We start from the raw sequence: 288,358 nt of genomic DNA on the forward strand, positions 1-288,358 counted from the left end.
GTGTCAGTGTTTCCCAACCCACTCAGGCCAGCTCTTTGGGACGGCCTTGTAGGATTCTCTGCATTCCTGATCCTGGGGCACTAGGACCCCGCACCTTCACGAAATGTGGGGGTGGAGGGGCTGGGTTGCAACTGCCCAGGTTGAGGATTAGAACTTGGGGATAACTGCAGGGCAGCTATCCCCATGGTAACACCATCTGCTGCCTGCAGAAATGGTGTTTCCTTTGCTCCATCACAGCTACTGGTAAACCACTTTGAAAACGACCTTTCTATTCTCACTGGGGTTGAAAGGTTGCACTTAAAAAAGTTATACAAAGTATATAATGTATGTATAAGTAAAACGCACACACTCCTTCACCTCTCTACACACACACACACACACACACACACCACTCTACTAGGTATGTATCATACACATAATCGGTATATTGTACTTATAATTTCACGGGGGTAGAAAACACACGTTTGGGTATATAGGCAAGTAGATAACCTATGTGTATCATACATATAATCACTACCTATGTCCCTTTACATTTAGCATTTTGCCCTGTCAACTCTGCACTATTTTAAAGATGGTTTAATATCGTAAAGTGTCTGTTGATGATACACTGAAAGTAAGTCTTCATTAAGGAATTCAATAGACTTAATTATATTCTCAAAGGATCTGCTTTGGTCAACACAGATTCATTTTTCCTGGCCTTTGGGAAGATGAAATGTGTTTTTAAATATTCAGCATTTTGTGATACATTCGTTGCTTTTTATTAGAGATTGTCCCTTGGTATAATTGCTGTAGCTAAACTCGGCCACTTAGCCCCAAGAAACTCGTTACTCTATTTACTGTAGGATTGTTGTTGAGGATATGGTTCATTAGATCACACTATCCTCCTCTTTATGAGGACCCATAGGAGAAATTTCTCCTGGGTCTCCTTGTCCAGAATAGCTGTGATTCTCCAAAGCAACTCATTTTTTATCTCAGAAAACTGAATCTTTTAACCACTGTTATCTATTTTGTGATGGTTGCTTGGTAGCTCAGGAGCTGATTTGATACCTCATTTCTATCAAAGTGAAGAACCTGTGGCTTGTATTGAAATATTAACCTTAATTGCAGCTTCACCATGTTTTTCCTCCCATCCTTTCCCCTTGCCACTGATTTCCTTAAATATTTAATTTTGTTCTTTGTAGATATTTGTAAGCCCTCTCAAATCTTTCTACACACACACACATACACACCCTCTCTCTCCATTCACACACACCCACCTCTTTCTTCACACACACCACCCCCTCACTTCTCTCCATAAACAAACCAAAGAAACAATTTCAGATGGCAATCTCTGTAGCCCTGAGAATCACAGGCTATAATACCATCCTCTTGGTAACACTTAAAATCAGGAAAGTCAAGAGAATCCGGGGAGAGGGAAAAATTAGGGCAGCGGTTAGGGGAGGGTAAGTGGAAAGAAGTGCATACAGTGGTGTGTGTCATAATACAACAAATAACACCTACTTTAATGTTAACAGCAAATTTAAACTAAAAAAATGTATAAAGATGGTCAAATGATGATATATTTAGAAATATTAGAGAAAAGATTCCTGTAGAAACACTGCTTAATAACTTTTGATGAATGTGCAGAAAGCCACGTAGTTTGAAAGGATGCTGTTTGAAAATAGAGAAATATCACTGCATATAATATTGACTGAATTTTACAGAAATAAATGGGTTTTTTGGTTGGCTTTTCATTTTTTTTATAGTTGCTATTATCTCAGATTCCTTGTAGGGCTCTTCCCATCTACTTCTTTAATAGGGTACTTATTCGTTCTTCCATTTAATCTAGTCTGCTTTCATTGCTTTTCCCAGAGTTCTTTAGTTCCTCCATTAATTCTTTGATCTCCTGCATTTCTTTTACTTCCCTCTTTAGGGACTCAATTTCCTTCTTCTGATCTATCACTTTTTTAATCATGGCAATTTTAAATTCTCTTTCTGGAAGGCTCAGAAGTTCTTCCAAGTTGCTGTCGTTGCAATCTGGGGAGTGGTTTTCTTTTTGTGGTGTGCTTTTTTCCTGAGGAGTTGTTAGGTTGCGTGTGGTTCTTCTACTCCCTACTGTCTGTTTTCTAATTTGTGGTATGCATTGGGACGCTGTGTTGCTGGGACTGGCCGGCATCTTGGGTGAGCTTCTCCGCTCCCCTTTAGCTCCTCCAGGGGCCATCTGTCTGTTTCAAGCAGTCTTTACTGAAGAAAGGTCCCTGTTCTAAAATGCCGATGTGGGGACACACTCCCCTGTGCGCTTGGTCTGCCCTGGCGGTGGGTTCCCGCTCCCCCTCTGGGTTTGGACTGCAGGCCAGAAGGGGCCTGGCATGGGATAACTTCCCAGCTGGCCACTGGGTCCTTCAGGAGCCTTCTTCCGGTTTCAAGTCGCTAGGTGGCGCCAGAGATCTCTCCTAGAGCCCTTGGGGAGCTGATTTTTCCACCCCTTGGGACAGGGAACAGAGTGGGAATGGTAGGGTAAACCTCAACGGCTTTGGGGTGCTGTGAATGCCTTGTGCCCCACCGTCGTGGAGAACCCACGCCCCGAATTTCGTGCCCCGTGTCTCAGTTCCAAAGCCCTCAGGTCCAGGACTCGGGCTGTAGCCCAGTTCAGTGTCTGCAAAAATGGAGTCTTTTGCACCCAGCTCCCGTGCCTGGGTGCCTGGTTCCTGATTACTCTGTGAGGGGCTTTCACCTCAGTGAGGGTCCCCACGCGTCTCCCCGCAAGCCTAGGTCACAGGTGCGGGGACCTGGGCAGCCGCGATCCGCGTTTACTTTTCAAGCGCTCCGCTTTTCCGCGCCAGCTTACCGGCAGCCTGGGCTGTGTGCGCATCTCCAGAGTCTCTTTGTTCTTCTCCAATGGTGCCGGGAGCCGTTCGCTCACCGCTGCGGTGAATCCTGCAGGGTTCTCCACAGCTCCCGTTCATGGGGTGTGGTGGCTGCAATAGTTCCTTTCCACTCCCAGTCCCGCTTGCTGCGTAGTTTGTTCTTGTTGGCCGTTTTGGTTTGTTGTTTTCCTCCTCTCTGCCGGTCGGAGAGTGCCGCCTCTGTGGGCGGGGGAGGGGAGCAGGGTTCTGCGCTTCCCTCCCTTCTAGTCCTCTTTTATGGCCACTTTCTTCTTCGGGTAGTTTGCTGGAGTCACCCGTTTATCTTCCGTGTCCCAGTTCTCACTGGGACCTGCCGCTTTTCCTCCCTATTAACTTTTTTTTAATGGGAGATCTTACTCGCAGCGTCTCCTCGCAGCCATGTTGCTCCGCCTCCTCTTCACGTTTTCTTGAATAGATCTACTTCTTTAATATTGTAACAGGGTGGTCCCCAGGAAAGGGGGAGGTTCCCTGCCCCACCCAAGGGAGGGTGGAGCTGAGCAGGAAGAAGAGAAGCTGCAGAAGAAACTGTCCTATAACAATAGGACTAGCTTGCTCATCTTTTTAAACTATCATAAAGATTTATCCCATTTTACTAGAGTAAATGCCTAGAGATTTGAATCAAAACTAAAAATTCTAGTAGATTTGTCCCAAGAAACTGTAGTTAACACATAATAAATGATAACATAATATTTATTTATAAGACTGTTTTTTTCCTCATTATAGTTGAGATTAGACATCCTGCAAAAATGATTTCTTCAAAGCCCAGACTTGTCGTACCTTATGGCCTCAAGACTCTGCTGGAGGGAGTTAGCAGAGCTGTTCTCAAAACCAATCCACCAAACATCACCCAGTTTGCAGCAGTTTATTTTAAAGAACTTATTGTGTTTAGAGAAGGTTTGTTATCCCTTTAGATTATTTATTTGTTGTTTTAAAAAGAATTTTAATTGGGAATTTTATGTATCTGATTTCCTGTATTTACTTCTTCAGGGAATAATACTCTGGACATAAAAGATCTGGTTAAACAATTTCATCAGATTAAAAGTAAGTACTCTAAGTGGTATTAGATTTTTAGGAATGCTAATTATAAATTATATCATTACTAATACATTCAAACATAAAAATGATGCCTACAAATATTTTTTTAAAAAATCACATTGATGTTTAAATCACATTTATGCTTTACTCATTATTAATCAGTTTTTAAAAATCTAGAGACTGATATTTTGAGGAATTCCAAGTCTTAAAAAAGGAGAAAAAAAAAAGGACATTCATGTTTTGCAAACCATTTGGTAGAACTGTGTGCGCAAACTGGTGCAAACCTTTCCAATATGCTCTGTCTTTAGAGAACTACAGTGAACCTTAAGAGAATTGAATTTCATAGAAATAAAGAATCAAGCTATACTGAGATACATTACTTACAAGAATTATATAAGCAGTGTTCTTGGAAGAGTTTTTATGAAGAAAAGTTTAAGCATCTTCCTCTCCCCATCCCCAACGATTGTTTAGCTGCTGTCCAGGTCTTAGGGCAGGGAATTAATTAGGTGTCACCATCTATTTTGTTCCGGAGACTTTGTCTATTATGGAGAATTTCTTTCATGGCCTATCTCTATGACACAAGGCTGTCATTTATGTAAAAGTTACCTTTCACACATAAATGCCTGCATTATGTGAAACTGAGTTGATAGAGAAGCAATGAAAAAGGTTAGAGGGGAGAAATGAGAAAAGGAAAATTTGCATGATGAAAAGTTGGAAGGATCACTGTTAAGTAAAAGAAGATACAATGGTCAGATCCCAAGCACAGTTACATGTCTAAAAATGGTAAGAATAAGCTTTTGACAGAATTTTGAGGAGAAAATAGAGACTCGTGGCCAATGTGCAAAAGAAATATTTCTTGTTGCATTCACCAATGTTTTGGAATGATCACAGAGAAAGAAAAGGAAAGATCAGTGAGCTTTCATACTGTCTCTCTGGCAATGTTAATAAATAACATAGCCCAGATAGGAAGACATCAGGAGTAGGACCTAGGAAAATGTAAAAATCTTGAGGGTTGGATCTGCAGTGAAAAAGCCACCCCAAACAGAAAGCCACATTAGGACTAGCAAGAGCCAGCATTTGCAGGGGCAGGAGTGTGAGCAGCCCTGGCTCAGGCATATTTTATTATGTAGTCTGGCTGCTTTCCTGCAGGGCCTTGATGGCATTCTCAGCTCATCGTGGGAAACAAGTCTGGGATTTGCTTTCTACCAGGAGAATATATAGTCAAGGGCAGGAACTTTGCCCTCCTGTGAGCCTGGTTTCCCAGCAGTTGGAGTTGTTAGGGCCTTTGTATGTACTTGCATCACTCTTCTGGGGGCTCGGTTTGAGAGGGCTGGGAGTGTGTGTGCAGGCTTTCTATGTTTGAGAATGGTGATAAAGGCAGTGAATCTTTATGATAGAAGATAACTAGCTGGTAGCTTTTGAGATTGTTTACTGGAGAATTTAGACAGCACTCAATTTAGCAAGTGACTAAACTAATGTCAATTTGGAACTAGCTAGGTTAATGTCTTTCAATCTCAGGGTTCAAAATTCACATAGCGAACTAATGAGGCAGTCTGAAGGGGAGTTTTGAAGGAGAGGAAGTACTGCTGCTGTTTTTCGCTAGTAACTATAGGCATCAAGAAAATGGGCAAAGGGCCTTCCTGTTGGTGCAAAGGGTTAAGCACCGCACTATGAAGCAATCCACAGCCTCTGAAGCACAAGTTCCATCCCCGACTGGCCGGGGAGAAACCCACATGGTGCAGCAGACCTCTCCTGTCTCGCCTGCTGCTCCCCTCAGCAGTGTATTTCAGTCAGTCTGCCTGTTCCCCACTCTGCCTCTGGTGAGTCCTGTCACCCTCTGCATTGCTGGCCCCAGCTCTTGCATGAGTAAATAAATAAATCTTTAATAAAAAAAAAAGAAAGAAAATGTACATAGCATGGAGATAATCCTAAAAGTAAACTCACAGTTTGACTGTAGAAATATATTGCTATTTAGGAATGGAATAGAAAGGAACATTACTTGTTCTAGTTTACCAGGGTGATGGGAACATAGCATGAAGGTGTGTCTAGACATAGAGTTTAGTGTCACTAATATCAACTTGATTCATTTGTCTTTCTGTCTTTTGTTATCATAAATGCCTAAATGTTTTTTTTTTAATTAAAGATTTATTTATTTATTTATTTATTTATTTATTTATACAAGCACTGGATACAGTCAGAAGCGCGGGAGGGTGAGAGAATTCACCAGAGCCAGAGCAGGGAACAGAACTGGCAGACTGACAAAATACACTGCTGAGGGGAACAGCGGGCACAGCAGAAGAGGTCTGCACACCATGTGGAACCTTCACTGGTGGCCGGGGATGGAACCGACGCTGCAGAAGCTGTGGGCAGCTTTGCAGCCAGGGGAGGCGCCATTTCTTAATGGACAAACAGTATCCATTAACTTAGGTCCTATCACAAAGTCTGCATGAGTCTACCTATATCCAGAAAAGCATCACCCTGGGCTAAAGAGGGACTATCTGGGGATATACACACACTATAAGGCTCCCACTTGGTAGGGCATTTCCTCTCCCAAGTGACATCCTCCTGCCTTCTGAATACTTTAATTCCCCAGCTGCTGTTCCTGTGGGAGCGCTGGGTAAATTTGGCTGCAAGATAGTTCAGCTCTCTACAATAAAAGTATAGGTATAACAGGTGGTATCTTCTCTTTCCTCTAAGTAGAACTTCCCTTACATAGATCCCAGTTTTAAATACAGATGGTAGCATCTACAATAACCTACATATTCTGTCTGTTGGACCCAAGGACTGAGGCTCACTCAGGCTTTCAATAATTTAAATATGGGGAAATGAACCATTCTTAGGGACTAAGTCAGTTGTTCCTTATTCTAGTAAGGCTAGATTCAGTCTAAAGATAGCACCAGTTATTAGAACTTGGTGATGTGGGCAAGAGCTAGCTGCCATTGGTAGTACTCATCTCCTGGACATCAAGAGAAAGATGTGTTTCATAAAAATGCTCACAAGAATGCTGTAACTCTAAAGTTATTTCCCAAATGGCTAGTTTGCTGCCTAGTGGCATTACTACTGAGCTGCCCACATGCATGGAAAGCAAGGGGATAAGTATATCCTTGTACATATCATTTGTTTTGAACACTCTGGGATTTTTTTTTTCTAAAACAAGTCCTGTTTTTGTAGGTCTCACCATAGTGTCAGTAGTGTTTATCAATATCCCCAGTACCTTTAAAATCTCATGCAGTCAGGTAGTGAGGAGGGAAGAAGAAGAAAAATTTAACTTTTCTCACTTCTCTGTTATCTCTCATCATTTCTCCAACTTTCTAGATCCTAGGATCTAGATTTCCCTGGTGCTATGGAGGCCTTTCACCCACATGTGCTATGGAAGCATTTCACCCACATGTACCTATTTCCAAAGCAGATCATGCTATGGAAACTCTTTCTTGAATCCTTTCTTTTCCTAAAATTTTATTAATCAGATCTCACTATCACATGAATCAGTGAAAGTTGCCATACTTCTCAATCTTCTCATAAGAATTCATTAATCCAAATGAATCATTAATTCAGGGGATAGTATGAATTCAGATGATATTTTCAGGCCAAAGAGTTAGGATACATCTTAATTTCTACCTTTTAGTATATGCTAGAAAAAGGAGGGAATGGACTTTATGGAGTAATATGTTGTCCTAGGCACTCAAAATATATTTTGTCAGTTATGACAACTTTATAATTTTATCATAGGTGATGTTACTGCAATTTTACTCGAACAATATGCTTAGGAGTGATTAAAAACTCCAAGGCTTCCAAATTTTAATTGATAGGGCTAGGATCTATACCTAGCTCCTCTGAGTAGCAGGATTCATGCTCTTTCCATGCTAAAGTCACATTCTATAGGATCTTTCTGGAGAAACCTTAAATTCTTGAATTCAGAGTTAAAGAGGAATTACAACTGTCTTTCCCATAATATCCCATTATTTTACTTCTCCCTGCTGTCACCTTCTCGTGTGGAACCTGAAGCCCAGATTGTGCTAATTCTCATCTCTTCACTGCTCAGTGAAGAGAGCAGTGCTTTCTCCTGCGGAGTGGCAAATGGGATCTCAACACCACTGTCACTTTTCATCTTCCTAAGCCTAATTGAGTCCAGTTCCCAGTATCAGCCCTATCTTGGCTTTCATCAGTGGCAAGAACCAGCCACCTCTTTTGAAGAGTCAAGAAGGCCTACCCCATCTGGATTCCCAAGTGAATGACTGCAAATCTTTTTAACTAACCCTGGACATCATTAGCTGGGCCACCTAAAAGTAATTACTGTCAGGAACTCCTGCTAACCTGGAGTCGAGCTTCATTTCCTATTACATGTATCTTTAAATCTCATCTTGAATTATTTACTCATATACTCTTAATAAATGTTGCCTTTATTTCTCACACCAAATTCTATTTTTATGTCTTTTATTGTTGGTTAAACATACTTGTGGCTATCCACTCTTATTAAACATACAGGGCATATAGCTACTTCAGGCTTATGCATACTAAATTTCATGAGGGACTAGTGCTATTATTCTCTACTTTCCTGAGGTTTTTTTTTAAGCAAGCCATACTGATTCCCTAAACAGAGATGGGTATTATGCATTTATCTAGGCAGGGTGGGGATTAATTTGTACCAAAGTGAGCATTTCATTAAGTTTTAAAAAGGTTTATAAGAAAGCTGCCAAAATCCTGTCATGTAAGCAATGAATCAGATAGGTCCCAGGATTGCAATAATCCCTTGACACCTCTCATGGTAAATAAATCATTGGTTGGGGGATTTCATATCATCTGGGGGAAATAGTTAGAGAGGCCTTGAACTGGGGGGGGGTGTGGGGTAGGTTTATCTAGTCAGGGGTTGGGTTTGGCTTTTGTTAAGCCTAATTTTACCTTCACTGCTCTATAGGCCTCAAATTTTTCTAGCAGTGGGCTGCTAAGGTGGGTCTAGGATGCCAAGGGTGTTTCCCTCTAGTTTTGAACCTTCCCCACCAGCCTGGCCTCAAAGGACATTTCTCTCTACACTTTTGCCCCCTCACCTAAAGGCTACTTAGTGTTAGGCTGGTGTTTGGGTCAGGGCTGTCTCTGCCCTTCTAGACCTGCCTCTGGACTAGGTTGGCCCTGTGCATCTGGGTCTTGGGGTGGAGCTATCCTACTTTTCCTGCTGGTCAGCCACTCTGCCTTGTGTCTGGTCAGTCCTGAGCCAGTGGTTCCTGCTTCATCCCCAGTGGTCGGAGACCTCTGACTGGTGTTGCTATGTGATGTCTCACTCTGAGTTTCTACCCCGCTTCCATCTTTCATGTGAGGCCCGCAGAAAAATGCTTGTGAGGGAGCAACATTCCTGTGTGTTTGGACTCACAGTCTAGGTCGGATGGACATCCTAGCCCCATTTGGCCTTTACCAGAATGTTTAGATTTTAACTGATGTCTTTCCAGCAAGGATGGCAGAGGCCTCCCCTTACCGAGCTGCTACAGAGAATTCTTGTGACTCTTCTCTCCATGAGGGGCTAGTTCCTCTTTGAAAATCAGGTTACTTGATTACCTTGTGACCTCAGCTCTCTGATGATGCAAGAAAATGATGATTTTGTGGATTATCTTCATTTGTTATGTGATTCCTCCCCCCACCTCCCGCCCAGCTTTCTCTACCCTAAGTATAAAGCCAGGCTTTTCTAAATAAACCTTTCTTTATTCCTTACAGATAGAGTATTTTCCTCCTGAACTTCTATAGCTCTTTTTTAGGACCACTATTAGGTACTTTTTTTACCTATAACATATATATCTAGTTCACCCCCACTATCGAACATAAACTTTATGAGGTCCTAATAATCTTTATGTCCTCAACAGTGACTGCCCAGGACAGTGTCTCAAACACAGCACAAGAACTCCAGTGTATTGGCATCTTACTTGAATTTACAAGAAATCAGCCATTGCACAGAGAGATACCATAGAGAAATATTCTTTGATAAACAACTGAGCCTGTGAACACGTCTCCAAAATTTTGACTTGAACCAAACACATTCTTGCAAAGCAATTTCTACTTTTCCTGCAGATTTCATTATATTAGGGAAATGTTTTCCTGAGAGAAAATCCTCAGTAAACGGATGTGAAAACTTGTGATGGGTAACGACTAAGGCGATTAGACAGGTGTGAGGGTGACAAGCAGAATGCAGAGTCCAGTACATGACTCTACAGTAATTTCCCAGCACTAAGAGTTTCTGTGCGTCATTAGCTGTCTTGACTTTCCAAACCAGGAGTCACTGATTTCACACTGCGGTTCCAGAGATCTCTTTCTGCTTTCACTGCATTATCATACCTCTCTCGGCGGGTGCTACCACTGTTAGGTTATCTGGCATTTCCTAATGTAAAAATATCCTGTAGTCCCCTAGTTTTCCAATTCATTAAATTAAACTTTGTATACCAATTTTCTTAAATTGAGCAATCCCTTCATTAATATAACAGGATTTGTTTCACTACTAAGTTGTTCTAACACTAGTTGGATTGGATAATCTATTGCACAGATTGAAATCTTCCCCTACCTGCTCCCTTAGTTTTGTGTGTTTGGATTAGGAGTTTTCTCTATGGAGGTTTTCAGCTTCCTTGTTTCTAGACCGAGTTATGATCTGTGCTGATCAGCTGAAGATGGTATCTGATTGTCAGATGTCACTACTTAGAGTTACTAAGGAAATGAGCTGAGTCTTGAATAAACCTAAGGACAGGAAAGTTTTATTACCCACACTAAATCAAAGGTGCTAGAAAATAAAGCAGAACAGGCAGTCCGTGACTTACAATGGCTTGACTTAAAATTTTTTGGCTTTTAAGATGGTGTGAAAGCAATCCATTCAGTACAACCTGTAATATAGTATTGTCTAGTTACATTGGGTGGTAGCAGCGAGCTGCAGCTCCCAGTCTGTTTTTTTGACTCTCGATATATTTAACTTATGATGAGTTTTTCGAGATGTGTATTCAACCTATTACTGCTTTTTTAAAAAATTCTTTTTTGGAGGAATATATGCTTATTAACCCATCTGGCTCTTTTAGTAGAGAGGTGGGCAGAAGGAACGACACAAGAGAAGAAATCAGAATATGTGAAAGAATCAGAAGGAACGTCTACAGTTTCCCAAGAACCTACACGAATGGAAAAATCCACATACACAGAGGAGGACAATATAACTGGACCAATATTGAGCAACAAAACCACTCAGTTCCCATCAGTTCATTCTGAGTTCTCAGCATCTGAGGAGACAATTGAAGCAGTTCGTGGTCCTTCAAAATCTTCCACCCCTAAGGAGTCCACCCCACCCTCATCACCACCTCCAGCAGCTGTTTCACCAGAGTTTGCCTATGTCCCAGCTGACCCAGCTCAGTTTGCTGCTCAGATGTTAGGTAACGTTTCATCTATTCATTCTAATCAGTCTGAAATTTTAATGGTGGATGTGGCAACAAGTATGCCTACTGTTTCGGAGGAGGTGCTGAGCCAAGCATCTGTTTATGTAGATGTGGGTTCTAAACCTAAAGACAGTGAACTATCAACGGCTTTCTCGTCCCCCTTGCAGGATGAACAAGAACCTCCTGCTTATGATCACGCTCCTAAGGTCTCTTTGCAGGCTGATGTTGAGGTTACATCAACTGTTCATATATCATCTATCTATAAAGATGAGCCTGTGACTGAAGGAGTTGTTTATGTCCAGCAGATACCAGGACAAATAGATAGCCCTTCTGCTGCTGTTTCGGGTCCTAACGAAAATGGGCAATCACCAATTAGCTCCAAACCTGTATCAGGCAAAAAAGCCTCAGTCATATCTGAAAAATCTGTAGGTTCTACAATAATTTCACAGGAGAGTGTGCAGGAGGAGGAAATAGCAAGAGTTATGCTCACTGACATCTCTCAAGGTCAGCCTGCACAACTCCTGGATGCAGGAGGCTCTGAGAAATCTGTGCAACTTGAAATGGATATGGCCATAGGCCCTGACTATACTGGGCAGGAGGAGTCATGGCAATTCTCTGCACCCCAGGAGATGGAGGCCAGTCCTGTGCTCTCTGAGGAGGCTGCAGAAGCAGCATACTCAGGTGCATCTATAAGATCATCTAGTGGCCCCACCCCTCCTGTTCCAGAAGGTCTTTCTGATCCAGAATTCGAACCAGATGAGGAAGAAGCACCTGAACAAGGTTTGATGGAGCCAGGTAAGAAAATTAAATGCTTACAAAAATTAAAAATTACATTTCAGTTGACATCTGTGTTTCGGGTAACCATCTAGGTAGGCTCCCTGCATGTAGGTTGGTCAAGTCTTTAAGTTTCGAAAATGCCAAACCTATTTAAAGGTGTTGTTGTATTTAAGATTTTACTCTTATGAGATGAGTGATTTTAAAGTGACATCACCCAAACTTGACCTGTTTGGTCACTGAGCAATCTTGTTATTGTTAGACATACTGTACAGTGAAACATTAAAGCCTATTGTCAGCTATAAAATATATGTATGTGATCTGAATATTCCAGTTGGAAGGGTGTTGGTTTGAAATTTCTCACTTGTGATTGTAAAATCAAACTACAGCAACACATTTACATAGGCTGTGGCATTACAAAAATGAAAGAAATGGTGGTGTGTTTGACTCTGCTTTCGCACTGAGTCAGGAGAGCTCTGTAACTAGGTCTGGGGAGCTGGATCAAGCACTAATTTCTTGCTAGGGCGCTTCCTGCAGCTGAGGGAGCAGCTTCATAGCTGGATGGAGAGGGCAGGGCAGGTTGAAGTTCTGTCACACAGGGCAGCAGGTCGGTAGCAGCAGCAGAAAGGACAGGCAGGCACTTGAAGAATGATGGACACAGCTCTGATGACTGGCTTCTCTCCACCAGGTGCCCTGCCCAGTGCCCAAATCAAGTTGCCTTCTCGGCTGCTGAGTATTGTCAGTGCTTTCCTGTGATGCAGACAGATCTGACCTCCCTCTCAATCTAATTATGGCATTTGGTCTGCTCCTCTCCTGCCCTAGTCTGGTCAAGCACAGGGGTCCGTCTCTTTTTAGAGATGGATGGGACATGCATGAGCCAACCTCCCTCATTCCTTTTACAGGAACTCTCTCCGCTTTGACTCTTACCAGAGCCAAAATGGTAAAGAGTCACCAAAGCAGGTGTTTAGAGATGAAATTCTGTCTGGCAGTGTGATGGGGATTCTGCACAGCTGAAAGGCCTCGAGGGCAGTGCTGAAGTACAGCCTGTGGGACTGGCATTATGTTTGTGGCTGAAGCAGCACTTCTACACTAAGTCACTCTTCTCAAGTACTCAAATAGCCTTTTAGTGCTTCAGAAAGTTAAAACAAAAACTGAGACTGTTATCAAACTCTCTCTACAAAACCAAAGACCTGGCTTAGGCTGATTTTATAATGAGCTTTTAAAGAAAAATAATTGAAAGTTATCTGAAGCTACTGAAAACACAGCATTTTAATCATGTGCATAGTGTTATTTTCTGAGGGAGAAAGTCTGTAGATGGCCCAAGATGTGCAGCCCCTCCATCAGGAACCTTTTCTGTACCATCCCATCTTCCAGGACTCAGTTCTACGGGAGAGTACTGTCTTCATTAGGCAAATCAAACTCGACATTATAGGTTTCTTGGTGTGGGTAGATGGATGGCACCCCTAGACCTTCTTTTTTCCTTAAAGGAATCCTGTGAGACCAACTAGACTTTTACTGCTGCTTAGGACCGATCATTTTAAGCCCTGCCTAAAAGGATTGCTTTCTGGGGATCTCAAATTATGTAATGTTTTGCATGTGGTGCAAGTAATAGGGAGATAATGGTGCTTATGAATGGCCACTTGGCTTATAAATAGCTATTTTTGATTATGTGATCAAAAGATGACACCCAGTGCAGACTTCTCTAATAAAGAAAATCACTATGCAGATGCATTAAAGCTTTTTCAGTGGCTGGCACACACTTCAACTGATTGTTGGGAGGGTAAAGCCGGAAGTGTTGATTGTCCATTCTCTCTCTGAGGACCCGATAGAAGCCATGTCTGAAGCCTGAGTACCTAGAAACAGCTACTTAGAATGAGAATGCTGCTTCTGCCACAACTTGAGTGTCCCCGCCGCTTGCTGTCACAACAGTGTCCTCACCCTCCCACTGTAGAGAATCTTTCACATTACCAAACACAATTTACGTAGCCCTCTCTATAGCATGCTTTATCGCACATATTACTACAGCTGTTTGTTTATATGTAAAAGATGTTTACAAAGACATTTCTGTGCATAGCGCCTGATACAGAGACCAAACCTTTAATGCCTGCAAACTTTTTTTTTTTTTTTTTTTTTTTAGCAATAGCAGCAAGCGAAGCAGGACAACCACCACCATATTCTAACATGTGGACCCTTTATTGTCTAACTGATATGAATCAACAAAGTCGCCCATCACCGCCACCTGCACCTGGGCCTTTTCCCCAGGCAACCCTCTATTTATCTAATCCTAAGGATCCACAGTTTCTGCAGCCTCCACCGAAAGTTACTTCTCCAACTTATGTGATGATGGATGACAGCAAGAAGACCAGTGCCCCACCTTTTATTTTAGTAGGCTCAAATGTTCAGGAAGCACATGATTGGAAACCTCTTCCTGGACATGCTGTTGTTTCCCAAGCAGATGCCTTGAAGAGATATGCTGCAGTACAAGTACCCATTGCTGTTCCTGCAGATCAGAAATTCCAGAAACAGACCCCAAATCCCCAGAATGCTAGTCCTCCAAGTGGACAAGATGTCCCCAGACCACAAAGTCCAGTTTTTCTTTCTGTTGCTTTCCCAGTAGAAGATGTAGCCAAAAAAGGTTCAGGATCTGGTGACAAACGTACTCCCTTTGGAAGTTACGGTATTGCTGGAGAAATTACCGTAACTAGTGCCCATGTTCGCAGAGCAGAAAGTTAAAAAGGGTAGGTAAATTTTCCTACCATATATGTGGGACTAACAGACCTGAGTTTTCAGGATTTTGATGTTGACCTGGAGATTGGATATGTTTAAAAACTGTAAGATCCGCAGTAAGTTGGGGGGATACTCAATCTGATGTGGCTATTGTCTCCCACTTCCTTACCACCAATTATTAAATGCACATGCCGTGCACTGTACCATAAGTCACACCAAGGACACGGTGTCTAGAACACGAGCCAACCAGTCCATGAACTCAAGCACTTTTGCATACTTGGTTCTGTGTCTGGTCCTATGAAAAAATGGTAAAAGGGGATTTTTTTTTTTAATTTCATATGGGGAACGTAATCTTTATAAGGCAGGGGCACAGACAAATATGAGATCTGGGAAGAAATGGTGAACAAGGTAATAAGAGATTATACATGAAGTACCCAACCGATGGTAATAAGTTTGATCCCTCCTAAGAGTGAATATTTACAGAAGAATGAACCGATTAAAAACACATTAACAGATATCAGGCAGTTTCACTCCATTTAAAAATATTCCATTCAGCCAGTACTTAATGCCATGTCCTGTGCTAGTCTTTCTCCCACGAGTGTATAGCAGTGTGCAAAACAAAACCCCACACCTTAGTGTGGATGAGGGGGAAAGACGGACCAGAAAGTAGGTTACAATAAGAAAAGCATGAAGGAAAAAAGGTACTGATGCAGACCCTCCTTTACGAGAAAAGGGTATTCGGGCTCAGATATAAAGTGATACCAGAGTATAAGACAGACTCATCCTCAAAAAGAGTCCTCAGCACCCCAGGCAGGAAAAAGCACAGGGGGTGATGTGGGACATGCAAGTAAGCCAGACAGGCCGGCCAGGAGAGAAGGAACACAGATGGCGGAAAGGGGACTTAACTACATGGATTCAGAGTCCCGGCATACTAAAAATAGCTGAACTTAAAGTTCAATAGGAAGTCAGAAGAATAACATCCCAGTGCTTGCCATACAGAAAAGGATTAGAAGTCAGCAGGAGGTCAACAGAGGAGGCAGGGAAGATAAAATTAACAATGCCAGTGTTACACCAACAGATTCAGTTAAAACTTTTGTGATTATTTCAATCTGAACTGATGGATTAAAGCTACATTTCATTCAAAGAAAGTTAACTACTACAGTTACTATATTTAAGGGAAGCAATTCAGTTCTCAAACTCTCTTCGGGCTATGTACAGTTCACCCCCTTTGTAGACTTTTAGTAGCACTGTCAAAATGGCTATTTCCGCATGAAATATTTTAGTGCAAATGCACAGGTAACTGATGAGAACAGAAAAAGAGGCTAGACCTTGTTTCTGATCTATTCTTCTCACCTGTTGATTTCATGATTTTATTTAAACAATTCACTGTTTGTATTATTCCGACAGATGCCCCAGATGACTCTGTTTGAGAAGACGTTCAAGGTGGAGTTGGCCACCAGGCGTAAAGTATCAATAAACTTCATGCAAGCATAAAACCCTGTATTTTTACTTATTTTGTAATTGAGGAGGTATACAAACAATTAAACACAAAAGGCCTTAAGTTTTTTCAGACTTGTCATGCAATAGCATTTTCCAACTCTCTATACATAGTAAAACTAAAAAATTAACTGTTCCCATGCCAGTCTTCAAATCACAAGTTTTCGAGGCAGATGTTCCCACTTGATTATTTGGCATTCACACTAAACAGAGTAGCACCTCACTACAATAATAAGCACCTTACTAAGTGCTAACTGCCTACTTAACACAGGTTAAGTAGCTGGTTAGCTCTTTGGCCCTAGAGACAGTGGCACCCCACAAATTTCTTTGTAAGGACACTTGGTAATTTAGGGTAGTATCAAGTGGCAACATTAGTCTGTTTGAAAGTTTAAAAGAAACCACACTTTCTGGGAATATTCTAAAGCCTTTATTTAGCATTGGATTACTTAATTACAACACTTCTTAACTTTAAGACAGCAATTAAAATAATTTACTGGCAGCTACTTAAGGACCCTCGGGGCACTATATCTCAGTCTGTGGTTGGGTGGATAAATATAAGATTAATATACCCCGATTAAAGGGGCAATGCTAGTACTGTACAGTAGGTCTCCATACATATTTTAAGTACAAGGAGCCTTGCTAACTTGAAATGCACAAGACTTCCTTTGATATAGTTTGATACTTATAATACATATATGAGTGCAACTTAATTTCTCTGGTGGTATTTGCTGTTGAAAGTTGAAGCATTTAAAAGGGTATTTCATTATGTAACAATGGCGATTAAAATCTATTTCTAGGGCATTTTTGTAAATCACTAGATTTCATACATATTTTCAATTCAAATGTACAATTTACCTTTTAGTTCTAATGACACTGATTATACAAAATTGTAAACTCAGAGCGGTAAATAAGCAAATAAAATACCTTTTCCAGTTTAATTCTTCAGAGTTTTCAAATCAGGAATACTTATTCTGAATAGTGACACAATTTTTCCTTTTTGGAGGTGGGAAGTGGTAAAGTTGAGAGGATTAGTATAAACAGAAGCTGTCTTATCATTGTAGCCTTCTCTACATTTTAGCACATAAAACACTATATAGAATTCTAAACATTTCAAAGTTACATCTAAAACATTCAAGCATTACAGCATAAAAATATTTAAAATAACTTGATTCGGAATCACTAATTTCATAAAGCTAATGTTACATTTAGGTATAAACCTTCAGTAAATATGGCAATAGCAACCATAAAAAGCATATTCATCGGCAGTTTCTCTTACTACTATATAAAATAGTATTCCCAAGTATATTTGGATAGTAAAATTATCCACTTTTCCCTAAGACTTTCATCACCAAATTCACCTTTTGTCCTACTTTTGTTGGTTGAAATGCAAGTTATTCATGAGTGATTTTTCATTTTTGAAAAGATGAATAGAAACCAAGGAGAAAAAATTTAAAACATAGTTTAAGACTTATTTATAGATTAAAGCCCTGACTAGTCTGTATTTTAGTAAATGTCAGGCAAATTGAAGTAGTTTCTGTCCCAATAGTTGCCAGAGTAAAGCCAGTCCTGGGCTCCACTGTAGGGATTAGGACCTTGATGGAACCACCTGTTGAAAGAGAAATGACAAGATTAATGGGGACAATCTGAAATCACAACTTTTTACTGCTTTACTAGCTCACAGCATTTCCCTACTGCAGCAATTCACTTCATTTTCTGAGTATGGGGTTTTCAAAGAGACTTGGGAGAAGTGATACTGATTTTAGGAGTTTGATGTAACCTTCCAAAAGGTATAATGATACCGCACAAAAAAAATATGGATTTCCACAATACTTAGCAATAGCACTTTCACAGAAGATCTTTTGTCTAGTAGGCTTAGAAAATATATTTCTCCATTTTATTCTCTAGTCCCATTCTTTAACTTCCGTTAAAAGGCATTCTTTAACACAGTTAGGAATTAGGACAAGAGAGTTAACTTTTTACAACGTACCTACAGTAATGTGGAAAAAACTTGGCTCAGAGTAAATAAATGTCCCTTCCCCAAACTCTTAAAACTCCAGAGAAGGTGAATAGCTTGTCCAAGCAAGTAATATCAAATTAAAACTTTATTTAATAGTTTGATTTTAAAGACTATCCCTGTTCAAATATACTACACTAGAAGATAAATATAGCATGATCCATAATCTACTAAAATTATTCCAAATCTTCTTGGATCTCATTTTTTCCCCATGCTAATATGGATTTTTTTAAATTACATCTAGTTTTTAACATCTTAATCCATCTAATTCTGGAAAATGCTGCCCTAATCATCATCTTGCCCTTTAAAAAACATGCCACCCATTTCCAATAGCCATAGCTTGCTTTAGGATAATTAAAATATTGCTTAAAAGGTTCATCCATTTGTGTGACATTTTCTAAATATGATTTCATTTTCAGATTAACATTTATGGAAAAAGTTTTCAATGCCTGTCATTCTTTCCAGAGTAAATTGCTTCTAAAAATATTTAAACAAACCTAACCTTACTTGTTAAATCCCAATGTTCTTATTATCACTAGAGTAGCACTAAAAACTGTAAGAGAGAAAATATACTTTCAGATTGGACAATTCCTTAAAAGTATTATAAATGTGCACTACTCCAAATTTTCTAGAATATTATATAATTTCTTAATTTGGCTTTTAGGGCTTTTCCCTAATTAGAAAATTTAAGTCTACTTGAAATGATTAAGAGGTAGTATTCAGAGTTAGAAAACCAAACAAGAAATAAATTAAGGAACTAAATATTTGGTCAAGGTCACAAAATTTTTGTCTAATACGAAGTATGTAGTTATACTCCTTTGGGTCTCAAAAGTCCAAGCAGTAAAATCACCTCTGTAGTCAGGCTTAGCAAAGTCAACCACATCAGAAAAACAGGCAAATCAAAACCAAGGTCATCAAAAGTTATATTAAATATTAACCAAGCCTCAGGCCCTGTGGCATAGGATTTCTTCCATATAAAATGGAGAGCAGGGAAAAGCCAAAGTTGCCAGGAGACATTTCACAGAAAGGTAAATTTAATAGCAAAGAATGTTTTCTCGTTCATATATAAGCAAAGGTCTCTAAAGACCAGGTCTGCAGGCCTCCCTTGGATGAGCCCTTGTTCCTGAGGAGATTGCAAACAATGCGCAAAAGTTGAGCGTGTCAGAGATGATGGTGTGAAGCAAAGGATTAGGGTTTCTTTAACTTCTAGTTCTAATTTTGAGCACTCATGTCTGGTAATATACACCCCCCAACCCCATTCAAAAAAGTTTAACTTCTAAAGTCTTTAATTTTTAAGACCTTTTTTAAAAATTCATGGGCAATAGGAAATAAGAGGTTGGGATATCTTTGCTACATCTTTCCAATGTCTTTGAGTCTACAGAGTCCATGGGTCTATATCAATACCATATTCTATAAAATATTCTGCAGAATGCTCATACTGTAGGGGGAGGCAATGTGATCAATTATTTTGCCTCAGCACCTACCTTCTTCTTTAAGACCTGTCTCTCAATACTCCTCCACTTCCTCCACATATCCCACTTTAAAGTCTGCATACTCCTCTAGGAAAACAGGTCAGGATCAAAAGTAGCCATTTTCTACTCATCATAACTTATCCGGGAAGTGCAAATCAAAACCACAATGGTATACCACCGCGCACCTATGAGAATGGCCCATATCAAAAAGACTAGAAACAAATGTTGACAAGGGTATGGAGAAAAAGAAAACCTTCTTACACCATTAGGAAGAATTTAAAATACTGAAGCTCCTATGAAAAACAATTTTGGAGGATTCCCAAAATATTAAAAACAGATTGTCCATAGGATCTAGCAATTCCACTCCTAGGTACCTACTAGAAGAATGCAAATAACTCGTTCAAAGGGATAGATGCACTCCTATGTTCACTACAGCATCATTTACAGTATTCAAGTTATGGGAACAACTTAAGTTGCCAACAACAGAAGAGTAGATAGGTATATATACACAACAGAATGCCACTCAGATATACAAAAAGATGAAATCTTGCCATTTGCAACAGTATAGATGAGCTGCAGGGAATTGTGCTAAGTGAAGTTAAAAGAAAAAGACAGATGTTGGATGATTTCACTCATGTGGAATATGAAGTAACAGACAAATGAAAACAAGCCCTAGAAATAGGACTGCAGAACTGAGGCTCCCAGAAGGGTAGGTGAGGAGTGGGAAGTCTAGGGGATAGGGTGGAGGATTATGGGTAATTTGGTGTTGGGTGTGGTGGGGCAACATACATCTGAAGAGGTGTGAACCCAGTCCCCTAAGTCACATAAAGTGTTGTAAACCCAAGTTACCTCAATACAAAATAATAGCCATTTTCATTAGCAGGGACCACAGTTTAGAGCCTGAAAAATCCTGAAATCTGATCTTCAAGTGAGTAAGGCAAATACTATTAGAAATGCCAGTACTTTAGGCCAAAGAACTTACGTCAGATGATAAATTTCTGGGTTTGACTTTTATGAGGGTTCATGAGTGCTACCTAGCAGAAAATGTCCCTTCACGAAAGTGCCTCCGTCCCTGTCTCTTCTCAAACTGAACCAAGCTATTCAAAAAGACCACGAGGCAAAAGAACCAAGTCAGTGAACTTGCAATCTTATTACCACCACTAGGAAAGTGCTCAAAGCACATAGTCTTTTGACAAAGGGATGGCAGGATCATCGGAAAGATCAGCATAATCACATAAGAACTACTGATGCTAAGTGAAGACAGCTATGGAAGAAAGCATACGTAAGGCTCCAAATTATGCATCACAAATCTGGTCTCTACTTGTTATTTTAAAATAGTTTTTAAGAGCTGTTGGATGCTCTGTGCTTTCTGGGTACAAAAATCATCTGCACTCAGAGGCCTGACAGCAAATTTCTTAGTGAATATTTTGCTTTCATTATGTACCTGAAAATATGACCAGAAAATTAAGTTACAAATCAAAAATATAGTACAAAAATGGGATTTCTGTGAAAGAGACTAGAACAGTGATAAAAATGGATCAAATCTTTTCAAAAGTGATCACAGTACAGCAATGTGGCCTCACCTGAAGGACTGGTGTTAGGGGGCTGGGAGACCTTAGTCATATGTCTGCCCCTTCCTAGCTGCATGCTCTTGAATAAGTCCTCAAAATGAAATCCATCACCATTTGATTTCCTCCAGTACAAGGAGGTATCTAGCCTGGATGGTTTCAAACTGTATTCCACAGAGTTCGAGGGTGCAGGAGTAAGGGTGGGAGAAGCAGGGGAGTGGTTGAAGCCCTGCCCTTGGCAACCATGGCAGCTTTGATCCATGTGTTCTAGACTTCCATATTCTTTGTGTGTTCATTGGCAAAACGGATGTTGAGGATGACAAAACAGTGAAAAGCCAATAGACTAGATAACCTCTAATGTCACTTCTAGTTATAAAAATTACTTTTCTGAGAGGAAAAAGAACTACTAAATACCTACCAAAATGCTTTTCAATAACTCTGAACTATGAGACAATGGTTTCTGTTTTGGTATACAAATATAGACAATGTTTTTATTCTATTCCTACTTATAAAAGATACTATTACTCAATATAAGTGACTACTAAGTACTTTCTGATTCTTTAAAATTTTTTTTTAAAACTTAGAAATTTTATCTCATATTTTTTATTGCGGAATGGAATTCAAGATACTACTTTATATAAAATGTATTTCCATTACATGTCAAAACCTTTGTGTTTGTAAAAGTAGCAGCACTGTCTAAATACACTTGATACAGGATGTATGTATAAACAAAACAGCCCTGTGGTTTTCTCAACTAATGAGTGGCTCTATTTCCATGCTAACTCTAATTTGGGATTTTGATTTTGCTAAACAAGGAAGAAAGATAGTTTGCTTAACTGACATTGACTTGAGAAGATTGTATGGGAGTATTTTAACCCTAATTTCCAAATACTTTTCTTTCTGTCACATGTAACTCTTTCAGCCTGAATATTTAGTCACTAGAAGTAACTCTCGGCCTGGGAACAACCTGGCAGGGCGTATGTCCGACCTTCCTTGGCAGTTCACCATGTCTGACAACCCCGTCTCCCCCCACAGCAGCCCGTCTTAGGGCTCAGCCCTGAAAGTGCCACACACCTTGTCTTCCAGTCCTCTTCTGACTTTGACCTGTTTTTGCGAGCTGTTCTTTGTTTTTCCTCAAGCCGTTTTTTTTCCTCACTAGCTTGATCTAAAATAAGAACATCAATGAAAAATAGTTATTCTATAATAGAGACCATCAGGTATAGTGCTAAGCACTAGAAGTTTATGGAGAAGCACCACCCGAAAGTATGGCATGATTTGCATCTTAATAGAACACAAACACCACAGCAGAACATCAAGTTAAACTATTAACACCTAAGTAAGTAATAGGAAAAGCTTGCAGTCAAGATCTAGTCACTGTCTTCCTACAGCCTATATCCTTAAGAACCATTTACCAAAATGGGTCTGCTTATTCTTCTGATGGTCAAAAAATTTATGTTAAAATGCTTCAATGAAGGGCCTCCCCTGGTGGCGCAGGCAGTTCAGCACCGCACTGTGGAGATGTCTGCAGCCTCTGCAGCACCAGTTCGATCCCGGCCGGCCGGCGAGGGTCCCACATGGTGCAGCAGACCTCTCCTGTAGCGCCCGCTGCTCCCCTCAGCAGTGTATTTCGTCTGTCTGCCTGTTCTGTTCCCTGCTCTGTCTCTGGTGAATCCTCTCACCCTCCAGCGTATCTGGCCTGTACCCTGGTTCTTGTATAAATAAATCTTTAAAAAAAATGCTTCAATGAAAAATTAAGTGGAAAAAAACAGAATAATTTTCATTTTTTTTTTCTTCTAAATTCTTAGTGAGACCTCACAGGGCTCCTTAAAATTACATTCATAAGAAATTAAAAAAAAAATTCCAAAACCCTTATGCACTGTCTGATCATCCAAAGACAGTATCAGAGAAGGTAGAGTAGTAAGATTTCCCAGTTGTGGCACCACTGACAGTGGCCTGGATGATTTTTTGTGGGTGGGCATTCTGTGTGCAGTTAGCAGCTTCCCAGGAGTGACAACCAAAGTCTCCAGACATTACTACATGTCTCCTGAGGAAAAACTGCCTCCCCCGCTTTGAGAACCAGTGAATTAGAAGAAATTTAACACCACAAGATAAAAATGCTATAATTAGTCAAGGAGAGGACAAGCTCTTCTTCATGGCTCACAAATAGACATTTAAATTCTGAAATCTATAATGAAATAATCAATGAGAATACAGTTTAAAACTGACGCAGATGCTGATATTTTCTCCTACCTCCTTCTGACATATAAAATCAGCCTCTGGCCATATGTAATACATTATCAGGGAATATCAATAAAATATAAGCATCAGCTAATAAAGTCTATCTCATAGTTCCAAATTGAAAACAAGTTACTGAATTAAAATTAATTCTAACTCAAAAATCTCTATGAAAGACTTGGTGAACAATCACTAGGAATAAAACAAACCATCATTCTCAAAGACATTAATTTTCAGTGGAAGTACCATCAACTACTAGTTACCTATTTCTCCATTTTCCATGGCTCTGATATCAGGCCGCAACCTGCAGTCTGTCTTAGGAATAACACTCTCCATTTCCTTGTCTACTTCATTCAAGACCATTGCAAAGCTAGTAAAATTATACATCTGGAAAAAAACCACACACACAAAATGTTAAAATTAACATGTTCAAATTAACAGTAGGACTGATATGACCTGACCGCCCCCTTCTTTTGGTGACAATTATGGCTGGCCTTTCTCAGGGCACGTATCTAAATGTTTTCTCTGAAGTCTGTGCCACCCACAGGTATTTGTTTCAAAGAAATCTTGAAGAAGACCTTGCAGGATACATATCCCCTATCGCTGCTAACTTTCAGTAGACATAAGCAAAAGCCAACATTCTATTCTTGGAAAAAAAAAAAATATTAGTAGTTGGATCTGGGAGGCCTATACCATATAGGTTATATCACTTTTTATTTAGCAAGAGTCAGCCTAATAATTACCACTAAATAATTATTAAAGAAGCCACCAAAAGTCCCACCCTAAACATCATCCCCAGCCAGATGACAGCAGAGGGACAGGCAAGCAGCATTTTTGTGACGACCTGCCCACTTGTCCTGTACGTGCTGGGGGCTTAGCCCTATTGAACAGAAACAGTGAGGCCACATTCAGTAGGCCCAGGCTCACCTGGGCAGAATTGGGAGGCCGTGGGGCTATTCGCCACAGGAGAACACTTCCAGGGATAACAAATACACTTTCAGAGTCTGGCATTGGCATTTCATCTGACTCTTCAGAGGAGCTCACCTATATGAGCCAACAGATGAACAAAATTAACATGTTTTAAAAGGAGTATACTTCCAATTTGTAAAATAACAACCATTAATCACACACCTCTAGAATGTATACCACCCGAGGGCTGGGCACCGTGCTTTTCTCATTCTTAGATCCTTACCTTTCATCACAGGATAGGGAGTCAATAAAAACCTGTGGAATGACCATGTGCTACGAGTCTCGTGAGCTTTATGTGTGTGACACTTTGTATTACCAGTATTCAAGGCATCAGCATCCTCGCTCTTTAGTGTTTTGATCTTTTAAAAAATCCTATTTTTAAGACAAAGTAACTCATTTGACTATTTACTAGATTATGAGAACAAGAAAGGATTAAATTGTTAAGGACATTAAATTTATCAACAATACAAAACCAAAAGGGAGCCAGCAAGCATTTGATAAAAAGACAATTTAAGAAGACATTTGGCTAAAAAAAGGAAAGTAACAATTCCTTTAGCTACCCCTTGCCCCCAATAGGCCAGAGTTATCCTAGGAGCTCTCTCAATGGGTAATCCTTACACAATGAATTTCTGTGCACGTATCACCAGCTTCACATATAAAGTACTGAAGCCTTTTGGAGCGTAATACTCCCAATATCACACAATTATCAAACCCAGGACTACTAAGGAAAATACTCTCAGGAACATACAGTATAAACAGCAGGAGCAAAGGGATGACAACATAGATGACGACAGACTTTTCATAGCATCTGAATATGTTCAGAAACATCACCCCTCTGTGGAAGTCAGATGCCCCGGAAGGAGAGACACTCGGCAAGCAATGAAGGTGTGAGGACAAACGCTAAGTGGTATGTGTGAGGCCACTTCTCTGCACATATGGAACTGGGATTAATGGGACATGGAGGCTGTATTATGGAATTCTACCTAAGTCCCTTGTTGCCATCACTCCCCTGCGAAAAGCACATATGTTGCTGAGATTGTCTTTGCTTATCTGCCTCCTACTGGCCAGAGCTGCTCCTGAGGAGACCATGTCAGGGCTCTAGGACCTGGAACACTTCCTTCCCAGCCCCATTAGTGTCATAACTGCTGTGGAAAAGTGTGAGTCTCCTCAAATAAGCAGGCAGGCAACATGGGCTGTGAGGAGGAGGGCAGAATTTTGCACACAGAGATGAAGGGAAACAAAAAAGGAAAAAAAATCCAAAGCCACAGGAAAGCGGTACATTCTCATCATTTAATAGAACACTTTTCATCTCAGAACTCTTAGCACCATGGCATGGTTAACGTGATTTACAAAGAAAGTCACTAATAATCACACCTTCTGTTTTTGAGGAAGATTAGGGCTTCATAAACTTTCATATGTGCTAGAATCACCCTAAAAGCACCAAATTCAGGAGGTCTGAGCTGGGCCTGCGGCTGCAAGCTCTCAGGTGATGAGCAGTCCACCCATGTGCATTGAGCAAAAAGGACTTTATGAGTCTGTACTATGAACTGATACTATTCTGAGCTTTTTACGTTTGTCAACTCAATTGAGAGGTAGGTGTTATTCTTCTCCCCACCTTAGAGGTGAAAGCACTAAGGCAGAGAGAAGGTGAGAAATCTAAGACTATTCCACTCACCAGTGTTGGAGATATGATTCTAGTCCAGAGTTTGTGCTCTTAACCATGACACTAATTATTGGAAAGTAATCAGTTCTCAATTATTTCCTGTCCAAACAGGCACAGTATTTCTTTAGCTCTCAGCTCTTTTGCTGGAAAAAAGAAGTGAGTCTGGCGAATGTTAGTGCCTTCTTGGGGCCCTGCAACAAGAAACTATGTGCATCTTGTGTGGAAAATTCTATCATGCCATTAACTGCCCCACAGGAAAGAAAGTTCAGTAAGAGAGGACAGCAGTCCAGTAATGACTCCCTAACTACAATGGTCTAAACTTCAGTGATTTAGTGCTTGCCAAGAGGCCAAGAAAAATACTAATATGGAAGAGATAAATTTGGAGGTATTTTTAAATATTATGATCGCAACTTCTAATACACATAAACAGAAAGGAGGAAAAATTTGTCTAAGATGAACTCCAGCTTTCCAAAACTATGAATTCTGTCAAGCCCCAATTATGCATGCAGCTACAAAAGTGGCATACATCCAGATTCTAGCTAAGATTGTGTTGAACATTCACTAGTAAGACAGATTATCTTTTCACTAACTTCGAGAAAAAAATACATGCATTAGCAACAAGAAAAGAAAGAGCCAACTGTAACCCAACAGCAGGCCACCTCCTGGAGAATCAGCACAAATTGAAGGCTCTATGATTCCTCCCATACCCCTTTACAGGATGGTCACCTGTTTGCTGTTCTTTTTCTCTTCAGTATTTTTCTTGTCATTTTTTTTGTAAGCCTCAAAAGTGGCAGGGTCAACACTGTATAAACACTCAGTCCACTTCCCATAGAGGGCACAGAGCTTCTTTTTGCTGTCAAGAGAAATTGCTATTTAGTCAACAATTAAACCAGCGTTTTGTTGTAACCTAACCAAATTCTTTACAGGAAAAGATATTGGTCTCACTCATAGCAGGAATCTAGAAAACTTAAATAAGGGACCAGGAAAAAGAATAACTATAAGAAAGAAAATATCAAAATCAACAGACAACTATGAACCAGAGATACTCTATGGGGGGTAGGGGGCAGGGAGGGGAGGGATTGGGGTCAAAATAAGGGGGTTGCAATTGTATAGGGAATATAAAAATAAAATTTATTAAAAAAAAAAAAAAGATCTTGTATATAGACCAAAGATTTTCCCCCTCATCTTTCCTAAGTTATGGAAAACTTTACTATTGATATTTTACCCAGTGAATGACATCTATACCATTCAATATTTAAAAATGGAAACTTTACCTTTTATCTTGAATGTAGCCTTCAACTTTGTGTAATTCCTTACCAAAAAGGCCACATGGCTTAAAATTCAGCACACATTTGTCCCCAGTCCTATGAAAGAGGTATTAAGCTCAGATTACTATTCAACAGGTAAGAGGCAGTAGAGAATAATGACGATGATCACCTTTCTAGCAGCTGCTGTTTAACACTTTTCTAATACATGCCAACCTCCAGAAATTACCGTAATTCCTTCTTAATTAGTAGTGGGCTCACCATGAAGAAAAGGAAGGCAAGGTGCATGAAGAGTAAGTGACTTGCTCCATAGAATGAATGTCTGTGTCCTCCCCCTTCCCCCAGTCACATCCTGAAGCCCTGATCCCCAGATGATTGTTGTTGGCCATTATGTCATGTGGGCAGATGAACGGAATTAGTGGCCTTATAAGCAGAGACAAGTGAGATGCTCTCTCTCTGCCAGGAGAGGATACAATGAGAAAGTGCCCATGAGCAAACCAGGAAGGGACCCTGACCAGACATATATCTGACAACACCCTCATCTTAGATTTCTCAGCCTCCAGAATGGTGAGAAGTAAATTTCCATTGTAAAGCCACCCTGTCCATACTGATGAGAGCCTGAGTTGACGAAGACACCTGTCTAAGGCCAAGTAGGATTTAAGCTTAACTCTTAACTTTTATGCTCCTCCCACTTAACTCCCCTGTGTGAATACTGCAAACTAAATAATATGAGCAACACAGAGGTTGAGGAAAATTTAAGAGTTCACACAGTCTTCTCTGATAAATTCTGTTCAGTAAATGGATGGGTTTCTATTTACTCAAGTGTTATTGGCTTAGTTCTTAAATTATCATCAGACCATTCACACTTAAAAAAAATGGAGTGCCCTGGAACAGTATGACAACCAAAAAGAGAGATAAGTATTTGAAGGTGTCTTACTTGTGGTTTGTGATTTCCACATTGCCGTACTGCTCAATCCAGAGTTTACCGACAATGATATTATGCACACAGCAGGTAGGATTTGTCCAGGTGTATGCTTCATTGTGCCTAGAAAGCAACAACCAGGAAAATAACTGAGAAATTCTTTTGTTTAAAAAGTGCATTTGTCTCAAACGCCATTACTCATAATAAGTCAGACTGCTGGTGATAACTAAGCTCCAAGATTTTAAATACTCTACTGGTGTGCAACAGGTGTCAGCTGACTACTCTGTTTCTTAAAAGGAGGCAAAAGTTAAGGAAAAGTGACACTCCCACCAAATCCTGCATAAACTACATGCAGTCATTTTAAACATTCGAAAGTTAGGTGAAAACAAAGAATTAAGAGGGAGAAAATAAAAACGAAGATCCATTTAATACTTCCCAAAGTGCTCTATAGATCACTAAAAGGTAAAACTCTTTTACAGGTCTCCCCACTATCTGTAAGTGGTATGTTCCTATCTAACAGGTTACTTTTCCGGGTATGCAAATGATACCACCAATGATTTATATAGGAAAATTCTAAAGTCATCGAGACTCCAAAAATAACCTACTAAATCACACCAAATAGGAAAGTTCTACTTTCAGATAGTATGTAAAACCTATTTGTGAAACATCCAATTTTACATACCCTTTGTTTTTGAAAGTATCTGTTTTATATTCTTCACACTTGTATCATTTGGACCCTTATTTTTATTTTTATTTATTTATTTATTTTTAAAGATTTATTTTTATTTATTTATTTATACAAGCACTGGGTACAGTCAGAAGTGCGGGAGGGTGAGAGAATTCACCAGAGCCAGAGCAGGGAGCAGAGCAGGCAGAAGGACCGAAGTACACTGCTGAGGGGAGCAGCGGGCGCAGGAGAGGTCTGTGCGCCATGTGGGACCCTCCTCTGGTGGCCGGGAAGCAGCCGGGGATCGAACTGGCACTGCAGAGGCTGCGGGCAGCTTCGCAACCCAGCGCTCAACCGCTGCGCCACCGGGGAGGCCCAGGACCCTTTACAAAGTTTACATATACAGTTCTACGTGTTTTAATGCAGTTATAGATCTGGTACCACCACAATCAGCATACAGAAAAATTTCACCACCATTCAAAAGATTCACACTTGCTGCTACTGTATAGTCAAACCCTTCCTCATCCATAATCTCAGAATTTCTGACTCAACCCTACTCCCTAAACAAGCAATTTGTTACCCATTCCAATCCCTTTGCCTTTCAAAGACATCAGATAAATGGGATGATATAAGATGGCAGCTTTTGAATTGGGCTTCTTCAATGCGTATAATGCATTTTAAATTCTGCATCAATACTTTATTCTTATTGCTGAGTAGTAGCCTACTACACAGATATGTCATCATTTAATTATTCAGGTAAGGAAGGATATTTGGGTTGCTTACAGTTTGGGGTGATCATGATGACTAACTGCTGTAAGTACACGTGTACAGGTTTTTGTGAGAATGTAAGTTTTCACTCAATCTCTAAATACCTAGGAATGGAACTGCTGAGTCATAAAATAAACACATGGACAACTTTATAAGAAATTTCCAAACAATTATCCAAAGTGGCTCAACCATCCGGACCCCCACCAATAATGACATCTCTAGTGCCTCTGCATACACACCGGCACTTTGGGATTGTCCGTTTTTAAATGTTTTGATTTTAGCCATTCTAATAGGTGTGCAATATTTCCTTGCTGTGATTTTAGTTTTGTATTTCTTAAATGACTAATGCTGTTGAACACTTTTTCATGTGCTTGTCATCCATCTATCTCTTTTGATGAAATACCTGCCCACACTTTTTGCTCAATTTCTTATTGCATTGTTTTCTTATTTTTGAATTTTGAGTTTTATATTTCCTAAGACCACATATGATTTGCAAATGATTTTTACCTATCTACAGCTTGTCTCATTCTCTGAGCATTGTTTTTCATGGAGCAAATGTTTTATTTTGATAAAAACTAATTTATCAATTTTTTTTTTTTTTGAATTGTGCTTTGCGATTGTATCTATAAGACATCTTTGCCTAAGCCAAGGTCATACATTTGTTTCCATATTTTCTTCCAAAAGCTTTAGAGTTACATATTTTAGTATAGTAGCTATGAGTTGTTTTTATATAAGATATGAGGTATAAGTTGAGGTACATTTTTTAACAAAGATGTCCAATTGTTCCCATACCATTTGTGGTAAGGATTTTCCCATTTCACTGAATTGCTTGTGTGTCTTTGTAAAAAATCAATTGGCTGTATCTCTGTGGATAAATTTCTGGACTCTCTCCTATCATCCACTGATGTGTCCATCCTTTGGCTAATACTGCACTTTCTTGATTACAATACTCTTAGTATTAAAGTAATGTGAGTCAGTCAATTCCATTCTTTTCAAAATTGTGTCGGCTGTTAATGTGGCCTTATAAATTTTAGGGTCAACTTCTCTATCTATTATAAATCATCTTGGGACTTTTAGTTGGACTGTGTTAATGTAGACTGCTTGTAGCTCAATTAGAGGAGAACTGATGCCTAAATAGATGAAGGTTTCCAACACAGGATATCTCTCCAATACCCAGATATTCTTTGATTACTTTCAACATACTTTGTAGTTTTTAGCATACAGACTCTGTACCTATTTTATCATCTTCATTCTACTATTAAGTTTTTCCTAATAATTCTCTTTTTATTTTTATTATATGGATATATTATTTATTATATTTTTCAGTACTAAGATTTCCAAAAATACTTCCATTTCTTTGCTAAAGTGTCTTTCTATTCCTTTTGAATGTCTATCTTTACCCCAAGGAACATAGTTATAATAGCTGATTTAAAGTCTCTGATTTAAATTTCAATATCTGAGTCATCTTGGGGTTAGGGTATACTATTTTCTCCATTGTGAGTTGTTGAGATTTTCCTATTTCACTGTATGTCAAATAATTTTGAATCATATTTCAGACATTTGAATAGTATGAGACTCTAGGTGCTTTTTAATCTTCTGGAGAATATTGACTTTTATTTTCTTTTAGTAGGTAATTAACATAATTTCAGTCAACAAGTCCTGACCCATGTTCTCTAGCCTTTGTTTTCATTGCCAGTTTAATTTTCAAAGCTTTTGTAAGTAATATTTAGATGTACCCCTCTGTAGTCAGCTGAGGTACTGGGCTCTGGTCTACACAGCATTTCAGATCTCAAGGTCTTCAGTGTGCTATTTCAGGTCATTTCACTGCATGACCCTCAGAGTGAGATTAGGAAATCACACATAGCTTAGCAGGATCGTGTTCTCTAGTTACCGCCTCTGTGGTTTTCACTTCACTCTTGGGTCCCAGAGGATCTTTCCTCGGGGGCATTAGCCAGGAAGCCGGGGTTTTTAGCCTCTCTCCTCTGGCTTGTAATTCTCACAACTGGGTCTGTCTGGGGCAAAGATGTGAGAAAAAAGTAACAGGAATACTTCCCCCCACTCTCTGGACAACAGGAGACCCTTTATTCAGCTCCTCTGGCCAACAGGAAGAATTTTTTCTGAGTTCTGGGTACTTCTATGCCCCAACTGCTGCCACCAGCACTACAGCAATGTAACTGTGGATCCTGGAGCTCGCTTTGCAAGACAGGAAGAGAAACAAAGGACTGACTCTGTTCTCTACAGCCTGCAAGAGTTTCCTTTTAGGTGCCATAACTATAAAGAGAAAGCTTCTCAGAATTTTTTGTCTCTACTGTTTAGTTCGAGGATTTGGGCTGCTCTAAGTCAGGAGATATTATAGGGTAGGAAGAAGAAAACTAGGAAACTCATTGCCATATGGGTCTTCAGGTTTATTTCTCTCTCATATGGCCCTGCTGCTATTTAATTTTTAGAACCTCAGATAGTTGCTTTATGTCTTCTTTCCATGTTTTCAGTTATATCAGCAGAAAAGACAGGCTACAGTGTGCTTACTCTATCTTAACTAGAACTGGAATTATCTTTGAATTTTTTTTTCTACTGCAAAAGAAGGTAGGTTCTATTATACCTAATGTCTAAAATGTGCCATATAATTATTTCAATATTCTCAAAGTGAATTCATTTTGGAAGATGGCTAAACAAAACATTATCACCATCATCTATAGAAAATTTGTTTCATAAGTACTGTCAGAGTGACCAACTCCATTCTATTTTAAAGTAAAACCCAAAACAATAGTCAACAACCAGGTTAAGACTCTTTAGACACACCCAGATTGATTGACAATGGCTTTTGCCATGTTTCTCACACCTTATAAAAGCTGTTTATCTCCCACTTTTGAATAACAAGGTCTAGAAGAGTATAATGGACTGATAGCAACTTACTCAAGAAGCTCCAAGGTGATGGTTCCTTTGGGTTCTGCTTCTACGCTCTTACCCCAGAATTTCAGTTTGGGATAAATTGAGCCATGAAAGATGAAGTCATTGTTTAATCCTTCAGCATGAAATGCGCTGATAGGTGGGTGATGACTGACCTGCTCGGAGATGAGTCTGAAACCAAGGTCATCTCTTAAGATAAAAAAAGATATAATTAATTCTAATTATGGAATGTGTACATGGTCATTCGAGTTAAAAAATAAATGTAAGAAGTATTAAAGAAAGTGGTTTGACAAGTCAACAATTCTTTGTTATCCCGATACAAGAACAACTTTGCATATGAGGAATTGTACAGATGTAACCCAAACTACTAGAGCCAATGCTGTTATAATTCCAGCTACTTGGACATAGTACAATAAAGAACACCCACATCAATTTCGGTGATTTGCACAAAATACTATACACGTGAATTTAAAACTTAATATTCCATTCATATTAAGATTAAGATAATGGATACATGTGTCATTAGGGGACAGATGAAGTCAAAACCTGTGCAGAGAAGAGGAAGATTCAGAAAAACTAAAGCCAAATGAATTCCCTGATTATGTGTATATATATATATATATATATATATATATATATATATACACACACACACACACACACACACACACACACACTGGAATACTATTCAGCAAAAGAGAGAGAGAGAAAGAGAGAGAATGCCATTCAGCAACATGGATGGAGCTAGAAGGGATTATGCTAAGTGAAATAAGTCAGAAAGATAAAAGAAAAATATCAGATGGTTTCACTTATAGGAGGAGTACAGGGGAACCAAATAAGGGATCAGGAAAAAAATAATAATAATAAAAAGCACAACAAAACAAAACTAATTAGACAACTATAAATCAGAGACATTCTGCAGGAGAGGGGGAGGGAGAGGGATCAAAATGAGGGTGGGAAGACCACAAGGGACTAAGGTGATGGTGTACGAATTGGTGGTGGAAATTCTATGGGGACTACACCTAATGTAAAATATATACAAACAAAGAAATTAATTTAAAAAAAAAAAAGAAGCAGGCTACAGCAGGCAACAGAACTGTATTTGAAGATGCAGTCATTGTCTCCATGCCAGAAGTACAAATTTATGCTAATATATCTTACATGGCTATAAAAAACTGATGTCTTAAGATGTGATGATAGTAATTAATCACACATGATCAGGGATACTGAAATCCTCATAATTACTTCACTTTATGTGTGTTGCAGTATTTTTTGACAGACTGTAAAATAATAAATAACAGGTGTGGAGTGGGAGGAAAGGGTAGCAGGGGTCCTGTGGACTGTTGGGGAGGGTAAGTTGGTACTTTGTGCTGGGCATGGTATGGTAACATATATCTGAAGAGGTCTGAAGCTGGAATCCTAAAACATACACAATGCAGCAAATTGTTATCTCAACAAAAACAACTGAAATTAAAAAAAATATTGTCAATAGTTAAAATTTTTATCTATTGGTATATCATTAAATTTGTAAATGAATTTGAATATTATAACAAGTATGATAGACATCAAAATTGTTAATTTGCTCCAATCATACAAAATTGCTGGTGATATTCAAAAATATTTTTCCTTTTTCACCTGAAAAGCTATATATTATGCAAATTCAACAACCCATCTGGAATAGAGTGAAAGTTCTTACCGAACTAACTCGTAAGTCTCCCCCAGAAGTGGATTGAAAGGTTTTCCAGTGCGTTCCCACTGGGAAGCAACAGCAGACACAGCGAATGCAGCTACACACTGTGGGTCAGACCATTAGCAGAAGTTAAAAATAGCCTCACTTGCTCCTCATTCTTTCAGGAACTGAAATTTTGCAAAAGGCAGTAATTTACCAGATTATTTTGAGGCGTTTAACTGCTTTGGATTTTTAATATGGTCTAGCAGCTTCATACAGAAACTGGATGTTCAGAATGAAAATAATTCTGAGTCTTTTCCAATAGTGTCAGTCCCAAATGTGGTTTTTATAATACTCAGAGTGCTACAAATTCTCTCAAGAACTTTAAAAAACCCTCAAACCCAAAATTACTTTTGATTCCTTTAAAATTTCTAATATGTACGACAAGCACCTTTGGGATAGGGGAGAAGAGATAAAATTCAATAAATTCACATTAGGCCAAACAAGGCAGAACAGAAAGTTTCCACTTAGAATGCCTGCAGTTGTTTGAGGCAGAACAATGTATCTACTATGCCCTACTTGTATCTAGCCCATCCTCAGAAAGCACAATTCCTTGTAGTCTTTTGTTTTAAGTTATAGTAGAGTATATATATATATATATACATTTACATACACATGTAAGCATCAAACATACTGATTTGTGTGTGTGTGTTCATTCCTTTTTAGAAGCACCCTTCTGAGAGTTAAAGGAGAATCGTTGAAACCCTCTACCCCAGCACATGCTCCTTTCTAAAATGTAGGCTCAGACAGAAACAGCTCAATAACATCCAGATTTGGTAATGGACCCAATCTCTTGAAATTCTCATTAGTCTTTCCACTATGGCAACACTCTGTCTAAAGGACAGGCAGGGGAAGGAACACAGAATACTCCCAACATGCTGACTGAGTTTTAGTAAATTTCCCCAAACTCCTAATTACCTTAACTCTAATTATATAAGGGGAGGGGCAGAGAAGGGGAGGAGGCAAAAAAAGTCCCAAATATTTAAGCCCTTTCCAGTGCTTGCTTGGCACATACCTGCATCCTTTCCACAGGATCAGAAAACGAGCTGGCCTTGTGGATGAGGTATGTATGCTCCATATATTCAGTGAGTCGCTGGAGGAAGCTCAAAGGCTCATTAAATATAACTGGCATTGTGATCTTGGATAGTTCCTATTTTTAAAAAGAAAATAGAAACTCTTATGTCAAATATAAATTTTATATATATATATATATATATATATATATATATATATATATAGTAAACTTATATGCAGCTATCTTTATATGCCATGTTCCTGGAAAGGAAGTAACAGAAAGTAGCAACCCATGATATTTAATATTAATTCAATTTCATAAGTGTTCCCATAGCACCAAATAATATGGTATATGTTGTTCAAGGCCTTGAAGGAAACACAGAGGGTACCCAAACATTTTCCTTGACTTCAAGGAGCTCAAGGTGAGCATGGGATAATGACTATTAATAAGACTGACTTGGATCAGAATTAGGATATAGAATATAAGGTTAAAGGGAATATAAAAAAAAATCTTCATAGCATGTTAAGAATATATCATTTTTGTGGGTAATTTTCCAGAAGAGGTTTCTGACTACTTTCAGCTGACAATATTGACATTTCTAAATTTAAATTCTATCTGCCAAAATGACACAATCACAACGGGCTTTCAAAATCATGTTAATGATAATGAGTTGAACTGCAACCTTTCAACTTTGTTTACTAAATCCCACCAGCAACTGTCACGAAAACCTTTAAAAACTCACTATGAAAAACACTTATCTTAGTAGTCTAAGGAATATCCTGATGATCTTCCCAACTTTCTAACTACCATTATTTACCGATCCTGTGATAATCGGGCCTAAAGTCTCAGGGTCAGATGAATATTCCCAGAATGCCATCCAGGTTAAATGTCATATGTCTTAGCTCTTTTTCCACTTAAACATGTACATTCTCATTTATTGACACAATTTGAAAAAATGTAATGTTCACTACAACAAAGGAACATTAAAAAAAATAAGTTCATACAAAACCATAAAATGCTGTGGAACATTGAGAGAGATTTGCAACGGCTCAAGCTAATTAAAAGAACTGCAGTTTTATTGCTGCCTCCATGGGAAGACAAGGGAGAACCGGAAATTTATCTACAGAGAAGGTTCTATAACATATACCCTGAGATCTCATCCAATGCAGAAGTTCACTATTGGGGCCAAGTCAAGAAAACTGTAACTACTAAGATTTGTCTAATTGAGATTTCCCAAACCCTATTTTACTTAAAAATATTTCCTTTTCTTTTCTACAAAAATTAATAGGGGAATATATAACTCTCAGTATAAAATTTTACAGAGCAATAAAATCATGAAAATGCTGCTCTCCCCAGAAGCAAAGCACTATCAACAGTTTGGGATACACACTGTATCTATACACACATACACATGTGTATAGTCACAGATACCTTATTTTTATTACATGAAATGATTCACTTTATGTACAGACCCATGACTTGTTTTTATTTTTTTCACTTTTACTGTGTTGAATGCCATGTCAAATGGAGGTCTTACATGCAAGTCAGGACTATGACCAGGAAAATCTTTGCTGGTTTCCTCATTAATAACATGGCACTAATCTAACAGTATCAACCACAAAGCACTGTCAGAAGTCTAAATTTGAAAAACACTTAGATCAGTACTGGGCACTTAGTCAATGTTATATGCATTTATTAAATACAACAAAAATCTCTATGTATATACACCAATCTTCTTATAGAACAAGGGAATATACAGCTTTAAAGTCCATTTCTCTATGTAGATTCACGGCTCAAAGTATACTCATTTAAAATCCTTACAGCTACTGCCAAATTAAATGTCTCCCCAAAAGGATTTACCAATTTATGATCCCATGGTGCTGCCTGAGCATCAGTTCTTTTAATGTGAAAGGGAGGAGTAAAAAGGCACACCTTAGAGATACTTCAGATTTGGTTCCAAACCACAGCAATAAAATGAATATCGTAATAAGAAAATCATATGAATTTTTTTTTTAAGATTTATTTATTTATTTATACAAGCACTGGGTATAGTCAGAAGTGTGGGAGGGTGAGAGAATTTACCAGAGCCAGAGCAGGGAACAGAACAGGCAGACTGACTGACGAAATACACTGCTGAGGGAAGCAGTGGGCGGGGCAGGGGAGGTCTGTCACTCCATGTGGGACCCTTGCGGCGTTGGCTGGGGATCGAACCTGTGCTGCAGAGGCTGTGGGCAACTTCGCAGCCCAGTGCTCAACCGCTGCGCCACCAGGGGAGGCCCTCATATGAATTTTGAAAAATTTCTCAGTGAATATGAGAGTTACGTTTATTCTATACTGTAATCTGTTAAGTGCTTGTAGCATTATGTCTAAAAAAGCCAATGTATACAACTTAGTACTAAAACTAATAAAAAATACTTTATGGCTAAAAAATGCCAACCATCATTTGAGCCTTCAGGGCGTCCTAATCTTCTTGCTGGTGGAGAGAGTCTTGTAAAAACACATTATCTTGAGGTTCAATAAAACCAAATATAATAAAATGAGGTATGCATTTACTGCCAATCTGTTTAGTTAGGTTCAATCTTTACTCATATGTATTTAATTGAAGAACACTCTAAGTCATGCATCTTCATACCTCTAGTATGAAGATGAAAAAAGTAAAATAACTATTGTTATTTTGATTGTTAATGAATATACAATGTAAAATATGTAAATTGTGACATCAACAACAAAATGAGGGAAGAGGATAAAAATAGAGCTATCATATTAAAATATAAGATGTTATGTTTTGTGTCTGCTCAAAAAGCACAAAGCAAAACCTGTAGTAGATATGCAAAAGATAAAGAGAAAGGAATCAAAGCTTATCACTAAAGAATATCATCAAATCACAATAGAAAAAAACAAAAAATAAAACAATTACAAAACCAGAAACAATTTTTAAAATGGTAAAAGTTCATGTTTATCAGTAACTACGTTAAATGCAAATGAACTAAATTCTCCAATCAAAAGACACAGAGTGACTGAATGAATTAAATAATATGCCCCAGCTATAGGCTGTCTACAAGGGACTCACCTCGCATGTAAGGACACACATAGACCTAAAGTGAAGGAATGGAGAAAAGGAAACCAAATGAAATCAAGAATAGTTGTATTACATGATATGTACATCAAAGACATCTTTACAGACACATCACCCAAAGCAGTGATAGTGAAGGCAAAGATAAACAGCTGGGACTACATCAAATTAAAGAGCTTCTGTACAGCAAAAGAGACAATAACCAAAACAAAGAGAAACCCCACCAACTGGGAGAACATTTTTGCACCCAACACTAATGATAAAGGACTGATCACAAAAATCTACAAAGAGCTGATCAGACTCAACAAAAACAAAGAAAATAATCCAATCAAAAAATGGGCAGAAGAGCTAAAAAGAAACTTCTCTGAAGAGGAAATACAGGCATATGAAAAAATGTTCAACATCACTTGTAATCAGGGAAATGCAAATTAAAACTACAATGAGATACCATCTTACACCAGTGAGAATGGCACATATTAAAAAAAATAGCAACAACAAATGTTGGCGAGGTTGTGGAGAAAAAGGAACTCTCCTGCACTGTTGGTGGGAGTGCAAACTGGTCCAACCACTATGGAGAGCTGTGTGGAGATTTCTTGACCTACTAAACATAGAGCTTCCATATGATCCAGCAATTCCACTCCTAGGTATTTACCCAAAGGACACAGAAACATCAATTCCAAAGAGTACCTGCACCCCTATGTTTACAGCAGCACTATTTACAATAGCTAAGCTTTGGAAACAACCCAAATGCCCAAAAATAGATGACTGGATCAAGAAGATGTGGTACATTTACACCATGGAATATTACTCAGCATTCAAAAAAGATAAACACATGCAATTTGCAGCAACATGGATGGCGCTGGAAGGGATCATGCTCAGCAAAATAAGCCATTAAGAAAAAGAAAAATACCGGATAGTCTCACTCATAGCAGGAATCCAGAAAACTTAAATAAGGGACCAGGAAAAAGAATAACTATAAGAAAGAAAATATCAAAATCAACAAACAACTATGAACCAGGGACACTCTATGGGGGGGTTGGGAGGCAAGGAGGGATTGGGGTCAAAATAAGGGGGTTGCAATTGTATGGGGAATATAAAAATAAAATTTAAATTAAAAAAAGAATAGTTGTATTAGACAAAACAGACTAAGTCAAAAATTAACAAGAGACAAAGTCACTATATAATGAAAAAGGGGTCAATTCATTACAAAGTTGTAACGGTTGTGTTTAGGCTCTCAACACAGGAATTCCTGAATATATACAGACACTAACGGACCTGAAGGGACAGACAGGCAGCAAAACAGTAACAGAAGCCTGTTTTCAACACTGTATAGATCATCCAGACGGACTACAGATACATGCAGGGTACTCCATCTAACAGCAGCAGAACACAAACTTTCCCGAAGTACTCATGAACATTCTCCAGGATAGATCACATGTCAGGTCACAGAACAAGTCTTACTAAATTTAAGAAGACTGAAATCATATCAAGCATATATTCTAGGTATGAAACTAGAAATAAATTATAAGAAAACTGGGAAATTCAGAAATATGTGGCAACTATCATGCTCCTAAACAACCAATGGGTAAAGAAGAAAATTAAAAAAATTAGTAAATATCTTGAGATTAAAAAAAAAAGTGGAAATACAACACAACTCATAGGTTGCAGTAAAAGAAGTTCTAAGGGAGATTTACATTTCCTACATTAAAAAAAAAAAAGAAATATCTCAAATAAACTTTACACCTCAAAGAACTAGAAAAAGAACAAGCTAAGCCCAAAATTAGAAGAAAATAATAAAAATTTGAGTAGAAATAGAGACATAAGACAAGAGAAAAGATCAATACAATTAAGAACAGAGCTTTGTAAAAATAATAAAATATAGACTTTACCCTCACCAAGAGAAAAAAAGAAGGGATTCACATAAAATTGGAGGGGTCTCCCTGGTGGCGCAAGGGGTTAAGATGCAGCACTATGGAGCAATCTGCAGCCACTGCAGCATGACTTTGGCTCCCCCAAGCCAGGGAGGTGACCCACATGGCACAGCAGACCTCTCCTGTCTTACCCACTGCTCCCCTCAGCAATATATTTCAGTACATCTGCCTGTTCTGCTCCCCACTCTGTCTCTGGTTAATCCTCTCACCCCCGACATCTCTGGCCTGTACCCCAGTTCTTGCATGCATAAATAAATATTTATAATAAAAATAAAATTTATTATTTAATTAAAAAAAATAAAAAAAATAAAAAACAAATAAAATTGGAACTGAAAGAGGAGACAACACAACCGATCCCACACAAACACAAAGAATCATAATAGTGTAAGTATATGCTAATATATTAGACAATTTAATAGAAATGGGCAAAAGCATAGAAACATACCAGATAGCAAGACTGAATTAAGAAGAAACAGAAAATTTGAACAAACCAATTATTAGTATGGAAATTGAATCAAAAACCTCTCATGATTGCAAAGCGATCTGCATTCACATGTTCATGGCACATTATTAATAATAGCCAAGTGATGGAAACAACCTAAGTATTCATCAACAGATGACTTTATATATATATATATATATATATATATTTATATCATAGACTCTATATCCACCACATTTTTTGGATACATATATGCATATGGAATATAACTTAGCCTTAAAAACAGAACAACAACAACAGAAAAAACGGAAAAGGAAAGTCGGCCAACATGGATGACCTTGGTAGGCATTATATGAAGTTAAATAAGTCAAGTATCACCTATACGTGGAATCTTTTAAAAAAAAAAAATAGAACTCATAGAAACAGAGCAGAGACGTGGCTGTCAGGGACTGGGAGTGGGGGGAAATAGAGGGTGTTAAAGGGGTACAAACTTCCTATTTCAGGATCTAATGCATAAAGTGGTGACTATAGCTGATCATGGTACTACCGAACTACTGAAATTTGCCAAGTGTAGAACTTCAGTCATACACAAAAATAGGTAAATATGTGATGTGATGGATGTGTTACTTAACTTGATATATACATATATAATGTATTGTACTTTACAATGTACATATATACCCAACCACCTCCATGTGCATCTTATGTATCTTACAATTTTTCAATTATACCATAAACTTCAAGATTACTCTTCTAAAGCAATCTTGCAGTGTGGAATCTGAACATAGAAATAAAATTGTTTCAAAATATCTTCAAAAAAAATTTAACTGAGCACCTATGTGATAGGCACTAGATTTAAAAGAGGCTTTTTAACCAATCTTGACTCAGAATGCCCTGTTTCCCTCTCTTAACTTTTGTATTCCGATCCATATTCAAAGCTCAGTTCAAATCTCCCAACTATTTTAGCACTCATTGATTCTGCACTTCTTCCAACTCTTGAAATACCAGAATGTATTGTTCCCAATTTTAATTTGATCACATATTAGGCTATATTACTGGCTTTTATTCATGGGTATTTACCAGCTGATCTTGATAACTATCCAGTAACACAGCTGCTACAGGCAGGCAAGGTATCTTACATGCTGCTTGAGCCCTCATCCCCTCAGGGAGAGAGGAGCACACTGCAGGCGCCCCAGTCTCATGTGCTCCCATGCATTCCCACTGTACTGGGGGGATTATTCCATTTGGGCATTTATTCCTGTCTCCTTCACTACAAGCTCCTAGAAGTCAAAACACCGCTTCACAGTACACAGTAGTTCTACTGGCAAAATGTTGAATAAAAAGCAGGATATAAAGCAACATGTTCAGAAGTATTCTAATTTTGTAAAATAAGTGTTTTATAGCTATAGAAGCAAATATTAGCTTCTGCAGCAGCAAAAATGAACAGCTGTTGTCTCTAGGAGTTAGTTGCATAAGTATCTTAAATTATCTTCATGTTTTTCTGTATTTTCTAAACTTCTTAAAACAAACATGTATTGTTCTTTCAATCAAGAACCACAGACATTATTTTATTATTTTTTTTAAGATTTTATACATGCATACAAGAACCAGGGTACAGGCCAGATGTGAGGGAGGGTGAGAGGATTCACCAGAGACAGAGTGGGGAGCAGAACAGGCAGACTGACTGAAATACACTGCTGAGGGGAGCAGCAGGCGAGACAGGAGAGGTCTACTGCACCATATGGGGATCTTGCCAGATGGCCGGGATTGAACCCGCACTGCAGAGGCTGCGGACAGTTTCACAGAACTGCGCTCAACTGCCTGCGCCACCAGGGGAGGCTCCAGACATTATTTTAAAACCTAATACCTTCAGCCTGACAAAAGAAAAGGATAGGGAAGCTAACAATTTGCACCATGGAAACTGGACCACCTTACAACTTACACAGTACATTATGCTAGTCACAAAAAGTACAAAAGTAAAGCAAAAGTGTAAGTGGCTTGATGGAAAAAAGGAGCAACAAAATACACAGGCTCTTCCAGTCCTCAATTCCAGGGAAAATAAAGCACTGTGGTTAAAAGAGTGAGTCCTGGACAGAAGGCAGAATGGTGGTTGCCAAGGGCTAAGGAGAGAGAGGCAAGAGGAATTATTGTTTAAGGGCTACAGTGTCAGTTGTGTCAGATGACAAGCTCTGTGGGTGGATGGTGGTGATGGCAGCACAGCAATGTGAGTATCCTAAGGCCATTAAATACATACTCCAAGAGGATTAAGATGGCCAATTTTATGTCATATGTCTTTCGCAAAATATTTTAAAAAATGGGCTGAGATCAAACACCCCTCACTACCTCATACATGAGTAAGCCCCTCACCTCTCCCCAAAGTGGGGACTTCATTGTGTACCTTATAGGTCTTGTGCAGATTATATTAATTGAATTCATATCAAACTCTTAGAATAGTGCCAGAGAGCAGCATGGCTCGGGAGTTCTGAATTTAAAAGGCAAGGGAGTGAGGGAAAGGACGTCTGCTCTTCCTGGAGCCCCATACAGGATGGTAGCTATAATCCTCACTGGAGGGGTCTCCATGTTGGCTGGTGGATGTCCTGTCCAGTCGTCAAGGGGCAGGGTTCTCTGCAGGGCTCTATCCCTTGGCTTGGATATGACATAAATTACACTATTTCTGGCTCAACTCTTTTCCTGTTTTGTATAGTTCAGTTTGTGAGTTATGAAAGGATGAAATTTATTTTAAAGGAATGTAAAGATCTGTTCATTAAAGGAGTGAAGCACTTTCACTGTATGTTTAATTCTGACCTCCCCCCTCTCACTCCACCACCCAAAGAAAAAAGCAACAACTACTCTCTGAACTATAAAATGCTCACTAAAGAAATAAGAGATGTGCTAGGGATGGCACAGCATCTTGGCCCTTAAAAAGGTGGATCGGATAGGAATCACAGTCTAAAGACTTAATCTTTCAACTCTAAAGCAACACTGTATATGTTATCATTTCCTCACATATATCTGACAAAATACACAACTTAAGCAGAAGGCTGCTGCTACACTTTACATATGTTAAGTCAATGAAAGAGTATGGTATAAATTCTGGAGACTAAGACACATAGGATAGGATACAGTTTTGCCATCGACTAGATTATTTTGCAATCACTTGAAAAGTTCCCAAATAAAAAGGCTTTAAATATAATTTTGCATTCTGAAATAAATTAAGCAACTTCTTACCTCTTTTGTCACTCATAATGTAAGCATTCAAGGAAATGAAAAAGCACACATCTGGACCAAATAACAGAGGCACTAAAAAGAGAGGCCTAACATAGGCATGTAACCCAGAACTGCTGTAAATAACACACCTTTGACCTCAAAGAGTAAAATGTGCTACTTTAAAATATAGCAAAATACTTGAAATTTTATTGCTTCTATTCATCTATATTTTAAAATAATCTTACAAATATTTTAATTTTTAAAATCTGCAATTCCCTAGATATGTAATGAAAAATTCAGTGAACACAAATTATATTTCATTCCCTCCTGGAAATTCACAAATTCCATTTTCATTTCTAATACAATGAGTTTGATGCTTCAGTCTCTAGATACTGTATACAACTAATTAGTTTTATGTATATTCCAATAATAGAAAAAAGCAACAATGCACATTATGAAGGTAAAGTATCAGCAAGAAACATTAGCTACAATACTTTTACCACTGAGACTTCAGTCAGCTGGAAAAATTAAATATTTATACCAGGCAACTCTACCTTGTGACCTAGCTAAAAGCAAAGTTTAAATTTATCCATGCAAATTAGCAGCAACCAATGATGAAACTGAAGAAAGTCTTAATTGCAACTGCTCATCAGCTGACAAACTGAGAAGGGAAAAAAAAGGACTTTTTCATCACTTAAACACTGTATAAAAAGCTGAAGGCAAGGCCAAGTTCTACAGAAATGGAAAATATTTTATACATGTAAAGTCTAGAATCTTATGCCATTATGTACAAATATTTAAGACCTGGGTTAGAGAGAGAAACTCAACTTAAGTCTTAGTCCAAGTCTGTCTGCTCATTTGCAGTCAGCGGGTTTCTAAGCTGTCCATTGATGAATACGGATGTAAAAATCCTCAACAAAATCTTATCAAACCAAATTCAAGAATGCACTAAAAGTATCATATACCATGACCAAGTGGTGTTTATTCCAGGGTCATGAGGATGGTTCAATATCCAAAAACAGATCAATGTAACTAACCACATCAATGAAGGATAAAAATCACATGGTCATAGCAACAGATGCAGACAAAGTATTTGATAATATTCACCATCCATTTATGATAAAAACCCTCAAAAAATGGGATAAATGGACCATTCTGCAACATAATAAAGGCCATACATGACATGTCCTACTCAAAGGTGAAAAGCTGAAAGCTTTCTCTCTAAGATCTGGCACAAGACAAGGATGTCCACATTACCTCTACTATTTAATGTAGCACTGAAAATCCCTGTTGGAACAATTAGACAAAAGAAAAATATAAAAAAAATGCAAATTATGAAAGAAGTAAAACTCTCACTACTTGCAGATGACAATATACATTGAAAATCTTAAAGACTCCACTCAAAAACAATTAGAGAAAATAAGCTAGTTTAGTGAAGTGGTAGGTTATGAAATCAATTTGCTAAAACTTGTGTTATGCAAACAAGCTAGAAGAGAAAGAAATCAAGAAAACAATTCTATTTACAACCACATCAAAAAGAATTAAGTACCTGGGGGGTAAACTTAAGCTGAATGTCTTGTGCAATGAAAAGTCTAAGACATTGTTAAAAGAAACAGAAGAAGACACAAAGAAATGGGAGAATATTCCTACTTCCAGGACTGAGAGAATTAACATTGCTAAAATGGACATCTTGCCAAAGAAATATACATAGTGCAATCCCTACCGAAGTTTCAATAGCATTCTTTTTTTTTTTTTTATAGAGGCATGTTTTATTTATTTATTTGTTTGTTTATACATGCACTGGGTACAGTCAGAAGCGCGGGAGGGTGAGAAAATTCACCAGAGCCAGAGCAGGCAGAAGGACCGAAGCACACTGCTGAGGGGAGCAGCGGGCGGCAGGAGAGGTCTGCGTGCCATGTGGGACCCTCCTCCGGTGGCCAGGGAGCATCCGGGGGTCGAACTGGCGCCACAGAGGCCGTGGGCAGCCTCGCAACCCAGCACTCAACCGCTGCGCCACCTGGGAGGCCCTCAATAGCATTCTTAAAAAAAAAAAAAAAAATGAAACAAACACTATGGCAGTACCAAACACCCAGAGTTCAAACTACACTACAAACTATGGTAATCAAAACAGTATGATAGTGAAATAAAACTAGTCACATAGGTCAATGCACTAGAATTGAGAGCCCAGAAATAAATCCACACTTCTATGGATAGTTAATTTATGACAAAGTAGCCAATTGTATATACTGGCGAAAGGAAAGCCTTTTCAACAAATGGTGTTGGGAAAACAGGACAGCCATATATAAAAGAATGAAATTAGATCACTATCTCAAAGTATCCATAAAAATACTTTGAGCTAAAGATTTGGATATAAGACCTGCAACTATAAAATACATAAAAGAAAACATTGGCAAAACACTCCACAGCTTCAGTAATGTCTTTGTGGATGCATCTCCAACAGTAACAGAAACAAAGGAGAATATAAACAAATGGGACTATACCAAACTGAAAAGATTCCACACAGCAAATGTCTAAAAATAATGCTAAAACAAAGACACCCTAATAAGTGGGGTAAAATATTTGTACATCATACACTGACAAGGGGCTGATATGCAAGATCAACAAGCAACCCGTACAACTTAACAAAAAGAAAGCAAACAATCCAATCAAAAAATAGGCAAAGACCTAAATAGACACTTTTCTACTTTTTTCATTTTTAAATTATTTTTTATATCATTGTTCATTTTTTTTTAAGATTTTATTTATTTATTTATACAAGAACCGGGGTATACTCAGAAGCGCAGGAGGGTGAGAGGATTCACCAGAGCCAGGGCGGGGAACAGAACAGGCAGATCGACGAAATACACTGCTAAGGGGAGCAGCGGGCATGGCAGGAGAGGTCTGCCACGCCATGTGGGACCCTTGCTGGCGGCCAGGGATCGAACTGGCGCTGCAGAGGCTGCAGGCAGCTTTGCAGGCCAGTGCTCAACCGCTGCACTGCCAGGGGAGGCCCTATCATTGTTCATTTTTAAACAATATTTGCTTCCCCCCCAGGTGTAGTCCCCATAGTTTCCTTCACCAATGCATCCCTGCACCATCACCACAGTCCCCTGTGCTCCTCCCTCCCTCCCTCTGATCCTTCTCCCTCCTCCTCCCCTGTAGACTGTCTCTGATTTAAAATTGTCTGTTTTTCTTTTGTTGTGCTTTGTATAGTTATTTTTTTTTTACACTGATGTCTTATTTGGTTCCCCTATATTCCTGCTATAAGTGTAACCATCTGATATTTTTCTTTTTCCTCTGACTTATTTCACTAAGCATAATTCCTTCTAGCTTCATCCATGTTGCTGCAAATGGCATGAGTTTAACTTTTTTGATTGCTAAAAATGGAGCTACCATATAACCCAGCAATTTTACTCTTATGGATCTACCCAAGGGACACAAAAACATTGATTCAAAAGAACACTTGTACCTCTATGTTTATTGCAACACTATTTATAATAGGTAAAACCTGGAAACAACCCAAATGTCCAAAAATAGATGACAGAATTAAGAAGATGTGGTATATATACACAATAGACACTTTTCTAAAGAAGACATACAGATCTCCAACAGCCACATGAAAAATGCTCATCATCACTTATCAAGTAAATGAAAAATCAAAACCACAATTAGATACCACCAGATACCACCTCATATCTGTGAAGATGGCCCATATCAAAAAGACCAGAAACAAGTATAGGCAAGGATGCAGAGAAAAAGGAATCCCAGACCTGATTCGGCCCCTATGGAAAACAGTATGGAGGCTTCTCATAATATTAAAACTAAATCTACCACACATTCGAGAAATTCCATTCCTGGGTGTCTACCTGAAGAATGCAAAAACATCAATTTGAAGTGATGTATGTACTACTATGTTCACTGCAGCCTAATTCACAACAGCCAAGTTATGGAAACAACCTAAGAGCCCAACAGATGAGCAGATTAGGAAGTACATTTATACTGTAATACTCAGCTATAGAAGATCAACTTTTCCCATTTGCAATAACATTGATGGAACTGGAGGAAATGATGCTAAGCAAAATAAGTCAGAAGGAGAAAGACAAATACTTTGCAGTTTCACTTTTATTTGGAATATAGAGAAACAAAACAAAGGGTCACAAAACCAAACTCAATAACAAACTCTAGAAATCTAACTATTGAATTGAGACTACTGGGAGGGAGGCGAGCAGGGCACGGAGGTGCCTTAGTGGACTATGGTAGCAGTCTACGGGTACCCTGGTGTGGTTCCAGTGTAGGAACATACACCTGAAGAGGTGTAATTGTATACCACTGCATCACACACAGTGTTGTAAACCAATGTCACTGCAATTGAAATAAAAGCGAAACAGGTCTTCCAGTTATTTCTCCCCATGTTGGGATATTCTAACCTCAGCTCATTGTACAGTGTGGTGGTAGAGATGCTAAATTTACTTTACTTTGCTACTTATGTCCTCAATCTCTCAAGTCAGTATTTATAATGTACCAGATTTGGCAAAATTCCAAGTCTTATCTAGATTTTTATTTTAGATTTAGGATTTAGGAGGATAGTTGTCACAGTGGCATATGCTAATGTGCTTCTGAGACCAGAAATATCATCTCACTCTTGGGAGTGCTCAGGATGTGTCTGCCCACTGCTATGTGGCAGGCATTCCACAGCAAGTGAATGAGCTAATTCTGAAAATTTGAAGGAAAATTTTTAATGTTCATGGTAAGATAAAAGAATTTCATCCAAAAAAAATCTACAAACATGGGTTTCAAAAAAGTTATTTCAGTTTTTTCCACCCTTTGTCAATACTGAAATGTGTATATGAGTGAGAGGAAAACAGTGACATGAACTGAGAGTTCAGAGTCCTGATACAGTTCTTCTGGTACATTCCCAGTGATTGGAACACCTGTGGTACAAGTGAGGGCTTCCAAATTTTTGTTTTCAATAACACTGAAAGAAGTCCTAATTGAGTAGTCATGCTATGGATCATGCAAAATTATTTTTGATATTGTTATGTGATTTTTGGCATGTAGTTGGGAAGGGGTCAAAGAACTGAATGATATTGTTAGATATTTAAAAACCCCCACAAAACTCCTACTCCCATCTGCCTATTAATATGAGCAAGGTTTCTTAATCCTTGAATCTATTAAGAAATAAAACCCTGTCTTATTCTAGTAATAGGTGAAATTAATTCTCAGGTGTCTATGTCAACTGAAAAAAATCTATTTTACGAATAAACATTTTACCTTTTATATTATTTTGTGTTTTAAAATGAGTTTATTGAAGAATGTTCAGACAATAATGTGTGATCTGTCACTAAAACAAAGTTCCATTTCTTCATGAAATCAACATTATGTAAGAGGTTACAGAGTTATAAGCTTCTTTCTATACTGGCATTCTGGTAGCATAGCACAGTGAAATCATTTTTGCAAAAAAAGCGTTTTCTATGCTTCTCCTGAATAAGTGAGGAATAACAGAAGTTGGCATAAAAAAGTCAATTTTTTCTATTCATTTTATGGTGCTGGAGCCAGTATTTTTACCTTCACAGGCTACACTTTTCATTTTATCCACTTTAATAAATTCTTTGAATTCAACATCATTTGATACAAAAGTCCACACATTATCTCGAAATCTCTATGTATTTAGAGAGCCCCTGAAGATGACTCTGCTCCTTAGTCTCTGAGCCAGTGCTGACCTTATAGCAGTATCACACTGAAGTAGAACTTGAGAGATAAGCAGGGGTGATCTGTTGAGACTGTATGAGCTCATCGAAGCTCTCTTGGAGACTGTTTCTCAAAGTGGTATTTCAGTGTAACTGAAAAGAACTTGGTGTAGGAGGAAGAAATTGTTTTTCTGATTCAGGCTGGCACTGATATACAGTGGGGAAGGCACTTCCCACCATGGAACAGACAGAAGTATTCAGAAGCCCAGTAGGAGAAGCCTAATTCCTATACCACCTCTTCAGCCACTGCTTTTATGTTAACTTTTTCATAAATTTTGTAATGCTTAGTTTGATCACATACACTAATATCTTAAGAATAAACTGATGCAAAGAAACCTTTACCACTAAAATCCTATGATTAAAGGGTATAATTATTTTATGTGTCATTTTGTGATAGCACAGTATAAGGTAATAAGCAGAAGACTTTCAAAGATAAAAAAATTAAGTTAGGATAATATTCTAGAGCAAATATGGAAGAGAAATAGGAGTTAAAGGAGAAACTAGAACTATAAGTGTCTCAGATCATAAGTAACATCTTGCTCTTGTTTTTTTTTTTTTTTTTTAATGGAACGATGGTATTCAAGTCACTATGGTATTTGGTTCCACTGGATACCTTTAAGAGAGTGACATAACACCCCCACTTTTTTTTAAAAAAAAAGATTAGTATGTGTAATGTTTCCAACCTTTTTCATCTGCTATAATAATCAAACATTAAGGGCCGGCCCCCCTGGTGGCGCAAGGGGTTAAGACGAAACCTATGAAACTGTCCACAGCCACTTCAGCATGAGTTCAATCCCTGCCCAGGGAGCCACCCACATGGAGCGGCAGACCTCTCCTGACTTGCCTGCTGCTCCCCTCAGCAGTGTATTTCAATCTGCCTGTTCTGTTCCCCACTCTGTATCTGGTAAATCTTCTCACCCCCTGCACTTCTGGCCTGTACCCTAATTCTGTATGCATAAATAGATACATCTTTTTTTAAAAAGTAAACATTAATATTCTTTGAAACCCAAGATACATAGCAAACAGAGGTTCAGTATTTATTGGCCCTGGACAGAGAATTTACTCAAACTTTGTGCCTGGGCCCTAGCCTGCCTCAATCTGGCTTCCTGAATCACTAAATACGATCATCCCCGACCTAATTTCCAGGTGAGTCCTGCTGAAAAGTCCAAAGGGGTTGGAGTAAAGAGAAAGAAGAAAACAGGGAAAACAAGACAATGGGATTATGGGATTAGATTCCTTCAACAAAAGGGCAAAGGTTAAGGAAACAAGGAACAAAGGTTTCAAACTATTAACCAATATCAGTGTTAAATTCTGAGCTGGGAATTTGTCTGGTAAACATTTCAGTCACAAAGAGATTTAGGATTGAATTCCAGTTATGTAAAGTATTCATTTCAAGTGGTATAAACCAAGATTTTGGTTAATATAATCCCATGCAAAACAGATTGGGAGGAAAAAGGAAAGGTGCCATTAGTTTTAGAAATCTAAGTCTTTATACTCTTTTTAGAGAAAAGCAAAGAAAAACGTGTATGTTTGTGGAAGTGGAGGATGGGGCAGAGAGAGCCTCGCTGGAGCAGGTGCTGCAGGGCACCTGAGTCCAGCATGAGAAAGGGAGAAGATACTCTGGTTTTCCTTAATAAAAACAAGTGTACTCAGGCCACACAAGGCAGATAAGCATCTATCACGAGTTCCTAAATGCTATGTATTTTGTACAATGGCACTTCACTGTAAAACTAGATCATCATATAATAAATAAGGGGCACTAATTTTAGAAAAAGTATGGATGAAACCCCAGTTCCATACAGAATTGTGAGGCTGTCACCTGCAGGAAGTTCACACTCTTCATGCTGATCTGGCACGCTCCTCAAGTCAACAGAGACATAGTGAAAAGCTACTGTTAAGTATCAAATTCCCTCCACTACTTTCAAGATTTACTACTATGAAATTATTAAGAAACTGGGAATGTGAAGCAAAAGGAAGAGTAGCTGAAGGACACAATCATTGCTTTTAGGCTTTTGTAACTAAGATCTGCCTACACAATACAGACCTGAGATGAAGTGTCTGGATTGTTCATTGTAACAGAACCATGAAAATACTAGGATTAGGGCCTCCATGGTGGCGCAAGGGGCTAAGCACTGCACTGTGAAGCTATCCACAGCCTCTACAGCATGAGTTCGATCCCCGGCCAGCCAGGGAGCTACCCACATGGCACAGCAGACCTCTCCTGTCTTGTTCGCTGTTCCCCTCAGCAGTGTATTACAATTAGTCTGCCTGTTCTGTTCCCTACTTTGTTTCTGGTGAATCTTCTCACCCCCTGCACCTCTGGCTTGTATCCCAGTTCTTGTATGCATAAATAAATAAATCTATATAAAAAAGAAAATATTAGGGATTTGAAAAATGCCTTCACTTCTAAGTGAAGTGTAATAAAAAGTGTGGTCACTAAAATTTTCTAAGTTTTGACCTATTTTTTCTTTGGAAGTTAGAATAAGGCAAATACTGGAGGAGTCAACACCAAAAATTTATTCTAGTGATATTTTATTTCTCATTCAAGATACACCCCACTTTTAATCTCTCTGCTTACACTTTTTGAATGAATGCCTGTGGGATCCTATGAGAGTACCTAAAGAACATTACATTAATGCACATTGATAAATATCTTCTAGAATATCAGTCTCTTATAAAACCTCAGCAGGACACTTTCCAAAAACATTATTTCCCCTGCAGCATTTCTCTGTGATTTTATTCATAAGTGAGTTCTATAGATAGAAGTTCCAAAACATTCCCTGATACCTTTTCAATCCAGTTCTGCTTTTATTTATGATTCGACTTATGTGTTTATTTGTGTAAATAAACACATGAGCACCTAAGAATAAAAGTAAGACCAGTCTTCTAGAGAGACAGAGTATCTTTCAAAGTATGACAGGTATGACCTAACATACCACTATTTTCCATCTCTTAAAAAAATGTTTTTCTCCCTTTACACAGAATGCTTGCTTTAGCTATAAACAGGACAGATTGTTGATCTATGCCTGAATAAACTTATGTCACCTCCACTAAGTCTGACACCCAGTGAGACAGGAGATGGTAGGGGACAAACTCAAGCAAGAGCAACATTGTGTTTTCCAGGGTGGCCAAAAGGACTAAACCGCATCTGAGATTTTCATACAAACAATTTGACCAAATTGTTTTCATACAAACAATTTGACCAAATTGTTTCAGACAGATGTGGTAACTATTACGTAGAAACTCTTTCTGCAGAATAGAAACCCACTTAGAATCAGCATTAATATAATGGAAAATATCATTTGCTATAATGGTGAGTATTTCTCTGTGAAACTGGTTTTAATTTTAAACACACACATATGTATTTGCATACTGGATCATAATGTTTTCTAAGGGCTGAAGATAGACTGACTCTGTAGACTATACATAGATATTATAATTTTTATGCTGAAAAATCCCAATTCTACAGAGATTAAAATGTATAATTAAGATCTTATATAAGAATATATACATTTGTCTATATACATTTGGTTTGTAATGATGAACTTTAATAGAATTGAAACAGGATTAACTGCGGATGATAGTATTAAACATTATGTTAAACCAGGGACTATCCTAGGCATTTTACATAAATTATTTTATTGTTCAATACACCTCTACGATACAAATTATTCTCCTAATTATACACAAGAAGAAACACTACTCAGGAAGGTAGGACAACTTACTTGCCTGGGGTCTCAAAGATCAGAAGCAGAACTGGAATTAATCCCACATTATTCAGCTACAGTGTTTAACTGAGTTACTGTGCATGAAGTAGAATTAGAAATACTTGTTTAACATTAATGTTTCTGTGATTAGCTCCTTGACATTACATTTAGGAAGTCTCAGAGGACAGGGATGTAGAAACATGCCAGAGTGGGCACATCACTGGTGGAAAGGAATTCCGGCATCAGAATAAAAATCTTTACAAAGTGATTATACTTCTCAGTGTATGCAAAATTCCCAGCATATTCCCAGCTTGCACACTAAATTGCAAAACTTTTTAAAAAGGTAATGTTCGGGCAGATTTGTAAGCAGCTTAGGATTGCTTAAGAATGCTAAGTTTTAACATTTTCATCATTCCTGTTGGTCAAAGGTCACACTAGAAGAATTACAAGAACTCTACTCAAAACTTTAACCGCTATCACAGGGTGGTTATGTGGACTGCTATTTTAAAGGGAATCCAAGAATTGACACAATAGTAAAATTTGCCATTCACCATTTTACCCTCCAAAATCAGATTTGCCTGCACAGGTAACTAAACAGAGACACATTTCAAATGTCCAATATGCCACATTTTCAAATACAAAACACAAAACTTGCTCTGTGCAAAGAAGTATAAGTGAAATTATATTCTACACAATGGGAGTCTGTTTTTTGACAGAATTTTTTGGTAATTCTATGAGGAAATACAAATGTGCTCTAACAACTAGAAAAGGGCATTTTTTCTTCCTATTTCCCGACAATGAAAAGAAACATTAAAGCCGTATTGTATTAAGTGGCAAAAAGAGTGATTCAAATTCTGTCAGGAAAACCTAATACTGGACGTTTCCTGTTTTCTGATTCTCAAAATTTCAATAAACAGTTATTCATCATTTTTATACAAATACTAAGGGTCCCTCTAAAAGATATACAATGAACCACAAATCTGCTTAATATTATACTGTAAAACTGATAGTTAATTTACCATTCCAATGCATTTTCTGAGGATGCTCCAGATACTGAAGTCATTTCTGGAAAACATTGGGGAGGGCAAACTTGTTCTGAAAAAGGAAAAGAAAAATATTTCATTTTAATACCACTGACATTTAGAAGGAAAAACCATGATTAATGTGAGAGCTACAGGCATACAAGAATAAACACACCTTTAAAATGTCCATCATCTTAGAGGAAAACAATGTCAACCTGAGGTTGTACCTCTGTTCACAGCAATCCTGGGCCCCTGGAAAATTTCATAGCAGATTGACTGGTCCTAAGTCTTTGGTTTTGTTTGGATTTGAATTCTTCAAGTTCAACTTTGTTGATGCCCAATTGTTTGGACCACCTCGGAGGGACCCTGTTACTTAGTATAAGACACACCTTCCGTATGCTGATACTTAACAAGTTATTTTACTCTAGGGCTAAATAATGCGACTGAAATGCCACTGACAGAACCTAAAGATTTTTTTTTTAAGATTTATTTTTGCATATAAGAACTGGGGTATAGGCCAGAGGTGTGGGGGGTGAGAGGATTCAACAGGGACAAAGCAGGGAACAGAACAGGCAGATTGACTGAAATACACTGCTGAGGGGAGCAGGGGCAAGTCAGGAGAGGTCTGCTGTGCCATGTGGGTAGCTCATGGCTGTAGTGGCTGCAGATAGCTTCACAGACTGCATCTTAACCCCATGCGCCACCAGGGAGGCCCAGAACCTAAAGATTTGTAAGAAATTAAAAGGGAAAATGCAAACTAACTATAAGAGCCAAAGTAAAACTTAGGCCCTGCATCATATATCAGTACTTTTCTAAGGACTGACATGAACATATTTGGTAACTGGATATATTGGAAAATCCCTTACAGATTAATCTCTACAAGAGGAGCATTATCAAAGCCTCTGCAGAGAGTTAGAAACAGCAAGAAGGATAGTGGCTGTCAGTGGCAAGAGGGTCAAGAAGTTAGACAAGCAGCATTTCAGGTCTCAAGCATCCTGAGACCACACTCCTGGTTGGTAGGAGCCAAGTCCACTTCCAGAGACCACAAGAGAACATCAGGAGGAGGGGTAAGAATTGCCCAGAACAACTTTCTAAAACACAATTGCAATAATGCATTATTTTGTTATCTCAGGCTGTGTCAAAGAATGGTGTTTCCCAAAATATACCCATGTCACTAAAATTTTAAAGAAAATATTAAGCAAAAAATTATCTTCTAAAGAATCTATTCTATAAACCTCTTTGAATTAGAGACATTTACACAAGTTTCAGTTTTTAAGTAATTTTAAAATCCTCCATGATAAAATTCATATTTCTTTCCCTTTCAGGAACACACACTGCTCATTTGGCAGATTTGTCATGGAACCAATCTGCTGGATAAGTGGCCACAGATGGTATTTAAATCACATTCTCCACAACCCAAGATCATCAATTTCTGTGACATGCACAATGGATTCCAGGGACATAATCCCTGCCATTATCTACCATTGTACATCTAATACAGCTTTAGAGAAGTATATTAAATTTTCTCTTTTCTATGAAAAAAATCAGTCAGAAATACCTAGGAAGTTATAAATTCAAAATGAACTCTGTAAAGACTAAGAGAGGATCAGGATCCATCTCTCTACCCCACAACAAATTCTTACATTAAATGTAAAGGCAAGAATAGCAGAAAGGCAAGAAAAGCAAGAAATATGTTGGAAACAAGACAGGAAAGCAAGGGACACCCAAACTTTTTTATAACTCTCAGTTTAGAAACCATCATAGGACTGCCAGTCAATTCCTCCCAGAAATATTCTATACTTATTTTGATGCATATATCTCTTTGTAGTGTTTTTTTTTAAATAATAAATTTTATTTTTATATTCCCCCATACAATTGCAAACGCCCCATTCTGACCCCAATCCTTCCCCTCTCGCCCCCCACCCCCCAAAAAGTGTCTCTGGTTCATAGTTTTTTGTTGATTTTGATTTTCACTTTCTTATATTCATTTTCCTGGTCCCTTATTTAAGTTTTCTAGATTCCTGCTATGAGTGAGACCATCCGGTATTTTTCTTTCTCTTTTTGGCTTATTTCGCTGAGCATGATCCCTTCCAGCTTTGTAGTGTTTTTTGAAATGCAGTAATTAGTCATTTATGAAGAAGCCAGGTTCTCTTCCAATGATCTATTCTAGAACACACCCAGAAAGCAAAGGTGATGGTAAAGGGCTACAACAAGAGCCCAGCTATCTTCTTGTGTACGACACAGAGCATGACACAAACTTCCTTCAGACCATGCTGCATGCACCAACAGATCAGAAGCAGCAGCTCATAATCTAATCAGAGAAAACACTCAATCTTCTGCAGTGTTACTCACAGAAACTATTGAAACAATAAAATTTGATAATTAAAAATTAGATTGCAGATTAAAATTTTAACAAATTTATACCAAAAAGGACACATTTCTATATTTTAAAATTTTATTCCCTCACCAAGGGGAAACAAAGAATTCCCTAACTATATTGGATGAAGGAGGTGTTCCTCCAGGCAGAAACAGAGGAGAACAACAATCAGAATTTTCAGGCTGAAAGCACAGATCAATTATTCTCTTCTCTTGGAGTTTATCTGAGAGTCATTATCCTGAATTCTATGCTTCCTTTTTCTCTTCACACAGAGAGAAAACACCCTGTGCCAGGAACTGAGGGTGATATGCCCTGGTTCTATTTCAACCATACAGATGACATTATAACTATCTACCCACAACACATTCACTGGTTTTAAATGAAGAGTCACTACAGTTATTTTATCGGCCTGATACAAATGGCTCAGCCTGTAGCCACCAATGCTCCATACACTGAGTTGTGCACACATCCCAACTGAGCCATGTGGATTTGTGGGGTGATTCATAAATGCTGTGCTATAGAAGACCCCCTATTCTGAAAAAAGGTGCACAGGGTCAGGAGCTCACTATCCCCCAAATCTTCAAAGAATATTTTTGGATGCAGAAACTATATGTAAGGCTCAGCTTGCAGAGCCTCTCAAATTCACGTGACTTTGAGATTCTCAAATTTACAGATTCTCTCAATCCACCTGAAGGCACTGGACCCACTGCCTTCCTGCTCCTGGCTCCCTGGATTACTAGGATAAGCACAGAACACTTGTTGCTCATGGAAATGCTCTGGGGAAAAAAAGCAGGCAAAAGTAAGCTTAGCTAGAATTAGGTAGCTGGTGTATCATGCTTTTCAAGTTTGCTTCTTAATTTTCCTGAGGCCACATGTGCCCTTCTGGGTCTGTATATAGCTATGTGTATTCGCTACTGAAATGTTATGCAGGAGGCTCTTGCATGGAGGATGTGAAACAACTGTGGGATGGCACAAAGGGCCAGAGCGTACTTTCTTGCCACAGCCTATGTGGGGCCAACCCCCAGGTCCAGGCCACAAGGCTGTATTATAAGCTGAACTAAAAAAAGCAATGCCAGGAACAACCGGAGTCTTTCAAAAATGAAGATACAGTTTCTTACCTGATTATCAGATTAAAGATTTTTAAAAATCTTTGTTATTTTTATTAAGAATTATCATATTTGGTTAAAAATATTCATAACCATTAGAGATACCTGCTCGCTGAATTAGACTCTCAACTGGTAAGACTTCTTTGTATATTGTACTTTATTTAACCCACCTACATTGCAAATAACTTTCTCCGAGTTAACACTGGTCTTCTGATTCTGTTAACCATATAATTTGCCAAACCAAATCTACCAACCTGGTAAGGCTAAACATGGTATCATCATGATCTATATGTGAAACATTAATTAAACAACTTTCAGTGGTTTCCCTATGGACAAGATGAAAGCACTTGGCTATTCTATTAATAGTTACTCAAGAAAAAAGGTCAGTTTCTCTTTTTTTTTTAAAAGATTTATTTATTTATTTATTTATACAAGCACTGGGTACAGTCAGAAGCGCGGGAGTGTGAGAGGATTCACCAGAGCCAGAGCAGGGAACAGAACAGGCAGACTAACGAAATACACTGCTGAGGGGAGAAGCAGGTGGCAGGAGAGATCTGTGCGCCATGTGGGCCCCTCCTCTGTGGCAAGGGATCGAACCGGCACTGCAGAGGCTGTGGGCAGCTTCCCAGTCCAGTGCTCAACCGCTGCGCCACCGGGGAGGTCCAAAAAAAGGTAAGTTTCTTAAAATGGCTTTGGATGGGCCTCCCCGGTGGTGCAGCGGTTGAGCGCTGGGTTGTGAAGCTGCCCGCAGCCTCTGCAGTGCTGGTTTGGTCCCAGGCCGCTGGGCGAGGGTCCCAGCTGCTCCCCTCAGCAGTGTATCGTCAGTCTGCCTGTTCTGCTCTCCACTCTGGCTCTGGTGAATTCTCTCACCCTCCCGTGCTTCTGACTGTACCCAGTGCTTGTATAAATAAATAAATCTTAAAAAAAAAAAACCCAAAAAACAGTTTTGGAATCTCATTTTTAATTTTTTTAAAATGTAAATGCCATATCAAAACCAAGACAACACATACAATAAAAACCATCTTCTTACACATTTACCAAATGCAATTAAATATGGGGGGTATGTAGCTCATTTTTCAACTTACAAAATACATTACTATGAAACAATACACAGAAAAAAAGCAAGCTGGTTATCTCTTCCCGCTCCGATACAACAATCTGAAGAGCTTCCTTTCATGCCTTTTTTCTTTGTATAAACTATATGGGTGTGTGAATTTTACTTGAAATATTACCATACAGGTCATTTTATTGTTTCCACTAAATAGTAAGGCCCCTTTCAAATTGATTGATACAACTATATCTATCTTCCAAATACTTTTACACACCCGTTATGTGCACATACATGTAACTTAGTAGCATCTCATGCATTCTGCCCACACCCCACTTCATCTCTGTCACCACTGTACTACACTGTAACCCAAATTAAGAACTGGATAGGTATCTTTTATGCATTTTTACATTTTCTCAAATAATCCCACACAGGGCATGCATATGAACACAAGGGGGCTTCCTGACTTTATGATTCCAACAGAGAAATCCAAAAGAGAAACCAGTTACACAAGCTTCTCTATGGTTTGCTTTTCCCATAAAATCCTTCACATAAACTTGTTCAAGTTTATGGCAGACTAATTCTTTCAATGAAAGAATACTACTCCAAGACAAGACTATGTATATTTTGCCATAGTCCATGAAAGGCATTCAGTTTTCCTCTTTTATTAATGACAATGTAGCAAAAACATTTTAATACAATGTTTCAATCTGATGCTTTGATTTCTATAAGATAAATTACTGGGAGTGAAATTTCTGGGTCAAAAATATCTCTATCCTGTATTTCCCAGATATCAAATACTCTCTGAAAAGTTTTAAAAAATTTCGTATTTCAGGTTGAGCACTGTGCTGTGAAGCCGTCTGCAGCCTCTGCAGCGCTGGTTCAATTCCTGGCCGCCAGGGAGAAACCCACATGGTGTGGCAGACTTCTCCTGCCTCGCCCGCTGCTCCCCTCAGCAGTGTCTTCGGTCCGTCTGCCTGTTCTGCTCCCCACTCTCTCTGGTGAATTCTCACCCTCCCGTGCCTCTGACCTGTACCCCAGTTCTTGTATAAATAAATAAATCTTTAAAAAAAATTTCGTATTTCACTAACAATCTATGAGAGTATATTTTCCTACATCCCCACCAGCAGCAATACATCTCGAAAAGCATAATTATTCAAGTGCTGTCAGTTGGATTACTAGTAAGTTATTGTATTGCTTTGTTTTTCCTTGAATACCAGTGAATCTGAACATCTTTTCATGTTTAATAACTATTTGCATATACAACTGTAGATTGCCTATTACATCGTTGATAACACGGATTTTTTTTTCTGTAAATTTCTACGAATTCTTTAAGTAAGCCAGTTGTTAATTTTTTGACATCTTGATTGCAAACAGGATCATCTGCAGGTTAAAAAAACTTTTATAGTCAAATATGTCTTTTATCGATTATTTTTGTAGCTTTGGGGGTTTTATGTGGGGAAGACTTCTCCCACCCCAGAATTTTTTTCATGCTCTAATTCTTTAAATGACAAATATATGTCTATCAAAAATTCCTATCTCTACACAAAAATAGCTAGGGGCGTCTGAGGCAGGTGCCCTGGCTTGTTCACTGGGCCATGCTTGCTATCTATCGGCTAAAATGCCCTCTGGCTCCTAGGTATTTAAGGGTGGGGCCTGCTAACTCACCCAGCGCCCTTTTTCAGCTCTCCAATACTTCTCTTACCCACAATTCCAGGAATCTTAATAGTCTACATTTTAATTTAGCTTTATCCCACCTCCTATCTCATATTAAAAGACACGTGATCATTGGTTTGTATGCTTCAGAGAGGTTTTTCTTTTAAGTTTTAGTTCAAAAGTTATTTTTTAGAAAGCAACACTTTCATAAATGCTATTCATTGTATCACTCACTTTAAATGAGTTCTGCCAATATGAAGTGTTCGCATACTAACAGCTAACATTTAGTTGGTATTCACTTTACAAGTTTAGTGAGTAGTTAGAACTGAGATTCTTCAATACCAGACTATTAGTTCCCAGGTTTCAGAGTCTTGGCTGATACTTACTGAGGGTATACTTGAACAAGTAACTAACTGTTCTGAAAGCTCAGTGTTTCCACTTAGAAAATGGAAATACTACTTCCACAGGTCATGGAGAAGTTCCCAAGAGATAATGGGTATACAGTATTTTTAAAACTTCATTGATGGTTTGTAAACTCAATTAGTGGTTCACATAATAGTATTAAAAAAACAAAATAGAATACATCTAGTAAGGATAGGTATTGTAAATGAAAATTTTGTTTCAGTAGTACATACACCACTCATATGTATATTGCATTATTTAAATATTTTTTTTTTCTTATACTATGGGACTTTATCACTGACCTAGAACATTCACTTTAGTGCCTGGAGGGTAGAAAGTCTCAAAATAAGAGGACATTGAGCTATCATTTCAGGGGGAAATCATCTCATTTTTCTGTTTGAGATGTTAAAGATTTAAAATTACTGTATTCTGAGTGGATAACTTACTTTTTACTTACTAACTTTCCAAAAATGATCTAGGAGTAATGACTGTTTATTGAACAATATGCATAACTATATAAATGTTTGCAGAGAGAACTAGGTTAAGAGGTAAGATTTCTTCTAGCAAGAGAAGCTTGAGCAATTGTTTCCACCCTTGTGCTACTGCCTGGCTAGGAAGGCTTTACACAGGGATGAGGGAAGGTTTAGTTAGGTCAAGGGTCTCATCTGCCATCAAATACCAGAATGAGCTGAGCAAATTTTTCAAATTCCATACCCTGGGTTCTAGAACTTCTAGTTAGAGGGTGGGGGGATCGGCAACAAAGGACTTTTTTCGTTAAGGAGCAATCAAACAATCTGGGCAGGGCTCTACACTTGTAAAGTCCCTTTCTTTTTTGTGACTTAAAAGCTCTTGGTAGTCTTTATTTAAAGATTTGTTTTTATTTATACAAGAACTGGGGTACAGGACATTGGCACAGGAGGGTGACAGAATTCACCAGAGACAGAGCAGGGAGCAGAACAGGCAGACGGACAGAAGACACTGCTGAAGGGAACAGCGGTTGAAAAAGGAGAGGTCTGTTGCACCATGTGGGAATCTCCCTGGCCGGCCAGGAATTGATCTGGAGCTGCAGAGGCTGCGAACAGCTTCACAGCATAGCGCTCAACCCGCTGCGCCAAGGGGGAGGCCCAGTACTCTTTGTTTTAATGTCATACCAATCTGGGTGAAAGTACTAGAATGCTTCTATCTGAATGACATTTTTAATATATGATGAAAGAAATTAATTAAACCCCATTTTAATTTATTGTGCTTTAAGAATTCCATCAAAATTTTTAAATGGCACTAAAACTGACTCCTGTCTTTAGACTTGAGGAAACTTTCACCAAATATATCCTTGAGAGAAGGCTTCCAGCATTCCAGAAGGCTCCTCCATTCAGGCTTCTCTTCAGCACCTACTTGGAGAGCAATCTTAAATTCAAGCAAGCTGTCAGCAGTGAGAATTTTAAAAGTAACTTCAGTATTTGAATTTAAAACACTGTGGATGGCTAGTGTTCCATGTTCTACTTAAATCTCACAATTGATTTCCCTGTGTTCATCCATCCTTCTTCATTCACTAGGTTGTAATTACCCCTAAGGTTAGAGGTGATGTCTTCTTTTCTTATGTGCCCCTCACAGTGCTGAGTATTCTGCATGCAACAGATGCTTAATGTTTTAAAGTAAATGATTTTCACTAATGTCTTTTAGGTTAAATTTGTGCCAAAGAAAAGAAAAACAGTGGGTAAGTGTGAAGTAAGCAATGAAGAATACAAATAATCTAATTTTCTGCCTCTAAGTCACACAAGAAAAAATTTTTAAAAAACCAAAGTCCTTAACACATACTTTCACTTAACAATTGCTCATGTTATTAAATATTCTGAAGGAATCATTTTTAAATGGCAGAATGTTCATTTGGATATTTGGAAAAGCAAGGAAATAACCTACTTCTTCAACCAATAAAGAAGTAATGAACTAAAAACATAAAAAATAATTTCACAGAGAAGCAGACTTCAACATATCTTATAATATTGATAATTTCTGTGTGTATGTCTATATATGTTATGTATTTGGTACTTACATATATATTTGCAATTTCTAGATACTTACCTCTTCTAAAATCTCAGAATTCTTTCTCCAAGTCCCACAATTTAAATAGAATCCTAATAATCACAGCCTGTATTTAATTTACTCATCTTTGACAACTTTGCACTACAGATGTTTAGCAAAGACCCACCTGAAATATAGTCTTCCAAGTTAGGAAGCCACTGGGAATAAACTACGAAATTACAGTCTTAATACTAATGATCAGGTATTAAAACAATGGTTATAGGAATATAGTTCACAAATATGTTATTTAAATTAGGTTGGCAAGGAGGTGATATACAGTATAGTAATCTTATCATTGGCTAAACATAGTCTCCCTTACAAATCATGTGAAAATATCAATTTCCATTGTTGGAAATTTACCAATCCTCTTTATCCTTTCTTCCTCCTGGTTAGGACATAAAGAATCACATGAGTGCAACTAATTCTCTCCATTTGAAAGGTAGGATTTTCTAGCAAACACGATTATTCACCCTCCACTCTTATCTAGAAAATATGCAAGGTTGCTATTGGGGTTAACTTACATTCTTATCACACTCAGGAACACAGCAAGTGCACAGAAATGCTGCTGAGCTAAATGTTCTGCCAGTTACTTTTCTATTAATTAGGGTTCTAGCTTCAGTAAATTTTCCCACAGTGCATTTATGAGATAACATCATCAGTAATACTAGAGAGCCCAGAGTAGTGGTTAAAAGTTGGGAATAAGCAAAAATTTCTTAAAATACAAAAAAGTCCTAGTGTCAAGTAAGGATTATAAAGTTGACTTAACCAAAATAAAAAATTCCTGTTCATGACAAAGTGGAGGAAACATGTCCACAATAAGGTGTAAGATCCCACAGCAGCTTTTATAGAACACTTAAATTCCTAAGACACAATGACTCCAAAGTGGAATGAATCCGGCTGTCCATGACAGGGGTGTGGACGAGCTCTGCCCGTCTCCCAGCAGCAGCACATCACTCAGCAACAGCAAATGATGAGCCCCAAAACATACAGTAAGGCTGAATCTCAAAACATTAGGACAGACTCAAGAGGAGTACCCATTGTATGATTCAGTTTATAATGCAATTCAAAAACAGATGAGGAACCTACAGTGACAGAAATCATACAGAGGCTGTTATGGAAGGTGAAGCTGACTGGAAAGCAGTTAGAAAGGTTTCACATCTTGATTGGCGTATTATATAGGCATATACATTGCCAAAACTCATCAAATTCTATCTTTAAGGTCTGTGAATCTCACTGTATGTAAATTTTACTACACCAAATACACGTAAAGAAACTGTGTTGGTACACAATATTTCTCAAACTTTTTTGGTCTTAGGAGTAACTGACTTTAAAAATTATTTAGAACCTCCAAGAGTTAGTTTTCTTTAACTGTGGGATCTATCACTATATTAGGAAAAAAAAACTGGGAAAAAATTTTACTTACGAATAATTATAATATCAATATATTAACTTAGATAACATTTTATGAAAAAATAACCATATTTTCCCAAACAAAAATAGTTTAGTAAGAAGAGTGCTATCATTTTACATTTCTGCAATCTCTAAATCTGTAGCAAAGATAACCTCCTTCTGTATTCAGTCTGTCAGACACACTGCATGTCATCACTAGAAAATGCCACTATACACTTAGTGATAATGAAGAAGACAAATAAATGCCCTAGTTACATGTAAAAAAATTTTTAACCTTATGGGTTTCTCTGAAAGGGTGCTGGGACTCCCCCATCCCACCCCAAGGTTCACAGACACCACTTTATAGAACTGCTGGCACAGAGTCAGCAAAAGGGCACTCGCCTTCTCTGAGTATTTCTTTAAGAAATTTGGAACAAGGTAATTTTAAAAAATTCACTCAACAAATGTTAGATGAATTTCAACTAGTACAACTGGTTTTGAGGATAAGAGGCTGCTTACTGTTGAGATACTTCTGCATCAAAATGTTATTTCATTTCCAGATTCTGCATTAAAATGTTATTATCCTGACACTTCTTAGTTAAATGGGTTTAAAGATATTTGGAATCAATGAGATTTTTTCATGTTACCATTTAAATCTGGGAGCAAAACAAGTTTCTTGGCCATGCAACTCAGAGAAATTCAACTTAAATTGATCCAATCTGGTGTTATCATGAATATAATGTTTTCATATAAGGAAAATAATGTTTGCCTTCCAAAGTTGATGCATATTATCCGTCAGTCATGTAACATCAATGAAAGTTGTTGTTGTAATCTATGTGGAGATTTAAGATCTTCAAAGTTATCATACAAAAGAAATATTTTATAAATTTCATATATTAACATCAACACAATAGGACTAAAACTTACTTACATATTAATTAAATTCCGAAAATATACCTATCCCCATTTTATTTATTTACTTTTTAAAAGATTTATTTATTTATTTATACATACAAGCACTGGGTACAGTCAGAAGCGCGGAGGGTGAGAGAATTCACCAGAGCCAGAGCGGGGAGCAGAGCAGGCAGAAGGACCGAAGTACACTGCTGAGGGGAGCAGCGGGTGGCAGGAGAGGTCTGCGCGCCATGTGGGACCCTCCTCTGGTGGCCGGGGAGCAGCCGGGGATAGAACCGGCACTGCAGAGGCTGCAGGCAGCTTCGCAACCCAGCGCTCAACTGCTTTGCCACTGGGGAGGCCCCCTATCCCCATTTTAACAGAAGCAAGCTTTGACAAGTCTTAAAGAGAGCCACATCACTTACAACTCCTTTTTTGCATCACTAATAGTGTAATATGCCTTCTACCACCATCCAGGTTTGCACTCAGATGGACACAGAAATCCAAGTTCTTGCTGCATATGTAGGATGGCATTCTGAAGCATCATATAAATCAGTACCATAACACAGGGCTTAGTCCCAGATGAAGGTGATAAGGCTGCTGGACAGCTGGGTATTTAACTGCTCCTACACATCTTCATCTAAAATCAGCCTAGAGCTTAAGAAGGAGGTCAGTACAAGTTTAAGATGAAAACTCTAGACTAATCCCAAGCCTTTCTGGTGACTAAACATCTTTCAAATATTCATTTTTAAAAAGATTTATTTATTTATGCATATAAGAACTGGGGTAGAGGGCAGAGGTGCGGGGGGTGAGAGGATTCACCAGAGACAGAGTGGAGAGCAGAACAAGTAGATGTACTGAGATATGCTGCTGAGGGGAGCAGCGAGCAAGGCAGGAGAGGCATGCTGCGCCACGTGGGTTGCTCCCTGGCCAGTGGGGGATCGAACTCGTCCTGCAGAGGCTGCAGATAGCTTCATAATGCTGTTCTTAACCCTGTTCACCACCAGGGAGGCCCTCAAATATTCATTTTTATGCTTACTATGATAATTTATGTAATTACATAATACTATTATTTAACTGCTGTCTATTTTCATAATTTGAGACTTTTTCATTTTTGATCTCAAATTAGAAAATGTCTATGACTGGCTCTGTATAGCAAAGAGATTAAGTGGTTATACTTTATTTTACTTGCTTTGATTTTAATAATTTAAAATTTAATGTTCAAAATTTCAAGCTAATTTTCATCCTGGATATCCAAAGTTTAGAATTCACTGTCAAACTTCAGTGACATAGTAAATTTACCTCCCACTCTTACCATCACAGTGAGTGGACTGATTTGAAAACCTAAAGAAACACCACATTTCCAAACCCAAAAAAACTGATGTGTGTACCTATGAACCCATCTTTCGGTTTAGAAGGAAGATGTCTTTTGGGGCAGTAGGATTCCCTCACTTCAGGAGAAAGGCAGGAGGGTACAGAAAGGCAGATCTTAACCCAGGGCAGGGTGCATATTCTTCTCTCACCTTTATCATTTGTTTGGATAACTAAGGTTTCATATAATGGATGCTGGACAGAGATGAAGTAATTAAATTGAAGTAGAGAGTAAATCATGGTGAGGTCATTTGACCTAAAGAAAATGGTCTAAATGATGGAATACTGATGAAATACATGGTGTGTGTGGAACAGATCTGAGTCAACTATCTTTCTGTCTCATATGAAGACACTTAATAAGCTCCTGCAGTGCTGACTGCTAAGGTGCAGAGCAGCATCAAGATGGCAAGTATGAATCTTCCACTAATTCTTCTTCACAATCCATGGCAGATATGAGGCTGCTCCATTGCTAGCAATTCTATTGGTGGGGGGGGGGGGGGGGGCAAGACTTTCCTGCCAAGAGAAATTTTTTGGACTCTAAACAGATCTTCCTCAACTTAAAGAGTTGCATCCCAATAAAACCATATTAAGTTAAAATATGTCTAAGTTGGAAAAGGTGCATGTAATACACCTAACATACCAAACATCATAGACTAGCTTGTTATCTTAAACATGCTCAAAAAACTTTTACTTGCCTAGAGTTGGGAAAAATCAGCTAACACAAGCTTATTTTATAATAAAATGTTGAATGTCTCACACTGATGGGTATTTTTCAGCTAGAAAAGAGCAAAAGTCAAAGTTTGGTTCCTAATGATTGCATATTGCTTTCATACCATCTTAGTCAAAAAATCTTAAGTTGACTGACAGTAATTAGCAACAATTTGTATTTAAAAATTCCCTGTCTTGAACCTGGAGTGCACACCAGCTTGGCAGTAGGCAGTGTGAGAGATACAGCAAGACTTCAGAGTTCTCTATTAGAAGGGGTATTTCAGTGCTTGATGGCAGTGGCTGATCCTTGAATACAACTCTGCAGCAAGACTTTTTAATAGTCTCTACTAACTGGAACACTGCAGACAAGGGCTTCCGATCTCTGAAGCAAGGATTTGGGGACTATCTAAAGTTCAGTTAACAACTGAAGACACCAAGAGCAGTAGACTGGACTGAGTAACAGATTGTCCCTCTGCAAATACCACTCTCTTTCCTTGGCTCTGAAATTTCTAGACTTTTTTCCTTTAAACTATATTCACTTTTCAAACTGAATGTAATTTACTTTCAGTAGTTCAACAGAACAGATTTGAAACAGTTTTTAAAATGATATGAGAAAATTTTGACTGCTTACCCTCAGAGGGATAGCATTTCTAGGGAGAGTTGAATTTCTGATTCCTTCCCACTCTGTGACACCTAATACCTACCTTGTGTTATCTGACATAAACGTTAGTTTCCCTTCTGTTTCCTTTCTGATTGCTCTGCGGCAGAGTGAAATATCTATACTGCAAAGAACAACATTCTTCCTCTTTTCTAAGAAGGTTTCTTCAGTTAAATATTACAGTGTCTTAAAGCACACAGTCAGATCCAAGGAGCTTTCCTGGCCTCTGAGGTTTTATTTCTGATAGGATACAGTACATCAATCATACCCTGAAGGATTTTGAGAGTGGCTTTCACTAATAAGAAAATGCATAGTTACTGAAGAAAAAGAATTTCCAGGAAAAATATTACACCTTTAACTATTCCTGTACCTGTTGGAGTGTTCTGTTATGGTAGAAAGTTGGTGGATATGGAGATTATAGGAAGAGAGTATAATTTTTTCCTTTAGGATAGTTTAAGGAAAACAAATTTTTATCCCATATCTGTTTAAATTGGCATAACTTCCTATGCACTGTGTGTTCTTTTGTATGTTCATATTAATACAATTGGAAACTTACAAAGTTCTGTGTCCACTTCAATTTGCTATTAGTGCCCAGCAAGAGCCAACAGAACATGGATGCTTAACAAATGCTCTGAAGAGGGTGTTGGTTGGTTGGTGATGGGTGGGGTGAGATAAAGTTGATGAGGTAAGAAAATGTACTCTGAAACCTATAGTATTATAAGCCTCAGTAATAAGTAAAATTAAAAAAAAATAGTGCTTTGGGACTATTATGTTAATTCTCTGTAAATTATTAAACAAAAGAAACAAAGAAATCACATTAATTAAAGAAAAGGACAAACTGTCTTAAATTTCAGAGTATGGAGCCTTTTGGCCAGGTAAGTAAATCTCTTTTATTCTAAACATCTATAAAAATTCTAAAGCTTAAGAGTAGAGGTTCTGGAGTCAGAAAACCTGGGTTGGATGTAGTCCTATCTCTTATTGACTAAGTGATCTTGAGCAAGTCAAACTTTCTGTGCCTCAGCTTCTTCATCTGTAAAACTGAGGGATATGAATAATTGCCTACCTATCACTCAAGATATTTTGAGGATCAAAACTACAGAGTTTGTGAAAATACTTTATAAATACAAATTTATAATCCAGATGTTGGCTGTAGCCATTATTATTCATACAATACTGCAGCACACCTTGGGTCTGAAGGTGATATGGGACAGGAGGAAACCAGACAGACTTGGGTTCTAGCCATCTTGTTCCTACACTATTCTTTTGTGAGGTTTGCTCATTTTAGAGCAGACACAGCTGAAGTGAGGGTAGAGTAAATGCTTACTAAGGCCACATAAGCTATGCTAAATCACAGAACCAGACCTATACTCAATAGAGGAAGAACATTAGGCAATGGTTATCAATAACCTTATGACCACAGTAGATCTTTACCTGCTTGAATTTTTGACAACATACTCAAAGTATTAAAAGACTCAAAACATTGAGCCACAAGAATAAAATACTGCAAAGAATCTATAGTTATAAATTATCTACTTTGTTCACCTGCAGAAGCCTGTTTTGCTAAGAACTGTTAACTGTGCCAACTGTACTCCCTTAGAGTTCAGAAAGCACACTGGTTTACTTTAGCACTGATAGATTAAGGTGCACCATTTACCACTTCCTAAAATCTGGTTGTACCCTGCTCTACCACAAAAACATTATCAATGTTTCATCAGGTCTAACAGTTTGCATTCCTGGTTATAACCATTTATGTTTTCCACATTCACCAGATACGTTGGCAGTGCTTCCTGAGAACCAGGATGTGTAATTGTGTGAGTCACTGCCACATTAACAAGTAACTGGGGTTCAGAATACTTACTATGGCAAAATGGAAGTTCATCCCAATGTTTCAAATCCTGCTCAACACAGTGTTATATCAACAGGACTTGACAGCAAGCTATGCCCACAAATTAGGCTCTATCACACTTTATGCAAGGAGCGTGTTTTGAAGAACTGTGTATAAACCAAAATTTACTAAAGATTTTAAAAGCACGAGGCAAACAAACCTTTAAAGGATCTCTATTTTAAAAACAATCACTTTCTAATTTATTTACCTTGTAAATCTTATTATATAGTGTTTTCTGAAAGAGGAAAATTCCTCCTGAGCTTACACACAAAGCAAACAATACCTAAGAACTTTATGTCCCCTGAGGCAGTTTTCTTCTTTAGGCAAAATTTAGATTGGCACAGCTCCAGTGGGAATGAGACACTTCAATCTATTTGCAAAGAGCAAAACGTATGCCCTCAGAAGTCAAAATGCCCAATCTAAGAATTAGTGTAATGACGAAATGGGCAGAGCAAATAGATTAAACCAAATCATAAAAAGTTATACCAAAAGATATTTCCTAGGCATTCAAAACTCTGTGTGTGTGTGTGTGTGTGTGTGTGTCTGTCTGTGAAGGAGAAAGAGGAGGGTGCATCTTCAAATAAAGCAAGCTGCCAGGCAAGAATATACATTTTAATATTTAACTTCTTTCGACATTCTTAGGATTATTAAGTATTTATAAAGCAAACTTGAAATAGAAATTGGATATTTACCTGAGAGATTAAAAAAGCCTAGGGATCAAAAGGAGAAGTAATGAGACCTCTGTATGGGGAAAGAAATATCAAGGGACCAAGGAATGAACAACAGAGCCTCCAACCTCTAGTCACCTCTTGTTTACATGTTTGACACTAAGTTTACAACCAGCTTTGTGGAGGCCAGCAACACCTTTGCATTCTCAACAGGAAGAAAGTCATGTTTCAATTTCATTAAACTGTGAAGTATCCTTACAAAATTGGATATGAAAAATAGGAGACAGCCAATGTGAGGACAATTTTGCTTATTTCTAAAGAAAGCAATGCTATTCTCTTCATATTCCCTTCATCTGCCTCTTTCCCAAATTTTAGTTTTGAAAGACAACATAAACTTACAAAACCCATTCAAAGACCTTAATAGCAAAAAGAAAGGAGGAAAACATGGCACTTGCCGACTGCTATTTAGGGATTGTTAGTCTTCTACATGTAACAGCAGCAGACATTTAATTAGCTAAAATCACTGATAGCTTTTCAGAGATTATCTCATTCAATTATTGTAACAAGCCAAACATGTAGGTTCTATTATTAATCCATTTTACAGATGAAGGTGAATTTCAAAGAAACTATAACTCGCCTAAGGAAAGAGGTGTAAGTTCATCATCCACATTATTTTTTTTAAAAAAAGAAAACCAGAAAGCATATGCCCCCAATGGATGCAGTAACAGGACATACACATACTGTAGGTATGTATCTATTAATTTGTACCAAAAAATTTTTACAATTTTTTTTTTAAGAGTTATTTATTTTTATACAAGAGCTGGGGTACAGGCCAGAGTGCAGGAGGGTGAGAGGATTGACCAGAGACAGACCGGGGAGAACAGGCAGATGGCTGAAATACACTGCTGAGGGGAGCAGCGAGTGACATAGGAATCTCCCTGGCTGGCCGGGAATCGAACCTGTGCTACAGAGGCTGCGGACAGCTTCACAGCGCTGCGCTCAACCCTTTGCACCACCGGAGTGGCCCATGTACCAAAAAATTTAAATCTGGTCAAACCACTACACATAGCCATCAGCTTGCAAGGTAAAAAGATATATGAAATAGGGCCTCCCCGGTGGCGCAGCGGTTGAGCGCTGGGTTGCAAAGTTGCCCGCAGCCTCTGCAGTGCCGGTTCGATCCCCAGCTGCTCCCCGGCCACCGGAGGAGGGTCCCACATGGCGCGCAGACCTCTCCTGCCGCCCGCTGCTCCCCTCAGCAGTGTATTTCGGTCCCTCTGCCTGCTCTTCTCCCCGCTCTGGCTCTGGTGAATTCTCTCACCCTCCCGCGCTTCTGACTGTACCCAGTGCTTGTATAAATAAATAAATAAAAATAAATAAATCTTTAAAAAAAAAAAAAAAGATATATGAAATAATTCAAAGGGAACACAACTAGCAATCTCCTGACTCTGGAATATTCTACAAGACAAATGATCAGATCTCTTCCACAAATAAATAGCAGGAAAAAAATGGGGAAGGAGAAAGGAAATCTAAAAAGCAAATGAAATTTAAGAGACATATACAAAATGCAATATGTAAACCTTTAGGATATTTATTATGAATGCCATTTCAGATTCAATTATAACTGACTTATGATAAACAGGGAAATTTGAATATTAACTAAATATTTGATGGCAAGTAAGAAATTTTGGGGGGAAGTGGTTTTCATTTTTTTCATTGTACTTACAGCAAGGATTACTATATAACTCCACCCTTGTGATGTTGGCCACAAACTTGCCCCTCATGTAGCAGATACTGTGGTTTTTAGAGAAAAATAAAAGGATTCCTAATGTTTTAGAGAAACATACTGATTAAAGATGAAAGGGTTTATCTTGGATTTGCTTTAAAATTATCATGGAGATGGGAGGTTTGTTGATGAAACTAAGTTAGGCAAATGATAAAGAACAAAGGACAAATGGCAAAGATGAATGATGAGAATGAAGGGTTCATTTTTACTATGCTATGTTTGAAATTTTCCATAGCAAAGTTTTTAAGGGGTTGTACACCTGAAACATATTTTTCTTCATCTTCAAAGCAAATAATAAGTTCACTAACTATTTGCTATTTTGTTCACTCAAAATATGGCTTTGCAAATTATGGTTGCCCTCAAAAACTACTCTCATTTGCCCATGATAATCACTGACCTTGAAGAGAGTAAGTCTTGAGAGTGACATGAACGTGTATCTCACCATCATCTGCTTATGGAATGCTAGGACTGGTAACCATTTGTGGATTTCCAACTATTCTGAAATCCTAAAGAGGTATTTTAGAGGTCAAGGGTAGGATAAGGAGGCAGACCTGAGGGGCCTCTGAGCCTCAGCACCTGCTTCCAAAAGGGAAACTCTTCTGTTTTTTAACTAGGGTGGGATGAAGTAAATTCTATAGGCCAAAGTCTCAAAGTTTTCCTAGAAGTTTCTGGCACTAAGTGCAGCAATTCAACCTGATTCTCTGAAGGTAATTATCTAGTTCTCTGAAGGTAATTAATCATGAATCTAGACTCACACTGTCCATTTTTTTCTTTCTCACATGGCTGAAGTGACTCCAGGCACTCACAGCTTAAGTCCTAGGTAAGGTTGCTACATATCCCTTTTGCAGGATAGAGCCCCCACCTGCCAAGCTGGCACTCCCTTTTACTGACTGAGGAATCTCCAAATGTGTCTGTGTAAGAGAGATGGTGTCACATGTAATTAGAGTGACTTGCTAGCTTTTATTCCTCTGATTTAGCCATTGCCATCCAACCTGCAATCTGGGACAGCCCAGGTGTCCAATCTCTGCTGCCTGCTGATGACAGCTATCTCGTTTCAAGATGGCCGGTAGTCCGCCTACACCACAGCCTGGCTGTGCCTTTGCCTGACTTTAATGCCTCTTCAAGTATCAAGCATCACCCTTTTCTACAGCCCCTCCTATAGCGTCAGTACCTGTTTCTTGACTTTCAGTGCCCTTCTCTCTCTCCAGCTACTAAAACAGGATTGTGTCCAGCTTGTTAAAGAAGTAGACCCCACAGGAGCTGCATGACCATCTCACGATACTATAGTTTTACCATAACTCTTGACTTTCCAGAGCAGTGAGTAAGTACTTATAGCAGAGAACAGGGTGAAAACATAGACTCATAGCATCCTTGGAACTACCTGCTCCCTCCAGTACCCAGGACCTACTGCAAAGCTGGCTAGGAATGGGCAGGATTCTTGCTCCTCCTCCTCTGACTCCTGGGTCGCTTGGAAATCAGAAATGAATTTTGACTCCTGCCTAAGTGACCCTCTCACTACATGAAAATAAGGAGCCATTCCAGCTATTTCCTGACACATTTTCAGCCCAGGGAGCCAAAGGACCACTCAGCAGGTCATACAAACGCTATGTCCTGACCTCATACAAACACTATGTCCTGACCTAAAAGTCTGACCAGATTATTTGCTCTATAAAATATCCCAAAGGGCCTCCCTGGTGGTGCAGTGGGTTGAGTGCAGCACTGTGAAGCTGTCCGCAGCCTTTGCAGCATGGGTTCAATTCCCAGCCAACCAGGGAGATACCCACATGGTGCAGCAGACCTCTCTTGTCTCACCCGCTGTTCACCTCAGCAGTATATTTCATCAGTCTGCCTGTTCTGCTCCCTGCTCTGTCTGGTGAATTCTTTCACCCTCCTGCACCTCTGGCCTGTACCCCAGTTCTTGTATAAATAAAAAAATAAATCTTTTTTAAAAAGTCCCCAAAAAATGTTAGGGGATTTCAAAATCAAGTTTATTTTGTTCTACAGATTGAATATACTTGGAGTTAAATTTTTTTTAAATACCAACAACATTTTCTTAATGTAATCTTACTTGGACCATATTGTTTTAGCTTTTATTTTCAATCTCTTTGACTCCAGGTTGTCAGTATATTCCTTGTAGGGATTAGGGATGTTTTCATACATGAAAGAGAGCTGGTTTTTTTTTTTGTTTTTTTGTTTTTTTTTTTGGCTACCTAATAATTCAATTCTAAAGCAGTCATGAAGATTAAATAAAGCATAAACTACAATTGTCTGGAGTCCTAATCTACCATTTCAGTAAAATAAACATTTGTGATTCTAAGCCACATTTACTAAGGATAGGTTTTATTCAAGTAAATACATCAAGTACAAGCATATTAATTAGAATCAGATTAAAAACTTAGTCCCTATCAATTTCTGTTGTAAAAGAATTCCTTCCCTGTTTCAAAATTGCAAAATTAATTTTTATTTCCTTTTAGAAGTTTTTCAATTATGCCTTTTCACATTAATGTTAGTTAGCAAAGAGTGATTTTGTTGGTCATTAGCACTTGGGATGAATTAAAAAATCAATGTCTGTACTTTGATTATAGGAATAGACTCATTTCATTTTGGTATGCTCTATTTTATATTAAGTTCAAATGACATATGCCCTATAGTTTATGTTTCTCATGTCAGAGCTTTTCCACCCCATGACATCACCCCACAATTATGGAGTGGAAAAGGAAATTAGAGAGCAAAAGTTCTTCATAGTGAAACAAATCAGCCCCTTTGAGGGGAGAGGGAATTAACAGCTAAAACAGGTCATTTACACTGAGTGTTTCCTGTGGGACAGGAATTCTACTAGATGTTTCTATACACACAAATGTTAAATAGGAAGAGAAATAGTTTGGAATTGTTTATTATGTTATATTCAAAGGGGCAGGAGGAACTATTGTTTCTGTAATAGATACTCCAGAGAGTAAAGCTTAAATATGTTTTGGACGAGGCCATGAAGTAGATGATGTATTGTTGTGATTCCCACTGAAGTAGCAGACTGGAGGTGGTGGGGAAAGACCTTTATCAGTCTCTGAAAGTGGTTGAGATTTTAATGGTGTCCAGACTGATTTTTGATTGCACAAATGGTTCCATGGCTAAAAAAAAAATAATATGATTGGAAAACCCTTGTTTTATTTTATCAGCAAATTAGTTAGGTCATGATTTTAATACTTTCCACATGAGCTATAATTTCCAAAGTTTATCATTTCCCATTTTAAAATATATTTCTCTACCTCTTCAAATTTTTTATTCCATATTCTTCCCATATCTCTCTTCTTAAATATAAGTGTATCTAACCCAAATGGTAAGTGGTAGCATGGGATGAGAGAGAAATATAAGATTTCTATGGTAGAGTTAAGTGGTAAGTAAATTATTTGTTAATATTTAAGGAAACAAATATATGATAAGGTCAAATAAAAACTTCACCTTACTTTTAAAGATAAAATAGAAAACTTCAAATAAATTCCAGAGTCACTTCAGGTCAGTCCCCCAATAACAATATACAACTACTTTACTGAAACCACCAAATTACTATTCATTCAAATTACCATTAATAGGAATATAATATTTGCCCATTATAAACACAATTTTGCACACAGGCAAGAGAAATTTGATAAAGTTGAATACTTATTTTCTTATTCTAAATGAAGGATGGTGACTATAATTAATGATACTGTACTGCATATTTGAAAGTTGCTAATTTTTTACAACTATGTATGGGAATGGATGTGATCTAGACTTAGTGTGGCAATGCTTTCTCAATATATGCAAGTATCTGATCAGCATAGTATACACGTGAAACTAATGTAAAGCTATATGCTAATTATACTTCCATTGAAGATATAAAGTAAAATACAACTTTTAAATTATCTGTGGCATATACTATATATTTGATGATGGAAAATTTAAAGAGAAAAAAATAGGTTTAAAATTGTAACAACTACTTGTTAAATAAACTGTTTTCTCATTTACTTGATCACTGACAATTTTGTAAATTGTCCTCTTTTTCTGCTGAATAAATGAGGAAGTTGTTTCTTTTACATTTAAAAATTTAATCAGTTGCATCTTGTTGACCAGTTTTACTTTTCTGATCAGGTAACCATATCTAACTGTATTTCTTTATAGTTTTCCTTAGTAACACATCCCACTTTCATTTTTTGAACAATTTCTTCTTAACTTTCATGTGCGTATATACCATTCTGGTTTGACTAAGATAGAATTTAGGATATATTATATAGTATAATACATTTCTTCCAAATGCATAATAACTAATGTGATGGTTACAGCACACATAAAAAAAGGGTACTGGACCCTGCAAAGCAGTGTGAAATCTCTCTCCAGCAATAATATGTGCCAGCATCTAAACACAGTGATCTTTTTAACAGTTTTATAGTGTGAATGCTTCCCTGAATATTCCAAAGATTTCACCTATGTTCTCACTGGATTGTACTAATGTATACATTAAGTAGCTGAAGGTTATCTCCTCTCTTTGCAACCTCTATCTGATCAGATTTCCTGTTAGGTCTGTTATGGCCTGCACAGAATTCAGCCCTGGGCCCTCCCAGCAGCTGTCAGCAGCTGCAGGAATGAATCTGGAAAGACACTCACTGTTAGTCTCATAATTTGCTATGTTAAGCTCCGTGAAAAGATAAACACCAATAAGTATGTTTAGAGGATACCCTCTAACTGAAAAAAGATAAACTCTTATTTTCTCCAGGGATCTAAAACTCACTGTTCTTTTCAAAATATGTATAAGACATTTTTATTACCAAAGAGCAAATACTCATCATCTGAAGTGTTATGGGCTTTTTTTCTAGTAGGACAGTAATTGTGACCAATTATGGTCAGATTCGTGGTACAGAAATGGGGTTAGAGTTACACAATCTACTAACATTAAAAGAACAAACTCTATGATGTAGAAACTAACAGTTCATGGATTCTTACCCTAAAAGTACCATTTTACAATGACAACAGGATGTATCCATCACTGATAATCTGATAAAATATTTCACTCTATGAACATCAGCATGCACCCATGTCACCGTATCTGTAAACTTGTGCAGAAACCAGAGAACTCTAGTGTCTATTACATCTCCTTACTTTTGGGACAATCTCTAGGACTAAATCATCAAGGGAATAAAAAGATATTAATGTTATGAGATAGTATAAAATGGATATGTTCAACAAACCCTGAGTCTTAATAAAAGTCTTTGTTTAAATGTAAATTGTATCCACAGGCAGACAACATTACCATTCATTCTTAATAAAACCAACAAGAAGATCAGATGACTAGAAACTAAAATAGCACTGGGAGGCAGAGCCATAAAAGATGTATGATGAAAAAGGAACACAGCATCAATTTCAATAGGTGGTTCTGAACAGCCATTCTAAATTGCAAACTAAAGGATTTATGTTGCCCTAAAACCACAGTTGCTGAAACCAAGTTTTGGGCTTTGTTACTGCAATTACAGATGATGTTCTTCTCTTAAATGGCTGAAGTACTTAGTAATGAAATCCTTTCTTTGAGGTGATATAGCAATATAAGTATCTAATACAGACAAAAGAAATAAGAGAAGGTATACTTTTCTTTATAAACCCAAAGTCACTTTATAATCAAAAGACAATGATGATAACAGTTAAAGGTTATCCTACCTGTGCTTTTTGATGCCATTGGAGAGGGCATCTCCACCACCACAATCCTTTTCTTCAGACATTCTGTGTTTCCTATGGCTCAAAAGCTTTTCTTGCTCTTCAACGGAGTGCGCTGTCACAGCCTCTAATCTACTCAAGGACTGTTCAGACTCAGAATCTGTGGCAGAGCAGGTTGATAGTCAATGAATCGAACTTTGGTGTGAGGGCTCAGTAACAATGGTATCTCCTTTGATGCATCAGGCTTTGAAACTTAAGCAGCTTACTTTGTCTTTCAACAATCCATCCCTTAACTACCTCCTTAGAGATTTCAGAGAACCTGTACTCAATGAGGCTAAAGTACATTTATGACATAGACATGTAAACATTTAAACAGATTTTACATAAACATTTAAACAGATTTTATATAAACATTTAAACAGCTTTTACACATTGAAATATTTCCAAAGCTAACCTAAACTCTCTAAGAAATCATATTCAGGTTCCCCCAACCCTCAAGTCTACTTTTTTCTTCCCACTCAAATAATCTTAAGCATACCTTTCAAAAATAAAAAATAAAAAGTAGTTTTTAAAACTCATGTATAAGGGGCCTCTCTGGTGGTGCAGTAGGTTGAGTGCAGTGCTGTGAAGCTGTCTGCAGCCTCTATAGCGCGGGTTTGATCCCCTGGCCCGGTCATGGAGATACCCACATGGCGCAGAAGACCTCTCCTGTCTTGCCCGCTGCTCCCCTCAGCAGTGTTGTTGGTCACCTGCCTGTTCTGTTCCCCACTCTGTCGCTGGTGAATTCTCTCACTCTCCTGCGCCTCCAGCCTGTACCTCAGTTCTTGTATAAATAAATCTTAAAAAAAAAAAAAGTGTTGGCCTGAAACGTCTTCAAAAACAAAACAAAACAAAACAAACTCATGGATAAGGACCCATAACCCTCCAGCACAGTCCACTGGACCCCCTTTCATCCTTTCCCTCTGTCCCTAATAACTTCAGCTTTGCTACTGAAATCCACGGGTTTGTTCTGTCCTTTTGCTGTTTCCTTATATTCCACAATCACTGTTGTAAACCAATGTTACCACAATTAAAAAAACAACAACAAATCGGTATAAGGAAAAAACAATATAGTTGTTAAAACTGTGGGAAGCTTAAATTATATCTAATACCACAGTCTTAAAAGCAAAGGTAATTTTTAAAGTACTTACAAAATACTGATGCTGGTATATTTATTTAAATCCTCTAGAACTAAAAGTCTGAAGTATCTATGTAAAGTGTAATTATCAAGCAGGCATTTTTTGGGATGGAAATGCTAAGTTCCTAATTGACTTGTGTTCAGAAAGGAAACATCTACCTTTTGGGGAATAATTAGACAATTTATTTTTATATAATACATTATAGTTTTCAGACACATTTACATTCTTCATCTTCATTCCACATCTCCAAGGTGCTTTGGGAAAAAGTGAGACAGGACTGGGAGGATAACAAAGATGCCAAAGGATCGCCTGGCTTGTGAGATCTCGGAGACAGAATTTGAACCTGACTGTTCTCACACCTTGTTTAACACTCTGTATGTGGCAGCTTGAAGTAGGAGTCACTTTTCATAAAACTTTCAATGGTACCTACATTTTTAATAAAATGCAAATTATAAGTAACTTCTAATTTTCCTTTTTAAGTAGATGGCTATACACTCAGCTGTCTTCAGCTTTTGTGAAACCTCTTACACACCAAACTTCCTTAAATACATTTATCCACCATCTGCTCAGTATCTATTATAGCTACACTGGTCAGGAAATCAAAACATTTAGTACTTTCATTCCCCCAAATGCATTCCATAATGTAGTCCAAATCAGGAACCTATTTTTTTGAGTTGATTAGTAACAAATGTTGGACTAGCACTATTACAGGTTGGGCAACAAACCCTGAGTTCTGAACTCTGGACCCTCAGAATGATGTAAGTTACTTGCAGAAGGACTTTCAACCCTGGTAATTTTTATTTTATGTAAATACAACTTTACTAGACTGTCTGAAAACACAGCTTTGTTCTGTCATATACCTTATAACAAAGAAACAGATATTTGAATTGCTATCTATTTCTACTGTCAATTTTTTAGCTATAAAACAGTATTAAAGAAAACCTATAAAGACAACAGGGTGACAGTCACCCATCAGATAAAATAAGACACTGTTAAATTACATTTACAAAAACAATTTAATAAAATAGAAAAATACTGTTAACATAACATGAAGACAAAAATCAGGATACCATTTTGTAACTATGAAATATGGAGCAAAAAAATAATTTTAGCATAAAGAAACACAGTCTGGTTCAGGTAAACAGATAATGTGCACAAACAACACATTACAGTGGCACTAACTTATCTTGGGCACAGCGAGGCAAAGAGGGGGTTAGTCAGCTTTCTGGGTAGGTAAATGAACTTTAGAAACAGCTGCAGGGAGGGGAGCTGCCACAGGTAAAGCTTAAAGGAAAACGGCACTCGGGTGGAGGTGACGGAGGGGTGCTCGGGGGAGCACATGAGCAAAACCTGAACCAAAATGATGACATGGTCGTGGGGCAGTGGACAGGGGTGGTTTTCTCATTTATATATTTTGAAGTTTGTTTCATATGAAAAAAAATAAGTTTAAGGAGTTAAACAAGTTAATTTTCCCTGTGTTATTATTGAAGACACATTAGAACTTTATAATTTAGATTTCATGACACCAAAAAGCACTGAAGCAAAAACCTCAAGCATTTATTAAGCACCAATATGCACAGAATAATGTGTTTTCTATGTAACAGATACAAATCATAGGACAGATACTTGTCTACCTAAAAAGAAAATTCTTAATAAAAAGCAGATTCATGGTAAACACCAAACAAGAGAAAAGGCAATTATGAAATTCTATGAAGCAACAACATTTTCTCCAAACAAGATTTCAACTTAGTGAAGAAGGCCTGCTAGGGTCTTCCCCGTCATGGGACCACTGTGCATACCTCTGGAGATGTAGCTTCACATGCAGCACAGGCCCCTGTCCTCCTTAACAGTGCTTAATCTTCTCCTGTTCGCTCTCACTTCTCCTTTCCTCCCAGATACTACACCTTTCTCTCTCCCCCAACCCTTCTTCCTCTCTACTTTATTCAGAACCTCCTACTCTCTCTAATATAATGTGGTTTTCCCTACCCTTCCCCTGAAAGGCTTTGACAAAGGTCACTAATAAACTCCATATTGCAAAGTCCAATGGTCATTTTTCAATTCTTATTGTGACTCATCCACCATATCTGACACTGCTTAATTGGTTTCTTCCTTTATCTTGTGTTTAGTGTAAATACGTATAGAATTTCAATTTGGGATGATGAAAAAGTTCTGCAGATGGATGGTGGTACCAGCTGTACCACAATGTGAAGGTACTTAATGCCACTGAACTATATAGTTAAAATGGTCAAAATGGTAGATTATGTTATCTATGTGTATTTATGTGTGTGTGTGTGTATGGTATGCAAATAAGCACACACACGTATAATCACAATAAAACAAACAAGAACAAAACCTAAACAAGCAAGAAAACACACAAATGTCAAGTCAAAGCCAAAGTGCTACCATGTTGGATTCATGAACTATATCCTACTCATATTATCTCTTGTCTCAATGCCAATGAGTCTATGGGAAAAAAAGAAAACACAGAAACAAAACTGGTTCATTTTTACAGACATTTTTATTTATTTATTTATTTATTTTTTAATAAATTTTATTGTTATATTCCCCATACAATTGCAGCCCCCCATTCTGACCCCAATCCCTCCCCTCCCGCCCCCGCCCCCCTAAAAGTGTCTCTGGTTCATAGTTTTTTGTTGATTTTGATTTTCACTTTCTTATAGTTATTCATTTTCCTGGTCCCTTATTTAAGTTTTCTAGATTCCTGCTATGAGTGAGACCATCCGGTATTTTTCTTTTTCTTTTTGGCTTATTTCGCTGAGCATGATCCCTTCCAGCGCCATCCATGTTGCAGCAAATTGCATGTGTTTATCTTTTTTGAATGCTGAGTAATATTCCATGGTATATATGTACCACATCTTCTCTGGTTTCTCTTCAGATCGTATAAATCTTTCGCCTTTTACAGACATTTTTAAATGCAGCCAAAGAGATTTTAAAATAGATATACTCAGATTTCAGAGAGTTAGCCTTTTATTATTCCTTTTCTTCCCTACCAAATTTCCCTTAAAACATCTATTATTTCTAAAATAAATAAAGCCACACTCCAAATTTCAGAATACTTCAATGATCCCTGAAAAACAGGGTTGAGGGATTTATGAAATAGTTTGTTATTTTCTGAAATTTTGACAGGCAATGAGGAAAATATGTACACCCCAAGTAATGATTGGAAATGAAATATTTAGTATGTAATTACTTGTAGGTTAATTCCCATGTAATTCCAAAAGGATTCTGGTAGTTTGACAATTTTTTTTAGAAAAGTATTTTCTGTTTATTGAAACACGTATTTATTTATTTATTTATTTATTTATTTTAATCTTGGATCCTATTTTATTTATTTATTTTTTTATTTATTTTTATTTTTTTTTATAAATTTTATTGTTATATTCCCCATACAATTGCAGCCCCCCCATTCTGACCCCAATACCTCCCCTCCTGCCCCCGCCCCCCTAAAAGTGTCTCTGGTTCATAGTTTTTTGTTGATTTTGATTTTCACTTTCTTATAGTTATTCATTTTCCTGGTCCCTTATTTAAGTTTTCTAGATTCCTGCTATGAGTGAGACCATCTGGTATTTTTCTTTTTCTTTTTGGCTTATTTCGCTGAGCATGATACCTTCCAGCGCCATCCATGTTGCTGCAAATTGCATGTGTTTATCTTTTTTGAATGCTGAGTAATATTCCATGGTATATATGTACCACATCTTCTTGATCCAGTCATCTATTTTTGGGCATTTGGGTTGTTTCCAAAGCTTAGCTATTGTAAACAGTGCTGCTATAAACATAGGGGTGCAGGTGTTCTTTGGAATTGATGTTTCTGTGTCCTTTGGGTAAATACCTAGGAGTGGAATTGCTGGATCATATGGAAGCTCTATGTTTAGTAGGTCCAGAAATCTCCACACAGCTTTCCACAGTGGTTGGACCAGTTTGCACTCCTACCAACAGTGCAGAAGAGTTCCTTTTTCTCCACACCCTCGCCAACATTTGTTGTTGCTAGTTTTTTTAATATGTGCCATTCTCACTGGTGTCAGATGGTATCTCATGGTAGTCTTGATTTGCATTTCCCTGATGACAAGTGATGTTGAACATTTTTTCATATGCCTGTTGGCCATTTGCATTTCCTCTTCAGAGAAGTTTCTTTTTAGCTCTTCTGCCCATTTTTTGACTGGATTATTTTCTTTGTTGTTGTTGAGTCTCATCAGCTCTTTGCAGATTTTTGTGATCAGTCCTTTATCATTAGTGTTGGGTGCAAAAATGTTCTCCCAGTTGGTGGGGTTTCTCTTTGTTTTTGTTATTGTCTCTTTTGCTGTGCAAAAGCTCTTTAATTTGATGTAGTCCCAGCTGTTTATCTTTGCCTTCACTATCACTGCTTTGGGTGATGTGTCTGTAAAGATGTCTTTGATGTGCAAATCACGTAGTGTTTCGCCTATATTTCCTTCTATATATTTTATGGTTTCAGGTCTTATGTCTAGTTCTTTAATCCATTTTGAGTTGATTTTTGTGTATGGTGTGAGGTAGTGGTCAAGCTTCATTCTTTTGCATGTAGCGACCCAGTTTTCCCAGCACCATTTATTGAACAAACTTTCTTTGCTCCAATGCATATTCTTTGTTCCTTTGTCAAAGATTAGTTGACCATAAATCTGTGGGTTTATTTCTGGATTTTCTATTCGATTCCATTGGTCTGTATGTCTGTTCTTGTTCCAATACCATGCAGTTTTGATGATTATGGCTTTGTAGTATAGTTTGAAGTCTGGGAGTCTGATGCCTCCATTCCCTTCTTTTTTTTTCAGGAGAGCTTTGGCTATTCGGGGTTTTTTGTCATTCCATATGCATTTCATCAATAATTGTTCTATTTCTTTGAAGAATGACATTGAAATTTTGATTGGAATAGCATTGAATCTGTATATTGCTTTTGGAAGGATGGCCATTTTAATAATGTTTATTCTTCCAATCCATGAGCAGGGGATGTCTCTCCATTTCTTTGTGTCTTCTTCTATTTCTTTTAACAGTGTTTTATAGTTTTCTTTGTATAGGTCCTTTACCTCTTTTGTTGGATTTATTCCCAAATATTTGATTTTTTTTTGTTTCAATAACAAAAGGGATGGTTTTTTTGATTTCTTCTTCTTCAGATTTATTGTTTGTGTATAGGAAGGCTACTGACTTTTGCGTGTTGATTTTGTATCCTGCCACTTTACTGAACTGATTGATGAGTTGAATTAGCTTTTCTGTGGAGTTTTTGGGGTTCTCTATGTATAATATCATATCGTCTGCAAATAGTGATAGTTTGACTTCTTCTTTTCCTATTTGGATTCCTTGGATGTCTTTCTCTTGTCTTATTGCCCTGGCTAGGACTTCCAGTATTATATTGAAAAGCAGTGGTGAGAGTGGACATCCTTGCCTTGTTCCAGATCTTAATGGAATTGCTTTCAGCTTTTCACCATTGAGAATGATACTGGCTGTTGGCTTGTCATAGATGGCCTTTATGATGTTGAGGTATGTTCCTTGTATCCCAAGAATTTCAAGGGCTTTTATCATGAATGGGTGTTGCACTTTGTCGAAAGCTTTCTCAGCATCTATTGATATTATCATATGGTTTTTATATTTCTTTTTGTTGATGTGTTGGATAACGTTGATTGATTTTCGGATGTTAAACCATCCTTGTGTCCCTGGAATGAATCCTACTTGGTCGTGGTGAATTATCTTATGGATACATTGTTGGATTCTGATAGCTAAAATTTTATTGAGGATTTTAGCATCAGTGTTCATTAAGGAGATTGGCCTGTAGTTTTCCTTTTTTGTGTTGTCCTTGTTCGGTTTTGGTATTAGTGTAATGTTGGCTTCATAAAACGTGTTTGGTATTGTCCCTGCCTTCTCAATTTTTTGGAAGAGTTTGTGAAGGATAGGCACTAATTCGTCTCTGAATGTTTGGTAGAATTCATTTGTAAATCCATCAGGTCCTGGGCTTTTGTTTTTGGGGAGGTTTTTGATTACCATTTCAATTTCGCTAATTGTAATTGGTCTGTTTAGGTGTTCTATTTCTTCTTTATCTAGCTTTGGGTGATTGTAGAGTTGTAGGAATTTGTCCATCTCCTCTAGATTGTTAAACTTGTTTCCATATAACTGTTCATAGTAGTTACTGATTATTCTTTTGATTTCTGCTGTGTCCGTTGTGATTTCTCCTCTTTCATTGATGATCCTATTTATTTGTGCTTTCTCCCTTTTTTCCTTTGTGAGCCTGGCTAGGGGTTTGTCTATTTTATTGATTTTTTCAAAGAACCAGCTCTTGGTTTCATTGATCTTTTGGATTGTTTTTTTAGTTTCAATTTCATTTATTTCTGCTTTGGTTTTTATTATTTCTTTTCTTCTACTGGTTTTGGGGTTTTTTTGTTGTTCTTTTTCTTGATCTTTGAGCTTCGAGATTAGGTTGTTTCTTTGCGTTCTTTCTTGTTTCTTGATGTGAGCTTCTATTGCTATATATTTTCCTCTTATTACTGCTTTTGCTGCATCCCATACATTTAGGATATTGGTGTCCTCCTTGTCGTTCAATTCAAAAAATTTTTTAATTTCTTCTTTGATCTCCTCATTAGTCCAATGGTCTTCCAGTAGTGTGGTTTTTAATCTCCATGAGGTAGGAAAGTTCCTTGCCTTCTTTTTATGGTTTATTTCTAGTTTGATGCCTTCATGGTCAGAAAAGATGGTTGATATGATTTCAATCTTGGTGTATCTGTTGATGTTTGTCTTGTGCCCCAGTATGTGATCGATCCTGGAGAATGATCCGTGTGCGCTTGAGAAAAATGTGTACTCCATTTTTTTGGGGTTTAGTGTTCTATAGATGTCTGTTAAGCCCAATTGCTCTAGGTCCTTATTTAGAGCTTTGGTTTCTTTACTTATTTTTTGTCTTGTTGATCTATCCATTGTTGATAGTGGTGTGTTGAAGTCTCCCACTACGTATGTGTTTTCTCTGATGTCTGTTTTCAGAGAGGACAACAGTTGTCTGATATATTTTGGTGCTCCTTCGTTTGGTGAGTATATGTTAATGAGTGTTATTTCTTCTTGAAGTATTGTCCCCTTGATCATAATGTAGTGACCATTGGGGTCTCTTTTTATCTTTTTGAGTTTGAAATCTGTTTTATCTGATATGAGTATAGCTGTGCCTGCTTTCTTTTTTGGTCCATTTGCTTGTAGGATTGTTTTCCATCCTTTAACTTTGAGCCTATTTTTATCTTTTGTAGCTAAATGTGTTTCCTGGAGACAGCAAAAGGTTGGGTTTTGTTTCTTAATCCAGGCTGCAACTCTGTGTCTTTTTATTGAAGAGTTTAGTCCATTTACATTTAGAGTTAATACTGATATGTTAACATCTGTATTTGCCATTGTGAAACATGTATTTAAATATATCTAGAACTATGGCTCTCCAATCTAAAACAGGCTATATTTCTATATGTTATAGAAAAAAATCATAGAAAAACAGACTATATTTTACAAGATAAATGCTCTAGGCCTACTACCAACCATTAAACTGGACAGATTTTTTTCAGACTAATTTCTCAATTTAAACAGTAGCATCAGAGCCTCCCTGGTGGCACAAGGGGTTAAGCACAGCACTATGAAGCAATCCGCAGCCTCTGGAGCACCAGTCCGATCCCTGGTCTGACCATTGAGCAACCCACATGGTGCAGCAGACTTCTCCTGTCTTGCCTGCTGCTCCCCTCACCAATGCATTTCAGTCAGTCTGCCTGTTCTGTACCCCACTCTGTCTCTGGTGAATCCTCTCACCCCCTACACCTCTGGCCTGTACCCCAGCTCTTATATGCATAAATAAATAAATCTTAAAAAAAAAAAAACAAAACAGTAGCATCAACAGAAAATTTGTTCTGACAACAAATTTCTGATGACCTAGATCTTTTAAGCTCTGTCCAAAATAGCACTTAGAATTATTTTGAGCACACTTCAGACAGAACACAGTTCACTCTCTCATCCAAATAGCAAAGAAACCAATAGCTGTGATTGGGTTAACATGGCTAGAACTTTGCTCATCAAGCCACAATAAATTAAACATGTACCTTTCTTTTATGTCAATCATACTTCAATGAAGTAATTTTAAACAAACTTTAAGAAGATCATTCCTCTATCCTACTTTTTTGAGTTTTCCCTCCTATTAAAAAGCTGAAAGGAGAAGTTTGAAGTTAATATAAACATGTCAACAATTCTTATAAATTATCCTGATAATCATTTAGGATGATTTTTGTAAACTAGCTTGAGAACAAATAATACAGAGAGCAAGATGTAGAAGAACTATAGATAATGTCCAAATCTTGTCCACTGTTATTTAAGGTAACAGGAATGGTTAAGGGAGAAACACATGTAATTTAATATCTGTTTTTTTGTTTCTCCATGTATTAGGTATGTTCTAAGAATGTCTAAAGTAAGGCAAGGTAAGCCAAACTTAAAATATCAGTGCTAAATTATTATTGAGCTTTAATATACAATTTATGTAAACTCAAAAATAACAGTAAATATGAAGAACACACAGAAAATAGATGCAACCTACCACATTTAAAATAAATTTTAAACTGAAAAACAGGATAAGTCGAGAAGGAGCTGCCAAAAGACTGCTACAATAATCTTCTGAGGAAGTGACAAAAGCTTGAAACAGAATCTTGGCAGCTAGCAATAAGAGTCAGAGACATCTTAGACATATTCTCTCTGAATGATATCCAAGGTCAAATTAGCCAAATGGTAGTGTTGCTCATGACAGAGTTCCTTAAAGGATGGCTTCTTCCCAAACAACTAAATCTACTATTTTCTACAACTTTCAAAATCTGCACAAGTGATGAAAATGAGGAAGTATACACACCACATATGTGGGCTACTGGAACTCTTATGTTTATCTATTTTGGATTAGGAGCTGACATCCTGAAAGTTTTCTTCAAGGTTACCTGTGACCTTGAAGACCTACAAAAAGTGAATACTCTACAAAGAAAATAACTACAAATAAAAATCAATTATAGAATCCATAATTACAAAATAAAGTATTTTCATGTGACTTCATGGTTAGTGAACCGACATTTATGAAGTACCTACCACACATCAGGTAAAAGACTAAGTGCTGAAACCGTAGAAAGACTAATGAGCTTCGTTGGTGTCCTCCAGGTATTCAAAGTCCAGTGTGGTGGAAGAAGTCCAAACACAAGTAAATGTGTTTATACAAAGCATATTTGTGAATAGTGGAAGAAATAACTCTTAAGGGAGCCAGAATAAGTTTTCAAGCAGAGATAACACCTGGACGGCAAGAGTAAGAGTTTAAGGTATGAAAAGAGATTACTAGTTGTGAGAGGAAGAGCAAAGAACCCCAAGATCTGAAAGAAAAAGGTGTGTCCAAGAATATCTGGCAAAACTAGAAAGGAGGGTAGATGGAAAAGATGGTTTTAGAGAAAAGGCTTTAAATTGGGTCAGATCACAGAACTTTACAGATAACTAAGAGGTATAGTGTCCCATGGACACTAAAACGATTGCCACAGACATAATGGCTTAAAACAACAGGAATTTAGTCTTCCATAGTTCTGAAGACCAACAGTCCAAATTCAGTTTCACTGAACAGGACTACCATCCACTGGGGTTTCTAGGGGAAGCTATGTTCCTTATCTCCTTCCACAGTTCTGGTGGCTGCCTAGACTCCTGGGTTTGGGGCCACCTCACCCTAATCTGCCTCCACCTTTACCTGACCTTCTCTGCATGTGTATCTAATCTGCCTCTGCACTTCACTTCAAAGGATATTTGTGAGAGCATTTAGGTTCCACCCAAATAATCCATGATGGCCTCAAAATCCTTTATCATATTTACAAAGTTTCACCCCCCCCCAAAAAATGACAGAATCCAGGGATTAAATGATAGACATATCTTTGGAGGCATTCTTCAACTTCCCACACCTAACAAGTGCAATGTGGAAGAGACAGGTTGGAAGGGATGAAATCTAAAAACAAAGAAACTTGGTAGGAGGCACTGTCATCATCAGTGGGGTCAGCAGGTAAATGATGATGGATGCCATTCGCCAAGACAGGGAGGACAGGAACATAGATAGGCAGGCAAGTCCTGTTCCTATCATACATTTTATGATGTTTTTGAAAACTAATTTTCTCTACCTTTGTACATGCTGATATCCTCCACTGAAAATTGTTCTCCCCCATCTTATCTGGAGAACTATTTACTGTCTTCAAAACACCATTCAAATGCCATTTATTTGGAGATGCTTTCTCCAATTCCTCTAGCAGGTAGCTGCCTCTCTGAATTTCTGTAACACTTCTTATATACCACTGTAGTTCTTATTTAATAACTAACCTAACAAATATTTACTGGAAACCTCTTCCTTCTGTAGCGCTATTCTAGGGGTTGGGCAACAGTGAACTAAACAAGAAACTCCCTCACTGAGTTTACCTTCTACTCTTGGGAGATCAACAAATTAGAACTAGGTGAAAGGTGCTTTGGGGGTGGGGGGGTTGGGAGGGCTAGAAAGGAAACCGAAAATGACACAGTGAAGGTCTCTCTAAGCAGAGCAAAGAGGAATTGAGGGAGTGAGCACTGTAGAAATCTGGGTTGTGGGAGTTCCAGACAGAGGAAATAATGAAAAGCAAAGACCCGAGGGAGAACATACTTGGCAAATACATGACTGGCACTGAGGTCAGAGTGACAAGAAAGTAGATGAGGACAGAGGCAGATTTCAGAAAAGTGGAAGAGAGCCAGGTCATCTAGGACTTTGGCTCTTACTCCAGCCGAGAGGCAAAGTCATGGGAGGATTCTGTGCAGAGAATTGGTGTGAACTGATTTAGGTTTCAAAATGACCACCCTGAAAGCTGTATGCAAAATTATTGCCAATAAGGACACAAGCAGACAGTTATTTAGAAACCTTCTGTAATAAAGCCTGGCAGAGAAGATGGGGGCTTGGGCCCAGGTGAGAGGAGTGGAGAGAGGAGCAGTAGCAGGTGCTGCTATATTTTGAAGGTAGATCTGACAGAAGTTGTTGTTGAACTGAAAGGGAATGTGAAACCAAAAACAAATGAAGCCTGTAATGGATTACTCAAATCAACTGGAAAGATGACTCTTACACCAAAACTTAGAAGACTGCAGAAGGGACAGGGTTGAGCAGAAATCAAGAGTTCTCTCCTTTTAAGACATTTAGGAGATCATTAGACATTTAAGTGAATCTTAAACACTTGGTTAAGATAATCAGACATGATTATGAAATTTTGGGGAAGACAGGTTGGAGACACAAATTATGGATTTATTGGAATACAGACAATATTTAAGGGCAAACGATTAGGTCATGTAAGGCAATGCTGCTCAAGAGCTAAGTTGAATAGGAAGATAGAGGCAGATTTCATGTAAATTCCATATAAACCACAATATCAATTCATATGAATGTCCATGTTATTTGAGAAATGAAGGTGCTTATTGACTAGGTCAGAATTGAGGGTCTCAGATTTCCAACAAGCTCCCAGGTGATGCTGATGCTGCTGATCGTCAGCTACAGTGAGAAGAGAGTCTAGAGGACTAGAGAAGGAAGGAAAGAGAAGTTCAGTGCCTGCACCCTGAGACATGCCAATATCTATAAAGGAGGCAAAAGACAAAAAGAGATGCAAAGGAAATCAAGGAATAAAAATCAAATGACAGTGACATTCTGGAAGCCAAGAACAGAAAATGTTCTATGAAGGAGGGAGTAACCCACAACTTTCAGTATTGGTAAAACGTAAAGAAGGATGAGACCTGAGGAAGGACGGAGTGGAGACAGAGTGCATCACAAGGGTGACCTCACCAAGAGCCATGCCATTGAAATAGTGAAAATAAAGAGAAAGAGTATGCAAGAAAGAAAGATAAGGAAAGCAATATGGGAGCAAATATATTTCATAAGACAGAACATTTTAAAAGATAAACTAGCTGAGGAGGGGCAAGGAATAACTGATATGTGGGAAAGAGAAGGAGCTACAAGATAGCCTCTGATAGGGCCTCCCTGCTGGTGCAAGGGGTTAAGCACCTGCACTATGAAGCTATCTGCAGCCACTGCAGCAAAGAGTTTGAACCCTGGACATCCAGGGAGCTACCCACATGGTGCAGCAGATCTCTCCTGCCTCACCTACTGCTCCCCTAAGCAGTGTGTTTCAGTCAATCCACTTGTTCTGTTTCCTGCTCTGTCTCTAGTGAATCCTCTCACCCCCCCCATACCGCTGGCCTGTACCCCAGTTCTTGTATGTATAAATAACTCTTTAAAAAATAGCCTCTGCTAGATCAGAGGAGGTGGGTTCTTCATAGATCAGAGGAGATGGAGTACCAGGCACTGAAGGAGGAGTGGCCTTCAGGTAGGGACACCACATTCATCAATGTAAAGTACAGAAGAAGAATATGTGGGCACAACATCCAAGTGTGTAGGTGGCTTTGACAGCGGGAACATGAGGAGTTCTCAGTTGTGTACACAGTATCATCAGATGGAGGGCAGAGGACAAAGTCTAAGAAATTTCAGGTGAGGTAAGTATGAAACAAACATGTAAAAGGGACCAACTAGAAAAAGATGGTATGATTTCAGGGCAAGAAAGGGTGCAACAGACGTGTACAGTCTTGGATCTAAACTAGACTGGCCAGCGTCTCTGACTTTACCTAGAAACATGGGAAGTGGTTGGAAATGTGGGGGAATGAAGTGGAGTTTTGCCAGGAGACTACAGTGCAAGGAGAAAAAGGCAGAGGGCAATTATTTGCTGCCCTGTACAATCTGAGCCTGGAAAGGAGGGACATGAGGACACAGGGGAGTGAGGGGCAGTAGAAAGATGGATGTCATGTGATTGGATCAGGGTTTTAGAGTGGGCTGAAAAACATGAGGTGTGGTCAGTCAGATACAGTGACTGAGAGAGGCCAACAGGAAGATTGAAAGTGCAGTAGCTGCAGCAGCCTGAGCACCAGACACCTTTCATATTATACTTCACCTTCCCATGACTTAGTCTTTTCCTCTAGACTGACTACATTGCACCTCCTGACTTCAGGGACCAGATCTTATTTACCTCGCCCCCACTGTTAAGCTCCTGGTACACAGTGGGGACTCAATAAATGTGTTGGGGCAATGAAATCCTCTCTGAAAACAGCAGTACAAAATGCACATCATTTTACAATATTTAACAGACATTAATTAATAAAAACATTTTGGAAAATGAAAATGAGCCCAGAAGATCAACCCAAAACCTACTGGATAAATTACTTTCACAATTATCTATCTGTAACAGACACAATATGAATAATCTGCATAATTTTTCAATGCTAGAAGCAAAAAACTAGGAAGAGCCCCTGTCACTACTTAGATTTTTTGCAAAATGATGAGCATAACAGAATGACATGACTACCTATTATGTACAGATGTTTAATAACAGTCATATTGTATGGTTCTCAGTTTGGTGTACAACACATCATTTAACCTGCTTTGAGTTGGCTAACAGATAAAAGTTTAAGAAAAACATGGTCTCTAGCCGTAAGGGAAATGCAGTATTGTTGGGAGAGATGGAAGAAATACACAAAAAGTTATATAATGAGAGAAGGGACAAGAGCAAGACACTTTGGCACATCATCAAACAAATGGGGATGAGAGAAGTGCTAGGTATGAAAAGGTGAGATCACCAAGTAAGTCCTTGTCAGGTCCACACTATAGAAAAGACACACACACAAAGCCCAGCTAAGAAATGCCCAGCTATTTCAAAAATAAACGGTAGGAGGAGCGCACACTGGGCCTGGAAACATAAGGAACAGCATGCACTGTGTCTTACACAAAGGCCAAAATGCACTTCTGCGTTCCTACCAACAACACTGACCGCCTCTACTCATGTATCTCCTACAGTAAAATGTCACTCTCCATAGAGGGTTTACTTTTTTCAAACATTACCTGCTTTATTTGCTAGATTAAACTTTATCTGGCATAGGTCATAACTATTCCTGTGTTACTCTTCTCTAGACAAAACTAAAATCATTATGTTACCACTTTCCATTTTGAAAGATTTGATTTAAAAAGACATGAACACCCACCCCTTGCAACTGCTGGGAAATGCTAAAACTGGCTTCAATTGCATGAGAATCTATTGGTTTTGTGAGTCTACATTATTGGATCGTATGCATTATTCATGCACATTTTGACCAAAATAGCATTAAGAAGAAAACCTAGCAAGAAAGTTTGCCTCAACAAGCAACTGATCTCAACAAGTTTCGAAAAAGGAAAATGAACAAGCAGTAAGAAAAATACATTTTGAAACCATAATATTCAAAAGGCAGTAATTTTCATGAAACTGCTATCTCAGACTACTACTAAGGAATAACAGCAATGAAATTGCTTGTTTAATTGGTAATATTTCAAAAATAATTCCTTAAATTGTTAAAGATTCATAAAGTTATGCAACTTTAATTTTCTCCCCCTTAGCTAGCTTTCCACACCTCTGGCATGTGCTCTTGTATGCATAAATAAATCTTTAAAAAAAAAAAATAAAACAAAAAGCAGATCCAGAACAATTATACAGATACTTCATTTATGATTGTTAAAATAAATCCATATGCACAAATGCACATTTATATTTGAAAGCTGTAAAAGTATGGGAGTGAGGCTACTAGGCTTTTGGAAGCCTCTGAGGAGGACTGCATGATTGGATAAGGAATGAAGGGAAAATTTCATTGCACACTATAGATACTTTCATATTGAACTGACTATAACAAATTTTTAATTTTTTTTTTAAAAAGAGAAAAAAGATGAAACATCTGGACTCTTTTATATTCAGACAACTTTGCATTTAATCCAATAATTCCTCGAGTAATAATTCTTTTTGGATGCCCCACACTGAAGGACTACAGGCGATAACTGTCCCATGCTGGGCACAAGGTAGATATGAATAAATGTCAGCAGCCTTAAAAGTCATTCACTCTCCCCACCTCTAGCGATAACTCACTGCTTCCTTTGCCCTATCACTCATTTCACTGCTTTAAAATCCTATCTTTACTTTGGTTTCCTTGTATGAATCACTCTTTGTAAACACTGTATCTAATTGACAAAAGCCTCATCGTAGCTTTTTCTCTAATTGTCCCCAAATCAGGCTGTTAAAATTATTTTTTCTTTCTATTATCATACTTATAATAATGTTCCTATTTGTGTTCATTTTACATCATCAATCTCTTCTCCACAAGCCTACTAAGATTATGTTCCCTGTTATACATAATCTTTTTCTTTAACTTCCTTAACCTCATTATCTTTAATTTTCACTTCTACCTGCACTTTCTTTAATTTCCTATTATAAAGTTGGTCCTTTACTCCATATGCACTGAGGCCTCCTGTTTCCACAGGTAAAGTTCAATGAAACCCAGTAATTGTCTACATTCATCTATTATATAATGTAAGGATTTCATTTCCTTCCATGAAAGAATTATTCTTAATCACACTGAACTCCAAACACTCCCATCCATGCTTCCCCTTCCTGCCCACACTGTCCTCAAAAATTCTAAACTAAATTAAAACTACTTAGCAGTACACCCCTCTCGCAAGTCATTGTCAACTCTCCATGTTTTGTTTTGTTTTGTTTTGTTTGAGAACCCAGAATACAGCAGGGACGGCCCTAAGCACTACTTAAACATATGGACTCATTTAGTCCACACTCACCTGTTAAAATGGATAATTATGCCCATTACAAACAGGTGTAAACTGAGAACCAGAGAGGTCATGGATTTTGTCCTAGGTCACACAGCTGGCTAGTGTCAGAAACAGGATCCAAACAGCTGGCTCTGGAGTCCATGCTGATTGCTGGTGGGCTGTGTTGTTCTCTGGCATGTGCTTCTGAGGCAAAGTTAAGCACTTCTTTCTCTCTGCTTCAGGGATACCATGGATTCACCTCTAATTTGACACTCAGCATTTCATACTGCTACTTATCGGTATCTTAACATGGACAGAGGTCTCTTTAAAGTGAGAAACTGCCCATTTCTCTATCCTTCAACCTGTACTTGCACCTGGCACTAGAAGGTATTTCACAGTTACAGGGTAAAGAGTAACACAAATCTGTGCAGTTTTAACAGCATTTCAGCCACACTATATAGCACACACAGTCATGGTAAGGCCAACTCAGTGACAACTTGCATTCCAAATGGTTAGGCTCTTGTCTTAATAACATAACACACAAATAGTTTAGAAGAACTATCATTATATATCAGTCTACTCCAAGAGTAAATTTAAGGTGATATCTACCCTAAGAAGCCAAGAAAGTAGTGGACCTTTAAATCACCAACAATACCATGCCAGGATTCTAGAATTACCTGAAAGCGCATCATAGAACTCGTCCTCACTAAAGATGCTGAGAGGTGGCGAGCCTTTAACCAGAGACTGCTCTAATTCATGATGTTCTGTGGCCAGAGTCTCTAATGCTTCTGACAAAATTTTGTTTTTTTCCTGTTCTTGTTCCAATTTAAAATTCCTCACCTAGAAGAAAACATACACAAAGACTTCAGAGGGACTAGAAACACTGACATTTGCTTTTGATCCAGTTCAATTGCAACATCAGAAAAGGAAACAGTCATGTTATACACACATGGATGAATGAGTAAAATTACTAATTTTGTTCTTCCCATGGGGCCTTTCCTCACAATAGCTCTCGCTAATGAAAACAGATTAAGAACTAGCAAATAAATTCAGATCAAATGATTAGGATCCTAATATAAGAACATCAGCCAACTGAGAAATCATATAAACATTTTTTGAAATTGAATATATCTCTCAACAGTAATCATGAAATTATGAAGTCAGCAAGTTTTTGAACAAAAGGATTACGGTTGCTCTAAATGTTAAAGTGTGTTCTTAAAGCATAAGATATAATCCTTCAGCTCACTTCCTAAACAGACAATATATATGTGAAGAAAACAAGATGGCAAGGTTAATGGTTAATGTAATAACACTTTGATTTCTGATTTTTCATTCCTTGTTTTGGTTTTGATTCCTATTTACCTTGAATTTAATATACTTAAAAATTTATAGCAAAGGCAGCCTGCTTTTACACTTCAGCCTATGAAAGAAAGTCTATTACTATCCTATTCAAGAGATTCTGATGCGTTGCACTTGACTGAAACCTTCTAAAACCTAATGTTCATATAAAATTGCAGGTATTAGATTTGGCATGGACAGTCTCACTTATTATTATATGAGAATTCTGGAAATCTTAGTTATTCTGTAATCTCCCTAAAGTAGTCCCATGTGGAACTTTGAAGAGTCAGAAAAATTGGATCTACTATCACCCACTAAATTCTCTCAGAAACTCCTGTTCTTCAGTTTCCTCACCTACAAAACAGGCGTTCTAGCATGTAATCTAACCAGCAGTCTTCAACTCAGAGGTGTTCAACACTTTACTTTAGCAACAGAACTGATTCACCCCATGACATAAAACAGGTGTTTGAGAACCAGACCTATGCTAAGAGCACTGGGTAAGGATTAGGAGCCCGGCCTCCTTGACCTTCCCCTCCCCTTCTTTCCTGAGGTCACATCAATCTCCAAAGTCAAGGGCTGTTCCAACAGTGTGCAAAGTATAGGGTGAGAGGACCTCCCAAACCTCCTGCAGGGCTATCTCTGGGTACGGGGGTGGTAGCACTTTCTCACCACTGTCCTCTGAATGGCTCTCTGTTGGATCTCACCCTCTCACTTCATGACTCCCTGGTCTCCTCCTCTTAGCTCTCCTAGCTGCCAAAGATGAAAGACTCTCCTTTGTTCAGGGGCCTCCCTGGTGGAGCAGGGGTTATAAACAGCACTGTCAAGCTTTCACCAGCCACTTCAGCAGGAGTTCCATCCCAGCAGGCCAGGGAGGTGACCAACATGGCACAGCAGACCTCTCCTGTCTCGCCGGCTGCTCCCCTCAGCAGTGTATTTTAGTCCACCTGTTCTGCACCCTACTCTCTGGTGAATCCTCTCAACATCCCCCTACCACACACCTTTGGCCTACATCCCAGGTCTTGTATGCATTAATAAATAAATCTTAAAAAAAGAATCTCCACTGTTCTAACTCTAGAGCACTCTGTTCTAACTCTAACTCTGTGGCCTGAGTTCCTGAGAGCTACACATTAGACACAACACTTCAAGAGTCCCAGATTGAACTTAAAATAATGGATTTGTTGAAATGTGTAGTTCATAACAGAAAGTTAAATCTTTATGATCTTAGGAATAGTTTCTATCCTCAGGCATCTCAGTATTTACTGTTAAAACAAGAAGACTATAGTTGTGATAATGATTTGAAAATAGCAACAAACAGTAAAACAATAATGGAAAAACAACATACAAAATTGAAAAAGAAATACTTATAGGTTACACTTTTCCGGAACCTGCAAACCACATGCAAGTATTCCTATCATCTAAATTTTATCTCCTGGAAAGAAAACTTTTACCATGGCTGGAATCAACTTAAAAATAAGAATGTCTTTCTCCCATTTGAATGGTTAGACAATTCATTTGTCTATAAACATGGACTACAAAACTAAGCAGAATGCCCAAAATGATCTATCCCTTGAATGGAAAAGACTTTGCAGTGTTGTTCTATGTGCACATTCCAAAATCACCACCTCAAGACTCGAACTTTCTTCCCCGCCCACCCACCCTTTTCCCTTTGAGCTTTAGCTTGAGTTCTTCAAATATCAAAATGCAGATGCCCTGCTAACATTATCTGCTCACGTAAGAACCAATTAAATTATCCCTTCTAGTTAACAAATACATGCATTTTAAAATATAACTTCATCCAGATTTCAGCAAAGTGGCATAAAAACAAAATTTTATTCAAAACCCAATTTATCCTTTATCTAAAATAAGTTTCCTTTCACTTCTGCCACCTCGACATCTGTTCTCACTTGTTCTTAAGAGGAGTGAAAGGAGTGGGAAGCAGAAGCTCTAACCTTGTTCTAGTTCTTACCTTGTATTTATCTTTAAATTGGTCTGAGAACACATGTGTGTCAGTTTCAAGAATTAACAGGATCTTCTGCACTGAAGATAATTTACTCTATCACTACCCACAAAATGACAATTTTTCCTGTCATGTAAACTGGTAAATCAGAGAGAACAGTAATACATCACAGAAAATGCTAGTAAAGAGCTCTTTCAGAGCTGCTTTAGAAAAGCATCTAGGAAAATACTTAAATCTAACATATTATTTTAGCCAACTAGAAGAATCACTGAAACAATGTAATGTCAAATCCCCTAAATCCCAATGTTTTAATATTACAATGGAGGTTATTATGCACTTAAGAATTCATGTAGAACTACAAATAAATGCGTAAGATACAAGTTCATAAAATCCACATTTTACTTTCAAACTGTTTCCAAATTGTCATTTTCCAGCTCAGAAACCTTTTATGCAGTACCTTTCATGCAATGCCTATTATGAATTCCAGGCACAGGGCTTCATTTCATTATGTATCAATGCAAGCATGTTATTATGCTTTTTTCAAATTCTTAAACTATAATAATTGTCCTAGTTAATATTAAAAGAACAAAGAATTTCCTTCACAAAACCAGTGGAGCCCAACATATGTATTTATAATTACATTAGAACATTTTTAGAATAAGATTGATGGTTTATTTTTCAAATTCACATAATAAAACTTATACTTCAGTCCTATAACTTTCCCACACAAAAATGAACATGTAACCAAGTCAAACTTGATAAAAGTCAAACTTTTTATAAGGAAAAGATAACTGAACCACTTTGCACACTCAGTAGTGAACATATACACTGCTCCGTGTCTGCATTCTCTTAAACTAATGCAATTGTAAGCCTTTGCAGTAGTTGTCCCAAATTGCTTCAACCTGATAATCTTTCAATTTACTCCACTTCATGCTGGTAGGTGAAAGTAACAATGGATACTTTCAAAGTTTTCTTCACACCAGCAGTGAATGGATGCCAGTAAAAGAATCTGGAGTTTTAAAAAATGGTCATGAGCTAGCAAGCAAATATACATCTTGTCTACTCTCTCATTCTACAAAGTATCCTGTACAGTGGTTAAATCAACAATAATGGACAGCATCAACAATAATCAACAATAGTGGGTAAATCAACAATAACCAAATCTAGGAAAGACATACCCCTCAGTGGGAATAAGTGGTATTCACAGAAAGCTATGTCCAGTTATCGCATTGTAGGGCAGGTAACTTTTTCAACAGCATAAAACCTTATTCATTTCTTGTGACTGGATATATGGCTACTAATAACAAAGAATGTATTAGCTTGAGAGTGGATTAGGAGATCTTGAGTTTAAAAGTATAACTTCACCTCTCAGGAGTTACAAAGATAATTATTTCTGGGATAATAGGACCCACAATTACTGACTTCAAGAATGTTTTTAAAGATAAGTGTTTTAGGGGACTACTGCTAATGCCACATTGTTGTTCAAAAGTGAGTGGCTGTTTACATCTGGCAAGGGCTCTTCTGCTCACAGAAGACCAGTGCCCTTGTGGTGGTGGAGGAGGGAGTGCGCACATGAATACAAATGGTCAATGTTACTTCTGACAGGCAGAATCACTTTTTCACCTCCAGGACCCAGGAAAATTAAGATTTGATCCCATGTCTGTGGCAAAATCAGTGTGGAATCTAATCTCATGACTGTATAGTATACATTTGCTTTGTTTTACAGATTTACAAAGTACCTTTCCATACATTAAATTTGGGGGTTTTCATTAATTGTAATGCATTTCTGTACCATTCCATCACTGCTTTTTAAAATGTAATTAATTTCCTTATGTTCTTGAAGCCTTTTTTCAGTCATTCCTACCATTTAAAAAAAAAAAAGACATGTAAAAATAAATATGCATCAGTGGCCAAGGCAGATTTGTCAGATAGGAGGAAATGGAGATGATGTAGGATGTGCAAGTAGGTTGTGGGTGGGGAGAGGGGGCTGCAAAGATCTTATTGCTTACAGATCACAGTAAGAAGTCCAGTTTTAACTGAGTGACATGGAAGCCACTGGAGGATTGCAAGCATAAGATTATTATTTGCTTTGGATTTAATATGCTCTCCCTGACTGATATGAAGAGACCTAGGGAGAGGTCAAGGACAAAAGAAAAAAATATTCCCCACAAGGCTAGTAAGTGGGGGTTTTAAAGAGCAAGGTGATAACGGACTGATCTAAAAATAACCTCCATAATAATTAAACCAATGGGAGACTGGTACTATTTACAAATGACAATGCAACATGTAACAACTGTAGTTTTTATATTTGTTAAAGAGAGAGAGTGGTCTTCTGAATCACAAGTATAGCTCACTTCCCCACCATGCTCCAATAGCAGATTCAGCGCACACTTAACTCTACTGCCTGTCTATTGGTTCTGATATTTAAAATAATTTGGTACAAGATATAATTTCTCTTTAAATCACAAAGCTGAACCGCTTGAGACTGATTAGAAAATTCACATAAGGAAAACTTAGCATCTTTTTAAAATTTCCTAACTGTGTAAGATTTTACATTCCAGAAGTAGAACTTACTGGATTATATTCCTAAAAGTACTATATACTTCAATGTATAATTTCCATACTACTTTAGATTATAATGTATTAAAAGTTTCAAAAGATTTTTATGTATCATGTAAATTACAAAATAGAATGTTAAACTGCCATGTAGTGGCACCCACAAAACACACTGCAAGTGACTTTCAAGATAATGCAATAAATTGGTGGTGGCTATATAAAAATGGTAAGATTCTTTAGAAAACCTAAATAAGAGACCAGGAAAAAGACTAATCAATACAAAGTAAAAATCAAAATCAACAAGCAACTATAAACCAGAGACACACTACACTGGGTGGGGGAGGGACGGGGAGAGGAAGTACTAGAGTCAAAATAAGGGGGGGGGGGTTGCAATTGCATGGGGAATATAACCAAAATGAAAATGCATACATTGTGCAAAGATGAAAAAAGATGTAAGAATTATATAAAATAAAATATTTAAATAAAAAAATAAAATAAAAACTGAAAAAAGAACAATTAAGTATGAAAGGTAACTAGAACTTGAACACATAAACTACATAAATGTTTCTATGTAAATTTACTCTTTGAATGATATGACAGCCACATAATTTTGACAAAGCTTCATGTCCGAGCTGGACTCTGGTTTTCAACTATGTCTCCTCTGAAAACTGAATACTTTCTCATACTGAGATGTTGCTTCCAATCTAATATCAGAATAGCACCCATTATAAGTTGTTCTGTCAATGGTTGTAGGTGCTCACTAAACTATTTTGCCTTTGATTGTGATTTCCCAGTCCTCTGTGGTCTTACTACAGGGCATGCTGAAATTTTGGCTTCTGATAAATCTCTTTAGGATGACATCATTCCAGTCTCTTCCAGAAAGTTATTAAAAATCCATAAAATAGTAATTAAAAAAATGGTAAAATTACAAGTCAACCTATTTAATAAATATTCTCAAATTTTAAAGTTTATCTTTTATCACATCTTTTTAAGACACCATTATGTTTAATAGTTTGTGATTATATTCCCTCCTGCCTGGAGGGGGACCTGGTACATGCTCAAAGGTAAATAAGTTCTGAAATTATTTCTAAATGAATGATATTAAGGTATATAGTAACAAGAGAGGAAAGAGGAGGGCTGAAGCAATGCAAAATAACTTTAACTAGTATTGTTATTTCAAAACTTGCCAAGAAAGCAATCATTTTAAGTGCACGTCTTTAAGAAAAAAATGACTGAAAATTTCATTCTCAACTTCAGTATGAGAGAGTTTAACAAAAAAAGGACTTGAACTTCCTACACATTTGTGCAAACAATGGTTCTGCTTACACAGGACAACTTCTATCTACTACTGATAAACTATATGCATAACATTTTAAAGTTTAAAAGTAGGTCACGGGTGCCTTGGGGGTGGGAATGATGTGGACACCCATCTGAAGGGAGATGGGATCCCATGCCTCTGAACTACAATGTCATAATCGAATGTTACCTCAGTTAAAAAGTAAAAGTAGCTCATTAATTTCCCTAACAGGCTTATAAGGAATGTACACGTGAATAAACAGAAGATCATAAGTGCAGGGCCTCCCTGGTGGCGCAAGGCGTTAAGACGCAGCCTATAAGGCTCTCCGCAGCCACTGCAATACAAGTTCAATCACCAATTGTCAGGGAGCTACACACATGGTGCAGCAGACCTCTCCTAACTTGCCCGCTACTCCCCTCAGCAGTGTATTTTGGTCAGTCTGCCTGTTCTGTTCCCCACTCTGTCTCTGGTGAATCCTCTCACTCCCGCACATCTGGCCTGTGCCCCAGTTCTTGTATGCATCCATAAATGGATCTTTAAAAAAAAAAAAAAAAGATTGTAAGTGCAAATGACTTGCCAAAGGTTTGCAGAGGAATGAGAACAAAACAGAAGCCAAATCCCTAACCTTTCATAGTGTTGCCAATGATTAGATGGCCCAATAGCAGGGCTGATGGAGAAACATGACCAGGAGTCTTAAAACTACAGGGTCCCACCTTCTGGGGAGGAAGGGCACTGGGGAGATGGGAACACCAGTGATTAGTCGATTGATAGAGCAGGCAAATTAGGGAAGTGTGCAGGAACTACAGCAAAGCATTTGTTAAAACCATCCCTTAACCCCCTGTCAGGGATTACAGCACCTTAAAATTACAAATTCATTAGGCAGATCAGCAACCTAGCTGAATTCATACCCTCGAGGAGAAAAGTTTCTCATTCCAAGAATTAGCAGATCAGGCCCGTTCAAAACTTGGCTTAGTGGGGCCTCCCCGGTGGCGCAGCGGTTGAGCGCTGGGTTGCGAAGCTGCTCGCGGCCTCTGCGGCGCCGGTTCGATCCCCGGCTGCTCCCCGGCCACCGGAGGAGGGTCCCACATGGCACGCAGACCTCTCCTGCCGCCCGCTGCTCCCCTCAGCAGTGTACTTCGGTCCTTCTGCCTGCTCTGCTCCCCGCTCTGGCTCTGGTGAATTCTCTCACCCTCCCGCACTTCTGCCTGTACCCAGTGAATGTATAAACAAACAAACAAATAAATAAATAAAAACATGCCTCTATTTAAAAAAAAAAAAACTAAACTTGGCTTAGAGTCAAGGTTGAGCTGTAAGGTTTGTTTGTTTGTTTTTTTTTTTTTTTAAATTAGAAGACCTAGTTCTAGCCAGACTTAGCAGAATCAGGACTTCCAAGAAAGAGGGAGGTCTGTGTATTGTGACAGATTGTCAGCTTTTCCTAATATCTACTCGCCTCTCCTTCCTTAATAAGAACCCCAATTTGCTAGCTTGATACATTGCCACCCTCCAGCTAAAAGACTACTTTTCAGTCTCTCTGGAAGCTTTGCCCATATGACTAAGTTCTGACCATGAAGAATGGAAGTATTGTGAGGACTGCACCAGTTCTCCTTAAAGGGAAGGGCACACTATTTTCTTCCTTTCTCTACGAAACAAAATGATTAGAATTTGGTATTTGGCACAGACCTTAAGACATAAAGTTACTACCCGAGGCCCAGACTGCTAATCTCCTATCTTCTTTAAGGTGAAAAAAAAATTCTCTAACTTATTTAAACTAATGTTATTCCGTTTGGTTTTTGTTTATTCAGTGATAATACTAACAACTAATGATAGTATTTTTTTCAAAGTATCGAAGATTATTCTGATGTGACTCCTAGATAATTACTGATTTAGAAGAATTTCAGTTTAGTTGAAAATATTTACTGAACATCTACTACTTCAAATAAGTGCTTGGGATACAGAGCAGAATACGATTAGTTAATAATCCTTGCAGAGAGTATAATCTAGTGAGAGAGAAGAAGACACTTTGCATTTTGGGCCCAGCTCATTTTTAAAAACAGGAACCCATCATTACTTCCTTATAAAAGCTTTTCAATGGTTTCTTATTGCCTTCACTTACAGTCTCCAAAGTGAAGTGTGTTTACCCATGTACTAATATAGTGTGCTATGTAAAGGTTGGCTATGGTGTCCTCACATGTTTCACATTTCATGTAACTCAGGGAGGAGGGGCAGCTATTCAGGGACTGACAGAAGCACCTCCTCTCAAGGCACTGTGATGCACTGCAGTTTACCAGAATTTGGATACAAATATTTACAGACTGTATTATCAAGTTTTAGTTAACTCAAAAAAATACACACAGAGCATCAAGACTATTGCAAAAGCACTCCAGATTGTGATAATACTAATGATGCAAACAAAGTGAACAGAATAAGACAAAGCCTTTCACAGCTAATGTGAGCTCTTTGTTAGCTACCCTGGTAAAAATATGTCACATGCAATCAGATGGGACGCCAGTCACTCCTCCAGAAGACTATACACAGCGTGGATGTGTGGCTATAATGTGGGCTACTCTGATATTTATGTGCTGTTATTATGCCTTGAAATATGACTTAATAGGCCTATGAAGTCACCACATTTAGCCTTACAGTTAAAATCTAAGCATCCAGAGGGTAAAGGTAAATCTCCCCAATGTTATATAAAGTTATATGACAGACAGTTTTGTTCAACACTTCAAATTTCTTCACTAGGTGTATTAAATGTTTTTAAAACACCTTAAATCCTTCTTAATAGAAAAAGCAAAAACCACAAATCACTTGTGGAAATACTCTACAACTACAAAAAAAGTCTGAAACAGTAAACAGACAAAAATATAATGAAAAGCTGAAATATATCCCTTTGTCAGGAAATACTGCTTTAAGATACAGAGACAAAAACTGCTGAAAATAAGAATGATTTAGTATAGGATATTTGTTCTGTGAAAAATTGAGCTACAAAAACTACTTTTTAAATGAACCCTGAAGAAATATGTACCAAAGAAGATATATTAGCAACAATAAAAAACTAAGTAAAAATGTTTTATGGAAAAAAGTACTACGTGGAAATGTAACACACTGAGAAGGTACTTATTTTGACCAAAATTTTAAAAATATTTTAAAAATATAAAAATGTGATTAGAAAAATACAAGAAAGGAAAACTGCAGCACTCTCAATCAGCAATTGAGATAAAAATTATAGTAATTCTTAATGCTAATAAATTTAATATAGCACACTGAATTATGCATAAAAAGGAAATATATCATAACTGAATTTATATTTATTCAAGAAATATAAAATGAACTGAATTTTTTAAACATCTATCACTATACAGAGTAATTCAATTTCTACATTTCTATTTAATGTAGAAAAATTATAAGATTATAATACATGTGGGAAAAATCATTAAAGTAAAGCAACTAAAAAACTAAATTTAAAGAATTATAATTATTGGGCCTCCCTGGTGGTGCAAGGGGTTAAGATGCAACCTACAAAGCTATCAGCAGCCACTGCAGCACGAGTTCTATCCCTGGCCAGGTAGCTACCCACATGGCGCAGCAGACCTCTCCTGTCTCACCCACTGCTCCCTTCAGTGGTGTATTTCAGTCAATCTGCCTGTTCTGTTCTTCACTCTGTCTCTGGTGAATCCTCTCACCCTCCACACCTCTGACCTGTACCCCAGTTCTTACATGCATAAATAAATCTTTTTAAAAAAGAATTATAATTATCTACGTGTGTGTGTATGTGTATAGTAAAGTAGTGAACTTCTTTAACATGAAACAACCTGAAAAAAGTCTACAAAAAAAAGATGTAGAGCAAGCCATCTTACTCAGTGCAAAGATAGTAAGAGCATTGCTTTTAAAGTAAGGATTATCACAAGTTGTTTTCAACAGGTTATCTCATGAAGGCTAGTAATACAATTAGTCAAGAAAACAAAAGGCAGAAGAATAAAAACTATGATTTTCAAAAGCTATATCTCTACACATAAACATTTAAAAAATTAAGAACTGTTTACATTTAATAAGAAAGTTTAGTGAGGTTGTTAGATTAAGAGCAACATACAAGAATCAACATTAATCACAAAGCAAACTGCAATTCCTTCCACAGTGAACTGCCTTGGCATCTTCATCAACAATTAGTTGAACATATGTGTGGGTTTATTTCTGGACACTCTAATCTGTTGCCTTGACCTGCATGTCTACTTTTTCATCAACACACATACTCTTTCAATTATTATAGCTTCAAAATAAGTGTTGAGATCAGGCCGGCCGTGGAGCTATGTAACTTTGTTCTTTCAAAATGCTTTTGCTGGGGCTTCCCTGTTGGTGTGGGAGTTAAAGCCTCAGCACTATCAAGCTATCACCAGCCACAGTGGCATGATATTGCCCCCAGCCAAGGAGCCAACCCACATGGAGCAGCAGATCTTTCCTATCTTGCCCACTGAAGCCCTCAGCAGTGTATTTCAGTATATCTGCCTTTCTTGCACCCCTCTCTTGTCTCTGGTGAATCCTCTCACCCCCTGCACCTCTGGCCTATACCCCAGTTCTTGTATACATAAATAAATAAAAATAAATCTTAAAAAAAAGCTTTTGCTATTCTATGTCCCTTGCATTTCTATATAAAATTTTAGAACCACTGTTCAATTTCTTTAAAAACTGAACTGCAGGAATTTTGTGATTATTTTGACTATAGAAAATCAATTTGGAGGACCTGACATCTAAACAATATTGAGTATTCTGATATAAATAGAAGATAACTTTGTCTATTTTGGTCTTTAGTTTCTCTCAGTAATAAAACAAAAACCACATACAAAAGCTCTTAACAGATCTGAGACCCAAATGTAAGTGCTGAAATTAGGATGCTTCCAAAAGAAAACACAGGAGAAAATCTTAGCAAATATGTGTTTAGCAAAGATTTCTTAAGTAGGTCACACAAAGCATCAGATAAAATAAAACTGAAAATTTGACTTAATCAAAATTAAAGCTTTGGCATTTCAAAAGATAATGTTAAGAAAACAAAAGGCAAGCAAGATCCTGGGGAAAAATATTTGCAATACATTTATGTGTTCATAAAATGACTTGTATAAAAAACTTAGCAACAGTATGATGACCCAATTTAGATGTGGGGAAAGGGCTTGAGTAGACATTTCTCCAAAGACATATAAATGGTCAATAAGTACATGAAAAGATGCTCAACATCTTTACTCATTAGACTAAAAAAATCATTGCAATAGTGAGTTGTCACTTTATTCCCACTTGAATGACTATAATTAACATGGTAACAAAAAAAGAGGAAATGACAAGTGTTGGCCAGGATATGGAGAAAATGAAACTCTTGTGCACTGCTAGTGAGAATGTAAAATGTTGCCACCACTGTGGAAACATTTGCTGGTTCTTCAAAAAGTTAAATATAGAATTACAAAATTTCATTCAAGTAAGACTCAAAAGAAACCAAAACAGATGTCCAAATACTTGAACCAAAATGTTCTGAGCAGTACTATATACAATAGCCAAAAATTGGAAATAACCCAAATGTCCATATGGATGAATGGGTAAAGCATATGTGATATACTCATGCAAAGGAACATTATTCAACCATAAAAAACCCTATGATGCACATAAGCCTGAAAACAGGTGAAAGAAGCCAGACACAAAAGATCACCTCTCATATGATTCCATTTATATGAAATGTCCAAAATGGAAAATCCACACAAAAAGAAGATTAGTAGTTTTCAGGAGATAGGGTCTAGGTTATGAGGGGGAGCAACTGCTTAATGGATATTGATTCCCTTTTAGGGTGATGTTTTGGTAGTGAATAGAGGCAACAGTTACACAGTATTGTGAATTACTAAACGCCACTGAATTTTATGCTCAAAATGTTTTTAAAAAGGTTTTCCCTTGAGGCAACATAGTTTTACAATGCTGTATATGATTTAAAGGTGTAGGATCACAACCTTCAGGTGCATGTTACCACACTATATACACTACCAAGGCACCAAAAGTCCTCCACCATAGTCTACTGTGCTCTGCTCTCCTCTCTCCCCCTCTGGTAGACTCAATTCCACAGCCAGATTTCCAGGGTTTGTTTATGGGTTTGGTTTTGTCAGACTCTTTATTTTGACTCTCTATATTCCACATATAAGTGACACCATCTGGTATTTGCTTTTCTCTTTCTGACTTATTTCACGTAGCATAATTCCCTCCAATGTCATTCATGTTGTTGCAAATGGCAAGAGTTTATCACCTGCTATAACTAGGTGGTATTAACTATGTATATATATTCACATCTTCCTAATCCACTCATACGTTCATCGGGTGCTTAGGTTATTTCCATGACTTGGCTACTGTAAATATACTGCTGTGAATATAGTGCATACATCCCTTTGAATTAATGTTTTTGCATTCTTTGGGTAGATACTTAGGAGTGGAATGGCTAGATCATCTAGTAGATCTATTCTGAGAAACTCTCATACTGCTTTGCATACAGTCTACATTTCCACTAACAGTGTATGAGGGTTTCTTTTTCTCTACATTCTTGCCAACATTTCTTGTTTGTTTTTTGTTTTTTGATATGGGTCATTCTCACAGGTGTGGGTGGTATCTCAGAGGTTTTTATTTACAATTCCCTGACAATAAGTGATAGTGAACATTTCCTCATGTGCTTGTTGGCCAACTGTATGTCCTCTTTGGAGAAATGCCTGTTTAGCTCTTCTGTTCATTTTTTTGATTAGGTTATTTGTTTTCTTTTTGCTGAGCTTCATAAGTTCTTTGTTTTTTTGAAAAAAAAAATTAAAGAAAACTTCACAAACATACATTTCCCTTATGACCCTGCCATTCTATTTACTCCTAAGTATTTGCATAGGAGAAATGAAAGATTATGTCCACACAAAGATGTGTGCACAAATATTCATAGTTTTATCTCTAATAGCAAAGAAAGGGAAACAATCTCAATGCCCATGAGCAGGTGGGACAAACAGATAGTGGTACAGTCATAAAGTGGAATACTTTTCAGAAAAAAAAAAAAAAAAAGAACTATTGATACATGCAACATCCCGGATATCAAAATAAATATACTGAGTCAAAGAAATTAAACCTTCCTTATCCTAAAATACAGAATAATATGCTTCCAAAGTTGTACAAAATGCCTACTAATCTGTACTGATAGAAGACTACCAACAGTTGCCTCCGGAAAGGAAGAGGATAAAGAGTGGGAGATATTATAAAGGGCAGAAATAAACTCTTGGAAGCATCAGAAGTTATTTCTTATCTCCACAGTGGTGATGGAATAGCTAGTGTACACATGTCAAAACTCATAAAATCATGCTTTAAATAGGTGCAGTTTATTGCTCATCAATTATACCTCAATAAAGTTGAGAAATGATAATATATGCAACATTAAGGACATAGTGAAAATGAAGACTGTTCATATATTGACAACAGGAGTTAAAACATTTCTTATGCAGTCAAACATTTTCAAAGAGCATGTATGACAAAGGAAAAACACTGATAATATGGAAAGCAATGTAGGACACTAAACAGTAATATAGAGTATATATGTGTGTTTGCACACTAACATGAATAATACCAAAACACCAAAGTCTTGCCAGCAATTGCTAGCTTTTGGATTTTATATTCATCTCTATACTTTACAGAAAATAGCTTTCTGTATACACACCTATATTTTATATACACACATCTTTCATACTCTCATATTTAGCAAAAAAAAAAACCAAAAACCACCACCTTTAATTATATCTATTTAGGAACTGATGTTTGCATCAAACACAAAATGAAGTATAGAATCTAACTAGATTCTCTTAAGCACACTCCTCTCTCATCATAGTTGCAAAGCTTCAATCTAAAAATATCTTACTCTTATATAATCGCTCACTACAGATTTGTATATTTTATGTATCTTGGAAATACATTTCTGTTTTAGGGCTATGCTATAAGAGATAATCATTTTTAAAACCAGTGAAGTTTAATCATAATCTAACTAAATCTTACTTTCAGAAGTCATTCTAAGGTTCTTCCAGTCAATAGTTCTGCTGATGAAAATTCCTAGAAAAAGTTATATTTAGCAGAAGAACACCCTACCAACTCTAATTTTTAAATTAAACTTTACTGACAGATTATATGCAATAAAATACATCCATTTTAAAAGTACAGTTCAATGAATTTTCATCAATGTGTACTGGCGAACTGGTACTAACACCATTCTACAGAACATTTCTACTCCTCAAATTTTCCTCTGCCCTTCACAGTCACTTTCCATATTTTCCCCACCTCGAGCCCAGGCAGCCACTGTTGATTGCTACAGCCATGCATTATATGTGTCTGCTCTCAAACTTCACATAAGTGGAATCATGCAGGACATACTCCTTTACATCTGGCTCCTTTCACTCAGAGAATGCTTTCCAGATTCATTCATGTTATTTCTTTCTTTCTTTCTTTCTTTTTTATTACTGAGGACTATTCCCTGTATAGCTAGACAATGATTTCCAACTCCACTTTTTAAAATTTCTTCAACTTTATCTCTGGAAATATCGTAAGTCCAGAAAGATAATAACTTCGCTTTTACAGAAGTTTGATGTTCTATTGTTTGACAAGTGTTCTCATGATCCTAAATCCAGCAAGGAAAAAACACCTTACATATGCTCAGTAGGTAGTAATTCCATCTGAGTAAATCATTTTAAATATTTTAAAATATTACAGAAAAGGTGTTCAGTATCACTAATCATTAGGGAAATGAGAGTCAAACCAATTTCACCTGACACTGTTTAAGATGACTATTATGAAAAAGACAAAAGATAACAAGTTTTATAGCAAGGATGCAGAGAAAAGAGAACCCTTGTACACTGTTGGGAAAATCACTATGGAGGTTCCCCCAAAAATTTAAACTAGCATATCATGGGACCCAGCAATTCTACTTCTGGATATTTATCTGAAGTAAATGATATGTGCACCCTAGTTTACTGCAGGATTATTCAAAATAATCAAGATATGGAAACAACCTGTATTCTACAATGGATAAATGGATAAAGAAATGAAGTATATACACAATGGAATATTATTTGGCCATAAAAAATGAAATCTTGCCATTTGCAACAACAAGGCTGAGCCTGGAAGGCATTATGCTAAGTGAAGTCATTTAGAAAGATAATTACCCTATGATTCCATTATATGTGGAATCTAGAAAATACAGGACAAAGAAACCAAGATCATAGACACAGAGAACAGACTGCAAGTTGTATGGGTGTGAGGCAGTGGGGGAGTAGAAGTGGGCAGAAAGGTACAAACTTTCGGTTACAAAACAAATCTGTCCTACATATATGAAATTTGCTAAGAATAAAATATAAGTTTATCACAAGACAAAAATCATACCTATGTATGTTATTACATTTATTTCAATCATTTCACAATATATACAAATATTGAATCATGTTGTAAATCTGAAACTAATTATTAATTATATCTCAATTTCAAAAATAAATATTGAAACCAAAGCTTCCCAAGTTTTATAAACTATGGCCACGCCCAGTTTCGAGCTTGAAAAGATCATTTATTTTAAGCCTACTACTTGGAAAGTCCTGTTAAGATATATGTGAACAGCAACTAGTCTTGTTTAAATAACCTACATTTATTTTTACAGAACAATTTTATGAGCAAATAAAATTACACGTAAGATAAAATACTGATTTATTGAGCAACCAAAGATATTTGAAAATCCCCAAAGTCCTGAAACAATCAATGAGTTTGGCTTCTTATTTTCCCTCCTTTAGGTCCAATTAAATTTTTTCCTGATTCTTTCAAAAGAAAAATAAGTTGGTCAATGACTGAACAGGTGCCCAGGCATCCCTTCAAAGTCCAGAATGATGCAACTTCTAAGTTCATTCCACTCTGCTCTTTATGCAACAAATATTCATCGGCCTCCCACACCATGCCATACATTCCAGGCCACAGGCAATCTGATAAATAAAACAGACAAAACTCCCTGCACTCAGAGAACTTACATTCTTCTGTGGGGAAATAAGGAAGGTAAATTACTGAAATATTTCACACATTAGAAGATGAAAAATGTTAAAGACAAAAATAAAGTTGGGAGGAGGCAAGGAAGCCCTGGGACACAGGATGGCCAGTGGACTAAACACTCACAAAGAGGAGAGGAGGGACAGGCAAGCAGAAAAGCAACCTAGCAGAGAAAGAGCAAAAGTTCAGATGTAGGAACAGACACATAGCTGTGGCACAACAGGAGAACACAGACCTCAGAACAAAGCCAGCTGGGTGAGAGTGGAGCAGAGAGGTGCGAGAGGCAGGGGAGCAGGGCCGACCCCACCGGGCTTTGCAGGCCCTGGGAGCAGAATGGGAAGACAAGCAAGAAGGGCCGGGCTCTGCACTCAAACTTCATGTGGAACGTGAGACTCATTTCTGGATGGCGTTTTAAGAAAAAAAAGAAGCACGGGTGAAAAGTGAGAAAGGAAGGAACTAGAAAAGGAACAATCGAAGGATGTTGGAGATGGTTAGCCAGGGGAAAAGCAGAATTTACTGGTTGTTCCAAATAGCTGAGGAATTCTCATGAGAGAAAACATTTTTTCGCAATGCTTCAGAGCACAGACTTGAAACCACAAATAAAAAATATAGGAAGATAAAAATCTTCCCTTAATGTAAAGTTTAATTCTCTAATATTTACAGTTCTCTATACATTGGAATGAGTGGCCCTAGGAAGACATGATTTATTTGTAATAGTAGCAGCACAGAGCACGAGCTAATATCTGTGTGTTTACTGTGTATCAGATGTTATTACATATACTTGGTGTACCATCTCATATAACCCTCCCACAATCCTGTGGTATTATCACTGATGTGTAAACTCAATCTTTTTTTTTTAAATTTTTTAATGTGTTGATATACAGTTTTTAAAAATTATTTATTTATTCATGCATACAAGTACCAGGGTATAGGACAGATGTGCGGGAGGGTGAGAGGGTTCACCAGAGACAGAGCAGGGAACAGAACAGGCAGACTGACTGAAATACACTGCTGAGGGGAGCAGTGGACGAGACAGGAGAGATCTGCTACGCCATGTGGGTATCTCCCTGGCTGCCTGGGATCGAACCCACACTGAAGAGGCTGCGGACAGCTTCACAGCACTTCGCTCAACCACCAGGGAGGCCCAAAAACTCAATCTTAATGAGATTTTATGACCTGTGTAGGATCATACAGCAATAGGTGACAGAGCCAGTACTGAATCCCAGGTCTGTCTGGCTTCAGCTCCATGCTCTTAACCACCCAAGTACATTTCCTTATGTCCACTGAAAGAAGTGCTTACATAGCATGTAAAATGAACATCTAGCTGGCAGGAAGTTTGGAGAGATGATTTCTCACAAGTGAAAGAAAATTAGATGACCTCTAAAACTCCTTTTTACAATTTTGTGGTTATATTTTTCTAACTTATTTTTAAATTTTTCTTTGGCTCCAAGGTTTATTCAAATTCTGTACTTCTGAATATGACTAAAGATCAAATGATAACAATTTCATTACACAATATGTTAAATTCCCTGTTTGATTCTAATGTTCAGGTTAATCATTTTCTGGTTTTGAGTAATTCACACTTTATTGCCTCCTATGTGCAAGTGAAGAAAGGCTTGACTTTTCTCAAGTATATCCATTTCCTTGTCTCATATTTTATATCTGTGATTCATATTTATATCTGTGATTCAAACATACAATTACTCTCATTTTCCTAAGTCAGCTCTATAGACAAGATAAAATTCTTTTCAATTCAGCAAACTATCCTTCAAAATACAACAGCAGATCAACATTTGATATCTAATCTAAAGTAAAGAAAGATAACATAAAAGCAAAATACAGATACATAGACTTAAACCAAGTCTGAAGTCCACGGAAACCTCAAGAACATTCCCTGCTTTGTGCAGCTTCATTTTTCTTAATTGGAGGAAAAAGAGGGGACTAGGAGGGTTGGGGCTGTGGAACCTCTACCATACTTCAACCGGAGCAAGTTTTGAGTAGTTTGAAAAATAATGGAATAATCAATGCTTTGCAGGGATAGATGGGCTAAAGTAAGAAGAGATACTTTACCCCTGAGGTTAACATTTGTATGGAAAACATGACTAGCTCTACTAATAAAAACTTGGGTGCATATTTCAATCAATTAGGATATCCACTATTAAAAACAAAAGGGAAAAAAGAACAAGTGTTGACGGTGATATAGAGAAATTAGAACCCTTGTATACTATTGGTAGTGATGTAAAGTGGTTTTGTGACTATGGAAAATAGCATGATGAGTCTTAAAGAAATTAAAAACAGAATTACCATCTGATTCAGCAATTCCACATCTGAGTACATACCCAAAGGAACTGAAAGCAGAAACATGGAGATATTTGTATATCTGCGCTCAGAGCAGCAGTACGCACAATAGCCAAAAGTTGGAATCAAGCCAAGAGCAACATCAATGAGTGAACGGATAAACAAGATGTGGTATATTTATACAATGGAATATTATTCAGTCTTAAAAGGAAAGGAAATTCTAACACACGCTATAACATGATGAACTTGAAGGCATTATGTTAAGGGAGATAAGCCACCATCATAAGTGTTATGATTCCACTTATACAAGGTTCCTGAAGTAGTAAAATTTAGAGACATAGAAAATAGAATGGGGGTTGCCAGGGACTGAAGGAAGTGGGGAGTTATTGTTGAATGAATAGTGTGTCAAGTTTGCAAAAAGAAAACAGTTCTGGAGATGGTGGTGATGGCTGCACAACAATGTGAGTGCACTTAATGCTACTGACCTATATGTTTATAAATGGTTAGGGTGATAATGTTATGCTATGTGTTTTACCATAAGTAAAAATAATTTGAAATTTCCCTCCAAAATATTGAGCTAAATATATATATTTATATATATTTATATATATAGTTATATATTTATTTATATATATATATATATATAGGTTGTTTTACACTTAATGTGAAAAAAGAAAAAGGCTCCTATTCTAACACCTGTTTTATATTTTAACTTGGGTCCTTGAAATTACCCACAACAAAGTCAACATTAAATGGATATGCTCCCATATATGAAAATGTACACATACAAAAGTATATACAGAAAATAAAATCAAAGAGTCAAGTACAAATCTATTCTTAACATTTTAGCAACTATTTACTTAGGACTTCATTACTTGCAGATAAATCCCCCAATACAATCATTGTACCTGAACACACTCTGCACATTCAACTAATTCATAACAGAATGCTGCAATCAGTTATTTCCAAACCATAAGGCTGTAAAAACACAGAACTATTTGATACACTATGAAGGTAGGACCTACCAGTGATGGAGCCTACACAGATACTGTGGACAAACCACAAATCTAGCTATGAATTCTCTTAAGCACAAAATAGAAAGAGAAATACAATTATGTCCTTTTAATTGTCCATGAAGAAAAAAAAAAATACCAGTTCTTTAGGGAAAACAAACTCCCTCTTTGCCCTTAGCTATAATTTCTCATTCAGGATTATATATAGGGGAACAAGAGTATTAGAGGGCAAGACAATAATATCATTAAAGGTAATTTTTTTTTTTTTTTTTAAGAAATTGAGGGCATCCTCCAACATACAGCTCAGTTAGGGCCATTTATCAGGACACCAGGAAGATTTAGCTCAGGCTATAACATTCTGATAGTTTAATTTTAGGATAAAATTTAGAATATCCAGAGAAATGGATGAATTCCATATGTTCCATAGATGTGACTTCCATCAAGTATATATTTTCAAAAATAGCCGAAACAGTACTGAATAGCATTTGCTGTTGAGAACCTGGAATTCAGGTATTTTTTGCAAAATCTGAAGACACTGCATTATTTGAGTTCATTTGTTTATTTCTAAAAATTTGACATCTTTTAGTCAAATTGAGAAATTAGTTTATAAATGGTCACATAAGCATTTGAAACCATCTTCTCTGATGGATGAATTTTTCTAATTCAAGCAGCATGTGTGACCTGCTGGGTTATTCTTCAGCCCTAAATGTGGAGGCAGAAACCAGGGTTACACTCTAGTTAAGCCTCCACCTAGCTATAAAAGCTTGGGGAAGAAGCTCACCCTCATTTCAGGACTGAGACTCTCCTCTTCAGAAACATAAAGGAGAACAGGTCAATCATTGAAAACTGTTTTACTGGAGGTGGTTCAGAAGGTGAAGAGATGTTCTTACTTTACCTGTTTTTTGTAGTGGTATTCATCTTAGACCTCAATAAAACCTTTGAAATCGCCAAGCTGGATGCTCTACAATCTGTGATTGATTCTATCACTTTAGGATTTTTAAACAATGAATCCATAAAACAAAATATTCAAAATGAAATCATTCCTATCACAGGAAAGAAGTTATACTAAGGAGAATTATATTCACAAACTTCATTTCTAACTGAGCTGACTAGTATCCAGAACAAGAAAAACTTCCTTATAGAAGCTCAAAAAGGCACAATATCCTGACCATAGCTGATAACACATAAGAAATAAATGATATCACTACAACCTGGCATCCAGTCACCAGATGACACAGAAAGTCCATGTTTCCAGATCCCTTCTACCAGAAGACTGACACTTTCTTGAATCTGTCTCAACCACTGAGCTAAGCATCTTGTCATTCTTATCATCACCTACTGCTCCCACCAGGGTTTCTTTGATCCAACACCCCATGCCACAAACCACTATTAATTCCACTTTACTATACATGAATTGAGCACAAAATCCTTGCAAGGTATTTTTTAAAAAATAAAACAAGTGAAGACTATGTTAAATAAAACTGTTGAGTCTATCCTTATCTCATTTGAGTCTCACAGCCATCCCTGAAGTAGAGAGAAGAGGTCTGTGTTAACAACTTTGTGTTACACAGGAGGAATGTGAGGCTTTGGAATAAGCTGCCCAGAGTCATATCATCAACATGGTCACCAAACCTGGAGCTGACTGAAACTGGCACCACGAGGCTACAAATAATAACAGTTCATTTTCTAAAATCTGTACTTTCTTCCTAGGTCTTCCCCATACTCTCCCTGTCACCATTTGGATTGTACAAGGAAAAACAAAGATCAGAAGGTAAATACTGGTAAACCTTTGAGCAGCTAAAGAAAATCAGACAGATTATTCACTTTTCCTCTCTGGTGCTGGAGCCAAGGTTCTAAGGAGAAGGAAAGGGCAAGGACGGAATATGTTGAGCATAAATGGGAAAATTCTCCAAGTATGTGAGATATAAATTTAGAGACAGGGCCTCCCCGGTGGCGCAGCAGTTGAGCGCTGGGTTGCAAAGCTGCCCTCAGCCTTTGCAGTGCCCATTCGATCCCCGGCCTCTAGGCAAGGGTCCCACATGGTGGCAGACCTCTCCTGCTGCCCGCTGCTCCCCTCAGCAGTGTATTTCATCAGTCTGCCTGTTCTGTTCTCCCCTCTGGCTCTGGTGAATTCTCTCACCCTTCTGAGCTTCTGACTGTACCCAGTGCTTGTATAAACAAATAAATAAATCTTTTAAAAAAAAAATTAGAGACAGAACAAAAAAAAATGGGAGGGGGAGCGGGAAAGGGAAGGGGCGTGGGCAAGGGAATGGTAATCATTCTTCTGCCATGTAAAGTATCAAGGAACAGAAAGGAAAATTGCGTGAAAAAAGGAAGAAGGAGGTAAGTAGCAAAGTAAAAAAACAACTGGAAAGAAATGCCAAACAATAAAAATAAGTAAGACTCAAGTAAGAGAAAAAATTGGGAATAGTCAAAACCTTCCAGAAGTTTTAGGTTCTAGTTTTAAATATTAGGAGGGTAGTTCTCAGATGGAAATATGAAGCCTAGGAAATACATTATTGAAGTAAGTAAAATAAAGTAGTGGATAAAGCTAGCAGTGATATATTCACTAAATTATAATGTAATAAAATTAGGAAACATGCAACTTGAAGTCTGGAAAAAAAATTGGAACAAATTATCCACTCTCATGGGACAGAGGATAATAAATGTATAGATACTAGGGGAAAAAAATCAAAGAAACATGAATGGGACAATTAAAATTTAATTTTAAAAAGGGGAAATAGAAAAAAAAAAAGTAAAGAAAATTCTTTGAAAACTAAACAAAGCCTTAATTAGACTGATTTTAAAGAAAGAAATTTACTTGGAGTTATCCAAATAAATACTAAGAAAAAGAATGAAAAAAGATTAAGAAAGGGAATATATAATTACAGATCAAATATAAGTTAAAAAGACAATAAAAAATATTATGACATCTTTACACAAATTAATTCCTAGATATTAGGACTAGCCAAAACTTACTCAAAAGAAATAGAAAACTAACAGTCTTATAACCATTAGCTACATATAATTACTAGTAAAAAAAAAAATGCATTCTTAACAGTGAATCATTAGAAGAATGGCTTTTTTAAAAATCAGGGCTGAACATGGATTCCCACCCTCTCAGCTTCTACTCAACATTGTCCTGAAGGTCCTAGCAAGTAATTAAGAAGAGGAAAAGATAAGAAAAACAAATAAGAGGAATGAAGATAGAAAGAAAGGAACAAAATTGTAATTATTCACAGATTTTGACTGTCTACATAGATGTAATCAGTCTATTATTTGTGCATTTTCACTTGCCATGTACTCCTCTGCTCACTGTAAACCTAATCTAATGGACAAACTTCAGTTGTTATTTGACCTTCTCGGGCCACTTGTCTCCCTTGGCCTCCACCATTCTAGACTTCTGTTTCTCTGGCTGCTTTTTTTGCAGAGCTTTCTTCCTCTTGTAAACATCAGTATCCAATGCTTTAAGACTTTTTCAAACGCTATTGCTCCTCACTGGTATTATTTACTCCTTCAGTTTTATCTCTGTGCTTATTCAGATGATTCTCAATACTAATGATGCCCAAATTTTTATTGTACAAGTAGGTATGACCTTACTTGGGGGTCATCATTTCCATAGGTAAACTCATTTTCCCCTACTCTTTTATTTACTACTTTAGTCCCCTTCTATCTAGCAACTTGTACAGTAACCTGAGAGGCATCTATGAATCCACCATCTTCATTCCTCTATAATCAGCTTCTATTTATGTTGTTTACTTCTAAAGTTTCTGTATCTTCCTTTCCTTTTCCATAGCCACCAACTTTATTCAGGTTCATCCTGATCATCTCTTGAATTCCTATACCTGGTTGCCCCAGCTTTCAGGCCTGTCCTCTAATCCTTCTTTTAAGGAACAAATCTGATTAAATCTCTCCCCAGATTAAAATATTTTAGTGATTCTAACTGCCCCAGATAAGATTCAAACTATTTATGCCCATTTTACAGTCTTTCAAGAGGACCTTGCTTCTGTTCACCTGAACTTGACTTTCTCTATGCTTCCCTCGCTGTTTCAGTCCTTTTTTTTTTTTTTTAAGATTTATTTATTTATACAAGCACTGGGTACAGTCAGAAGTGCGGGAGGGTGAGAGAATTCACCAGACTCAGAGCAGGGAGCAGAGCAGGCAGACTGACGAAATACACTGCTGAGGGGAGCAGCGGGTGCGGCAGGAGAGGTCTGCCGTGCCATATGGGACCCTCGCTGGCCGCCAGGGATCTAACCGGCAATTCAGAGGCTGCAGGCAGCGGCTGCAGGCAGCTTCACAGTGCGGCACTCAACCACCTGCGCCACCAAGGAGGCCCATGTTCCAGTCTTAATGAACTATTTGCTAGAATTCATTCTTTTCTATTCCCTCTCAGGGTGCTGTGCATTTTTTAAGAATTCATTCAGTCATCTGTTTTCTGAACACAGACTGATACGGTAGTGTCTGGCAAGGTAAACATTCTGTAAATGTTCAATACTTTCTGAACTAAGAAAAAATTCTTATAAAAAGCAATAGACATCAAAAATATCATGGATCATTATAAAAATATTGGGAGTTACATCCTTAACATTGAGTCAAATGAAAATAAAATTGTCTATCTATAACTTAAGCCTAGCTGCTTCAAACATTAATTTGTAGCAGTGTATTTCTGGATTAAATATACAATAACTTTTAAAAATATATAGGCATCTATGTTGAATGTGGGTAAAACACAAATTCAAAATTTGTACTTTTTAGAGAAATTACAATTTTCCTTATCTAGTCCTCATGAAACTATTACACAATCATATCTGAATGCCAGAAATGCTGAAAAATCCATGAAATTTTAAAAGAATGTATATAGTAAACACACACTGTACAGATTGTAGTGTTGCATAATTACCTTTTTCTTGAATATTTAAAATATGCTTGGACTATCTTTATAAACAACCCCGAATACCAGTATATGCTTTTGTTTTTATTTTTTTAATTTTTTTTTATTTTTGAAGAATATTTGCTTCCCCCTCCCCCTCAGGTTGAGTCCCCATAGGAAATGCTTTTGTTTTTAATATGGAAAGCCTAGTAAGCTTTTTACTTTTCCTCCATTCTGCAAGGTGCATAACTGAGGGTAAAAAGATTATGTGGGTCACTTTTACCAACAATTAAATGCAATAGTAAACCTTTTAAAAGCTTCTAGAGAAGGCAAACTAAAGTTCTGCAACTATATTTACAGTGATACAAATTCCTTTAAGACCTCAGACTAGTAAAAATAATACTGGCACAATGGTTCTCCAGAATTCATGCTCAAATTAATATCTGCTCAAAAAAACTGAGCTAACTAGCCACGTCATCATCTTCAAAGCTGAAATCAAACATGATTTGGACCCGAGATGAGATGAGATTAACTTTGGTTTGTTCTCAAACTGAAAAGAAAATTTACATTTAGATGCTCATATTTTATCCTACTCACATTCCACCAACACATTTCAAGCATTTTTTCTCTTTTGAAAGAGTCCTGCTAGCAACTCTAAGTCCTCAGGATGAAGTGCCTTCATTCTGTCTTTGATCCCGATTAAAATTAAGAAACTTTTAATAGCTTTAACAACTCTCAAAAGCTCTTCACTGGCATCTTCCTCTCCTTACTACCCTCCCCCTCCAAATCCAAAAAGGGGGGGGGGCGGTGAGAGGGGAGAAACAGCAACAGAAAACAACTAGCCACATGCTCTGAATGTGAGAGAACATGATTCTCCACTGGTTCAGGCTACAAAGAAGCCTATGAGCAATCTAAAATCCCAATCAAAACACGCAAGTTAAAAGTCGCCTCCCCCAGTCCCCAACTCCAGAATAATTTCCTCTCTCCTCAATACACGCATGCACTTCCCCTCGTTTTCTTGGAAATTTAGTGGCCTCAGAACACTGGATGGTTAAGTTCATCTCAATGTCAGCCAGGGCAGAGACATGCAAAAAATCACTAACTTGGAAGGTTATTTAGGACAATAATGTCTTTCACTGTCTTACTCCTCCCACTCTAGTCCCACTTGACCTAATACCAATGTTTAGTGAAAAAACACATCACCAGGCTTTTCCCCCAGGGGCTCTCGCCGATGCAAACACACAGGGCAGGAGGACCCTGCTAGGCAGAGAGCCGGGTCTCCCAGCTTCCCGCACCCCTCCCCACCAGCCACGGCTGCACCCCGCTCCGCAAGCCAGCCAGCAGCCAACTATTCTTGGATCTACTTACATCCCTAAATCTCGGCTGGCCTCCCCCCCCACCCCTTCCCCAGTGTCCTCCGTTGTCCCAGAGGCTGACCCAGCAAAGCCCCAGAGCAAACACACACCCACCCACCTGGGCCGGATCCGGGGATCCCAGCTGGCGCGCTCCACCCTGCGCTCCTCCGCCAGCTCCGGCACGAATGCGCTCGGCTCGGCCTGTTCCTCCGCCTTCCCTCGGCGACCCAGGGCGGCACCGCAAGGTCTCCCTAAGTCACCTTTGGTGGCCCGCCCCTGGCTCCGGTGAGGTCCAACAGGGGCGCGGCCCGCCCACAGCCCAGGACTTCCACACAGGCGCCAGGAGGGCCACCAGAGTCCCTGAGCCCCTCGGCCGCAGAGCCGCCCTCCAGCTCGCGGGGAGAGCGCGGGCAGCGCCGCGAATGGCCTGCGGCAGGCGGCTCCGCTGCTGGCGTCCTCCCTCCTCCCCACCCCCTTCCAAGTCACCGGCTGGCGGAGGCGCAGGTAGGGACCTGCCAGGGGGCAGCGGGAGCCAGCAACCGCCCCCACCCGCCTAGCATGCCGGTGGCCTGGAATTTTCGGGGAAGAAAAGGCTACTCGTGCCCCGAGTCCATCCCGGCAGAGGCTCCGGCGAGGTCCTAGAGTGGGCGCTGTGTGGCAGCCCTCGCCTGGAGAGGCCCGCCCCGGCAACTTTTCAATGGCTAGCCTGCGCCTCGCCAACAGCCTTTCCTTTCTTTTCCACCTGGAAGAAAACTGACACTCAGGTTTCCACTGAAGAGTTACTATTTCTGATTCCAAAATTAACATTTTAAAATCCTTTTTTGGGCTACGATTTGAGCATAAGGAAAACAACGGAAATAATCTTATTAATGTGAAACCATTTTACATGCAATAAATGGTTTCGTATTCCAGTTAGACTTGAAAGGCACTCAAAGCACAGGAAACCCACCTCATAAACCCCACATTTACATGTGATGTTAAGGCCTGTGAGATGTCTGGTTAACTATGAGGTTTTGGTGGGGAAAAAACACAAACTCTGTTCCAACGGTAGTTTTAAACCTTTTTAATACACGTAAGTCTGTCCTCAGTCTTTAAAGGATCAGAATAATACGGAATAATATTAAACATGCCTTTGACAAGATCCCAGGGAATGGCAAATTCATCCAACAGAGGTTGGTTATATTTGCACTACAGCTCTAAAATCTGTAAAAAGAAAGGACCATACTCAGAAAATTTGGAGAGTCAGTGAGGTTTTATGGTGTCATTGAAAAGTTAGTTTTCCTTTTTTTTAATTCTAAATTGATAATTAAATATGAATGGATTTTGAAACATCACACTGGCATTAAAAAGGAATTTCTGCTACAGACTCATTCTTCCTAGACCCTGAAAATTTCAGAATAAATGCCATTTACAATAGTAGTACTAGGCAGCAAAACAAAACATTAAACAACAAAGACTACTTTGTTTTAGAAGGCAATTTACAGAGCACCCAAAATATGTTAGGTACTGTGCTGGGGAATTTCAGATAAAATAACTCATTTGTATTCTTATTTTCAGATTTGGAAACAATTTCCAGAGATGTACTAATCTGCTCAAGGTTGAGGTAGCAGAGTTAATGGCCTGGTTGATCTTAAAGCTTATATCCTTTCCTCTCTACATTCATTATTCATTCAAATATTCACTCATCATTTACTATATGCCAAATAGCTATAAAAGATAGAGTTGCTTACTCTAGGCACTCCATTTTAGTAAATATATAATGATATCGGGTAAGTGCTACAAGAGAGAAGAACTCATGGAATAGGAGGGACAACTAACTCAGTTCTGAAGGGTGAAGCCTGGATTAGGAAATGATGGCAGTTACCCAACAGGACAATACTGAGAACTTTATATAATAGAGTGGCCATGGAGAATTTCTGTGTTGGGGTGAGGGAAGAGGAAGTTAAAAGAGATAGACAACTGAAATACAGAATTAAAATGGCAGGACTTGATAAAGGTAGGGTTAAAAGAAGAAGGATAAAACAAAGATAGCGCCCATATTTCTGGCTTGAGTTATGGAATAAGTGCTAATTCCATCTTTTGGTTGAACTGATAATTTAGTTTTAGACACTTTGGTTTTTAAATGCTTCTGATACAACCACATGTTCAAAAGGCATATACAGGATATACTGGTTCGGAGCTCAGGAAAGATCTAAGGTGGAGATACCTGAGTCATGATGGATTTCTGGTTGAAGGAGTAGATGAGATTAGCCTGAGAGAATGCTGAGTGAGAAGGCCACCCATAGAAACCTCAAAGCATAGGCAGAAGAAAAGATGCTTTTGGGAGGGATGAGAATGAACTGCTAAAAAGGAAAAAGTCCCAGAAAGGGGAGGCACTGTGGAAATCATAGAGAAGAATTCCACAAAGCAAGAAGCAGTCAAATGCCAGATCCTTCAAAGGGTCAGCAGGTAATTTAAAGTTGTTATCTGATTTAACAATCAGGAGATACTGACAAGAATAGTTTCTGTGGACCAGTTGAGCAATAAAGAATAACAGAAGGTATCATATTTTCAAAACTGGAAATGGAAAGGGATGTAGAAAAGCAGAAGCTGTAAGAGAGCAGAGAATTCAAAATGTAGAGAAGACCTGTTTTGAAGCAGGATGGATCCAGGAGACATACCTCCAATAAAAGGAAAGATGTGTTGAGAGTGGAAGAGACTGAGAGCATATGTGACAATTATCTAATGTGTTAAGGAATTTTGCTCAGATGAGAGGGAAGTGAGGAAACTGTTGAGTTAGAGGTAAAGGCTTGAAAGATGTAAACTTCAGAAACAAAAATTAGAAACACAAAATGATTAAGTCTTTGAACACCCCAGAAAGCTACATAAATATTACAGACCATGACTTTATAGAATTATAAGCCCAAATGAGTCTGTGATTTCTCTCCAAAGCCATCAGCATGTAATTGGAGAAAAAATGCCTTTTGGTTGCTTCCAATTTAAATTCTGAGTCTTTCCAGTATACCACACACTTAGCATTACTATCACCCAATCATACATTTGATTTGCAGCTCTGTAGCAGTCAGGAGATTTAACACGGAAGTATAAAATATAAGTGAGCTGAAATGAACTTTAAAAGTTCATGTAAGTGAAAAAAGTGATTATAAGAGAGCTCTGAACAAGTATATGCAGCTGCCTTTTCCCACTTTGGAAAAGCAAATTTGACTAATATTAAGGGAACTTGATAATACACAGAACAAGGAAGGCACCAGTGATTGCTTCTGTGTGACAAGTTAACCATTTCCAATACCACCCTCTGCTGAGAAAAACTACAGACCCAAAAATCATTCATGAAACCAGTTTCCAGTCTTATAAATGGGACTTTCAAACAAGATTAAAGAAAAAAAATATAGCATGCACATTCTGTTAAGTTTCTCAAATACACCACCCTACAAATTCAAATTTTCAAAGTTACATTCATAAGGTGACAAACATCTACATTTTCTTTAGTAGATCACAAACTTTACAGATTATTTTACATATTACAGTTTTTTCAACAACATTAAATAATACCATTTGCAAGTAAAATATGCCTGCAATACTACTGCATTTATGTAGAAGTCATATGGATACCTCAAGTATCCATGAGAGCATGCACAACAATAATCTAATGTGTTAAGGAATTTTGCTCAGATGAGAGGGAAGTGAGGAAACTGTAGAGTTAGAGGTCATATCAGATCATGCCCATTTGAAGCAAAGAACACCCACATAGCACAGAAATAAAAGGGTCCACTCCCAAATCTAGGCACTAAAAAACTCCCTACATTTCTCAGAGAAGCCAGTTTACTCGTATGATGGCCATAATTTTGCTGAGTTTGATTATCTAGAGATTGGAAAGAGTAAATCAGAAAAATGATATCAACATTCCACTTTTTTAAAAAGATTTATTTATGTACACAAGAGTTGGGGTGCAGGCAAGAGATGCAGGGGGTGAGAGGATTCACCAGAGACAGAGTGGGAAGAGAACAGGCAGACTGGCTGAAATACACTGCTGAGGGGAGCAGCAGACGAGACAGGAGAGGCTGCCTCATCATCAATATTCCACTTTCAGAGACAGAAACACAGTTAATCTAAAAATCGACAGAGAATTTTTAGAGACCCATAAAAACTCAAAAAGCATTAACAAGACTGGCCCAAAATAGAAAACACAGAGTCCTATGGGCATTATTCACTTAAGACATTTTTACATTAAGACACATAGTTACACTAACTACATCATTATGTCTGCATTCATGTAGCTAATTAACATATGTGGACCATTACTTCTTTTCAAAAAAATGAAAAATGATGTAAGAGTTATATAAAATAAAATATTAATTAAAAGTTAAAAAATAGAAAAAAATGTTGATTATAATAAAATGATAAACCCAGGTCAATGTTTAAGATACAATGTATAGGCTTGCTTATGAGTTCATTTAGCTCATTGAAATTTGGGTTCCACAGGCCTTGGCTCTTTGTGAGTAGTGGTATCTGAAATTTCTATAACTGGCCATCTGTTTGGCACAGATTAATAAGCACTGATGTAATGGTCATTGCATTCTATGCCTTCTATTTCCCTGCAATGGTCAGGCTAGTAATTGCTTCTGGTGTTTGACTGTATATTTTTAAGAATCACCTTTAGCCAATAAAAGAATAAGTAATCTGCTGATTCTGATTAACTTAATAAATATATTTGACTTCTTTGGAAGCTTTTGAGAGAAAAAAAAAAAGACATATAGTTACAGTCATGCAACAGGACAATTCTGAGGCATAGAAAAAGATAAAAATAAGTTGTAGAATTTTAGCTTAAGTAGTAAAAGCTATTTAGAATAACTGCCATCAAAAAACTACTTAGTGAGGGGACTTCCTAGGGATGAAGTCTCAGTGCTATCACCACAGTGTATTTCAGGAAATCTGTCTGTTCTGCTCCCCACCATGTCTCTGGTAAATCCTCTCAACCCCCACACCTTTGGCCTACACCCCATTCTTTTACACACACACACACACACACACACACACACACACACACATGAAACTACAACCACAATATCAGTGAGTGAAAAGAATAAACTCACCCCATTTGCTACAACATGAATGAAGCTGGAAGGGATTATGCTAAGCAAAACTAGTGAGAAGGAGAAAGACAAACACTGGATGGTATCAGTTATATGTAGTATATAGAGAAACCAGACAAGAGAGCAGAGCAAGCCAAACTCAAAAACTAGCCCTTCGAAACAGACTATAGAACTGAAACAGTCAGGGCCTCCCCGGTGGCGCAGTGGTTGAGCGCTGGGTTGCGAAGCTGCCCGTAGCCTCTGCGGCACTGGTTTGATCCCCGGCTGCTCCCCGGCCACGGGAGGAGGGTCCCACATGGCGCGCAGACCTCTCCTGCCGCACACTGCTCCCCTCAGCAGTGTACTTCAGTCCTTCTGCCTGCTCTGCTCCCAGTTCTGGCTCTGGTGAATTCTCTCACCCTCCCGTGCTTCTGACTGTACCCAGTGCTTGTATAAATAAATAAATAAATAAATAAATCTTTAAAAAAAAAAAAAAAAAGAACTGAAACAGAGGGGGAGGAGGAAGGAGCAAGTGAAGCATAAAATGGGGAACACAATGGACTATGGTGGTAGACTATGGTGCTTTGGTGGTGGGAATATTATGAAAACATCACCAGAAGCAGGGGAAACCTATACTTCCAAAATATAAACAACAAAGTAAACCAAAATAATCTAACAAAAAACAATTAGACTAGAATAAAAATAGCTTGCCTGTTGTGGAAGCTACAATCATATTTACTGGTTCCCTATTTTGTGTCAGATACTATACCAAGTATTTTGCCTTTACAATCTCATTGCTCTTTAAACTTTTTTCGGTTGGTCACCACTTTAAAAAGGATATTGTATTTAAAAACTAAAGTGAATACATTAAATAGCAGAGCCAGAAATTAGACCCAGGTCTATGTGTGGTAGGTTCAAAGCTTATGATTACCCTTTCAATAAAATGTCCAGATAATAGAAATATAATTTATGTCAGATAAATAAGACATTACAGTACATAGTTATTCTTCTCTGACTTCAATTAAGCTATTAAATTCCTATGTTGTAATTCTTAGTCATTTGAAAGGCTAACTTTAATGATGCCATTTATCTTTCAAATATTTTGTAGGCTTCTCATTATCTATAATCATATTTCTCAGAAGGAAATTCATAAATTCTGAGGACCTCATGGAGTTTATATTTCATAGAATATGATATTGTAAAGATACTAAAAGTAATTTTAAAGATACTAAAAAGAAATATTAAAAATTAAAGTTTGGAGTAATAAATGTCATTTATTAAGTGAAAACTATATGATATACAACATGCTAATATGCTTTATATACATATAAATCAATATATATACATATATGTGATCCCAAAACCATACTGAGGTGTAATATATTTTCAGTTTACAGTAATTTGCCTAAGACCCCACAACTGGTTATGAAAAACCTGTTTCAGAGAGGTTCACTAGACTTTCCCATCAGGGTTCTTAACTATTTTTTTTTTTAAAGATTTATTTATTTATTTATACAAGCACTGGGTACAGTCAGAAGCGCCAGAGGGTGAGAGATTTCACCAGAGCCAGAGCAGGGAGCAGAACAGGCAGACTGACGAAATACACTGCTGAGGGGAGCAGCGGATGTGACAGGAGAGGTCTGCGCGCCATGTGGGACCCTCCTCCAGTGGCCAGGGATCGAACCAGGGCTGCACAGTCTGAGGACAGCTTTGCAACCCAGCGCTCAACCGCTGCGCCACTGGGGAGGGCCAGGGCTCTTAACTTTCTATATGGTCTTCCTTATTTGAGCGGTATCATGATTCAGAGAACACAGGAAGGACAGAACACAATGCAATCATTCCACAAATAATCAAATAAATTTTCTTTAAGAAAGTACCACCTCCTCCGAAAGCAAAATAAATGCAATGTCAATGATGCAAAAGCTCCAAGATAGCATCCCACAATTACAACTTGACTTTTTCCTCAGGGCTAACTGTCAGAAATTACAGTAAGCATTTTGCTTATATTATTTAATCCTCATGATAAAATTTAAAGGCTAAAAGAGGTTAATTAATCTAACCTTTAGGCTAAAACTCTTGCACATCTAAATTTTCAGAGAGACTAGTTTTTAAGTAATTTAAAAATTAGCATAGTTTGGTTTCTCCAGTAATTAAACACACAGTAATATAATACTTCTAATTTGTGTTCAATTTAAAACTATACATATCAAAATCCAAAAAGCATCCTACATCCATCAGGTACCACATATCTGAATAAATTTGGTTTTAATATGTACTACCTAACACCTGAGATATATGACATCATAATTTGTTCTGCAATGCTATCATCCTGTTTAAATACAGGTAGATCACTAAATCTAAATCTAAATCTAAATTCCTCATTTAAATAAATTAGAATATAAAATCTGCAAACCACTTAAAATAGAAATGCTGAAAAGGGATGTTTTCAAACAGCATTAGAAGAATCAACCATCTAAAATATTTAATGAACAATTGTTCAATTTAATGAACAATTTAATTTCCCATTAAATTTAATGAACAATTTGTTATCTCTGATAATTAACACCATTATACTGAAATACTTTCTGCATGTTTTATATGAATTCATATTAGTATTTACAGATGTTACCTATTTTCCAAGTAAAACAATATACAATATATCAAGCCTGTATACATAACACACATAGCATTTTAAAAATTTGTATGTGAATTCACAAGGCTCCAAATCAAATCATGAGAAAATAAAATTTTAGATAGAGGTAAGAAAAACATATAAACCATTTTAATCTATCATGTTTTACCAAAACCTAATTTCTAGCCAAAAGTTACAAATAAATTATAATAAGAAAAAGAAATTTAGGATCTTAACCTAGAAAACTGAAGATTCAACACACATGTAGAAGTCAATAAAATAAAAAGCGGAATGTTATTTGGCGTGCATTAAAATCATGAAAATGGAAAAAACCCAAAAATATAAGAAAAATCTTAGTTTACACAACTCAAACATATTTCCCACTATTGAGTCCTTAGAAAAAATAATTACTAATGGATAGCATACATTCTTACTCTCATTTGGAAAAGCAAAATGGCAAATTTTTGAATAGGAGAGTACTAGAGAAAAGCACAAAAAATTATTTAATACATTGAGCTCAGTTCACAAAGGTAAGTATGATAGCACTAGATTTTCTAACTAAAAGAATTACATTCTTTGCATATAAAATAGACCAACTTTATTTGTTAAAATATGGCAATATAGATGAGATATGAACAAAAGCTATTTCAGAATTATGCTGCTTACTCAATACTAAATAAGTTCTGACTTTTGGTGCAAACAGAAAGCATTCATTTCCTTTGTTTAGATTATAGTCTCTCACCTTTGAACAATTTGAAAGCAATAACTTATTAGCTGATCCAGTATGTGACACACAATTATGAAAAAATTCAATTCTGAACTACGTACCCCTTCTTGTTTAGTGAAGAGATTAAGGCAATCACTCAAAGCTACACAAGTTTCTCTAGAAGCTTCAGAGACAACTTCAACTTTCTGAAGAAATGATGGTAGCATTTCTACAAAAACAAAAACAACAAATAAAATGAGTAGAATTTTATGTAATCTTAAAAACTGCAAATATTTTTATATCTACTAACTTCATGTTTCCTTCAGCTGCATTAAGCAAAGCATATAACATGCTCTTGGGCATCATTAAGTACCTACTGATGCAGGGCACATTACCTGGTACAGAGAAAGGATGAAATCCTGTCCTAAAATGGCTTATATCCTTCACAAGGAGAAGAGTCAGTACTGTAAAAAGTTTTATAGGCACAGATAATAATACAATGTGTAAGCAACTGATAAGGACTGACAGCACAATTTAAAAACTTTAAACATTTCCTTTCATGATATTCTATACTAGGTACATAACTTTACTCAAAACAAAAGGCTAAAAAAAAAAGACAAAAATAATTATGTGATTGAAATGATGGCTAACATATCTGATGGTGGCTTTAACTCAACTTCCTTAGTTTTTATTTGGATAATCTAAAAGAGATCATTTCACACTCAAAAAATCTGTCCCTGTGAAGGTTCAGTATCTTTTAGTCTAAGCTGGGAACAAAATAACAACAGTAATATCAAAAACTTCCCTGATTCCCTAAGAAATTCTTAGTCTATTTACTATCATCAAAAAAACCCCAAAAAACCCAAAATCAGATTTTTGGCAAGAGAAAGATGAAAATGCATACATACTACTTAACAAGTAAGATGTAATATCCTATCCAGATGTGAGAGAAATATACTTAATTGAAATAGTTTTGGACTTCATGTTATACACCGAGATCCTTTACATGCATCTCTTCTATCAAAAAAAAAAATCAAAACATTATAAAAAAAATCAAAACAGATGACAAGTCAATCTGTAGCATGCTTTGTATTTCAAATAATCTTGATTTACTTAAAACACTGTTCTTAAAGCATGACCCACAAGGCCACTGACAACAACAATGAAGCAAATCCAAATGTCAGCAATTTGTAGTTATTAGGCCATCAAACAGTGAGTCCCATAAAAAACAAAATTTTCAAATAGGAAATGAAAAGGAAATAAAATTTACTAAGAACATATAACAAAATATTTACAGTTATTATTTCTAGGTGTTGAAATTATGAACTCTTATTTTCTAAGTTTTCTATAAGAACATGAGTTAGAGCTAAGAAATGTTCTTTTTTTAGAAAAATTATTTAAAAATATTCATTAGGCAAAAGTGGGCAATGAAAGAAAAGATCAGAGTAAATGTAGGTATGGATAACCTGGTCACAAAGACCAAAGGACATTTTATCTTACTTTCCATCTTACAGGAGACAATTTCCTAGTGCTTCCTATTCTTAGTAAAGCCAATTATTGAAAACTACTATCTTCTATAATAAATTTAATTTCACATACTTTATTTTTCATTTTGAATCTCTGATATACATTGTGAAGATTTATCCTGCACTTAGTTGCTAAATAGCAAAAAAAAGAGTACCAGATGCTAGAAGCCGTATGACTTAAATAGCACTTCAACAGATGTCTCACGCTGAGCTGCTGAGCTGCAGACCAAGTACTTGAGGAGATGTGTAAGAAAAAAGAGCCACTGCTGCCATGAATTTTCTGGGTAATCTAGTGATTTTCCACCTTCATGGCACAAGTGATAGGAAGTCAGAAGCACAGTCATTCATGGATATGTGTCTTTTATTAAATACCATCACATGCTTGATTGTCGGTTTTATCTATGTTTTAGATATTTCACACTTTAGATGCTTGTTAATTAGCATTAAAAACACTGAATGTCAAAATAAGTTTTTAGAACACTTATGAGGTTTTTTTCCCATTAAATTTACTTTTAACTGAGTTAATATTTGGACACCATCATCAGCTATTACAATCGAAGTGCACCCACCACCAAATCACCCATAGTGGACCACCACAGACCACTGTGCTTCCTTCCTTCTTTGTTCTTACCCCTCCTCCACTTACACACCCACCCTGCTAGTGCTTCAGTTCTGTAGTCAGTTTTTAAGGGTCAGATTTTAGGTTTTTCTTTATCTCTTAGTTACCAGTTTTTAAACAAAATTGACTGCAAGTCTTCAAGAGACACACCATGAAGAATATATTAATACAAGTTTTTGTAAGAACACATTGAGAGTCAAATTCTTTTGTTCAAGAGTTATGTAATTTCTCTAACATTCTAACGTTCAAATATGATTTAGAAATATTAACATGCACAGTGACCCAGTGGAGTTACTGATGAACTGTGGCATACAGCTGTGCAGTGCAGCCCTTCGGGGGCCTTCTTACATGTCTGCATGTTGCGACATAAAAAGGAAGAAATGGCTAAGATTCTAGAAAAGTTAACTGGAAATCACTGCAGATATGTGTTAGCCAATAAATATTTAGAGACTAAACTGTAACCAATAAATACAAAAAGGTCAGGCATGTTACCATATTTGGCTGACAACAGAATTGGATGCTATTAATTCTGAGGAAAAGTTTTTATACTAAAAATATTTTTATACTCAGGAAAGATGCTAGCTCATATGTGAAAAATTTAACTTTAGAGACATGTATAAAAAGCTTACAATCTGTCGTTTTCATGATTACACTGTAATTTTTTTAAATTGGCTAACTTTTGAAAGTAGAAGGGAAGTATTTGCTTCTTTTTATGCTAACAAACTGAAACCTAACACAGATGACCTCCATTGACCTCTAATAGAGAAAAAGTCTACTCTCCTTAGTGTAACTTTTAAGGCACTCCATAGACTGAATAATCAAATTCAGCAGACTGTTTTCCTGGAAATACCTCTTTTCCCAGAAATATTCTTCTTGTCTACTTACTCTAAATCTTTATTCAAGATGTTCCTTCTTCCCCGAATATTGGAAATAATTGTTCATATTCAAGAAGTCTCCCTACTTAACCAAAATGATTTTTTGTCAAAGCCATGTTCATCTTCCCCATGAAGTCTTCCTTAAATATCCCTGTGGGAAGCACCAGACTTACTGGACTGCAAAAGCAGCCAAATTCATTGTAATAGAGAACATGGGCAATGTATATATGTTGGGGGAGGTACCAAGTTCCCCATCCCATTCACATGAAGCTACTTTGGAATAGCTACTGGGAAGTAGGGAGCGGAGCTGAGCAGCTAGGTTAAGCTATGTAACATGGAAGACAGGTTGGGGGAAAAAAGCTAACTCTTGTTCCTAAGGCCCAAATTGTACCCTGGTACTGCTGAGGAGGAGACAGGTGGAGGACAGACACATGGGTAAGAGGCCTTTGGGAAGGCGGGCAATGGCAGGTGTTATGTTGATTTGGTATCTCCTTTTATCCCAGCTTTCTGGGACCTGCTGCAGAACCCCTTTCTTTCTTATGGTTCCCTGCCAGAAGGTAACTATATTTGTGAACAACCTTTCAGGTCTTAGTGGTACTGCTTCAAGCTAACCCTGTTTTGTTGGACATTTGCCCAGGAGGGTATGGGGTATTTAGTGATTCATTGAGAAAAATATCCTTCTCTCTATGCACACTAATTCTATTAAAGATCTTTCAAACCACACATATGCCTTGCCTTTATGTTCACTTATGGCTGTGTCCCCTTAGAGCATGTAAGTTTAGGGGTTCCTGAGTTCCCTTTAGTCACATGCTAACATAGGTGGCATATCTTTGCTATCCTATGTAACTCTAAACCTCATTAATCCCTCAAATTCCCTGCATTGACAAAAGACTCAAGTATTTATTGAAAGAATAAGGAAATGAATAAAATATTTTACTTGCATTGCTTGCATAGAAAAGCCAAGTGACTTTGGATTATATTATTTTATAGCAAAAGAATTGCTGTGCTTTAGTTATAAATAAGGTGGTGCTTTTTTATTCTATTATTGGGTTTATTAGGGAAGATTAAAAAATAGACCTTTTTGAACTACATTTTCTTTTTTTGCTTGACACTGCTCAAGTATTTCTATCATTGGGGACAAGATATTTAAAAGAAAAAAGCTGGATGAAAAGTGTTTCATTTCCTCACCCTTGAACTTCTAGTAATGGTGCTACCGCAACACATTTTTTTTTAAATAAACACAAACAGGAGAGAGAATAAATAGTCCAAAAACTATCGATTTACAAAGCTAAACATCACAAGAAATAAATACTTAAATGAGACAATTACTCTTTTGTGGTGGAAAAACAAAACAAATGCATCTATGTATATGATAAACATGACTTAACCTGCATGAGAAGAGGCATTGTAAAAATTCACTTTCATACCTAATTGGAATTATCCAAGTGCCTCAAGAAAATCAGTATTCTCTCCTCAAAATGGAGAAAAATATATTTGCACATAAACATTAACTAATCTTCTAAAAACTTCTACTACATGAAACTAACTTTAAGATTGAGAAGTACCACTATGTAAGATGTAGACTATAAATATATTTCTTCCTCAAATTAAAATGATGAGCTTGAATACAACCATCCACTAAACAAATACTACAAAGCATTCTAATTTTGATTAATTGCAATATAAACTACATAGTTCAAAATAAGCATGTGCTAAATGAGTTAAATAAGAATAAAACAATATCAAGGATGTTATAAGATGGAGCAAATGAGTTGCAAATACACAAAAGTTAGATATCAGAAATAGGAGTTATCACTATAGGACAGACTAATGGTGATTGATTAAAAAAAAAAAGTGAGACCTGAGTTGGACCTTGAAAAATAATTAATATTGTTACTGCTAAATATAATGTCTGATAAAACAAATCTAAAATTACCATAGAAAAGAGTAGCCCTGAGAAGAGGATAGTGTCAGATATATGATCAATGAGAACTATAAAGAAGTGAAAGGATTTGCATCTGCCATTTATTAAGTGGTTTCCATGTGGCAGCCACGAGGTGCTGGGGAGAGAGGAGACATAGTAGAGAAAGTCTTTGTTCTTATAGACCTTGCAGTGTAGCAGGAAAACAGAAAATAAAGCAATTACTATTGAATGAACAATACCAATTAGAATAAGAGGGGAGGTGTATGATTAGTTGGAAAATTTTTTTTATATATAGAAAAGGGTACCAGTTAAGGAGACCTTCTGGGGTCAAGAGGACAAGTCAGCAGAACTTTGGGAAGTATTTAGCATTCTTTTGCTGATAAGGGTGAAGGGAGGCAATAAGATTCATCTTAATCAAACTGAGTAAAACTGCCAAAGATTATAATTAGATTTGCATCATTCCTAATTTTATTGTCTTGGAAATAGATTCCTCACCTCATGGTAATGATCCTACAAGAAAAACCAGTCAAGGAAGTAAGTTGTAATTAGGGTAGAGTCACTGTGACCTATAGCATTCCATCTGTGGGAAAGGCTGGAAAGGAGCGCAGCTATGGTCTGTGCCACATCAATGGGATGAAGAGAGAAAGAACTTGATGATACATAAAACAGTTAAATTAGCTCCCAGCATGATGCTTGCCTGTCTTTGCCTTCTCTGACAGACTCTGGGTGAAATAATAAATCACTTAGTTTCACAACCATGTTGTCCCATCTACTTGATTCCTCAGCCTTGCAGCCTGAAATCAAGCTTGATAAAGACAGAAGCTCCCCCATCCCTATTCTATAGGTGTATGACAGATGTGAGCAGAAACCACTGTTGAGGCCGTTACTTTTAAGCTGATCTTTCGCTGATTCTAAGAGAGAAGGCTGGGCCAACCCAAAAGCGGTAACACAAACAGGAAGAGTTCAGTGGGGTGGTCAGTGCCACAACAGGGTCAAATCACAACAGGGCGATTTGGAGACACAAAATATGCATACTTAGTCTTAGAAAGGTCAAGGAAGTTCCTGGAAGTTACTTTTGAAAGATGAGAGAAAGCAGTGTCTTACACCTTGGTTAACAATGTATGTTGAGACCCTGTAGCATAAGAAAAGTTTAGTATCAATGAACAGAGTAAAAGGGAGAGAGACTACTGAAGGTGATGCAAGGCAAATTTGGTCAAATTGGAATTTGGAATACACTCGAAGACTTCTGGTAAGGGTGTTTCTATTTTAGAAGCATCTCTGTTCCTAACCATGGAACATCCCATGGATCATCATCTGGAAGCAGGATGATCAGATAAAAAGTTGCTGCTATACCCAAAGGGGAAGGTGGCTGTGGTCTACTTAAGCATATTGGTGGGTGGGAGAAGGAAAGAAAGTAGAGAGATCCAAGAGATAAAAGAGTATCAGACCAAGAAAAAAATGACATGGGGAAAAATAGATTTCTTGAGGATTTGGAAATGCTGTTTTACATCAATCCCATCCTACCTCTGAAATAGGAATAGGAAACTAAGGATTTGAACAATACCTCAACTATAACAGCCTCGCTAATTCGATTGTCCTCAAAAAATTCCACCTTTAACTGCAGATCTAGTTATAAATAGATACACTTTTCTAGCCCATAGATCAGATATTAGGGGCAAATGCAAAATTCTTGACTTATTCCAGACTTTCTTGGTTAAGAGCAGACTCTGGGGCAAGGCTGCTTAGTATCAACCCCTGACTTTGTTTTTTACCAAAAATTAAAACTTTAAATCTCTACAGAACATTCTGGCAGAATATGAATAAGCAAAATATGAAGAGATAATGTCTAAGAACTTTCCCAGATTTCTAGATTAAAACAGCAACATAGATAACAAAATTCAAGCCTAGAGAGAATAAAACTAACGCCAAAGACAAAGTGAAAATCTTTGAAGCAATGAAAACATTAAATAAGATTGCCTACCAAAGAATCATCACTGGAATATTAGAAGCCAGAATTCTGAATCACATCTTCACTGCTACTGAATGATTATATAATCCGTGATTATATAGAAGTGAAATATTTAGATGAGATAGAGATTCTACCCTTCATAGAATTATTATTATTAATTCTACCCAAGTCAAAGAATTACTCAAAGATTTGCCTTAGAAAATAAGCTGGCTCTAGAGGTAAGGAAGATATAAAATCAATAGCATAACTATGGAACCCTTATTGGTAAAAGAATGCAAAACACGCCAGAGTGCTCATGGCTTCTTCCCTATTTTATCTCTGTAAGGTCTCATTGGCTTGAACTATCTTTATACTTATAAACTGACAGAACAAATTTAGGACTTATTTCTCCTTGAGTGCAAGAGAATGAGTTAAATAAGTAGCTCATTCACTTCAATCATTCACTTAAAACATGCTGTGCATTGTTTAGGTGCTAAAGATAATTTGTGAATAAAAGGACAAAAATTCCTGTTTTTATAGTGTTTATACTATAACAGGAGAGGCAGATGATCAACTACACACACAGTTATCAGGAGGTTTGATGAGTGGCAACTTAAAAGTTAAAGGAAGGTGAGAGGATAGCATGAGTTGAGGGGAACTGGAAGTCTGGATAGGCTGTTATCAGCAAGAGCCCTGGCAGGGCTGGCAAGGTCAAGGGAACTGGCAAGGTCAAGGGAAACTGACCCTGAAAATAATTTAAAAAATTTACTCACAAAGGGGAGGAGAGTACATAAACAGATTGGTATGGAGAACATTTACCATTCTGGGACAGGAGGCAAAGGAAGGGAACAGTGTCACTGGAGTCACATAACGAAGCAATCAGCAGGTAGGAGCCCAGACAGCAGTGGTAGACTGGCTAGAGGGAGGAGGAAACTTTTGACCTACTTTTCTAGCCCCCTCATCCCCTTTACCAGTTTTCAGCAGGGTCTCCCATTTGCTGAAGCCAGTCAACAGTTGGAAGGCAAGGAAACCATGGAATGTAGTCCACAGTGCTCCATGGCCTGGAGCACCAGACATGTCAGGGCATGGACATGGAGACTCAAACCAGTGCCAACAGAATGAGGAAGTCTCCATCAGAGGCCCTGTTTGAGTAAAGACCTGGGGAGGTTAGGAAGAGAGTAAGTACCCTAAAGAAAAGCATTCCAGGCTGAGGGGCCTGCATAATCCAGTCCTGAGGCAGGAGCATGCCTGGTTTTGAGGGAGAGCAAGGCAGCCATTGAAGCTGGAGAGGAGCAAGCAGAGGGACTAGGAAATTAGGACAGAAAGGTAAAAGGGGACTGGAGACATTTGCAGGTCATTAGAAGGACTCTTTCGAAATAAAGTGAAGATGACCTGGAAGCTCTTGGATGTTTTAACCAAAAGACACCATTCACTGATGACTCAGAAGGTTCCCTGGGTGATTTTTTTTTTTTTTTCTGCAACCAGGCTTTTGGTTCAGATAAAATAGAGATTTTAATGCATTCATTGAAATGTAAACGATGTGTTGTCAATGCCAGGTACATAAATTTTGACATTTATCCAGGCAGAAATTAAGTTTAAGATCCATACATCAAAATAAAAGTAGTATTTCAATAGGTGGCATTTGAAATCAAAAGAGTATTTCATCAAGTTTTTTTTTCAGAGGTCATGAAGAATAATTATAAATTAAGCTGAAAAATCAAGTTGTCATCAGACTATGAAGGTCTTTAAATTCCAGGTTAGAATTTGCATTTTAGGGCCTCCCCTGATGGCGCAGCAGTTGAGCGCTGGGCTGAGAAGTTGCCCGCAGCCTCTGCAGCGCAGGTTCAATCCCCAGCCGCAGGCAAGGATCCCACATGGCGCGCAGACCTCTCCTGCTGCCCACTGCTCCCCTCAGCAGTGTACTTCGTCAGTCTGCCTATTCTGTTCCCAGCTCTGGCTCTGGTGAATTCTCTCACCCTCCCGTGCTTCTGACTGTACCCAGTACTTGTATAAATAAATAAAATAAATCTTTAAAAAAAAAAAAAGAATTTGCATTTTATTTTAAAGTTATAAGCACCCATAAAAGAATTTTTCAACAGGAAAAAAAAAAAAAGGTAATTTTCTAAAATTAACCTGGCTGCAATATTGCAGTATTTCACAGAATCTGAGTTTGTAGTTTCCCTAAAAGTCTTATAATTCAACTCCCCTTAAGATTAAATGAAGGGAGATGAAGGGTACCCCAGAAGTTGGGAGACTAATGGGTAGACTGCTGGATTTGAGGACAGAGTTGAACCCTATGGCAGATGTTAAAATAAGAGGACAGGGATCTGAATTTTAAAGTTCATACAGTTTTATACTAAGATGTAAGACAACAATTTCAACTGCAAGATTTGGAGTGTGTCCAGAATCATTTTAGATTTCTGTCTTGAGAAGTCATTGGCAAACTTTGTAGACAGTTTGGAGCAGGGTGTGTATGTATCGGCTTCTTTAATAAAACACACAGTGCAAGATTATAGCATAATCCCTTGGCATGAATAGCAAGCAGGTACAGTTGCCTTTAACTCTCTCCATTAAATCACCTTGATACTATTTACATACTATTTATATAAAATGTAGTTTTGCTTAGGCAAACTGATCTTTTAGAAAATAATGTTCATAATTATCTGTGCATATGTTCATAGAATTTTACTGTACATATATGGAATAGGGTTGTCAAATCATAGTCAAATATCTCAAAGTCTCCCAGATGGCACTGTCCAAAATGAAGTTATCTCTTTCATGGTTTTGACTATTATGCATATCTCTAAGGGCACAATAGGTACATACCATCATTATGAGTAACATGTCATATATATAATCTGAATCAAGAAATTTGACTCAAGGCTTAAAAACAACCTCAATAATTTAACTTGGTTGTGATGTAATCTTTTTTTCGGTAAGTTTAAAGGAATTAATCTTTATACTCTACCTCACTCTGAACATTTCCTACATATTTTAAATATTGTTAGTATCTCTTCTTTCTTTTGATGGTTCTTGATGAAGATGGCATTTTAAAAGCCCACTGCTAGTCGCATAACTAAAAAACACTAGTCCATAAAAAAAAACACTGAGTGGTATATTCACATGGGTGAATTTTAGCCTATATGAATTGTCTCTAATAAAGTTGTTGTTATTTAACATTGAGCTGTTGTTATTTAACATTATGAGTCCCTTGAAGGTGAATAGTGCTGAACAATATTCTAGCCTACAATTAATCAAAATTATTTGATATCCTTCCCAAAGCTATCATTGTTGACATAAATGTTTATTGAACTGAAAAGGAAAATTCAAGATACATTTGGCTAAATACAGAATACCTATGGTCAATTTACTCTAATATTAACATTTACTCACATTCTCTGGGCTATTAAACAGAAGCTAGGAGTCCACTGAGGGAAACAAATTCTTAATTAAAAGTGATAGTTATAAAACTCAGACAACTAAGTCAATTATATTTCAGTGAAATTATGTATAAACAAATCACAGCTGAAGTCTAAAGTAACTTACAGGAGTCTAAGACTATGAAACTTTTTTTAATATATATATATATTGAGCAATTTTTTCTCAATACTTAACAATTTACAATGGATTTAGAATTTTGTGTATTTACAGCCTTTTGGTAATTCAAAATTAATAGAGAGTGAGGACAAAGTTACTATTAAAAGTTAGATCATTAGGGGCCTCCCTGGTGGCACAGGGATTAAAGTCTCAGCACTATCAAGCTATCACCAGTCACTGCAGCATGAGTTCAATTCCGGGTCAGGGAGCTAACCCACATGGTGCAGAAGACCTCTCCTGTCTAGCCCACTGCTCCCCCTCAGCCATGTATTTCAGTAGATCCGCCTGTTCTGCTCCCCACTGTCTTAGTGAATTTTTTCTTACCGCCCCAGCACCTCTGGCCTATACCCCATTCTTGTATGAATAAAATAAATTTTTTAAAAAGTTACATCATTATCTAAACAAGTTCATGTCTACATTAAAATAGAATCATAAAAGGCCAAGACCTGGAAATTACCAGCCTCTTCATTTAATAGATGGGGAAACTGAGGGTCAAGTAAGTAATATGTATTATTCAAAGTAACAATTAGTAAGTGACAGTAGGGATTCAAACCCAAAACAGTCTGATTCCCAAATCCAAGTCTTCTGGGACTTATAAATAGAATTATCATTATGTAGTCAAAATGTTATTTATATCATCAAAATGTTAACTTGAATTTTGTTTCATTTTTTTCTTAGATGAATAAAAACATAACTAATCTATAAAGGAAGCTTCCTCCATGAGCAGAAATTTTAAAAAGCTCTTATAAAATTTTTAAATAATTTTATCAAATACAATTCTGAATTACAAACCAAAAATTTTCTAAAATGTAGTCAAACTATAGAAAGTCAATATATATGCTAATGGGCTGTGGTAAAGAGTGGGCTTTTGGGGATAGTGTTTGTCTTATTTGTATATTTTTACCTTTAGCCATGTCACATTCCTTAATCATTTTGAGAAAGCTGGAAATTTCCCTATCTAGTCTCTGTTGGCATGTTTGTGCTTTCTGAAAAAAAAAAAAATGACAAAATTAAAACACAGTAAGGGAATTTTACATTATATATGCTTTAATGTTTATATCAAAACTTTTAGTTCATAGGTGTAATAATTGAGACTTACACACCTAACAGACTGAGAAAATTTCCTTAGATATTGGATATAAAACATTTAGTTAGCCATGTATAGAACAAAAATAAACCAAAATTCTAAATATATTCAATATGTGTCAGATAGATACCATACGAGTGCCTAAATTACTTCTAGCTCATTACACCATATATAAGCTGAGGAGTTAGATTTCAATTATCTATTAACACTTTTAGTAGGTAATGATTAAATTCATCAAACTATAAAATGTATTCCTTAAGAATATATATATTTTTTTAGAAGTGTCTGATTTTATTTTATTTATTTTATTTTTTTAAAGATTTATTTATTTATTTATACATACAAGCACTGGGTACAGTCAGAAGTGCGGGAGGGTCAGAGAATTCACCAGAGCCAGAGCGGGGAGCAGAGCAGGCAGAAGGACTGAAGTACACTGCTGAGGGGAGCAGTGGGCGGCAGGAGAGGTCTGCGCGCCATGTGGGACCCTCCTCCGGTGGCCGGGGAGCAGCCGGGGATCGAACCGGCACTGCAGAGGCTGCGGGCAGCTTCGCAACCCAGCGCTCAACCGCTGCGCCACCAGGGAGGCCCAAGAATATATTTTTTAAATGCCTTTTGTTTTTTAAAAAATCCAGATGGTACTAACATTTGGAAACAACAAGCTGATTTTTGTTCAGCAATCTATATGTATACAACCCCACAAAATCAAATCAATAAAGATATTTTCCTAGTAAGCCAATGCTTATCAAATAAGGTAAAGTCAATTATGGAAAGTATTCTTATAATTTGAAACTTCTACATATTTAGATCTCTAAAAGCAAAGTATAAATATGCACAATATGAGCTGTATCTTATTTTAGCAAAGATTTGGAAATCTAAAATTAAATCAGATAAGTTCATTTTTTGGCTATATTAGCAATGCAATTTTTAAGTGAGATTTATTTATAGTTTCCTTTTAAAGAACTAGGGCTAATAAGAAATTTATCACTGTAAAATTGGTTGGTTATGGCAATAATAAAAAATATTCTGAGACTTGACCAATGTAATGTTATTTGGCCTTATGAACCTTCACTACTCTGTACTCTTAATCTCAACTGGCTTACCAGTAAACACTTCTGCTCTCTCCCAATCAAACCTACTCTAGCCAAACACACCAGGGTGACACAGGTAAGCAGCCTTTCTCTTCTTTACAACTTGTAAATATTTTAGTGACTATGAAGCTTAGCTTGACCACAGCAGAATTATTCATGGTACTACATTAGTGGCAGGTAATGTTCTTTTAATTTACATTACTGCCATAATGTGTATTCATGTAATTCATGTTTTTGTGGAGAGGAAGAATACCTACACTAGCCAGTTCAAAACCCCATAGAGAGGTAAATGGTATGCTGGACAATTTCTTCAGACATAGCCTGTGGATACAGTTTGAAAGTGGGGGGAAAAGTCAAACTGGAGGATCTGAAAACATGCACTCCAACCAAATGTAGCACTCATCATTTATTAATAAAAAATCATCATTTTCTTTCTATACATATTTAATAATCCTGCCCATGTGCAAATGAACACTATGTTTTCTCTTTTCCTTTCTATGGACAGAATGAGCTGGATGCATAAAAGTACTGGCTTCATTTGCTGACTGAATCTGCAGCAAACATGATTGGTCCTGAGGTTGTAATTAAAGACAAGAAACACTCTAAATAGCATCATCTAGGAATACTTCATCTTTAGCACATGGGACGTTTGCTAAAAAAATAAATTTCCTTGATGATTTACTTGTTCTAAAAGGTACATAAATTAGCTGGAAAAGATTCAATCTACATAGTCTTTTATAGTTGGGCACAACATGTATCTTCTGTTCTAAATAGTTTAGTGTCATTTAAGTGATATTGACAAGAACAGATTATTAATATAATAATTATCCAATTTGCTATAATTTCCTCTAGCAGCTATGGATTACAATATGAAAACCCAAAAACCTGCTTGATGGTTAGTGCCTTTAAGTTTTTTGCATTGTGTCTCATTCTTGACTTCTAGGCCATTCATCTTATGTAGGGACACTTTTCTGGTTTTAATATTTATTTATTCTAGATAAATAGGATCACATTCTGCACTGTGTTCTAATACCTGACTTGTGACCATACTTTAAACCTACATCACAGAAGAACAAGATCAAACCCATGGACAGATGAGAGACACTCAGGTGAGCAGCTAAGCCTCATTCACAACACAGGACTGCTGCTCCCAATTCTGTTCACCCAGACTTCTACTGCTGGTTTTATTTGCTTTAATTTGATGTCAAACTACCTTATGATCCTTGATCTATGAGGAAGCTAACAAATATATATCGTGAGAGTTAGCATTTAGGGAAGAGTGTACAGGGTAGAAGAGAGATAATTCCAGACAATCCACATTTGGCTAATTAAGAACAGAAGCAAACTGCTTTCTGAATCAGCAGTAAAAAGTAATGAACTATTGATATATAGAACATAATGAGTGAAAGAATTCAGATACCAAAGAGCACAAATAGTATGATTCCATTTACATAAAATCCTAAGACACGCAAAACTGAATGCCTATAATGACAGAAAGTAGATCAGTGGTTGTCTAAGATGAGGTGGAGGGTACTCTCTGGCAAGTGACACAAGAGAAATTTTTGAGATAAAAATATTCTAGATATTAATAAGAACTGTGGTTACACAGTGCACATTTGTCAACACACATCAATTGAACATGTCAAATGCACTCATTTTGGTGTATAAAAGCAAGCCTCGGGCCTCCCTGGTGGTGCAGCGGGTTGAGCGCAGTGCTGGGGAGCTGTCCGCAGCCTCTGCAGTGCCAGTTCAATTCCCGGCAGGCCAGGGAGCTACCCACATGGTGCAGCAGACCTCTCCTGTCTTGCCTGCTGCTCCCCTTAGCAGTGCTTTCCATCCATCTGCCTGTTCTGCTCCCAGCTCTCTCTCTGGTGAATTCTCTCACCCTCTAACGCTTCTGACCTGTACCCCAGTGCTTGTATCAAAAAAAAACAATAGTACCAATTTATTAAAAAAAAAGTTAGCCTCAATAATAAAATTTTAAAATAGATTGTTGAAACCTGATAACTTTCCTCTTCGTAGAAAAGAGCCAGTTTGTAGGTAGTGGTGCCCTTGCACTCATCTCAAATTTTTCTAACTAAAGCTGTACCCATTTCAAGGATAATCCATCTTCCCTCAATTTAAGTCATCCATAGCACATCTATTCTTCTTGATGCCCGGGGGCTACTATGGCCCTATGTTGTAATCTTCACATTTTGCACTAGATACTCACTTAAAGTTAAAGATAAAAAATAAAAATCAAGATATACGGAGAAATGAATTTCTTCACATACCTGGCTCTCAGTACTAGAGTTCCTGTTTCCCACCTTTCTCAGCTCAAAGCAACAACTACTAATAGATTTTTCTTCTTGGGATAATCTAAGCTTACACAAAAGTGTGTGTGTGCATCCCTGTCTTCTTTCTCCCAGTCAGTAGCCTATTATACACAACAATGTATGCTTTGTCCTTTTCATGTGACTATATATATTTAAATGTAAACATTAAATATTTATTCATTTATTATCAATATTCATTTATTAAACATTAAATGTAATAAATGAATATCCATTATTAAATATTAAAAGAATATTTATTATATATTGCTATATTTATTAAATATAACAATATTTAATAAATATACAAATACCTGCCTCATTTTTTCGTGGATGTGTCAGTCTATCATGTTGATGTACATTCAATTTTTCTGTACGTTCATTTCACTAAGGAATCATTTATTCTTTTATCAGAAATATCTGATTACTTGATTAAAATAATCATCTATTCATTACTTCTTATAATGGAGATACAGTTCAGATCCTACATAATCAAAGTATTTTTAAAAAAATATTTTTAGTACCACCCAAAATCTAAGAGGCTATCTCAGCGCTATCCAATAGAGGTTTCTGTGATGATGGAAATATTCTATATCTATGTTGTCCAAGATGGTAGGCACAGTTGACTGGTGAGCACTTACAATGTGTGTAGTTACAACGAGGAACTGAATTAAATTGTTTCTAATTAATCTGGATGTAACTAGTCACCTATTTCTAGCAGGGATCATATTGAGACAGTGCTGTTCTATCGCAATACTGTGCTTGACCTTTTCTTCCCATTTCTATTTCTGAAATATTTTCAAGTTGTCACTAATGTAACAACCACGAGCCCAAAATTTCTGTGACTTCTCCTATTTATTTCACTGGAGGCCTAACCGCAAGGCAGTGACATCTAAAAGTTTTTTTAAAGTTTTTGAAGGCTCTCATTTTGTGTGGAGATTAAAAAAAAAAAGGGGGTCAGGTAACAGTTGCTTTTTCAGTGCACATTTTATAGGTTCATTTGCTGCTCCAAAAGCATGTTGAGAAAATAAGGCTTCATGTTAACTGAGATGATTTTATAGTATTCCAGTCTTAGAGTTCCTCATTTCCTATTGAAAGTATATAGGCATCTAGAACAGATCTATTTCAAACTGGTCCCAGAATTTCTTTGCCACTTAAGAACTCAAAGATCAGGGGCATTTTGGAGCCTATCAACCACAAGCTATAATCAACATACTTAAACACTCAATTCAAATTTTACCTATTTTGGACCAACCTCCAGGAGTTGAAGCAGAAGCATAATTCAAAGTATTAGCATTCAAATTAGTTGGACAGAGATATGTCTATAATTTAATAAGAGTGGCTAAAACTCTCATTGACTTCATGTACTATAAAATTTAGAAGGCAAAACTCAATTTTAAAGTTACATAGGAACACAATTCTCGAGTAAGGAATAAAATGGAATGGGCTGTTAAGATTGATAAACTGAAAATTATGCTAAAGAAGCAGCATTTCTTTAAGAAAGTATTTTTAATGTTATGCAAGTTAATATGCTTTTATTACTTTCCATTTCAAAGGTCTTAAATTACTATAAGTATGGGAAAAAAATCAGTACGTTTTAAAAGTCCTTCTAGATTGGTGAATATGGAAGGATTTCTTTTTACTTTGGGAATACAGAGTAAAACAAATCTTTCACAACTTTATTTTTTACTTGTTTAATATGATTTTAGCCACAGATATTTAAATCTCCTTTATTGATTCAAATAAGCTTTCTATGTTATTTAGGTGCTCTGGTAGATGTCACTTTTGTAATGTTCACTTTTGTAAACATTTCATTTATGGTTATCATATAACACTTAAAGCTAGTAGTACTGGCAATGCAACTGTCAGTAAATTCTGAAGAATGTCTTCAACCAACCATGGAAGAGCTTCAGTTCTTTAAATGTTCTATCATAAATTAAAATTAGGAATAAAAACAGTCAATATTTATTTCTGATTTAAGTTTATTAGGCCCATAAGTCAACAAAACTCTTAGGTGCTAGCAGTTACCTTCAAAGTTATTGATTTACAAACATTCAAATCCAGCAACTAGTTCATTTCATTACAACAAAAGGATTAAATTTAGTAGGCAAATTCATATTCTCTAACCTAATAATTTCAATCTAAACTGATCCTTTTGCAATTCTAATTCTTCCAAATCCAATTCCCATTTAAAAGGCCCAGCCAGAAAATGATACCAAAAGAAGAAAAAAAAAAAATTTCATTTCAATTATATATGTTGACATTTCTCTATGGATGAAACATTAATCTCATTTCAGAGGAAGGCCCTTTCAATCATTAACCAATGCTTTACCTTACCTCTAATCAATGCAGTTACAGATTCTAAGTGGTTTTAAGTGAAAATACTGACCAGAAAAGGTATCACTATGGTTTCATTATTTAAAGTCTGAAATGTGCAGTGAAGTCATAAAGGGCAGCAAGTGAAACCACTGTGCTCTCTCCTCGAGGTCGCTGTTTTCCAACAGAATGACAATCTGATACCAGCAATGTAAAACTTCCAACATAAAAAGATACATGTAGACACATGCCTATCTTACTGCACATGTACAGATATTTGATAGTGTTACCATAATTAAGGGAACATAAATAGCAATAGAATATTGCTGGACAAAGATAAACACTATTTCCAATGTTGCCCAAAATTTTTTTCCAGAAATTTTAATTTTGTCACCTCACATATGTAAAAAAAAATCTTGGTAAAACCTGAGTGACAGAGTTGGCCATAAAGGTCAGGTCGCATTTCCTATTTACCTCTAAGGATTCCTTCAAGTCTACAGCAGAAGCCGCATCTTCCTCTTCATCATCAGTCAGCTGGTCCTGGGAACAATAGTGCGTGCTGTAAGCAGAATGTTCTTCTATTGCTTCTAGCCAGTCCTGAAATAATTGGTGATTGATAATTTAAAATTATAGCATTTATATTCAAAAAGAAATAATATGAAAACAACCTGGGAAATATTTACATGCAAAAATATTATGGCTTCAAAGGAAAAAAAGCAATCAACAGTGAAATAGTGATGCAGGTCTCTTGCCTATGACATATGTGGATTAAAAAAAATCCTATTACTCTAATAAAAATCATCTGTAAGTTTGCATACTCATTAATATTCAAACACATTGTAGAAATTGAATAATGGGTGGAGAATATCACTTAAAATTAGTTTCTCAACACTGTTGAATAAGTTATTACATTATAATGGATCCAGAAACATGTTTTACTGACAATGAAATTATAAGCACATAAAATGCTGATCATATTAAGAAAGTAAGCAACTTTTAATACTTTAATTTCCACTATATTTATTAAAAATCAGATTTCATGAAAAGAATATTTGCCTAAAAATACCTATTATCATTTCTTTCTCAATTCTTGTACTATTCAGAGTCAAAACTTACCATTTTTTTTTTTTAAAGATTTATTTATTTATTTATACAAGCACTGGGTACAGTCAGAAGTGCAGGAGGGTGAGAGAATTCACCAGAGCCAGAGCGGGGAGCAGAACAGGCAGAAGGACCGAAGTACACTGCTGAAGGGAGCAGCGGGCGGCAGAAGGGGTCTGCGCGCCATGTGGGACCCTCCTCTGGTGGGCTGGGAGCAGCCGGGGATCGAACCGGCGTCGCAGAGGCTGCGGGCAGCTTCGCAACCCAGCGCTCAACCGCTGTGCCACCGGGGAGGCCCCCAAAACTTACCATTTTATGAAATGTTGACACAGTCATGATTTGGGTTGTCCAGGGTTCTTTGCAGAGAACCCTGAAATGAACTTTACTTTGGAAAAACTTAGTATTTTAACCCCTTACAAGATTCATGAAAAAACAAAACAGGCCTATGACCACTGTTTTGATCTAAAGGAATATGGATTTTCCATTAAATAATTGCACTATGAATTTCTGTCAGGTGAATCCCTTTTTTTTTTTTTTTTCCTCAAAAGCATCACATAATTGCCACAATAAAAAGGGAAAATCAACAGAATTTTAGATGCTAATATTGACCCTACCTTATATTCCATTCTTAAATGTTCTTTAAATTTTATGAATGATAAATGAATCCATAAAATTACCTCTCTTGACTGTTGAAGACTGTTCTTAGGAACCCGGAAGCCATGAATAGTGTCATCAAAGCATTTAATAAAGAAGAGGCCGCTATCAGTGGATTTTACCTTGGACATAAAGAAGTCAGTAAGACAACACCATCCACACACATAAAATAGAGCCCTAACATAATAAAATGTGGTTAAAAGTACTAATATGACTTAATTGTATCCAATTGAACATATAGTTATTGATAAAAACCGGGAAAAAAAGAGATACACTGGGAGCATCAAATGCACTGCAACTTTATATCAAATCTGATATTCACATTCTCAGTTATTCAGAGTAAGCACTAATAGTCCATTACGTATGTAGTTTTAATTTTAGCCTTTCTGTTAAATATAACAGCATGCACTTGGGCTGTAAATCCTTTAAATACCACGGCTCCAATTTCTTACTCATACTCTCCTAAACCTTTTAAGCTAAGTGTAAGAAGTATTTGAACTGAGTACAAAAGAAAATGAGTAGTAAGACTGATATACAGAGGAAAAGGCTGATATAGAAAAATAAGAAATAACTGTCATTTTGAAATATAAATCTGGAAATTGATGGTATCAAAAAAATGTAAAAGATAGACTTTGGCATCAAAATCCTAGCAGATGACCCTCCTTGCAGGAAACAATGATAAAATCTAGATATAAAACCAAAACTTCCCCGCTAAAGGAAAAGTAAAGTTAACAAACAATGACAGCTCTGATGGGGAATGCATGATTTCTGGGAGGAAAGGAACACAAGGAGCTATGCAAGTGTGTTCCAATCACCAAGGTCTTTCATTGGGCAATAAGCACCATCCTTGTGGTGACAAACAGCATGAAGGGCACAGGTTGGAAAAAAAAACCCTATCTTTGGAAATTAAAAAAGCAAAGCTGGGGAGCCATTAAATCTAAAGAAAGTAGGGGAATCCCCCAAGGAAAAGATACAAAGAGGGCTTCTCTATACCCTATTCAGATCTATAACTCATGCACTTTTCAATTTGTTGTAAGTCTTTGGTCAATTTCCCTTGTCCTGACATGGTTAATTTGATTGGACCTGCATAGGATGTAGAGAAATTGAGATTCATGTGCATTATTGGTGTGAATATAAAATAGTACAGCTGGATTGGAAGACTGTATGAAAGTTTCTCAAAACATTAAGGACTGGGGCTTCCCTGGTGGCATAGAGGTTAAAGTCTCAAAGCTATCAAGCTATTGCCAGCCACTGCAGCATGAATTCAACTAGCTCACATGGCACAGCAAACCTCTCCTATCTCGCCCGCTGCTCCCCTCAGCAGTGTATTTCAGATCTGCTTGTTCTGCTCCCCACTTTGTCTCTGGTGAATCCTCTCACCCCCTGCACCTCTGGCCTACACCCCAGTTCATAAAAATAAATAAATCTTGAAAAAGACAAAACATTAAGGACGAAACTACAATATGACCTAATGATTTCACTTCTAGATATATATCCAAAAGAACTGAAAGAGGAATCTTTTTTTGTTCACTTGACGAAATTTACCATGGTAAAAAACTACACAAAGTTCATGCTAAAACATTTTGCAATGAAAGCAGAATCTTAGAGATATTCGCATACTCATGTTCTATGCAGTATTATTCACAATAGCCAAGAGGTAGAAGCAACTCAATGTCCAATGATAGATGAATGGGTAAAGAAAATGTATATACCAAAAGGATTATTACTCAGCCCTAAAAAAGGAAATCTAGCCACACATGCTTCAACATGGGTGAACCTTGACATATTTTGGCAAGTGAAATAAAGCATAAGCAGACAATCCTGGCTACATTTACATAAGGTATCTAAAGTAGTCAAACCCTTAGAAACAAAGGAGAATGGTGTTTGTTAGGGGTTAAGGAGAAGGGAAACAGGAAATTGATGTTTAAAGGGTATCCTTTCAATTTTGGAAGATGAAAAACTTCTAGAGATCTACAGTGAATATAGTAAAAGGTACTGAACTATACACTTAAAAATGATTAAAATGGTAATTTTTATGTTACGTGCTTTTCCACCACAATTAAAAACTGCTACAACATAGATGAAATTGAAAACATTATGCTATGTGAAATAATCCAATTACAAAAGAAAAAGTATTATACGATTTCACTTAAATGGGTTATCTAGGGAAGCCAAAATCATGGGGACAGAAAATAAATGGTGGCTGCTAGGGATTGATGGGAGACAGGAATGGGAATGTCTGTTTAGTGAGTACAGTTTCATTTTGGGAAGAAAAAGTTCTGGAGATCAATGGTGGTGACAGCAGAAAAATAATGGAGACATACTTAAAGCCACTGAACGTCACAAAGTTACATGTATTTTACCACAATTCAAAAAATATATAGCTATAAACATTAGAAAATAAATGATTTCAAGTCAATAATCTTAGCTTCCACTTCAGGAAACTAGAAAGTGCTTCAGGAAACTAGAAAGTGGCTTTTACTGATAAGCAATTCATACACATTGGTTTCTTCTGGAATTATTTGCCTAAGTTTGTTAAAACAAGACGAAGCATAATCGAGCAGAAACTAAGCAATTTAAAAGATGTTAATAACCAAGAAATTTTTAAAAGGTGGGTGGGGGTAGCAACTTATTTTAAGGTAGAGAAAAAATGAGATAAAGGACTGAATTGAGGCTAAACTTGGGATTAAATAGATGAATCAAAAGGAGGAGCAAAAAACAATGGACAGGATTATATCAACACATGAAACTAAAAGGTGGGTAAGATTAGAGATTCTTTTGCCCCTGGTCTAACTTGAAAGGAGGAAGGGATATGAGGACATGGAAGGGAGAAGCTTGTATAATTAGGTTGTCCTGCTGGGCTGTGAATCAGCCTGTGATTCTCCAGAGCAGATACTGAGGATCTTCTCAGTGTATTCACATAGAGAACACAGGTGCTCTGAAGAGCAGATGGACTGCCAGGGCATGTTGACAGCTCCAAAGGAACTCCCATAGGAAACAAAGTATGTCTAGGTTGTAAGTCTTAGACTAATATTTAAAGAAGGAAGCCTCACTTTTTCTCCTGCTTAGTAAGTGTAAAATAGACAAACTTTTTTTTGACACCAGAAAAAACATCTATTATCCAGATTTACCCATGTACACACACACACACCACATGCAGACATACACGAATATGATACATGCACATTTATACACACAGACATACACATATAAAATTTTAAAAGTTCTATGTAATTTTGGATCACTCATCTCTCATTCCACAATATGTAGAGATAAACAAAAGTTGGTTGTATTTTTAAAATGGAGATTATACAACTTAATAATGGTTCTCAAATAAAATACATGCAAGTGCTATCTACACCATTCCATAGAACTCCAAGATTTACAACAGAGCTTACACAATTAATTTAAGACAATAGCTTGCAGAATTATTTCACAGCTGAGTAGAAGATGTGTTTGTCATCCTACCGTGCATACTGCTTGAGTGAGATGTTTGCATCCCTGTCGATAAGCATTATGAACAGCATCCTGCCTTTAAAATAAACATTAAATTATCAAGGCAAAAAGAAAAGAGGTAAGTGAAAACTTATAATCTTTCAAAATTTAGATTCTGATATGTAATATGTATAAGTATCACAATACTTACTGTTTCCTATACCATGAAAGGACTCCATGTTCCAACACTACCCAGAATAAGTTCCACCCAAAAAATCTTGAACTCTAAGAAAAAAGACAAAGATTTCCCAAATTGAAACTTCCAGATTCAAATATTTGACTGATACAAAGGAATTAAGTGATGGCATTTCCATCTGAGTCTTTTCTCTAGAAAATACTGCTGATACTAAATGATCAAACAAGGACTTGGGTATGAGCTGCAATACAGAAACAAACCACTACAGGGTGACAGGAACAGAAGAAATGCCAGACTGATAAGATCGATGAAGGAACATTGCTCTGACAAAACCGTTCAAGAATATTTATAGGAAATAAATATTGGCCTTCAAAGAAACTGCCTCAAAGTCCTGAATAACCTTCTAAAAAGAATTAACCTGAATTTTATGCAGTCAACTATGTATATAAAGGTCTACAGGAGTACTTGTAAATACAGAAGAAATTATGTGCTCAAAATAGCTAATTCTGAAACAGAAGTTTTTAGAATCAGAAAGATGCTTATATCTGTGCTCTGTGACGATTTAAATTCCTCCCAAGTCTTCCATGGTTCATTGTTCATAGCAAAAATATTGTAATTCTATGATTAAAGAAAAACATACTCCCTCCCACTCTGTTCTGTACCAACTTGGTCACCAATAAGCATCTGACAATCAGTAAAAGACAGTAATTGCTGCAATTAGTAGAAGTCTAAATAAGTCAAACAGTATGAAAATGGTCTACCGAAGAAGAGCCAGAAATGATTAAATCACATATACACAAGAAATAATTGGAAAAAACAGAAACAGCACCGAAGAATACTTCTTCCAGTTCTATGATCAAAAAAGTATCCCTGGGCCTCCCCTGGTGGTGCAGCAGTTGAGTGCAGTGCTGTGAAGCTGTCTGCAGCCTCTGCAGCACCAGTTTGATCTTGGGCTGCCAGTGAGCGTCCCCTTGGCATGCAGACCTCTCCTGCCACATCCACTGCTCCCCTCAGCAGTGTATTTCATCAGTCTGCCTGTTCTGTTCCCCGCTCTGGCTCTGGTGAATTCTCTCACCCTCCCGCACTTCTGGCTGTACCCAGTACTTGTATAAATAAATAAATAAATCTTAAAAAAAAAAGAAAAAAAAAAGCATCCCACCCACCTTCCAGAGAGGGCCTTCGTATCGTTTCAGTACTTTGTGGATGACCTATTAAAAAACATGTTTCTGTTAAACATCCATCTATGTATTTCAAATTTTTTTCCTAAATATTATACAAACGTAATTTATTAATACATACCTTATGACCAATAAAAATGTGTTTCATTTCAGCACCCTGGGCAAGGTCAAGGGGTTTCTGATCTGTGCAAAATACGAGGAAAAAGGTCATGAAGAACTTAACTGTACTATAATATTGATGCTGCAATTGCAGCACATATTTTTCATTATTCCATCAACTACCCCTTTAACCTCTTCCCCCAAATTACCTAGCTGAAATTGCCATTTCTCAATTCTTTATGACCTCCTTTTTAGTAGCTATTAAGTGAGTCACTCTGTATGTATTTCATAATCCTTCAAGCTTTCTTACGTCACTGTATTAAGTGACTACTATAACAAATTACCACAAACAGTGGTTTAAAACAGTAACAATTCTCTTACAGTTGGGGAGGTCAAAAGTCCAAAATCAGTTTCACTGGACCAAAATCAAGGTCTAAACAGAGTTGTATTCCTTCTTGAAAATGCAGGGGAAACCCATTTCCTTCCTTTTTCCAGAGGCTACCTGAATCTCTTGACTTATGATTCCTCCCTCCTTCTTCAAAGTACACCATTCTAACCTCTGGCCCTATCCTTATATTTTTTCTCTTAATATTCTGATTTCCTGCCACAGGATTCTTGTGGTACACAGGGTCCATCTGGATAAATCAGGATTATCTCCTTATCAAGACACTTATCTAATCACATCTGTTGAGGGCCATTACTCAGTATACCACACCATTCTAAAACGATTTCCCTGGAGAACACGTAGCAGGACAGCTCACAAACTAAGGGTATAATAATGGTCCACAGTTGAGGAGAAGAGGAAAATGCAGTAATAGATAACACAACTAGCAAAGTATTATGGTAACTTTCTCAACGTTACATAAGCAAGCACTTTGTTTTGTCAAAGAACCAAAATAGAATGTTTTGTCAGTTATTGAGCTCTGAAGTGAGGCGGCCACTATAAGAAAGATGCAAGCTAAAATAAAAAATCATCCTGTAGCCTCAATAGCTTGTAATTGCTAGAGAACAAAAGCTACACATTAAAAATTAAAGAAATAGCCCTTTCAAAATAACATGTCAGACTGGAATTCTACAATTGATTATGCAGTGAGTTAATATTTTCTATCAAATAACCTTTTTGTAAATACCAAATACCTGGTATGTGTTGGGCAGTGATTTATATAAACCCCTCCCAATGAGAGTCTATTATGTACCAATTAATACGTTAGGCACTGGGAATTCAACATTGAACAAGGCAGAAAAAATTGGATGGGGCTAGGGGAAGCCAGGAAAGGAATAAGAAAAGGGAAAGAGACAATAAATAAATGTTACAGCAAACAGTCAATATGTTTTACCAATATTTTTTAAAGAAATGATTTCACAGAGAATGACTGGGTTACCGCTTTAGAACTCGGGTTCAGGGACTGATCAGAAAAGTCCTCTCTGAGGAAGGGATATTTAAGCTGAAAGCATATGTCCAGCCCTACGAAAGTATAGGAGAAAAGCATTCCAGCAGAGGAAATGGCTAACACAAAGGCCCTGAGGTAAGAACAATTTAGTGAATAAGATGAAATCAGAGGCAGAAAGAGATCAAATCACATAAGTTTTATAGGCTAGCCTCTATGTGCCAATATAAGGAGTAGGTCACTGAAGAGTTTTAAGTAGAAGAGTAATGTGGTGAGAGTTATGTTTAAAACTCTGCCTGGGACCGTCTGGTGGCACAAGGGGCTAAGACACAACCTATGAAGCTACTGACAGCCACTGCAGCACAAGTTCCATCCCGGGCCAGGGAGCTACCCACATGGTGCAGCAGACCTCTCCTGTCTTGCCCGCTGCTCCCCTCAGCAGTGTATTTCAGTCGATCTGCCTGCTCTGTTCCCCACTCTGTCTCTGGTGAATCCTCTCACCCTCTATACCTCTGGCCTGTACCCCAGTTCTTGTACACATAAATAAATCTTTAAAAAAAATTGGGGAAAAATCGACTTTACCTCTTTGAAGATTTTGATAAGCTATTACATTAAAAGGATCATGTTATTGTGGTTGCTATTTTAATTGATCTACTGAGATATTTACACATTTAAAGTGTACATTTAATGGTTTATAGCATAGAATTATGCAACTATTATGTGTGATAATACATGTTTCATTAAAGAGCCTGTATCTTTTACAAATATACTGAAATATTTACAGATAAATGCTATATCTGGAATTGCTTCAAAATAATCCAGAGAGTATGAGGTGGATGGAAAGAGCCAAAAGGAGAGTAAACATTGGTAATTGCTGAAGGAGGGTGAGGAGTATGTTAATTATATTATTCTATTTTAAGCTCTGATAATTTCCATAATTAGAATAAAAAGATCACTATGGTTGCTGCACAGAAAATGGCTAGTAAATGTAGTCAAGAGTAAAGCAGGGATACTAGCTACAAAACGAAAATCCAGGTAGGAAATGGTGGACCAAGAGTCAGTAGTAAAACTGAGACAGTAAATAATATGAAGAGAACTACCTGGTATGTGATTTATTTTATAGGTAGAGTTATAGAAATGCTAATGGGTAAAACTGGGGTTGATCACCTTATGACTTCTCTAGTGGGGAAAAAACTTTATATAAAATATTAACTGAAAAATTAACAATCACTTTAGGTTTTCTAGTTAGCACAAAGGAAGATGTCTAATAAAAAGGCGGCCAAATCTGTCTTCATTCTATCTAGACAAGATTTTTGAGAAATTATTCCTTTATGCAGAGAGGAGAGATGTGATTTTTTTTTTCCATAGAATTTTGTCCTAATACCAGAAATAAATTCTGAACTCCTGCCAACTAGCTGAAATCCAGTTAGGAACCCTCATTCCTGGATTCAAAGCGTGAACTGCCTGGCACACAGTAAGAATTAATAAAATGCTTTTTAAACTGAATGAAATAGCCTTGTACCTGGATGGGCACCATAACCAACTGTTTTAAGATTGCATTACCTCTCTTACCAACCACAACAAATTTAAAAAAAAAGAAATGATCCAATATTAAAATTCTGCAGATTCATCTCTTAATGGGAACACTAAAAAAAAAAAAAAGTCAACACTCCTCACGCCAATTTACATAGAAAGCCATTTCAATTAGATGCCAACAGTATTTTTACTAGAGCTTAAGAAAATATATTTAATGTCATCTGAAAGGATAAGCAGATCATATCAAAGAAAATCCTCAAGAGTTGTAAGAGGATACTAGAGATATTAAAACATTTTTAAAACCCATTAAGAGCACAACATTGGCAAAGGAATAGACAAGGTAATGAAACAAAACAAAACTAAATTCTTAAAAAGTATGAGAAAGCTAAAAATGAAACATGAAAGGGACTGCTGGATAACTGGCATAAAAATAAATGATTAGCCATTTGAAAGTCCTAAAATAACTCACATCATTTTTCCTGCTCCACCTCCACCACACTTACAAACAGGGTTGCTTTCCTGAAATTATCTGCCTCTCCCACTCCAGGCACCCTGGCAGCTTTCTTCTTCAAATATGCCAAGTGGTGTCCTATACCAGAGCCTTTAGAATTGTTAGTCCATTGCTTTCAGTGCTCTTTGCCAGTGATCTTATGGCTCAGTCCCCTACTCAGTGTGGCTCTTTGCCCAAAGTGCCTTCAGAGAGGACTTTTCCTCAGGCCCCTTCCAAAACAGCAACGTCTACTCACTGCCATCCATTCCACCCTATTTTATATTTCTGCACCTCATTGTCTGACAACAGTCCTTGGCACACAGCAGTGGCTCAGCATTAGGTGAATGAATGGAATGTGATTACAGATGGACTAGGAGACAAAAGAATCAAGTATTTACCAAATCTGTTACCTAAGTTGAAAAGCATTAGAAGAAACCAAAGCAGAGGATCAACAAATTTAATTACCACTTTATTTTTTTTCTTAGATTTATTTTTATTTATTTATACATACAAGCACTGGGTACAGTCAGAAGAGTGGGAGGGTGAGAGAATTCACCAGAGCCAGAGCGGGGAGCAGAGCAGGCAGAAGGACCGAAGTACACCACTGAGGGGAGCAGCGCGCCATGTGGGACCCTCCTCCGGTGGCCGGGGAGCAGCCGGGGATCGAACCTGTGCTGCAGAGGCTGCGGGCAGCTTCGCAACCTGGCGCTCAACCGCTGCGCCACCGGGGAGGCCCTAATTACCACTTTAAACACCCTTGTTTTATAAAAAATACACTAGGCAAATTTAGGTATATATATATATATATATATATATATACACACATACATATACACTATATCATCCCAGTCCTTATCATTGAAGTTTTGGGGAGGAAGATTTTATCTGTGTGAATACTATCCAGAGGGTGTGCCATGAAGACTTACTTTCCATACTGTTGTGGTGTTTCCAGAATATGGAAAAACTATTGATACTTGATTAAAAAGTAGGATTTTAATAAGTCAAGGCTATTTATAACCTATAAACTAAAAGAAAGAGCAGTCACTGAGCTGTGTGCCAGCCCACACTCATTCAGTATTCTCTGAGCACTGCCCTGTACACATCACCAGGCAAAGGGTCTAATAGCCATGTCTGTGCTATATGGCTCTCGTCTCCTAGCAGCTGACTGTGCCACGGGCACGCATCTAACACAAGTGGATACCATCAGATTATCTCCCACTGAAATTTAAAACTGAGGCCAGGAAATCCTGGTCAACTGAATGCAATTACAAGGTAGTCATCTTCCGTCACATACACAGGAAAACAAAAAGGCTCATGTGCTAAGAGACAGAAATGAGAGACTATGCAATAAGAAAAATACACCTTCAATGAGTGGCAGCCCTGTTGTTTCCTAACAGCTCCCTAGTTCCTGATTCCATCCCTCTGACTCTTGAACAGCATTTCCTGCTTTAGAATATCACCAGATATCTCTGTACTCCTATTTTAATAATAAATAAGATCTTTATTTTGCTTACACTTATCTTTAATACTTAAAAAAGAAATCACTAGTCTACCATAGAACATTAACAAATAAAAGATAAATATTTGGATGTTTGGGTTATAGATTATATTTTGGTACCTTTATTTTCCTCATTTTGACCATAAACAAGCATTATTCAATTTAAAATGCTATAAAATAGGTATGAAAACAGATTAGAAGGATACACAATAGGCCAAAGTAATACTGGCTAATTTGTGGTTTATTTTCTATTTTTAACACCTTTTAACATATATATATGTGTGTATATATATATATATATACACACACTAGTACTAATGAATAGTAAGAATACTTTTTCAGAAGCTTCTTGACTTATCGAGAACATTTTAACAGGAACGTTCAGTTGTGATTACTAATGTAAAGTATAGGGTAAAGTATAGGATGTATTTGAACACCAATAGACACCAAATGTTTACAGGGATTTTAACTTAGATTGATATTTAAACTATTAATTGATTCTTTGGGATAATTTTAAAATCTAAATTTCTAAGGAAGAATCATAAACCACTCCACACAGAAACTATTCAAGGTTGGGAAATTGTCAAAGACACTAGGAATCAAACTAAACATCAATTTTATGTGACTCCTTTAGCACTTTTAGGATTCCTTTGCTTAATTCACAGGTAGGAAAATAATTTAACTTTTATTTCCTAGTCACCAATTATGTAATGTGTTACTTTCACTGCTCCACCACAGTTCATACAGCCAATTAGGGGAATCTTTTCAGATATCTGTGCCCACTTTCCATCACTTTTTAAAATTGGACCCTTCAAAGAATGTTCACCCATTCTGCAAACTAACTTTCAATGCTAATAATTTTTTTTTCACTTTTACTGTTTTTAGGTTTTGCATCCTGCCACCCCTAACAAAGTAGCAAACCTCTAGACACAAAACACATTTCCAATCCCCTTTCCCTGTCTTCATCAACTCCTCCGCCCCCACCCCCCCACCCCCTGCCCCTGCCTTACATTCTTGATCACATCTGACTTAGTAAATAACTGCCTTTTTTATTTGCTTACTGGCCCTCCCCTACTAGGATGTAAGCTCCATGAAAACAGGGATTTGCCTGTTTATTTTTTCAGCACTTTAGATCCCTAGTTCCTAGAATTGTATCTGACACATAAGCACTGAATAAATACTTAAATGAATACTTAAATTTCCATAGGTTCATAATTAGTCTTTTATCAAGCAGGGCAAGTCCCCCTCTTTCTTCCCTTTACAATTCTCTACCCCAGGCCTCCCCAGTGGTGCAGCGGGTTGAGCGCCGCCCTGTGAAGCTGTCCACAGCCTCTGCAGCACAGGTTCGATTCTAGGCCAGCCAGGGAGAGGTCCCAGACCTCTCCCGTTGCGCCCGCTGCTCCCCTCAGCAGTTCTTTCGGTCCGTCTGTCTATTCTGTTCCCCGCTGTCTCTGGTGAATCCTCTTACCCTCCCGCACATCTGGCCTGTACCCCAGTTCTTGTATAAATAATCTTTAAAAAAATATTTTTAAAGAAATTCTCTATCCTGGACTTTCCTATATAATTTTAGAAGCTACTAGTTAAGTTCTGTGAAAATTTTTTGAGGGTTCTAGCTGGAATTTCTTTAAGATTTCTAAATTTAAAATGAATTTGGGATGAACTGTTTCCAATATTGTTTTTATCAACCAAATATAAGGCAGGTCTCTATTTTTTAGTTCATCTTCATCTTTTAGATCCTTCAGTTATATTTAAAATTGCCTCCTAATCATTTTTATCAAATATGTTCCTTTTTCTTCCTGTTACCAAATCATTGCCTTTAAAAAAATTATACTTTGTCACAATTAAGTGATCAAGCTTCTATTGTGCTTGACTTTAAACAGACTTAATTTTCCCTTCACCTGAAAAAATTTCTCATTTGTCTATGGGGCCATTCCTTCTCAAATACTACAAAGGAAACTGCTGCCTCAGTCATTTATATTTGACCTACCATTTGCTCAATTACCCAGTAAAAACTGTTCTTGCAGAAAGGACCAAGCCCTGAGCCACTGACTTACACAGTCTTTTCTCAGTAACATCCTAACCTTTACTCTGCATTTTATTTTCTCCTTTGGCTCCCCCGGAATTGTTTTCCTCACATCTCCTGAGTGCTTTCTCTTCTCCATCCCATAATTGCTTTTTAATGTTTCTTCTAACTTCTAACTTATTCCAGGAAGAATCTGTATATATGCCCCAGAGATGCTTTCTCTGAGAATGAAATAACTCTTGAAAAGACTAGGGTTTACCAAGTAAACAAGCAGGAAAAGCACATTTCTGGCACAAAGAAGTACATAGAAGGTGAGAACAGCATGGTGAACCAGAGAGCTTCAAACAGTTTGGAAATAAAGGAGATGCAGAATATTCTAGAATAAATTTTCTTTGTTTCTGCTACCATCTATGTCAAATTTCAAATCCTAATTACCTCTCCCCCTTGAGTGTTGGCCTGCCACAACCTATCTGAAATACTGTGATCACATTAATCTTATTAAAGCATCTCACCTCTCCATTGCTCACCTATATTTCAGGGCCTCTGTGACTTTCCAAATTAAGGGGCAAAATAGTTTGGCCTTTCCAGGCTTTTCACTACACAGCCTAATTTCCATTTACATGATTACTCAGTACTGCTCCCCTTTATCTACCTGAATGTGCCAAACTGGTTTTTACCTGAACTTGTCTTATGTTTCACTTTAACATCACCCTTTCATAATCCTCCTCCTTAGTACACTCTTTACCAAATTTCATATTAAATTCTTACTAGATAATAATGGTACTGTTTATATTTTTAAAAGAAAACCATAGGGTGGATGTTTATGTTAGAAACAAACTGAAATATTTAGACATGGAAAAAATCTTCAATCATACTAGGACTTCTGGGTCTACATCAAATGCCTAGTCCTTCATGAGGTTATTATTTATTACTCTGCACCTTCAACAAACATGTAGTGTGTAGAAAGCATCATGTGCTATTCATTATATCATGTACTATATATTACAACATGCTGGGAAAACTAGACAGTAAAATATTAGCCATCCCCTTAGGGATTCAGTCTCATGGGAGACAGCTACATAAGCCAGTAACTACCATGGAGCATGATTAGACTATGATGGAGGCGAACACAGGGTCTCCTGGGATCACTGACAAGTTCTAACCCAGATGGGTGGTAAGCATCTATACATCTTAAAAAGTGACATATGAGGTCTCTGAAAATGTTCCCCCTTTGAATACCTAGGAATCTTTTGTAGTTCCTCTTTGATAATATGCATATAGAGTAGATAATGATAATTCTGGGTTCCATATTTGCAATTATGCCAATTACTAAGATTTATCTATAACCCCCAAATCAACATTTATGGTAATTCCTGGTCATTTGCAAGTGTGTCCAGACTGGTGAAAAATGCGAGCCATCTGATACACCACTGAATGAGCTTCCAGTTGAGCTGAATAAGGTGATGTTTGACTGGCTGGTTTCAGCTCTCATTCTGTAAACAAGTGTCCTCGTCATGATTTATCAAGTGCTACATTTTCCCCTATTGCTTTTTTTTTTTTTTTTTTTTGGTGATTTCCCTGTTGAAACTCGTCCTCAGGGCTGCAGTGTAGTCTAGTGTTACCAAGCACAGGAAGGCTGTGATGTGCTCTGTGGAGAATGGGTGTTAAGAAAGTTAAGCTCTGTTAAGGCATGAGTCACGTGCTGTTGGCAGCAAGTTCAATGTTAATGAATCAGTGATATACATTAAATAGTGTTCTGAAATAAAATCACACAAAAAATTATGTATTGGGGCCTCCCTGGTGGTGCAAGGGGTTAAGCACCACACTATGAAGCAGTCCGCAGCCCCTGCAGCACTAGTCCGATCCCCAGCAGGCCAGGGAGAAACCCACATGGCGCAGCAGACCTCTCCTGTCTCGCCCACTGTTCCCCTCAGCAGTGTATTTTGGTCAGTCTGCCTGTTCTGCTCCCGGCTCTGTCTCTGGTAGATCCTCTCACCTTCCTGCATCTCTGGCCTGTACCACAGCTCTTGTATGCATAAATAAATAAATCTTAAAAAAAATATGGATTAATTAGGTGATATAAATGTGAACAGAGACTCACAGGAACCTAACTATTTCTGCTGGAGCAATGATTCAGTATTCAGAGCTCAGAATATGGACTTTATAGAATATAACTACCACAAACAAGAATCAACTGTGTGTGGTTGTGCATGTTTCTTTGAGGGAAACAGTCATGAGAACCTCCTATGGAGCAGGCATTATTAAACATTTGACTTTTAACTGGAAAGCAAATAAATAAGCCTATTTGTGTGTGTGAGTGTGTGAATGCCTTGACATCAAAATTAAATGGGAGCCATGCAGTTTAACAAAGACTGGATATTAAAAGAAAACACTTAATTTTACATGGCACTGACTAGTTTTTTATCACTTCAAAATGACTAGCAATGGTTTTTATCAACATGCTTACCATTTTTGTTCTTCATGTTAGGGTCTGCTCCACTTTTGAGAAGCTTTAAGGCACACTGCTTATGAGCCCGGTAAGCTGCACAATGCAAGGGGGTATTTCCTAACTGATCCGAACAGTTAACATCAGGAGGATTGGGCCTGTTGAGCTAACAAGTGAAGAAATACAACACCGAGTTATATATAAAAAAATAGCCATTCTCCCACACAACACTGAGGAGATGTCTGGGTGCTCAGGTGGATTCTCATACCACAGAGCCTGAGGAGCAGCTGGGTTCCTTGGCATCTGGACTGTTTAGTGGCTTCTTGCTCATTAGACCAGCCAGCTTGGTACCCATGCTGGTCCTCAAGGGGCCACAATGTCCAACAACAGACAAGCACATTACATCAGTGCCACCCAGCCCACCTCTGGAAACTATATTTCACCCAGATTTGCTAGCTCCAACCGGTTTTGCAATTTACACTTCTTATTACAGCAAAATTACAAATTAGTCTTCTGAAGAGATCATTCAGAAGACTTAAAACCATAAATGATAATGTGTAAATGTTAAAGTTCTATTGAACTTGTTGTTCCCAACTGACTGCTTTATAGGCTTCTGTGTAGTCTCATTTTATGAAGTTTTAAAAATGTTTTGGGCACTAATCTTAGAAACCAAAGAGACCTTTGTAAGTGAGCTAAAATAACTTTAAAGCCAATGGCAATACTTCAGTCTTGAATTTAGATCAAATTTAGAGTTTCATGTTTAATGAGACTATGCGGGGAATAGAAACTGAAAAGCAGGTCTCCTAAGAGGGAAAAAAATGGGTAAAGCCTTAGTCTATTTTGACACAATATTCATATTCCAAAATATTGTCCCTTCTGTGTATGTTTCTTTCTAGAAGTTTAGTATACCTTTCAGAAAGTACTCCTTAATATTAGAGAAACTTATTCCTTTACAGGTTCTGATTTATTGTATTTCAATTTTAAATGGACTTAATCTGAAAAAAGGTATTGCCTTTACATTAAGTATTTGCCTTGAAAAAAAGATCCTTATCCAACAAATTTGCAGTAGAGGACTAAGGGTGTAAATCATAAATTCAGAAAAAAGTCTTTAAAATGTATCCTGCTGAAAAAGAGACAATAACAAAAACAAAGAGAAACCCCACCAACTGGGAGAACATTTTTGCACCCAACACTAATGATAAAGGACTGATCACAAAAATCTGCAAAGAGCTGATGAGACTCAACAACAACAAAGAAAATAATCCAGTCAAAAAATGGGCAGAAGAGCTAAAAAGAAACTTCTCTGAAGAGGAAATGCAAATGGCCAACAGGCATATGAAAAAATGTTCAACATCACTTGTCATCAGGGAAATGCAAATCAAAACTACCATGAGATACCATCTTACACCAGTGAGAATGGCACATATTAAAAAAACTAGCAACAACAAATGTTGGCGAGGGTGTGGAGAAAAAGGAACTCTTCTGCACTGCTGGTGGGAGTGCAAACTGGTCCAACCACTATGGAGAGCTGTGTGGAGATTTCTGGACCTACTAAACATAGAGCTTCCATATGATCCAGCAATTCCACTCCTAGGTATTTACCCAAAGGACACAGAAACATCAATTCCAAACAACACCTGCACCCCTATGTTTATAGCAGCACTGTTTACAATAGCTAAGCTTTGGAAACAACCCAAATGCCCAAAAATAGATGACTGGATCAAGAAGATGTGGTACATATATACCATGGAATATTACTCAGCATTCAAAAAAGATAAACACATGCAATTTGCAGCAACATGGATGGCGCTGGAAGGGATCATGCCCAGCGAAATAAGCCAAAAAGAAAAAGAAAAATACCAGATGGTCTCACTCATAGCAGGAATCTAGAAAACTTAAATAAGGGACCAGGAAAATGAATAACTATAAGAAAGTGAAAATCAAAATCAACAAAAAACTATGAACCAGAGACACTTTTAGGGGGGCGGGGGCGGGAGGGGAGGGATTGGGGTCAGAATGGGGGGGCTGCAATTGTATGGGGAATATAACAATAAAATTTATAAAAAAAAAAAAGTATCCTGCTGAAGCTATTGTCATGTAAATTGTTTCTGTTACAGGTTTTCAAGGACTTTCATTCTACTATATGAACTCGAGTATTTTGGTCCACAATTTGACTAACCTATGAACTTAACATTAAGTAAAAATTTTTCTGATGTGCAATGTAAAGAAATAATGAATGTTTGGTTTTTGTTTTGTTCCTTTTACCAGAGCTGTGAGTTCTGTGGCTTTGCCTTCTCTTGCTGCGGCCAAGAGCAATTCTTCAAACTTTCTTTGCTGAGTCCTTTCTACAGCTGCAAAAGGAAAGCAAATATTACTTTATTTCTCTACTTCTAGTCAAGATTCTATCAGCAAATTCTCATTACAAAGATACATAAAGATCAAGTTAAGTCACGATGTTTTGAAACATAATTCAAATGCAAGTAGACTTTATTATTATTCTCATTGCCTTAAAGTTCAGATTACAGACTTTAAATTCTTTCAGGCTTGGATAAATTTATGTTTTCAAGTTAGAGATCTTTATCCTAGTCACAATACCCATCACAAATAATTATGCATTACTTCTGCATTTGGTAATACTGTTACATATCTGCTTTGAAAGTTAGGTAAGTGGGGAGATGAGTTCTTACCTCAGAAACTTAAGATGTGAAGAGTAATAAGTAGCTATACAAACCATATATACATATTTAGGCTCACATATACTTATATATACTTCCAATAACATATATTTTATATTTTTTTATCAAATACTGTAGCACATAAGTCCCAAATGCTACTCAAAGCACTTTTAAAGTATTTACTCATTAAAACCTCAAAATGAATATTTAATTCTATGAAGTAGGTGCTATTATGCTGAATTTATTCATGAAGAAACTGAGGAACCAAAAGGTTAAGGAACCTAACCAAGGTCACATAGCCTGGAGGTAGAAGAGCTTGTCTTTCAACTTGGGTAGGGTGGTTGGTTCCAGAATTCATTATTTCTATGCTACACTGCTTCTCAAATCATACTTGCAGAGAAAGAGCAACTAGCAATGTGATTTGTTTAAGGAACTGGAATATGTAACTAGGTCTCATTTCTGCTACATTTCTCTTTTGACTTACAGAAAAGCATATTTATGTGTGTATGGCCTCCCCACAGATTATTAATTACAAAAGGCAACAGTACCCTGACAGTGGGCCACCAACTGATGAGAGTTAACATCACCAGCAGTGGTACAAAATGACGTCATGTGCTCCTATGTGAGATGCTGGCAAAGGCTACAACCTCAGCTCTATAATATTACCACCAGGAACACATCTGTTAACCTAACTATATGAACAGAAAAACCCATATTTTTGAGGGATATTCTATAAACAATTCTACAAATTCCTTTCTCTACAAAAAGGTCAAGAGCATGAAAAAACAAAGGAATTATTACAGATAAAAGGAGACTAAAGTAATGTGACAAATATAATGTAAGCCTAGAATGAGGGAGAATACACTACAAGAGACATCTGGAAATTGGCAAAATTTGAATATGAGTTGTACATGATGCAAATATTATACTCATGCTAAATCTCCTGATACCAATCACAATATTGTGACTATATCAGAAAATACCTTTGTTCTTAGGAGAATCATACTGAACTATTTAGCGCTAAGATATTGATGTCTATAAATTGTTCCCAAATATTTCAGCAAAAAAAGTTAAAAAAAGGGCCTCCCCTGGTGATGCAGCGGTTGAGCACTGGGCTGCGAAGATGCCCACAGCCTTTGCAGTGCCGATTCGATCCCCGGCCACCGGCGAGGGTCCCACATGGCGTGACAGACCTCTCCTGCCATGCCCGCTGCTCCCCTCAGCAGTGTATTTCCAGTCTGCCTGTTCTGTTCCCCACTCTGGTGAATTCTCTCACCCTCCCACGCTTCTGTACCCAGTGCTTGTATAAATAAATAAATAAATCTTAAAAAAAGTTAAGAGAAAACATTAAACAATATATTAAAAGATAAACCAGATGGAGTAAATGTTAATGATTGGTGAGTGGATGTGAAGGACATACAAGTACACATTTTACTATTCTTGAAATTTTCCCATAGATAAGAAATCTCTCAAAATAAAGAGACAAATGATATGTGAAGGATGATATTCCTCTCTAATACCTGATGAGTAATCTGCCCTCTCCTGAATATCTCCATCATGGGAAACTCACTACATTTTCAGGTAACTCAAGTCTTATTACAATACAATGGACTTGAAGATGATATTCCATCAACTGGCCCTGGTCCGCACAAATCAGATTATTTGTCCTCCAATATAACAGCTCTTCAGATATAACAGATGCTTAAATATGATGTCATTGTGTTTACCAAAGTCTATTTTTCTGGAGTGAAACATCTCCTATCCCTCTGTGCATTACCCTATGATATGGTTTCTGGTCTACCTGTGGACTGGTGGGTTTCTGGATATACCCTTGCAGTCCGACCCATTTAATAAACTATTCACAAATGATACAGCTGACTAAGGCGACCTCACCAAATAGAATCACTCAACTAAGTTTCTATTTTTATTTCCCAGGCTAGGAGCATGTTAGCTGACAAATCATAGTACCCATAAAATCAGCTAAGCCCTTTGTCCTTAGTTTGGATTTGGGAGAGCCTTAGCCATCTTCTTATTGTTGGCCCCATTAAATGTAGACTTCTTAGGCTAACCTAACATTCCAGTCTGTCAGGAAATTCTGTTTTGTGTTCTCATCTTGTTACAGTTAAATGACAGGGCAGGATCAAAGACAGTATTTCATCGTCCCAATTAGGTCACTATTTATCAAAGAGCTGGGATCCTCTCTACCATGTTCAATCTCCCCAAAATTACATAATACAGACTCAAAAATTTTTGTGTTGATTTGCTTGCTAATTGAAAATGAAAGGGTTCCTTTTAAATGCAAGATTGAATTAAGATATTGGTCTAAAGTTATATAACAAGCAACATTATTTTGCTGTTACCAGAGAACAAGTGAGATTTTAGTTTTCAAGGCCAACTGGAAAGTAATAAAAAGATCTTGGTTTTTAATCAGATAAAAATAGCAATCATTACAAAATTAACAATCAATATCCTTTAAATACAAATTTTTCTTGGGCCTCCCTGGTGGCACAAGGGGTTAAGCACAGTACTATGAAGCTATCCATAGCCTCTGCAGCAGGAGTTTCATTCCCGACCTACCAAGGAGCTACCCACATGGTACAGCAGACCTCTCCTGTCTCACCCACTGCTCCCCTCAGCAGTGTATTTCAGTTTGTTCTGTTTCCCACTCTGTCTCTGGAATCCTCTCAACACCCATACCTCTGGCCTGTACCCTAGTTCTTATATGCATCAATAAAAAAATCTTTAAAAAGTACAAAATTATCTTGCCCTTCTCTGAAATGCAAAGGACAGAAATAGGGTATGTATGAAATTGCAAATTTAATTCAATATTCTTAATTCATAAATGAGTAAAAAAATCTCTTCTCTACAACAGAAATCACATAAAAATAATTATAGCAAAGCTGACCATTTGGAGGATAATTTTAATACCTGAGCATTTCCCAGTGGAAGCATTAGTTTAAACTATTTTAGAGAAATCCCTGCATTATTGCAGACTCTTATGTTTTCCTAAATGTAATTTAATCTTTGTAGTTCATAACAATGTAGCCAATCAATCAAGAAATGACTGCCAGCTATTGTACTGTAATGAAATACTCAGGACAATGGAGCCAGCCAGAGCCATCTTCCCTAACATCAAATAACTAAGAGGTGCAGTTATTTGTAGTTTCTGTTCTGCTCTTTGATATTCTTTCATATCCATGCTTCTGTGAGCCTATCTGTCATACTCCCATATGTCTCTAATATTCTACTTTCAATTCTGTTGGCAATTTGATCAACAGATTTTTTAAACTTGCCATAATGTCAAACAAGTGTTTAAAAGTTATGAGAACACTCATAGGTAATTTTGTTCTAGTCAACGATTTTTAAATTATGTTATCTTTATTGCATAGGCTCGGTGTCACTATCTCAGATGCAACTTCTACTTATAATTTGGATGTTGGTTACAAAGAAAGTAAATGCTATTTCAGTTAATATTCGTAATATTTACTTACCTTCAAGCATGTTCCTGATTTCTTTGTCATGAGTGACTTCTTTTGCTGTCTGTCCACTCCCATTAACAACAGTAGCATCAGCATCATATTCTAAAAGAAGCATTACCAATTCCTAAAAACAAAGAAATTAGTTTTAGCTATTAAGATATTATTATATTACAGTCCTTTTCCAAATTTCTAATTAGCACAACAGAAAAGTCCATGTAGGAATCTTTATATAGTATCAGTTATGTTTACAATAAGCAATTATTAAGTAACTACAAATTGAATGTCACAATTTAACTAATTCTAGTAGTGGATGCCTAAGCATTTGCTAATCTACAATATACATAGACAACTTCTATAATTGATTTTTAAAGTAAGTTAACTGGTAATATTGCCAAATTGGTTCATCAAACTAAGAAAGTCATTTGAAGTAGAGCAGATAGCACATTCATTGAACACTATTCCACTCAAACCTGTGAGAAAGATTTACTATACAAACCTAGATTTTTTAATAAATTTTTATGCTTCTAAAAAAACAGAACATTATTTCTTAAAGTGATATAGATTTACAGCATATACCACTAGCAAAGGAATGGTTTATAATGAAGCAAATGATCTTCTAAAGTCAGTACTCAACAATGGAGATAATCTACACTGATTCATATTTACTCTAAGTGACTACTCTTTTAGGAATGTCAGTTGATTATTAATGTACATAAGCCCAGTATTACTGGTTCAATTCAGTTATACAATAAGGCAGTAGAAACAAAAAAGCAGGAAATTTGCAGGAGAACATTAGAGATATAAAGGTTCATTTTACTGGCACGTGCAGCACCCACACAGGAGAAATGAAGTACCGGCTGCTTAGCACTCAAGCAGGAGGAGGTACAGCGCTGCTCTCACATCTAGGCTGATAGGTGCACTGACACTTTTGAGGTGACACCCTGTTGTTACACAGTATGTTTTCCTGTGAGTTTCACTGTTCCTTTGGGCCATAAGACTTCCTATGCTCTTTTAATGCAAAAAAAAAAAAAAAAAAAAAAAAAAAAAAAAAAAGTTGTAAAAATGCTTAAATCTACAAAACAGAGACAGGAAGAACAAAATACCCTGGGCTAGATACCATATGATTACAAATGCATTTTGGTGTATTTTTCTTGCTAATCATTTTTCCTAAGCATAGGTTTGAGATTTGAAAACAGAATTATATGACACAGTTGCTTATTTTATGCTGCTATCACATAATATGTTTTTCAGGATACTATACAGTGTTTACAAACATATTTTTCAAGGCTGAATGTTATTTAAGTACTATCACATTTTAGAAATAATTAAGTTTCTATTTTAACAAAATGAATCAATAACTTAGCCTCTTCTATCATTTATAAAGGTAACATTTTAGGAGAAGAGTTTTTATACTTTATGTAAAAAGTTCAAATTAGTAAAAAAGTTAGAACAGCCTGGATAATGATAGAAAATATTTACACATCTTATCTAATAAGGACTTGCATCCAGAGTATATAATTAACTCTGACTACTCAGCAATAAAGAGACAAATAACAATTTATAAATGGCTAGAGCTAACAAAAATATATATAGAAGGAAATTAAGAAAAATAATCCCATTTACAATAGCATCAAAAAGAATTAAAAACTTAGCAAAGAAAGGTGGACCCAATGGACTTTGGTGGAGGACCATGGATGTGGCATGATACATGCATCTAAAAAGGTGTGAAACTATTACTTTTTTAAATTTTATTTATTTTATTTTATATATTTTTTACATCATTTTTCATTTTTGCACATTTTTGCATTTTCATCTTGGTTATAGTCCCCATACAATTCCCACCCACCCTGATTTTGATCTTACTCCCTTCCCTCCTCTCCCCCCGCCCCTGCAGTATGTCTCTGTGAACCTATTACTTCTGAACCACATACACTGCTGTAAACCAGTATTATCTTGATGCTTTTTAAAAAGGAATGCAGGGCCTCCCTGGTGGTGTAGGTGTTAAAGTCTCAGTGTTATCAAACTATCACCAGTCACTGCAGCATGAGTTCGAGCCCCGGCCAGAGAGCTATCCGACATAGCACAGCAGATGTCTCCTGTGCTCTCAGTGTCTCGCCCACTGTTCCCCTCAGCTGTATATTTCAGTAGATCTGCCTGTTCTGCTCCCCACTCTGTCTCTGGTGAATCCTCTCACCCCCTGCACCTCTGGCCTACATCCCAGTTTTTGTGTGCATAAATAAATAAATCTGTGGCGCAGCGGTTGAGTGCTGGGTTACGAAGCTGCGCGCAGCCTCTGCAGCGCCGGTTCGATCCCCGGCTGCTCCCAGGCCACCGGAGGAGGGTCCCACATGGCGCGCAGACCTCTCCTGCCGCCCGCTGCTCCCCTCAGCAGTGTACTTCGGTCCTTCTGCCTGCTCTGCTCCCCGCTCTGGCTCTGGTGAATTCTCTCACCCTCCCACGCTTCTGACTGTACCCAGTGCATGTATAAACAAAACAAACAAACAAATAAATAAATAAAGCATGCCTCTAGTAAAAAAAAAAAATAAAATAAAGGGGCCTCCCCTGGTGTCGCAGGCGGTTGAGCGCAGCACTGTGAAGCTGTCGGCAGCCTCTACAGTGCCGGTTCGATCCTGGCTGGCAAAAGACACTGAAACTGTAAAATATTGCTGAAAGAAACAAACTGGAAGACATCTAGTGCTCACAGTAAAAGATATAATATTGTCAGGCTATGTATACTACCCAAGGTAATCTACAGGGTTAGTGAAATCCTTATCAAACTGACATGACATTTTTCCAGGGGAAAAAAGAAAACCTATCCTTAATTTTACATGGAATATAAAGGAACCCCAAATAATATGGAAAAAAGAACAAAGAAACTCAAGACCTCACAGTCCCTTATATCAAAACTTACCTCAAAACTACAATAATCAAAATAATGGCATAAACACAGATATACAGACCAATGAAACAGAAAGTCCAGAAATTATCTCTTGCATTTATAGTCAACTGTTTTTTCAACAACCATTCAAAGTGCAATGGGCAATACAAATGGTGCTGGGAAAACTGACGATCCAAATTTAAAAGATGAAGTTGAGGCAGCAGTCCTTCTGCCCACCTGTGACTATGCATGTGCTTCTTTACACCCACTCTCTCCCTCCTCAGGGCAGCAGCTTCCTGTCTGCCCATAACCTATACCATTCCAGGGCTTCTCCTCACTGACCTCCCTCAGTGGAGGCAGCTCCCCTCAAGGCCACACTCCTGCAGCCATGCAGGCCTCTCTCAGCAAACCTGTCCCTTTCAAGGGCAGCACTTTCTGCCCGCTTGTGTCTATGCAAGAGTCCTTCACTTTTCTGTCCCTTTTTGTAATAAACCTGCTGAGAGGAGAGGGAAGGGGAGGGGAGGAGAGGGGAGGGGTGGGGAGGAGAGAAGAGATGAAGTTGAACCCATGCCTTCTACCAAATATAAAAATTACCTCAAGATTGGTCAAAGACCTCTAAATGTGAGGTCTAAAACAATAAAAACCTTAGAAAAAATGTAGAAGGAAAGCTGCATAATTATTTATTGGGTATGACACCAACCACATAGGCAAAAAAGAAAATAATTGGACTACATCAAAATTTAAAACTTTGTACATAAAAGGGCACTATCAAGAGAGTAAAAAAGGCAATTTGAAAAATGGGAGGAAATTTTTACAAATCATACATCTGATAAGGTACTTTATCCAGAAGATATAAATAGCATCTAAAACTTAACAAAAACACCCAACTCATCATAAAACAGCCGTTTTTAATTCCTAAAAGACACATTTTACTTAAAATATTGCTGGCCAAGATGGTTATTGGACATATTGGTCAAAGGGCTCACTACTATGAAGAGAAATAAAGTATGCACTTTGAGTGTGACATTTTTCTTCACAATTTTAGAAAATGGGTGCCACAGTAATATGCTAAGAATAGTAGCACGCAACAAAGGTTAGAGCAAAGTTAACAGAGGCCATGAATAGACTCCCAATTATCCTAACTCCATTCTGCACAGTAAATTGTCAGTCATTTCCTTACTGTATCAGTATCTTGCCATCTTCATCACACAATTCATTTCAGATGAAACACTTAGGGAAAAATCCCTACACAGACTAATAAGTTATTAAGACATAGGTCATTTACCCTTCTAAAGTATACAATTCCATGACTTTCCTTGTAGTCAGAGGTGTACAACAGTCATCTAATTGCAGAACATTTTCAACACCTCAAAAAGAAATCTTGTACTAAAAATCACTCTCCAATCCCTCTTTTTCCATGTTCCTAACAATCACTAATAAACTTTGTCTCCAAAGATTTGCCTACTCTGAATATTTCCATAAATAGAATCATCCCCGGTGGCGCAGCGGTTGAGCGCTGGGTTGCGAAGCTGCCCGCAGCCTCTGCGGCGCCGGTTCAATCCCCGGCTGCTCCCCGGCCACCAGAGGCTGGTCCCACATGGCGTGCAGACCTCTCCTGCCGCCCACTGCTCCCCTCAGCAGTGTACTTCGGTCCTTCTGCCTGCTCTGCTTCCCACTCTGGCTCTGGTGAATTCTCTCACCCTCCTGCGCTTCTGACTGTACCCAGTGCATGTATAAACAAAAAACAAACAAACAAACAAACAAACAAATAAATAACATGCCTCTAAAAAAAAATAGAATCATCCAATATGTGGCCTTTTGTGTATGGTTTCTTTCATTTAGCATGTTTTCAATGTCCATTTGTATTGAGCAAATGAGCATATCTTTTGCATTGCGGAATAATACTTCATTCTATGGGTATACCACTTTTTGCTTATCCATTCATTAGGTGAAAGATATTTGTGTTGTATCCACCTTTCTGATTATTATGAATAATGCTGCCACAAATATTCTCATGTTTATTTTGGGTTTTCCCCCACATCTTTAAAGATTAATTTTTCTACAGAATCATCTACTTACTCAACAAAAATTGCACATGAAAATTTTACTTCTTGTCATATAATCAACACAGGTTTCAGTTCTTATCAAAGTTAGGAGGAAAAATAATTTCTACAAGTTATATTTATAGACTTTAAAGAGAAGTTCAAGAAACAACTTAAATCATGAGTTGTAACTTTAATACTGGCTAGGCCTGGCATTCAGAACTTAAGAACAGTGAAAATAAATGGGTGTTGTTTTATGCTACTAAATTTGTGGGAATTTGTTATAGCTGCAATAGAAAATACACATTTTAAAAATCTAAAGGTAAACAAACAGCAAAGACAAAAAAAAAAAATGGCACTAAAGTCTAAAAACTTTTTTTTTAGCTGGGCTTATGGCCAATTAGAATAAAGACTACATTTCCCAGCTGCCTTCAGCTAGTGTAGCCATGTTACTATTTTAGCCCATAAGATTAAGCAGAAGTGTCACATAATAGCTTTCTTAGCCCATACTTCATTTCCTCTAGCATATTTCCTGGAATTGGGATGCTCTCATACTGGGGGATGCTCGCAACTAGATGATTAAGTCAAAGCTACACTTAGAACAAGATAATATAATTCTGAGTATTTTCCATCTGCCCTGGACTACTAAAATGAGCTCTCAAATGTGGAAAAATAAGCTTTTGCTGCAAGTCACTGTTATTTAGGTTATCTGTATTTCTATTACTAACGGCTATACCTCCAAAGATTAGAAACAATTATACTACACACAGAGAGCCAGGAATAAGAATAACCCTAGACTTCTCAACAACACTAACAGCTGGAAAACAGCAACAAGGCCTTGAAAATTCTGACAAATTTCAATAAAGAAATCTATATGTAGTCAAGATATAATTCAGACACGAGAGGCATTTTCAGACACAATAATTCTCAAAAAAATTATTTCCCATGCAGCCTCTCAGAAATCTCCAAGGGACAGAAAAAAAAACAAAAACAAAAACAAAAAACAAACAAAAAGCAAACAAACAAAAAAAAGATGTGGGACCCAGGAACCAAGGTAGAGAATTTGCAGAGTAAATGAGAAGTAAATCTCTAATGTGACAACCATATCCCAAGCTCTGCAGGGCACCCTGTCCAGGACAGAGCAAGGGGAAATGGTCTCCAGGAGGGAGCACTGACCTAGGACCATGAGTACATTGTCTGGCATAGAAAAACTAGCACAGTCATGGCAACAAACTCATAGTACCTATTAAGCCAAAATCTACTCACAGGTTAAGAGAATGGGAAATGTGAACTGGTTTTGGCAGAGATTAAGTCAGGGAGAAACAATGAAAAATCAAACCTTTCAGAGGTAGGGCAACAGAAAATCTAAAACTGGAAAAAAAATGAAGTGTAGCTACATATATTATTTAGAAACACGGAAGTTAAAAAAAACACAGAAGAGATGAAATTATTAAAGTAGTTGCCTCTAGGAGAGTGTGACTCAGTGTGCAAGCATGAGGCAAAGGTCATGAGTTGTTCATTACAAGTCTTATAATAGTGTTTGATGTGTAAAGTAAAACACACACACAGGCACATACACAGATGTTTTTAAATAAGACCCAATGCTCAAAGAAGAAAACTCTTAACAGATTAAGACACTGCTGTCTTAACAGATTAAGACACATTAAATGACAGACACAGTCGACCAAACTAAACATTTATCTAGCAATGTCTCTGAAATTGCCACAAGAAAAGCCCATTTCATAACTTAATTGGAATTTCCAGATACGTTCACCTAGGTCTTAGAAAGCCAAAAGGGCATCACCCCCAATCTAATAAGAAAAAAGCTAGATAAGCTCCAAAACTGTAACTTCTCTTGAACCCAGTGGAGAACTTTGATGGCAAAACACTACAGCTAGTCTGAAATTTACGAAGTAAACCACTCCAAGTAGGCACTGACTACCAGTAGGTATGGGAGTGAGATGGAGTCTGACAAAAAAGCTGATAAAGGAATTCAGCTCAAGAGTGTGACGCATTGCCAGGCTGAGAGCAGGCTAGCCCAAGACTGCAGAACCTCAGAGCCACAGATATGTAGACACTGATAAAGAACCATCATCTGAGGCAGAAGCACAAGGCCTAAAAGGAGGCTGGACTAAGATGACAGAGAACTCCCTTGTGCCCTACTTCCACCTCAAGGCTAGCATGAACAAACATTGTATTGTTGAGGGGAAAGCTTAGAGAGAAACTGGGTGACAAGGTAAGGCTAAGTGAGGGTAAAATAGTAACATCAAGGAAAATCCCTCCAGCAAATCAGCCTGCACCTTATGCAGAAACAATACTGAATTTGCACACATCACACTGAAGGAAACCACAACCACCGCAAACTCAAGTTCAGTCAGTTCCAAACTAGTTTGACTCAGCCTCCCCAACCAAGAAGAGGTATGCCCATTTCCTCGTCACAGAACTATTTATCTCTGCCTTTACTGTCACCACAGTGTTTTAACATGCAATGAAAAAAAATCACCAGACACACAAAAAGTGGGAAACAACCCAGTGTCAAGAAATCAATCAAGAAAATGACACAGAAATAACCACGATATGGAAATTATTGGACAATTTAAAATAGCTAAGACTATTAAGTTAAAAGGTATAGTGGAAAAGATCAACATGTTTTTAGATGAAAAATTTCAGCTATAAAATAGAAAATGCAAGTGTGAAAAAATACTATAACAATCAGCAAGAGTAAACAGAGATAAAGAATATCTTGGTGGCCTCACAGTAGCTGAAAGACAGTATTTGGCTAATTTCTATTGACCTTAAAGGAGAGAGGAAGAGAAGGCGCTTGGGAGGAGGAGTAAGAAGGAGAGAATAGAAGTGAGAACACACAGTTATGGGACAATCATTCTAACAAATGTATAGTAAGTTAATTGAAGAATTTATATGAGGCAGTATTTTCTTAATCCAGCAGGAAAGGATATAAAGGGGAAAATGACAATGAAAGCAGCATCTGCTCCTTTTGCCTATGGGATTTGCCCTTAGGAATGCAGGTCTGCTAATCATGTCCATAGCTCTCTTCAGGTCAGTCCTTGCCCCTCTGAACCCCATGACCATAACTGCATCCACCTGGCTTCTGTTTGCATGTCCCCTCTGGGCCTCAACTGTTTCAAGTTTCTATCTCCTCCCCCTCCTCACTGTTATCAGAGAACCAGGTTTCCGTGCATTTTACAATGGCAGAAATAACCATTGATAAATAAGCATTGATAAATTCTTCAATGATGCTGGTGCCATTTTCACAGGTGACTTCTGCTCTGGTAAATGGCATATCCGCTAGACCCTTCATGTCACAAAACTAACTGGTATGATGTTACAAATCCAACCTAGCATGCCTCCTTATTGAAGTTCTGCTGTCTGCAATGACAGTTCTGGCATTTTGACATTTATAGCAGGGCTCGTTTGCTTTTTCCATTAACAACTGTATTTGTACCACCAAAAGACATCAATGATGAGTGATCAACTTGTCTAGTTTGTGGACCTGAGTCAATTTAGGGCCTTACTGAAGAAGAGGGGATCAGTGGCCATTTACTTAAGTAACCATACACTGAGGAAAGGGAATACCCAAACATTTCCTGCCTCCTTCCTTCCCTTCCACAGGTGTGATCCCATAGCACTCCATAAACTTGTTACACACTAATCTCCATTCAGCCCATTTTCTGGGAAATCCAGCCTAGAACTAGTAGCAATATTTATACATGTATTTCAGGATTGTCATTTTCCGTTAAATGAAACAAGGCTTGCCAAGTTAGTTTCGACAGTGTCTGACATGTGACTAGACCTTCAGTTCATAAGTATGAGAAAGGATATCCTAGGGAAGATAGAAGAGTCTATATAAACCCCAGGATTACAGGCATTTCTATATGCCAGAAGAAATATGTAATTCCCAAGACAAAGAACATAGAAAGTATCTGTTTCCAACATATTCTCAATTCTGTTGGAAAACAGTATTTCAAAACAAAAGTCAGTACCACAATGCAACTGTTAACTATTTTGATTATATCCCTATTTTAAGCTGATTTTAACAGATATAAAATATTCAGAATTCTAACAGTACTTGAAAAATAAAGGAACAAATGCTACATATTTTTAAATTCTGGAACGTTAACTTTTATTAAAGAACACTAGGGGGTGCTACTGTGCCAAGAAAAGACTAAAGGTCCCTCAAAATTTGGTAGCAGTTTTATTTATATACTCCATAGAATGAGAATTTAAAAATCCTTTATAATAAACCAATCCCTTGTCACCTTATCATTCTCATTAAATCACACAATCTTACTTATATTTTAAATTATTTTCATGTTTAAAAATCACATCTGAACAAGATAATATGATTCCTTTTATGAGTACAATCAGAAAGTAAACTTTTTGCAAAATTCAATTCTACCTAGCTATTGATCACATAAACTTTCCTATATAACACAACCATTTAGCTGCAGCTAAATTTAATTCTCTAATACAGGACAACATAATATGGACAAATCAAACCTAAGCCCATTTAGCATGGTCTCATATTCAAAGTGAAGAAAACAGCAGAAAGGGCCAAATATTTGAAGACCAGACCTAGACAAATGAACTGATTTGCGCTAGATAATTACAGAGATGGGCAGTGTAACTTGTGTTCACGGAGGACACAAAAATTAAATGCTTTCATTCCTGAAGAATAAAATTACTGCAATCCACTATTAAGATACATAAACAGTAACTATAATACAAGGTAGACAACGAGTAGAGTAAACGTGCTCTAATGTCCTCCAGGTATCTGGAAAACTAAAGCTACCTTGTAGCTGCAAGAAGTTGGGAAAGTATTTATAGAGATAGCAGTTGAGCTACACTTTCAAAAATGGGGAGATTTAGGTCATGTGAAAATAAATGGCAAAGAATTTTCTTAGGTATCTATAAAAGACTGACAAAAGCAGGGTGATAAAGGGAAACAGCAAGTAGGACAGCTATGAGTGAGGCAAATTAAACTATTGCAGCTCATTTTTGAATTCCCATAAAGTCAAACACTAATCTACCCACTTTGCTATTCATTGTTTATTATAAAAGGGACACTTTTCTTACCTTTAATAAGACTTCTTATGCAGTTCACAAGGATCAACATATAAATAAATCACCTGAAATGGTGTGAAATGTACTAAAACATGTTTAGCGCATACAGAATTGATTCACAATTCCTATTAAAATTAGTGATATCTAAACACTAGAATAATGAAGTGTTAAACCACATGGTAAATTCAGTCTTCCTCAGTTTGTGATAAATGCCTATATATCTTCCAATTACGACTACAACAACTTTTAGGAAATACAAAATTTTTCTAAAGGTCACAAAAAAAATCTCATGGTTAGTAGTCAGGGTTAAAAATACACCCTATGTCACAGTTCATTTACTAGATCACTCAAATAATCAAAAACTTTATCAGAAAAAAAGGGGGTAAAGGAACTTTTGGCTCCAGTGACAAGAGTTCAGATAACTGCTATTCTAAAAAATGAACATAATACTAGACAAAACTATAAAAATCATCATTCGTAGTTCTGGATAGCCTCTAATGACAATCAAAGAGTTGATTTTAATTTCTCAATAAGAAATAGAACTTCAGGGAGAAACATTAGTAGTTTTTATTAAGCCTCCTGGCCAAGAAGCGAAAAGCAGTAGCTTTGCTACCAGAGAGAATGGACCTAATGCGGAGGAAAAGGTTAAGAGGCAGTGTCAGCAAAAGTAGCAAATTCAGAGGGAAACAAGTGGGGAAACCTACAGATCTGATAGCCTGAGGCTGCTTTTCCCATTAGAACATTAGCTTTCTATTGGCTCTGGGGCAACTACCATGATTTTGGCTGCTTTAAACAATACAAATTACAGCTTTAAAGAATACAAACAATACAAATTACTCTTACAGGTCTGTACTTCAGAAGTCTAAAATGGATCTCAAGGAACATCAACAGGGTTACGTTCCTTTGGGAAGCTCTACAAGAGATTCATTTTCTTGCCTTGTCCAGCTTCTAGAGGTTACCCACATTCCAGAGCTGACAGTCCCCTTTTTCCATTTTCCATGCCAGGAAGGTTGTATCTTTCTGACCATTGTTTCACATGCACTTCTCTCCCTCAGATTTTTCTTCTGCCTCTTATACTTTTAAGGAATTTTGTCATTACACTGGAACTACCCAGATAATGCAAAAGAATTTTCCTACATTAAATTCAGTCAATTAGCGGGGCCTCCCTGATGGCACAAGGGTTAAGCACCGCACTATGAAGCAATCCGCAGCCTCTGCAGCATGAGTTCGATCCCCAGCCGGCCAGGGAGCAACCCACATGGCGCAGCAGACCTCTCCTGTCTCGCCCGCTGCTCCCCTCAGCAGTATATTTCAGTCAATCTGCCTGTTCTATTCCCCACTCTGTCTCTGGTGAATCCTCTCATCCTCCACATCTCTGGCCTGTACCCCAGCTCTTATACGCATGAATAAACAAATCTTTAAAAATAAATAAATAAATTCATTCAATTAGCAACCTCATTATCATCTGCAACTTTAATATTTCCCCTTGCCATGTAACCTAACATAGCCCCAGGATTTGGGAATTAAAAACAGGTCATCTCCGAAAGGCCTTTTTCTGCTTACCACATAGGGCAAATAGCAGAACAGCCTAGAGATGGGAGGACCAGAGAAGTGCCAGGTAAGCTACCTAACCATACCTGGCTAACTGAGAAACTCCCACCCAGAAGCAGGGGACTTGGGTAAGACAAAGTCTGGTATATAGAAAACCCTACACCATCAACAAAATCCTACAATTAATAAACAAGTTCAACAAGGACACAGGACACAAATCAAATTTTTAAAAATCTTTCCATATAGGGCCTCCCTGGTGGCACAGTGGTTGAGCACTGGGTTGCGAAGCTGCCCACAGCCTCTGCAGCGCCGGTTCGATCCCTGGCTGCCGGGCGAGGGTCCTGCATGGCGTGCAGACCTCTCCTGCCGCCGCTGCTCCCCTCAGCAGTGTACCTCGGTCCTTCTGCCTGTTCTACTCTCTGCTCTGGTGAATTCTCTCACCCTCCCGCGCCTCTGACGGTACACAGTGCTTGTATAAATAAATAAATCTTTTTTTTAAAAAAAGAAAAAAATTAAAAAAAAATTTCCATATAGTAGCAATAGAAATAAAAAGTAAGAGCCTTTCCATTCAAATAGCATCAAAATGTACACAACACATAGGAATAAATTTAACATAAGGGGTATAAGATCTGCACATCTGCACACTGAAAATTTCCAAACATTGCCAAGATAAATTAAAAAAAATTCTAAATAAATGAAGAGTCACGTTCATAGATTGAAGACTCAGTACTGTTAAAATGGAATTTCTTCCCAAATTGATTTACTAATTCAAGGCAACACATTCTTATCAAAGTTCTAACAGGTATTTTTATAGTGATTGGTGAGATGATCTTAAGACTTGTATGGAAATACAAACTTCTGACTGAAAATAGCCAAAACAATTTTTATAAAGATTATTAACTAGACAATATACACTCCCTGATATGAAAACTGAATTATAAAGCAACTGTGAAAAAGATTGTATGGTATTAATATAAGGATAGCTATAGATCAAATGAAGAGAACAAAGGTCAAGAAATAAACCCTGACATTTATGGTCAACTCATGTTTAACAAAGGTGTCAAGGCAATACAATGGGAAAAGAATCTCTTAATAAATCATGAATAGATTTTTAATATGGTATGTAACCATCCAAGGAATATTTTTCAGCCATAAAAAGAAACATAATATGGGGCCTCCCCAGTGGTGCAGCATGTTGAACAAAGCACTGTGAAGCTGTCTGCAGCCTCTGCAGCCTGGGTTCTATTCCTGGCCAGCCAGGGACAGTCCACATGGCACAGGAGACCTCTCTTGCCTTGCCCGCTGCTCCCCTCAGCAGTGTATTTCAGTCTGCCTGTTCTGTTCCCTGTTCTGTCTCTGATGAATCCTCTCACCCTCCCGCATCTCTGGCCTATACCCCAGTCCTTGTAAAAATAAATAAATAAATAAATCTTTAAAAAAAGAAACATATGAATACAGGCTACATGTTTGCATCATTGTAGGGTGAACCTCCACAATGTTATGTTAAAGAAGTCAGACACATGATTCCAGTTGTAAGAAAGTTTTTAGAAAAGGCAAGGATCTAGAAACAGAAAGCAAACCATTGTCCTAACTCAGGGTTTAGGACAGGAGCAGAGAATAAATGCAAATGGCACAGGAAAGACTTTGGGGTTATGGAAATGCTCTAAAATTGGATTATGCTGATGAGTGCACAATAGCGTAAGAGCAGTTAAAAAAAAAATCACAGAAATGTATACTAATAGTACGTGAAATTTATACAACATATATTGTCTCAATCAGGAGTTTTCCATCCCTGGGTACACAGCAGAGAAAGCAAACTCCTCTCAGGGGCTCTGGAGAAGAGGTCTCTATGACCTGAGTGCTTTGAGCTTGCTGCCCAATTCTAAGGCCTTTAGAACAAAGGCTGGTTTACACATTTCTGTGACTTTTCCCATTTGCTACTTGTAGCTATAAAGGAGAAAACACTAGATTGTTCTTCCAGACATTTCAAACACCAAATCTGGAACATTTTTCACCTTTCGTCCTGTAAAAGCAGCTCGATGAAGTGGCGTGTCTCCCATGTCATTTAATACATTTACGTCTGCACCAGCCTGGTAAACATGAAAACTTTAAACATCTTCCACATATCAAGAAATACACAGTGTGAAAATCATTCCTTGAAGATAAATTATACATTTAAAAAATTAAAATTTGTTAATATTGATCCATTGTCACTACCAAAAATAGATTTAATCCCAGAGTAAAAATTAAACTTCTTGAAAAGTAACAACATGCCTGATAGGAAGGAAAAAATAAAAGTAAAAAGGTACTTCTCTTTAAAAATCTATATATTGCCACTCTACTTTAGAAACACTTCTAGTGAAAAAAACTGTCTCTGAATGAAATACCATATATTCTCCACCAACTTAATGTTTTTAGGAAAAAAAGATGCTATTCTTAAATGTACAGATTAATTTTAAGATGCAACCAATTTCAGAAATATAAGCATGTGAAAAATTACTCATCATAGACATCGAATTGAGAAATGAGGCTTAAATAATGCAGTGCTCACTAAAACATTCTACCATTTTTGAATTATTTATAATGTGCTTTGTTGTTTTTTTTTTTAAACGATTGCTCTCAAACTAATTCCATTAATTCACTTTGGCAATTTTAAAAGGTCAATAATGACAAGGAAATCACTGAATTTGAATGATTTAATTTTAATTAATAAGGCTAACCTTAACATATTTAGAAAACAACATAATGTCTTTAGTGATGAGTTACTACCTTAAATAAGCCATTTGGCTCAGATGTATTTTCAAAGATTTTTTATAATTTCTGTGACAGCAATATTTATTATTCTCATTTCAAAATTAAAGCCATAAATATACCTTTAACAAATCCTGAACCACAGGTCTATGCCCAAAATAGCAGGCCAGATGAAGAGGTGTCCAGCCCAAATTAGACTTACTTCTTCCTAAAAATGGGGGAAAAAAGATAAATCCCTTGTAGACACGATTTAGGGTATTTTACAGTAAAATTAATTTCTCCCTAACAAACTTTTGTGATATACTGGCAATGGTTCTCTTTACATTGCTCTGCCGAAGAGCAAGAAGCAAGAAAGGTGACAGGGTAACCTCACAACTGTAGCAAGTGTGGGGGTCTTGCACTCGAGAGACCTAGAATCTCGTAACATCTTCCTTATGTGAAGTTCTCATTCCTAAAAGGTAGGAGACTCGAAGTGGGGTTACATTCAAACTGGGTCATCCCAAGGAGTCTGCTGGTTCCAGCATTCTGCTATCTGGCTATCTTCTGGCTATCTTCATCTAGCAATGACATGGTTCTTTCTCTCTGCATAGAATTCTATGAAAAGCAACTCTCTGGAAGCCTGCACCATGACAGGAGGGTGAATGGGAAAAGGGAATTGATTAAAAAAAAATCTTTCCAGAATCGGGAAAGCTGTGGCACTTCTTCCTAGTGTCCTTTTGAAGCTCCACATTCTGTGATTAGTCTTACATTCTCGGTGTCTCAAATAATGATATGCCCTGGCCTTTTCCACTGCTTAATTGTTTATATGTTGTTGACATCAAAATCCCTATTTCCAACTGTCTACCAGACAACTCCTTTTGGGTGATATAAGAATACCTAATGCTCAAGAGATAGAAAGTTGAACTTACTGGTCATCTACAATATACACACTCATACTCACACAAAAGCTACTTGCTGCCACTCCAACCTTTGTTTTCACAACAAAGTGTCCCATTATTCACCTCACTTCTCAAGTCAGAAATAAGTTTAATCATTCTTGTCTGCTTTCTACTTATCATGCCCTCTGCACTCAAACAGTCCTATTGATTCTGCTTTCCAAACATTAACTATATATACACATTTCTCCACTCCATTGTGTCTGCTCCCATCTGACCTACAATAGTCTCCTCTAAGTTACTATAACAGCTTCTGAACTGGTCTTTCATTTGGTATTTCCAAATGAGATTCTGGATCAAAAAGTAGGAATTTCTAAAACCCTGGGTTATTCTTAAAATACTTCAAACATTCTTTGTGTTTTTTATATTTATGGGTAGTTGAAAAATATTCATTAAATGAGAAAGAAATATTGAATTTAGGAATATTTACAAAGAACCCTAATAGAATATTGAAACACTGGGAAACACTAGCAAATAGTACTAGCAGCATTCAAATAACATCATATTCAGACCTTCCTACAAAGTGACAGTGCATTATGTGTTGAAATTGCCATTATAAGTTCTTATTGTGCCCCTAAAATGTATTATTTCTTGGAACATCACTCACGGAATTTATATAAAATATAATATGCATATACATATATAGTCATATTGATTTATTTGCAAGAATATTAGCAACAGATATAAGTGTGTTCATGGCCCTAACACAGCAAGAGCTATAAGCATTTACTGCCTTCAAGTGAATTGCACTGCATCTGATCATGCCATCCCTCTACAAAAACTCTGAAAACTGACAAAATCTGACAAGACAATGAAGGTGAAAGTTTAAAAAGCATTAACAACTGTTTCTCAGTTTTACATTTTCAAGTAGGTGACTTTCCACCAGTTAGCCTTAGGCAAGCATGGGTGGGAGATGGGAGATGTGGATAGAAAATGGTCACTGAGGATTAGCAAATCAAGACTAACATTCAGCATTCAAAATAGAATGTTTTGAAGGAAGTGGAAGATTTTTTAAAAAATTGTCTTTAGCATACCAAGAACCAATACATACTATGTCAGTTTCTACACATTTCAGAGAGTGGTACCCCCCACCCACCCAGTGCAAGAAGGTAACATTCTTTTCCTATGGTGAGGCCATGAGGTCTGCTGCTGTAGAACAGAGAATGTGACACTGAAGAATGAAATACACCCAACTGGGACAGGGAATTGTAGGAGCACAAAAGACAGAAGGTGAGACATGTGGCTGATATTAAGCCCAGAAAACAAGATAAATTGAGGGACACTGAGAACAGGCAAGACCCCTAGCAGGCCACCTGGTCTAGTGCCCCACTGCAGGGGGTCCACATCAAAGTCAACTTTGTAGTCCCGGCAGAGGGAAAGACAAATTTGTGGCTAACCAGAGTTACCTTTAGCGTTCATGTGTCACAGTTCCCTCACGCCACACAGGAATGTGCCTGAGTAGAGCCAGCAAGCCTGGGCCAGGTGCCAAGGGAAGATGTGAGAGAGGCTCAGGATTGACATGAAGCCAGTAAGAGCCGTGGTGAATGATCCGCAACAGTCAACGAGTACCGCCTGAACTGTATGACGAACTGAGAAACCTGAGTTGTGACCAAGTTACACTTCCACTACAAATGCTAAAGGAGCACTGAGGAACCAAAGGCTTTGAGGACCCTTTGTCTCCACTGTACAAACATATAAACATATTAATCTCTACATTTAAATGCCATGCTTGGGGTGGAAGAAAGAGGTAAGGGGCTCTGGAAGACCAAGAATTTATCAAAAAGCTACTGAGATTGAGGAACCCAAAGACCAGCATTTAGTCTTCCATACCCCCAGAATGAGAAGATGCTTATTGCAAGACAGAGCCATTTTAGTAAATTTTATTTCTCTACACTCCCAAGTGTAATATACAGCAACCTTGGTACGTAAGGCAAGTTATGATTTGCAGGCTGCTTACTCACTTAGCCTTCTCCCTCACCCCTCTAGCCTGCAGCCCTAGTCATTTAGGCTCTTCTCACCACAGTGTCTTGGCAATGCTGTTCCTTCTGCCTTGAACCCTTTCTTTCTCCATTTTCTCCAGGTTAACTCCTACACACTCTTAATGTATCACCTAAGAATCATTTCCTCTAAGAAACAAATCCTTCAAGTTCCAGTTACAGATCTTGCATACAAGGTCGCATGATACCCTGCACTTCATTACATATTGTGTAATGTAGGTTAATCTGATCTATTAATCTAATAGGGCAGGGATCCTGTCTGACTCTTCAACGCTATCTCTCAGGGGCCTCCATATGATCCTGGGCATATAGGAAACACTCAAACCTGCTGGTTCAACTACAACATCTTCAAGAAAAAAAAAAGTTATTACAACATGAGGCTTGTGAGCTCATGGTCACGTTTAAGATTTATGGTTATTTAAGGTTTAAGATCTATGACAACTTTAAGGTGGATCTCAAGTTCTCTTAGGTGGCATTAGGAGAGATGACTTACCAACTCCTGTGAGGATCTTCCTAGGATAAGAGATGGACATTTTTTTCATCCAACATGAGAAAGGCCAGTGTTAAGTAAATGGATAGTGCAAACAAGTAAAAGAAAGCTACAAAAAGGGCCTACCTGGTGGTGCAAAGGGTTAAGCACAATACTTATGAAGCAATCTGCAGCCTCTGCAGCACAAGTTCGATCCCCAGCTAGCCAGGGAACAACCCACATGGCACAGTAGACCTCTCCTACCTCGCCCACTGCTCCTCTCAGCAGTGTACTTCAATCTGCCTGTTCTGTTCCCCACTCTGTGTCTGGTGAATCCTCTCACCCCCTTCCCCTCTGGCCTGTACCCCAGCTCTTGTATGCATAAATAAATCTTAAAAAAAAAGCTACAAAAAGGTATTCAGTGCTTACCTTTGCAATTAATATCAGCAATTATTTCATTCTTCTCCATACTTTCTAATAGTTGTCTTACTTCTTCAGTGTTGCCATTTCTGGCATGATGGAGAAGCTGTTGTTCTGCTTCTGTGTTCATTTCTAGATTTAAAAGTAAAAATATTGCTATTATCTAAGAACATGATAGTTTTTAAATATTATCTAAACCAAAAATAGGAAAAGAATCATCTTATTTTGCAGCTAAAAAGAATTGATTAAATGAATCAGTGGCAGGGCCAGAACTGGATCCTGACAGACTTTTTGCCTATTGTATTATTATCAAAAGTGAGCACTAAACATTTGTGTGAGTTTCTTAATCTCTCAAACCCAAGATTCCTCATCTGAAAAATATGATCAGTTGTAATAGCTATAATAAGAATCTAAAAGCATTGTCAAGAACAAAATATTATATTAACACTAGATATAAAGTTAAATATGGACATTTATGTAGGAATATTATGAGACTTGAAAATAAATTAACACAATTAAAACCTGCATGAACATTCTAAATAGAATAAATTTTGATAAGGACCTTGGAGTAATTCTTTTCTAACTTATATCATTTTTTTCTCACTTATATTTCCTTACCAAGCCCCAAGCCAAATATTGAGAACTATAAAAAAGGCACATTTACAGGGCCTCCCATGGTGGCGCAGGCGATTGAGCGCAGCACTGCAAAGGTGTCCACAGCCTCTGCAGTGCCAGTTCGATCTCAGCTAGCTGGCGAGGGTCCCACATGGCGCGGCAGACCTCTCCTGTCATGCCTGCTGCTCCCCTCAGTAGTGTATTTCATCAGTCTGCCTGTTCTGTTCCCCATTCTGTCTCTGGTGAATTCTTTCACCCTCTCGTGCATCTGGTCTATACCCGGGTTCTTGTATGAAAGTAAATAAATCTTTAAAAAAAAAAAAAAGGCACATTTACTTAAAAATATTATGAATTACAATCTGAAGGAATAGAAGTTTTTTCTTGATAATCAAACAAATGCAAATGTCAAATGCAAATGATTATTTTTTTGTCTGCCAGATTAGCAACTATAAAAAAAGATTAAACATATAATGCTGGCAAGAACAGGAAAACTGCACTTTGATAAATTACCGCTGTGAACGTAAATGCATATAACCCTTCAAAAATTGCAGTGGGAGAGATAATGAATTGACAACATCCAATTTCAAAATATACATATACCAAGGGAGGAATCTGGAAAGATAGCTAGGTGGAAGGATGCAACTACTTTGGAAGTTTATTGAGCTTACTACAAAGAAAGACCTGTATGGTAAGTTATGGTTGATGTTGGTCAATTTTAGCTCTTAGCACAGTACTAACAACCAATTCTCTACCCCCCGCTGTATGGTATACAGTATTCCAGGAAAAGCTCATAGGAGCTAGGATGGACAAAAAGGATCTTGTCCTCCATATATCAGAGATCCATATATTGATCAATATTGGTTAAAAAAAAAAAGAGGTGGGTAGTCATTGTTGCAAGCTCCTCACTTTCTCACTGAAATCACTGCCAAAGGACTTAGGGGCCAGAGTCCCTTTTTTGTTCCCCTCTTCATTTTTCACTGTTTCCCAATTCTAAGCCAAACATTGAAGACTAGGGTATTCAGGAACAACTGTACATATGGTGAAAATTAGAATATAACTGCTCATGCACAAGGAAAGACTCAAAAGATTAAGATGACCTTAAAATTTTACATCTCAGGATGACCCTCAGCACAGAGGCAGACTACAACAATCAAAACAAAAACAAAATAGTAAACCCTAGGTGAAAGTAGGAAAATCTGATCTTCATACTTACCACACTTAGATTCAAATGTCCAGCTTTCAAAAATAACAAAACCACAAGGCATACAAAGACACAGATAAGTATGACCAATTCAAATGAAAAAAAAAAAAATCAATAGAAACTGTCTCTGAAAAATGCTTGAAGACAGATATACCAGACAAAGACTAAAAATAGTCTTAAAGATGTTCAAAGAAGATATGAGAGTGATCTGGTTGCTATACCTGTCACCCCATTGATCACCAGGGTTGACTCAGCTGCTCTAATTGGCTAGGCAAGTGTCTCCTTTCTCCCTCACTGTGCCATGTGCATTCCTCCCAATGCTGTATGCTCAGGACAGTAAGAGAACCTTCCTGAATAGAGAGACTGAGGATATATAGTAGCTGTACTCCCCTGCTAGAACCTCTTAATAAGCTCTCAGCTAGAACCTCTAAATAAGCTCTCAGATGCTCAACAAACTAAAAGAAGTTAAGAAAGTGATCTCAATAAATAGAAAACTGAAGAAGAAACCAAGAAGAAATTCTAGAGCTGAAAAATACAATAGTTAAAATGAAAAAGTGACTACAAAGACTCCAAGGAAGATTTGGAAATAAAAGATAATATGCTTCCAGGGAAGAAAAAAAGGAAAATCAAAAATCAGGAATTAAACGATTTTGAGTTCTCCACCTCAACAAAAGCCACTAAAAGACAATAAAGCAATGCCCTAAATATCAGGAGGAAAATTATTTCCAACACCAAAATCTGTAACAGTCAATTAAATGTAGGGGTCAACTGTTCACACCCAAGACATACACGGATGGAAATTTACTGTCCTCTCATTACTTCTCAGACAACTACCGGAGGAGATGATCCACCAAAATTCATAAGCCAAGAAAGGTAAATAGGGATAAGTCTGATCAAAAAATCCGAACAATTGTGGAATTCATCCCACAGTCTTACTTAAAAGGCCAACCCAGAAATTCAACCCCACTTTTCTCAGTGGCTCAGACCCCAGTTCAGGTCCTCAGTTTGAACAGTTCTCTTCACTCCAAAAAAGACCGTAACAGCAGCCCCATTTGCCCAAAGACATTGCCACCAGAAACATCCAGAAACTCAAACTGAGTTGACTATCTCTGCTAAGGCAAACCTGTAAACAGGTTTAATATTTTAATCAAATGAGCAGGTACCAACATCAGGAATTAAGGATCATGCAAAAATCAAGTAGCAATCGTATCTCGAAAGGAAACTAATCAGGTTCCATTTCCTGATTTTAAAATAATGATCTGTGAATTGTCAAAGTTTTCAAAATAACTCTTGAGAAATTTAGTAAGCTATAAGAAAACAGCCAAATGAAATCAGGAAAACAATGTATAAACAAAGTGAGAAGTTAAATAATGACAGCTACTGCAAAAAAAAAAAAAAAAAAGGAGAGCTGAAATACTAGAGTTCAAAAATTGAGCAAATCAAGGAGGAATTCAATAGTTTCAAAAACAGACTCAACCATGCAGAACTCAAGCTCAACTTCCTCACCTTGAGGACATTTGAATTTACAGAGTAACAAAAGAAAAGGAGTTAAGAGAGCCTAAAGGAATTGTGGGGAACAAACAAAGAAAACAACATCCTCATTATGGAGATTCCAGGAAAAAAGAGAAAAGGACAGAAAGTATATTTAAAGCAATAATGGCTGAAAATTTCCCAAGCCTGGGGAAAAGTAATAGACATCCAGATCAATGAGACCCAAAAGGTCTCAAATAGTTTGAACCCAAAAAGGCAAACACTGAGACACATTGGAATTAAATTGTCAAAAGAGGAAGGAATTCTAAGAGCAACAAGAGAATAGAAAAATTAGGACTCCCCATAAAACTATAACCAGATTTCTCAACAGAAACTTTGTATGCCAGGAGATAATAGAACAACACAACCAAATAGTGAAAAGAAAGTAAGTAACTATCAACCAAAAATTATGTACCTGGCAAAACTGTCCTTCATAAATTGAGGGATCAAGGCTTTCCCCCAATGAAAGCTGTGAAAGTTCACTATTACCAGATCCACCTTACAAAAAAAAAATCCTAAAGGTAATTCTTTGAGTGGAAGTAACAGCACTAATAACATCATGAAAACATTAAAGGGTTGTGTAAATCTCACTGGTAATAGTAAATATATAATCATTGTTAGATTCTGCAATGTGATAATAGTGGCACATTAACTTTTTTAGTTTAAAGTTTTAAAAATCTAGCAAAAGGGGGCCTCCCCGGTGGCGCAGCGGTTGAGCGCTGGGTTGCGAAGCTGCCCGCGGCCTCTGCAGCACCAGTTCGATCCCCGGCTGCTCCCCGGCCACCGGAGGAGGGTCCCACATGGCGCGCAGACCTCTCCTGCCGCCCGCTGCTCCCCTCAGCAGTGTACTTTGGTCCTTCTGCCTGTTCTGCTCCCCGCTCTGGCTCTGGTGAATTCTCTCACCCTCCCGCGCTTCTGACTGTACCCAGTGCATGTATAAACAAAAACAAACAAACAAACCAGCAAACAAATAAATAAAGCATGCCTCTATTAAAAAAAAAATAAAATAAAAATCTAGCAAAAGGAACCAAATTTAGCAAAAAGAATCACAACAATCGTCAACTAAAAATCGTCTATAGTCTATGCAGACTTAAATATTTAGAATAGCCACTAGCAGAAGTATCTAAAGCCTTACTCCTTTCGTGGGCATTCAGGTAGCCAGCATGGCTGGCTGTGTACAACATGACATCCACCAAAAGCTACTGGTTCCCCATCACCTCCTGGGCAGGCAACTAAGATCACACAAAGAGATGAATCAATAAACACCAAATTAAGGTTAGATCTAGACAAGCATAAAAACTAACTCTTGAAAGCTAACAATAGTACTGAGGCCTTCAGAGGTGTGGGGAAGGGGTTAAGAACAGAGAGGAAAGGAAGCACAAAGGACCATGGTGGTGGATTATAGATGATTTAGTAATGGGAACACTGTGGTGGCGGTATCTGATAGGAGAGACCCTAAAGTCACCTCAGTTTAAGTAAAAGAACAAAACACTTGAGAGCCTACCATACACATGCCAAGCATTATTTTAAACCTTGATGACACACTGATGAATACAATCAGGCCTTACATTAGAACTTACAAATGCTGTATGAAAGACAAGGGTACAAATAAATTACCACAAGGTCTGACATGCCCTCTCCATCCCCAATCACCTAGATTCCTTTATAAACACTGAAGGTACCTTAATTTTGCCACAATGTATCAGTTTGTAGTATTCTTTGGTCATTTCTTTGGCTCTCCCTACATTACACTATAAGGCAGGGTCCGTTATCTACTATGTTCCCCTATATCTAGTACCTAGCAAAGTGCCCACAACACAGTAGACAATCAAATATTAAGTGAATAAATGGATGTGACTTAGAGGCCAATAGAATTAAAAGCAATGTTCACTGTGAGTGGTATACCTATAGCTAGTGACAAAAATGATATAGATGCCAAACAGACAAACTCCACTGGTTGTCAGTTCCCTTCATTAAGTTGAAACTTTTAATGTTTATCAAAATTGTAGAAAATTAAATAAGCTTCATGGCCTTGTTTTTTAAAACTATTTAACCTTAGATAGCTATATAGTTTACATGTTTCAACAACAATGCACTCCTGATTTGAAGTTAAACTTGACTGATCCTGAAAACTTAACCACTGTTCAAAACAAGTAATGTTTTGGGTAAACAGAAAGCAAAGGGCAGAAAAGTCCACAAGTTAGATAAATCTGGTTTTAGACAGTAATACTATTACCTTTTTATTATAAAATTCTTGAATTTTGGACAAAGTATTTCCCATTTGAATCCATGTTTGAAAATTCTTCCAAATTTAGTGAAATGCATATATAACATACCAATAAGTTATCTAGCATATAGCCAAGAAGTTTTTCTTTTAAGGAAAACTTCAAAGAAAGTAAAAACACATGGTTACTTTCCATTGTTACATGATAAGAAATGTATGGTTAAACAGTACTTTCACTTAGTAACTTCCTGGTTGCGGGCTGATGGATACAAGAAGTCAGAGTGATGGAATAAATCCTCTTACTAAAAGTATTAAAATTATTTCTTATACTTGACCACATATTTATCAGGGAGTAAGGAAAAATCCAACATTTCTAGGGATCAAGAACATTCTATAAGATTTATATGTTGTACAGAGTGCAAGACAGTAACTTTTTGACACTTCATTAATGAATTCTGGCAAGACTGGTACAAACTGACACCTATCCTGCTAACACCTATCCTCTTTCTAGGAGCTGGAAAGAATTTACTAGTCATCAAAAAGTCCTGATTAATATCAGTCTTCATAGAACAAGTTCAGGAAGGTTCTGAATCGCTTCAGATTTCTCACATGCACTTTCTATCTTATTCTCCCTCCTCCATGTGTCAACCTGATTTCTATTTGCTACTGCTTTTCTCAGAAAATACATATAATGCACAAAAGCTTAACTTCTAGGATTGTCAAAAAAGGTAAGACACTGCCATTCAACAGTTTCAACTTTAAAATACTGTGTATCTGAGTAAAATAATTTTTTTATTAATAAACATTGTACCATGTTATCCCCCAAAAGAAGCTGGCTGTATTCTTTCTTCTACCTTGTTTGGTCTAACAAGTTATCACAGCCCTTTGTTTTAGGGGAAGAATAGAGGATCAGTGTTTTTGTAGATAGAACATCTAGATACTCTGAATTACAGTTCTGCCTGATGCTCAAGTACCTGCAAGACTGCATGGCCTCCAGCAACAATTAGCCACCCGGCCAAGACAAAACAAGAAATAATTTAGCAAGTGCCATCTGATCAAACCCTTCACTGATATACAATAATTGCTTCACATAAATCTACTTCACCTTGCAGCAGTCAACTCCTATTTTTGTGTATCACTTACTCAGTGCTGTGGAAGAAGTGCTCTACTTGGGGTGGGGGGGGTAACATTTTTAAAAGGAATATTGCTGACAATTTCCTCCATTGTTTTTATACACACACATACACCACCACCCCCATAGACTGAAGATAGCCCTTAGTTTAGAACAAGTAGGTGAAAAGAGAGTGGATTTTGTTACTGTTCTGTAATTAATACAGAAATCTCTAAAAATATCAGTTGTGGGATTCAGAACGTTTACTTAACACACTGAATACAGAAATTCATTGTATCAAGATGAGGTGGGGCAACTAGGCAGGGCTGGGTGGCCGCACCCCTCTCTTCCCTAACCCTCCCCTCCCAAGGTTTGGGAGGCAACCAAGGCCTTCAACACCCCCTTAATCTTGACACTTTCTCTGGGCTCTCTCTGGCATTCTCTCACGGTTTCACTTCTATAATCACACAGCTCTCCCTCTCATAGCCTCTCTGAATGACCCCACCCTTATATCCCTGGCTTCTGGGCTCAGGTGTGCCCACTTCCATGCTCAAGGTGTCCACAGTGAGACAAGCAAGCCCGGAGACCACGCTCCCAAGTGCCTTCTGTATCAACACCATCAAGGCCGCAGGTGATAGCCACAGAGGCTAGTGATGCAAAAAGCTTGATTAATCCATTTACCCTACACAAGGTTAGAACTCAATCACTACCAGCCCTCAAAGCAGATCAACAAATTGCTTTCCAAATGCTAAGTAAAGAAGTGAGGATATTCGAAACTATATCCAGAATGCATCAACTGCAATGCAAAAAGTTTTCAGGGAAAACGTCACTGATTTTAAAGCTGACTTCAATGTATTTTCAACTATCCACAGGCACAGGATACATTTGAAACATTCAAGCAGTCTTGTTAAAGACAACTTCACAATACCGTCCTCCTTAATTCAACTTTGACAACTGAAAACTCTTAAGATAACCCTTTCCAACGCCTGCCAATCAGTAGGGCCACCTGATAAGTGAATTGTTTCTATTGTGCAGCTGCAGTCTTTCATACTGTTCCTGAATCCCGTTGAGATCTTTCATGCTTGTCAAATTGACCACGCGGTACATGAAGACCATGATCACATGAACAGCTCGTGACTTATTGTGAAGCAAATCCTCCTCACGGGTGGCAAACTAAAAGTTAACGATGCTTTTTTTTTTTTTTTTTACATCAAAGTGCCAAGAAAGTACATAGTGGATGACTTCGTGGGAAATGCAAGTGTCACCAGCACTATGTCTTAGCATCATGGGTGTAAGTACTGAACAAATGCCAACATCTTGCTACTTTTAATAACTAACTTCCTTGCAGCACAGGAGCAGCCAGCTTGCTGCCAGGAAGCCCAGCTCTGGCTTGGAGCCCAGCATCACCCCGCCACGACCCTGATCATCCAGAGGTGCGGGAGACACGCGCGCGCGCGCACCCCTCCCCGACCACCACCACCACCAGCAGCAGAAGCGGACAGACCTCCCCGCAAACCCACCGGCCTCGAGCATCAGGTAGGGGGGAACCCGCTCGCATGGGAACCAGCCTGGGACTCCAGGCGGGTACGGCCGCGAGAAACTGACCTATGCGGCCACCCGGCTCCCAGAGCTCCCGGGCCTGGGCCACGACCGCAGGCTTCCCGTCTGCCCGCCCTCCGTCGGGGAAGCGGCCTGCACCGACAACGCGCACGCACTTCCCGAGGACTGGCGGCCAAGAGGAGCGGCCCAGAGTCACTCGGGTCGCGGCACCGGGAAGAGAGCGAGGCAGCCGGGCGCCGCTCCAGGAGGTGGCACCGCCTCTCGACGCCGCCAGCACCCCCAGCGCGCGCGCCCGAATTATTTGCGCCAGGCCCCGTAGCACGTCACCGGCGCGCGCGCCCCGCCCCGCCCCGGCCCCGCCCCCGGCGCGCCCCGCCCCCGCCACGCCCCGCCCCCGCCACGCCCCGCCACGCCCCGGCGCCGACCCCTCACGCTCCAGTTCCGCCTGGACCACTGACGAGCTTTCCGGGCTTTGCTAACCGCGGGGAGGAGGGGCCGGGGCTCCGCGCCCCGCCACCCTCGCCGCGCCCTCCCTACCGCGCCCTGACCCGTTGTGGGTTGGACGTTACCCCAAGGCTGCTCTTGGCGGGAGAGGAAGCCCCAAAACAGAAATAAATGTAAATGCTGAGTTAATGCTGTGGCAATTTGTTATTAAACAAATACATCACCCAGCTGCTCAGGTCTCTGCTTTGGTTGCCACTGGACACACAGGGGAACTTAATTGGCAATGTAAAGTAACCACACCCCTTTTTCATTTGCCAAAGAAAGGATAGCCTTAAAATGTCCTACAGGTGTAGCGTTTGTGAGACAATACATATGTAGTATATACATATGTATATATATATATACACATATATGTGTATATATATGATATATATACGTATAGATGGGATAGTTAAAGGGATAAAGATTTACAAAATGTCCTTCCCTTCCTCCCCCCATCAAATAATTTTTCTTAAATAGGACATTTCAGGTCTAGCCTGTAACAGGTCTAGTCAGGAGTTAACACAGTCTATAATGTGAAAGTTCAAATTCTAATATTATTACAACTTTTTAAAAAAGAGCACATAACTAAAAAAGACAAAAGAAATTATGAACATATGAGAACGTTTCAACGTGTATTTTCCAATGTATTTAATGAACATGTTTTTTGACATGGAAAATTAATAACTATCTTTTTTTTTTTTTTTTTTTGTGGGACCCCTCGCCAGCGACAGGGGATCAAACCGGTGCTGCAGAGCTGCGGGCAGGCTCACAGCCCAGCGCTCAACTGCTGCGCCACCAGGGGAGGCCCAATAACTATCATTTTTAAAGAATGGTAGTTTTTCAGTCAATTCAAGTCTAGTGACATGTATCGAGAATCTATACTGGGATAGTGTGATCATTTTCTTACGTATTGTAGGGTAAGTAAAAAGGTATCAGGCTTTTCTGCCCTCCCACCCTTAGGCATAATGATAGATCCTTGTGGTCCTGAATGTATGCCTAATGGTGGGCACCTGGAGTAGGGTGTGGGCATATGTAGATGGGATTCACCTGGGCTAAGACTGGGCTTATAAGGGCAGCGTCAGGGGGACACCAGCAGAAGCAGAGAGAAGAGTGAAAGAAAGGACTGAAAGAGAAGCAGAGAGAACGTGAGAAGGCCGGAAAGCCCAGAGTGAAGACTTAGCTGGGGCCTGAGAGGCCCCCAGCCTGCTATGTACCTGGTAAATCCCAATAAAAGCCTGAAAAGCCATAGAGGGCTCCAGGACTCTCTCTTCTCCCTTAACCCGTCTGCTAGAATCATAGAAAACCTGCGCTGTGCACATTCCTGCCATTACACATACGTTTTATCACATGGCAGAATTTCTTTGGAGAACACAAGCAACTTGCTTGTGTAATCCACAATAACATCTGTAGGGTAAGGTAAAAGGTATCAGGCTTTTCTGCCCTCTCACCATCAGGATAGATGAGGGAACCCTGTGATCCTGAATGCATGCCTGATGGCGGGCACCTGAAGTGGGTACACCTGTGCTAAGACTGTGCTTTTTTTAAGGGCGGTGTCATGGGGACACCAGTAGAAGCCGAAAGAGAAGAAGCCCGAAGCAGAAGCAGAGAACGCCAGAGAGCCCAGATAGAGTGAAGATTTGCTGGGGGCTGGGAGGACTGCCAGCCTCCCAGCACCCCTGCCTGCCACTTACCCGCTGAACCCCAATAAAAACCTGCAAAACCACTGAGGACTCTGACTCCTCCTTTACTCGGTCTGCATGGGATCAGAAAACCTGCACTGTGTCTGTTCCTGCCCTTTACAACATCCTCTTTTATTTATTTAAAAAAGACACATTACTTCAGTTGCAAAATTTGTGGTAACTAAGGCAGTCACAGTTGCCAGACAAAGAAGAAATCTTAGGACTTATTTTCTAAGCATACTAAGTTTTCTTCACAGTGAAAATAAAAATTGTTGAAATATTCCAAATGAGTCTGTTAGGGGAAAAGGATGTCCTGAGCTAATTCCATACAGGCTTTGTGGACTCCACCCCCACTCCAGACCAAAGCCATCAAGACACTGGAAATGATAAATCCCATCATTACCAAAGGGAGGGTGGTTGGGACCGGAGGATGGGCCTTGGGCCAGACATGTGGGCCTTGGGTCTCTCTCTTGGGCTCTTGGCTCTTCACCAGCTCTCCGTGTGCCATTGGGATTCCTGGTCGGCGTAATGGGTAGGATGCATTTAAGACTTTATTTCCCTCTTCTCCCTGAGTTGTACATTTCCTCATTTTCCCTTCCCTTGTAAAAATAAACCTTTTAGTAACCTTTTGTGTGTGCCTGCAGTTGAGTATTCATAAGTCCCTTTCAAGTGCGTGGGTGAAGACCCACAGTCAGGCAACCTGTTTTATATTGGGGCTACCCTGTAGCAGTTTGGGGTCCAAAGTGGTTTCCAAGTTACACCCGCAGTTGACCAGCCCAAAGTAACTTTCCTTGTGTTGGTCACCTTAAGTGCACTAGGTCTGGAGGACTCACAGTGTAATCTTTGTCTCAAGTCTTGAAAAGTCTGCTTTTTTCCCTTGCGTACAGCTCTGTCTTGTGGGTGTGTTTTTGACCCAAATATGGTGTCAACTATGAGCTTACACAGTTTTATCCCTAGCTTGAGTTCTTTCAGTTGTTTTCCAGCCTTGAGTTTAAGTAGCCTTTTTCAGTTAAATATTACCACCAGTTTTATAAATGTAAATAATTTGATAAAACCTGGTATATGGCATATGATTTTACTTCTGTATACATACATGGGTGCTTTACAAGCCATCGCTTTACAATCTGTGCTTCTGGGTGTTTTTTTGGTAATGTGTGTAAGCGCCATTTGCTACATTCTTGGTTCTATGAGAGGTAGATGTTATTTCACATACTGAGAATGTGCAACAACAAATTCAGGCTCTTAGCTATGCAACAACAAAATCAGGCTCTTGATTTAACTATAAAGAGTATGAGGGATGAAAACCATACTGTTTTTGAGTCAGCATTTAAAAGTATGCAGGATCAAGCTTTTAAAAGTATGCACGACCAGCTACAGGCTGCCCTCCATAAAGTGGATGTGGCAGAGGCTCGGCTGATGGCACAGAGATGGGATAAACCTTCCCCTTCCCATGAGGACTGCAAGAGGGCAGAGTTAGAAGAGGAGGAGTATCATTTGTTAAATACCTTAAATATATCAGGACAAAATCCTTCTCCATGTGACAAGGCCCCTCCTGCGCAGACAACTGAGGCTTCACAGCCTCCACTGCCCTCCGGGGAGGAAATTAAAATGGCGTCTCCTCCCCACACTAGAAGCAGCACCCACTTTGGCAGGAAGGGTCACCCTGAGGCAGGACAATTTCCTCTCTGACAGATGCCGATGTGTGGCTTGAATGAACATGGGCAACCTGCTGGGTACTTTTGGTCACACCATCCTTTTAGCATTGCGGACCTCCTAAATTGGACGAGCTCTGTCCCCTCATACTGGCAGGTTCCTAAGAGGATGACAAACTTGTTTGCCTCTATCTTTCTCTCCCACCACCCTAACTGGGCAGATATACAGTCCATTCTACAAGCTTTACTGACTCTGGATGAGCAGAGAATGGTATTCAGGAAAGCCAGGGAGGAGGCTGGCCGTCTCCACCACCAGGGCAGGGAATCCCCAGAGCCAGAGATGGTTGCCCCAGTGGCAGATCCCAAGTGGGACCCCCAACAATGAAGGAATGGTAATGTTAGAGCTGTATAAAAAGTGTTTACTGGTAGGACTGCAGCAGGGAATCCCCAACAAAAAAATTTTAACAAAATATTACAACTTGAACAAGGAGCTAATGAGGATCCATCAGAGTTCCTTGAAAGAATTATTCAGACGTATACCGACCATGTGGATATAAACCCAGATGCCCCAGAAAATGCTCGCCTGATCACTATGGCGTTCATTACACATAGTGCCCCTGACATAAGAAAAAGTTAGCAAAGGTGGATGGCGTCTCAGAGATGAGTCCGTCCCAGGTAGTGAACTTAGCATTTAGGATTTATAATAATAGAGAGGACAGGAGGCCAAAACCTGCAACGGTTTTTGTAAAAAGAGAGCACAGAACAGGATTTCAGGGAAACAGTAATGAACTGAGATGTGAACCCAGGAGAAGTGAAACCCTAGGAAGAACTCAGTGTGCTCACTGCAGGGAAGAGGGGCATTGGAAGTACAGTTGTCCTAGATTACAGGGAAGCAGCAGATGAAATAATTACAGAAGACAGGACAGAAGACTGAGGACACCATATGATGATTCATGCAGGGGTTATAGGAGGGACTATAGAAGGAGAACACAGAACCAGGAACCAAGGAGAGAGGAAAGGAGACAAATGATAGCACAGAGTAGAGGCTCAGGTGAAGATAGGAGGGAATATGGACAGAGTAGAAGGAATCAAGAGCCAAGTATATAGGAAAGGAGACAAATGATAGTACATGGAGAAGGTTCAGATGAAGAATAGGGGTGCCCTGGGGCTCCACTAGATCTAAAGAAGCCCATTAGAATAACCCCCTCAGAGCCCCGGGTAACACTCACCGTGGGGGATCGTCTGATTGATTTCTTAGTGAACACAGGAGCCACATACTCTGTTTTGAATTCTAAATTGATTAAAGTGAGCAAAGAGATTATACCAGTCACTGGGATTACAGGAAGGCCACAACAGAAAGCCTTCTTGCAACCTTTGGAGTGCCGGCTGGGCACCACACAGCTCCAGCACAGCTTCCTGTACATGAAGAGTGTCCAGTCCCTCTGCTTGGCCATAACCTTTTAAGCAAGCTTAGTGCACAAATTATGTTCTCACCCAAAAATCAGAGATTTCATCTACAGTTACCCCAGAGCATGCTTTGCAGTTCCAAATGTTACTTACTCAAGATGTTCCACCAAAAGGTGAAGTTCTACCTTCAGAAATCATTGAACGAGTAAGTAAATTGGTAATGGGCTGATGGGACCCCAGGAGAAATGCAGAGCTTGTAAAGATAGAAGTGATAGAGGGGAGCAAAACCCCGAGGAGGGAGCAATACCCCTTAAAGGAGGAGCCCTTGAGGGGAATTGAGCCAGTATTGAAAATGTTCCTTCAATCTGGACTCACTCAGCCCTGCTGCTCACCGTGCAACACTCCGATTTTGCCAGTGAAGAAACCCCGTTTTGTCCAAGATTTAAGGGCCATTAATGACATTGTTCGGGATTTACATACCACTGTGCCTAATCCCTACACTTTATTAACTGCCATACCTGGTGACTTCGGGTGGTTTTCAGTATTAGACCTTAAGAATGCCTTTTCTGTATCCCAATAGATGTCTAGGATCCACTGCTTTTTGCCTTTGAGTGGCAAGACCTTAAGACCAAGAGCACTCTCCAGTATTGCTGGACTGTGCTTCCACAAGGGTTTAAGAAATCCCCAACTATTTTTGGGGAAATACTGGCCAGGGATCTCAGGAAGGTTCAATTAAACCAGGGCATCTTATTACAATATGTAGATGATTTATTGATTGCAAGTCCAGACTATGAATCTTGTCTGGAAAATACCATAGTGGTACTGAACCACCTGGCAGAATGTAGCTATAAGGTGTCACCTAACAAGGCATAGATATGTAAACAAACGGTGACATATTTGGGATATGAAATTAAGAAAGGCAAATGGAGACTGATGACGGAAAGAAAACAGGTAATTTCAACCCTTAAAGTCCCCAGAAACGGGTGACAGTTGCGCAGATTTTTGGGTATGGCTGGGTTTTGCAGGAGGTAACTAATACAGTCACCAAGTGAAGCTTCACCAAGTGAAGCTCCTGTTGGAATAAGATTACCAATTCTACTGTCTTCTTACAAGTGTCTCTTTGGAATTCATATACATAATATTTAGGAAACTATATCTTCAGCATGTTTATTACCAGCTAGTACAAATAAAAACGCAAGTGTGTAATAATCTTATTTTAGAATGCTGCAGTCCAAGGGAACTTTCTGCAATGATAAAAATGTTCTATGATTCCGTTTTATCCAATAGAGCAGCCACTAACAATGCATACACACAGAGCACATGAAATGTGGGCAATTTGACTAAAAATTTGAATTTTATTTCATTTTAATTTAAATAGCCACAGGTTGCAAGCAGCTACTCTACGACCAGAGTAGTCCTAGAACAGAGCAATCACTATATTGTCCTTAGGTGTATCATACTCTATTTTGAGGAATATTTGGCTGAAATTGAACCTCTAAAATCTCTATTTTCTCCATACTCTTTTCTGAGCTACGAGCAGGTAAATATTTTAACTTTGCAGACAGAGCATGTTCAAATTCTATGCCATTCATTAATAATGTATGTAAGTAGGAATAGAAATGAAGCTCTGGATGAAAGGAAAAGGTATTTGGGAGTAGCTAGCCCTTTGCCCTTCATTTGCATGCTGGCCTGATCCAAATGTAAAGCTAATGAGGTAGCATTATACCACCATGCGCTTCATCAGAATTGCCCATTGCCTAGTGCAGACTGGATCTACCTAGGACCCTTATTTGTGTGTTTCAGGAAACTTAAGAGAGTTCACAGCTTTCTACTACTGTAGTCTTCTTACTTCCCAATGATTCCCACCAGATTATAGAACTTGATATTTGTGTCCCTGCAATTTTGTCTTAAGCCTGAAACACCCCAGAATGCATGTTACATGTTTTAAAAACACTCCCCTGGTGCCAGTGTAACTTTGAAGTGCTTCCAGGAACACTCTAGAGGCTTGTTAAGTATTATTAAAAGGAGGATTTTATGGACTGAGACTTTGGGGAGGGCTTCGGGTAATTACTGCCTGGAATGCTAAAAAGTAGGTCAGATGTCATCAGGCAAATGCAGATAAATTGTTGAGTTGGGGGAAATTAACCACCTATACTCCTACATATTAAGCACTTTATAGTTATTACTAACTCCAGATCATCAAGACTATGAGGTCACAGGAATTCTTTTTCTTAAAAAAACTGACTCATCAATTTTTTTGTCATTTGTGCCATTGTAGCCAGTTTATTTAATAACTGAAATAAGCGAGTTGTATTTCTAGATACTAATTTTTATCTAGACTTAATTCTGTGCCTGTCCCTGTTTTCTAGAGGAATGACACATAGAACTCTAAGCAACTGCTTGCACCAACGATAGGTTTTGGTGGGTCACCACACAAAAAATTAAAAAAGATCCTTCCATCTATAAGGTTACTTCATGGTAAGCAACAATCACTGACAATGTTACTTCAGCAAGTAGGGGATGTATTGTATCGCATCGATGAAACAGTTGAAAATCTGACGTGACAAAGGCAGGACTTAAGCCCTTCCAGAGATATGGGTAGAAGGAGCTCATCTGCAGTTTTTCCAAGGTGCTACACTGGTGTAGGGTAAATAATTGTCAGGCTCTTCTGCCCTCCCGCCATTAGGATTGATGATGCATCCCTGAGGTCTGAAAGCATGTCTGATGGCCGGCACCCGGAGTAGGGTGTGGGCATGCATAGGTGGGCACACTTGGGCGGAGAGACTGGGCTTATAAGGGCTGTATCACAGGGAACCAGCAGAGCGAAAGGAACAGCAGAACCGGAGGGAATGAGAGCAGAGAGAGCGAAAGAGAACTACCAGAAGGGGAACAAGCAAGAGAATGCCAGAAAGCCCATAAAGAGTAAAGACTTGCCCACCCTGCCATCACCCCTGCCTGCCATGTACCTGCTAAACTCAATAAAACCCTGAAAAAAGCTACCGAGGGCTCCTAGGACCCTCTCCTTCACCCGTCTGCTCTGGTCATAGAAACCTGCCCTGTGCCTGCCCACCCCTACAAGTGGGAAAGAATAAATCCCAATAAGTTGTTTCCCTCTCCTTTTGTCTTTCTACAGAAGAGGCAAGAGAATGAGAGTAACGGACATAGAGAAAGACTGAATGTTTGGCTTACAGGGTAGGGGACCTTGGTTTATAATCACACAAGACTACCTTCTGTAGGAGAGGTAGCTCCGCACCTACACACACACACACACACACACACACACACACACACACACACACACACACTATCCTGGTGTGATGCTTGTCCAGAAAAGGGGCACGGGACAATGGGCAACACAATCACAAAAATGCCTGTTTCAGTCTCTTAACCTTTTAAATTTTCCAGTCAGTCTCTTCTCTTTCATAGCTTTTCCAACGAGGCACAGACTCCTTCAGAAATAGTTCTAGCTCTACCTTTACCCTTCGCTCTAGTCATCATGAACTTACCCAGCTTTTTTAAATCCACAATTGTCTGGTCAAGCAGTATGCCTGACAATTACACTACCTCTTTTGGATCCTCAGTCTGCCCTGCCCATAGCTCTCTAGATGGCTTTCCTGAGCAACTTACAATTCTTGGCTCAGCAGAAGTCGCAGGGGTGGGACCTAATGAGGGGCACTTCTCTGTCAGGCTTACCTGAAGGCCTCGTATCCTACTCTGCCCAAGAGAAAATCTACTGGGTGCCAGAAAACCACCTACATCTGCTCTAAGCCTGTTTCACTGTTGTGGACTTCTAGTGAGTCCGAGACCTGGGACACGACAGTGAGGGAAATCAGACATGGGGGACTGTCATGTCCAGCATGGAGCAAATTTTTATTGTCTTAGTGCTCATTATATACTATTATAATTGCAGCGGGTGTAACATCAAAGCATACCATATAATGATAACACATGTGAGTGATTTTTCTACTTTCTTGCTATTATCTATTTACTTCAGACAGTAGGGTACCAGGTGGTTAGTTCTCACGCACATAATCTTATCGTCCCCTAGCAAGAACCTGGGAAGTTCGCTCATTATTTTTGTTATTCTCAAACTGTGGAGATGTACGCGGGTCACTTCCAGGCTCTCAACACCAAGTCCTGTCACCCAGAGGTTTTCCTTCGAGACACATGTGTTTTCACATGCCTTAGGGACTCAGGTCAAGGCCCTTCTGCTCACTGCGTGGGGTGTCCTCCAACAGACTGTGAATCATACAAAGTACATTCTTTAGCCAGAGTAGATGCAGAAAGGCACATGAAGGAAGTGAAGGCAGAGATGAAAGAGAAACTGAGACAGCAAAAAAAAAAAAAAAAAAAAAAAAGAAAGAAAGAAAAGAGAGAGAGAGAAAGAGAGAGAGAGAGAGAAATGGTCCAGAATCAAGGGAAAAGAAGATGCAAACAATCCCAGAGTATGAAGACATGAGAGAAGGGGGGAAAGGGTGATGATCCTGTGAGAGGGTGCCAACTGGGGACTGCAGCCTTATCTTCACAAACTTTCAGAGTAAACATGTTTCTGCTTTCATCTCTCCACATTGTTGCAATGAATTTCCACTCTTTACCTGACAGAAACTGAGTGTTTCTCTCTTCCTTGAACCCAGAAATAGCTACCCCTCCACTTCCTGCTGTCATCTCTCTTGATCTTCAACAATCCACCCAGTCGATGTCTTTTTTCAATACCCACCTCTTCCTTAAGAGTCTTTACTGCTCTTCTTAAAAGTGCAAATACAAAATAAAACTGGGGAAGGGCTCTGTTTTTGTAGGCCACAGTACCCTACCTTCATTAACTTAACAACTCCCCTAAAAGGGCTCCACCATTCCCCTGCTGAGTTCGTTTGTCCACAGATGAATCAAGGAGATAAGATGCAGAGCGCCCCTTAAGCAACAGCAAGATATCAACTGGCACCTGGGAAAACTCAGTTGTAAGATATTCTTATACAAACCCTACTCCGAGGCTTAAAAAGGAGATAGTCTAAGGCGTGAGCCCAACGTCTTCCAGATACACCAATTTTCTGAATAAACCCAGCATTCCTAATCCCAGCCCTTGTCTCTCATATGTGACAGATGATGGTGTGCTGCTGAGAGCTTGGGTCTCTAAGCACTCTGAGCCTTCAAAAACACCTCTTTTCCAGATCCTTGCTAAATTTCAACATCTATTGCTGAGTAACCCTCAACAACCAAGGCAATCAGTTCAACGACTCCTACCCTCCATGAGTTACTATAGCATGCCATTTGGTTCATTCACTGAAGTCATAAAGATTTAAGCTAAGGCATCCAGTGGACCGTCTTTGGGCCTGAATTGGCAGTGTGGATCAAATCACAGACTCTTGGATGTTAGATTTGAAAGAGTCATCAAAAGTCATTTAGTCCAACCTGAACCTTGAAGTGAGATTATCCTCAACCACACTATGAAGAGGTATTTTCCCAGCCCCAGACTGGAAACCACATAGACTGAAGATCACTGCTTCACAGTACAGCTTAAACCACTTTCCCCTAACATTATCGACCTCACAACTTCCTCTTATGGAGGCAAATGCTGGTGCCACACACCTCTCAGCTGGTGGTCCTCAATAAAAAACTGAACAGAATAAGTTTAATTCCCCTTTAAGAGGCCAGTCTTCTGAAACTTTATAAACAATGAGTTTTATCAACCTGAACTGGGTCATTTCATGTGTTACTCAGAAAGCCAAAGACTGAACCACAAGGAATTTCTGCAAATGAAGTTATTACTCAGGTAGTGGGAGCAAAGGAGCATAGTGCAGTTAGATTCCAAAGAGCTCTCTCTTCTAGCCACTATTTGGAGTGATATATAAAGGGTAGGGAGGTGTGTGCCCAAAGCACCACCACCCCCACAGCTTCAATTCTACAGCTAGATTTTTGAGATTTGTTTTGGTTTTGTTTTGTCTGTTCTTTTGTTTTACTGTTTTCCCCATATGAGTGAAATCATTGATTGGTTTTCAGCTTTTTCCTTCTGACTTATTTCACTTAACATATTGCTCTCCCTCCATACACACTTCTTTGTTTTTTTTTGTTTTTATACAAGAGCTGGGTACAGGCCAGAGGCGCGGGAGGGTGAGAGGATTCACCAAAGGCAGAGCGGGGAGCAGAACAGGCAGATGACCAAAGACACTGCTGAGGGGAGCCGTGGGCGAGACAGGAGAGGTCTGTCGCGCCATGTGGGATTCTCCCTGGCCGGCCGGGAATCGAACCGGCGCTGCAGAGGCTGCAAAGCGCTCCACAGTGTGGCACTCAACCCGCTGCGCCACCAGGGAGGTGCACTTGTTTGCTTTTTAACTGTCACGTAGCACTCTTAGATGGTGTCTATGAGGCACAGATGTAACCCATCACCTTGGAAAACACAGAAGCAGTCCAGTGGTTACCTCCCACCTAAAACTATACTGTTTAAAAGAACAGTGCTGGGGAAGGGGCGGTCAGCAACCCCATTATATTCGTTTATACTAAGATAAAGAGAACTCTTAGTAAGTCCTATAATCATAAAAACTTTGCTAAACCTATACAGCCTTTTGTTCCAACCTTGTTATCTCTGGCCTCTCCACTGCCCTCTGGTGGTCAATAATTTTTCTTCTCAGCTAAGAGAATCCAAGAGAAATCAAGACATTAGAGAAAGGAAGGAGCACAACAGAAAAAGTGATACATATATTTACAAATTCTTGGTCTCCTGAACTTTATAATCTAATTTGGGAGGTAAAGCATAAAATAGAAACTATCCCAAAAAGGTAATCCTGGAAATGATAATTAAAATGAATTCTAAAAATTTGAGAAGCCTAGATCAGTGAAGGCTAGAATAGAGTGGGCATTTAGAAGTGGTGGCTTTTACACTCAGCCTCAACTTTAGATATAAAACACCAAGAAATAGGAAATGAGTATCTTCAACACAGTAAATTTGAGAGATGTCACAAAAAACTGAAGCTATAGGAATATATTTGGGAAAAACATTAGGGATAGAAACAGATCTATAAATCACCCACAAATATCCATGATATTGTATAGAGTTACCATTGGAAAGATTGGAATAATCTTGCAATCTTTAGTAATGGCTTACTAAAGCAGAGAATGTGTCATTCACCACTGATTAATTCATTTATCCAGTGCCATATACTTGCATATAGAAGTAGGCAATTTCCATGCCAGATATCAGCAGTGGGGAGCATTTTACATTTATCTCTTGGATGACAATGAATCAAAGAAAGTAATTCACTGTTCTTGACAGCTACATCCATTATGGACAAATAGTTGTTTGTATGCTCATTTACAAGTTTGGCCCTCCTGAGATTGACCACTAGGAATGGTGGTCATCAGAAGGCACAGCTGGACACCGATGTGCCTGTGTCACATATCCATGTGTGCATTTTACCACAATATATAGAATACATGTGCTTGTGCCTCTCTAAAATAATGTTTCAGGCAATTCCTTCCATTCCCCAAAGAACCAAATAATGATAAATGATAGCTTGTCCTGGACAATCTTCTGTCTGAGTATACACTCATGAAGGGAGGGGCCCTGTTCTTCCCCAGTCTCACCTGTACCTATCATAGAAAGTCTTCAGTTGAATGGTGGTGGGATACAGCAATGCTTGAACTTACAGGATAGAACTGTACTCCAAATTTTAGAGTGTGGTTTGGGGATGTGGAAGGTGAAACTATGGACAGATGTGGAGTATGTTCTGTGTTGTCCCAGATGTGTCTGTGTTCTGAGAAGTTTGGAGATGGGTCGGCAGTCTGTCCAGGTTCCAGTAATTTTTTCCATAATAATGGAATCATTTATTCCACCAACCTTAACTTTCTATGCATTGGAACCAGGGTGCAGCTTTTCTATGCACTGGAACCAGGGTGCAGTGCAGTGGGAGCAAGACCTTCATCCACCTCAAGGCAGGTGCCCTCTGCTGAATCAAACGCGAACAGCAAGGAAAGTTATATGAAAGTGAGCTTAATTTAACCAGTGTCACATCATCTACAGCAACGGTGGTGTCCTAACTAAAATCTTTTTGCTAGGATTTAAGCTGACTTGGGTTTGATAAAAAGTTGACAGAAAAAAAGAGAGAAAGGAACAATCTTTTGTAGTTTCTTTTTTCTTTTTAAAGATTTATTTATTTATGCATACAAGAGCTGGGGTGTAGGCAGAAGTGCAGGGGGTGAGGGGATTCACCAGAGACAGAGTGGAGAACAGAACAGGTAGACTGATTGAAACACACTGCTGAGGGGAGCATTAGGCAAGGCAGGCGAGGTCTACTGTACCATGTGGGTCACCTCCCTGACTGGGGTTCAAACATGCTGCAGTAGTTGCAGATTGCTTCATAGCAAGTGCTGGCACCTAACCCCTTGTGCCACTAGGGAGGCCCCTAGTCTGACTAACTTTTATTCCAGCTACATCTCTATTTCTTGGCCAAACAAAAACCAATCAAACAAAATAACAACAAAAACCATATTCAAGGTTTACACTTTTTAATGTTTTTTTGTTTTACTGTAGTGTCTGCATTTCAAATATGCACTTGCATGTAAAGGGGGTTTTGAATAGTATCATCTGGTATAAAAAGTTTCCCCAAGAAACTACAAAAGGGACTCCTTAGTGACACAAGGGCTTAAGTGTCAGCACTATGAAGCAATCTGCAGCTACTTCAGCATGAGTTTGATGCCCAAGCCAGGGAGCTAAACCACATAGCGCAGCCAATCTCTCCTGTCTCGCCCACCCGCTGCTCCCTTCAGCAGTGTATTTCAGTACATCTGCCTGTTCTGCTCCCCACTCTATCTCTGGTGAATCCTCTCACATTCCCTCCCCCGCCCCTCTGGCCCTCACCCCAGTTCTTGTGTCAGTGTCTTTATAAAAAAAAGATTTATTTATTTGGGCATACAAGAACTGGGATACAGGCCAGAGGTAGGGGCAGTGAGAGGATTCATCAGAGACAGAGTGGGGAATGGAACAGGCAGACTGACTGAAATACACTACTGAGCAGGCGAGACAGAAGAGGGGTCTGCTGCGATATGTAGGTAACTCCCTGGCCAGCCAGGGATCAAACTGGTGTGGCAGAGACTGCAGATAGCTTCTTAGTGTTGATGCTTACCCCTTGCACCACCAGGGAGGCCCTGCATAAATAAATCTTAAAAAAAAAAAAAAAAAAAACAGTGAATCAGACTAGAAGATTCCAATCTAACACTGTTTTTATGGATCAAGGAAGTTGTATAAGCTTTAGTAGAAGGTACATTTTCACCATCTTTTTATATGTCATAGTATATTATATATCTTCATTACCAAATAGTTGTTCCCTTCCAACCTTGGACCTTATGCCCTTAAGTGCATTCAGGTTCCAAACCTGATCATGCTTGTTTAATCCAATTATCAATTCTTCCAGGGATTTTTTTTTTTTCTGGTCTAAGGCTGGAAATGTTTTTTCTATTTCATTATTTTTTAAAAAGATTTATTTATTTATTTATTTATACAAGCACTGGGTACAGTCAGAAGCACGGGAAGGTGAGAGAATTCACCAGATCCAGAGCAGGGAACAGAACTGGCAGGCTGACAAAATACACTGCTGAGGGGAGCAGCGGGCTCGGCAGAAGAGGTCTGCATGCCATGTGGGACTGGGACCCTTGCCGGCCAGCCGAGTTGGAACAGAGATGGAACCGGTGCTACAGAGGCTGCGGGCAGCTTCACAGCCCAGCGCTCAACCACTGCGCCAGCAGGGGAGGCCCTTAAGACTTTTCATGAGTCAAAATTGTTTCAGCAATTCAAATCTTGTAAATTCATTCATATTTTAAAAAAATTACAGGAAGTCCATGCAAAAGTTTTTTAAAAAATGCCTCTGCTTTACCTGCAATGCACGCAATGTAATTTAACTTGTCTCTAGTCTCATGCATGATTGCTAGTTATTTCCTTGCTTTCCTTAAAAAAAAATTATTTAGAGCAGTAATCCAAAAGATTCTACCACTTACATGGGATTAAGCGTAATCATTTAGTCATTAATATATTAATGGCACAGAACAAATTGATATTTGAAGTTTTCTCTCCCTTTACCAGTCATAAATATATCCACATGTTCCAGGATTTATTTATGTTATCTCCTCCTCCTGATCTTGTATATAATTTATATTATGTGTAAGTTAAACATTTTATTTTGAATTTGGGATGTTCCCAGTAACTTCACTCAGCAGGCTGTTTTATGCCTTGTTGGCATACAGTAATAACAGAACATGACATGTATTTGCTACCAGTTGGTAAGTGGTGCCTTTATTGTAGGATGAGGAAAATCTCAACAAAGCATGTTTCGTTACTTTTCTATTTGGGGGGCAGCCTAGGCCAAAACATCATTGTAACTAAAAACGAGACACTACTAGTAGATGACCAACTGGAATAACTGGAAGACATTATGTTAGAATCAGCTGGTTGCAAGGTTCTGTTGTGGCAATTTCCCAGAGAAATCAGGCAGCACTCAGAGAGGTGGAGAGAGATTTAATTGTCATGCCAGGGGGCTCAGTGGGATCGCTCCCAAAAGGCTGAGCACCCAAGAGCAAAAAAGGCATGGTTTTAAATAGTTTGTGTGAGGAAACTTGCTACCCCATCCATCATAGCATAAGCATTCTTTATTGCTCGGGAAGGGGATTGTGGGGTAAGTAAAGTATCAGGCGTTTCTGCCCTCTCACCATTAGATTAAATGCATGCCCGATGGTGGGCACCATTAGATTAAATGCATGCCCGATGGTGGAGTAGGGTATGGGCATACATAGGTGGGTACACCTGGGCTGAGATACTGGGCTTATAAGGGTGGTGTCACAGGGACGCCAGCAGAACGGAACTACCAGAGTGAAAGAGAGACCAGACCACAGCAGGCGAACAGAATGAGAGTAGCACCAGCAGAGAAACAGAGGCCACGCGAGAATGCTGGAGAGCCCAGAAAGAGTGAAGACTCGCTGAGGGCTGGGAGGCCTGCCAGCCTCCTGGCACCCCCGGCACCCTTTCATGCCATGTACCTGGTAAAAGATCAATAAAATCCTGAAAAAGTCACCGAGGGTTCCAGAATTCTCCTCCCTTACCCGTCTGCATAGGGTCATAGAGATCTGTTACAGGGGTCAAGGTAGACCTGGCTACCACCGAGGACAAGCAGTACAGTACAACCAACAACTTCTCTGCTCCAGCAAGCAGCAGAATCAAAGCAGCAGACTCCCCCAAGCAGCAGACTTGGGAAATTTCCTTCTTCAATTCTAAAAATGCAAATGCAATTTATCTGTCCATTTCTCTCCCTGCCCCCACTCTTTTTTGGCCTTCTTTTTCCCAGTCCTTACTATCTCCACAAATGTCTTCTACTAGAAGACATTTCTTTTGCATTCAGTTACAATTTAGTTGCTTTGAGGTATGTGTTGGCCTTGAGCTAACTGAGCTAATTGCAGCAGACTCATTGGCCTACATTTGACCCAGGAACCACATGTGTAATGTAGTAAGACACAGTCTAGCGTCACCTCCTAGATCATATAAGCTTTAACTGACTCATGAGACAGGAGCCAAGTACCTTATGACTGCCAAACTGTGACTTCCTAAGGTGTTCCCATACAGAAACATTGTCTTTCTGGTGTCCTGGGCTAGTTAAAAAATCTGTCTCTACCAGTAGACTTCTAAACGTCATTATTTATAGCCTTTCCCCCAACTTTGCTATCTTCGATCATTCTTTTGCTCAGACTATGCCTTTGTAAATATAATTCCTAATACCTTCAAATTGCCTTTTCCCTACTTTTCAAGGAGGAAGTCATTTGTAAAACACATCAGTGGTTAAATCTAAGTGATTGTGGTTTTTCTCTCACTCCAAGTCTTTTAATGACTCACAGCCTGCACCATGTGTTGACTTTCCCTCTTCAAATCTGCTCCAGTCTCTGACTTCTTCCTTGGGAGATAATCCTGTTTCACATGTTAAATCTTTGTCAGTGATCAAGAGCAGGACTCATTGTGGCCTTATCGTTCTTTGTTGATAATTGTTTATTGGCTTTTTCTGGCAAATTCAATTACTCCTGAGTACTAGTATTCTGTTCTCTATTGAGTCATTGAAGAAGTCCCTACTCAATGCTTTCTGTTTAGAATTTAGAATTGTTTTCAGCGCTGCTTTACTTGTAATGGGCCATTAGTTTCCTCTTCCTCCCAACTTTGGTATTTATTTATGAAATTAAATTAAATTAACCTTTAACAGATGAGATGTTTTTGAAAACTAAACTGTTCCTTATCTAGCTTTGCAGCTCATAATAATTTTCCAAGTTTATGGTTTTATTAAAATGAACTTTTCTTTTACTGTATATTTTGGTTGTTTCTTTTCATAAAATAATTAAATATTAGATTATAAAACCCCTTTCCTGTCTTTTTATTGTAAGACAAAGAATGTACTTCTACAGGTACTTTCCCTCTTATTGTCATTTTTCTTTTTTTTTTTTAAGATTTATTTATTTATTCATACAAGCACTGGTGTAGGGTAAAGAAAATGTCAGGCTTTTCTGCCCTTCTGCCATCAGGATAGATGATGGATCCTTGTCCTGAATGCATGCCTGATGGCGGGCACCTGGAATAGGGTGTGGGCATAGGTAGATGGGATTCAGCTGAGCTAAGACTGTGCTTTTAAGGGCGGCATCACGGGGACGCCAGCAGCAGCAGCAGAAGCCGAAGCAGAAGCCAAGAAGCAGCAGAACGAACGCCAGACAGTCCAGATAGAGTGAAGACTTGCTGGGGGCTGGGAGGCCTGCCAGCCTCCCAGACCCCCAGCCAGCACCCCTGCCTGCCATATGCCTGGTGAACCCCAATAAAAGACCTGCAAAAAACCACTGAGGACTCTGACTCCTCCTTTACCCGGTCTGCATGGGATCAGAAAACCTGCACTGTGGCCAGTCCTGCCTCTACAACTGGGTACAGTGAGAAGTGCGGGAGGGTGAGAGAATGCACCAGAGCCAGAGCGGGGAGCAGACAGGCAGACTGACGAAGTACACTGCTGAGGGGAGCAGCAGGCGGCAGAAAAGGTCTGTGCGCCATGTGGGATCCTCGCCCGGTGGCCGGGGATTGAACTGGCGCTGCAGAGGCTGCAGGCAGCTTCGCAACCCAGCGCTCAACCGCTGCACCACTGGGGAGGCCCTTATTGTCATTTTCCATACCGCAAACTAAAGACTGAAATGATTTGTCTATTCTATATTATTATTTATCAGTAGTTCTTTTGTTAATTTCAGTGTATAATTTATAGTCATCTTGTCCTCCTATTGTAATAGAAAATGGCTCCTCCCCCAGATGCAGGTTATGTGGCTCATAAAGACGCTCTTCCTAGGATGGTGACTTCGTCAGTGCAGTGTAGTACATTTGAGGCATTTTTTTAAAATTCAGTTTTAGAAGTGTACCTTAAGTCCTCATGATCCTATGCATTGTCAAAAAATATGCACAGCGGCTGAGTCTATGACCCTGTATGTTATTAGTTCCATTGAATTTATCATGTCTATTGGGAAGGCAAGCAAAAAGATTTAAATGTTGAATGTCCTTTTTATTTTAAATGATTTCAGAGCTGAACATTAACGTAATATTGAACCTTCTGCTGACTTTCATTAAACTGTGGGAACATCCTCATAACCATGTTAATTAGTGAGCTATTTGTCACTCTTATTGCACAAACATTTGCATTCATAACTAGTTAGTTTTTTGTATGTTTTAATGAAACTCACACCTTTTATTGCAAACACAACATCATTAGCATACAGGAGGGTGTAGAGAACCAAGCTGGGTTTTTTTTTTTAAAGATTTATTTATGCATACAAGAGCTGCAGTACAGGCCAGAGATGCGTGTGTGTGTGTGTGTGAGAGAGAGAGAGAGAGAGAGAGAGAGAGAGAGAGGATTCACCAAAGACAGAGTGGGGAACAGAACAGGCAGATTGACTGAAATACACTGCTGAGGGGAGCAGCGGGCGAGACAGGAGAGGTCTGCCTCACCATGTGGGCTTGTCCCTGGCTGGCCGGGGATCGAACTCATGCTGCAGAGGCTGTGTATTCCTTCATAGTGCGGTCCTTAACCCCTTGCGCCACCAGGGAGGCCCCACCCTGGGGGTTCAGAGCTGGACTCTCATTTGCCTTCTCAATCTGTTCTCCACTCTTCTCTTCCCTGCTCTCTGTCCTGAGAGGCTGGGCTCTAGGGATTGAGCCACCTACTATCCTTGCCCTTTCAGTTGGCTTCTGAGAATGAGAGGTATGGCAGGACACTGTAAACAGGAAGAGAAAGTTGATCTAACCACACCCTTAACCATAATCGTTTGTTAAGAATTTCTAGTAGTGGCTGCACCTTTCTAAAGCCACAGCTTCTGGTGAGCAGTCCCTGTACCATGGTGGAGCTCTTGCTGGCCTCCCATAACACTGTTCCTTCCTTTCCAGGCATCTTAACAGCTTCCTGCAGTTAATAGCTCCTGGCTGCTTTTGTATTCCTTGTGGGTTTCCTAACCTTGTCCATTCTTCTATAAGCCATCCCTACCTGGGCCTCCCCTGGTGATGCAGGCGGTTGAGTGCCGCCCTGTGAAGCTGTCCACAGCCTCTGCATCGCCGGTTCGATCCTGGCCAGCTGGCAAGTGTCCCACATGGCGCGGCAGACCTCTCCTGTCTTGCCCGCTGCTCCCCTCAGCAGTGTATTTCGTCAGTCTGCCTTTTCTGCTCCCTGCTCTGGCTCTGGTGAATCCTCTCACTCTCCTGTGCATCTGGAATGTGCCTCTGTTCTTGTATAAATAAATAAATTAATTAAAAAAAGATGGACTTAAAAAAAAAAATCCCTTCCTTACTCTCTCTTCATTTAAATTCCTTCAGTGTGCCACTTGTTTCTTTTCAAAACCCTGACACACTGTTGACTAGTTCACATTAATTCCATTTCAAATACCAAATAGTCAAAACTCAATTTTAGAATCTCATCCTGAAAGTTTTAAGTCCACACATTCAATAGCAAGAGAGACTCCTTTCTTTTCATTAGCTTGATTTTGGTGATGGTTATGTTTGATAACTACAGTCTTCATCCAAAACTAATTTCTCCATAAAGTGATCTGAGCCACTTTATTCTTTCTCAGTAATTTTGTTCTTCCTTTTACTGGTAGCAAGAATAGCTTGAGATAACTAATGTAGGTCACAGGACCTGGGAAAAAGAGAAATTGGTTTCACAGATAGATTTAGAAATAATAGATAAGAGGTTTAGTTTTGTTCCCACCATGTAGCAGGTGCTAAGTTCCTCAGTGGTAGGAAATGCATCCTACTAATGTTCATATCACCAGCAACTATTATGAAATGTCTACAAGCAAGTAGCAAAAACTATTGACTGAGTTGGACAGTGAAACTTCATAATGTTTTCTGTATGGAACACTGTGAAGATGTCTACTGTAAAATATTATTAATTATCCAATTCTGTAAATTATGATAAAAATAGAATAATATGTATAATAGTAATATATCATACTGTAACATAATAAAAAATAATACTGAATATTTATGTCATGGGCAATATGTTAAATTTTTCACATAGATTAGATCATTTAATTTTCATAAATAGAAATAGATACTACATTGTCATCCCCAATTGTAGAAAAAGAAATTGGAGCACAAAGAAATTAAGTTACACAGTTAGTCACTGGCAAATTTGGCATTTGATCTTAGTATCCTGACTGAAGAGTCTACATACTTATTGCAGCTTACATGTATACCTGGTTAACCGTGCAAGATGGTAAATAGTGTCTGCTCAAGGCTAAAGATTTTGAATCTCTTCAGCACAAACCAGGTAGGAGCTATATGTACTACACAGTTGAAAGTAGATCTTACTGAAAAGTTATGTCTTTTCCTTTACACTGTCTTAACCTTCTTGAAAATGAATTGCATGGTGCTTGTATATATCACAAAACAGGCATTTAATAAAAAATATTGAATTCAACCAAATTAGTAACTTTTCTGTAGCATTGTAAGAAAAAGTATCAGATGGCATTAAAAACAAACAAGTAGTAAACTGCAAATAGGAGGTAAATCACAAACATAAATCATCATTATTGTCGCCTAGATATATTTTTTTGCTAGATTTGGGGAAATGATTAATGAATATTTTCAAGACTATTGTTTAAAACTTTAACATTAGCAGAAATCCTATTAACCTGTAATGCTTACTTTGGAAACTTCAGAATGATTTCCAAATACACCATAGTATTTTAATGAGAAGCATTCTTTCCATATGTAAGGGAATCTTAGGACTTCACATTTAAACAAAAGCTCCGAGTAGGACATTTTTTATGGTGGTCATTGTATGAAGATGATTGAAACAGTGCTTTACTTCCCCAACCCCCCAATTCCTAGAGGTACTAACAATCCAGAGTAATCAGATTTTAACATTCCACAGTCTCATATGACATGTTAGTTAGAATTCAGGGCCTCCATGGTGGTGCAAGGGGTTAAGTCTCAGCACAATGAAGTTATCTTGCAGTCATTGCTGCATGAGTTTGATTCCTGGCCTGAGCGCTAGCCCACATGGCACAGCAGACCTCTCCTGTCTCTCCCACTGCCTCCCCCAGCAGTGTATTTTAGTAGATCCGCCTGTTCTGCACCCCAGAATCCTCTCACCCCCTCCTCACACCTCTGGCCTATACCCCAGTTCTTGGTAGTATCTCCCAGATTAGATAATTTATCACAGGTGACCGGTAAGCCCCAGAAGTGACCTGAAATGGCTACACCATCAGGCATTGTTAGGGGGAAAGGATGTCCTGAGCAAACTCCATACAGGCTTTGTAGACTCCACACTCCACTCCATCAAGACACTGGGAACCACAAATCCCATGATCCCCAAAGGGAAGTTGCGAGGACCTGAAGGTGGAGTTAGGAAGCTATGTTCTCTGTTTGAGTATTTAACTGGCCATCTGGCCTGGGGTCTCTCCCTTGACCACGCGGCATGCTTGTTTTTTCGCCAGCTCGGTGGATCATTGGGATTTCAGGTCAGCAGAACAGGTAGGATGCATTTACAAACTTATCTCCCTCTTTTTCTCCCTGAGTTATTCATTTCCCCATTTCCCTTTCCCTTGTAAATAAACCTTTTATCAAGCTTGTGTATGTCTGCAGTTTAACATTAGTAAGTCCCCTTTAAGCTCCGAGTGAGAACCCACAGTCAGAAAACCCATTTTATATCAGGGTTACTCTGTAACAGCTTATGCTTTGACACTTCCTTCCTTCCCCTCAAAAACCCCTTTCTCATCTCCAGATGAGCCCTTTATTTATCCATTCAAGTAATATTTATTATTTACCAATAACGGGTTGCTTTTGATCTTGAAGACACAATTGAATAAGAACATAATATTGTGCCCTCATTGAATTTATCATTATAGATTGAAGAAGACAGAGCATGCATGCATTAAAAATACTTATTAGATAATTTTTGGATACTTATTCATACTATGAAAAAAATGCTAATGGGATAAAATGGGAAAGAAAAAAATCATCTCCATTTTCCTGGGAGCCAGACTGGCACCCCCAGCCAATCTGTGATAGTCTCCTGTCTAACAGAACAATTTCATGGCACACCAACAGGAGATAAGGTCATTCTGGGACCAGCATGGAAACAAACAAAAATCAAATCTGTTATTGTGTCTGAGCATTGACAAAAACAAGTATACTGTACAAACCATGAAAAGACCAAACAATCCCCTCTCATAGCTAATAAGTATGAGTTCTACTTTTTTTTTTTTTTTTTTGTGGAACCCTCGCTGGTGGTGGGGGAATGAACTGGCAGCCCTGGCAGCCTCACAGCCCAGCCCTTAACCACTGGGCCACACCAAGGGAGGCCCTGAGTGCTACTTCTTTACCAACTGTAGCTTTAGCACCTCTTTGCTCTTTCTGCTTCCAAGATAAAATTCATTAAGTTACCCAATCATAAATTACTCCTATTTCCCAACAGTCCCACAATCCAGAGTAAGCCCCACTTCTATGAACACAAGTCCCTATCCTTAACACGCTCCTTGTAAGGCTTGCTTACAGAGACTGGGGCCAGAGCACCTCCATTTGGTCACAAACTCTCCCCTAGGCTAACAATTAGGACTAAGCAGAATCACATTGTAGACACCCTTTGTTCTCTCTCCACCCACCCTTTAATTTGTGATTAACCTTTAACTTGCAACTAATACATTTGTCTCCAACTGCATTCCCAGAAACTTGGAGAACTGATTGTGTTACATCCCTAACAAATATTCCCTGTGCCCCCTTGAGCTTAATTTAGCATCAAGAACAAACATCTGCAGATTGTTGCCGCATGATGGCCCCAAGAAAACATGCCCTGCCCCCAAACACTGTGACTCCTGACACAGTAGACTGCCCGGCACCTCTTAGGACCTGGCAAACACTCTTTTTACACACTTCACTTCACTTCACACTCTTCACATCTCACACCCCATTTTCCGATCCCCTTATATATATAATTACGGCACTTCCACCATTAGAGGAGCCAGCTTCTAGGGTACCAATCCTTCCAACTGCCTTGGTGGCCACCTAAAAAAAACTACTATGTAAAAAGACATCCTTGTGGCTCAGAGTTTGAGCTTCTACACAGCCAGCAAAAGGCCAGGCTTGGTTGCCCCATTGGATGGCCCAGGTTTTGCCCAAGTGTGCTATGAGCATCAATAAATCCAACATTGTTGGATTACAGTGTACTCCTTGGTGAACTCTGATTATTCAACAAGGAGGGTTTAGACTGATCAGGGCAGTCTTAAGTAAAGAGGCATCACTGTGGTGAGAGCTGGAAAGGAAGGAGAAAGGAATTTAAAGATCTGGAGGAAGAACATTCCCATTAGAGGGAAAAGTGAGTAATTTGTATTTTTATTCAATACATTTGTTAAATTTCACAGTTATCTCCTAGAATGCTGGTTTGGAGAAGTGGGAGGCTAATCCTGTTCTCATTTTCTACTTTTAATCTGGAAAGGCTTTAGAGAAAATGGCATTGTGTAAAGAGATAAAGATGTAGACCATGGAAGAGACTTGTTCCGACAGTGTAAGTTTGCATAATGCTGAGGAAGGCTTATCCCAGAGCTTACCCCTCTCCTCTTCCTCCCCAGAACCCTGTTCTCTGTCCTATCTGGAATACAACCCTTCCTGTAGCTTTAACAAATGATTAACAATAGAATTTGTAACTATCTCTTTTGAAAAGTCTATTTAGAAGCAGTTTCTTGGGAAAAAAAAATTTAAGTCAGAGTTGCTATTTTTGACAAATAGAAAATCCAGTCCTTGTAAATGCTGGACTAGAAATAGAAAGAATAGTGACCTTGAACTACTAACACCAGGGGAACAAGAGGTATATGTTACTAAATGGGTGCTGTTTATCAATGAGTGTTCTAGTAATTCTACTATTCCAAGATTTTAGGGAGTGGGAAGGACAGGGAAACTAGTCAAATTCTTTGTAGAAAGATGTAGACTGTTGTCTTTTCTTAGAGGTTTATATTGTGCATTAGAACATTAAGGTCTTTGAGAAATTTAACAAAAAATTATCAGGTAAAGTGTGTTTAATATAGTGATAACAAATGTTTGACCACAGCACATCTTCTCCTCTACACCACTTTATAGACTGGGATTCATTTCTGGGGGATACACATTTGGACATACTATTATTGGGAAATCAACCACTGCCCCAGAGATCTTTGAAGTGATTGCAGACCTTGTTAAGTGATGTAGCTACCTATTTCTGAAATGGTGGTGCTGACGGTATAGCTGCTGTAATAGGGTCCTTATCACATAGTTCTGTAGACATTGCGCTTCTATTCTCTCACATTTCCAGAAGTCAGCAAATGCATGACACTACTATTTTTTTTTCTTTTGGTTATTGTTTATACAATTGCCAGCAAAGATTCCCAGACTGCAGTGGAATTTATGATGACATTATAAAATTCAAGGATTTCCACCCTTTCCCAATTGCTTGTCAATTTTGACTGTTTCCTTGCCTGTCTCTTTCACAGATCTTCCCCATAAAACATACATCTTAATAATCAGCATGCTAATCTCCTGTTGTTTCTCTTTCATTTTTGCTGGCAAAACTGGTGGTCAAATTGATGGCCAGAACACAATAAATGGCTCAAAGAGATCCTAGACCTTAAGTATTCATAGGAATATAATCTGCCACACTGGCTTTCATTAGCTGGGAGGATAATGGAGAAACTCATTATTCAGTAGTTTTACAAGGGGTGTGTGTGTGTGTGTGTGTGTGTGTGCATGTGTCTGTTGCTTCTTAACAATCTTAGGAATGTTCTTCCCTAAGAAAAATATTTCAGAAACAGATATTACTATAAGATAATATCATATGGGAAGAATTGACCTGTGTTACAGTTTGTGCTGGTCATGGTCCTGGAGGGGGAGATGCTCCAATGAGGTTAAAAAGTACATGAAACTTTTGGGGGAAATACCTGGGAGAAAAAAATGTAGATGTAGTCGGAAGAGATTCTGAGAACCATCAGACTGGTGCAAAATCTAACCTTGAGTGGATTGGGAGAAGGAAGGAAGTTTTTGTGGCAGGAGTTGTTAGGAAGCTCAGTAAGATCTTTTTTTTTTTTATAGAGGCATTTTATTTATTTATTTGTTTGGTTTTTTTTGTTTATACATGCACTGGGTACAGTCAGAAGCGCGGGAGGGTGAGAGAATTCACCAGAGCCAGAGAGAGGAGCAGAGCAGGCAGAAGGACCGAAGTACACTGCTGAGGGGGGCAGGAGAGGTCTGCACGCCATGCGGGACCCTCCTCCAAGAGGAGCCGGGGATCGAACTGGCGCTGCGGAGGCCGCGGGCAGCTTCGCAACCCAGCGCTCAACCGTTGCGCCACCAGGGAGGCCCCGCTCAGTAAGATCTTCCAGGAGTCTTAGAGTTCAAGTTCCCCTGCTGAGGAATGCTTTGTCTTTGATGAATGGGTCTCCTTGAGTAACTCTGCTATGCTCCTGGCTTAGCGAGGCCCATTAGGGAACATGGTCTAGTGTAAAGAGAGTAACAGATCTCAGAATGGCTGGGGTCCTCAGTCAACTACTCTCTCTGCTTTCTAAGATCTCCAGGTGCTTTCTCATGGTCATCACACAAGACTCCCAAACTTTAATGTGCATAAAAACCATCTAGCCATCTTACTAAAATGCATAGAATAGGGAGACTGGGGCATAAGTTTCTGTCTCTTTAAAAAGCTCTCAGATAATATGATGCTGTTGGTCCACAGATCTCATTTGACTAACAAGGTCCGAAGGAATAAACTTTTCAAACCATTGGGATTAAGTTGGGTTATGAAGAACCCTCCACAGGCTTACTCCCACACTCAGGTGTGACAGCTACCTCTGTTGAGGTCAGGAGATTTATACATTTCTTTCTGGGCTAGGTTTTGTCCATCCAACCAACTTGTTCCCCTTGCCTCCAGTATCATGTTGTTAACTCCTTGTTGTCATGCTGCTTTTACAACCCCTTAATGATCATCTCTATACACACACACACACACACACACACATTCATTTTTGGTACCTAGAAGTCGTCAGTCCTTTGTAGCTACAATTACATAGTGACTCCCCATCCAATTACTTGATTTCTACAATTTGTTTCTTAAGCAAGAGCAAAAAGTTTCAAGTTCTTTTTCCTAGCCATATTGGGTCATCCTTACAAAAATTCTGGTGTAGCCACTTGCCATATTTCTCTTCTATGGGAGTATCTGAGGAATCTGTCCCCATCACCCCTCTGGGTCACCTGAAGACTTCTGTGTGTGTATTCCCCCCAAAAGTTTCATGTTGCTTCTTCATGTTGTCCTCTATCCTTAAAAGGATCTGCTCCAGTGTTTCACTCTAGTCACTGTCCTCTTTGTGTATCTTAATTCCCTAGACACGCTCTACTGTGTGAAATAGCAATTTTCATACTTTTTTCCTCTAAAGTCATGGAATCCTTTTATCAAAGGGAGTTTAAGTAAAGTAGATCAGGCTGATCTGGCTGAAATATGCATTAGAGAGGTAGCCAGAAATATACTGTGTGTTAGGTGTTTAGGTGTTACTGTGAAGTTTATGAAAAGCAAGTAAAGAATTTCAAAGAAGAAAAGACATGATCAAGCTTGTATATTTTGCATGATTTCTCTAGTGGAAGTGAAGAGAATAACTTGAAGGAAGGGTCCAGTAGAATTAGAAGGATTAGGAAGGACACTATTAACAATATAAGGGGTATTAAAACATCTGAATCATCAGAACTTGCTCTCTGGTATGGAGGCAGTGAAAGAGATGAGTGTAATGTCTCCCAGGTTTCAAACTTGTTCAGTAATTGTCTGCCAATTACTGAAAAGTGGGGAGGTAGGAGGTGATAAAGGTTTAGGGCAAAATATTAGGTTAGTTTTAACATACTGAGTTTGAAGAAGACATCCAGTAACCATTTGGTAAATAGATGTGGAAATCAGCAGAATCTGGCTTAGAGAACATGCTTTTATCGTCTTTGTTTCTAATGGCAATCAGCTCTCAACTTTGCTTAGGCAACTATTCAAAATTCATACAAAGTAGTCTTTTGCACCTGAATTGTCTATGGAGTCTTGCTTTCTTCCAATATAGTCTGCAAATGGACTCTACCTCCTATACTTTTTACTTCAATAATTACTTCTCTCCTCTTTCTAAGTGCTTCTTGCAGATCTGAATCTGGGGTCTTAGGGAAGGTTTTGTTTTGTTCCCATTTTTAGAAAGTCATTTCTGTTTAGAATCTGAGCTTGAAGATTCAAAGGTTCTAACTATGAGAAAATATGAATCAAAAAATCAGAGTGTCTGCAGAAGATAGACTTGTTTGCTATATGTGGTATGAAAAGAGGTATTATGTGTAATAAACTGTACATTATGCTTTGTTTAGAATGTTAAATTATGCTGTATATTATTTTCTGTTACATTGTAATGTGTTACTTTTCAAATTTGGGTTTTTTTTTAAGGTTTATTTATTTATGCATATAAGAGCTGGAGTGCAGGCCAGAGGTGTGGGGGTTGAGAGGATTCACCAGAGACAGTGGGGAACAGAACAGGTAGATTGACCCAAGTACCCTGCGGAGGGTCTACAGCATCATGTGGGTTGATCCCTGGCCAGCTGGGGATTGAACTGAACTTGTGCTGCAGAGGCTGCAGACAGGAACATAGGTTGTGTCTTAACCCCTTGTGCCACCAGGGAGGCCCAAATTTGGGTTTCAAGTCTTTGAGAAGGGGGCTCTGGGAGAGGCAGGGCTCTTGAGCTGTTGGGATTTCAGGCCTATCATCACTGTTTTAATCAGAACAACTTAAATCTGTTTTACATAAGCTAACACTGAAGTAAGGATTCCATAGTTATTTCTTTTTTCTAAGTGGAAAAAGGACTATATTATGCAATTAAATTGTGAGACATATGTAGGGTAAGGAAAAATGTCAGGCTTTTCTGCCCTCCCGCCATCAGGATGGATGATGGATCCTTGCAGTCCTGAATAAGTGTAGAAAAGGATAAGAATGTAGCAGTCCCATCATCCACAAGCAGCCATCAATAAGGTCTTGGGAAAATACATTCTTGGGCATGTGTGGTGGCAGGATGGCCACTGGCGAGCACCTGGAATAGGGTGTGGGTATAGGTAGATGGGATTCACCTGGGCTGAGATTGTGCTTTTTAAGGGCGGCGTCACGGAGACACCAGCAGAAGCCAAAAGAGAAACTGAGAAAGAAGCAAGAGAAGCAGAAGCCGAGAGAAGGTGGGAGAGCCCAGATAGTGAGGATTTGCTGGGGGCTGGGAGGCCTGCCAGTCTCCCGTCCCCCCAGCACCCTTGCCTGCTTGTACCGGGTAAATCCCAATAAAAGACCTGCAAAAACCACTGAGGGCTCCAGGACTCCTCCTTAACCTGGTCTGCACGGGATCCTAGAAAACCTGCACTGTGTCCATTCCTGCCCTTACAACATATGATGAGGTTAGTGAAGGAAGAGTTCAGAATGAAGGAAGGAAAACAGCTGGACATCCAGGTAGTGTTAGGATGATAACTATAGATTTCAGACAACTGGAGATGCACTGTGGCCAGCCCCCCTCAAAATTTCCAGGAAATTCCTCACCTCAGAGAGAAATACCATGAAGGACTGGCTGTAACATTGACTTTGGGGCCCAAGTTGTTTGGAAGGAGGAGTTTGAAACTATTTTTGCTCAAGATAAAGAAATAATATTATGTCCAAACCAAACAGTTGAAGGGAGGGGATGTGACTAACAACACAGTGCTCAAGCCCTCCAAGTCCTTTCATGGAACTAAAATGTGCACATCTACGGAGATAATCATAAAAGGCTTAGACAAGACATATGGCAAGAGGGGTTAACAGCTTTCATATCAGAGATAACAAACTACATCAACTACAATTTTTTGAAGTGAGCTGAATTGAGCTACAATTTTTTTTTGCCAATATTTTTCTTCCTCTCCAATTATTCTACCTGTTTTTCTACAACTCACTTTACACTTTCTCTGGAAGCCCAATGAAATTTGGATGAATGGTTCTTGTGTTACTAACAAAACAGGACATAGTTCTAGCCCCGACTGATTAGCTTTTGTTGCCCTACAACTTTGCTCCTTAGAGACAATGCAGGACATCTGATTTTGCTTCTCCATAGCTTAGCATAAGAGCCTAGTAAATGTCTGTTTAATTACTAAATCCACAGCGTTATAGTAGCATCTCCTCTAAGTAATTTAGACCGAATTCTTTAGGTACTCAGGGAATGCATGCTTGACTCACTAGAGTTTTTTTTTTTAATTTTTTAAAGATTTATTTATACATACAAGCACTGGGTACAGTCAGAAGCATGGGAGGGTGAGAGAATTCACCAGACCCAGAGCGGGGAGCAGAGCAGGCAGAAGGACCGAGGGGAGCAGCGGGCGGCAGGAGAGGTCTGCACGCCATGTGGGACCCTCCTCTGGTGGCCGGGGAGCAGCCGGGGATCGAATAGGCGCTGCAGAGGCTGCGGGCAGCTTCCCAACCCAGCGCTCAACCGCTGCGCCACCGGGGAGGCCCTCACTAGAGTTTTAAAGGAGAATTTAAAAAATGCCCATGATTAAGGATGAGGGGAGAGGAAAGATGTAATATTTTAAGCTTGTGTGTGTGTGTTTGTGTAGAAAGTGAGGCAAGAGGGAATTAAAAAAAAAAAAAAAAACCTCTGTAGTAACTGTTATGGGGCAACCCTGATATAAAACGGGTTGGCTCTGGGTACTCACTCACGCGCTTAAAAGGGGCTTATTAATACTCCACTACAGGCACACACAAAAAGGTTAATAAAAGGTTTATTTACAAGGGAAAGGGAATTAAGGAAATGTACAACTCAGGGAGAAAATAGGGAAATAAAGTCTTTAACGTGTCCTACCCCATGAGCCGACCTGGAATCCCAAAGGCACTCTCAGAGCAGGCCGATGCTGCGAGATGGCGGGGAGCCAAAATGGGGGACCCCTCCAAAGCCCACGTGTCTGGCTTTTATACCACACCTGGCTGCTTAACCCCACCCTCAGGTCCCAGTCACCTTCCCTTTGGTGGTGATGGGATTTGGAGTTCCCAGTGTCTTTGGCTTTGGTCTGGGGTGGGGGTGGAGTCCACAAAGCCTGTATGGAATTAGCTTTAGGACATCCTTTCCCCCCTAACAGTAAGAGATTAAGTGATTTGATTTAAGTGCCTCTTAGAAGGTGACAGATGGTAATTCACAAGCAAAATATTAGCATATGTAAGTTGAGACAAACTGATTCAAAGTTTTTGGATAATGAAACAATGATTTTTATGCTGATTGGCATAACTAGGGTCTTGAACAAAAGCTGCTCCTTAAGGAAATGTTTCGGAACATCCAAGAAAACCTAACACAAAATAACAATGAGTGGGTTTCCACACGTTGTCAAAATGATCTGCCCTCTCCTGCTCTTGGTAAATCAAACCCATCTTTGCCAAAATCAGATACAATTTCTTAAAACACGTAAAAAGCCCCCGCCCTGACATGCCAAGGCAAGTCTGGGGCTGTGGGTCGAGTCCCTTCCTAGGGTGGAAGTTAACCGATTCCCCCACTTCTCTTGGGGGGGTCCGATGATGTCGTGGCTGCAGTGGGCGGGCAGCAGCCCCCAGCCCGACAACATTCCAGGACACAGAGCCAAGAAGGCCCCCGGACGTGCCAGGAGCGGGGTGGCTTCCCTCCGGACGCAGCCAATGGGCAGCGGCGAGCGGGCACCCAGCCAGCCCCAAGAGCCCCTCGCCACCTGGCGCGTGCCCCGGAAGGAGAAGCGGGCTGTGCGGCGTGGCCAGGGTTGCAGTTCCGGGTCAGCCGCGCAGCAGCCAGCGCTCAGCTCCCCGTACTGCCCCGCCCCCGCGCTCCGGACCTGGGCTGGCGGCGGTCATCGGGCCGCACCTGGGCCACATGGCTGAGGGGGACGCAGGGAGCGACCAGAGGCAGGTGAGGCCCCGGCGAGGCGCTGACCTCCAGGCTCGGCTTGGGCTCGCCTTGCTGCCCCGGGCCTCTGCCGCCGAGGCGTCCTCCGCCCGGACCGGCCTTCTGGCCTGCGGGCACCGCCCGGCCGCCCCGAGTGCTCCGCCTGATTTTATTTCCCCAGCGCTTGCTGTCCGCTGGCCCTCGAGGCCCGCAGCGCCCGGCGACGGCGGCCTCGGCCTGCCCGGGACGTGCCATCGTCAACCATCAGCACGCGACTGAGCGGCCCCGGGCCGGAGGCAGAAACTGGGCTCTGCTCCCGCTCCTGTCGCCGCAGGGTCACCTTGGAAGAGCCACCAGGGAACCCCTGTTTCTGCCTTTGCAGAAGGGGCTATGAAGGCACAGCCCCTGGAGTACCCCGAGGGCCCCCTCAATTGCTTTCCCCTCTGCTCTGCGCCCTCCCCAGCGCGGCTCACGTGGGCGTGCTCAGAACCTTCCCCGCTGGGCTCTGAGGACAAAAGGAGATGAGGCAGTTAAAGGCGTGCTTTCCTGCCCATTTTCACGTTTAGGTTCAGGTTATTTTCCTTTTTTTCGCCAATCCAAAAGAATTTCTGAAATGTTTTGAGGTTTTGATTACCGAAAAGGTCAAAGCCACTCGGTTCTGTACCCGAATCCAAAACAAAAAAACAACAACAAATGAGATATGACAGTGCTACTGGGCGTGAGGGTGGTATTATCTGTTTGTAAAAAAAGAAAAGATGGAGCAGAGAAGATAGGTTTGTCTTTTCTTTTGTGAATCTCCTGGGGTTATAGGATGTATAGGATGTATAGGATGTATACCCCCCTAATGTAACAGCCTATGCTAACCGTGTTCTGACATGATGACTGGCAAACTAATTCTGGAATCCTTTGTCAAGGCTGATGAAGTGCATGACTTGTAAAGGAATAAGGAAAACTCAGGTTTTGGGGGTATGCACGTTCATTGACTTTCCCCATCACCTTCTTTCAGAATGAGGAAATTGAAGCAATGGCAGCTATATATGGCGAGGAATGGTGTGTCATTGATGACAGTGCCAAAGTATTTTGTATTAGAATTAGCGATGACATAGATGACCCCAAGTGGACGCTTTGCTTGCAGGTATTTCCCCTCTTTATCTATAGTCATTTTACAGTTATAACATTTACACTATATTATTTACTACTGTTGTATTCTTGTAATGATTATGCTATTGTGTGATATTTCTAAGTTGTCTTTTTTTGTTGTTGGTTTTTGTTAACTGTTGATTATCTGAACATGGGTCATTAAATCTCAGATCTTTAACTTAAGCTTTAATTGATAGTCTCAATCTGTCCTATCCCAGTTCTTTTAATTGTTTGTGTTCTTAATATATGATTGACAAAATTGAGTCAGAATTATCACTAATAACATATTTAAGGGAGGGGCCTAAATATGAGGAAGGAGTTCTTTCAGAGATTTAACCAAAAATTGATCTTGTTTCTTTTTTTTTAATATTTATTTTTTATTTATACAATAGCTGGGGTACAGGCCAGGGGGGTGGGAGTTTGAAAGGATTCACCAGAGACAGAGTGGGGAGCAGAATGGGCAGATGGACTGAAAGCACTGCTAAGGGGAACAGTGGGTGGGCCAGGAGAGGTCTTCAGCACCATGTGGGCATCTCCCTGGCTGGCACGGAATTGAACCCATGCTGCAGAGGCTGTGGACAGCCTAACAGCGCTGTGCTGAACTGGCTGCGCCACTGGGGAGGCCCTGATCTTGTTTCTTAATGTGGCAAGATTAGTATTGTTCAGTGGCCAGCTTTAGAAATATAGTTTATTTGTTCAATGGCTAGCTTTATAAATGTATACATTTTTGATCCATGATGAAATGTAAACAGATTTATTTTAAAACTGCTTTGTAGGTGATGCTACCTAATGAATATCCGGGTACGGCTCCACCTATATATCAACTGAAGTAAGCTGTATTTCTTTATTTCTATTTTTAAAAGAGATTATACTTTTCAAGGATTGTTTCTCTGTTCTGTATGTGTGCTGATATAAAATACTACTCTAAACACATGCAGTAACTTAAAATACCTTTTGGATTTGACATAAGCATTTAAATGAAAAATTATATAAAACCATGTTGAAGTATGCCACTAGTATAAAAGAGTAGCAGTCTTTGGGGTCACAGGAATAAAATGGCTATAGAATTAATTGTCTTGAGATATGGGAAAGGAAACCTTCCTCTTTAGATGCCTTATTCTTTAGACCTAGTAATCCAGAAACCCCTACCCATATAGAGTGTCACCTAACCTGGATCTGCTTACCTAGTCACAGATCTTGACATGCCTCTGCCTAGGACTGCCTGCCTTCTGATAATTACCCAGTAGCACTTCTGTTGCTTCTTTTTCCCTTTTTCCCTTCTCTGCTGCCAGACTTTACCTATATGAGTCAGACTTGCAAGTGACCTTTGATCAGCCTTGCCCCATTACCTAGTAACTGCAAAAACCCATGGGAACAGAATTACATAAAAATCTTAATTACTAAAATTTTAACCCACTATTTACTATTACTAAAATACTTAAATGTTTAATATTACTAAAATACTACCTACTAGTATTTTAAAACATAGCTGTAAAATTTGCTGTTAGTAATTTTTTCTTTATTGGAAATGATAGGTATAATATAGAATGCTTATCAGCCTATATGTCCTTTTCAGAAAAAGTTAATTTTTTTTTTAAATAGTGATGTTATCAGCTTCTTAGAGTTGTTTCTCAGGCATCGTATAGAAAAAATTGGGGATTCCTAATAGTGTGACAAAAATCTGTGAATCTGGAAATTAAGATTCTAGAATCTTTGTTGACACTGATAGAAACTTGGGCAGGTTTATGACATCCTGTGAACTTATCCTAGTTTTAAAATCATTCCATTTTGATTGAATAATATTGATATTGACTTTTTCATGATTTTCTAGGAAGATTGAATGAGTTAATGCCAGTGAAAGCATTTTGGAACTGTATCAATTTATACAAATATTGAATACCATGTTATTGAAATAATTTTTTAAGTTGAACAAAAACTAATGTGTGGTTTAAGCAGTAATTTCTCTGTTTGTCTGCTTGAGATATAAACAGTCCTTCAATAATCTTTAATGTGTTTTATTTAGCGCTCCTTGGCTTAAAGGACAAGAACGTGCTGATTTATCAAATAGCCTTGAGGAAATATATATGTAAGTGACAGGTGATTAAAAAAAAAAATTCCAGTGATTCTCTTGTAGACTTTCGTTGAAAATGATATGTTAAGACCTTTTCTAGTTTTTTTGTTAAGCTGCCTTTTCATTAATAAAAAGGATGTGTTTCCTTGAAATACTGGCTGTATAATTTTATATATACATGTGACATGACTATAATGTAGATATAAAAATACAGTAATTAGAACGAATACCTATAGAAATACTTAGCCAGCTTGTGAAAGAAAACTCAGAGACAGTACTCTCGTTTTGGTATTTTCATAAGCTATGTTGAATGAAACTGATAACAGCAGAATCTTAAATGTAATTGTTTATTAAACTACACTATATTTTTAATGGTAATATTTTTGTATTAGACCTAAGACTGAAAATCTGTTGATATACAGTATTTTTCCTTTTATCATTCAGCAATGAATAAAGCATGGATATAAGCATGGATATAAAAATGGAAGTGGTCCCCTGTTTTCATAGCATTTAGAATTTATTGGTAGGAGAGATACTACTTATCACACTGTAAAAATCAATGTAAAACTATAGCTATGATAAGTTCTATAAAAGAAAGATATTAATGTGCAGTATTAATTGAATTTGAAACTACACTTAACCTAGTATGGGCAATCAGGGTTGGCTTCTTTGACTTACAGGCTGAGTTATAGAGATGAAGATAATGCGAGAGAAACCACAGTATATAAAAAGCCTCTGTGTCAAGAAACTCAGCAAATTTCAGAACACAAAGTAATGGTGGTATGAAGTGAGAGAGCAGGAAGGAAGGGGCCAGGGTGGGAAAATGTTCTAGAGAAGAGACAGGGAAGTCATGCAGTGTCTTGTAGGTCATGTTAAGGGTTTTTATGTATATCCCAAGACCCATGGGAATCAGTGAAGGGTTTTAAATGAAGTGATGATATGATAAAATTATCATTTTGAAAGCACTAATCTGTTTCTGTTTAGAGAACTGATAGCATGAATAGGTATGTGACATTAGTTAGAGGCTAATGTAGTAGTCCAGAGAAGATATTGTTACAGGGCAGGGAGAGGGGCAGCCCAGATCCCCCAAACCTGTCTGCTCTAAATAGGTTCTGCCATCCACCGCATCAACACAAGACATATGAGACTTTAATGGAAAGGAACTTTAATACAATTAGGAAACAATACAGGAAAGGCAAAGAATCTAATTTCTAAATCAAGCACCCAAAGTTACCTGTCCACCCAAGCAGGTAAAAGTCCACCCAAGCAGGACTGACCTAGAGGTAGGCCCAAAGCCTGCCACAAGTCTAAAGTATCTTCCAGTGGGGACCCACAGAAAAGGGTCAGAAACAACCAGACAAGTCTGGAGGAAAAGAGCAAAATCAAAAGCAAGACAAAAATCGCCATTGTCACCTCCCCACGGGTCTCTCACCCACATCTGTATCAACCAGTCCACGACCAAAAGGCAAGCACAGTTGCTTCACACGTCTCTCTGCTCCATGTGCCTCCTCCAGGTCTCCTTCTGGCTCTCCATCCTGCTCCCTTCCTTCCTCAGTCTCCTCTGCAGCATCTTCTCTCCTTGCTCAGTTCCACCCTCCTTTTGTGTGGGACAGGAAACCTGGAATCTCCCCCTTTCCTAGGGACCACCCTGTTACAATATTACTGTGATTTGTAATAATTTTAACAAGGTCTTTTAGTTTAGTGAAACAAAAAATATTCTGAAATATTAGTTTTACTCTAATCCATGAACTGGTACCCCATTTGGCAGTGAAAGGACCCCTGTATATCACTGGAATCCAGGCCAGGTGTTTTTATTTCCCGAAACATTTAATTAAAAAATGGTTTATCTGCAAATGGAATCGATTCCGTTTGTTCCTTCCTTGAAGAAGTGTAGTCTCCTTTAAGGATTACACTTGATTCTGGAAATAACGAAGAATTGGATAGACCAATGGGGATGCTCCCATTTAGTGATTCCTAAATTAATTGTTTTCACACATTTGTCCCTCCAACTTTTGGGCACTCCAACTTTTGTCTCCCCAACACAATTCTTTCTGTAATCCTTTTTTTAAAAAATAGATTGATTGATTTATGCATACCAGAACTGGGGTACAGATGTGCGTGGTGTGAGAAGATTCACCACAGACAGAGTCAGGGACAGAACAGGCAGACTGACTGAAATACACTGCTGAGGGGAGCAGCAGTTGATACAGGAAAGGTCTTTTATGCCTTGTGGGTAGGTCCCTGGCCAGCGGAGGATCAAACTCTTGCTGTAGAGGCCGCAGATAGCTTCACTGTGCTGTGCTTAACCTCTTGTGCCACCATGGAGGCCCTCTTGCTGTAATCCTTTATGTGTATTTATCAGTATATCTCTCCCTCTGAAAATTGAATAAGTTAAACTATACTACACACTTGTTCATGAGTAATATTGTAATTATACGCTGGTCATTCTTTAGTTCTATCTTACATGACTTCTGTAACTTTTGGTGGTATTGAACATTTCCTCTGGGCTTCTATTTTATCAGTCATATTCATTAGTGTTTTTTTCTCTACTCATACACAGTGTCGCTTATGCTGAAATGACTTACTACCTACCTTTTCTAATCAAAAAATCCTCCCCTTTGCTAAGAGATGCCCTCCCATAGGATAAAACTTGCTGTTTTTCCTAAGCAATTCAGTTGAGCTGTTTGAGAATTAGAAAGTATCAGAAGTTATAAAATTGTTCTGAAGATCAGTGTGTCATACTGTGTACTTTATTAAAGATGCTTCGATAACCTTGGTCCTATGGTATTTTCAGAATACATATTCTGTTTTAAAAAGTTTCCTGTGACAACTTGTAATCATATTTTTCCATATAATTCCAGCAGAGGGCAGCAAGTAAAAAATACTGACCTTTGAAAACCAAAAGTGAGATAAATGTATAAATGTATTTCCTAATGTTTATAGTTTTTTTAATGATCTAAATGTAGTAGCACATTGAGATTTTCATGTTTAGCATAATTTTGAATGCTTAATTTGAATTTTATGTAGATAACATGAACTATGGTTTGTTGCCTTTTATGTAGGGAGGTGAGAAGAAAAACCAGTTTTTCAGGTAAACATGTATTAAACATCTCCTGTATACTGGCACCCTCTTAGTTTGAAATTTGAAAATTAAGATAGAGGTGTACCAATAAAATATATAGTGCATTAGTTAGTGAGAAATTTGGACCCGGTGTTAAAGTAGCACTTTTTACAGTTTTTTAGCAAAAACCTATCTCTGCTTATGTAGGTGAGGTCATAGAGGAGAGTTCCACTGTGAAGGTGATCTTTGAGTATGTTTGCTGCATATTCAGAGGGAAAGAGGTTTTCTGCAAATGTGTTTCCATGTCAATTAGGATATCCTTGCTTGCTAATTATTCCTATCAGAAATTAATTTCCTATTCTTCTACTAGGCTGGGAGCGAGGGTCACTGTCTTCCTTGATGACTGCATCTCAGAAGTGACTCCCACTCCTCTAAGGTGTTATCAGCCTCCCCACCTCCCAACAATAAACTATGACTATAAATGTGTTTTTCTAGAGAGAGAATTTTCCCGTCTCAAACAGTGGTTATAAGGATCAAGTGAGACAGCAGGTCTTGTATGTAGGAGCTGCTCAGTGAACGCTAGATATTAACATTACTACTCTTGGTAGTGATGATGTGAAGAATTCAGTAACATGATGTTAGGAAAAGAGAAAATTACATATAAAACCATAAATTTGTAAGGATAATAATTATAAAAGCTGAGATAAGGGACTCAGTTTTCTCATTCACTATATACCCCCAGGGCTGCATCCTTATGTTGAGTAAGATAAGGTAGGTTTACTTGAAAACAAACTACTACTTCTGGGCCTCCCGGTGGTGCACAGCAGTTAAGCGCTGGGTTGTTAAGCTGCCTGTAGCCTCTGCAGCCCCGTTCGATCCCAGCTGCTCCCCAGCCACCGGGGAGGGCCCCACATGGCCTGCAGACCTCTCCTGCTGCCTGCTGCTCCCCTCAGCAATGTACTCGGTCCTTCTGTCTGCTCTGCTCCCCGCTCTGGCTCTGGTGAATTCTCTCACCGTCCAGTGTTTCTGACTGTACCCAGTGCTTGTATAAATGTATAAATAAATAAATAAATAAATAAATAAATCTTTAAAAAAAAAAAAGAAAACAAACTACTTTTGTAAAGTATTGATTTGAGATTTTAAATCTCTCTTTTTTTTTAAGATTTATTTATACAAGCACTGTGTACAGTCAGAAGTGCGGGAGGGTGAGAGAATTCACCAGAGCCAGAGCAGGGAGCAGAATAGGCAGACTGACTAAGAAGTACACTGCTGAGAGGGGAGCAGCGGGCAGCAGGAGAGGTCTGCGCGCCATGTGGGACCCTCGCCCGGCAGCTGGGGATCGAACCCGTGCTGCAGAGGCTGCAGGCAGCTTTGCAACCCGGCCCTCAACTGGCCCTCAACCGCTGCGCCACCAGGGGGAGGCCCTTAAATCTCTTTTACAGATAAGGAACAGATTCAGTGTTCAAGCAGCTTCCTTGCCTAAGGGTGCAGCTGTTGGATTGGAGAGCAAAATGCAGAGGATGGCTTGAATTTTGGATTGCCTTCACATTCTGGCTCTGCTCTTAATGCTTATGAGACTTATTAGAAAAGTTGATTGCTCTTTCTAGATGTTTTCTCATTTGTAATGGGAAAATAATATGTACTTCTTTAGGCAGTTGTATTAAATGTGTTGAAAGTTATTTCTCTCTCTCTTTTTCTCTGTCTCTCCTTCCTCTCCCTCCCTCCTTCCTTCCATCTTCTTTCCCTCCTTCCCTCCTTTTCCTTAGTATTGATTCAATAGATTGTACCTTCCTCTGTTTCTGTACTGCTGTCTTTTATTGAGAAGAGAGGATAGAGTGGTGATTGTTTAAAAGAAACTCAGCCAACATTCTTGAATTTTGAAAACCTTTCAAATTTAATTTTGCTTTGTCTAAAAAGATAGGCTACAAAAGAGCCCAGAGATTGTTTCAGTGCTGAGGCATTATTGGTGAGATAAGAAGGATTGAGAATACAGAATTATTTTTAAAGCAGTCTTGTTTTCTTTTATACATTTCTTTTGAAATTATCCTTTGGTGGTTGTTGATGAATAGTGATAAAGATAGATAATAGTCTGCAGGGTACTTTTAAAAGAAGTGGGTAAGATGTTGTTTATGACCTGCAGTAGTGATTTCATTAAAAACATACTAAAACTTACTGATATTGGTGGCATTTCCTAAAGACACTTGGGCTTTTGTTTTATTGCTGTCGCCATATGAACCATGACAAATTCTTTTTCTCCATGATCCTTTGAGATGCATTTGGTTATCTAAGGCAATCATAATTATTTGGAACTAAAAGGAATCGATTTGGGCAATAGACTATTTTGTCAAAACAAGATATGAATTAATGTTGAATTTCTTTTAAGTCTTGTAAATGTACTCTATAAATGAGTTCTCTGCAAATTCTTTGTAGCCTTCTTTGTTGAAGTAAGTATACCAAATAAGTGGTCTGAAATTTTTCAAAAAGTTTAGGAAGGCAACGAGTGATTGGATATCAATCTCGAACTATATGCTTTGACAAACTAAATCACATTTGCATTTACCTAATTCATCCAGTTCAAGTTTGGAAATTTTCTTTCCCCTCTATGATGACCATTTTTTGGTTATTTTAAGTGAACAGTATTACTCCTGGAGCCAGTTAGAATTTTTTTTTTTTTAATGTTATAAACAATCTGTTAAATACTCATCCACAAATGTTAGTAAATTTCATATTTTTATGAAATCTTTTTTAAAAGGCATAGCTAGTGTCTTAGATTGTAAATATGTCTGAATTTCCTTGAATTTGAGAAGGAAAATTTTTTAATTAACAAAATTTTTCCCCTCTTTATTTTGTTTAGACAGAATATTGGCGAAAGTATTCTTTACCTGTGGGTGGAGAAAATAAGAGATGTGCTAATACAAAAATCTCAGACGACAGCACCAGGTAGGAATGAAAATTACTGTCAGTGCTCTTTTACTATAGTGCTCTTTTAACTTACAGTAATGAAATTTTAATGTTGATATTCTAATTGAAATTTTTAAAAGATTTATTTTTATTAATTATTTTTTAAAGATTTATTTTTATTTATTTATGCTTAGAAGAACTGGTGTGTAGTCCAGAGATGCAGGAGCAGAATAGGCAGATCTACTGAAATACAGTGCCGAGGGGAGCAGTGGACAAGACAGAAGAGGTCTGCTGTGCCATGTGGGTCACCTCCCTGGCCTGGGATAGAGCTCATGCTACAGTGGCTCGCAATAGCTTTACAGTGCCGAGGCTTAACCCCTTGCGCTACCAGGGAGGCCTCTAATTTAAATTTTTAATGGAACTCTATATTATGGTTTATATGAGATAGAATACGTTTCTTTGAACAGTTCATTTACTCATTTAATTATGATTTTTTCTGTAAGTTTTAACCTTGTTGGTTTCATATTATATGCTGATAGAAATGGAATCTTGTGGTTAAAGGACTTGAATCAAAAATCTGTCCTGACGGGCCTCCCTGGTAGCCTAGGGGTTGGCTCAGTGCTGTCTCCACTGTGGCCTGAGTTTGATCTCCAGCCAGGATGCTAAACCACATATGGTGCAACAGGCCTCTCCTGTCTTGCCCTCTGCTCCCCTCAGCAGTATATTTCAGTAGATCTGCCTGTTCTGCTCCCTATTCTTGTCTCTGTTGAATTCTCTTACCACCCCCCACACCTCTGGCCTACACCCCAGTTCTTCTATGCATAAATAAATAAATTAATTAATAAATCTTTTAAAAAATCTGTCTTGAAAAACAAACAAATGAAGCTCATGCAGACAGAGAATAGATTGATGGTTGCCAGAGGTGGGGAAGAGGAGCTATAAAATAGGTAAAAGAGAGTTAAAAAATACTTTCCAAGGCATAAAACAAAGACGTCATGGGGATATCTTATATAGCATAGATATTATAATTAATAATACTGCATTTTTGTATATTTTAAAATTGCTAAGAACATGGACCACAAAGTTTTCATTATAAAAATATTTTTGTATTGGGATAGATGTTAACTAGATTTATTATGCTGATCATTTCATAACTTGTACAAATATTGAATCATTGCATTGTATACTTAAAACAAATGCTACATGTCAGTTATATTTATATCTAAATTTAAAAAATGCTATTGCAAAGATTATCTTTTTCAGTAAAGAAAATAATTTTTGTATGTTTTCATAATTAAGGTAATATGAACCATCTAACATTCTTAATGAATTACTGCACTATATAAGTTAGACATTAGCTTCAAATAAGTGTTTATACAAAAAAATCTTTGGAGAACACAGTGACCAAAATTTAGGATATAGAAAAATGACTTTGAAAATTGTGATATGTAATTCACATACTATAATTATTTGACCTTTAAAAATGTATCATTCGGTGCTTTGTAGTATATTTCAAAGTTATACAACTATCACCACTATCTAATTTCAAAACATTTGAAAATTAATTAACATCTGCTCTATTATTGTTCTTTCACAGAAACATTAAATGTATGACAAAATGGAAATTTTTAATATTTCCAGTTACTTTATTCGTCTTGATTCCATTTACCACAAAGGCCTTTTAAAGAAGAAAATAGCTTCATTTAACCTCATTTTATTTCTGAAAGAGTATTGTTTTTCTTGATGCAACCATTTTCAACTTGTGAAAAAGAGGATTAAAAAACAAAAACTGAGTAATGTATTTATAGTTTTTAAAAGGTTATTTATAGGGAACCATCCATTTATGAATTTCTTAGCAAAATCAGTGTATATTTAAAGTTGATCGTATTACATGTTTTTTCAGAGCATTTTACTAATCATAAAAATATTTTTGTATTGGGATAGAGCATTAACAGTGTTCTTACTGTTTCCATTGAAATGAAGATAGTTGGTCCATATCACAATCTTTTTGAAGTACTTTCTTTTTATGATCCATATTCTGATTGTTCAGCCTTTTAGGGCATTTCTAAGAAAAGTGGTCTCAAGGCAAAGTTGATATTTTGTTAATCTACCACTCTGGAGGGTGGGATATTTCCCAAAATGAAATGTATACTAGTAGAAATTTAGGACTCCAGAAAGTTTAGAATCACTCAAATCTTATAAATTTTTTAAATAATTAATCTTAAAAATGATATTTTCCTTTTTCCACCTTTATCTTTTATTTAGTTCAGCCACTCTTAAAGTTTTGAAATTGTTATTTACATTGTAATATTTATAATTTTGGGAAATAACGTTTGGAATTTTTTATGAAAAATTGTTTTACAGATTTGATATTAAAGTGGAAGGATTAATGATTTTGAAGAACTAATAATAAGTACAAGTTCTAAAAAAAGGTTATCTCATGAGAATTTTCCCTTTCCAGGGCACCCATTTGACAAGAAATTTATTTTTTTACTGTTACTCTTTAGTACAGATGTATTTTTATTCTATCATAGTTTTTTACTATGGAAACATTAAAATTTATATTTATATACAGATATTTATACTTTTTAAAAAATTGAAACTAATTTTAGACTTATATAAAAGTTGCAAAAATAGTACAGAGAATTCCATTACATCCTCATTCTGTATCCTCTAGTAATGTCTTACATAACCATAGTATAATTATTAAGAATAGAAAACTAGGGCCTCCCCGCTAGCGCAGGGGCTGAGCGCTGGGTTGCGAAGCTGCCCGCAGCCTCTGCAGTGCCGGTTCGATCCCCAGCTGCTCCCCAGTCACTGGAGGAGGGTCCCACATGGCGCGCAGACCTCTCCTGCTGCCCGCTGCTCCCCTCAGCGGTATACTTCAGTCCTTCTGCCTGCACTACTCCCCGCTCTGGCTCTGGTGAATTGTCTCACCCTCCCACGCTTCTGACTGTACCCAGTGCTTGTATAAATAAATAAATCTTAAAAAAAAAAAAAGAATAGAAAACTAATATTGGGTTACTGTAATATTGGTTTAATATTCAAATACCCTAAGCTTAGAGTGTTTGAAAATATAATATTTGTTTAATATTCAAATACTCTAAATTTAGAGTATTATGCCAGTGTCCTTTCTGTTGTTATAGGATCCTGTCCAGGAGTCTGTTCCATTTAGTTGTTATTTCTCCTTCGTCTCTTCAAGTCTATAAACATTTCCTCAGTCTTTCCTTGACTTTTATGACCTTTAAGGATCTTGGTGCTTTTGAAGAATTTTGTTCAACTGTTTTGTACATCTTTCAATTTGGGCTTTTCTGCATTGTTTTCTTAAGATTGGAGTATCAGGCATTTTTGACAAGAGCACTACAAAATGCATCACAGTGCATTAATCCTTGATCCCTTAGTTAAGATGGTTATCTGACAGATATTTCCATTGTAAAATTATTGTATTAGTTAATGTTCTTCATAGAAAGATATATATGTTTAATATATATTTAATATATATGTGTATGTACATGTATATGCATGTATATATGTGTATATTTGAGTTTTATTTATGTATATTTGGGGAGGAGAGAAAGAGAAGGGGGAGAGAGGAGGGAGAAAGGAAGAGATTGATTTTTAAAAAGGATTTGGCTCACAAGATAATATAGTCTGGCAAGGTCAGAAATCTGAAGGGTAGGCTGGCAGGCTGGAGATGTAGGGAAGAATTGATGTTACAGCTCAAGTTTGAAGGCTGTAGACTGGGAGATTAGTCTTCTCCAATCAAGGCCTTAATCTGATAGGCTTCCATACATTATTGAGGGCGACCTGTTTTACTCACTGCCAACTGATTTAAACGTGAATTCCATGCAAAAAATACCTTCACAAAAATATGTGGAATAGTGTTTGAACAAATGTCTTGGGTACCATGGCCTAATCAAGTTGACATAAAATTAATCATTACAGTAACTATCTTTTCCTTTGTAGGTGATAAGTATTTTGCAGAAGATACTTTCAGGCTGTGCTAATATCCTATTTCTCTTTAAACTTTTACCTACTAATTTTATTTTTATTTATTTATTTTATACATGAACTGGGGTACAGGTCAGAAGAGCGGGAGGGTGAGAGTATTCACCAGAGCCAGAGCGAGGAGCAGAACAGGCAGACGGATCAAAGACACTGCTGAGGGGAGCAGTAGGTGAAGCAGGAGAGGTCTGCTGTGCCATATGGGGTTCTCCCTGGCCGGCGGGGAATTGAACCAGCGCTGCAGAGGCTGTGGACAGCTTCGCAGCGTAGCGCTCAACCGCTGCGCCACCAGGGAGGCCCACCTACTAATTTTAGTATCCAGTAGTTGATCTTATCAATAATATTTATTACTATGGTATTTGCCTAATGGTGGTTCTCCATTTTCTCTTTCTTCTACATTTACTAGTTGGAATTCTATTACAAGGAAGAGATTTCTTCTTCCCACTTTCTCGTTATTTATCTAATTATTACTTCTACCAGTATGAACTCATGTATATTTTATTCCATGGATTAAAATTTCTTTTTTTAATTATTTTGTTCCTCAAATTGTACCAGGTTTGACATTTAGGAGCTCTTTCAAAGCTTGGCTCCTTTTTTTTTTTTTTTTTTTTTTTTTTTTAATAAACTTCCATCTTTTTTTGAGCAGTTTCTTACTTTCTGGGCTCATGAGATGTTCTCTGCTCATCTTGTATTTTCCTCGCTCCAGTCCTGGAATCAACTGTTGCTCCAGGTGTCGTGGTTCCTTTTATTGAAGAATGGTGTTTAGAGACTAAGACTAATGACTTTTTTTTAAAGATTTAAAAAAAAAAATTATGTATACAAGAACTGGGCTGTAGGCCAGAGTTACGGGTGGTCAGAGGATTCACTAGTGACAGAGTGGGGAGCAGTACAGGCGGAGCTACTGAAATACACTGCTGAGGGGAGTAGTGGTTGAGACAGGAGAGTTCTTCTGTGCCATGTGGGTTAGCTCCCTGGCCGGGGATAGAATTCATATCACAGAGGCCAAAACTAATGATTTTTGTAGCCCTATCACTAAAATACCAGTAACCATTCACCATAATCCATAATCACTTTGCCCTTTTACTCCCACCCTACCCCACTTTAAGTGTAATTTCTTACTGTCTTCCTGAATAACTCATAGTGAGTGTCTCATTATCCACATAGGCCCAGAGGTAAAGAAGAAAACGGAAGAGAAAGATGTTGAATGTGAAGAGGAACTTACTTCAACAAGTCAGCCAGGAAATCCAGTTAAAGCACTGGATTTTGATATCCGCGAAACTCAAACAGGTATAATGTTACTAACTTGTTTCTTTTGAGGAGAGTAGAATGGTAGTATTATATATCATTTTTGGAATGGTTTAGAAATTTAGCAAGCTCTCACATGTTAGAAATAGTTATTTGAAGAAAATTAAGTTATTTTCTTCCTGCCTTCTGACTATTTTAGCATTTACTAGGTCTATCAGAATGGTGAGGAAAAAATAGAAACATAATTTTTTCCCACTTTCTAGAGTTTTGAAGTAGTGGTGGGAGAAATTGAAACCAAGAAAAAAATGTTAATGTTTCAGTTCTTATCCTATTTATATTTTTATTTCAAAATCTTAATTTGTCTCCTGATATCTTGGAGTTAAATTTTAGTTTATATTCACAGATATAAGTAAAATAATCAAAAGTGTAACCACTGAATTAAAACTTATAAAATGTCTTAAGATTTTAGTTTATGCCTAAGCAAATTGTTCCTTAATCAAGTACTCAAAATGGATTGATGTTGTAAATCAACTTTGTTTCTACCTAAAAGTACATTCCACTTTAGTATTTTAAATACTTAATGATAGCAGTTTCCTCAAATCTCTTACAAAAAACATGATAGATCAGATGAAACATTAAATTCATTTTTCCTGATTACTTTTCATCTTAAATTAGATAGGGGCAGCTGCTAAAATGGTTGGTAAGCTTTCAACAGAATTAAGAGTAAATCAGTGGTTCTTAAACTTGTTAAAGAAACAGGATAACTGGATATCATGATACTCTATGAATACCCATTGGATATATTATTGACATATTTAATTCAGTCCTATGAAATAGCAACAGTTTTATTAGCAAAAAACATGTTATACAGAATAGTCATAGGTTTCCCAACACAGAGGACCAGTAACAGTAGATTGGTTAATTATTGGTATATTAGTAGCTGTCATTTTTTTTGGTCTCAGGATTCCTTAGACTCTTAAAAATCAGATATTTACTATCTTACATCATTGTAACAGTTTACCATTTGCGTTTCAACATACAGTTCTCACCAGGTGACCTTGAGATATGAAAATCATTCATACATCAAGTAGTTCTATCTTTTGTACAATATGTTTCAAAACTTCTTACTTAAATTACAATTTGAAATTTTAACATGTAATGATCACTATTTGGGTTGATTTGTCATTTAATTTACATTTCTTTCTCAACTCCCCTCCCCTTCCTTACCTCTATCACCAGTCATTCAGTATTTGAATGTAAGAATTTGAATAATAATATCATTCTTTAAATTTATAGAAATAGAAGAAATACCTCCGATTGATCATGGCATTCCTATTACGGACCGAAGAAGTACTTTTCAGGCCCACCTGGCACCAGTAGTTTGTTTCAAACAGGTAAATTTATTATGTCCAGCTCATTTTGATGTTGTTTTACAAAGTAATTAAAGTAAATGGTTTTGTAATAATATCCTTGTTTTTTTCTATTTTGTTTAATTTTCATGTAATACAAAAATTATTTGAGACTCCAATTTAACTCAGAATCCTTTATTTCCTAAATCTGGTGTATTTGCATATGCTCTTTCATCTGAGTGAAATGGCTTTTTCCTACCCCAGCCTCCTCTTCCCTTTTGATGGAGAAGAGTAGCTGTTTATCTTTCTAGACCTGTCATGTAATCTCCTGGATATACAGCTTACTTGACTCTCAGAGACAATTTTGGTTTTATAATATTTACAATGTACCACTAGGGGTACCTGTCACATTGGATACATAAATTTGGTAAATTTTCAGAGTTCATTTTAAAAAATTCTCATTTAATGTTCTCTACATGGGGTACTTTTTTCATATACAGGTACCTTAGACACAGATAGTACTCAAATATTTGTTGATAATTGGTGAACAAAATTCCAGATCTGTCATATTTATGCCAATTGAGAGTATCAGTTTTTGTCCTAAAGTTAAGAGAAACTTGAGAATTATTATTTTTAGAGTGTAGTAATTCTTTGAATAACTATTTCAGTATGACTATATCAGTATGCTTTAAGATATTTTTCTAGCATTTATTTGTAAAGCAAATAAAAAGTACACAGTAGTTTATTTATATTACTGCTGTTTTTAAGGTGAAAATGGTTCTTGGCAAATTGTATGAGAATAAGAAAATAGCTAGTGCCACCCACAACATCTATGCATACAGGTGAGTGAACATCACCATTTTAGGAATGTGCAATTTGTAAAAAGTGAAGGAAAACTGACATATGTTTTAAAAAGTAAATGTAATGTGTTTTTTTTCATTCTAAAAGTAATAATCATGTGTAGAGTATTTGGAAACTGCAGAAAATAAAAAAAAGAGTTGGAGGGAAAAATAGCCATTTTCTGCCATTAAATTTAGTGATAATATATTTTTTGTCCTTTCTGTGCAGTTTTTTCAGTGCTTTGCCCAATATCCTATTTTTTTCTTAATTTAACAAAAGCAGTTTTCCATGTTATAATTGCTTTCTAAACATTATTTTAACGGTTGTATAATACTTATTTATTATGCAGTTCCATACCACAATTTAACCATTTCCTTTTTTGTTTTCAATTATCATATTTTGCACTGTTATAAAGAGTAATCCCATGGACATCTTTATATACTTCTTGTATTATTTTCTCAAGATAGATTCTTTTCGTTTCAGATTCTTTTTTAAAATGGAAATGGGGATGTAGTTAAGAGAAGATAAATTCCTAGAAGTAGAATTATCAAAAAGTATGAATAGTTTTAAATTCTAAATATATGTTGCCAAATTATTTCAGAAGTTTTTCTTTTGAACCAATTATGCTCTTGTTATTGAGGAATTAAGTATGCTTTCACATCACATCTTTCGGTTTTGAGTATGGAGGTTTTATGTTAAGTGTTGCTGGTTTGTTAATGAAGAGATGAAGGGAATATTTTTAAGTATGCAAATTAATGCAGACTTAACATAGTTTAGGATTAAGATAAATTAGAATATACACATAGGGTTTGGTGCACATTTGAAATGTAGAGACTATCCATGAAATGCTATCTGAAACTCAAAAACTAAAAAAAAAAATCCATCACTTTGGATAGATGAATTTTTATTATTACATTTAAGTACCAACACTTACAAAAGATTATTTGTTATCTAATTCCCTACTTACCAGAATATCTTTGGACAGAATTCTGAATTTCTTAATGAGCTAGGATCAATAATATGACAATGAAGAATTAGACTGCACTTGCTCTCAATGATTAGGATAGCCTGTGTAAGTATTAATAGTTGCCATTCATTCATCTCCTCACATGTTTACTGCCTACTCTGTGCCAAGAGTTTTTACAAAAGTTAATTCTGATTATTTTGGCAACTGCCACTGTAACAAGGTTAGCTTTTTCAAGATCACATAGCTGTTAAGTGGTGGAGCTGAATTTGATAATCTAATTTTACTTATCTATTCCCTTTTTTAAAGATTTATTTATGCATACAAGAACTGGGGTGCAGGCCAGAGGTACAGGGGGTAAGAAGATTCACCAGAGACAGAGTGGGGAGCAGAACAGGCGGATCTACTGAAATACACTGCTGAGGGGAGTAGTGGATGAGACAGAATTGGTCTGCTGTACCATGTGGGTCAACTCCGTGGCCAGCCGTGCATCGACCTCATGCTTCAGTGGCTGGCAATAGCTTGGCAGTGCTGTATCTTTAACCCCTGTGCCACCAGGGACACCCCCATACTTACCTATTTATTCCTATATGACTGCTTGGCTGAACTTCAATTATTGCTGTACATAATGTTGACCTTGAGTTTTCATAAAGTTAAGTAATATACCAGATGTTCCATTTCAAGACCCAGATTTTTAGGTTTTTAAGTTCTTATGAATATTTTTGTGGTTTTGCATGTTAATAGGTGATCAACTGTCACTTAACCACAAGTGTTATCAGTTTAGTTTATCAGGATTGTGTGTCAGGTAAGTCTAAAAGGCAAAAACAGAGGCATGAAGGACACTTTGCTGTGAAATAAATGACCTTCACTTGGTACATGGACTTTTTGTTGTGCCTTTTGAATGCTTAAGATCCTTTTAAGGTTACTTCCTGGTTCTCTGGCTGTGTTCCCACTTTGAAGTTATGGCTACTGGTATATACAGCTATTGGATGCTGCATCGTTAACTTCCTGGCATGTGAGGGAAGGGTCAGTGAAAATGTCTGTGGTTTCTTTCATTTTTTTAAAAAACCTAACACTACTGACTTACATAGTTAAATTTTCTTTATAACATTGTGGTGTTAGATTATACTTACAAGCCTAATATAGACCAATCTCTGACTCCATTTTTCCTTGAGTATGCCACAAATTTGCCACATAAAATTTGTTTAATAGTACTCACTTTTTCTTCTTCAAACAAGATCAGCGCTGAATTTAAAATAATAGGGCCTGGTCATAGTAGGTTGGCAGTAAATAATTATTGGATAGCTTGAAGGAATAAATGAATGAATGGATGACCATGATTGCTATAATTAATATAATCGACTTAAGTGTATAAAGTAAATCTATCTTTTTATCGCCACAGCTGAATTTTTGTTACATCTGCCTAGGTACCTTTTGTAGGTGTTTAAGAAATCCCCTAGGTGGCATACCTTAACTGACACTTATTTTCTTTATTCAAACTTATTCAACTACAGTGTAGCCCTATATTATTGTTCCAGATGCTGACTTTCTACATAATTTAAGTAGATGAAAAATACCATAATTTATTTGGGGGAAAATTATATAGAGAAAAATTAATCTTGTAATTCTTATTCAGAATGGGGAAGATAAAGAAATACTTGATTGCTAGAATGAGATGTAAGCAAAATATAAAATGCGTTGATTTTTATCAGCTTTATATTTTTATATTCTTTTTGTATATTTAACTACAGCTTAGGCTCTTTGAAGACAGCAGTATTTCTTTATACATTTCATATACATTTCATAGTGCCTGTTGTGTATAATGCTTTTATACAGTATATTCTCATAAATGCTTATCAGTGACTACTCTAGAATCTCATCACTTCAAGGTTAAATGAGGGGGGCAAGTGTCAGATATGTATAACTCATCTTTCCATAATAGCATCTTTGATTTAAAGGCGGTACCTTTGAATCCTAGCTTTATCAAATATAAAAAGTGAAGCATATTGGATAATAAATCCAAATAAATATATTTGTTTTTAAAAACAAATATGCCAGTTGTAGAAGTAATCATATTAACAAATATGAAAGAGTAACTTTTATTACAATATTTTAAGGTTTCAAAGTGTAATGTTCTTATATGTATTTCTAGAATATATTGTGAGGATAAACAGACCTTCTTACAGGACTGTGAGGATGATGGGGAAACAGCTGCTGGTGGTCGTCTTCTCCATCTCATGGAGGTAAGTATAAATTAAACCCTGTTAATCCTTTTCCATGAGCCATCGAATTTCTCAGTGGGGCTCTACTTAGGAGTAAGTACATCAATTAAGCTATGTAACATAAGATATATTGGTTTAATTAGTAGTTAATTTTAAAACTTTGAGAGAAAATTTTAACTTGGATATGGGGCAAAAAGTAAAGCATTAATAATAAGTGCTGTGCTTTCAAGCTCTTTTAAATCATAGGCAACAGAAAATTGTCTTCAGCTCTGAAAAACTTTATATTTTTTGATGGTTTCATCCTCTCTGTTTTCTCTGTTTTGTTCTTGTAAAATTCTTGTTAGATATTGGACCTGGGTAGATCCTGAATGTTTCTGTTTTTATTAAGTTGTCCATCTCATTGCCTTATGTTCTTGAGACATTTTCTGACTATCTTAAAAATTTCTATTGGATTGATTTTTTTGTAGCAACCATGTGTTTAATTTTCAGAGTTCTTAATCTCTATTTTGCCTTTTTCATAGTGTGCTATTCTGGTTTTATGGACACAGTATTTTCTAAATTTCTCTGAGTGTACTAACTAAAGCTGCTTTTTAAAAAGATGTTCTCTCTTTTAAATTTTTCCTAGTCCATTTTAGTTTGTTTATCTTGTCCTTTCTCTTTCATGCTGCTGGATTTTCTTCATCTGTCTGGTGATCATTGCTTGTCCATTAATTTTTAAGAATGGATTGTTTTTTTCCCTAAGGTAGTTGCTATAGTTTCCTTGCTGTTGTTTGTGGAGGTTCTGTTTTCTAACTAGGCCCTTCCCTTGATAGGAACACTATATGCAGTTGAGGCCTATAGACTGATGGGATTCATGTTAAGGGCAGCATTTGACAAATGTGAAACTGAGGAAGACCTAACCGGTTGGCTCCAGTGATTACTCATGCAGCCCTTGTTCTCTCTAGCAGTTTCTTGAGAAGTAGAGTGTGTGTTGTTGTTTGACCTAGGGGTAAAGGGCTGAACTATTCTGGTTGAAGTCACCAAGAACTAGAACCCTAATTGCATGGTCCATCCCCTTCACTCAGCCTGGTTGCCCCAAAATTTGGAATTTAGGTACACTGTGGAGCACTGTTTGTTTTCCAGATTTCCTTCTCATTCTGACATTCCATCCCTGAATTATTAGTAATCACTCTTTACACATGTGGTTCTGCCAGTATTGTCATGGGGAAATTTATATGCAGTTTTACATATAAAACTCACCTTTGTACATGTCTCTATATGTATCTAATAATGCTTCTGAAAATAACAGATTTTGAATGTGAGGAATGTCATGGTGGTGGTGTCACGCTGGTATGGAGGAATTCTGCTAGGACCAGATCGCTTTAAACATATCAACAACTGTGCCAGAAACATACTAGTGGAGAGGAACTACACACATTCCCCAGTAAGTGATTATTGGTATTATGTTTAGAACGTTTCTTTCTTTTTTTTTTTTTAAAGATTTATTTATTTATACATACGAGAGCTTGGGTACAGGCCAGAGGTGTGGGGATGAGAGGATTCACCAGAGACAATGGGGAACAGAACAGGCAGACTGACCAAAGTACACTGCTGAGGGGAGCAGTGGGTGAGTCAGGAGAGGTCTGCTGTGCCATGTGGGTAGCTCCCTGGCTGGCCCGGGGATCTAACTCTTGCTGCAGAGGCTGTGGACAGCTTCATAGGTTGTGTCTTAACCCCTTGTGCCACCAGGGAGGCCCTCTAGAATGTTTCTTACCACTACCTGTGAAATTAAAAAAAAAAAAAAAGATGAACATTTAGAATAACTCAGAATGTTTGTTGTGGTTTAGGTAAAACTTCAGACTTTTAAACTGAGCACTTGGGTTCTAGTCAAAACAGTGTAACTGGTTTAGTTGTGGACCTGAGTACATCACTCCATGTTTTATAACCTAAATTCCTTGGATTCATAGAATTTGATTTTTAGAACAATTTTTAAATACCAAATACTTTCTACTTCCTAAAATTGAGACCCAGGGAAATTGTAATGTTATAATAAACTAGATGTTCTTTAAACACATGAAATTCTAATATTCTCTATTAGTGTAAAAACATGCCTTTGAGGCATGATTCCTGGGGTCTTTTTTTAGTATTTTGTAAGTATATTCTTAACTATTTTTTAAAAAAATTTATTTATGCATACAAGAACTGGGGTGTAAGCCAGAGATGCAGGGGATAGAGGATTCACCAGAGAGAGTGGGAAGCAGAACAGGCAGATGCACTGAAATACACTGCTCAGGGGAGCAGCAGGCGAGGCAGGAGAGGTCTGCTGTGCCATGTGGATAGCTCCCTGGCCGGCCAGGGATTAAACTTGTGTTGCAGTGGCTGGCAATCACTTGATAGGGCTGTCTTTAACCCCTGTGCCACCAGGGAGGCTCCTTCTTATCTGTTTTATTTAAACTTTACTGCCTTGCTTTGGAAAGTAAACAGTAGATTAAATGCTATTGAAATTAATGAAATAAGTCTGTTAGATGAGCGTTTTCCCTTATTATCCTTGATTGTTTTGGAAATGCTAAAATAGATTATAAATGAAAGAGTACTGTAGAAAAAGGAACGTGCATATACTTACTTTATTATATGTATTCTGTATGATCCTATTTACGGTTTCTAAGACAGTATCTTCATATAAGTGGATACTAAATTAACTTGTGTCTTTTTCAGGAAGATTCATCTAAGGCTTTGGGAAAGAACAAAAAAGTAAGAAAAGACAAGAAGAGGAGTGAACATTAGTAGCTGAAACTATATGAAAGGTTAATTTGTCTATAACTATATACAAATTCCTCAGTCATCAAGGAATATATTGTGCAGAGAAAGGATCCTTGACTGCTCAAGCCAGCTAATTCATTGTGGACACCAACATTATCTTTTCTTCTTTGGTTATATCATCTACCAAAAATAGAAAACTTTTGACATATTTATGTGTGTTTCAGGCTGATTCAGAAGAATTAATTTGAACTTAATCACCACTTCATTTAATTTTAGGAAGGTAACAGTTGCCCAGGGCAGTACCTGAATTAACTGTCCATTTAAGTATGTGTCAAGTGCCTTTGTTAGGTGGGGAAGAAATGTCTCTAGAGGATTATAAATACATGATTTCTTATCATTGGGATCCTCATTTTGTTAGATGAATATTGCTTTTACCCCTCTTTATGGCTTATTGGAATAAGAGCTCATTGAAGATTGATCTTGGAGAGTTTCTTCTTGTGATTTTAGTTCATAAGTATGTCACCTTTCATTTTATAGTGTTCATTACTGAATAATGGGTTAAGTGAAAATTCAGGAATATCCATCTGCAGTTCTGTGCCAAAGTGATAATTCATCTAACATAAGTGTTACACTACAATTTCTGTCACAAATTGGTGATTGTGAAATTTCAAAAAGTGATTTTCTTGTTGCTACCATTTTATTTAATTATTGTAATGTAAAGTAATAAATATGGAGTGTGAGTAGGCTTTCCTTTGCCCTTAAAATGTGTTGGTGTAATATGTGTTATTTTTCAGCAACTAGAAATTACCTTTCTTGTGATCTTCATCAAGGAATTAGAACTATGCTAGGAGCTATGTTCTGGTTAATGGGACAGTCATAGAATGGGATAAAGCTGGAAGAACCACATGGGGTAGGGCGAGAGTATGTCATATAGTTAAAGAAATGTGATGCCCATTTCCCACCAGCACTCTAGCCAATCACTTAATTGGAAAAACAAAGAAAATCCCTCTTTTTTCCTAATCTTATCACATCTTCTTTGTTATCAGTGTTTTATGTTCCTACTTTCATCTGCAAGTTACGTGATTTACCTCTAGGCAGCTGGATAAATTTACCTTTGAGGTATATAACAATAAGTCATTAACTGTTCCTTTTCCAATATTGCAGTCATATCTTGCCTATAACTATATACAAATTATTGTTATTTAATCACAGATTTGCAAGAGTTTCCCTTGTAAAGACAACTTGGAATGGTGCTGGAACATGGAAAAAGCTTTGGAGAAAGTGGACACAGGGTTTTTTCTATTCTCTGTTGTTTTACTTTTAAAAGATCCCACATCTTTTTTTTTTGATATATTTAATAAAAATATAGCAGATAACTTTAGGATGACTTTTGAGAAATAAAGCTAAGTTTTATTTGTTGTGTTTAATGTTGGCAGGTACCAAGATTCCATGAAAAGCTAAGTATGCCCTGTGTATTAACTGTTGAAATAATTATAGAAGTTAAATACCACAAATTAACATTAAAATAATTGCACAATTTTGGCATGTCAAGTCTGTGAAAGAACATATAAAACAGGGAGAATTTAAAATGAAATGTGAGTTTATTTTTTGCAACACTGAATTTGATTTTTTCTTGCTAAATGAATGCATTTATTTAGGTCTTTATAAAAAAAAAGCACATTTATCTGTGATCTCATTTTCCCATATTGAAAAAATTAGTTTTCTTTCCTAAAAAATTATTAACCACATTTCCTAACTAATAAGCTAATCTCCTTTTTTCCAATGTCATCTAGTTAGAAAAACCCAAAATTCTCCAATTCTGCAACCTGAGTTATTTCAAACTCTGCTGTTATGGACCCCTAAGTAATGATAGAGTCTTTTTTTCTCTCTTTAAATTTTATCTTGATTAGAGGATTTTCAAATTCTTCAAATAATTTTCTATAGTCAGATCTGTGCAGTAGCATATTTTATAGTATATTGTACTAGTTAAAAAAAATACTCTCCATATGTAAGAACAAGTAACATTTACTTTTAAAATGGGTATATCAATCTGATTTGGAGGTATGTATCATGAAACAGAAACTGAAAAGAATTATATCAAATTGATTCCATTCTAAGAATAATAGCATAAAGAAGGTACTGTTTGGAGAGCAGGTGAAATTTATTGAGGAGAATTGTATTTTCACCTCAAATTCCACTATTTAGAGATAATCATTATTAACATTTGGTATGTACATCCTTCTATTTTTTTCCTGTGCATGATTTTGTATATATGGCTATTTTTTCCCACAAAAATGGTATTAAATTGTATATACTGTTTTGTATCCTGCATATTTCATATAGAAGTATATTGTTAACATTTTCCCATGTCAATAAATATTCTTCTATGGCTTAATGTCTTATGGCTACGTTATATTCTATCCTCTGGGTATCTCATAATATACTAACTAGTCCTGACTTGTTTCCAATTTTTAAGTTGTTTCTCTGATTTTTTAATATTATGAACAACTGAAACACTGTATCACTATATGAAGACCTTTGCATACATCTCTAATTGCTTTCTTAGGATAAATTGCTTTAAGTAAAATTTCTTGATCAAATGTGCAGTCTAGTAGCTTGATTGGTTTATATTCCTACTAGCTTTGTGTTGTGAAATATACTTCGGATACCAGTCAAATGTGGAAAAAGGGGCAGTTTTGTAGCTAAACCTCCAATATCTTTTAAAAATGATTTTTTATTTTGAAATAATTATAGACTAGTAAGTTGTATAATCAGTAGAGAGATCCTGTGTGCTCAGTTTCCTTAGTAATAACACATAACAAAAGCATATTTGTCAAAATCAAGAGATATATTCTGGATACAAGTTTTGTTGGGTATGTGATTTGCAGATACCTTCTCCCAGTTTGTAGCTTGTCTTTCATTCTCAACAGTTGTTCTCAGTAAAAGTTTTAAATTTTGATGAGATATAATTTATCCTTTTTATCTTTATCATATTTTGGTATCATATGGAGGGACTTCCTAGCCCTAGAAGATGAATTTTCTTCTGTTTTTTAAAGTTTGTATTTTCTGTATAGATTTATTATCCATTTTTATTTTATTTTTTAGATTCATTTATTTATGCATACAAGAACTGAGTGTAAGCCAGAGGTGTTGGGGGTGGTGAGAGGATTCACCAGAGACAGTGGGGAGCAGAACAGGTAGATCTACTGAAATACACTCTGGAGGGGAATAGCAGGAGAGGTCTGCTGCACCATGTGAGTCAGCTCCCTGGGGATCGAACTCATGGCAATGGTTGGAGATAGCTTGACAGCACTGAAACTTTAACCCCTGTGCCATTAGGGAGGCCCTATCCATTTTCAGTTAATTTTTATTGTGTAAGATTTGATTTGAAATTCATTTTTTTTGCATATGAATGTCCAAGTATAGAAGTAACATTTTTTAAAGTGAACTTTTTATTGATGAATTTTCATAAAATAGTTTTATAATTAGCACTTAATTAAGAAAAAGAGACAACATTAACATTCCAGAATCCCCTTTGTATGTTATTCAGTCATTATCTGGACCTACTTTGTAAATTCCCTACTCTATCACCACCCTGGTAAACTTAAGTCTATGAATGTATGAGGGAACTTCTTGCTTATAGTTCCCTAATATGTAAAAATGTGAATTATGACTACTTCATGTTTGGGATATTTTAAGGGTTAAATGAAGTGCCTTCCATGGTGCTTAGTATGTGGTAAGCAACTGATAAAGTCAATAAATAAATATTATTTTTTCTTTGCCATTTAGGGGAGAAAGGTCCTATAGCAATACTTCTTATTTAAGATAATTTCTGGGGATTTTAGCAGTGACTAGACTTTTAAGTTGACATTGAGATCACCAAATTGTTAAGCTCCCTTAGGAAGGCAATATAGCATGGTAGCTTACAGTTGGGTCTCTGGAGTATCTCAAATTTGAATCCTATTTCTGCTTTTTGCTAGCTTGGCAAGCTTGGGCAAGTTATCTAATGTCTTTGTATTCAGTTTTGAAAAGTTTATAAAGACCTAAGTCTATAGGCTGCTATTGAAAGATTGCTTAATTAGATTCATGGAAAGCTCTGGATCTAGTCAAGGTGTATAGACCAAGGATTTATTTATTTTTTAAATTTTTAACATGCATGAAAAACATTGTTACATTTTATTTAAATTTTATTTTTATATTCCCCATACAATTATAACCCCATTATTTTGACCCCAATCCCTCTTTTCCCTACTCCCCACCCCCCATAGAGTGTCTCTGGTTCATAGTTGTTTGTTGATTTTGATATTTTCTTTCTTATAGTTATTCTTTTTCCTGGTTCCTTATTTAAGTTTTCTAGATTCCTTCTATGAGTGAGACCATCCGGTATTTTTCTTTTTCTTTCTGGCTTATTTTGCTGAGCATGATCCCTTCCAGTTCCATCCATGTTGCTGCAAATTGCATGTGTTTATCTTTTTTGAATGCTCAGTAATATTCCATGGTGTATAGGATTTATTTATTTTTATTTATTTGTTTATTTTTAACTGAAGTAATGTTGGGGTATCCCCATCAGGTAATGCCACCATAGAGCACCCCACCACCAGCTCACCCAAATAAATTGTTGGTATTAATTTGAGTAAACTCAAAATGTTAGATCAGTTAGGAAAAATGAAAGTTTTTATTTGCCTTCACATTCCTTATTCAGTGACCTTCCTTTCTTTATGAGGATTTGAGTTTCTGACCTATATTATTTCCTTCTCTCTAACATTTCTTTAGCATTTCTTGCAATGCAGGTCTACTGGCAATGCAATTTCCAATTTTTGTTTGAGAAAGTCTTTATTTCTCCTTCATTTTTTAGAAAAGATTTATTTATTTATGCATACAAGAACTGGGCTACAGGCCAGAGGTTCAGAGGGTGTGATGATTCACCAGAGACAGAGTGGGGAGCAGAGCAGGAGGATCTACTAAAATATACTACTGAGGGGAGCAGCAGGCAAGACAGGAGAGGTCTGCTGTGCCATGTGGGTAGCTCCGTGGCAGGCTGGGGATGGAACTGGTGCTGTAGAGACTGTGGCTAGCTTAACCCCTTGTGCCATCAAGGAGGCCCTTCTTCCCCTTTGAAGGATAATTTTCACAAGGTACAGAATTGTAGATTGGTGTGTTTCCCATCCCCCCCCCCACTCTTTAAATACAGGAATGTGTCACTTATTGACATTTTCATCAATGATAGACTAAATATTTGGTGGTGGTCCCAATAGACTATCTGAGGTAGCCTGAGTGGGTAGTAAGCTATACCATTTAGGTTTGTGTAATTCTACTCTATGATGTTCACACAATGAAGAAGTTGCCTAATGATGTGTTTTTCCAAAGTATCCTTGTTATTAAGCCATACACTATTGTATTTCACTCCACTCATTTATTGATTGCAGGATTTCTGAAAAGTTGAATGCAAATCTTATCTTTTCTCTTCTATAGATGTTTATTTCTTCTCGTTTCATTCAGGATTTTTTTCTTCATCTTTGATTTTCTGTGCTTTGATAATTACTGGATGGTCTCTCGTTTGTGGAATATAAATAAAGCAAATGAACTAACTAATATGGTGGTTACCGGGGAGGAAGGCAGGCAGCAGAAGGAATGGGAAGAAGGGCTCAATCTATTAGTAGGAATGACCCTGGAACTTCGGTGGTAGGTGTAGTGAAGCATACTCCCCAAATTCATATAGTATTTTAAACTAATGGTAAGTAATAAAAAAGTAATAAAAAAGTAATACTAAAAATTAAAAAGAAAGAAAATGATGCAAGGGCAATTTGGGGGCAAATTGAAGATGCTGGGCTCACCTTTTCCACATACAGCCAGGTTGCAGCAGAACAAGGCCAATATACTCCTGAAGGAAAAGCAGATGATTACAACACACGCTAAGAATAGCATCTGGAGGTGGGGTCCCCAGCAAGCAGTGGAACAGGCCAAACAGGTAGCCCACTTGGGTGAGCCAGGTGAGCCCTGGTGCAGTGTGGTGGGCCCTGAGAGCACAAAAGTACAACTGTCAAGGCCCTTAGGTATCCCTCCACGGACGTTGGCGAGCTCTTGGGCAGGTCCTGGAAGCAATCCCACCATAGTCAATAAAGGAAAAAAGAAAGAAACTACTCTAAAAATAAGGTGTTTTTTAAATGGAATAATTTAAATGAAGGATAACCTTAACAATATAAGATGAATTTCTTTAAATCAGTGAGAAAATATAAAGGCATCTAAAGGAATCCAAGGGAAAATGAGTTTAGATTAGAGAGGAAAACTTTCTAATAAACTTCTAAGAAAAATATAGAATACCCTATCTTGGGAGCTCTTAAAATAAAATGCTGATTTAATGTGCATGATTGGGATAGATCACAGGGTAGAGATGTAAATAAAAGACATCATATTTGACCTGTAAATAAATAAAGGAAAAAAATGATATGCCTAGGGATAGTTTTAATTTTTTTTTTTCTGTTTATTCTGCTTGGAATTCTCTGAGTTTCCTCCATGTGTGATTTGGTATTTGAAATTAATTTGGGGAAATTCTAGTCATTATTGTTTCAATATTCCTTTTGTCCTCTTCTCTCTCTTTATTTTCCTGGTTCTCCTATAACCTTTTGTAGTAACCCCACAGTCCTCAGATATTCTGTTCTATTTCTTTCCATTTTTTGTTCTCTGATGTTTGAGGATGTTGTTGATAGATCCTCTAGCTCAAATATTCTCACTCAATCATATTCAGTCTACTAATGAGCCCATAAAAGGTATTTTTCATTTCTGTTACAGCATTTTTTATCTCTAGCATTTATTTTAGGTTGTTTCATAGAATTTCGTATCTCTACTTACATTGCTCATCTAATCTTGCGTGCTGACTACTTTATCCATTAGAGTCGTAGCACATCATAGTTATTTTAAATTTCTAGTCTGATTATTTCAACATCCCCATGTATTCTGTCTTCAAATTGTATTTTTTACCTTTTGGTTTGCCTTGTCATTTTTTCTTAATAGCTAAACCTGACAAGAACAGCTGTAGATAGGACTTTAGCAATGTGATGGCTAGGTGTGGGCTCAGTCCAGAGCCCCGTGGTTAGATCCCAGTCTTCTAATGAGTTTGTCCCTCTTATGGTGGGACTGGCTGGCTAGAGTGGGTTGGGGTTGGGTACTTCTCGTTCTCCATTTCAGTTACTCTCAATGATACCCAGCAGGTTAATCTCTGATTAACTAGTTTCCCTTGAGCACAGACCTTGATAAGAACAGAATGCTCTGTACAGAAGCTTTTTAGTGTAATGTAATCCCAGCTGTTTATCTTTTCCTTCACTTTCTTTGCTTTGGGGGATGAGTCTTTAAAGATGTTACTGAGATGTATGTCATGTAGTGTTTTACCTATATTTTCTTCTATATATATTTATGGTTTCAGGTCTTATGTTCAATTCTTGTATCCACTTTGAATTGATTTTTTGTGCATGGTGTGAGGTAGTAGTCTATGGTGATGGTACATGGGTGAATTGGTGGTGGGAATTTTATAGGGACTACACCTGAGAGGAGGAAGTAAACATTGTACAAAAATGAATGATGATGTAAAATATATATAAATAAATTATATTGAAAAAAAGAACAGAATGGCCTGGCCTATTTCAAAATGGTTCCTTTTCTTCTCCCTCTGCAGAAAATATAAGGGGACATTTCTCTATTAGCAACTGTGTGAACCCTAGTCAAGCCCTTGGAAGTAAATTTATGGCTGGGCACCCCCTGGAGTTTTAAACTCTCAGACGTGTACACACTGAGCCGCCAGCAATTTTTCACTCACAGTTCATATTTTCCTGCTCCAATGTTGGTTCCTACAGTGTCTTCTATTTTCAGAGGCTGCTCTGTCAACTCATGGCTCCCTGTAGTCTCCTGTCTCTCCAATCTCATGAACAATATTTTGTCCTTTGTCTTTCCCTTATGGATCCAAGAAGAGTTGTTGATTTTTGAATTTTGTTCTGCTTTTTACTTATTGTTGGTACAGTTGTGACTTCCAAGTTCTTAACACATAGAACCATGCTTGGATATGTTAGCTAACTTGTGTAAATATCACCATAGTGATCAGATTTGGAAGTGAATTTTTCATTTTTTACCATTTTAACAACATTTAGATTTTAAACATCAAAGTATATTTCAAGCTCATGAAGAAGAAATTTAAAATGACAGAATTTTTTTTAGGAAATACAATATTAAAGAGAAAATTCACTGATTCTTCAGATCAATGTGAAAGCTCACTAGCATTCAAACAATGAGGATTCTTCCAATCTCTTATTTAAAAAAAAGACAAATAGCACAACGATGTAGTTGACACAAAGACCAGAGCAGTGTGATTTCCACAGTATATCTAAGAGCCTAGTATATGAAGAACTTTTTACAACTCAGCAAGAAAGTAACGAAAACCCAACTGAAAAGTAAGCAAAGGACTTGAATAGACTTTTTTTTGAATAGACTTTTTTTGAAGACAAGAAGCACATATAAAGATGTTCTGTACCATCTGTATCTTTTCGAGAGGATGAGTGGTAACTGAGATAATGACAATTGCTTTATTTTTTTTTTTTTAAAGATTTTTATTTATTTATTTATACAAGCATTGGGTACAGTCAGAAGCGCGGGAGGGTGAGACAATTCACAGAGCCAGAGCCGGGAGCAGAGCAGGCAGGACCGAAGTACACTGCTGAGGGAAGCAGCGGGCGGCAGGAGAGGTCTGCGCACCATGCGGGACCCTCCTCCAGTGGCCAAGGAGCAGCCGGGGATCGAACCAGCGTGGCAGAGGCTGCGGGCAGCTTTGCAACCCAGCGCTCAACCGCTGCGCCACCGGGGATGCCTGACAACTGCTTTAATACCCTTTGTTCACTGCCTTGTATGAGGGTATGGCAGAGTTCTAAAATGTATTTTTTTAGGGTTAATCTTTAACTGGTTTAGTTAACAATTTGTTAGTGTACATTGTGTGTACTTGTGTTTCTTGGTTTTTAAAAAGAGTCCTTGAAAGCTTGGTTTTTCCTGTTTTTCATCAGATAATATCTTCATTTGGAACCTGAGTAATTTATTCATTAATATGAAATGTTGATATGTGACTCAGAAGATCTTGGGCTTTCACACTTGTAACACGAGTTAAACTATAATATAATATGCTGATGACATTTAATTGACCTAGCCTCTATATAATGTTGTTGTTTCTCCTGGTTTTAGAGAAGAAAGAATGTAATAACACCACATAATTTTTTTTTTCATATGATATGCAGAAGAAGCTGATTGAGAATGCAGGAGCAACTGTAGGGAGAAGCATTCTAATCACTGATATGAATCACTACAATGAATTACATTGAGGGTAATCAAATAAAATAGATCATCACACCATAGTCCTTTCACAGAAAGTGGTTAAGTTTGGCATATTGATAATACAGGTTAGAAGAAATATGAATATGAAAACAAATGTGTAGGTATTTGAAATATGAAATATGAAAACGAATATTATACTGAATTTAGCCTTGTGGGAAAAAAATAAGTCACTTTGTTGGAAAAAAGTGAACTGTTTTTTATTTCTGTGGGTTTTTTTGGGTTGTTTCTATTGCTGTGTGTGCAAGTTCACCAATTTTCTGCAGTGTTTGATCTGTCATTAATCCTTTATAGTGTATTTTTAGTTCACATAGTCTAATTTTCAGTTCAAGAAACTTGATTTAGGTCTTTTGAAAATATCTTCTATATTGGCATATTGACTTTTTAAAAATACAAAATACAGATATAATAGTTTTCATGTTCTTATCTGTTTATTCTAATTTCTCTGTCAATTCTGGATGGTTTCAATTGTGTTTTCTCCCAATTATGGGTCATCTTTGTCTGTTTCCTGCCATGCCGGATAATTTTTAATTGAATTTTAGACGTTTTAAATTTTACCTTGTTGGAGACTGAATAATATGATGTTCTATAAATATTTGTGAATTGTGTTCAAGGCTACAGTTAAATTACTTGGAAACAGTTGGTCCTTTAGATCTTCCTTTTAAGATTTGTTAGTCAGGATCCAAGCAGTGTTTAGTAAAAGGGAAACTATTCCTGTCTACTGAAGCGAGATCTTCTTAAGTAGACCACCCAGTCCCCAGAAATTAGGAGTTTCATCAGGCTGATGAAATCATCCTGGGAACGATCTCTGTAACTGGCCTCCAGTGAACACTGGGTACTGTTCCCTCTACTATTTTTAAGGGTTCTTTTTTATGCCTCACATTTCCTCACATACTGTGCTAATTGGTAAACTGGTGAATTTTTTTTTTTAAAGATTTATTTATCCATGCATACAAGAGCTGGGGTACAGGCCAGAGATGCGGGGGGTGAAAGGACTCACCAGAGTCAGAGCAGGGAGCAGAACAGGCAGATGGACCGAGGACACTGCTGCGGGGATACAAGAGCTGGGGTACAGGCCAGAGATGCGGGGGGTGAAAGGACTCACCAGAGTCAGAGCAGGGAGCAGAACAGGCAGATGGACCGAGGACACTGCTGCGGGGAACAGCGGGCGAGACAGGAGAGGTCTACTGCGCCACTTGTGTAATCCTCCCCCCGGCTGGCCGGGGATTGAACTCCTGCTGCAAAGGCTGCGGATTGCTTCATAGTGCGGCGCTTAACCCCTTGTGCCACCAGGGAGGCCCAAAACTGGTGAATTTTTGAGGAAGCTCCTTTGCAGATCTTTTGACTTCCGTCTCCAGGCAGCTCTGTGACAAGAGTCCTGTGTGGGGATCCCTGACTCTCATCATCTAGCCAGTCAGCTGGACTCCCTCTATTTGTCTCCACTCTGCTTAGTGCCCTGGATACTCTCTCGAGAAAGTAGCTTGGGGAAATGGCAAGGCCTACTTCATTTTATTCCCTTCTCTCAGGGTTTAAAATGTTCACTGCTGACATCCAGTGCCTTGAAAAAAATCACCTCATTTATTCTGTCCACTTTTTGTTGGACAGGATGGTGAGCTTAGTCCCTAGAGCTCAGATCTGTTAGTTTTAAAAATGAATCCCATTTAATCCCAGTTTTTTTTTATCTAATCAATATAACAATTGTATTTCAAATATATATTATTACTCTATTAAAGGGAAATGGATAAGTTACATTAAATGTTTAAGATCAAACCTTTCATTGTCTTTTAGATCAAACCTTTCATTGTCTTTTAGAAATAAATTTTTAGTGTTAGTTAAAGGGAAACTGTTACTACAACTTTGCTTTATCAAGATTCAGGAAGTGCTATGAGATTAGATTCTGAAAAATGTTGTGAGTAGGAAATTGTATGTTTTAGATGTGTGATCAGAAACTGTTCTTGTAAGAATCGACTTACTGGATTAATTTGCTGTATTGAGCTGCTTCTTCATCATTGGGTGTGATGTCAGATAATAGCACAACAACTTTTTCACCAAGCACTCGCATTACTTTAGCATTTTTAATGAGCTTGCTAGCTTTTGCTATAATGGTAGGAAATGCCATAGTCATTATTGCTTTCGTGATGGACAAAAACCTTAGACATCGGAGTAATTATTTTTTTCTGAACTTGGCCATTTCTGACTTCTTTGTGGGTAAGTTATATATCTTTATATAAGATAATCTTTCCAACTATAATTTATTTCTAAAACCTTAAACTAAACTCTTGTTAGTTTAAGAAACTGAAATTGGGGATGATTAAAAACCAAAAAAATTAAGGATTAAAGTCATGGGGGAAGGGAGCTAAATGGCACTTCAGGGAAATGCTATATAATGTGTATATCAGTTTTGTAGGGGAGATTTTCATAGTTATAAAATCATCTAGTCTTAATGTCATTTATTTCTGGAGTTATTTACCTTGTATATTTAGGTTCATAAGTATTCCTCTTTAAGTGAACATAGATTTCTTATTATCACAGAGTGGGAATAATAGGAAATAATGTACATACTGGTAACGAGTAACAAATCAAATGATGAAGCATTCAGATCAGTTAAATAGTATGGCTAACAATATTATTTTATGATATGGTATAGAATAATATAAAATACATTAGCACTAAACTATCTTGCATGTAATGGCATGATAGCACCATATAATCACAAGAGATAATGCAAGTCAAATTAACCTTTATTTGGAAACATGCACTTTGTAATTTCTTACTGTTCAGTGATCATTTTAAAACAATGTTTATTATAATAAGCAAATGTGTAGAAATGTGAACTGATGATATTGTTTTAATGGAGCTTTATAATTTAATGTCATTGTCTATAGCGTATAAATGCTTGCATTTATGTTAAAATGAAACAAAACTCAGAGAATGCTTAGTTTATTGCCTGGAACACAATGGTTGCTCAACAAAACATGTTAGTTCCCTTCTCTTCACATTTTGCTGCAGATATGTTTCATCTCAAACCAAGGTTACAAATATCAGTAGAGAATCTACCATGTGTAAGTACTGTTAGGTACTCAAGCCTGATTGGATATTGAGGAGATATACAGAAGGCTTTTTTCTTCAATAAGTTTCAAAAATGGTATGTAGTTTGAGGGAAGTTCACAAATTACAACGGTATAGAGTGATGTGGAACCCATTAATACCTACCAAATGCTGTGGGCACTAAGAGGAAGAGAAGGCACGTGAGCTTCAGAGGATGGGTAGAATTTGCACGATAGAAATGGAGTGGATAGGAGAACCCCTGGAATCCTCATGGGCATGCTGGTAGAAGGTTATTGTGTGCCTTTTTAATTATGAGCTCTGGGCTGGCTGGTGTGCTAATGGCTGTATGGAAACAGCTGGAGTGGTCGGAGTCTGTATATGAAGACTTTGAATACTAGTGTGAGTCTTGATTGGACTTTTCTCAGCAGACCATGTGGAGATTTAAGTATTTTTAGAAGTGAGTGATTGGATGGATTAAAATTTTATGTTAAAAATTTTCCCCCAGGCCGTGGGGTTTCTCTTCTTTTGGTTACTTTCTCTTTTGGTTACTCTCTTTTGCCTCCTCTCCTTTAACTCCCTTATTCCTATCCCCCTTATTTTAACCCTAATCCCTCCTCTCTTCCCTCCCCTAGTCCCATAGTGTGTTTCTAGTTTATAGTTGTTTGTTGATTTTGATTTTTACTTTATTATAATTAGTCTTTTTCCTGGTCTCTTATTTAGGTTTTCTAAATTCCTGCTATGAGTGAGACCATCCAGTATTTTTCTTTTTCTTTCTGGCTTATTTCGCTGAGCATGATCCCTTCCAGCTCCGTCCACGTTGCTGCAAATTGCATGAGTTTATCTTTATTGATTGCTGAGTAATATTCCATGGTGTATATGTACCACATCTTCTTGATCCAGTCATCTATTTTTGGGTATTTGGGTTGTTTCCGTAACTTAGCTATTGTAAATAGTGCTGCTATAAATATAGGGGTGCAGGTGCCCTTTGGAATTAATGATTCTGTATCCTCTGGGTAAATACCTAGGAGTGAAATTGCTGGATCATATGGAAGCTCCATCTTTAGCAGGTTGAGGAATATCCACACAGCTTTCCATAGTGGTTGGACCATTTTGCACTCCCACCAGCAGTGCAGGAGAGTTCCTTTTTCTCCACACCCTCGCCAACATTTGTTGTTGCTAGTTTTTTTAATATGTGCCATTCTCACTGGTGTCAGATGGTATCTCATTGCATTTTTGATTTGCATTTCCCTGATAACAAGTGACTTTGAACATTTTTTCATATGTCTTTTGGCCACTTGCATTTCCTCTTTGGAGAAGTTTCTTTTAAGCTCTTCTGCCCATTTTTTGATTGGATTATATACTTTGTTTTTGTTGAGTCTCATCAGCTCTTTGTAGATTTTTGTGATCAGTACTTTATCATTAGTGTTGTGTGCAAAAATTTTCTCCCAATTGGTGGGGTGTCTCTTTGTATTGGTTAATGTCTCTTTAGCTATACAGAAGCTCTTTAATTTGATGTAGTCCCAGCTGTTTATCTTTGCCTTCACTATCACTACTTTGGGTGATGAGTCTTTAAAGACGTTGCTGAGGTGGATGTCATGTAGTGTTTCTCCTATCTTTCCTTCTATATATTTTATGGTTTCAGGTCTTATATCTAGTTCTTTAATCCATTTTGAGTTGGTTTATGTGCATGGTGTGAGGTAGTAGTCAGGCTTCATTCTTTTGCATGTAGCGACCCAGTTTTCCCAGCACCATTCATTGAACAAATTTTCTTTGCTCCATTGCATATTCTTTGCTCCTTTGTCAAAGATTAGTTGACTGTAAATCTGGGGTTTATTTCTGGATTTTCAACTTTTTATTTATTTATGCAAGCACTGGGTACAGTCAGAATCGCGGGAGGGTGAGAGAATTCACCAGAGCCAGAGTGTGGAACAGAACAGACAGACTGCTGAAATACACTGCTGAGGGGAGCAGCGGGCGCGGCAGGAGATGTCTGCTGCACCATGTGGGACCCTTGCCGGCGACCGGTATAGAACCAGCGCTGTAGGCCGTGGGCAGTTCACAGCCCAGTGCTCAACTGCTGCGCCACCAGGGGAGGCCCTGGATTTTCAAGTTTTAGATGGCACTGAGCATTTAAAGTCAATTATGTAGTTTGACTATTCCAAAGGGGACTAGTCTGTGGTGGTAGGGAGGATGAGGTAAAACTGTACCTAACTAAGGGAGCCTGTGCTTGAGACTTCTGAACAAAGATGTTCCCAGTAAGAATGGGGTGTCTCCATGTATGGCCACTAAAGTGCAGAGTGTATAGTAGTGGAAATGCAGACAAAAATGTCTGCCCTCATCATCCTTCTTTTCCAAGTAGAAGCAGGAGTGGAGAAATAGATGATTAACAACAATAATAAGTAAATAAAATCATATGGTATTTTAAAGGGTGATCATTATTTTATTTTTTTTTTAAAGATTCATTTATTTATTTATTTATACAAGCACTGGGTACAGTCAGAAGTGCGGGAGGGTGAGAGAACTCACCAGAGCCAGAGCAGGGAGCAGAGGAGGCAGAAGGACCAAAGCACACTGCTGAGGGGAGCAGCGGGCGGCAGGAAAGGTCTGTGCGCCATGTGGGCCCCTCCTCTGGTGGCCGGGGAGCAGCCAGGGATCGAACCGGTGCTGCAGAGGCTGCGGGTAGCCTCGCAACCCAGCGCTCAACCGCTGTACCACCGGGGGGAGGCCCAGGGTGATCATTATTATGGAGGAAAATCTAGCAGAGGTGAGGGAGAGAAGGTGCATTAGAGATTAGGTTGTAAATTTAAACTTTAGGGGTTGGGTTCACTGAGAAAGACGCATTTGAGCAAACAGAAGGAGCAATCTGAAGGAAGAGCATTTCATGCCCAGGAGCAAGTGCAAATATGTGAGGGGGAAGGCAATATATTTGAAGCCAGGGGGCTGGAGTGGAATGAGGGAGAGGTGGTGTTTGTACCGTAAATTATTACTGGCATCACAAACGTCCTTCTCATCCCATGGAGGAAATGAGTGTTTGTGTGGAAACTGCACTGGGGACTTTGGAAGCCACAGCTCTGGGCCAAAATAAAATGAATGTCTCTGTTTTTAAAGATACTTTGTTTTGTCTTAGGTGAAACTGGTGACCTATTTCATACCTGAGGTGTGCTTTCACACACACATCTTTGAGATGGAAGGCTCCACAAGGAAGCTTATTTATCATTAAAATATAATTGAAACATAAAACAAGCAGGAAATTTGAACTACAAATAAGAACTGACCACCTAGCTCTTCATTTCTGTGGTGACTTGTCTCGTGTATTTGTATGTAAACACAGGCCCTAATTCTGCATTCACTCCTACAGATTCTGAACCCACACTGTTGTGGCCTCATGCCATCTTGCTCTGGGAGAATTCAGGCTTTTCTTCACCCTTCTCTCTCTCTCTGTCTCTTTTTTTCCATTTCCTTTCTTTCATCTTTGCTATTGTTCTTCATAATAGACTGACTAACTTGGTTCTCATATGAAAAATGGGAATTCCTGCCAAGTACCTGTAAAATATGAAGATACTAAACACAGTAAGATTTCAACCATGCTTCCACTTACTAGATTATGTTCTCAGTGAGTAGTTTCACCTGTCTGAAATGTCAGTACAATTAAAAACCCTTACAAAACTAAGGGGAAGGGAGGTGAGATTAGTCATTTTTAATAGTTAAGCCGTTTCTGTGCTGAGCTGAACCACTTCTGTATTTGTTCATTCAATGAAAGGTAGCAGTTAAAGTCAGGAGTTCTGAAGTCACATTGCCTGGTTTCAAATCTAGTCTTTCACTTAATAGCTGACTGGATCTTGGGCTGATTTTGACTCTTTTTTGAGCTTCAACATCATTATATGCTAACTCAGCTTGATCTCTAACTCACAATGTTTCTATGACTATTAAGTGAGATGATATATGTAATGCACTTAGCACAACCCCTGGCATGTACTAAGTATAATATAATATAATATATATTAGCTGCTATTAATTTATTTAAGTTAATGTGTAACCATTGTACTACTCTAGATGTGAGAGATATAAAGTTTAATTTATAACATGAGAAGTTAAAAGATGCTATGATGTAAAGTAGAATGTATTTGCAGGAGGGGAGAGCGGAGGAGAGGGAAATAAAGTGCCAGGAGAGTACAGATGACAGAGGGGTCACTTCCATCAAGGACATTCCAAGAAAGACGAAAAGGAAGAAACCATTTTTGAACTGGGTGAAGGATGAGAAGGAAGTAGACAGACTCAGTGGAAGAGAAGGCATTCTATGAAGTAAATGATGTTGGCAAAGGCAAAGAGATGTGAAATGTGGGGTTTGTTTTGGAGGACAGATGCTTAACCTCTTTGGATTCGATCATGAACATAAATGGTCATGATCATGCTGTAAATGCTAAAAATATATGTCAGTAACTGAATGTAGTTTGGAAAATAATAGGGGGCCATTGAAAGTATGATGTTCATGACAGCTATTATAAAAATGCTATTTAGGGCCTCCCTGGTGGCTCAAGGGTGTTAAGCACAGCACTGTGAAGCTATCTGCAGCTTCTGCAGCATGAGCTTGATCCCTGGCCGGCCAGGGAGGAACTCACACGGTGTAGCAGACCTCTCCTGTCTCGCCTGCTGCTCCCCTCAGCAGTGTATTTCAGTCAATTTACCAGTTCTGTTCCCCATTGTCTTTGGTAAATCCTCTCACCACCTGCACCTCTGGCCTGTACTCTGTTCTTATATGCATAAATAAATAAATATTTTTATGTTATTTAAAGAATGTGTAGGAAATCAATCCTGAGTATGTTGAGGAAATGCAATAAATTGCTAAATTATAAGAAGTCATTTGTGGTCAATTCAGATACGTTATTGTGCCATGTACCTATGTATTCACTCATAGGAGCTTTTTTTTACTCTTATTTTTCCTCTATACAGGCATGATCTCCATTCCTCTGTACATTCCTCACACATTGTTCAACTGGAACTTTGGAGATAAAATCTGTACATTTTGGCTCCTTACTGATTATCTTTTATGTACTACATCTGTGTACAATATTGTGCTCATCAGCTATGATCGATACCAGTCAGTCTCGAATGCTGTAAGTCAAAACATTAATTTATCTTTCTCAGATGGTTATATACTTGTACATCCCGGTGCCCCCACCCCAGTCTTTCAAGTTTAATTTTTTGTTTAATTAACAAACCTTTAGGGAACATGATGATCCTTTTGTAACCTACCACAAAGTTCTTGTTAACCCTTAGTGAATATTTATGTATGTGATTTGGGTAAGTCACTCCCCTCTGTGCCACTAAAAGTGAGAAGGTACTAAAGAAACTCTTAGGCATACTGAGTCCCCAATAGACTGAATATATTTGAGATTCTCAGTAGGCTTATCAGTTTCACTCCTTGGACAAATTGAGACTAAATTTTTTTGCTCAAGATGGAAGTAGTAAAAAGACTTTGAAGCCTTTTGATTGCCAAAAGATCAATTTTGAATTGTCAAAAGAAAAGGCAGCTTACTGGGGAACTGTCTTAGCCAGTGAGACGGATCAGAAATATCAAGTGCCCATGCCACATTAGGACCCATCTCAAGAAAATCTGAACTTCCGCAAGCTTTGAAATAGCCTCGTCAACAAGTTAGTGAGAACTCTTAAGCTAAATTTATCAGCAATATAACAATGGAGAAAGCAAAGTTGATTTAAGTAGTACATGGTGGAAGGGGGCCATACTATTGGGCTGTGGTCTGAAATCTTTCAGACCTCCACGGACAACTTCTATCATTCCTAAATCCCAGGGACCCAAATCCTGCTACTGTGTGGCAGGATTTTGATAAGTACTAGGATGCAGAAATGAATGCATCAGCAGTCTTATTTTTGAGGAACAGAATAGTTTAATGAGGAGACAGGTCCATAAACAAATGTGTTCAGGACTATGGACTCAGTGCAGTACTGGAATTGAAGAAGACAGTGCCATCTCTGGCTGGAAGGACTGTGCCTTTTGGAGTCAGCAGGCTGAGGATAAGGCAAAGAGATTGCTGTAACAAAGAGACAACAACATGGTGAGCCTCAAACAAGACAGAAGTTTATTTTTCACTCGCAGAACAATCCAGAAAAGTTAGATGGCTCTACTCCAGAAACTCATTCAGGGACTTAGGCTAATGGTGTGGCACTATCTTCTAGGGCAGGGCCAGCAAACTTATATATAAAGCCAGATAGTAGATATTTTTAACTCTGTGGGATTTATCGTTTCTGTTGCAACTGCCCACATTTTCTGTTATTGCGTGACAACATCTTTAGATAATATGGAAAAAAAGTTTCATTCTCTTCCGAAAAATCTATTTATACAAGCTGGTGGTGGATCACATTTGTTCCATAAACAGTAATCTGCTGAACTCTGCCCTAGGTCATTACCCTGTTCTGCGAAGTCAGAGCCAGATTGTCAACCCTCCAGGTACTAGACACGAAGGACAAAGGGCAGAAGTCTGGCGCAAGGGATTTTCTTTTAACCAAGTAGTGCAGAATCATACAGTCATTTCCACTCGCATTTTACTGGTGAAACTTAGTCTCACGGTCCCACCTGACCCAGCACAAGGCCAGGAAGAAGGGGAGAGCAGATGTGAGAGGACAGCTAGCAGAGGACAGTCAGTGAGTACCTCACTGACACCAGAGTCCACCGCAGTTTATACTGGATGAACTGTGAATTTGGATTGGTAATTCAGACCCCTATAATCTCATGTGTTTCAAACTGGAACAAAGATTAGAGGATAAAATATCAGAATGTTTGCACACGGTAAAGGCAATTTGTTTTTTTTATGAATACTTCTCTCTGCCTATAGTCTTTGTTATAATGTAAAATGAATTTAGGTCACAGTCAAAATGTTGAAAAACTAGTCCTCTCATTCATAGTCTTTCCCATCTGTAGTTAAAGTTTTTCCTTTCTTTCTGGGTTAATTTTTCTTTTTAATCTTCACTGGAACTTGACTGCACTCTCTTTGAGGAACATCTTAGTTCTTGAATCTAGCTCAGTTTTATTGGACGGTTGCTCATTTAGAAACAGTGCTTGGGGGGGGCCTCCCTGGTGGCGCAGCAGTTGAGTGCTGGGTTACGAAGCTACCTGCAGCCTCTGTGGCGGCGCAGGTTCGATCCCCGGCTGCTCCCTGGCCACCGGAGGAGGGTCCCACATGGCGCGCAGACCTCTCCTGTCGCCCGCTGCTCCCCTCAGCAGTGTATTTCCATCCTTCTGCCTGCTCTGCTCCCCGCTCTGGCTCTGGTGAATTCTTTCACCCTCCCTCGCTTCTTCTGATCATACCCAGTGCTTGTATAAATAAATAAAAATAAATCTTTAAAAAAAAAAAAAGGAATAGTGCTTGGAAGTTAGGGAGAGATGAGTGGGGTCCAGAAAGAAAATGGGTGGGCTGTTTTCTTCTCTTGGCTCTGGAATTCCCCTGATAATTCAGGCTGTAAACTCATGAGGGCCCAGTGAGCGAGCCCCCACCCCCAGAATGGAGCAGGAGCCAAGAAGGTAAGGAGCACGTGCAGGTTTGTGGGTCACTGTCCACTGGCGGCACTCACAACCCTGACACCTCTGTTGGTTGTGAGCTAGACACAGCTGAGGCCAGAAGGAAGCCTTCAAAGATGTGGTGAGCTCTTGGAAGTGATAGTGGGGAAGCTGAGCTCTTGCAGCTGAAAGTGGAGAAGGCAGCGTGATAGTGCAGAGCAGTGGGCTGGGCCTGGGAGAGGAAATCTGAAAATAGGCCTGATTACAGACCTCAGGCAAGTTTTCTGGAAGGTGAGGGGAAATAGAACAGCATAACTGGAGGGCATGGGAATGAAAATGTATGCAGCAGAATTGAGGTAGTGAGGGGAGAGGTTTTCTTTACTTGTAGAGGAAGAAACAAGCTTGAAGGTAAAATCAAGACTGTGAAGAGTATCATCGTAGGTGGGCTAGCTTGTCTCCTAGGACTGCTGTAACCAAATACCATACACCAGGACTGAAAGGAACACTCTTATTTGCTCCAGTTCTGGAGGCTAAAAGTTGGAAATTAAGGGATAGGTAGGGCCATACGTCCCTTGAGCTGGTTGCCCAACTTTCTCTAAGCTGCTGTCATTACAGGCCATCCTTAGAGTTCCCTGGCTTGTAGATGCACCACCCCAATCTCTCCTCCATCATCATCTGGTGTTGCCCCCTTGTGTCTATGTGTCCTCTTATCTAAGGACACCTGTTTTATTGGGTTAGGACTCACTTTGATTTAATTGAATATGAATGTTAGGACTTGAACACATCTTTTGGGGGGGTACACAGTTCAACCCATAGCAGGCACTTAGAATGACTCTGCACCCCCATTTGTTATAAACGTAAGCAAGTTCTAGGGCAAAAGCAACCTGATTGGCAGAATAATTGGCTACCTTACTGGGGCAGTGGAGGGAGCAGGAGAATGACAACCTTCTGCATAGGGGCGTATTCTAAAGAGGATGAGAGGTGGGCCATTCCAACTGGCTTGGGACTGGATACAAGACGTCTTGAGCTTTCTATCTGTCTTGAGCTGTCTATCTGTCAAATGCTACCCAGAGATGAAGAGATTGGCATTGTCTTCTCAATTCCCTGGGATGTGCATTATCCCATTTGACCTTATGCATAATAGAAAAGAGATCACCTCCAACATATTGCATCATATCATTACAAGGCTGAACAGAGCAATTAAAAAAAAAAAACCTAAATGCTGTTTTATGACCATCTGGGTATTGTTACCATTTTCACAATCATTAGATTTCATGCAAAAGACACATTAATTAGTGGCATGACAGGCAGAAGGCAAAAAAGTACATTATGCGTGGAAGTTTGTGGTCAGCACCATATGTGTTTTAGCTTAACCTCAGAAATACTCATAATTTGGGGAAGAACATTTCCCTGTGGTTTAAGAAAAAACTTAGTTTTGTTTTCTTTACTTTTTCTACCTCCTGCCAATTGGTGATCCCTTCTCAATGAACATATACAATTCATAAAAGAAAGAGCTAGGTAATGTTGAACCCTTTAGATGAAAGAAGAAAATACTGTATATGGGACTTAAAAACCCAGAGACTTAAAAACAAAAGAAAAGAGAGTCATTTTCTCATATCATGGATAGATCACCTTTTTTCAGGGAAACAAGGAACATTGAAGCTGAATGGAATCTCACTGATTTGAGGAAAAAATAAGAGAGATTGTTCCAGCTCTCCTTAAAAATCTTTTTTTCAGGGCTTCCCTGGTGGCGCAGCGGTTAGTCTCACGGCTATGGCTAGCCACTGAGGCATGAATTTGATGCCCCGCCAGCCACTGCGGCATGATTTCAATCCCCAGCCAGGGAGCTAACCCACATGGCACAGCAAATCTCTCCTGTCTCAACCATTGCTCTCCTCAGCAGTGTATTTCAGTCGATCCACCTGTTCTATTTCCCACTCTGTCTCTGGTGAATCCTCTTACCCCCCGCACCTCTGGCCTACAACCCAGTTCTTGTGTGCATAAATAAATAAAATAAATCTTTAAAAAAATCCTCGTTTTATATTTTTATCCTTCATATAGGGTGATTGGCTTTAGGTATCTTTAGATTTCTTAAAGAAGATACTAAGTATTTCAGGATCTTTCAAAGATCAGGGGTCCTGTGATTTGAAAGCCAATTCTCCCTCATAGATTCTCTTTTTCCCTTGCAGATGACAGCCCTTGAAATCAGGTGGATCTACAATATTCTTCACCCTTAAAAATGACTATGATCGTACCACCGTGTCTCAAAATGGCTGGTTACCACAGCTTAGCACCATTTTTTTTCAGGTGGAAACACTTGTAGAGAGAAGTGATTGTCAACAATGTAGTGTTCTGCAAAGCAGATATAAACTTCTTTCTTTTTATGGTTTACCTTATGAGTGATGTAAGGGTTCTTTCTCTTTCTGACTCCCACCTTGAAGTCCCAGTATAAATTACAGAATAGATTCTCCTTGAATATTGGAATTGGAACAGCCAGTGGCTTTCATACTTTTTTAACTATGACTACAGTGAGGAATGCATTTTACAATGTGATTTCTTTCTCTCTATATATATATCTTTATTCCCAAAGCAAAAGTTCCATCATACCTTACCATGTGTGATGTATTTTGACATGGACTATCTTATTTCATGAAAACACACCAACAATAACTTGCCTTGGTCTGACCTGCAGGTTGAGAAGCATTGTGTAAGGGTATATCCAATTTCAGTTGTTTTAGAGTTTAGATCAGTGGACCAGGAAATACAGCTTCTTTATTTTAGATATTGACCTTGGTATTTTCCGTAGTGTCAGGTGTTTAACCTTGAGGGTTACAGCCTTGCCTTTGAAAACCACTAAGAAGCTCTACATCTTGGTCCAGGCTCCACTGGGCCCCTCTGGACCCACATTATGTTACCCAGGTCCAGGTAACACCCCCCATCTCTTGCACATCCCTGAAACTCCTGGGGACCTGTGGTATGCTTTCTGTAATCAATAGAAGTTCATTATACTGAAAATAATTTATTCCATCTCTTTTAGGTGTCTTACAGAACGCGGCACACTGGGATCTTGAGGATTGTGGCTATGATGGTGGGCGTCTGGGTGCTGGCCTTCTTAGTGTATGGGCCAATAATTCTAGTTTCAGATTCTTGGAAGAATGAGAAGACGAATTGTGAACCTGGATTCCTTTCAGAATGGTATATTCTTGCTATCACGTCATTCTTGGAATTCCTGGTCCCAGTTTTCTCAGTGGCTTATTTCAACATGTACATTTATTGCAGTCTATGGAAGCGTGGTAATCTCAGCAGGTGGCAAAGATATCCCAGACTCACTTCTGTCTCTTCCATTAACTGTGGAGACTCATTGAGTATGTCAAGAGCGGCAGTCCTGGAACCGAGGGAAGCAGCAAAGTCCCATCGTTCTGAGAGACAAGACAGGAAGAACAGCCTCTTGCTTTCTTTAAGAACCCAGATGAACAGGGGTGTAGCTGCTTCCAAAATGAGTTCCCTCCACCACTCAGATTCTGTAGCTTTTCGACAGCGGGAACATCTCGAGCTGCTTAAAGCCAAGAAATTAGCAGGGTCTCTGGCCATTCTCTCCGGTGTTTTTATCATTTGCTGGGCTCCCTATTCTCTATTCACAATTATTCGTTCAATTTACCGCCGAGATCAGCATCCTAAATCCATCGGATATGAAATCACATTTTGGCTTCAGTGGTTCAATTCCTTTGTTAATCCTTTTTTGTACCCATTGTGTCACAAGCACTTTCAGAAGGCTTTCTTGAAAATTTTTTGTATAAAAAAGCCACCTGTACCATCACACAGTCAGTTAATGTGCTCGTAAAGAAAATTTTCTTGCTTACATAAATGTTGGTCTCTCACCTAAATTGAATGGATGTGGCTTTCATCTTTCCCTTCCCATGCTACTAAGAAAGTCCATAAAAATCAAAACACCTGAAAACTTAAAAAAAAATCAGAATCTGGAAGACAATGGAAAATGATTCCAGTGAATAATAACAGTATAATTAGAAATGCACAACAATATTTTGTGAACTGATAACCACAAAAAGATCACATATTTTCTAGGCCATTACTTCTTCCTTGTCTTTTAGATCTTGATAAAATCTTGATTGTGAAAGTGAGGCATTTTTGTTTTCTTTCTATGGTCGGTGTTTGCTACAGTCTTAAGAGAATTTCCCTTTTTATTTTACAGTGATGAAAATGTGTCAAGTTTTAAAATTATTTCCTGATATCTACAATAAAAAAGGACCATATTACCCTCTTTGCTGGGGGTGAGCAACTCTTATGATCAGTGGGCAGGCTAGTGGGGGTTTCACTTGGCAGGAGCAGGAATGAGAGTGCCCAGGTACAGGAGGAGAGTGCACATGACCTTCCAGACTTTATATTCCTGATCTCAGGAGAGCAGGAAGTGTGGGGTGGAAGGAGAGATCAGATAAGCACATTTCTCAAAGGTCCTCAGTGAAGTCATCCTGGGGTCCCAACATCTATGTTTGGAGGGTGAGGGACAGGACAGGGTCACCAATGAGTTGAAAGGATGACTTTCCCTTTAGAGCTCCCTTCTTCCAGCTTCCACATCAGCTAAAAATTCTCCATGAAAAAATATGGTAGAAAGAGAAAAGTTTAGAAATGGCAAGAGGACTAAACCTGGTGGCTTGATTAAACCTGGTGGCTTTCTTTATCATTAATAAATGTAGCTCTATTTATTTGAGCAACATTTTGTCTAATCGTTGATAGCACAGTGTTCAGACTGATTACCTGAGAAGAGCAGTCAGCACTAACTACTATACTTCACAGATGAGTCAGATTTTATTTCTCTGGTGATGTTTTGTTCTTTTGGTCATAGTAATTGATTTTTCTCATCAGTGTTCTTTTCATGTCTTTGTTATAACATTTTATTTTGGTTTCATATTTAATTTCATCTCTACTATAAGGTTTTAATCATTGTTTCTTCTATAATTTCTTACACATTTTAGTCATTTTCATACTTCCTACATCTTATAAATCCATGGTTAATTTCAAACACTAAAACAGGAAAGTTTTTTAAGTACATAAATGCTTAGAAATGCACATAAATTTATATAATGCTGACTTGTATTAAGTTCAGAATAAGAGATACATGTTTAATGTTCAATAGTAATTTGAAAATTTTGAGAAATGAAACTATAAGTGCATGTGTTCTTGTAAAGTTGTTACACATTGGGCCTTCCAACATGTAACGTTGGGTTAAGCAAGGGGTTAAGCACCACACTATGGAGCAATCCACAGCCTCTGCAGAATGAGTTCGATCCCCAGCCAGCCAGGGAGCTACCCACAGGGCTCAGCACACCTCTCCTGCCTCACCCACTGCTCTTCTCAGCAGTGTATTTCGTCAGTCTTTGCTGGGGGTGAGCAACTCTCTTCCCCACTCTGTCTCTGGTGAATCCTCTCACCCCCCCACACCTCTGGCCTGTATCCCAGTACTTGTATGCATAAATAAATAAAATTAAAAAAAAAAGAATCTATCACATATAAGCTACTTATTGTAAAGATGTCTGTGAACTTTGCCAATAAAATTTTGATTCCCCGTGGCAAGAAGGAAACTTTGGGATTTCCTTAGCATAATGGGGTTTCTTTAGTAAAATGTACCTCATAGGTGCTCAGTAGATAATTGTCAAGAAGGCATGTATTTGACATTTTCCTTAAAAAATGGAATGTAGGGGCCTCAATGGTGGTGCAGCGGTTGAGCGCTGGGTTGCAAAGCTGCCCGCAGCCTCTGCGGTGCCGGTTCCATTCCCCGGCTGCTCCCCGGCCACCGGAGGAGGGTCCCACATGGTGCGCAGACCTCTCCTGCCGCCCGCTGCTCTCCTCAGCAGTGTACTTCGGTCCTTCTGCCTGTTCTGCTCCCCGCTCTGGCTCTGGTGAATTCTCTCACCCTCCCGCGCTTCTGACTGTACCCAGTGCTTGTATAAATAAATAAAATAAATAAATAAAAATAAAATAAAATAAAAATAAAATCTTTAAAAAAAATGGAATGTAAATCCTAGTTTTTAAATCCAAGTTTTAAAATTTGCACTTGAGGGAACTTAAAACACCTTTTTTCATTATAATAAAATTCACATGTATCTAGCCTATAGAGAAAAGACAATGTTAAAACAATTCTTATACTCAAAAGCAGTCAATTAGTAAATTGGTGTAGATGTTTCTAGAGGAAAACAATATAACCCCATTTTCTGGAAACACATGTTTGTATATCTAAACTTTTCCTTAAACTTCTGAAGATAACTTTTGGTGAATTCTTTCATGAAATGGAGGCTCCTTTCTCCTTTCTAGTATGAGTAATTACCAGCCCTGCTCCAAATAGAGCTGTTTATAAATATTTATTAAATTTTAAATCAAAGTATTTAATGTTTAAGTTTTTTAAAATATGTATTTAAATTAAAAAAAAAATACCTATTAGCTCATCTTAAATCCAGACTAAACTTCACTCACAAAACATTCCTAATAATCCTGGTTCCTAAGTGTTGGCGTCAGTTGGCCTGTAGAGAACAGACTCCAGAGGAGGGAAGGCAGATGTAAGCACAGAATGTCAATTATAAATGACATTTAGGTCTTTTTATCAGTCACAAGGGTTTTAAATATAAATAACAATAACCATAGAACTATTTTACAGAACTGCTTTTTGGAAACTACCCTGCTGACGCCAGGATCTTGGCACTTAAAGAAGCTGTTTCTTATGTTATGATTCCAGAAAAAGAGAAACTCCAACATATGAAGTAAACTTTTTATTCTGATCATTAGCTATTAGGGTTGAGTCAAGCAACAGAAAACATATTAATGATTTCAAATCAAAGGAATTTAACCAACACAGGGTTTTGGAAGACTGAAAATACAAGAAGGGGATGCTGACATAGCACAGAGATGAATAACTTAAGATGACAGCTGCCCTCTTTAAGGTTAGAGAGAATAAAAGAGAAGTGATATTATCATAATCTTGGAACTTGAAAGTCCCGGGAAGACTGATGCTTGGAGCTCTGCTTGATGTGTGGTGCCCAATGGTTAGGGCTTGGACAGCCAAGTGGTGGGGACAGCTGGGGCTCGGACTATCATGGGGGCGCGGGGTGGGGCAGTGGAGGCTGCTGCCACTACCTCTGATGGGGTACAGAGGCGTGCCTTCCAATCTCTTGCCAGTGCCTTCCATTTGTGGAACCCAGTAGAAAGTCCATTGGCAAAGGAGTCTGGGGAATGCATGACTACCAGCCTACAGTGCGGTGGATAAAAGTTAGCCTTGGAGATGATAGACAACTGGCAAAAGCATCCTATGTTTAAACATAATAAAACAGGATTTGGGGATTTAGCATTAACAGTTTCAACAATTTATAGGCAGCCCCTAGTCCATAACATTATAATTAATAATTTTTCTTAAGGCACACATTCAAATTTGTATCCTTAGACTATATGCTAAGTGACTTGGCTGTTAAGCCCAGCAACTCATTCCAAGAAAGTTTTCTCAACCTCTATTCTTGTCACATGGACTGCAGCGCTAACAATGGTCAACTCTATATTGGAAGTGAGGGAGGAAGGAAGAAGACCCCGGGAAGTGTGGGACTCAGCGGGGGTCTGTCCCCTCCTTGATAAGTTCGCTATACATTTAATGACAGAGATTCGAGCTGGTGGTTCGCAGAGGTCTGGTCTGTAAGAGGGGTTGATTTCTCTTTGTTATCTATAAATTGGGGAATTTAACATTAAAATTAAGATTTTTGGTTTGTTTAGAAATTGGAAGATCCAGAACATGGGAATTCCATTCCCTTTTGAAAATTTTCTGACTCTGGGTGGTAGTTACCTCTTTTTCTTATTTAGTCACTTCCACTCACCTGTCTATCCCTTTAACATCTCAATCCCTGCACTCTATTTAAAAAGAAGAAATGATTCTCAAAGATAGTTTAGTGAGTATCCCAGAAAGTATGATGTTGCCTTTTAAGTCTGGGGTCTTTTCCGGGTATGATTACTCTGTTCCAAGAGACAGGAACAATTTGTGAGAGTATTGGTTCCTATTACCCAAATGCATAAAGACAGTGGTGGGGCAGCCAAGGTGAAAGAAACTAGAGATGGCATGACAGCTCTGATGTATATTGTGGCTTCTTCCCAAGGCTGCGATGATGAATATTCATGTCTTTTTTAACTGGAAAGAAAATGGGCCTTTACCAGTAGCCATAAGAAAAAAATTCTCCTAAAGATCATTTGAGGGCCCTGGGTATCTTGTGTGGATATCTTGGGAGCAGTCCCTACAGGAGAGAGGGGAGACTAGTATTACCCACTTAGGTCAGTTCCCCTTTCATACTAATCTCTGTGGCAGGGAGATAGGATCAGCCCCTTTCAAATGATGTAACCAGAAGAGGGAGGAAAAGTTTCTTCAAATGAAGAGCGCAGAAGGGGGTAGAGATAATAAATTTCTAGTCCTAGGGGTGTTCAAAAGTTGGGGACTTTGTGAAGATCTGATCATCTTCTTCATACATTTTGAAAGACTGCCCAAGTCTCTATCCCTTGTTGGGTCCCCACCCTTTGCAATGTGACTTTGAAGCTCTTCCCATCAAGAGGGATTTACTTTGGCCAATAAGCTGCTGCTAACAGCCAGTTAAATAAGACCATGTCAATGTCAAGCTTAGGCTTCCAGTAACCTGTGCACATTGTTCTGTCTCTTAGAACCTTGCCCGACCGCCTGATGAATGCATCCCTCCCCCGGCCTGCTGCAAAATGAGAACCTCCTGGAGCAGAATCAAGCTGCTGTAGCTGAGCCCATTTTAGAGCAGCCAGCCTCCAGTTGACTCAGGAGCTGACTGGTGATGCCTCGGCAAGTGCAGGCTAAACAAGGCCAGTTGAAAAAAGCTGAGCTTGGCCAAGACCAGAAGGACCCCTCAGCTGGCCCAGGGATTCCTGAGTAATGACAAAATGCTGCATTTATACTTAGCAACAGTTGTGGCAAGTGCCTGCTCTACTCTCTATGAAACATAAGGCTTGAAAGTTGAGTACAAGAGAGAAGTAGATAATGACATCACTCTTTTTTGGTAGCTGAGGCAAAAGACGAACATTATTATATAATAGAACACACTTTTCCTTTTAAAGTCGAGACTATTTCTCTTCATGAATATAGTCATTGCAAAGTGACTTGGTAGCAAAGATCATTGATTTTGAAACATCATAACTTATACAATATAAATAATAGTAGGCTAGATGCACCAGCAAGAGTCAGGTTACACTGTGGGGTGGAAGAAAAAGGGTTCACAGGTTAAAACATGCTGTTCTTAGGTAGCTGCATCTACCCCTTAATTGCCTTCTTAGATTCCAAGTTTTCATCTTAAGTCAGACACCAGTTACACAGTTTTGGATGTTTTTCTCCTTGCACATGCCTATTGCCATTTCTTTTCTTTTTTTTATAATTTTTTTAAAAAGATCTATTTATTTATTTATTTATACAAGCACTGGGTACAGTCAGAAGCGCAGGAGGGTGAGATAATTCATCAGAGGAAGAGCAGGGAACAGAACAGGCAGACTGACGAAGTACACTGCTGAGGGGAGCAGCGGGCAGCAGGAGAGGTCTGTCATGCCATGTGGGACCCTCGCCGGTGGCCGGGGATTGAACTGGCGCTGCAGAGGCTACGAGCGGCTTCGCAGCCCAGCGCTCAACCGCTGCGCCACCAGGGGAGGCCCCGTATTGCCATTTTTTTAAAAAAATATTTATTTATTTATTTATACAAGCTTTGGGTACAGTCAGAAGTGCGGGAGGGTGAGAGAATTCACCAGAGCCACAGCGGGGAGCAGAGCAGGCAGAAGGACCAAAGTACACTGCTGAGGGGAGCAGTGGGCGGCAGGAGAGGTCTGCGTGCCATGTGGGACCCTCCTCCGGTGGCCGGGGAGCAGCCGGGGATCGAACCGGCGTTGCAGAGGCTGCGGGCAGCTTCGCAAACCCAGCGCTCAACCGCTGCGCCACCGCGGAGGCCCTATTGCCATTTCTTTATGTGCATAAATGTCTACTAGGGAATAAGAGGAGAAGGGAAAGAACTTTAAAGAGAACTGGCCTCTGTGGACAGGCTAGCCAGAGAATTTGCATTCATCTCTCATTTCAGATTTCACTATTTTCCTGCTCTCTAACTACAGATCATAAAGAGTTGACTGCAAAAGAAATCAACCTGCAGGAAATGTTTGGGTAATTATTAGTTAGCCAGAGCCTAACGCTGGGGTGTTCATCAGATCCTCACTGACCTGGGGAAAGGGGTGCCCAACTCCAGCCAGCTCTGGTCATCTCCCAGACCAGGGGAAGCAAATATCCAACAATACTTGTGAAGCTCATGATGCAGGGGCATTAAAAAGACAGATCTAATCATGGGCTAGAGAATGCTTTCTCTCCCCTCACACCCCAACACCATATCACTAAAGACCTATTTACAGCAGCTCCCTTTACCTAGTCCATCATGTCCAGCAATCAACAGCAGTGACAAGCTGTTGACAAAGGCAAACAAGAATAAGCTCAGAACCAGATGTGGCAGGGAAGTTGGGATGATCTACTGGGAATTTAAAACAAGATGATGATGTGCTAAGGACTCTAATGGATTAAGTCGACAGCATGCAAAAGCAGGTGGACAATGTAAGCAGAGAGATTGAAATTCCAAGTAAAGTTTAGGTAACTGTTGAAATATTTTTCTGACATTTTACCCTTCATATAACTTTTTAATAGTCAAGATAAAGACAGAGAAGATATGCATTTTCCTCCATAGACATACTCTTATCAAGCAGTTCCTTCTTAGAAACTGGAAGACAAATGGTTTTGAAATGGTTACTCATCCTTCCTGTGTGCTTGAGAGGGTTGGGGTCACAGCCACTGTGGCAATTAGGCAACTGGCTTGCTGTTCTGCCTTCATGGGCTTCCCAGTTCTAGGACCCAGTGGTTTTCAGTTTAATCCATAGTTTGAGAAGTTTTGTTCCTCTGTGTTGTGTGGCTAGGCTGGCACTAGGTCTTTGTGATCACTGAGCTCGGAATGGCTCCCAAAGACTACTTCCCCTGGTGGGGAGTTGGGCACCTGGCCTGCCCCTCAGGATTCCTTACTCTCCAGGCATCCATGAAGACCAGGAAAAGGAGGGCCTGGGGTGTGAAGGCCTTGCTCCTCTACACTCTTCTCTGGACTGAGGACAGTGTATATTGCTTTGAGATACATAGCCATACCATGCAGTGGGTGCTGGGGAACAGGTTAGGCAGAGCCCTCGTCTTTAAGGAGTTATATACCATCCGACTTGAAATCAGCAGGGACATGCATGCAAGTGTATGCTGTGGTAAAGTCATAGCATGATGAATTATTTCTTTTATTGTGATGTTTGTAGCAATGCAAGAGATAGCAGCCTATAGCTATCCTGCATAGAACGGCCCTGCCTGGCCTGATGTCCAGGCATCCCTGCCCGTCCAGGGCAGTGCTATGTCACTGTGCTCCTGGAGTGGTATGGACATAGCTGTGACTGGAGAAGGCTAGAGCAAGATTTGCATGGATAGAGCAGAGGAGGATTTGCATGGATGATGTAGAAACTTAAATGCGGTGCTTTTTCTTTGCCAGGCAGTATTCCTTATTTCTCAAAACACTGTGTAAAATGAATACCATTGTTATTTTTCTTCACATATGAAGAAATAAAGAATAAAGAGCATTGATGACATGCTCCACGTGATATAATCAGCCCGTAATGAAGCCAGAATTTGACTCAGAGAGAGTGAAGTGAGAGTCCAGATGTATAAGCTCCATTCTATATTGCTTGTCAACACATGAGATATCTGCTTACTTCTTCTACACTGGGAGTTAGTGAGTTAGAGATTTTAGAAGGAGGTGATTAAGTGAACTAAATAAAAATCAAATAAAAAAAAATCCAAAACACAAATCTAAAATTCTTTTCTCAGACCTCCACAACAAATCTTTATTTTGTTCACTAGATGGCAGTAATTCCACATAGTTACTTTATTATTGTTTGCGCAACCTCTGCATAAAAAAATGGGTAATACTGTTTTGTGTTACAATTTAAAGAAATCTGATAACAGCCTCACTTGTCAATATTTTATATTGAATTAAACTCAAAATCAGTTAAGGCTACACAGACTCTATAAAAAATAAAACAACAAAATGACTCTTTCTACTAGAAAGTAAGCCTGTCCAAAGTGGCTCATATTTGGGGACACATGTGTACACACACACACACACGCACACACATACACCCCTTCAGCTCCTCAGGATATGCTCCCACATCCACTCACACTCATGTATCCACACATACATTCACACACCATTTCAGTCTATATGTATGTCTACCCTGTTCCACATTTACAACCTCTATCCACATAGACACAGATACACATCAACACACACACACATTCCAAGTGGAGGAATCCCTTCTCAAATAATCCCAAAAAATCCCTTATAAGGAAAGCATGAAACTTTTTTCTGTGCCTCTTTCATTGATGTCATTTGCTAATCTTTCCTTCGTAAAAACAGTATAAATTATTGCTTTAAAAAAAAGCATTGCAGGCATCCCCTGGTGGCGCATGTGGTTGAGCGCCGCACTGTGAAGCTGTCCACAGCCTCTGCAGCGCGGGTGCCATCATGGCCGGCCGGGGAGGGTCCCACATGGCGAGGCAGACCTCTCGTGTCTCGCCCGCTGCTCCCCTCAGCAGTGTATTTCGGTCCTGTATTCACCCTCCTGTGCATCTGGCCTGGTTTTTGTATAAAAAACAAAACAAAACAAAACAAAACAAAACAAAACAAAACAAAACAAAACAACCATTCTGCCTTTACCTCCACCGAAAAAGAGTATATAACTCTTATCTTATACATACACAAACTCACATCCATCTCTCCTAAACTATTGTTTTATTGGCATTTTGCTTATATTTACTTTTTACATTACTCATTGATCTTCCAAATAGCTGTATATCATTGGAAGAGCCATATTCCAAGGTATCCAAAAATTAAGGGGAACTGTAAACTCATGATCAATTTCAAATATCTTCATAAGGTATTGTCAAGATATTGTCTTCTTTAAGAAATCACCACCTACTGGCCAGATTTGGTATTGCAGTTCACTTTTAATGTTCAACCTCAAAGAAACAATGGTTTCTTTTGTAATTATATGATCTGCATATGAAAAGCGAATATTTTATCAAAAAATAATCTATAATTTCATATTATACTGGGTGCTATAGTTACATTAAAAAGTTTATCTTACAAAAAAAGGTCCAAATTATTTAACTGGGATACTCTCAAATCTTTTGCTTTTATAAGATTATGTATTTGATATTACAGTGGATGTTAATGTACATTTTGGTAAAAATTGCTCTATTGCCAAGTTTTCTGGAATAAGTCTATTTCATAATGTGGGCATTATTTATGACTCACAACATAAACATCTTTCTGAAAGTCTCAGCTTTTTTTTTTTTTAATTTAAAGTTAAGTGTTGGCAATGATAATAAGCTTTTTAGATTTATACAAAATTAAACTTACTAAGAAGAGTCTCAGATTCTGTTGATGCAGTTGCTTTCCTTCCATCCCTGTCAATTAATCCTTGTTTCATATATTAGAAGATTGTGAGGTTTATGCCTGCAATTTGGGAAAGAGAAAAAAAATATTTTAGGGGAGAAATCTGGGAAGAAAGGAAGAAACAGAGAAGGGTGGATAACAATGCATATTTATCTTCCTGGCTTTTTTTTGGCTCCTCTAGAGAGAGAAACGAGGATCACAGTTAATAGAACCATTTTAAAAACAAATTCCCTTCCAGGGAAGTGTTGATCCCCAAGTTGACAAAGTGTTTCTAGAGAGACCTGTGATTCTCTTGACATTGAGTGCCATAGTGGCCGGATGTTAAATGTGACATAGCTTGGAAGGGAGCCATTCTCCACCCTGCAAGGAACACAGCATTGTTGAGACCCGCCCCCCGGCACACTGGGCTCACTTGAGGCCGCGCGATGTCTGAAGTCCCGTCTGGCCATGAGGTTTCCCTGACAGCACTTAGCCCTGGTTCCCTCCCCAGAGGGCTTCGTGTGCAGCGCACAAGGACAGAGTCGAGCTGCCACCGGCCAGAGGAGATGGTGACTGTCTCATGCTGAGTGCAACTGACAGACTGGCTCGTGAGCGTGTGGAGGGCAGCTCTTTGGAGACTCAGAAATGACAGGACAGTTACAAGAAGGGCAATATCAGGAAATCAGACAAACGTGGGCTTAATTTGCAGAATTTTGTTTATTTTTAAAACAAGTATTTTTTTTCTGGAGATATAGATTCACTATTTTTATGATAAAAGTCTATATATCACGTATGAAATGATGATATACCTGTGTATAGATGTACACTTCTACACAGAGACAGACACATAGATGACTATAAAGTAGTCACAGGCTAATGAGGGCACTGGCATAGCTGGTGGCTTCCCCAGATGCCTTGTTTCCCTGGTGCCAGTGGCGCAGGGAGTGGGATCGTGACCCCCTCTGCGGGAAAGAGACAGGTGAACACACTAGGGCGTCTCTCCCAGCTGTGTCCGAGATCGGGTGGGAAAGAGAAGGGGTGTAAACATGTGGAGAGTAGACCAGGAGAATTTTCCAAACTCATGCCTGTTGCTTAACTGTTTGCCTCTAGAAACGGGCATTGATCAGGGTTAGCATGGCCTTGGTTCATCCTTCTGACAAGCACACATTAGTTTTCACAAAAGTTTGTCAAATGTCTAAAGTAGTAGAAGAACAGTCAGGAGTGAAAGGTGATGAAACACAAGCCCTGGCTGGGCACACTGTATGCCTGGGCTGCTCTCCACACACGGACTTCAAGGGGGGCTCTGTGACCATCCAGGGACCTGGCCTCCTCACCCCTCATCATATTTTGAGGTGGACAAGATTTGCTTTTGAATCAGGAAGCAATTTTAAAATCAGTCATGTTTTGATCCCACAGGCCAGTTTTCACCTGATTAATAAGCCCTGTTTTCAAGACTTATCCATTCACCTCCCTCTGGTACCTCCCCTCCCCAAACCCACGCCCCAAGCGTCTGCCAACAGGACCCCCTCTTCCCCTGTGACTAGCAATAGGATTCTTTCCCCAGAAGACCCGCTAGGTGCCCTGCGACCTTGCCAGGAGGAATTTCTCTTTCCAGCTCGAATTTCCTTCTTGTCTACCTTCAGGCCTTGACTGCTGGCCATTCTCCCCTTTGACCACCCTGAATAAATCTTCCTTGCATCCCTGACAGCTGCTGATTTGGCTTCTTTCTTATTTTTTTTTAATTGAAAGTAAACCTTCAAAGCGCCCAGGCCACCTGAGAAGCTCCGCAGTGCGATGCAGCCGGGCCAGTGAACCTCAAACAGAAACTCTGCATTTTACTCCGTCCCCTCCTGCCCCAGGGCTGGGGGGGTGCAGGGGGCTTTGTGGTTTGCCAGGTCCACTCAGCTTTCAATTTAGCTTTTGCATTAGAAGATGGGGATGTGGACATAAAGTGGTTGTGGAGAGATTTTGAAAGTGGCTGTGAGAGATAGAGAGGCTAGCAGAAAGGGGGTGAAGGGGGAGGAGAGGGAGGGAGACTGAGATTTGCAGAGGGAGGTGTGAATTTGCAGGCATAATGCACATTAAATTTATATATAAGAGAAATCTGAGATGTCTTTGTGCAGTCTGGTTAGACTATTGGGGTATGTAGCAGAAGGAAATTAATTTAAAAGGTGTATGCAAATTTAACAACCAGTTTGTAACAGCAAGGAGGCAGTAATGTGGCATGGTACAGAGAATTAGGAGTCAGGATGCCTACATTTTTTCCTAGGGTCTTCTCCTTTGTTACTTTATCATTCTAAGCTGGTCATCTCAGGTCTCTATATCCTCCCCCACCCCAAACAGTTTTTTTTTTATTTTAGAAATTTAATATTCAGAAAAATTGAAAATATAGTGTATCCAATACCTAGATTCAACAATGGTTAACATTTTTTCTTCATCTCTATGCATGTCTATCTCACACTTACACATTTGTGAAACCTTTTCAAAGTGAGTTACAAATGTTGTGACACTTCACCCCTAAATACTGCAACAAGCATTTCCTAATATGGACATTCTCCTACATAACCACAAATAAATATCACATATAAGAAAATTAAAAAGCAACTCCCTAATAACATCAAACATTCATCTAAACTTCTCCAATTGTTCCCAAATTTTATTATTGGTTTTGTTTTACACCAAAAACCACTCAGGTCTTATCGATAAATTTCTTTGTCTTTTTTAGTTTTGCTATCCTGTTTCTCATTGAGATAGAACCTACATTTAAAGAGTGTAAATCTTAAATGTATACCTTGATGCATTTAAAAAATAGATTTTATTTTACAGCCATTTTAGACTGTAATGATTTTTTTCTTACTTAAATATGTAATCTCGAACTGATCAATAAATAGGATGTTTCCATCCCTCATACCCCTTCTTCTGTCAATAGTTCCTCCTCCTAATCCCTCAGAAGGGACAAGGATATGAAACAACTGGAACTCTCCGATCTTTTGGCTGGAAGTGTAAATTGCAACCACTTACAACAACTGTCAGTTCAGTATATACTGACTCTATGACCCAGTAATTTCATTCTTTATTATGGCCAACTATCATTCAGTATGTGCAACTGTATGTTAGTGCATATGCCATTAAAAGACCAGTGCAAGAATACTCATAAAAACTTTATTCATAATTTCTCCAAACTGAAACTATTTCAAATGTCTGCCAGCAATAAAATGGACAACTGAATTGTGGTATATTTATACAAAGGAATAATACACAGCAACAAAGAAGGAAAAAGATACTGAATCATCAATAGTGTGGATGAATCTTAGACATTATGTTAAGCAAAACACCTTGATCCAAAGAGAATATATACTGTATGAATCCTAATAGAGAAATGTATACATAAAGGCCTCCTATTGTAAGATAAGTCATTAATTAATTTCCTTTAATTAACAATTTCCACTTCTTTTTTCCTGACATTTTCTTTTTGAAGAGACTAGGTGAATTGTTTTATAGAATGTCTTACATACTGTATTTGTGTGGCCTTTTCCTCATTTACTTGATTCTTAACAATTGGGGAATCCATGAGAAAATTGAGGTGTAATATCCTAAGACACCCCTTTTATATAATGAATTAACTTCTATCCTGTGCATTTAGAGTGATACTAGTTCTGCTCTATCCTTGGGAGAATTGAATAAATTATTTTCAATTCATTTTCTGTGGTCCATAATTCAGTCGAGGAAGTCCTGTTGAGAAAGGCTTACTGAAAGTTCAGTCTGAAGGCTGATTAGAATCAAGAAACCTTTTTGGCAAGAATTTTTTCAGGTGATACCATGCACTTCCTTCTGTATCACACTGAGAGGCATTTAATGTCAAGTTGTTCCACTATTAGTGATGAGGATGTGGAGTTCGATCACTTGGTTAAGGTGGTGACAGCTAGGTCTCTCCATTGTAAAGGATGTTTTCCCAAGTTCCCACAGCTTAACAGCCTCATTTGTCAACATGAAACACTCATAGGTCAGTATCTCCCTCTTGATGGAATAGTTTCTTTTCAGCAAAGGAAAATGAAATTTTACCTTGGTTGCAAGGTAAAATTGTTCAAAATGGTTATGTCACCTTTGATAGAGCTTCAACCTAAAATGGGAGCTTTATACCATGAAAAAAAAATACATATTAACTGTAATAGTACATTTTTAGTCTTTGAGATTATTAGGTAACATTAACTGAATTCCCTTTCTACTTGAGATAACTTGGTAAGCATGGCATTTTGGATATTAAATTGCTTACATTTAAGACAACTTATACTGTATCTAAGTGCATTATGTGGTGATAAATATTATGGGAGATAGTATTTAAATCTTTGGTAGAAACTAAATTAAGGATTTCATGCATATACTTAGATCTCAGACCCGGAAGAGATGTGTTTTTGTAGTTTAAAAAATTACTCTTAAAAACTCACTTCTGTACTCTAACTCAACCAAAGGAAAGTGGTTTATGCATTATTATCCACTGGCTTCATAGGAAAGGAGTAATTTCAAGTGAGTCAGATGGATTTTGGTGCAATAATATCAAACCAACCC

At 38.2% G+C, this 288,358-nt stretch overlaps 4 protein-coding genes across 5 annotated transcripts; 3 read left to right on the plus strand and 1 right to left on the minus strand.

Annotated features, from left to right (window-relative positions):
- Nucleotides 1-3,631: 3,631 nt before the first annotated feature.
- Nucleotides 3,632-14,818, plus strand: CABYR (calcium binding tyrosine phosphorylation regulated; the record flags this gene model as incomplete). The annotated part of the gene is made up of 4 exons (XM_084252687.1): nucleotides 3,632-3,779; nucleotides 3,873-3,926; nucleotides 10,964-11,308; nucleotides 14,223-14,818. The coding sequence occupies 4 exons, from the start codon at nucleotides 3,632-3,634 to the stop codon at nucleotides 14,816-14,818; spliced, it is 1,143 nt and encodes a 380-aa protein (XP_084108813.1).
- Nucleotides 14,819-17,812: 2,994 nt separating this feature from the next.
- Nucleotides 17,813-188,054, minus strand: OSBPL1A (oxysterol binding protein like 1A; the record flags this gene model as incomplete). Its single annotated transcript, XM_084252790.1, has 27 exons — nucleotides 17,813-17,915; nucleotides 22,438-22,528; nucleotides 23,862-23,985; nucleotides 24,526-24,642; nucleotides 26,957-27,083; nucleotides 27,505-27,594; nucleotides 28,433-28,540; nucleotides 32,766-32,948; nucleotides 34,456-34,553; nucleotides 35,504-35,638; nucleotides 54,630-54,705; nucleotides 78,339-78,495; nucleotides 95,834-95,996; nucleotides 130,432-130,538; nucleotides 141,703-141,784; nucleotides 148,076-148,198; nucleotides 149,380-149,478; nucleotides 152,825-152,888; nucleotides 153,003-153,076; nucleotides 154,151-154,195; nucleotides 154,287-154,348; nucleotides 163,667-163,811; nucleotides 165,911-165,996; nucleotides 169,812-169,923; nucleotides 183,368-183,442; nucleotides 184,226-184,311; nucleotides 187,934-188,054. 27 exons carry the CDS (start codon nucleotides 188,052-188,054, stop codon nucleotides 17,813-17,815), a joined length of 2,853 nt encoding a protein of 950 aa, XP_084108916.1.
- Nucleotides 188,055-227,781: 39,727 nt separating this feature from the next.
- Nucleotides 227,782-250,354, plus strand: IMPACT (impact RWD domain protein; the record flags this gene model as incomplete). 2 transcript variants are annotated; one of them, XM_084252255.1, is made up of 11 exons in its annotated part: nucleotides 227,782-227,817; nucleotides 228,800-228,928; nucleotides 229,710-229,762; nucleotides 230,957-231,019; nucleotides 236,920-237,005; nucleotides 242,136-242,258; nucleotides 243,513-243,610; nucleotides 244,334-244,407; nucleotides 247,522-247,612; nucleotides 248,880-249,014; nucleotides 250,286-250,354. In XM_084252255.1, the coding sequence occupies 11 exons, from the start codon at nucleotides 227,782-227,784 to the stop codon at nucleotides 250,352-250,354; spliced, it is 957 nt and encodes a 318-aa protein (XP_084108381.1). The 2 variants fall into 2 exon arrangements, with proteins under 2 accessions (XP_084108381.1, XP_084108382.1); XM_084252256.1 differs by lacking the exon at nucleotides 227,782-227,817 and adding an exon at nucleotides 228,059-228,257.
- An 11,357-nt stretch (nucleotides 250,355-261,711) lies between these two features.
- On the plus strand, nucleotides 261,712-274,095 carry HRH4 (histamine receptor H4; the record flags this gene model as incomplete). The annotated part of the gene is made up of 3 exons (XM_084252688.1): nucleotides 261,712-261,901; nucleotides 267,692-267,855; nucleotides 273,292-274,095. 3 exons carry the CDS (start codon nucleotides 261,712-261,714, stop codon nucleotides 274,093-274,095), a joined length of 1,158 nt encoding a protein of 385 aa, XP_084108814.1.
- Nucleotides 274,096-288,358: the final 14,263 nt, after the last annotated feature.

This window comes from Talpa europaea (genome assembly GCF_964194135.1).
Source record: "Talpa europaea genome assembly, chromosome: 13".
NCBI classification, from domain to species: Eukaryota; Metazoa; Chordata; class Mammalia; order Eulipotyphla; family Talpidae; genus Talpa; species Talpa europaea.